At 40.3% G+C, this 288358-nt stretch overlaps 1 protein-coding gene across 3 annotated transcripts; it reads right to left on the minus strand.

The window, feature by feature from the left end:
- Positions 1–10176: 10176 nt before the first annotated feature.
- PRLR (prolactin receptor) lies at positions 10177–186650 on the minus strand. 3 transcript variants are annotated; one of them, XM_059919245.1, is made up of 10 exons: positions 186304–186650; positions 60083–60143; positions 26206–26318; positions 23334–23466; positions 21758–21927; positions 17306–17475; positions 15755–15896; positions 14392–14491; positions 13833–13902; positions 10177–11984 (listed from the first exon to the last, which is right to left on the minus strand). In XM_059919245.1, the coding sequence occupies exons 3-10, from the start codon at positions 26273–26275 to the stop codon at positions 10962–10964; spliced, it is 1878 nt and encodes a 625-aa protein (XP_059775228.1). In that variant the 5' UTR covers positions 26276–26318; positions 60083–60143; positions 186304–186650; the 3' UTR covers positions 10177–10961. The 3 variants fall into 3 exon arrangements, with proteins under 3 accessions (XP_059775228.1, XP_059775229.1, XP_059775230.1); XM_059919246.1 differs by lacking the exon at positions 186304–186650 and adding an exon at positions 142648–142732; XM_059919247.1 differs by lacking the exons at positions 23334–23466; positions 60083–60143; positions 186304–186650 and having other exon boundaries at positions 26206–26277.
- Between the last annotated feature and the right edge of the window lie 101708 nt (positions 186651–288358).

The raw sequence follows: 288358 nt of genomic DNA on the forward strand, positions 1-288358 counted from the left end.
ATTAACAACAATTTAAATCCCAGAACAAGTTTTTAGGAAAGTTGATAGGCTTATCTCAAAATTCATGTGATGAGTAAATGGCCCAGAATTGCCAGAATAATTTTGAAGAAGGTATGGAGGTGTAGGAATTAATTTACCAGATAGCAAGACTGCATAAAACTAGGGTAATAAAACAGGGGAACATTGGAGCATGGATAGATAAAGAGACCACTGGACTGGAATAGAAGCCCAGACTTAAGACTTACGCTTATGTAGGGACTCAGAAGATGACAATGATGGCATAAAAGATGAGCAAATCAGGGATGAGTTATTTAGATCCAGAATGGATTCATTAGGACAATGAGAATTAAAATGGCAACAATAAATTATTTTATGCTCATCAAATTGTCAAAAATTAAATATCTGACAATACTAGGTAATGATTAAGGAGTGAACTCCTACACTGCTGACTGGGGTAGACATTGGTACAACCGCTTTGAGAGCAATTTATCAGTATTGAGAAAATGTTAACATATGTGTCCCATATGATCCAATAATTTCACTTCTAGATGTACATTCTGGAGAAAGTCTTGCAAACACTTAAAATGTGAAACTTGCATAAGAATATTCATTGCAGAGTCATTTATAATAGTGGAAATGGAAAGTTGATCAACACAGGGATTAACAAATAAATTTTACATATGTACACAACTGCATACAGCAGATAAAAACCAATCAACTGGAGCTGTTTGGATCTCAAAAACCCAATGCTGAATGAAAAAAAAATCAAGGTGAGTAATGATATATGTTATTATCTATGTAAAATTTATAAACACGAGAATAATTATATATATTGTTTATAGCTACATATGTATGAGGTAAATGCATTTTTAAAATGTCCAGGAAGGATATACAACTGTAGGGTTGTGGTTACCACTGGAGAGGGAGATAGAGAATTTGGTTATTGAGGGATGCCAATTCCTGCATCCATCATGTTTCAGTTATTAAAAAGAAAAGGTATGCAAATGTAAAATAGATAGCTAGTGGGAAGCAGCCGCATAGCACAGGGAGGTCAGTTCGGTCCTTTGTGACCACCTAGAGGGGTGGGATAGGGAGGGTGGGAGGGAGACGCAAGAGGGAGGAGATATGGGGATATATATATGTATAGCTGATTCACTTTGTTATACAGCAGAAACTAACACACCATTGTAAAGCAATTATACTCCAATAAAGATGTTTAAAAAAAAAAAGAAAAGGTATGGAAAAAAGGTAATATTTGTGAAATTTGGGTGTTGGTAAGTGGATCTTTGTTGTATCATCCTCCCTAATTTTCAAGAGTGTATGAAATATTTTATGCAATAGACAAAATATTATAAATGGAAGAGTCAATTACAGCTGGAGTTCTAAGTGAAGACATGGGACAATTCCAGGTCGGAGGAAGCAAACAAAAGAAAATGTGTATTGTCGGTGCTGAGATTTGTGGCTTAAGCTTCATTTGGGAGAGCTGGTTGTTTATCAGATTTGGAACCTCTCATCTTTGTTGTTCTCAGAAGGCCCAAGGAACTTCTGAGTGCTTCCAAGCATGTTTGCATTTTTAAAGCTTGGGTCTGGCAAATGGCTAAAGACTGGAGGAACTTGAGGGCAGTGGAAAGAGAAGATGTAGAATTTAGCTGGGTTGGAAGCAAGATGTCAGTTTTGATTTAGAATTAGTAGGAAATGAAATCAGAGAATATGTTGAAAGAGGAGTACAAGAATGCATGCCTGGAAAAAAAATGCCTTGGATGAGTGTTCTAAGCCAAATATTTTAGCATGTGTCTGCGTTAGTATTTAGATTGCTGTTTTTTTCCTTCTTCTAAAAAAAATATGTCCCAAAAAAGTTTGTTGAAACAAAGAAAAAAAACCCCCAAACTTATTATATATAAAATACGTGTTTCACATATACAGAAAAAGACCCTCCAAAAATCATTGCTTAAGAAGTAATTTATTGATTCAATTTAAATTAACCATTGCTACCGTTGCAAAAGCAGTTGCTCTGAAAAAGTAATGAAAAATGTATCATGAGATTACATAGTTCAGTAACAATATCAATATTGATCATGTGAAGCAAAACTACTGGCAAATGTCATTGAAGCTCATTTTATAATTTCTAATAATTTATGCAGCGAATGTGTGTCACCTTAAAAATGTACCTGTGATGTTTACAAATTCTTTCAAACACATTTATAAATACAGTAATAAAAATTCCTGAGCTCCCTTAGCTTATACCAGTGTTCGCCAACCGACAATCCATGTGGTGTTTGACTAACACCCTCTAGCCTTTACTTAAAAAATATTTTGTCACATTCGTAAAAGTATCTGTGCTTCAAGTCTGTTTGTAAGTGTAAGTTTTAATGTGAACCTGATCATAATAAGAGAAAAATGCTTAACACTTGTATGGGCAGCAGGAGTTGAGGGGTGAGGTGAGTAGGCCAGGTTGTAGACGAAAGAATCCCAATTTAAGTGTCGAGACCTCCAAAGTAGAATATGTTTTATAGTATGGGTTTTGTCTCACTTGCATTCTTCAGAAGGATTCTCAGAAGTAAATCTGCAAGAATCTGCTTCCCTGGCCAGTAAGGTCCTATTGGAGGCTTTTCAATAACCCCATTTCCTGTAGTCCTGCCCTATCTCCCAGCCCCAAGATTTCAAGGTTTCTGTTAAATAGATATTATATCTCCCAGTCCCTCAAAATAGTGGGGGATTTAGAATGTGTAAAAGTTGGTTAGTAAGTTGTAGAGTTTAGTGGGGTTAAGGTTTCAGATATGGTTCTGGCAAGATGTGGCAACATATAATTTCTGTTTTCTTTTAGGAAAGCACATGCGATAATTTTGGAAAATTAGCTACACATTACTTTTCCAACTCGTCATTAATTATATGAACGCCGTGTCTGGTGACTAACACTACAATTTTTTCCAGCTTAAAAGTAAAAGTGTGTCCAGTAATTAAAGGCAGATGGCACCAAGGTAAGCATGGGGGAGTCAGTGTTTCTTTGACAGAAGCCAAGTTTTAGGGAGTGATACTCACTAAATGAGAAATTTCTCATTCCCTGGTGACACATGGCATTAGGGGATTTAGGAGGCAAAGAAGAATTTGTAAGGCAAACCCCACACCATCCCACAATTCTGTAACACAAGCATAAACAGTAGGTAAAGATTTCTAGGTCTAGATCCATTAAAAGTAAAAAGTTATCATTTTACACTTAATCCAATGAATTTGGTCAGAAAAGATGTTGTTAGTAATATGGATGAATCATACTGTTCAAAAGCATTCCATTTTTTAATGGCTTGGTTTTACCTTTATTTTATAATACTTAAATGAGCTTCTCTGATCTGATCCCCATGTGCTTGGTTCCATCTCACGTTATTTTTAGCAGCTTCTTGTGTGAGAGATGGGGTGAAGGAGGGAGATTACGTTTTGCAATCATGTGGAAGGGTGAAGAGAAAGGAGGAAAATTGTTTTGGTCCAATTTACATAAACAATTTCTGGATTATAGATCCTTAGCAGCAAAAATCCATCAAGAAAATTGTTTCAGCCATGAATGTGTTATTTTGCTATTTACATATCAAATAAAAATAAATAGAGGAAGGGGAGGCAAGGGGAATAAGCATTTACTGAGCCAGGCACTGAGCTGGGTGTTTTCAACAGCATGAATAGAAATATAATGATCACATGTTACTGGGATGATTTTGTTTGGCTGATCACATGTTACTGGGATGATTTTGTTTGGCAAGCGTTGTTTTTGGCGTGCGGTAAAAATGAAGATGCTCTAGTAATAGCGATTAGCAGAATCTCCCACACTGCTGACAAGGATTTAACTGTCCGTATTGCACTCTCAGAATGGAAGGAGACAAATGAATAAATCCATGGGAAAGAGAAAGCACAATGTGCAATAACCAAAGATTTACAGAATTAAAGATGCAAGATGAATCAGATGACTACAGTCTTCTATAATTCTTTAAGGCTAAAAAAAATAGGCATTACCATAAGTTCATGTAGAAATGAGTTTTCAAAATCAAAACAAGATTATTTCTGATATATGGCTGATTTTCCCCATACCATAATATCTTTCATGGTTAAAATCAAATAAGGAAAAGATTTATTTCTAGGGGCTTCAGGGAAGTCAAATTGTGAGAAATATCGCTATCGTGGCTTTGGGTAGCCACCTTGAGGTGACTTACAGTTAGGAAAAAATCTGCGTCTATAGTTTTGTTGGTTTTTACCTGGTGACTTACTATGTATTCTTTCTGGCTCTTATTCGTCAGCCAGTTTTTATAAAATGGAAAAATGGTTATTGAGAAAACCTAGCATAAACCTACTGACTGGTGTTAGAAGGTGTATTGTCATGTAAAAACAAAACAAAACCCCAGTAACATATTGTAAAAATCACTTCTAATTTCCTATGTAATGTTTAAGAATTTTGCTTGGCATTTTCTGGGAAGAGAGAAAAAGCAGAGGTAGTGGTAACTTTGAAAATATGGAACCTTTTGCTATTCCATAGCCTTCACTTCAATATGGCTTTACAGAAGACAGATCACCTAACAGTCCGGTTCTATAGGTTGCTTCGGTTTCCGTGTGAGACACATAAATTGTCTGAAATGACTGATCAAGCAGAAAAACAAGCCTCATGATGCAAATAACATTCAAGAAGTATAAGAGGTCACATGAAGCAAAGCTGGGGGGGTTGACTTTTAAACAGTTGTTGGATTGTACTTTAAACACTTACCCCAGAGCAGCTGTACAAGGGCAACTTATACTACTTCTAGACAAGATTAAGAAAAAAGTTAGTACATTCATGGTTTCATCAGAAAGATATGATTACATATTTTTTTCAGTTTTGTTTTCCAGACATAGAAACAATCATACTGAAATACATATAGATAGATTCTAAGTCATTAAATAATTATTTTCCTTTGTATTACATGGTGAGTTTCACAACAGGAGGATCATATATCTCAATGTGTGATACAGTTTTTGAACCACATAAAGCAATATAATATAAAATCATATAACAGCTACTTTAAAGTCAGGAATATCACATGGCAAATACACAGATATAGCACTGAAAATAGTCGAAGTGGGAGATGTGACATCTTTCATTTCTAAATGATAAGCAGTTTGAAGGAAGGACATTAGAACAAGAAGGGAGGTAGTTACTTTTAAAGCTTCCAAATCATTTTATCAGGAATTTTATAAAACAAATTGCTGTTCAGGAAAATCGTTGCCATATAGTTTTTCAATTTCAGATAACACAACAACAAGATATTTTGCCCCCTCAGGATTTGTGAAATTTGCATGGAAAAAACTCAGACTGGGTTTTGAAGTGTATCCACGTGAAGCATAATTTGACCATAACTATTAAACTATCATTTTTGATATTGCTACTTAAGTAGCTAAAGTTTTTAGAGTTAATTGTTTTTTCTTTTTAATCAGCAGCAGGTAAAAGGTTAACTAATAGACTGTGATTATCTAAGGGTCTCTCTCTTCACTGACAACAACCATGTAAACAGTACACGTTTTTCCCCTTTACACATCCCAGTGCTTCCTGACATGAAATCAGAGCATAAATCAAAGGAATCAATGTGGACAAAACAGTCGTGGGCATATGGTGTTGTGAGTTACGTACATCTCTTAGCCATAAACTCAGAACACTGAATAGATAATAGAGTGACTATGTCCAATAAAATTTGGGTTTAGCAGGCTACTCTCGGCATTTTGTGGAATCCTAAGATGCCCAAACATTTGGAAACACCCTATCTTTCTATCTCTTTCCTTTTATTGAAATAGATACCATGTAATGATCTCAGACCAAAAATCACCTTCTTGAAAGACACAAATCTAGGGAGAGAACTCCTGTTTGATTTGCAGATGACATGTATACTGATCATGAAATAAGTCCAGGCCATAACTATAAGTAGAACTTCTGGTTAGGTCATAAGCTCTCAAGCAATCATTTTGTGTTTTTAAGTTTCTGCTTAAGACCTCCACGGCCGAGTCGTCAATGTAGCTGGATTTATTAATGGCCTTTGAATGAATGAATGAATGAATTGGGCTAGAATCTCTAAGCCTGAGGACCTTTAAATGGGGTAACTTGTGACCCTCAACCTGGGTCTTGATATCTGTGTGGCTGATTTAACATTTGACTCAGTCCTTTGACTCAGGCCAAAGTCATCGTTTATGCATAATGTAGTTTCTTGCAAATCCTGTGGTTGCTACTGCACATAATGAACTCTCAGGAAAAATAAAGGCCCTGGAGTGAGAGCATAAGAAGCCTACAAGATGGACAGCTAAGAAGAAGAGAAGAAGCAAGGATGCTGAATGAAATCGATCTGACTTGGAGGAATGGATCTGTTTTTCTCTTCAGCAGTGTCACAGCCACATGGTCCACTGCTCCAGGTTAAGGCCACACCAGCAATATTTCCCTGTACTGTCCCTGGGCCTTCTATGGAAACCCTGGACTTTACTTAGATCATGAGCATCAAAGACAGTTAGAGCCGGAAGGGGTCTTAGAAACATTTTAGGCCAATCCACTCGTTTAACAGGTGAGGGAACAAGTGGCTAGAGTTTAAAGGACTTGCCTAAGATCACACAGCCTGTTTAGTGGCAGCAGGATGACCTCGACCTGAAAATTGAGTGCTCAGCCCACTACCCTAGCAACAACACAATTATGCTTGGGCTGAAAAAGAAATTGGTTCACTGAAGTACACACGAGGCTTTCATCAATGACAAATCTACGTTAGCAACCCTGCGGATGGTAATCCAGAGGCCTTTACATCTTTCTGCATGTGTGCAAATTTCCACGGTGCATGCGTTGCCCTTCTAAGGCCCTGGCATGCAAGTCCAAGCCATTCAGAAGTACATTAATATGTTTTCAAATTGAGGGTCTCAAGTAACAGGGTGGCAGGCTTATTCCAAAATCCTAGCCAGAGTCAATTTCTTGTCAGACAAAGTAAGCTACACTATTCACATCAGCTCTGTGGCAATTCAATGAAACAATAAATTAAAATCCACTCAATAGTTGCTGATTGGACCTTGGACCATTTAGTCATTCCCTTTCTGGCTTTTTCATTCATTTATCTAAAATGTAAGATTTACTTTCTAATCGATTCACTTTTCTTGCAAAAAGGAAACTTCAAAAAAATAAAAAAGTAAAGAAAGGCACTTTGTAAGATGTGTACAAATCTGTTTCTTTCATGTCTACTCTAAGGAGGTAGCGAAATTACTACAGGCAGAGTCAAGTCTTTCTGCCAGTGATGGGCAGTGGCGGGCAGCCTGGAGAAAGAGGCAGATTTGGGGACGGACCCTCCTTAGTCAAGCTGCACCCTGGGGCTCAGGTGCCTCTGGTTGTTCATCGGATTCTCCCGTTCAGTTGGGTCACTACAGGACAGTCAAACTCCTTCATCTCGTACAGATGGTAAGGGATTGACCAGCTTTGGCCCAAACCAGTGAAAGCAAGTATTTAGTACATAACCGCCTACCAGGATTGGCCTTAGGCACTTAGGAGATGGAGAGTCTGTTAAATGTCAGTGACATGGCTGATTATAACTTGTGCTCATTTGAGGTGACTTGTACACATTTGCTAAAACTGACCAGAGAAGATTTTGCAGTTTGAGTTATAAGCGTCCATAAATCATCCATTGGCTATCCCTTTCCGTGTGCTTTGTAACTTGAATATTTAAGTGTTTGTTTATAAAAATATGACCTTTATAATTAAAAGCTTAAGGCTTTTAAAACCAAACGTGCAATGGTGGTGCATAATCCATGGGAGAAAAAAAAACAAACCAGAATCAGCCACCTGATATAAGAAAAGTGTTTTTCTTTCTAAAAATCAAAGCCTCTTTCAATGTCTTTTTAAAAATATCTCATGCCTCTTCTCTCTACACACATATTTGCACATAATCTTAGACTATGATTCTATACCTACATGATGTATAAAATGCATGTGCAATATGTTAAGATCAGTTGGACTTGATGATTTGCAAGTGAAATAAAATGAGCACATCGTTGAAGAGGACTTGTATTTCTATGATAAAGGGCAACTATTTGTTAGCTTAATTATGATACAAGGCATTGGTTAATTATCTTTGCTGGACACTATTCAGTGAATCATGGAATCAAGGAGTCGGAGTTTAAAAGGACATTAGAGATTATCCGGCCTAACATTTCCTTCAGAGGAAACTGAGGCCCAGAGAAGGGAGTTGATCTGTCTAAGGTAACATAATTAGCATTAGAAGCTGGGTCTCTTGACCCCCAATCTGCATACTTTCATTCGACTAGGGAATTCCTTCACAGAAAATAGGCTAGACCATGAAAAAAACACAGTTTATTAAAGAGTGCTAACTGACCATAGAATTATAGCCTTGGCTTTAGTTAACAAGTGGTAGTAATTTACTTGGTGTTTTTTTAAGGATTTAGTTTGTCTTCAGCCATGACATTTTTTTCCATATATGCCAAATTATATATCAAAAGCAGACTATTTTTGAATTTCATACTATCAGAGTGATTGATATACATCTTGGAGGAGATTGGACTGTTTTGGGGAAAGGTTTAGTCTGTATCGGCTTTGAAGGGCAGAGTCTTTTGTCAATGCCTCTCAAGGTGGAATATATTCCCTGGCCCTCTTAGAAGTTGTGTGTACTTTTGCAGGTCATTCTCTACCATTATGTGAATCCTAAACCACTAATGTGTTTTAAAAAATGATGCCTTTTTCTTACAGTACTGTTCAGTGCAAGTCAAATAGACTCGACCTGTACTTTCCAGGAGAGGATTGCTCCCTGCACTAAAATAAGCTTTAGTGGAAATGATCATCTCGGGCAATGCTTCTCAATCACTGCGCACATGAATCATCTGGGGATCTTAGCAAAATGCAGATTCTGATTCTGTGGGTTTGAGGCCGGGGTGGGGTGGAGATTCTGCATTTCCAAGCATCGCCCAGGGGATGCTGATGTAGCTGGTCAGACCATATTTTGAGTAGCCAGGATCTAGGGGATTGAATAAACTTGGACAGCTTTCCCAAATAGCCCCCTCACTCTTAACATGTTGTTTGCATATTTGGAGAATAGAGCCTCAGATTTATTACTTTTGCATTTCTGGAAGCTCTGGCAATGTGTTCACTTTCACACATCAGGCCACTTCTGAGTCCAGTTCCTATCAACATGGACTCATTGGGCTGGAATATTTAGCTCACAGAGGGAGCTCAAATTCTCTATGTTCCAGCTAGTGAGTGGACACAGAAATGGATTTGCTGTCAGGTGAAATGGACATAGAGGCAGGCACTTCAATGAGTCATGGATGTGCTCTTTCAAATGGAGATCCAGGCTTCTGACTGCCCTTGGAGAGCCTGCCCTTGGAACTGACTTGGGGCTTCCGACCTCCATACCCTGGCCTTTGTAGTGGTTCCCGCTAATCCACAGATGCCTGGTTTCTTGGAACTTTTCTTTGGATACTTCTGACGTGAGTGCTCTCCCTGCCTCTGCCAACATTTTGCAAGTGGATCTGCTGGATCTACTCCTGAGAGACACGAACTCCTGGCTTTACTTAAAATGTCCTTCCTGCCCAAGATCGTTCAGAAAAGCAGAACAAGAACCCTCTCTCTAGGACAGTGCGTTAGATGTTACCACTCTCCTTTTTCATTGTAGCTTTATGAATATTCACCCAGAGAAGAGCAGAAGCCCTGGAGTAGCCCTAAATTACAAAGAAGTAATTTCCGGTCTGTGGAGAGCCCTAAAACTCTAGCTCTGTGATTGTTGTTTAAAGTATCCTGGAGATAAAAAAGAATCAGCTAAACTATACTACATTGTGTTGGAAACTGAATATTGTCATCCGCTTCATATTCCTCAGTGGGCTTTGGGTTGGTGTGGCATTTTATTCCACAAACAGGGACTGCATATATCACTCTGTACTGTAAATAGTCCTTATAACCACAAAGCAGAAAATACTGTACCCACTGAATAGGTAAACAGCTGTCCTGGGAAGGTAGAAAACAGTGTTTTACTTACCTAAGTGATAGAAAAATAGTCTTCAAAAATACATTGTTAAACTTACGGGTTTATATTAAAGTAAAATTTGTATGTACAGTAAGGCAGTACTTCCATTAGCGATTATCTTTTAAATTAAAGTTAGTCTTTTGGGATTTTTTTTCACTAACAGAAGACTAGGGTGTGTAATAAATTATCTATCATGCTGAAATGAAGCAGGAAAACATTTTAGAAGGATTCACCACATGAAACTCATTTGCCTCTTATGTAAGAAAATTTCACTTTCTAAAACTCTATTCTTCAGAAACTTCAGAATGAAATACAATTTAGGGGGGGAAAAATCCATGCTTAATAAGTTCAAACTATTTTAAGAAAAAATCGGAGGCATCCTTTTTATTTGCATATTGGCAATGCGTCATTAAGGTAATAGGAACGGATGTAAACAATTTGTCAGGTGTTCTAGAATGCACCTTTTTTTTAAGTGTGTTTAATTTGGTTAATCCTAATAAAATGAAAGAGGAGTGCAAAGGTTAAGCAATTGGTCTTCAAAAGTGCTTTTCATGGCATTTTTCTCATATCTACCATCTTCCTGTGGTAAACAGTTTTGACTAGTTCATATCCTTCTGTCACATACCAGACCATGAAAGCCTGTTCCAGGGGATATACCTATTGGCACTGTCCCTCAAGAATACTAAGCAATGTGCTTTTATTTCATTGAACACATAATTTTATAACTGATAGCAAAACGTAAATCTACAAATCACACGAAACTAAACGATTTGCTCTGGAATCAGCTGTTGGAGAAAGAGGCAACTGGTTGAAAATGGATCATGAAGAGGAGTGACCTGGGAGTTTGGTAGTGCCATTCCAACCCCGTTCTCGAGCCTTCTCTGGTAGAGTGCATTTCATGTACTCTGTAGTGTTACCTGAAGGAGAATCACATTTTAACCCATCCTTCCATGAATCAAGCTCTCACTGAAAGGAGTGCATAAAGCCTGTGGGATGCAGGTAATCCAACCCACCGAGCTGGAGTCTGCAGTTGCTCGGGGCCGCGGGGAAGGAGGCCAGGTCTACCTCGGCTGGAATCTGTGGCAGGGATGGCGGGGCCTCCTTGGCTGGTTCTTCAAGCGGAGCCAGGTCTTGCGCTCGCCGATCCTGCACCAACACCAGGATGTTGTTATCCATCACCCGGGACACCTTCGAGTACTCCTTGCTGGTTTCAGGGGTGCTGGTCCTCTCCGCCCAGCCGCTGTTCTCGTTTGGTTTCGGGAACAGTGCCAGCGCTCCATCTTTGCTGACTTTGTGGATCTCCACGTACTCCAGGGGTCTAGCAGAGATCGAGGGGGTCTTGTCCTGGGGCAGCAGCCGTGCCGCGTCTCGGTCAGTCTCGGAACGGAAGCTTTCTGACTCCCTCTGCTCAGCTGCCTTCCCTTCCCCGCCTGTCTCAATGGTTTGCGAGGGTTTTAAAGCATGTGTGTCTGTTTCGTCCAACAAAGCGGATGCAGCACCTGCCGTGCCCAGGCCCAGCTTGCACACATCAGCAACGCTGTGGTAAGATGATCTGGGGTAGGGCAGGCTGGGGGGCTGCAGCAAAGGCCACGTTGAAGATTGGGATCCGCTGGCATGAAAGGAGGGGATTTTGCCTTCCACGCTTGTGCTCTGAGGGTCTTGGGGCTGGGTAACATTTGTTTCGGGTTTCTCTGCCTTCTCAAGGCCCTCAGGAGTGTGGAACTTGGAGGGATTGGCCCGAGGTTCATCACACTTTTCAGACAAAAGGGAAGGGCTGTCGCAGCTGCCCCGGCCAGAGTCGCTGTCGGGATCCAAGTGTGTGGGCCTCACGCCGTGCCCCGGGTGCTCTTTGGAGTGAGCCGGCATCAGCTGCTGGCCTTCACTGTCATCCACCTCTAAGAACTCCACCAGTAAGTCCTCGCAGTCGGAAGTGGGAGGGAAGTCTTGGCAGCCCAGGGCGCTCAGAAGTTCTTCGGACTTGCCCTTCTATCGAAACACAGACACAAGGCAAGAAGGCTGTCAGGTTCGTAACATTCCAAATCGACATCGCAGCCAAGTCTGTGTTCCTGACTGTGGGACGGTGGGATGTGGTCACGGCCTAACAGAATTTCCCAAACGTCAGACATTTGTGTCCCAGGCCATCTAGAATCACCTCCTGGACTATTACTCACCTAATATTTTTCTTTAAGTCAATTCATGATTTTAACTTAGTCTTTCTCTAAGCAATAAGGATCACGAGTTGAATGGGCAAGTAGTATCTGTGCATATAATAAAACTATAACTATTAGATAAGAAAAGCTTGGGAAACATCTAAACCCATAGTGCTCACGCGTGCACTTGGTACTGGGACTCACTAGTTCTGAAATCTGGTTGCTGGCCTCCTAACTGGCTCCTTCACCCCACGTTCTAGAGTCTGGGAGTGGGAAGTCGATTCTCATCGTTTCCTTCTTCTCTCCCTTCTCCTCTTCCTTGCTTCTCCCTCCCCGTCCCTCCCTTCACCTCCCATCCCACTCCTTCATTTCCTTCGGCTCCATTTCCCCTCCCTCCACTCCTCCCCCACTTCCTGCCAGCCCGTATTCCCTCCATCTCCTTCGGTTCCTCTCCCTCCTCCTTCTCCTCTCTATCCTCCTCTCCCCCCACTTCTCCTTTGGCCTCCTCTTCTTATTTTCCACACTTCTCCAGATGCTCTGACTTAGGTCAGGGACTGCTGCCTAAATCTTGGCTCTCTTACTTATTAAAGGGTCTATGGCTTTGGATAAGCTGTTCTGTGATCCTCAGTTTCTCCATTTGTAAAATGGGAATAATAGTACCCATCTGGGAAAGTTCTTTTGAGAATTAAGGATAATGGCATTAAAAATCCAAGAACTTTTTTTTCTGACACAAAAAGCAGTTTTTAAAAGTCATTAAGTCCCTGTGGCTACAAGGTCAAATTGCGAGCTAAACAATAATTCATTTAGTTAGCTGAGATGTTCATGCTGGGTCTATAAAGGTCAGTGCCAGAGACTGGAGAGCAGAATAAGAGCCCAAATTCTGGGGCTCTAGCTCCTGCTCTGATATCTGCAATCAAAGTGAATGCCATCAAGCCAAATTCCCCAGGACTCACTCTTCACATTCTTGTGCTTTTGGCCTCACAGTGGCTGGGGTCAAGTGACAATGTGTAGGTGACTGCTTTTATATACATCAGTGTTAAGCAGAAGGTCAAATTGAAACTATATATTTCAACCTGCAGAGAAATTTAAAATGTTCTAACACTGAGAAATTTAAAATGTTCTAACACCTCTTTTCATTTGAAACACTTAAATTTAATTCCCACTTGAATCGGTCTAAGTGGGCCCTGGCAAACACCAGTTCCACTGTACTGAGCCAGTCTTAACTGAGCTCTCAAACTGAGCAAAAATTGCAATAGGATATTCTGTTACTATGGCCTTCTGTAAGGAACATTCAAGTGAGAGCTTACACCAAAGTATGACGGAGGGGCTGGTGGTAGGTTCCTTGTTCGTATTCATCAAAATATAAACCCTCTTTCTCAATTGATTATTTGTACAAAATGTTTTTGATGGGGCTTATGAAAAGACCTGATAAACCTAGCAAGCATTCCTATGTGTTTTGAGGTTTTCTTGGCTTTCTTTCATTGCCCTCTGACACTTAGTATCTGATGGTAAGTACCCTCATGCCTCCCACATCTTTCTGTAAACACACGTGTTGAAGAGGAGGGACAGCTGGTCCAGGATGGCCGAGCTGACCAGGCTGCACTGATGGGAACTGTGTGCTCGTGTGTAAAGATAATGAGTTTAGAGAAGCTGGTCACAATACATTCTTACCTCTGGCACTTACCTCCAGCAGATGAGTATCAAATCCTTTTATTTTTGGCCCAGGAACCGGAGGGAGGATGCAGGTCACCATGCTATAAAAAGATTTGTGAGATAAGATAAGTGCGCATGTTTTCACTTTGTAATTTTTGAAAGATTAGCATTATCTCCAAATAGCTGCTACATGGACTGCGGTAGGTAGAAGTTAGAGCTCCGAGGCTACGTGAAACTAACAATCAGTGGTGAAGACAATGAATAATTCTAGAGGTCAACATCAAAATGAATGCTGGCTAATTAACTCTGGCTGATTCTGAAACGACTAGGGGATTATTTGCTGTTCTTGCCAGATTTTTACTATTTCACAACTGTGAGCCTCCATTTGATGGAAAGAGCATCAACTTCAAATGTGTCTATTCTGCTTCTGCTAGTACTGATAAAAGTCTTTCATGGTGAACACACTGCAACTAATGGCTAAAATGAGGTGCTTGAATTATCTGTAGGTTTCCATCATTTTTGTATTGTCTTTTTTGGCCATTATCCCTGACAACCATGATTGGGAGAAGGGTTGATAGACAGTGAAGTACCTGTAGCCCTTCAAAGCCACTGCCCAGACCATAATCAAACAGATGACAGCAGAAAGAACGGCCACAAAGATCCACACGGTTGCATCTTTCATTGAGAAGTCTAAAAAGCAAACAGCCAGAAAGTTTTGATCACATACAGCATCATTAAAAACAAACAAACAAACAAACGAAACAAATCAATGAAACTTTTGAACATAAGTTCCACCCCTCCACACCTTTTCTGATTTGAACATCAATCCAGAGTAATATTAATGATGGATTTAATTTTTTCCAATATTATTAAATTTTAAAGTTGCATATATTTTACAGTACTCTAAAATTTTCAAAATCCTTAAAAATATTATTTGATTTGATACTTTTATAGGAAGTTCAAGGGTACATGGTCAGTTGCAGTAATAATAATTAAGAAAGCTAACACTTATTAAGTTCTTAGTAAAAACCACATGGTGTTAAGCTCTTTACATACATTGCCTGTATGTAAAGATGAGGAACTGAGACTCTAAGAGTGGTTTACCCAGAGGCATGTAGCTATAAAGTTGCAGTCTGGGATTTGAACCCAGGCCTTCTGCCTCTAGACCCTGTGCTTTTATTTCGTAAGATCCAGGGCTGGACTGGATGCACACTCTTATGGCCTATAATTCGGTGCTCTTTCCAGTATGCCAATGCGAGCCCTGATACTTTGGCCAGGCAAGTTGTCACAAGAGCTAGGCTTCGCCATGCAGTTCTGGGCAAGACTTCTAACTCCACTGACCTTTGGTTTCCTCCCTTTCAGTTCCTAACGGCAATTCTGTTCTCTCTGAATATTTGAGATGGTTGGGAGGAACAAACAAGGTAAAGACTTTGTAAACTGTAAAGTACTTGAGAAATGCAAATGATTCATTTCCTGTAGAATGCCAGCTGCCATGTTTAATAGCACTTAAAGAATTGGGTGCCTTTTATATACTGTTCCTTGACTAAGAGACCAACATGTAATTGTCTTCAAGGACTGAAAATCAATTCATGCTTTTCAGATGGGATAGCGCCTTACAAATTTTGGGAGAACTAGATGATGACCTTGAATGATAGGAATGGGGCAGATAGGGAGGGCAGAATGACTGACCATCAAGCCCTCTGAGACATTTCAAGCCCATGACTGCAGACTTATCCTAGAAACTGGTCCTCACTGACAGTGACCCAGGGAGCAATGCTATACTTCCAAATGTCTTTGTGTTGAGTGGAGAGATGATAAACTCATCTCTACTCATTCTTCTGGCTAAGACTCAAAATAGTTTCTCTGTTAGTAGTTACTACATACAAATTTACTAAACTCATTCTATTTTAAAAATATTTAGGAGTATAAGCAAAAGGGAGCAAAGACACTCACCATTAGGTATCTGGATGGAGCTCTCTGGGCTCCACTCACTCCAGAATCCATGGTCTGGCTTGCAGTGAACCTGGACAAGGTATTTCTGTCCTGGATATAAGCTGAGAATCTTAAACTGAGTCTGCTGCCCAGCGAAATGAGTCTAAGGGAGGCCAAGGAAAACAGAAGTCACTCTGACTTGTGTTATGAAGAAAGAGACTTTTTCTTTAGGCAATAAACTATTGGAGGAGTGAGGCCAAATGATCACACTTAGTAAATACCCTGTTCACACCATTCCACCCTCTCAGCCCATCCCTTCCTCCTGTTAAATACTGCTCACACAAAAATCAATAGGCTTTCTATCTCTCCATTTGGAACTCTACTTCAGAAAGACAAATGTTCTGCTCCCTACACCTTGCTTTCTAAATTCTACATTATGGAAGGTGACTAGTTAATAACATTGGAAAATTGTTCTTTTCTAAACTCTAATAAAATAATTGATTCAAGGATCATTCACTGATGTAAAGCCACTAGGTGGAAGAGAACTGGGAATTCATGAACACGGAAGCAATTGTGCACAAATTAAACATGAGTTTACAATCAAGGGATCAAGATGTGATCTCCCCGATCCAGAGGGCACTTTTAACATCATTTATGGTAGGTTGAGAAGATGATCTTTGTTTCCTGATATGATGGAATATGAAGCATATATATCACCTCTGAAGTTTTCTTGCCAGAAATTGTTCACCTAGAGTCTAATCAAGTCTTTAGACCTAATGTCTGGTTACAGGAAATATGGGGACAGAGAAACTGGCTAAATGACCTCACAAAGAACTAATCAGACAAATGCAGAAGGTGGGGCATTCTATGTAACAAGTGGCCCAGTCTCCTGAGCACGTTGAGAGTGAAGGGATATATCAGCCAGCCACAGTGAGTGATTCTGGAGTGGATTCTGGTTTGAACAAACCAGCTGTTAAAAATATTTTTTGAAGCAATTGGGGGAATTAAAATATGGACTGGCCATTAAATGATATTAAGGGATTCGAAAAGATGATATTAAGGAATTTCAATTAATTTTCTACATGCGATCCTATTATTTTGGCTATATTTAGGAATATTCCCTTTTTAAAAGAGACATATACTAAACTATTTAAGAGTAAATTATCATAATGCTTATAATTTATTGTACTATTTGTTTACAGTGAAGTATTTTAAAGTGAATAAAAATGCCATTAGCCATGGACTGGTTACACTGACATTTTTTCCTCCCACTTAGTGCCATTTAAGTACTCTCACAGATGTTAGAGCTAAGATATCCTGAGGGAGGTGGGTTGAAAACCCGGCAGAAGTGGCTGTTCAGTTGCAAGGAGCTAGTCCTGGGAGAGCTGTAAAGATGAGCCCGCATCCATCCCAGTGGAGGGGAGAAGGCCCTTCCACACATGGGTGGGTAACGTCAGCATCAGGAAGGCAACATGGTGGCCCAATAATTAGGGGGCATGACCTATTCTCAGTTGGAGTACTTCATCTTTGCCAAAGGACAGGGTTCCCTCCAAAAGCTTCCGGTTGACTCACCTCCCACTCAGCTGCTTTCTCAGGTTTTAATCGAATTTCATACTGGAGTGTGAGCCAACCAGATCTTACATCAACCAGGGTGGGTGGAAACCATTTTATCCACAGATATGGTTTGCTGTCTTCTGGCTGTTTTAATTCCAAAGTCAGGTTCACAGGAGGGTCTGGTTCAACTGTAGATATGAAAGAAACTCCACATTTAGTCAAATATGGGTATCTGAATCCAGAACTATATGACTTAGAGGTAGATCTCTCTACCTTTTTTCTCTCCATGGTTATGAGACACTTGGTATTTGATGTCAGGTTCCTTTAAGTACAGGTCTGTGAACGCCTCCTTAAGGGTGAGGTGCCTAGGCCATACTCCCCAAAGCAATCTATAGATTTAATGTGACCCCTATCAAATTACCCATGACATTTTTCACAGAAGTAGAACAAATAATCCTAAAATTTATATGGAACCATAAAAGACCCAGAATTGCCAAAGCAATCCTGAGGAAAAATAACAAAGCAGGAGGCATAACCCTCCCAGACTTCAGACAATACTACAAAGCTACAGGAATCAAAACAGTGTGGTATTGGCACAAAAACAGACATATGGATCAATGGAACAGAATAGAGAGCCCAGAAATAAACCCACACACCTATGGTCAATTAATCTTCAACAAGGGAGGCAAGAATATACAGTGGAGAAAAGACAATCTCTTCAGCAAGTGGTGTTGGGAAAGTTGGACAGCCACATATAAATCAATGAAGTTAGAACACTCCCTCATACCATGTACAAAAATAAACTCAAAATGGGTTAGAGACAAATATAAGACATGACACCATAAAACTTTTAGAAGAGAACATAGGCAAAACATTCTCTGACATAAATCGTACCAATGTTTTCTTAGGTCTGTCTACCAAGGCAATAGAAATAAAAGCAAAAATAAACAAATGGGACCTAATCAAGCTTACAAGCTTTTGCACAGCAAAGGAAACCATATACAAAATGGAAAGACAATGTACAGAATGGGAGAAAATACTTGCAAATGATGCAACCAACAAGGGCTTAATTTCCAAAATATACAAACAGCTCATACAATTCAATATCAAAAAAAAAAAAAACCAATTGAAAAATGGGCAAAAGACCTAAATAGACATTTCTCCAAAGAAGACATACAGATGGCCAACAGGCACGTGAAAAAATGCTCAACATCACAAATTATTAGAGAAATGCAAATCAAAACTACAATGAGGTATCACCTCACACCAGTCAGAATGGCCATCATTAAAAAATCTACAAATAACAAATTCTGGAGAGGGTGTGGAGAAAAGGGAGCTCTCTTACACAGTTGGTGGGAACGTAAATTGGTGCAGCCACTATGGAAAACTGAACAGAGGTTCCTCAAAAATCTAAAAATAGGGTTGCCATATGGTCCAGCAGTCCCACTCCTGGGCATATATCCAGACAAAACTATAATTCAAAAAGATACATGCACCTCTATGTTCATAGCAGCACTACTCACAATAGCCAAGACATGGAAACAACCTAAGTGTCCATCAACAGAAGAATGGATAAAGAAGATGTGAGATACACACACACACACACACGCACACACACAATGGAATACTACTCAGCCATAAAAAATAATGAAATAATGCCATTTGTAGCAACATGGATGGGCCTAGAGATTATCATACTAAGTGAAGTAAGTCAGAAAGAGAAAGACAAATACCATATGATGTCACTTGTATGTGGAATCTAAAATATGGTACAAATGAACTTATCTACGAAACAGACTCATAGACATAGAGAAAAGACTTGTGGTTGCCAAGGAGGAAGGGGGTGGCGGAGGGATGGAGTGGGAGTTTGGGATTAGGAGATGCAAACTCATATATTGAATGGGTAAACAAGGTCCTACTGTATAGCACAGGGAACTATACTCAGTGTACTGTGATAAACCACAGTTGCCTAAAAAAACAGCTTTAGAAAATTTGCCACTAATCCTAATGCTTGTATGTTACTAAGTAAATACCTAGGAAACATTGTTTTATATGGACTTACTAAATAAACATCAGTTATTTAATATAAGTTTTAATTTGAACACAAGACTGAGAAATGCTGATCAAAACATCTTTGTACAAAGGTGCAAGTAAAATGTTCAAGATGAATCCCTGAAAGCAAAGTTTCTCAACCTCAGCATTATGTGTATTTTGGACCAGATAATTCTTTGTGGTAGGGGCCTTCCTGAGCATTGTAGGACGTTAGCAGCATCTCTGGCCTCTCCCCATTAGAGGCCCTCTCTCCCTGTGTTGCAAACACCAAAAATATTTCCTGCCATTGCCAAGTACCCTATGGGAGGCAAAGAGCACCCAGTTGAGAATCACGTTTCAAGTGTCTTCAGCATAGCTAAATATTTCTCAGTGACAACAACGAAATCTACTTCTGAGAGATTATGTGCCAATATCCTGTACTGCAGGTTATCGCTGGATGAGATTCAAGCTGGTAGACTTTACTGTGGTTAAAACTGCGTTGTAAATGAACTTCTGTGGCCTGTCACCAACACTGTGTGCTGCAGGGTTATATGAGAATTCCATGAACACTTCTTTTATTATTTTGAAAAGTATGGCCCAACACATTCTTTCACCAGAGAATTTGTTTTCCAGAGTCAGCATGAATTTGATCCATTCATTAATTTCACTTTTTAAACATACTACTTTTCTTTAGTGATCCCATTTTTGTTTTTGTGAATAATCTTCATTATAGCAGTTGTACATTTCAGAACTTCTCTTGCTTTCACTGTTTTGACCTTAAATATTAAATATTTTAACACTTGAGGGCAGAATATTTGAGGGCAAGGAAATTTAAGAAAGAAACTATGAAAATGGAATTATTGGGTGTTTAGCATTTTAAAGACTTCATATCTCAAGTAAATTTATATGAATGGAATTTATTTTATTCCTACTTGTCAGTGGGGTTACTTTTTGATTTTCTTAAGCTAAGATCAAATTCTGTTTCCATCCCCATGCTCATTGCAATAATTTGCTGGGGAGAGACAGAATTCAAATGGGTTCCAGTTGATGTTGGAAGCTTTTCTAGTTTTTAAGGATCAGTCACTGATAACACACCAGTGGGATGATATACAGCCCAATACTTGAGAGTCCTAGCCTGATTTTCCTTGTTGGTTGGTGTTAGGTAAGTCAGGAAGACTTGGGTGACCTTGAACCTAATTAGCTACTCCTTAGGTTAGCTAAGGCCAAGCCATCTCTTGTCCTAAGCCATCTCTTGTCCTTAGATTCCCTTTGTCGTCCCTGCTAAACCATACAGATCACTGCAGTTATGTCTCATTGCCCTGCAGCTCAATGTTGATCACGCAAAGCAAGAAGCAGCTCTCAGGTCGATTTGGCTTCACTTTGCTAATGACTTCTCCAAACATCGTGGTTGTGATCCTGGCCTTCAGCCTTCTGTTCAAGCAGCGCTATTTACTTCCCAAATTCTTTATTTTGAAAAGAATAGCTCCAGTTGCTAAGATACATAGGTATATTGAGAATTGAATTTGGGGCAAAGCAGTTTGGAGCAATTCCTGTGGATGGAGAAGCAGATGAGACTCTTCTAAGAGGTGCTACTCCATGAAGCAGCTCTGTCTTTCAGGGAGAGAAATCTCAGAAAAGAAATCCCAGCTTGCCAAGGGAGAAGGGGACATCGGTTGCCGGGGGATGGCTGGAGAGAAGGATTGATAAGGGAAGCTAAATAGAACATTCCTGTTGGGTGCAAGGGGATGGGAAGAAGGGTCAAAGGAAGGCATAAGGATTTTACTGTCTTACCGTCATAAATAAAAATTGGCTTACTCAGCCATAGAAAAGAATGAAATAATGCCATTTACCACGATATGGATGGACCTAGTGATTATCATACTGACTGAAGTAAGTCAGACAGAGAAAGACAAGTATTATATGATATCACTTATTATGGAATCTAAAAAAAGGGTACAAATGAACTTATTTACAAAACAGAAATAGAGTCACAGAGGTAGACAACAAACTTATGGTTACCAAGGGGGAAGGAAGGGGAGGGATAGATTGGGAGATTGGGATTGACATATACACACTACTATATATAAAATAGGTAACTAATAAGGACCTACTGTATAGCACAGGAAGCTCTACTCAATACTCTGTAATGACCTATAGGGGAAAAGAATCTAAAAAAGAGTGGATATATGTATATGTATAACTGATTCACTTTGCTGTACAGCAGAAACTAACACAACATTGTAAATCAACTATACTCCAATAAAAATTAATTAAATCCAAAAAACTGGTTTAAAACACTCAGTTGGCAAGGATGGTGTGAATTTTCTCATCTTTCTTTATGGGAATCTATCCATAAGCCAAGAAGACTCAAACTGAGTTTGACTATTGGTAGATTCATATTGGAGTAACAAATTCCTCACCAATCACCCTTCCCCTTACCTATGTAAGTCACATCCACGTAACGTGGATCCGAGGAACTGCTTCCCATCTGGTTCGTGGCATTTACTGTGATGATGTATATCGTCCATATGGAGGTGTGCTTCTTGTTAAAGTAGCAGGAGTTGGGGCCACCGGTTTTGTAGTCTGGACATTCATGGGTGAATGTCTCTCTGCAACGAGTAATATATTAGGAGTCAGTAAGAAAGTGGTAAAAAGAGTCTTGTTTTTTCTTAATAGATCAATACCACTGGATTTTGGGGAACAGGCATTCCAGATGCAAGAACCAGAGCTGAAGAAGGGCTCCCCAAGTTCTTCTGCCCTGCCCATGTCAGCTGGGGGTGACCAAGGGGAGAGAGTGCTGGAGAAGGGGTGGCAGGGTCACGTCAGAGCCCCAGTGACTCTGTTTCTCACCAACCCTTCCTGTCTACAGGTTGCTGTGGGCTTTGTGATATATGCCCCCTGCCAATAAACACTTGAGTTTTCTGTGGCCAGTGCACCGCTTTCCTCAGGGAACCACCATTGGGTCATCTCAGGACACTGGGACTTTCCCCTGCACATACACACGGGGTGGTGGGGAATGCACAAGGCCGTATTTATTGCACATATGTTTTGAATTACATTTCATTAAAAAAAGATTAAAGGGAATACAAACTGCAGTATATTTCCAATTACACTAAGTCAGCCACAGAGAAAAGTGACTCTGAAAGGAGATATTTCAGGCCCACGAGGCCCCTTAGGCTAATCACATTTAGACCTGGGGACCTCCGCGCAAGACTCACCCCGGAGGTGTGCAGGCTTATTCCACTTTGCTTGCCACTTGGAGTTCCTGAGATCTGTTTGCCTGACACCCCTTTGGGTCCCAGAAGGGATGACAGCTTTGTGTACCACTAAGTGCTGTCACTGGGAAGTGAGCCAGCTGTTTCTACTAGTAAATGTTTTCTTCACTGGGGAAGGATACAGCCATCCCTGGATTTCCAGGAGGGTCTCACTGTAACTGTGACTAACTCCTTGCCCAGAGATCACCGTGTTTACTCTGCACTGCAATTTTAGCTCCCAGTATGCCTTCTGGGAGATCACGGGTCCATGGATTTCCTAAGGGAAACACCTCACCTTCCTTTTCTTGTAGGGCTTGTTATTTTCTTGCACGAGAAACAAGTTCGAAAAGCTAATGTACCACGGTTGTCAAAGATGACATGATAATACCCTTAGGTTACAAAAGTAATGGTTACAAAAAATGATAAATGGCACAAGGTTGATAGATAAGCATCTAAAATTAACTAGCACTTAGGAAACACTTATATGTGACCTTGGGCTACAACCTAAACTTACGACAGGCAATGGGAGCATTGCTGGATTGTGTTGCCGCGGTGGTGGCTGAGCTTATGCACATGAGGGAGCTCGGCAGGGACGTTCAGGGGAAGATGTGGACGCGTATGTTTGATTCCCTCCCCCGGTAGCAGGAGCCTTAACAGTGTCCATTCAGGGAAGCATGGCAATTAACCCAGAGTCAGCGTTCCTGTGGCTGGAGAGTGAGGACACCCAGGTGCGCTCTGCTAGGAGAGAAGTGAACGTTTACCCTTCCTTGCGGTAAGTCAGCGTGTAATTGGTAGGTAATCTTCCATCTGCCCCAGGCTTCCACCAGCAGGTGAATGTTTCCTTTTCGGGAGAACGACATTTAAAGATCTCAGGTTTCCCAGGAGGTGACTGTCCTAGAAAAAGCCAGAAGCCACTGGCGTCAATATTAAGGTCCGTTCAACTCTTTGACCATTCTGCTGGTGACAGAAGCAGATTGATGGGGCCCGGCCAGTGATGAGGCCTCGGCGGGAGTAGGGCTAGGGATGGAGGGCTCAGAAGTGCCGAGGTGTCAACATCCAGCAACACTCCTCTGTGGGCTGCCCTGAAGTTGGCAGGACTCAGAGAGAGAGAGCTTCGCGGTGGGGTGTGTGTGTGTGTGTGCGCGCGGGCATACTGTGAGGTGGAGATACTACACCATTTGATGTAGTTTCAACAACGGTGAGCATCGAGTGCTAGGGATACATATGGACCGAGAAGGAGGACGTGGCCCTTCTATAATCCCAGGGAGTCTATGGAGCGGATACACACCCACAGCCCCGTAAAAAGAATTCTCCCCCGGGCACGAGCATCCTGTGGTCATTTGCTGATCCAGTGCTCTCTGGACCTCTCCCCTCTGGCTCACTAACCACCGTCTTTCTGCCATTCCCACACAGCGAACCCAGCTCTCTTCTCTTGTTCTTTCACTGTATCACCGAGGCTCCCCCTTGAGCTGCTTCCTCCCCATCTTCTCTGTCCCTTCCTTTTCCCCTTCACTCTCCCTTGATTCCATTCGGCTTTGACCTCTGATTCATCCTCACAGTCTGGCTCCCCATCCTCCCTGCCTCCATTTCCTCATTTGGGTTTTTGGTCCCTTTTCCCTTATATTTCCCCCTCTCTCCCTGGGTCTTTATGTGGCGAGGTGGCAAAGTGTTCCCTTGTAATTCTTGGCTCTTGTTGGGGTAGGAGGCGTGGGAGCTCCTAGAGGTGGGCGAGTGGGTAGCTTCTCTTGCGGTTACTAGCTACCGTCATTATCTAGGAGCTGTACTTAGTCCCAGCTGGAAGCTAGCAGGGCTGAAAGAGCTGATGTGGAAAACCCAATGTCAAGTGGAGGACGCTTCGGAGTTCCCTAATCCCCAAAGTTCTAGGTGAGCTGGCTCCCTCTTCCGTTCCTGATCTGTCAGGTCCAGAGGGGGAAACAGTGGCCCTGAGTTTGCCCTGATGCTGCTGGGCTGGGGGCGCCCATCCACACCGAGCCACGTAACCCCAGGTGGTGATTAGTTCAGGAGATCAGGAGCAGAGAGAAGAGCTTCCAGGTGGTGGTCCCTCAGCCTCTGGGGCTTCTCTGTTTTCTGCCACACTTGCCCTTCACCCCTCACGCTGGCTCCCGGGTAGAACTGCTAGCAGGTCAGAAAGAGCAAGTTTGGAGGAGAACACAGGTGGGAAGACAGGGCACTAGGCAAAACCACTGGAAAGAAGAGCTGGATGGAATGGGACGATGCGGTGCACGGGCTGGGGCCAAGGTCACCAGGCTGAGTGTCAGCCGGAGCCCAGCCGCCTCCCAGCCCCCCGAAAACGGTCCACGCCAGACAGCCTGGGGTCAGCTCTGCCGATGTTTGTAACGTGGCTCGTCCTCTGGGGAACATTTCTTCACGGTAATTTCACAGGGTGAAGCGATTTTTTGTTTGTTTGTTGTTGTGGCCAGGGAGGAGTATGTGAGGTAGAAAGGAAAGTTTACTTTTCAAAAAGCACAAAACTTATGGCTCAATAATGAGCATATTTAGAAGCCAATTAAGGCCACTGTTGATTACTTGAATACTTAAAATTTCCTTATGGATTATACTGATCTCTGTGTTCCTTTTTCTCTGAAAGCTTCTCTCTCTCACATTTCACTGGTTATTAATAGTACCTCGAGGAAACTCAAGAGAGGAGGGTAAAGTTGTGAAATTATAATTAGTTAAATGTTTCTTTCACCCACTTTAGAGGAGATGGTTACAATGAATGGACTGTCTCACTATCCCTGTAAAATGCACACAAACACAGGAACAACCACAGAGGTACCACACACAGGTACACACACACACACACACACACACACACACACGCTCAAATAGAGCCCATATCAGAAGTACACCCACATACCACAGAGGAATAATATACAGAGGTGCATACTTGTAGAAGTATACACCAGTACACACACAGGTACATACACAGAAATATACACCCACAAATGTGTACACAGACAGGTATACACAGAGAAGCATTTGCAATCAGGCACATATAGGGAAGTTAAGATATACACAGGTATACAAAAGTATACACACCCAGAAATGCGCAGGGGTAGACACACTGAAATGTACACACACAGGCTCACACACTCTAGTCTAGTTGTAAATTTCATTTCCCCATAACAGAGTTGGCTCTATACCCGTTTCCCACCATGTAACAGCAATCCCCTTATAACTCTTTACAGGTTTTCAAAGATTTTTCTCACACACCTTTTCATCTGAGGTGGAAGAAACATCACTATTCTCACTTTGAAAATGTATAAATCCAGAGAGGTTAGGTAATTGGCTCAAGGTTGCACAGCTAGTAAGGGACAGAACCTGAACTGAAACTCTGGTCTGTTGTTGGTACAGCTCTTTCCCTGCACTCCCAGAATGAGGATGGAAGTCAGAGCATAGTGACAGGATTTTGCATTAATTGCATTCATTCTTTTGCCTTAATTTTTGCATTCGTTTTAATCCCCAAAATATCGTAAATAATTTAATAGCAGCAAATGACATGGACATTTTCATTTCTCGTAACTGCATTGCAAGAGGACTGTGATGGATTCTCCCCTCCTCTCATATAAACACCCCAGGGAATGAAAGAGAACAGGACAGTCTCTTACTTACCATTCAGAAGGTTGGTGTTGAGAAAGAGTAGCAAAATGAAAACCACCGTGGAGGCCGCATTTTCCTTCATGTTGGCTCCCTTCTCTTTCCACAGGAAATGTATCAGAGGTTCACTGAAAGAGAAGGCACAGGCAACTTTTTTGAAACGACAGTCTGGTAAGGCACATGCCCCACTTTACTCTGGGTGTTTGCAACTGATTCTTGCTCCTTGCTGAACATGAATAACAAAACAGGAGGAAAGGAATGTAGGAAAATGTAACAAGGATGGCTTGGCTCAGAAGCATCGCTGCGCACATGCTGGGAAAAATGCCACCACCAGAGGTCATCAGATGACAACGTTCAAGGGCAGCCCAGCCGCAGCTGGCTCTTTGCACACACCCCAAGGAAAAATTGTTCTCTTTGCACCCCACAGTCACCTAACAATAGATCACCTGTTTTACGTGACATAGATTGTATTCCCTACAAAAGAATTGTTCTGGGAGGGCTTTGATCCTCCAGCCAAAATTAAGCCAGGCTGAAAAAGTCAGTGCATTCAGTTTAACTCCAACCTGGCCTCACAGATGCCACCAAGTAAGGGGGGCTTCCCCTGAAGGTTCAGGTTGAGAAGATTCTGGAAGCCTTCTGGGCTATGGGCACGGCTGTGAACGATGCAGTGAACTCTAGTGAACCTCCACATGGTTTCTTTCTCCCCTTTGGAAAAGCCCCATAAACAAGAAATGACAAATCCCAGTAATAATTCAAGTCCCTTGGGTTTGAAGAATTAAGCAAATTTTGAACCTGCAGGGGTTGAGAGTTTTGAGAAATTTATTATTATATTATTATTTTTACCCTTGGAACAACTTTTAAAGCCTCTAAATGTCCTTCTAAGAAAAAAGGATTTTTAAAGACATTTGGAAAAGGTTCATTAGTCTTTTTGGACTCCACACAACTCTCGGAAAACAAGAGATTTGATGAAGTAAGTGTAAATTCTTGGAAACCCATGGCTTACATTTTCCCTTTAAAATTTATGGGGTTTTCTAAATCAGGGGAAGGGCACCCAGGGGCAAGGCTGCCCATCTAGGGACATTGGAAATGACTGAGTGCTGTTTGATGAGCCCTGAAAAGACCAGCCTTTGTCCATTCCTCCTGGTCAGAGGGCGGATCACCATCTGCCAGCCACACACCACCTAACAGACAACTTCTTTTTTGTTTTTTTGTTTTTTTTTTAAACATCTTTATTGAAGTATAATTGCTTTACAATGGTGTGTTTTTTTTTTTTTTTTAAGATTTTTTTGATGTGGACCATTTTTTTTAAAAATTTAATTAATTAATTTATTTATGGCTGTGTTGGGTCTTCGCTTCTGCGCGAGGGCTTTCTCCAGTTGCGGCAAGTGGGGGCCACTCTTCATCGCGGTGTGCGGGCCTCTCATTATCGCGGCCTCTCTTGTTGCGGAGCACAGGCTCCAGACACGCAGGCTCAGTAATTGTGGCTCACGGGCCTAGTTGCTCCGTGGCATGTGGGATCTTCCCGGACCAGGGCTTGAACCCGTGTCCCCTGCATTGGCAGGCAGATTCTCAACTACTGCGCCACCAGGGAAGCCCCAACAGACAACTTCTTGAAGCCTTCTCCACCTGAGATGTACTACTCCCTCTGAGATGTACTCGGAAATAGAAATCTTTGACAAATTAGAGGTTCGGTGTACACAGGCGCCATCAAGGGACTCTCTCATAACTGGGGCTCCTGGTTCAGTAACAACTCCTGTGAAGTAGCCAGTATCCTGTTCTTTGGGGACCTTCTAGTTGCTTTTTCAGGATTCTTTTTGAATATCCTCCCAGGTTACACGTTCTAAGCCACCTGCTGTATCTAACCCCTGAGGGTCATCTAATTAAATCAAGATGCTAAAAGCTCATAATGGGTTTCAAGTCATTCCTCCTATGTATGGAACACTTATCATGGGCCAGGCACTGTGCTGAGTGTCTTTTAAAAATTTTTTTTTCGGCTGCGCTGCACAGCATGTGGGATCTTAATTCCCTAACCAGGGATCGAACCCGCACCCCCTGCATTGGAAGGGCAGAGTCTTAACCACTGGACCACCAGGGAAGTCCCTGCACTGAGTGTCTTAATCATCCAAATTGCACTGAGCCCTCACAATACCCCTGTGCGTAGCATGGGCTATTACAGTCCCCCCTTTTTTAAATTTAATTTTTATTTTATATGGGAGTAGGTTCATTTACAATGTTGTTTCAGGTGTACAGCAAAGTGGTTCAGTTACACATATACATATATCCATTCTTTTTCAGATTCTTTTCCCATATAGGTTATTACAGAATATTGGACAGAGTTCCCTGTGCTATACAGTAGGTTCTTGTTGATTATCAATTTTATACATAGTAGTGTGTATATGTTTATCCCAGCCTCCTAATTAACCCCTCCCCTCCAACCTTTCCCCTTTGGTAACCATAAGTTTGTTTTCTAAGTCTGTGAGTCTGTTTCCTTTTTGTAAATAAGTTCATTTGTATCATTTTTAAAGATTCCATATGTAAGTGATATCAGCCGATGTTTCTCTTTCTCTATTACCATCCCTTTTAACAGAAGAGGAAATGAAAGTGTAGAAAGGTGTAGTAAGTTGTCAGTCACGTGCCACTGGGAGAGAGGAATCTGGCAAATCTGAGAGCGTCTGATGAATCCTCCTCATTTGTGGACAGTGTGTGATGAACGTGCAATTATTCCCCATTCTATGGGGGAGACGGTGGAGACCACGGTGACTGAGTCAAGGTGAACAGCACCCCAGCCTGGAGCGGGTGTGGTGTCAAGAGAGCCAGGACTCAGCGAGCTCAACCGCGATACTTGTGCCTGAGGATCTCAGACACTGTTGTTCTCCCTAATCCAGCTTCACTGGACCCATCTAGACCTGAAAGAGTTTTTTGTCCTGAAGATCTGATCTCAGCCTGGCTTGGGGATGGGAATTCTACTTACTGGCTGAAGAAGTTCTATAATATCCTTTTATTGAAACTTCCCTTCCCTTTTTGCATTAAAATACTTGAGATCAACTGCTATAAATCACACCTTTTGGGCGAGGTCACTTGCTAACTAGACAGCTCTTCCAAATCAGGGCTCCACATGTTTTGAAAAAGAAACACTTGGATGGGGAGCAGCGTGGAGCAGGAAGGAGCAGATACTGTCATCACTTATGCTTCCTGGAATGTTGGTCCAGGCTCAAAGAAACTCTCCTAAATAAAGTTTTCCAATAAAAGTGCTTTCAGGAAGCATTTTATAAACTAAAAAGAAATAAGCTCCTCTGGGATTTCCTAAGATATCCTGGAATCGGTTGACTAGCCACGGGTAGTTTCTGACGCCTTGAAACCCCCATGTCAGGGAATTGGACACACTCATAGTGGTCTCATTACTGTGTTTCAATAAATAATGATTCCCAACTCATCCTGCAACTGACTCTCCAGCAGGGTAAACACAGTGGGGTAAGTAAACCTTCAGAGAGAAAGATAACCCCAACTGCCCACTTTGCTATGCCGACTGTTAACCTGATCATCTATTGTGGTCTCTCCCCACACTGGGCATACCTCCCGCTGTCCACTGATCATTTTTATGGCTGGTGGACACGAGGCTGGGGATAAATTTGGTTTTTGTCTCAAACTAAAAATAGAGTTACAGTATGATCCAGCAATCTGGTGCTTGGGCATATATCCGGAAAGGACAAAAATTCTAATTCGAAAAGATACATGCACCCCAATGTTCACAGCAGCACTATTGACAATAGCCAAGACATAGAAGCAATCTAAGTGTCCATCAACAGATGAATGGATAAAGAAGATGTGGTGTATATATACAATGGAATATTACTCAGCCATAAAAAAGAGTGAAATAATGCCATTTGCAGCAATGTGGATTACCTAGAGATTATCATACTAAGTAAAATAAGTCAGACAAACACAAAAATAATATGATATAACTTACATGTGGAATCTAAAAAAATTGATACAAACTAACTTATTTACAAAATAGAAACAGGCTCACAGACATTGAAAACAAACTTATGGTTACCAAAGGGGAAAGTCGGGGGGGAGGGATAAATTAGGAGGTTGGGATTAACAGATACACACCACTGTACATAAACAACAAGATCCTACTGTATAGCACAGGGAACTATATTCAATACCTTGTAATAACCTATAATGGAAAATAATCCAAAAAAGAATATTTGAATATTTGGTTCAGATATTATATTCAGATCTGAAGTCTGAATCACTTTGCTGTACACCAGAAACTAACACAACATTGTAAACCAACTATACTTCAATAAAAAAAGTGTAAATAACTTAAAAAAATTTTTTGCTTTTTTGTCTCTCTGAGTCAACTCCCCCATTGCAGCAGGATCTTGGTCAAGATTATTCACTCTAACTGGGGCTGGAACATCCAGAGTGTCCACAGACTGCTTTTAGTGATGGTTACAGTGGTAAATGGCTCCAAATATTTGGAGTCCAACTAGGAAAATGTTAGCCCTATACTCCCACCAGAGGACAGTTATCTTGGTTTCACTCCTCAGTAGCTCCCCTAGTGTGACTGTGGTTTAAAAATGCAAAAAAAGTAAAACTGCAAAGCAGGTCTGTAGCGAGTCAGCAGCCTCCACGCATCGCCCACGACAAACTGCCTCGGCTTCCTCGCTTCTGAATGCTCAGAGACTCTCCCATCTTTATGCTCCTCCGTAATCTTATTCAAATATGCCTTCTCCCGGTGCTGTGTCCCACTCTGGCATGACCCCACAAACCCTCTTCTTCCTCATCTTGCTCTGCATTAATGCTCATCCTGTTCTGCATTAATGCTCATCCTGTTCAGATTCTCTCTGTCCAAACGCTTCCCTTCATCACTCTTTTCCATTAAGCCAAGTCTCATCTACACGGACCAAGAGTTGAGAAAGCAGGGGCAGGACAGGAGTGGAGACGCAGACGTAGAGAATGGACTTGAGGACACGGGGAGGGGGAAGGGTAAGCTGGGACGAAGCGAGAGAGTGGCATGGACATGTGTACACCACCAAATGTGAAGTGGATAGCTAGTGGGAAGCAGCCGCATAGCACAGGGAGATCAGCTCGGTGCTTTGTGACCACCTAGAGGGGTGGGATAGGGAGGGTGGGAGAGAGAAACAAGGAGGAGATATGGAGATATATGTATCCGTATAGCTGATTCACTTTGTTATACAGCAGAAACTAACACACCATTGTAAAGCAATTATACTCCAATAAAGATGTTAAAAAAAAAAAAAACAGACCTGAGCTTTCACCCTTTACCCCTTGGTAGACTCTATCTGCATATGCTGGCTCACCCAGGCCCTGAGCCAATCCCAAACGCCAGAAATCTCAGCGCTACCATTTTGTGGAACTTGCTCCCAAGACCTGGTGTCAGGTGGTCTTGAAGTGAATGCAATTCTCATCTTGTTTTGCCTCATCTGCTACTGTTGCCCCAATGCTCTACTCAGATTTTGACTCAGTTTCCCTGACTCTAGAAATGAACCTAGCATGCTGGGTAGGGATTCTGAGGACCTAGCTAGCTCTTGCAAGCCCAATTCCCATGGATAAGCAGGGCCCCATCCAAGATTTGAATTTCTTTAAAGAATGTCACACATGTGAAATCCACAAATCATAAGTATTCTGCTCAATGAATTATCGCAAAGTGAATATGTCTATGTTACCATCAGGTCAAGAAATAGAACACTAATAGCATCCCAGGAATCTCCCTGGTGCCTCCCCCCAACCTCTACCCACCCCTTCCCAAGAGGAACCACTCTTCTGACTTTTAACACTGCAGATTAGTTTTGCTTACTTTGGGACTTTATAGAAATAGAATCATACAATATGCATTTTTTGAGTGTGTGTGTCTGGCTTCTTTCATTTCACGTTGTTGTATGATTCAAGCTTGTTGTTACATGGACTCGTACAAAATTCATTTTCACTTCACCTCTTTCATCTTCATTCATATTACATTGAATGAAAGACCATAATTTATTTCCTCATTCTTCTCTTGATGGACATTTGAGGGTTCCAGTTTTCGGTAAACTTTGGATTTTGCTAAGATTGATCAAGACTCCAATGGCAGGGGAGCCCTGCACAGCTCATACCCACTTTGCGCTCCTCCCCAACTTTCAGTTCTCTACCAGAAATGGTTAGGACATCACCTGCCATACCTCCTGACTATAAACGCAAACTAAGTTCCAAACGCCTGTGTGGTCCTAAAAATGCAAACAATCTCATTTCTTGCAAACAAATTTGAAATACATTCACCCATTGTTTGAAATGTTGGGAATTGTGTTAGCTGCTTCCTTTGGGGTCTGCTGGGTTGGCGTCCTCTGCCCGCTGGGTCTCCTTACCTGCTGCTCTACCTGTTAGATGGCCTGAGGCTAAAAAAACAGGGCGAGAACCCCACAGGTACCTTTTGATTTCCAGGAATCTGGCATGTCTTTCCAATACAGAATGCTAATATTTAGTTTGGAAAGCAGAGGACATAATCTGCTAAGGGTGGGGAGAGCAGCAGGAGGGATTAGCTATTTCACACCAGGCTCAAGATTAAGGCCGTTTTACAAGCTCTGCCCAAAGTCAAGGGTCAATGACTGTAGAGAGAATAAGTGAATCACTGAAACCTTAAAGTTGAAAAAGCAGAACAAGAATCTAAGATAGGGGATGTAAATCTGCATGCAGAAGAACTGGTCCTGTGCTAATATTATCAAACTCTGGACTTGATGCCAGCTTAGCATTCTGTCTTTGACAGGGGAATCTGAAGAGGTTTTCAAGATAACATGGCAGCCACTCTTGAATGCAGGCATTGAATGTTGCGGATACAGTGCTAGGAGAACCCTGGCCTGAGGGTGGGGAGATGAAGGTCCTAGCTCTTCCTGGGTTGCATGCAAACATGTGCCCACGGCACTGAAGTGTTTATCTGTCCACAGCCCAGAAATCATAGTTACACATTTGTTTGTGAAATTTTATAGCAGGACGTTTTCTCATATGTCATCCATTATTATTTTTCTTTTCTTTTCTTTTTTTTTATCACTGCAATGATCAAGTTTACATTTTATTGCTTCTCAAACAGGTTGCCTTCTCATTCCCTGTCCTGAGATATCCTTTGATGGGAAACATCTGGCACTTTCCATAAGGGAATCACTTCTATATAAAACGACCATCCCAGTCGAACCCAGCAGTTTAGTCAGAACATCATGGCTGTGTGGATGTTACTAGAAATAGTAGAGAGACAGTTAGAAAATGTCCACCTCTGATTCCAGACAGCCCTTCCCTCCTCTCTTGTGAATCCCAGAACTTCTCGAACTTCTTGAAGTCTCTCTGTCTGTGAAAATGCATCCAAGCAGAGGAAATATGCTGTGCATGACCACAGCTGTGCGATGTAAGAGGCAGACAATTAGCAGAGATCGGGTTTGTCCAAACTGGAGCCAAATCAGGGTTGGTACTGCACCTGGGGACTTACACAGAAAGATCTCCTGGCCCCTAACCTAATCGGGGTAAACCGCTCACGGTGATGTATGCGCCTTTGCACGGGAGTCACTTTAATAAAACAGAACCCTGAATGCTTCCCCACGGCTGGAGGCATTGCTTCCAAATCCAATTACACCAACTCCTCTCACTGGCCGCAACATGCCAGCAGCGTTTTTGCTCTCAGAGAGGCTTATTTTCACTCAGCCTCCTGGGTTTGAAGGCAAGAATAGGAATTGGGTGAGTTTCAATTTTCCCCAGTCAGTGCACACTTCAGACAGATGGTGGAAATTGCCCTTTGGCCTGATTTTCAGAGGAACTAGTTCCTCATAAGACCATCAATTAACAACAATTTTAAAAAAATCCACAAATTGTACATTAGGTTTTGCAGTTTACAAAGCTGTTCCAGACTCCAGTGGTTTTCAGTCCAGGATTCACATTAGAACCATGTAGGGAACTTCTTAAAAGGACCAACTCTTATGTCTTCCCAGAGGTTCTGATTGATTCAGAATTGTGTCCACTGGCACATGGACATTTTAACAAAGCCCTCCAGATGATCTCAATGTAAAGTCAGGGCTGGGAACCACTGATGCCGCCTAACACATATAATGCCTCTGCTAGGAGGCTTCCCTCGATGGGAGAGGAAACCGAGGCTCAGAGAGGTAACTGGCTTTGCCCACTGTCACACAGCTCAGCCAGCACAGCAGAAATGGGAATCCAGTTTTTAGACTGGGAGTCCTGCCTCAAATTAACAACAACATCAAAGACAAAATGACAAAACATTTACACGGAGATCTGTAGTGTTTAAAGCACTTTCACATCATGGTCATATTTTATTCTTACAATAATCCTGTGCAGAGGCAGGAAAGCTATTATTGTTCCTACTACTATGTCACGGCTCCCATGATGAGGAAATGGAAGCCCAAGGGGGTAAGTGGTTTAAACCAACAAGCTTATCTTAAAAGCGTCCAGTGTGCTCGGAACTGTGTGGTGATAAAATCAGCAAACCCTCGTGTAGGACACACTACATGCCAGGCACTGAGATGTAAGTTCTATGAATATGTCCATTTTACAGATGAGGACACTGGAGCCCAGAGAGGCTCCATGAGTTGTCTGGGGTCACACAGCTAGTGAGCAGTGTACGGAGGGAGAGGAACTCTGCAGCTGCGCTCCATGATCTGGGTTGTTAACCACCATGCTTTCGCACTTCCCGGCCATGGCTTGGTGGACAGGTCAGAGGACCTTGGGACCACGGGTTCTGAGCCGTCTAAGGCATCCTTCTTTCTGATAAAGGGCTCTCTCAGCACACTCTCCCTTCCCAAAGTCGGCTCTGATACAGGGTGCTGCGGGGATCTAGGTATGGTCCTTCAATAGCAGTGGATGTTCCTGGGGTACTGCTTCTAGAGTCTGTTCTGGGCACCACTGCCCATCCCAGATACAACGGGTCAAAATTTTTGGAGGGCGGGACCTAGAAAGGGGCATTTTTTAAATTAAAAAATGTTATTGGAATATAATTGTGCAGCATTAGCTAAAACCTCTATCAAGTCACATAACAATTATTTCTGTGATGGGAACAATTAAGAGCTAGTCGCTTAGAAACTTTGAAGTTTACGTTGTTGTCTATAATCACTATGCTCTGCATGAGATCTCCAGGGCTTATTTATCTACTGATTGCAAGCTGGTACTGGAAGGGGCGTTTTTAACAAGCACTTAGGTGATTCTTTTGAAGCCCTAGTTATAGCATAAAGGACTAGGCAAGGCAGCTACTGGTTAGGAGGTAGGATTGGATCCTCCTCCATCCTCTGGGCCTGGAAAGGGCATTTTCCTAAAAGGACTGACCTGAGCTGAGGGTTCCTTGTGAGGAGGGCTACGAGGTCAAGGGCACTCTCCCCGGGGGTGTAGGTCTACACCAGGAAGCAACTGTTACATTTTCAAGGAATGTTGTAAGCCAGCTGGCTTCCTGTTGGTAGCTTGAAATCAGCCCTAGTGGGAGTACTTATATGGTGGGAATTGGCAAATGCTACAAATCAGAATGTTTCTTTCTTCTTTTTTTTTCTCCCGGAAGACCAGTTGTTAAACTTTGACCAGCATACCCCTCACTCCACCTCTCTGGGCTCGGCGTCGCCCCATGTAAGAGGAGGACTTGGGGGTAGTTGAAACATTCAGGCCAGCTTAATGCAGGTTTGCAGGGAGCCCTTTCTGACTGGGGGAGACCTCGTGAAGCCAGGATCCCTTCCCTCCTCCCTTTCCTCTCATCTGCCTCCCTCTCTGTGCTGACTTAACCCGGCCTTCCTCGGGGTCCTGGTCAGACTCCCCCATTGCTGCCTCTGCTTGCTGAGGCTGCAAGGTTATTATTTTGCTCCTTCCTGTTGACAACTGCATTGGAGGTTAGCGGGACCTCCAGTTGCTTAACACGTTAGCTTTCCAGATATGGTACACAACACCAAAATCAAACAAACGAAGCCCCCGTAACCGTAAGCTAAAAACTCGGCTCACCTTGACCCTCGTAAGTGCGCCTCTCACAGTAGCCTGGCGCTTCTGTGACAGAACATTTTCACTCTGTGTCTATTCACCCAGCCGGGAGCGTGCCCTGACCTGCCTGCCACAGCTTTCCACAGATAGCTGGGGCCACTTGAGCTCCACCTGCAGGCTCTGGGCAGAATGTCCATGCAGTGAGAGAAGCCCAGGGAAGGCTTGCATCGGGTCCTGTTCTGTTCCTGGTGCTGGAATCCTGCGGGGTCAACTGTTAAGACCCCACTTCTTCCGTAACAGGCCCTTCAGGCCCTGGATCTCTGCCCGGTGCCCAGATCAGTGGCTGACGCCTAGGGCCGGCCTGCACCCCCATATGCTGTTGGCCCCAGCATCCGTGGTGCGTGGCTGGACCGTCTTTCTGAATGCCTGGCAGGGTTCCCGGACACCGCCTCCTTGCAGCCCAGCTTGTCGCCTGACCCCTCCCGTCTCGCGCTGTCCCTCTCACTGCCCACGCTCCTGCTCTTCTTGGGGGGAAGGATAGGTTTCAAGGTCCTGGCTCCTCCTGGCCCTGATCCCTCTCATTCCTAGAGAGCAGTAAAGCACCCCTCTGCATTCTTCTTTTTTTCATAAATTTATTTATTTATTTATTTTATTTTTGGCCGCGTTGGGTCTTTGTTGCTGCGCGCGGGCTTTCTCTAGTTGCGGTGAGCGGGGTCTCCTCTTTGCTGCGGTGCGCGGGCTTCTCATTGCGGTGGCTTCTCTTGTTGCGGAGCAAGGGCTCTAGGCGCGCGGGCTTCAGTAGTTGTGGCACGCGGGCTCTAGAGTGCAGGCTCAGTAGTTGTGGCTCGTGGGCTTCGTGGCTCCACAGCATGTGGGATCTTCCCGGACCAGGGCTCGAACCCGTGTCCCCTGCGTTGGCAGGCGGATTCTTAACCACTGTGCCACCAGGGAAGTCCCCGGAAGTCCCCCTCTGCCTTCTTGATATCAACCAAGTTTAATCTCTGCACACTTCCAAAGGTTTCACACCTTCTCATTTACTCATTTTGCTCAGTAATTCTATTAGCTGTGTCTGTTTTCACATCTGGCTCAGCTCCCTGTCAAAATATGCTCAGCCTCGTCTAACATGCATGTGCAGGCACACAGACTAATAATAACAGCCCAAATCAGCCCCCTTCCTCCCACCCTGCAGCCCAGAGCAGGTGAACAATTGCTACCATGTGACTCCTGCACATTCCCGGAAAAATCCCTCGGCCATTTAAAGACATCATGGGTGTGTCCTCTTCCACCCTGAAGGAAATTCATTGGTGAAATTGGAAGTGACAGCAGCCACGTGACAGAGGAAGAGGATCGGGACTCAATCAGAAGATCAGCTTGAATTATGCCAGAGGAGGGCAGGCCTGGCCAGGTCTGAGTAATAAGGTAACTTTTTTTTTTTTCTGTTTCACCGGGACAATTAAATATGGTTGAGTATTCATTCATTCATTTATCAAATATTAATATATATCTCCTTCACCTTCTTCAGGCCATTGCTTAAATGTCACCTTATCAGCAAGATCTTCGTTGACCACTGTCTTCAAACCCCATCTCCAGCACTGCTCCACATTCTTCACCCCCCACCCCACTTTACTGTTCTCCACAGCTCATACCATCAACTGACCCGTGATATTTTTCCTCATTTGTTTGTTGATGGTGTGTTTCCCTCCACTAGTCTGTAAGCTCCATTAGAGCAGAGACTATGCAGGACAGTGCCTAGGGCAGTGGCCTAAATCCCAGTGATCTCAGAATGTTCAGTTTTGTCTATATTCTGGAAAACATGTCATGTCTTACTGAAACAACGTCTGCCCCTTCCAGAGGAAATTGGTTTCCTTGCTCCCCTAATATTGTAGCATAGCAGCAACTAGCTAATCCATGGTACTGGAATCCTCCCATTTCTCTTCCCTTCAGAGTATTTAAGAAGAGAGATTTTGGAGCCAAATTATCTGAGTTGGAATCTTGTTCTGTCATTTACTAAATGTGTGATCACAGGTAACTTACTTAACTTCTCTGTGCCTTAGTTTCCTCATCTGTAAAATGGGAATAATGCACGGATCAACCTCGCAGAACTATGATGAAGATTCAAAGAGTTGGTATTGGTAATGGGCTTAAAATAGTGCCCAGTCTACCACGAAGACTATATAAATGTTTGTTAAATTTCCTCCATTCTCCCATTGCTGACTGCTTCTCCCTCCTAACTCTCTCCTACCCAAGAACTTTTCCACAGTGGAAGAACTAAGAACTAACGTAGAGTGGCATCCTTTCCATGGGAAATGTTGCACTTAGAATTTCAGTGGAGGCAATGGGGGTGTGAGCAGATTGGATTATAGTCCCCAACTCTTTGCTCCCTCCCAGTCAGAGGATTCCATACCCCCATCCATTGTCATTAGACACACTCATGTGTAAACAAAGAAGAACAAAGAGTTTGCTCACTCCCCAACTCTACAAAGATGAAGTTGTCAGCCACTGCAGTGCACCCTAAGAGGAACTGAGGATGAAAAATGGGAAGAGGCACTCGGCTTTGGAAAAACAGCCCCTTGGATAGTTGGATGCACAGATCGGGGAGAATTTTAATGAACCCAGATTCTTGCATCTTCCCACACATAGAAGAGCAAAAAAATCATTAACTTGAGATATCCATTCTTGTGACCAGCAGTAATCATTTTTTTTTCCAATTTTTATTGAAATATAGTTGGTTGATTTACAATGTTGTGTTAGTTTCAGGTGTACAGAAATGTGATTCAGTTAAATCTATCTATCTATCTATCTATCTATCTATCTATCTTAGATTCTTTTCCATTATAGGTTATTACAAGATATAAGTATAGTTGCCTGTGCTATAGAGTAGGTCTTTGTTGTTGGTTATCTATTTTATATATAGTAGTGTGTGCATTTCAGCATTAATCTTTTACAAGATGTATACTGAATTGCATGTATTTCCTAGCCAAAAATCATATATAAACTCTCTCCTCCTTTACCTCTTCAGAACGGTTCCCTCCGAGCTACCGAGGGACTGTCTCCCAGATTATAGTCCTCAGTAAGGTCCCTGAATAAAACTTAAACTCACAACTCTTACACTGTGTGTTTTTCTTTAAGGCTTCACATGCACCCTGTGGGTGGAGTACACATCTCATCTCAATGAATTTGGACTTGGCCACATGAAAAACTCTAATCAATGGAATGTGAGTGGTTGTAATTGTGTTTGCTGTATCCAAACAGAGCCTTAAACACAATTGCATGGTATTGTATTTATTGGCTGAGGCCTTCCTGCTCTTGTTCTCCATATGTCCTCCGGATGTGCCACATGGTGCCTACTCCCTCCATCTGGGTTCCGGAATGAGAAAACAGGTGGAGCCCAGATAAGCTCAGCTGAGTCCAGCCAATCCCAGCAGAGCCACGGCCAACCTGCTGCTGAGCCACTGTCCTTACGTAAAGTGAGCAAAGAGGAAATGTGTTGTCAGCCACTGAGAGAGCACCATTTGTTACCACTGCAGAACTGACTAATCCAGGGCAAGAGCAGTAGGAGGAGAACATATGTTTTGCAAGACTGTTCAAACGAGATCGTTTTTTCACAGAGGGATCTCTGTGTGTGTTATATATGGCTCTGTGAATGTGCTGTTCATCCAATCACAAAACAACTTAAATAATAATCACTCTTATATTGGTAACAACCTTGTCTACTATGTAGATTTCCATTTCTAGAATTGTGGGCTTGGGAAGTGAGAAGGGAAGTTAAAAATAAAATGAAAAACAGTAAATTGTTGACCAACTGGCATTATCTCTCTGGCTCTCTGGTTATTTGTCTCAAGAGGAAATGAACAGCAGGAGTTCTAGAATCATGGCATTTTGGATATGAAAGGAGCCAAAAGACATGAAAGGATTCTGATCCAACCTCTCCCTTTTACAGGTTGGGCAACTAAGGCCTGGAGAGATGAAGTGCTTTGGCCAAGTGCCTGATGGGAGAATCTTTAGAGCACTGAGAGCGGGCTGTGTGCACATCTGAGAAAGTTACAATATCTAAGAAGAAATTTTCAAGAATGTGTCGAAAGCATTTTTCCTCTCTAATTCCTGCTTTTTTCTACATCTCGGTTAGAACTCTGGGAGACCACAGGAGTAGCAAAAGCTTCTAGGGTCCATCAGAATTTGGTTTTCCTTTTCCTTCTGGGTAGAGAGTTAAAGTTTGCTTCATTGGCTCCCCTTCAGTTAGACAGAGGCAGGTGAAGGAGTTGGGGCCTCTGAAAGTGGGCAGAAATGATGTACTTTTCGTCTAGTCCTGGTCTGTAAGATATTCACACATTCTCTCTCTCTCTCTCTGATCCATTACTGCCCAGAGGATGATGAAATGGAAGACTTCAGTTGTATGGGCTTAGTACAGCCCACAGATGGAAGGGTCCTGCATCCTCTTCTGATGCCCACTGGACTGGGACATGGGTGAGAAACAAATTTTGGTTGTTAAGCTTCTGAGACAGAGAGAGGTTGGGTGTTATAATGACTAGCCTTACCTAGATGGCTAATCCAGGGATAATCCAGAGACAATCAGTGCTGCTTAGTTTAGATGGTAACTACCATATTTAACCAAGTAGAAGAGCTGTAAATAAGAAGGAAGCCTCTGACATCTGGCCCACTGCCATGGTTCCTTCTTGAATACCATCATCAAAGTCTCCAAGTAACCTGTGCCTTGCTTCCTCTGCATTTTCAGCTCCACACACTGTCACATTCATATGTGTCCACAGGTGTTCAACAACACTTGTTGATGGCTGACTGACTACTTTTATAAAGCCATACACAATATATTATTTTGATTCACAGATCCATTGAAAGAGCACTTGACTTGAGCTCTACAATACATTCTTCCCATTAAGCAACAGGCCCTCCATATTACTGAGAGCTATGTTCTGAGACCCTATGGATTCTTCCAATAAAGCTGCTCATGTTCATCAATTCGAACTCTAGGACAGATGGGGGACAAAGCCAACTGAGATGTGGTTGCTGGATAAGTGAGCTTTGAATAGTGATGCACTTCTGTAGCCCAGAGTAAGACAACAGCACTTAGAAAAAGAGAATATAATATGCTTAACACCTTAAAAGGTAAGTGCTATTGTCAATTATAAAAGAGTCCCTCTATAGATTTCTTAATAAGTCCACCATCCTATTAGTGTATATCAACAACCAGTAGGCCTAACTCCTAATTGGTTGCTAGGTTTCCTGTGTCAATGCATTTGCACATGGAAATAGAAAGGCCCATGCAAACGTCTGCGTATTTGGCTACCGTGACACTGACCTGGCAGAAGCCAGTAAATCATTGTTGACTCACTGCTTTACAATAATAGCATCACCTCTTTGTACAACATGTAGTTGATGGTGTGTCTTCCAGACAACCCTCTCTGAGATTACCAAGGAAGAAAAAAGATTAGGAAGTCCGTCTCTAAAAGCTTAGCCAATTTCTCCTTATCTTTGTAAACATTCTTGTAATATTATCCATAATGATTTTCCATCCTTGGCCTGGCAGACATCCCATACCATGTTTCTCAACTCAGCTTCAGAGACAGAAATTAATTTTAATATTATGACAAGAACAATATAATTTGGAAGGGAAGTTTGCTGCTTTGCTGATACCTCCAGTTCTGTCAATTACCAATTTATTTACAAGTCAAAATATAAGTGGCTTGGGATGCTTTTATGGGAGTGACTCAGAAGAGGGACTGATCTGCACCTGGATGTCTGGAATGCCTTTCTGAATGTCCTTGATTGCTTAAAAAACTACAAATAGAACTGCCATACGACCCAGCAATCCCACTACTGGGCATATACCCTGAGAAAACCGTAATTCAAAAAGAGTCATGTACCACAACATTCATTGCAGCACTATTTACAATAGCCAGGACATGGAAGCAACCCAAGTGTCCATTGACAGATGAATGGATAAAGAAGATGTGGCACATATATACAATGAATATTACTCAGCCATAAAAAGAAATGAAATTGAGTTATTCATAGTGAGGTGGATGGACCTAGAGTCTGTCATACAGAGTGAAGTAAGTCAGAAAGAGAAAAACAAATACCATATGCTAACACATATATATGGAATATAAATATAAATATATATGGAATATATATATGGAATCTAAAAAAAAAAAGGTTCTGATGAGCCTAGGGGCAGGACAGGAATATAGACGCAGATGTAGAGAATAGACTTGAGGACACGGGGAGGGGGAAGGGTAAGCTGGGACGAAGTGAGAGAGTGGCACGGACATATATACACTACCAAATGTAAAATAGATAGCTAGTGGGAAGCAGCTGCATAGCACAGGGAGATCAGCTCGGTGCTTTGTGACCAGCTAGAGGGGTGGGATAGGGAGGATGGGAGGGAGACGCAAGAGGGAGGGGATATGGGGATATATGTATACGTATAGCTGATTCACTTTGCTATAAAGCAGAAACTAACACAACTTTGTAAAGCAATTATACTCCAATAAAGATGTTTAAAAAAAAAAGACCCATTATAATCCCCGCCTTTTCTTTCAGGCTCTGTGCATGTGCCAGGCACACAGAGCTAAAGTGTGGCCAGTGAGTCAGTCTGGGAAGAACAGCAGATAATGTTCCCTTTAATGCCCTGTGCAGTTCAGAAGAGAGGTTTCCTGCTTAGGAAAAGTCCTCAGGAGCACTTGCATGCTTACTGGATGAAGGATGAGTGAACCAAGGGTCGCAGCCTCCAACGGGCTCTCTTCGTTCTCACTCTTTACCCCTCTGGAGGTCACATTTAGCCCCATGTCACTTCATGGATTAACAGGAGCAAGCATTTTGTGGGTGGACAGGTACCACATATCACGGCAGACCCTTGGCCAAATTCCTTATCAGGCATCTCTGTCTTCCCCTCCAAAGTTCTCCTCCTTGTCAGTTGCCTTGTCTTGCCCCTTTATCTTCCTTTCACTCCGCTCTAAATCCCCTTGGCAGTCCCAAGCCATCCTGCTCTCCCTCAGCTTCTGTGTCTCACAGACTAAAATACCAGGCTGATATCTAGAGAAATAACCATGAGTGTTCCTCAAAGTATGCCCCATGGGGCAAGCCTTCCCATCACGTGCCTTGTTATACTCTTTGCCCCACAGAAACAGCTCCCTTTCTACGCAGGCACAGGGCTGCACGGAGAATGTGATCTCTCCATGTTGTTTCAGAAGCAATGAAGATTGACACATGGCTGCCCACTCAAAAGCCCAGCTGCCTCCTTCGCCTCAATTTTGGCTTTCCTTCCTTCAGGCAGGGACTTCCTTGGGTCTCCCCAAAGCGGGGGCTGCCCTGTCCACAGAGCACCCAGGACCTGACCCTATCATAGAACTGATAATGAAACCCGATTTATCTTTCTTCCTGAACCCGCCCAGGCTGGTAGCTCATGGATGTCAAGAACTGTGTTTATTATTTTATTATTTTTTCTTCTATGTTCCTCATCCTTAATACAAATCTCAATAAATGGTTTTGAATAAATACATGTATTGGGTGTCAGTTGCATTTAGAGGGAAGTTGGTAAGGATTTTTTTTTTTAACATCTTTATTGGAGTATAATTGCTTTACAATGGTGTGTTAGTTTCTGCTTTATAACAAAGTGAATCAGCTATACATATACATACGTTCCCATATCTCTTCCCTCTTGCGTCTCCCTCCCTCCCCCCCTCCCTATCCCCCACCTCTAGGTGGTCACAAAGCACCGAGCTGATCTCCCTGTGCTATGCGGCTGCTTCCCACTAGCTATCTATTTTACATTTGGTAGTGTATATATGTCCATGCCACTCTCTCACTCTGTCACATCTTACCCCTCCCCCTCCCCATATCCTCAAGTCCATTCTCTAGTAGGTCTGTGTCTTTATTCCCATCTTGTTGCTAAGGATTTTATTCTCTAATGGGCTCTAAATCATTGGCGTATGTGGTTGAGAGGGTAATGCCTTGTCTATATTGGGTGGTTTAAAAATTGATAATAATGGCGATGTGTGTTTTGATAGGATTTCCAATTCTCAAAGTATTTTCTTATAAAATATTTATTTTATTCTTTTCCCAACGCCGTGAGATTTCTGGATGGTATCACTGAGTTTGCAAATGCTTGTGGTTATTCAACAGTAGAGGCGGGGCTGGCACCTTGCCTTCTGAGTGTAAATTGGTGAAATCTTTCTGGTAATACATGTTAAAAGCCTTAAGAATGTAGATACACTTTGTTTTTTTTTTAGAACAGTATACATAGTTGCCTGTCATTTTTATTTTTATTTTTTCTCTTCATTTTTAACATCTTTATTGGAGTATAATTGCTTTACAATGGTGTGTTAGTTTCTGCTGTATAACAAAGTGAGTCAGTTATACATATACATATATCCCCGTATCTCCTCCCTCTTGCGTCTCCCTCCCACCCCTCTAGGTGGTCACAAAGCACCTAGCTGATCTCCCTGTGCTATGCAGCTGCTTCCCACTAGCTACCTATTTTACATTTGGTAGTGTATATATGTCCATGCCACTCTCTTCGTCCCAGCTTACCCTTCCCCCTCCCTGTGTCCATTCTCTACGTCTGCCTCTTTATTCCTGTCCTGCCCCTAGGTTCTTCAGAACCATTTGTTGTTGTTGTTTTTTTAAGATTCCATATATATGTGTTAGCATATGGTATTTGTTTTTCTCTTTCTGACTTACTTCGCTCTGTATGACAGACTCTAGGTCCATCCACTTCACTACAAATAACTCAATTTCGTTTCTTTTTATGGCTGAGTAATATTCCATTGTATATATGTGCCACATCTTCTTTATCCATTCACCTGTCGATGGACATTTAAGTTGCTTCCATGTCCTGGCTATTGTAAATAGAGCTGCAATGAATATTGTGGTTCATGACTCTTTTTGAATTATGGTTTTCTCAGGGTATATGCTCAGTAGTGGATTGCTGGGTCATACGGCAGTTCTATTTTTAGTTTTTTAAGGAACCTCCATACTGTTGTAGATACACTTTGAATTGGAAAATACACTTCTAGAAATGTATCCAAAGGAAAAGAGATGTGCAAAAACAATTTTGTACACACACAAGAAATCCCCCCTGGTCTATTTATAAAAAAAGAATATTGGGAAAAAAATCTAAATATCAAATCATAAAGGCTTATTTAACTAGATCATGGTATAGATATTCAGCAAAATATTATTTAATTTTAAAAATAATGTGATAAAACTTTTAATGATATGGAAACGTGAAAGAAAGAAGATAACTGAGTACAGGAAGTGGATGTGTTTGACCTCAATTCTAATATATGTATCTCCACATGTGCACAGAAGAAAAACTGGGAATATATATATGCACCCAGTATATTAGCAGTGGTTATCTCTGGGAGGATGATTCTAAAATTAAAAAATATTATTTTTGTAATAAAATAAAGTATTACTAAAATACCTAAATAAAATTAAAAGTTATTACTTTTATAATTGAGGGGGAAAATCCCAATAAAAATTTTAACACCATAAAAACAATCCCTTCATGGACACCTGGTGTTTTGGAATGTAAATACATGGACGAAGTCCCCACTAGGGTGGGATACAGAAATTGGTTATACATGTCATGGCACAATTTTCAGCTGTTGACAGCCAGCCTCCCCGTGTTAATTAGTGGTGGTGTCTGAGCACGTGACCCATCTCTTGGGCAATAAAGAGGGGTTTCAACAGTTCTTGATGTCCTGCTTACTTGTTTTTAAGAACTCCCTCCATTTCTCAGAATTCCATTATTATGTCCATCTTAGGGTTATTTAAAATCCCCAGGGGCAACTAGCTATTATTTGCCATTAAGCTTCTGACAAATGGATGAGAGGCAATTTCATGGAAAACCCCTTGCACTGAGCCTCAGAAAAGGGTGCGGTCATCTTATTAAAACGGAGTTTAAGAAGTTCAGCTGGGTTCTCTCTGCGAAGCTGGGTACTTGTTTTACCCCCGGCCCCTCAGCTTCTGGTCATCCTTGGGATACAAAGCAAAAGGAATTAGAAGTTTAAAGTGTGGAAAAGAGGGAAAGAAGGTGGAGAAAGTGGGAGAATCTGGAAGTCCAAAGGGTGGTAAGGAAGAGGGGCAGCTGGTGGACTCAAGGGTTAAAGCCCCACTCTCTTGTCTATGGCCAGAAATCTGAGCATCTCTGCCAAGTCCTGAAACCACTCCCAGGGCCAAAGTCTCTCTCTCCCCTTACCTTGCTCCATCTTGTACTGGCACATCCTGTCCCTACCTGATTTAATCACCTGTTCTCACTCTTGTACAATATGTTCTTTCAAACTTCCTTCTTCATTCAAAGCATCTAGGCTACTTACACAGCAAGATAATTACTTGTCTCTCTTACTGGCTTATATTTACTCTTTTTTTCTTCTTTCCCCTTTACTCAGCTTCCCTCAGGAGCCCTCTCTTAGCAGAAAAGCCACCTGTCCAATCAAAGATGTAATGGCCAGGGATCTGAGCTAGGCTGGATCTGTGGCGAGAGCAAAAAGTACTCACAGTGCAAACTCCTTGAGAGAAAAAGGAAGGAGGAATGAGAACCAGGATTCACCTCTTTAAATGCATTTTCAGAAAACTTCAGGATGACTCTAGTTTAGTGGATGGAACACCTATCCATCCATCCATCCATCCACCCACCCATCCATCCATCCATCTTTCAAACGTCCACTGAGCATCTCTGATGCAGCAGGCATGGGCAGGGCCCTGATAATTTAGTCTTGTGCTAAAGCAACCCTCCTAATACTTAGGCTGGTAGAGAAGAGAAAAGCTAGTATAACACTTTACTGTAAATGACACAAGTATTAAGAAGGAGCTCTGCAGGGGCCATGAGAGCCAACAGCAGGCAGATTTGACCTACTCAAGGAGGGTGGGGGCTTCCCTGGGGAGGCTACCTGAGGGATGATGAGTAGAAAGTCCCTCTTCTTTCTCTGTTCACAGCCCTGCGTATAGATGGGTGTAGCAGATGCTCCTGGTTGCTTCTCCAACAACCATTTCCCCTTTGTTTTTGCACACAGAGCCCAGTTTTGTCAGCTATCAGCTGTCCAGTCCCAGGGGATGGGGCGTTATCGTTCTAAGGTAACTGTGGTAATCTCACTTCCCATTTATCTGTGATTGGTTTAAGACTGGTTATTCCACCCAGCTCTGGACACTGAGACATGGCAGAAGTCTTCTCGGGTCTGCTGGGGAAGATTTTCCTCCCTGGTCAAAAGAGAGAGGGTGGAAGAGAAGGGTCCCCAGATAAAAAGAGTCTGGGTCCTTGGCTGTATTATGAGCTCCTAAAGCAAACCTGGGACTGGTTTTCTCAGGACTTCTTTGGTGAGTGTTACACGTCCATGGTTTAGTCTGCTTTTAGCCTGGCATCTGGCCTTTGGGGGATGATTTCATCAAAGTCTGGCATGGACAACTCAGTGGTCTAATTGGAGAAATGGGTATGTTTTCAACCCTAGTGGCCTCTACGGGTGGAAATGGTGGATGTGAGTGAGAAGTATCAGGATTCTGCTGTGAAGGGAAGGAACAAAGTAGCTTGTGGCTGGGGTATTGCTTTATTGGGCGCATTCAAAGTAATCATATCCTCACTATTGCTTTATCTGTTTGAATATCCTTTTGATTTTTTTCTTTTCAGTTCTCTGGACAATGGCAGATTTAGTGCTAGCAGTCATTAAAGGTGAAAGTCCAATAATTACTCTGCCTATCTGATTTTTGATGTGCATGCTCTGTCCAAGAAAATACGGAATCTGATTGGTTATTTTGCCATGTATGTAAATAGCTCCCACGTTGTGAGACATTTTCTCAAATTTGAGGAAAGTCATCAATATTTGGCACCAACCACTGAAAGTCCTATAAATGGACTAATCTGATTCAGTTTTCTGGATACTTTTCTAGCAAACAAAAGCCACCCTCATGTTCCAGGGTCTCCCACTGCAGACTCAGAGTTTTGGGAGCCAGGAAAACTGTATCTTCCTGCGTCTCGGGCACAGGAAAACAGACTTGGCAGCTCTGGTGCCCAGGCTGTCATGCGCGCCATTTCCTCTTTACCATTAATGTTTGTCTGGGAGGGGTCTTCCGGGAAAAGTCACATCCTTTTTCTCAGTCTAGTCCTTTGCTTGGCCGTTCGCAAGTGTTATTTGGTAATGAAGAGTCCACGAGATGGTCAGGGCTTGGGGCTGGACATGAACTGAGGTTGCAGTATGATCCAGGTGGAGGTCACACACTTTGGGGCTGGCACACTTAGGGATCTGGACAGGTACAAAGTAACCCTCATTCACCTGAGAGGTGACGCAAGCTGCAGACAGAATTGGGCAGTGGTTTCTAGAGCTGGTTCTGCCATTTCTCAGTCAGATTGATTTGGGCCCATCTCTTCCTCTTTCTGAGAAGAATTTCTTTTAATAGAAACTGTCGAGAGGGTCACATCTGTCTTGCTTTCCTCAGCCAACTATTGTGAGGATGAGATGAATTAATGTTATGAAAAGTCTCCACGGGACTCCAAGTGCTGAGTGTGAACCAGTGGTCAGTAAGAGGTGAATGCTCCCAGATCCTCCACGTCTCTCTGACTCTCTGAGTGGAGGTCTAATTCCAGATGGAGAAGGTTCTCCTTTCTCCCTGAATGTCTTTTGATTTAGGAACTCCCAAGTATCCTTGCTTTAGGACTCTTGGTTACTGAGGGGCTGCCATGTGCCACCATGGTGATGATTTCCCTTTGGCTGGGAGTCCAGTGACCCCTGTGTCCCTCTTGGCTCAGGATTCAGGACAGGGTCATTTGTTTCACAAGGAGCCACAGATCCCAGGGGCCATACAATGGAGGAAATGGGGCCCAAAGCCAATGCCAATCGCTCCTTTATTTGCAGGTATCAGCACCAAGAGCTTTGTGGTGGGGTGGCTTCATGTTTGCTCAGGGCTGGAGTCTGGGCAAAGCACACAAAGTTTGCCTTTTGTGCCCTTTTGCTTTCTCTTTCAAATTCTGTTCTCTCTCCTACTCCTCTCTGTCCTTCCCTACACAGAGGTCATTTCAGGCTCCCTCTGCTTCCCAGAACTCTGCGTTGGCAGTACCAGCAAAGTCAAGAGGAGTTCCACACAACAGAACTCCCTACGATGATGGAAATGGTCTATGTCTTCTCTGTCCAATACAGCAACCATAACCATATGTGACTGTCAAACATTTGAAATGTGGCCAGTGTGACCGAGGAACTGAATTTTTAATATTATTTAATTTCAATGAATTTACATTAAAATTACCACATGAAGCCAGTGGCTAGTGTGTTCGACAGTGCAGGTCTGGAGCTCAATACCTCAATCATTTCAGTCCTTCCACTCCAATCACAACTAACCTGTCCTGCAGAGGATGGATAAAGAAGATGTGGGACATATATACAATGGAATACTACTCAGCCATAGAAAGAATGAAATAATGCCATTTGCAGCAACATGGATGCAAATAGAGATTATCATACTAAGTGAAGTAAGACAGAAAGAGAAAGACAAATATCATATAATATCACTTATATGTGGAATCTAAAATATGACATAAATGAACCTGTCTACAAAACAGAAACAGACTCCTGAACACAAAGAACAGACTTCTGGTTGCCAAGGGGAAGGGGGTTGGGGAAAGGATGGAGTGTAAGGTTGGGGTTAGGGGAGACCTTCAAGATGGCAGAGGAGTAAGATATGGAGATCACCTTCCTGCCCACAAATATACTAGAAATACATCTACATGTGGAACAGCTCCTACAGAACACCTGCTGAATGCTGGCAGAAGACCTCAGACCTCCCAAAAGGCAAGAAACCCTCCACATACCTGGGTTGGGCAAAAGAAAAAAAAGAAACAGACAAAAGAGTAGGGATGCGACCTGCACCAGTGGGAGGGAGCTGTGAGGGAGGAAAGGTTTCCACACACTAGGAAGCCCCTTCGCGGGCGGAGACTGTGGGTGGCAGAGGGGGGAAGCTTCAGAGCCACGGAGGAGAGCGCAGCCACAGGGGTGCGGAGGGCAAAGCGGAGAGATTCCCGCACAGAGGAGCGGTGCCGAGAAGCACTCACCAGCCTGAGAGGCTTGTCTGCTCACCTGCTGGGGCGGGCGGGGGCTGGGAGCTGAGGCTGGGGCTTTGGAGGTCAGATCCCAGGGAGAGGACTGGGGTTGGCTGCGTGATCACAGCCTGAAGGGGTTAGTGCGCCACGGCTAGCAGGGAGGGAGTCTGGGAAAAGGTCTGGAGCTGCCGAAGAGGCAAGAGACCATTGTTTCAGGGTGCACAAGGAGAGGGGATTTAGAGCACCACCTAAACGAGCTCAAGAGATGGGCACGAGCTGCAGCTATCAGTGCGGACCCCAGAGGCGGGCATGAGACGCTAAGGCTGCTGCTGCCGCCACCAAGAAGCCTGTGTGCGAGCACAGGTCACTCTCCACACCGCCCCTCCCGGGAGCCGGTGCAGCCCGCCACGGCCAGGCTCCCGTGATCTGGGGACAACTTCCCCGGGAGAACGCACGGTGCCTCAGGCTGTTGCAATGTCATGCTGGCCTCTGCCGCCGCAGGCTCCCCCCGCATCTGTACCCTTCCCTCTCCCCGGCCTGAGTGAGCCAGAACCCCTGAATCAGCTGCTCCTTTAACCCCGTCCTGTGTGAGCGAAGAACAGACGCCCTCAGGCGACCTACACGCAGAGGCGGGTCCAAATCCAAAGCTGAACCCCAGGAGCTGTGCGAACAAAGAAGAGAAAGGGAAATCTCTCCCAGCAGCCTCTGGAGCAGCGGGTTAAATCTCCACAATCAACTTGATGTACCCTGCATCTGTGGAATACCTGAACAGACAACAAATCATCCCAAATTGAGGAGGTGGACTTTGGGAGCAACTGTAGCCTTAGGATTTGCTGTCTGCGACTGACTGGTTTCTGGTTTTATGTTTATCTTAGTTTAGTATTTAGAGATTATTATCATTGGTAGATGTGTTTATTGATTTGGTTGCTCTTTTCCTTTTTTTTATATATAGATATATATATATATTTTTTCCTTTTTTCTCTTTTTGTGAGTGTGTATGTGTATGCTTTGTGTGATTTGTCTATTTGTCTGTATAGTTTTGCTTTTACCATTTTTCCTAGGGTTCTCTCTGTCTGTTTTTTTTTTTTTTAGTATAGTTTTTAGCGCTTGTTATCATTGGTGGATGTGTTTTTAGGTTTGGTTGCTCTCTTCTTTCTTTCTTTCTTCTTTCTTTTTTTTAAAATTCCTTTTAATTTTTAATAATTTTTTTATTTTAGTAACTTTATTTCTTTTTATTTTCTTTCTTCTTTCCTTCCTTCCTTCCATCTTTCCTTCCTTCCTTCCTTCCTTCCTTTCTTTCTTCCTTCCTTCCTTTCTTTCTTTCTTTCTTTCTCCCTCCCTTTTCTTCTGAGCCATGTGGCTGACAGGGTCTTGGTGCTCCGGCCAGGTGTCAGGCTTGGGCCTCTGAGGTGGGAGAGCCAAGTTCAGGAAATTGGTCCACCAGAGACCTCCTGGCTCCATGTAATATCAAACAGCAAAAGCTCTCCCAGAGATCTCCATCTCAATGTTAAGACCCAGCTCCACTCAACAACCAGCAAGCTACAGTGCTGGACACCCTACGCCAAACAACTAGCAAGACAGGAACACAACTCCACCCATTAGCAGAGAGGTTGCCTAAAATTATAACAAGGTCACAGACACCCCAAATCACACCACCGGATGTGGTCCTGCCCACCAGAAAGACAACATCCAGCCACATCCACCAGAACACAGGCACTAGTACCCTTCACCAGGAAGCCTACACAACCCACTGAACCAACCTTAGCCACTGGGGGCAGACACCAAAAACAACGGGAACTATGAACCTGCAGCCTGTGAAAAGGAGACTCCAAACACAGTAACTTAAGCAAAATGAGAAGATAGAGAAATACACAGTGGATGAAGGAGCAAGGTAAAAACCCACCAGACCAAACAAATGAAGAGGAAATAGGCAGTCTCTCTGAAAAAGAATTCAGAGTAATGATAGTAAAGATGATCCAAAATCTTGGAAATAGAATGGAGAAAATACAAGAAACGTTTAACAAGGACCTAGAAGAACTAAAGAGCAAACAAACAATGATGAACAACACTATAAATGAAATTAAAAATTCTCTAGAAGGAATCAATAGCAGAATAACTGAGGCAGAAGAACGGATAAGTGACCTGGAAGATAAAATAGTGGAAATAACTATGGTAGAGCAGAATAAAGAAAACAGAATGAAAAGAATTGAGGACAGTCTCAGAGACCTCTGGGATAACATTAAATGCACCAACATTCGAATTATAGGGGTCCCAGAAGAAGAAGAGAAAAAGAAAGAGACTGAGAAAATATTTGAAGAGATTATAGTTGAAAATTTCCCTAATATAGGAAAGGAAATAGTCAAGTGCAGGAAGCGAAGAGAGTCCCAAACAGGATAAATCCAAGGACACACTTGCCAAGACATATATTAATCAAACTTTCAAAAATAAATACAAAGAAAAAATATTAAAAGCAGCAAGGGAAAAAAACATAACATACAAGGGAATCCCCATAAGCTTAACAGCTGATCTTTCAGCAGAAACTCTGCAAGACAGAAGGGAGTGGCAAGACATATTTAAAGTGATGAAAGGGAAAAACCTACAACCAAGATTACTGTACCCAGCAAGGATCTCATTCAGATTCGATGGAGAAATTAAAACCTTTACAGACAAGCAAAAGCTAAGAGAATTCAGCACCACCAAACCAGCTTTACAGGAAATGCTAAAGGAACTTCTCTAGGCAGGAAACACAAGAGAAGGAAAAGACCTACAGTAACAAGCCCAAAACAATTAAGAAAATGGTAATAGGAACAGACATATCGATATTTACCTTAAATGTAAATGGATTAAATGCTCAACAAAAAGACATAGACTGGCTGAATGGAGACAAACACAAGACCCATACATATGCTGTCTACAAGAGACCCACATCAGACCTAGGGACACATACAGACTGAAAGTGAGGGGATGGAAAAAGGTATTCCATGCAAATGGAAATCAAAAGAAAGCTGGACTAGCAATTCTCCTATCAAACAAAATAGATTTTAAAATATAGGCTATTACAAGAGACAAAGAAGGACACTACATAACGATCAAGGGATCAATCTAAGAAGAAGACATAACAATTGTAAATATTTATGCATCCAACATAGGAGCACCTCAATACATAAGGCAAATGCTAACAGCCATAAAAGGGGAAATCGACAGTAACACAATCATAGTAGGGGACTTTAACACCCCACTTTCACCAATGGATCATCCAAAATGAAAATAAATAAGGAAACACAAGCTTTAAATGATACATTAAACAAGATGGACTTAATTGATATTTATAGGATATTCCATCCAAAAACAACAGAATACACTTTCTTCTCAAGAGCTCATGGAACATTCTCCAGGATAGATCATATCTTGGGTCACAAATCAAGCTTCGGTAAATTTAAGAAAATTGAAATCGTATCAAGTATCTTTTCTGACCACAACGCTATGAGAGTAGATATCAATTACAGAAAAAAATCTCTAAAAAATACAAACACATGGAGGCTAAACAATACATGACTAAATAACCAAGAGATCACTGAAGAAATCAAAGAGGAAATTAAAAAAATACCTAGAAACAAATGACAGTGAAAACACGAGGACCCAAAACCTATGGGATCCAGCAAAGGCAGTTCTAAGAGGGAAGTTTATAGCAATAAAATCCTATCTCAAGAAATAAGAAACAGCTCAAATAAACAACCTATCCTTATACCTAAAGCAATTAGAGAAAGAAGAAAAAAAACCCCCAAAGTTAGCAGAAGGAAAGAAATCATAAAGATCAGACCAGAAATAAATGAAAAAGAAATGAAGGAAACAATATGAAAGATCAATAAAACTAAAAGGTGGTTCTTTGAGAAGATAAACAAAATCGATAAACCATTAGCCAGACTCATCAAGAAAATAAGGGAGAAGACTCAAATCCATAGAATTAGAAATGAAAAAGGAGAAGTAACAACTGACACTGCAGAAATACAAAGGAACATGAGAGATTACTAGAAGCAACTATATGCCAATAAAATGGACAACCTGGAAGAAATGGACAAATTCTTAGAAAAGCACAACCTTCCGAGACTGAACAGGAAGAAATAGAAAATATAAACAGACCAATCACAAGCACTGAAATTGAGACTGTGATTAAAAATCTTCCAACAAACAAAAGTGCAGGACTAGATGGCTTCACAGGTGAATTTGATCAAACATTTAGAGAAGAGCTAACACCCATCCTTCTCAAACTCTTCCACAATAGAGCAGAGGGAGGAACACTCCCAAACTCATTCTACGAGGCCACCATCACCCTGATACCAAAATCAAAGTTGTCACAAAGAAAGAAAACTATAGGCCAATATCACCGGTGAACACAGATGCAAAAATCCTCAACAAAATACTAGCAAACAGAATCCAACAGCACCTTAAAAGGATCATACACAATGATCAAGTGGGATTTATGCCAGGAATGCAAGGATTCTTCAACATATGCAAATCAATCAACGTGATAAACCATATTAACAAATTGAAGGAGAAAAACCATATGATCATATCAATAGAGGCAGAAAAAGCTTTTGACAAATTCAACACCCATTTATATAAAAACCCTCCAGAAAGTAGGTATAGAGGGAACTTACCTCAACATAATAAAGGCCATATATGACAAACCCACAGCCAGCATCATTCTCAATGGTGAAAAACTGTAACCATTTCCACTAAGATCAGGAACAAGACAAGGTTGTCCACTCTCACCATTATTATTCAACATAGTTTTGGAAGTATTAGCCACAGCAATTAGAGAAGAAAAAGAAATAAAAGGAATCCAATTCGGATAAGAGGAAGTAAAGCTGTCACTGTTTGCCGATGACATGATACTATACATAGAGAATGTTAAAGATGCTACCAGAAAACTACTAGAGCTAATCAATGAATTTGGTAAAGTAGCAGGATACAAAATTAATGCATAGAAATCTCTTGCATTCCTATACACTAATGATGAAATATCTGAAAGAGAAATTAAGGAATCACTCCCATTTACCATTACAACAAAAAGAATAAAATACCTAGGAATAAACCTAGCTAAGGAGACAAAAGACCTGTATGCAGAAAAATATAAGACACTGATGAAAGGAATTAAAGATGATACAAACAGATGGAGAGGTATACCATGTTCTTGGATTGGAAGAATCAATATTGTGAAAATGACAATACTACCCAAAGCAATCTACAGATTCAATGCAATCCCTATGAAACTACCAATGGCCTTTTTCACAGAACTAGGACAAAACATTTCACGATTTGCATAGAAACACAAAAGACCCCGAATAGCCAAAGTAATATTGAGAAAGAAAAACGGAGCTGGAGGAATCAGGCTCCCTGACTTTGGACTATACTACAAAGCTACAGTAATCAAGACAGTATGGTACTGGCACAAATACAGAAATATAGATCAATGCAACAGGATAGAAAGCCCAAAGATAAACCCACGCACATATGGTCACCTTATCTTTGATAAAGGAGGCAAGAATATACAGTGGAGAAAAGACAGCCTCTTCAATAAGTGGTGCTGGGAAAACTGGACAGCTACATGTAAAAGAGTGAAATTAGAATACTCCCTAACACCATACACGAAAATAAACTTCAAATGGATTAAAGACCTAAATGTAAGGCCAGACACCATAAAACTCTTAGAGGAAAACATAAGCAGAACACTCTATGACATAAATCACAGCAAGATCCTTTTGGACCCACCTCCTAAAGAAATGGAAATAAAAACAAAAATAAACAAATGGGACCTAATGAAACTTAAAAGCTTTTACACAGCAAAGGAAACCATAAACAAGATGAAAAGGCAACCCTCAGAACGGGAGAAAATATTTGCAAATGAAGCAACCGACAAAGGATTAATCTCCAAAATTTACAAGCAGCTCAATATCAAAAAAACAAACAACCCCAGTGCAAAAATGGGCAGAAGAACTACACAGACATTTCTCCAAAGAAGATATACAGATTGCCAACAAACACATGAAAGAATGCTCAACATCACTAATCATTAGAGAAATGCAAATCAAAACTACAATGAGATATCACCTCACATCGGTCAGAATGGCCATCATCAAAAAATCTACAAACAATAAATGCTGGAGAGGGTGTGGAGAAAAGGGAACCCTCTTGCACTGATGGAGGGAATGTAAATTGATACAGCCACTATGGGGAACAGTATGAAGGTTCCTTAAAAAACTAAAAATAGAACTACCATACGACCCAGCAATCCCACTACTGGGCATATACCCTGAGAAAACCATAATTCAAAAAGAGCCATGTACCACAATGTTCATTGCAGCTCTACTTACAATAGCCAGGACATGGATTCAACCTAAGTGTCCATTGACAGATGAATGCATATAGAAGTGGCACATATGTACAATGGAATATTAGGCATAAAAGAAACGAAACTGAGTTATTAGTAGTGAGGTGGATGGACCTAGAGACTGTCATACAGAGTGAAGTAAGTCAGAAAGAGAAAAATATATACCGTATGTGAACACATATATATGGAATCTAAAAAAAAAAAAATGGTTCTGATGAACCTAGGGGCAGGACAGGAATAAAGACGCAGACGTAGAGAATGGACTTGAGGACACAGGGAAAGGGAAGGGTAAGCTGGGACGAAGTGAGAGAGTGGCATGGACATATATACACTACCAAATGTAAAATAGATAGCTAGTGGGAAGCAGCTGTATAGCACAGGGAGATCAGCTCGGTGCTTTGTGCCCACCTAGAGGGGTGGGATAGGGAGGGTGGGAGGGAGACGCAAGAGGGAGAAGATATGGGGATATATGTATATATATAGTTGACTCACTTTGTTATAAAGCAGAAACTAACACACCATTGTAAAGCAATTATACTCCAATAAAGATGTTAAAAAAAAATAAAGGTTGGGGTTAGCAGATGTAAGCTATAATATATAGAATGGATAAACAACAAGGTGCTACTGTAAAGCACAGGAAACTATATTTAATACCCTATGACAAACCATAATGGAAATGAATATAAAAAACGAATGTGTATATATATATATACATATATATATGTATATACTTATATACATATAACTGAATCACTTTTCTATACAGCAGAAATTAACACAACATTGTAAATCAAGTATACTTTAAAAAACCCAAAAAACAGTTAACCTTCCTGTGTCCCAACCTCAAGGCCCCCTTCTTAGAGAGGTACCTACAAGTTAATCTGACAAACAAATTCCTATCCATGTTTTAAGTTCTTACCCTTCTTAGGTAAATGCGTAGATATTGAACAATGTCGTGCTTCAGTCAATGCAGAGGCCTAAATGATAGGCATTTGAAGGACTCTGGTAGGCAAGCTCGGTGGGTGAAAAGATTATAGGCTTAGAGTTTTAGAGTGACCTCAAAGCATACTCTATGGATGGGCCCATCGTCCCCAGTGCCCTGGGCTGCTTCAAAGTTCCTCCTAGTCTCTTGCAGTTTGGGGAGAGTTAAGGTCAAAGATGTGTAGATGGGAGCCTGGGAAAGAGCTGGATGTGGGACGGTTGGAATGGGCAGAGCCTAAAGGATGCCAACCTCCTGCAAAAGAACCTGGCATGCCATTCAGAGTGGCATTCTGTTCCACTCTGGGGAGGAGGTGCCAGGGAGAGGTTGTTAGGGAGGGGTCATTACCACTGGACAGGATTGGAGGGTTAACAGTTCAAAGAGACCAGAAACCAGACTGAAGGCCACAAAATGGACTGTGGCACTTCTGGTGGGGTATCAGACAGGAAGTGTGATTTTACTCTTAATTCTAATCCTCCTTTATAGGGACCATTTTGTTTCCTCTGAATTCTTTTATGAACATTGATTTCTGGATGTTCCTTTCACCCTGAAACTGAGCAGCATTTCTGTTTCTCTTGGACAACCATGGGACTGCTCTCAAGTTCTTGCCTGTGTTTTCACAGATACCTACTGGTATCAGAAGCCAACATTTTCACACCAAACACTAGGTTGGGTAAAGGGTTGAGGATAATGAGGGGCGGATGTGGTTTGTAAATAAGTATACATATAAATAAAAAAGAGTAGCCAACCCCCCCCTGGTGCTTTGCAACGCAGTTTAGATCATGCTGTGCTTTTCCAGACCTCATGAAGGGAAGGATTGCTCAAGCATTTAGTGTTACTCTGTCCTCTCTCGTTTGCCTTTCACTCAACCAAACCTCATGAGGCATTTGGCATCAAGGGGCAGAAGCCTAGGAAGAAGAAAGAAAATCTGAGAAGCTGGTGGTTTGGCTGGGTTGATTCACCGGTTGCAGTGTTACTAAATACTCCTGGGCTTTAAGCCAAAGGGTCTTGCTGTGAGGAAGCACTTTGACAACTTATGGCATCCCTTCTGCAAGTCCTCGCTAATGTTTACTCTGAACACTATAAATTTCAGTCTACTCACGTGAAAAATACAAGTCTTTGCTGGGCTGAGGTAACTTAGAGCAGGGGTTTTTCTTGTGGGGGATTTTGTCTCCCCCAACCCAGGGGATGCTTGGCAATGTCTGGAAACATGATTTTATTGTCACTACTGAGGGTAGGACTTTCTCCCCTCTGGAACCCTAGGCGACATCTGAAGACATGGTTGGTTGTCACAAGTGGGGTGGGGGGTGGAATACTGGCATTTAGTGGGTGGAGACCAGGGGTGCTGCTAAACATGCTACAATGCACAAGACAGCCTCCACGACAAAGAATTATCTGTCCTAGAATGTCAACAGTGCTAAAGGTGAGAAACTCTGGCCCCGAGGGAAAGCCCAGGCTTGGTTCTTGACACTGACGTATCAGGTGTTCCTCAAAGGACCATCACTTTTCAGTATCGGAGGACAAGTACCCTGGGGTGACCTCAGGAAATCCTAGGATAATTCTCATCTACCCATGACCTAGTCAGTTTCATATCTTCATGAGTCCTTAGCTTAACACGCTCTGAAAGAGAGAGTGCATCCTCAGGGTGACACGTGCCAAGTTGGTCTCAGAGGGTCAAGATCCCATTTTTCTGTAGTAAATACAGAGGGTAGCCTTGAGGCTTGGTTTCTCCATCTGTCAAATGGACTCATAATACTTCACGACCTATTTATCAGCTGGGCCCGGTATCCTAGGGAGATGGAGTTGGGGCATGGTATTTGAGCTGGCATGAAGGGGGAATATGTGAGTTAAGTACTTCTACCCAACTCCGACTCCAAAATGGCAATAAGATATTGTAGGTGGGGAGAGGCAAACAAAAACTTGTGAGATCCAAGTCAGTAGATTGTGCCTGGGGTTCAGTGGGTCATGGGACCAGGAAGTGATTTTCCCTGCCGAAGGTAGATAGGGCAGATGCAGAGCCCAGCATGTCTGAGTCTTTCCATGAGGACTGTCAGTGGGCTGGGAGGAAGGGGACAGGCAGCTGTGACAATCGTAGGGGCTGAAGGGGACACAGAAAACCATGGCAAGAATTTATGCAGAGCTGCTTGGGAAAATAAAAGCAAACACAATATTTCTTTTTCTGATTTTAAAAGAATAACACAGTCATTGTTGAAATTTTCTCAAGTACAGACAACTATGAAGAGAAAATTAAAATCTCCCATAAATGCACCACGAGGAGATATCAGCTCTTAATAGGTGTGGTATTTTCGTTGACAAAAACAGAGAAGGGTTTTCTGGGCAGGATAGGCTGGGGAGATCGAAAAGGTCTTTGAGAACAGCAGAATGCAGCAATGTGGATGTTGACTAGTTCGAAACTATTCTCTCTGTGAGCCAAGAGAGAAGACTCCTTTCCTGAGCCTGGATGAAGCACACAGTAGGACAGTTGGGCGATGTGACAGAGGGGCACGTGTCAAGTTCCCCTTACCTCAAGGTTCATGTGGAAAGCATCCTTAGCGTTCGCCTCCATGAATAGAAGAGTTCTTTAGCTGAAAGAGGAAATGACTCATTTTAGCTCAAAGATGATGAAACAGGAGATGCCATTTCTTACTCACTTTGCAGCAAGAGCATGACTGAAATCACTGCACTTCAGTGATGGCATAAGACAGCTCTAGTTTTTTTTTTTTTTGAATTAGTTTTCTATCAACCTTATTATGAAGTAATTTCAAACTTATAGAAAAGTTGCAAAAATACTAAAAAAATGTTATATTCCCTTTACCCAGATACCCTACTTATTAATATTTTACATTTGGTTTATCATACTCTTTCTTCTTTTTTTAAAAAAATTTTTTGGCCACACCATGCAGCACGTGGGATCTTCATTCCCGACCAGGGATCAAACCTGCACCCCCTGCAGTGGAAGCCCAGAATCTTAATCACTGGACCACCAGGGATGTCCCTATCATTCTCTTTCTTTTCTGTATACACAAATGATTATTTTTATTGAATTATTTGAGAATAAGTCATGATGTCTCTTCGCCCTCTAATATTTCAGTTGCGTTTTCCTAAGAGCAAGCGCATTCTCTTATATAACCATCATGTAATGACTAAAATCAGAAAATTAACGTTGATATAGTACTATTATCTTATCTACAGATCTTCCTAAAATGTTGCCAGTTATCCTAATTGGGATTTGACTTTGTGAAATTTGGCCCTGGAGACCTTGAATGAAATTTATTGACATATCCTGTCATAGCCATGGCTGAACTGGGAATTTGGCCGCTCCAGCTCAAAGCTCGAGTTTGATTCTATCTCATGGGTTCATATGAGCATTGGCAGAAGCCTGCTTTTCGAGATGTGAATAATTTTTGGTAGTGACAGGGCTGTTCCCTGGGCTGTTGTGTGTGGGCTTATATCAGCTGGGCTATGCCCATCTGGAATCATGGGTCCCATCTTGTTCCTTCCAATATATCTGGCTCTAGGTTTTGTCTAAGACATTTTAAACTCTGAGGACTAACTTGCCTTGGTCTCTGAGGCATGAGGTGACAATTGCTAATAGTATGGATCTGAGTTAGAACAAAAATGATTTCAGGACTTGAATACAAAATAGGCTCCTATATGTGTGCAGTTACTTTTTAAAATTTGCTTTGATATATAGACAACAATTCCTAATTTAATGCTCCGTTTTCTCTTGCACATTCCATGCAAAAACAAACAATCTAACCAGAGTAGCAGGCCAAATAATACTTTTAAATAATTTCTATGTCTTCAAAATCCAGAATCTTGGGGATTATTGTTCAAGGAATCCAGGGCTGAGTGTTCTCCATGCTGACACCCATGGAGAAGGAAGTGGAAGGCAGGCAGCTGCGGATTGCTACCAGCGGCTTCAAGCCAACACGAATCTCTCTCATACACCCCCAATTCCTCAGCGTCACCGCTACTGGCCTAATGAATGCAGAGCCCAGACATCTTTGCAATAAAAACCTATGATGTGATGAGCCCATGTAAGTGTAAAACGGCCAGCCCCAAGGCATCAGCTAATGAGGTGTCTGGTGAACCCAGAGTTCATAACGCAACTGTCTGGGGCAGCTTTCTCAGAAGCCACCAATTTTTCTCCATAGGATACAGTGATGCTGAATTTTTCATTTTAAAATTCGGAACATTCTAGAATGTATTTTAAATTCTGGGAATCATTTCAGGACTTAAAGCCCTCTCTTTGATAATGTTCTAACTCTGGTTAAAACAACCCCTGCTCTGCTCTGTTGCCTCCCAAATTAAATTCACACTTTTTACTCTTCGGCGGGAAGCGCTGAGAGGTCAGCAGAGGCTAGAGGAGGGTGCAGGAGTGGAGCACAGGAGGAGGGCCGCGTTGGGGGTGGAAAGTCTGGAATGGCGAGCAGCAGTAGTCAGGGCTCTGGAGCAAGAAGAAGTAAAGGAGATTGTGGTCCTTTCACTCCTGCAGTTCAACAAACATTGACTGAGTGCCAGGTCTTGGACTCACTTCATTCATTCATCTGTTTATTCATTCAGAATTTTAAAAAATGCCTGGCACACCATTTAGCCCTTGTCACTCTCTACCCCGACTCCCACGCCTACTCTCAACTCTCTTCTGTGCCCTGCGGGCTGGCTCCTGTGATGCTCTTGTCCTCCAGCTCTGGTTGGGTCCCACCCATGGGAGGCAGAGGATGGGAGCAGAATACATCAGGGTATCTGTTTCCCAACCCCCCTGCCTTCGTCCTGGCCTGCTTCCAGCAGTGGTTGTGTCTCCACTGCCACAGCTCCAGGTGGGCAGCCCCAGCTCTCACTGAGTCCCGGCAAAATCCCTCCCTCCCCCTTCCCCTCTAGGCAGAGAGGGTGGTGACAAATTCCCTTGTTACTTTTCTCAACTCTGCCCACAGGTATGTAAATTATAAGATTACCTTTTCTTAAACATCCCTAAGTATGTCATCTTTTTCCTTTCTGATCCTGACTGCTACAGCCCTTGAATATATGCTGAATTGTTTTCTGATTGCTTGGGACAGACTGGAAAGATGAAAGTTTTGTAGATAGTGTCTGACACTAGGCTTCACCAGTGCAGGGTGCGGAGGCGTAACTTAACAGAAGCTCCTGGGGGAGAAATCTCAGAGGTTTAGTCCCTGATAGACTCCAGTATTGTGTGTCAATCAAAGACTGACTTGACCTCGGGCCACATAATTAGAAGTATGATGTCCAGAATAAGGGAGGTGATAGTGCCACTTCATTCTGTCTCTATTTAGAGTTCTAGGCTCAGTTCTGGGCTTTCCACTTTAAGAGGAGACATGTTAGTTGTCTTTAAGTGTTTGAAGTTCTGTCATATAGAGCAGAGGTTGAACAAGTTTTTTTTTAAGGGCCAGACGTAAATATTTTTGGCTTTGTGGGCCACATGTTCTCTGTTGCAACTACTCTCTTGTGCAAAAGCAGTCACAGACGATATGTGAATGAATAGGCTTGACTGTGTTCTAATAAAACTTTATTTACAAAAATAAATGGTGAGCTGGATTTGGCCTGTAGGCTTTATTTTGTTGACTTCTGATATAAGGGGAAAAACATGGAGTTTTTCCTGGGTGTTTCCAAAAGGCAGAAGTTAGATCCACATGTAAAAATTGTAGGGAGGTAGATTTGTGCTAATTTTAAGGAGGCTCTTTCTAAAGGTAATGACTGTTCCCAAACAGGATAAGCTGATGCATGAGGCAGTAGGTTTCTTGTTATTGAAAGTATTCAAAGGAGAAGCTGAGCGTCGCAGAATAATTTTCTGCAAAGCACACAGAGTAACTCAGATGATGAGGAAGGTAACAATACCTCCTATATCTGTATACTTAGTACAGTACCACACACAGTAAGTCTTCTAGATTTTATACTCTTAGAGGGAAGAGACTGTGCCGTATCTATCTTTGCATCCTGCCCACTCCTGAAAGCCTAGGATAGTGCTTTAAACACAGTGAGCGTGACCAATACATGTTTTGTACACTTGGCTCTTTAAGTAAAATCTTGCTGACAGATGAATTAAACTAATTCGTCTTTAGTACAGTCATCACTACTAGTCACGTTAAATTAGTTCAATTACCTCTAATAAGCTTCAATATTGAGGATTTTCACTGAAAAGAACAGACATCATAGTGAACATTTATTAAGTTCTAAAAATATGCCAGCTACTGTGCTAAGAATTTTACATGCACTATTTTAATTCTCCCAAAACCTATGAGGTAGGTGCTATTATCACCCCCATTTTATTGATGAAGAAATTGAAATCCAGAGAAGTCTCAAAGATGGGAAGTGGCATAATCAAAAATCGAGCTGGGATCTCTTTGATGTCAAAGGCTGTTGTCCAACCACAACGCTATCCTGCTTCTCATTCATTTGTTCATTCATTCAGTATTCAACAAACACCAACTGGCGGCCTGCTATTTGCCAAGCACTTCAGCTGTTGAGGACAGAGCTGTGATTATAAACAGATCAAGTCCAGGCTCCGAAGGAATTTACATTGCGGGTGGGATATATCTGGGATAGATGTATCATCGACAAAGGAGAAGATATTAAATGGTAATTCATCACAAGACACAGAGATTAAAAAGAGAATCAATATTTCTGTCCACATCAGAACTTCCGGTATAATCCTAACTGATGAGTTTATCCAAGCTCTTTCTTTGTACTGGCATTGGCCCAAGTTTAGTCTTTAGTCTTTTGTCAAATTCTCAGATGGGTTCAGAGATTCAGAAGGAAGCTTCAAGCATTTTGGCAACTGATTCAGATCACTATGGCAATTTGTAGATATGTGAATGAAGCCCTCGGAGGGAAAAAAAAACCCATGAAGCACTCAGGTGTCACTCTTCCAGGGCAGGTTGAATCTGAGCATCGTCAAACTGGGAGACCAGAGGCGAACAGATGAAAAGAGGTAGAAAAAGCCAGTTCAGTTAACACAAAAATAAAGAAAAAACAAAACACCTCTTGGCAACGTTCCATTTTTCCCCTTTCCTGAAACACAGAAATACTAAGAGCCTAAATTCTAACTCCCAGCTCCCAGTATCATAAAAAAATCAATATTTATAACAAATGCTACAATGTTGAGAGGAAAACACACCAACTTGGGTCAAGCGGATGGGCCTTGTTTAGAAGGAGGAGAGCTACCAGGGCGCAGGCAGGGGAGTGGAGAGAACCAGAGGGAAATTCCAAAACCTTGAGTGAGATTGAGATAGAGCAAGAGTGCTGAGGTTCAAACAGCACAAAGCCAAATAAATTGTCAGGTCCAATAGACAAGTGCTTACTGGAGTGGGAGACAGAGCCCAAAGGTCAGGGGCTGAATAAACAGGAGCCCGGAGGAGGAAGTGAGAGAATTCAGGACTTTGTATCTTTTTGGGTGCTAACGCAAGCTTTGTATCTTTTTGGGTGCTCACCGCAAAGGATGGGCATGGATGGCCTAGTTAAAATCACAGGATAGGAACTGACAAATACTAGTGATACTTTTGCAATTCCAGAATTCCTTTTGTTAGTAGATTGCAAAGTGATTTTCAGATTGGTGAGTCCTTATCGCGTTAGCATGATCTTATTGCTAAGATCACGGCTAGAAAACAAAGAATGATAATTAGTTAACATTTATTGACTGCCAGACACAGCTTTTCAGCACTTTAATGCATTGTCTCATTTAATCTTCCCATGTACATTTTGAAAACCAAGCTCTTTACCAGAGACCTAATTAAAAAATGATTAAAAACAGAGGTACATTTGGAGGAAACCATAAAATGTCATCAGAAACAAGTACTAGTCATTTATTTATTCATTCTTTTGTTTCCTGGACTATTTCTTCAGCCGCTAGTGATCGAGCACCTAATATGTGTTGGGTACTATTAAGGGTCTGTGCAAGGGTGAGTTTACTGATTTCCCTCATTGTTTAATACACAGGCAGTAGAGGGAGCAAGAGACTGTGAGTGGCAAAATACGGGTTCCGTTTTAGCCCTGCCTCTAACTGTTCCTGTGGTCCTTGGATAGGTCAGTTTCTTCTCTGTTTAATGTCTTCTAGTGTAAAACAAGGAGCTGGGACCACATGATGCTTGAGGTCTTTTAGAATTTAGTGGTAAAGTCTTCAGTAGCTTTATAATACTTTGTATTTTATAATGAACATTCATTTATATTCTATCATTATACTCTCCCATCACCATTGGGTAAGTAATAATACTAGGAAGCTTTAGAGAAATTTGCCAGGGCTTGAAGCAAGTTTCTCTGCTCTTTCCACTAGAAACCTCTGTCTTCTGTGTATGAGTTCATGCTTAGTTTCCAGAAGAATTATATGAGAGCTGGGTGCAAATATCAGAGGAAAAGGAAGAGATATAGGAGATACAGAAGACAAGGAGAAGTTGTGAGTAGGAAGATGTGCCAACACTCAGGGGCTTCGTGTGTTGTCTCCGAAACCATTTAGGGCTGCTGTGATCACTGAGGAAGTGTATCCAAAGGCACAAGAAGAGAAATCCTCTAACTGGAGTAAATTACATGGAGGTAGATTCAAGTTCAATGACTGGGGAGTGAAGTGCCTCCCTGGACATTCCACTTGTCCATTACTGAACAGAACTACAATGAATGGGTCTTGTTATAAGGCAGAAGCCCTGGACTCAAGAGGAAGAATACCTTTCACATGATTATTATGCCCCAAAGATGAGATGGGCCCCTCTGGTAGGAGATTAGCTGCTTAAGCAGAGACCATATGAAACCCTACAGGGGTTAGCGACTTGGATCAGGCCTGGAAGACCAGTAAGGGGACTTCCAACTCTGAAATGCTATGGTTCTGGAGACTGGTGTCTTACAATTTAAGCTGTAGTCTATCATTCCTACTCCAGACTTTAGATATTCCTGCAATCATCTGTTGGGAAAATTCAAGGTCCTCTTCCAGCTACTCATATTCAGGACAAGTTCCTCAATTCATTTCTTTCCAAGAAGTTCCCTGTATGGATCCTTGCTGGCATATCCACCCTGACCTCCTGGTCTTGGTGTTTCTGACCTCCCATTCTTGACAAGTATCCAGGATTGGAACATCTTTGCAAGCCAGAGTTGAAATCAAACACCATTGTGTTGGACCAACACAATGAAACTCTAGTCTTACCAGCCCATTGATTAACAGGGTGACCCTTGCATTTGTCCAGTGTCCTTATTTTCCAAGGTGTTTTCCATCTGCCAGCTTTATCAGAAGCGTATAAGTCAATTGGTATCCTGAGGGTAATCACTTTCACAGGAGAAGGTACATGGAAGTGCTTTGTAAAAGTGAAACACTGTGAAAGGTGAGATGTTTTATTATTGTTATAACATGCCCCGGGTCACAGTACAGCAGAGCCATATCTAAAGCAGGTTCCTTCAAATCCTTTTGGGCATGAGTGTAAAGTAAATAAAGAGTACTATGGATAATTTACAAAGAACCAAAGTCCAGATCTCCTTGATTGATTGGTAGGGAAGGATAGAATTTAGAGCTGGATTTTACAAGTGTGATAGCACCAAATCAGGATCACTTAAAAGCAGGCTGGTTGTTCCAGTCCGATGAATAGCCACGGCACGAACATGAATCTGCATAAATTGGCCAATGGTCATTTTGAATGGGGCAACCATGGGTTGGATGAGGTAGCCACCAGCAGCGGACCTGAACCAAAGGGCTTTCTGCTTATTTTAGCTCAGAGACCACAGGTGTAAATCCACCTTCCCAGAGAAGCTTGTAGCATCTAACAAGCTAGGGTTACACTCCTAATTCAGAGGACAATAAAAAACAACCTCCAACGAGGAAAAGACCTTAGCCAGAATTCTCAAGAAATTGGCTTAAAAAATAATCCCCAATTGATTGCAACATTAAGAACATTCTTAAAATGTTACCTTTGTCCTGATGTCTAAACCCCCATGGAGGGTTTTACGAAAATGTTCTTTATGCATTTGAAGCCACTAATACTATAAGTGGGGAAAGAACACACTCTTTTAATTAAAAGAGCAGATTGTTATGATTGTGGTAATCTGAATCGAGAACATCTTTTTACCTAGAAATATGAGAGAATAAATATTTCCCGGAGTTAGTATCCAAAGCTTGGGATTATTTAGGATTAGTAGCCAAAATTGTTATTTTACACTGTATAATCAGGAAGGCTGCTCAGAGGAGAATGTTAGAAGGAAAATCTGTTTTAGGTTTCCTGTTACTCCAGCCAGTTGGGGACCATCTAAATGCCGTTTGTCTCCGACCCTTGAACTGTCTTCTCCCCCACTCTTGGGGCAACACAGCCAATGACCCTCTTGGAGCAGCAAATAACTGGCATGTATCAAGGCTAACACTTCTTCTTTGCAGTCTAGTTGTTTGCTTGACTATCAGATGTTGCCTTTTTTAGGTAGTTGAATTTGGCAGAATAATAAACTATGCTTCTGTTTACTCTTTTGTTCTCAAGGCTAATTTAAAAGTGCTCTTGGTGGGTGAGTGGTGATGATAATGGAAACATCTTAAACCATTAGGTTGAGAACTGAAATACCAACATGGGCACAGGAGACTAATTCCGTAGCTGATGGAAATGAGTCAATGTACCTTCTTTAGCCTGAGCACCATGTGCAGTGTTCTTTTAGTTCCCATAAACCACAGGGTCTGGCTCCCCAGAGTTGGGAGAATATAGCATCTAGCCAGAGGATTTGCTTTACTTTGAGGTTCTTTAAGCCCCATGTTTTTTCCAACAGCCTCAACTCAGCCCCTTACTACTGTTTTCTCCCCATGGGTTTTGGTCACATCATTTTCCAAAGCGGCCCAATTGCATCAATCATTCATTTTTATTAAAACAAATGTGGGTGTGTGTGTGTTATTATAGCTATATCCCACTATACAGCATATTGGCTAACATGATTCATTGCATAGAGGCACCATGGTCCAATGAATGTGTTAAGAACCTGAACCAGACCAAAACGTATATAAAAGTTACTTGTGCCATTTTTTAGCCATGTGACCTTGAGGAAGATACGTAACTTCCTTGAATCTCAATTTCTTCATCTGTAAAGTGAGAATACCTTTCGCTACCTTTTTGGATTGTTGTGAGGATTCGATGCACAGTATCGAGGAAATAGCAAGTATTGAATACATGCTAGTGATATTAATGGTTAACACTGTTAATTTGTTATGCCAGGAATTACAGGCATCCTCAAAGCATCTCTAGGAACTAAGACCCATTATTATCTTCACTTTGCTGATGAGAACAAGAGAGACAGGTTAAGTACTTGCCCAGCATCACAAAGATATGAAATGGCCATGCCAGGATTCCAGAGTCCTCAGTCTGGCCACTACTCCCCATGTAAGAAGAGTGGGCAGCAAGGGTTTTGACACCTTAAGAAAGTGGAACCTTATTTGTTCCCTCTCACTCTTCTTTTCCATGCTTCTTCATTCACACCTGAGTCAGAAGCAGGGAAAGACAGAAACTGATACAATAGGACAGTGTAACCAGTAGACCTCTGGCAGACCAGCTATGGAGCTTGGCCTCAACCTCAGCTGTGAACTTGTTGGCTGAACACAAAGGCAGTTGTTATATTTCATGTAGTCAAAAGATTTCAAACATTCTAAAGTTATTTTATTAGAAGGGAGGAGTGAACACTCTTCTATACAGATCCACTCTACTGAGATCACTGAAAAGCACAAATATAAATATCATGACATTATTATATTATTATCATTAGCTCATCCTGCAAACATCTACTCTCCACAAACTTAAATAGAAATCATTTTTGCTATCAGTAGTAAATCTTAAATCCCTTACTAATCTTATCCCTTAAATCTAAGATATTAAGATCAGGAACCGTTTTATTAACTCAAACCTACAGCAAAAAGCTGTTCAACTCAGATTGCCGAGATCGTGGCAATTTGCTCTTTTAATTAAAATACTAGTGTGACTAGTGTGTTGTCCAACAGCTGATGAATGGACAAACAAAATGTGGTATATCTACAATGGAATCTTATTCAACAACAAAAAGGAATGAAGTACTGATATATGCTACAACATGGACAAACCTCAAAAATGTTATCTCAAGTGAAAGAAGCCAGTCACAAAAGACCACATATAGGGCTTCCCTGGTGGCGCAGTGGTTAAGAATATGCCTGCCAATGCAGGGGACACGGGTTCAAGTCCTGGTCTGGGAAGATCCCACATGCAGTGGAGCAGCTAAGCCCGTGCGCCACAACTACTGAGCCTGCGCTCTAGAGCCCATGAGCCACAACTACTGAGCCCATGTGTCACAACTACTGAAGCCCGCGTTCCTAGAGCCTGTGCTCTGCAACAAGAGAAGCCATCGCAATGAGAAGCCTGCGCACCACAAGGAAGAGTAGCCCCCCGCTCGCCGCGAGTAGAGAAAGCCCGCGTGCAGCAATGAAGACCAAATGGAGCCAAAAATAAATTAAAAAAAAAAAAAGACCACATATAGTATGATTCCATTTATACGACTTGTCCAGAAAAAAGCAAATCTACAGCGACAGAAAGTAACTTAGTGGTTGCCAGGGGCTGGGGGTAGGGGAGAAAGGGGAAAGGGGAATGACCACCGCTAATGTGTACTAAGTTCCTTCTCTGGTTGTTGAAATATTTTAAAATTAGGTTATGATGAGGGTTGCACAACTCTGTAAATATACTGAAAACCACTGAGTTGTATACTTTAAAGAGGTAAACTTTATGGTATGTAAATTATATCATAATAAAAATATTTAAAAGAAACGGTGTGTTATTTCCCCTGCTTACTTGCAAAAATGATAATAGACATTCTTTCATGTTCAGCAATCCTCATTATTAGCAACACTCTTTTTGAATAAACAGTGATGAACATGAAAGCGTTTATCTCCTTCCTCCCCTCACCCTCCCAAGAGCCTTGATGATTAATCTTGTCTTTACTTTTAACCTCTCTGTCAAGTATTTGACTGCTGGAAGTCAGAGTTCTAGAGATAAATGGCTCTCTATTTAAGTACAATTTTCAGGCCAAACCTTCAAATCTGCCTTCATCTCTGGCCCCTTCCCTGTGTTCTCTTTCTTTCTCTTCCAAAACCTTGCTGCTGAGGACCCAGTGTTCCAAATCAGAACTGACCTGGAACAGGGCCTCCACACTGCAAAGGGAACAGAGCCAATTGTTAATGAATACAAAGCATTATAGACAGAAACTGGCGGGGATAAAAAGGATGGTACCTCATCCTTTTGGATGTTGGTGGTGGAAATGTAGGCAGCTTTTATTTCAATACGTGTGCCTTACAACAGGAGTTAGATGGGAACTGGGATGCCAATTAAGAGAACTGCAAAAAAATCATGATTGATTGGCATTTAGGCATCAAGAGAAAAAAGTTCTCTCCTTAGTGTTCTTGATTTGCTCCATTTACCGTACAAACAACCAAGGCAATGGCAAAATCGTATCCTTTGGATGGAAATCCCAGTCCAGTTTCTAAATATTGAGCGTTCTGTTCTCCACTCAGCTTTCCTGCCAGGAGATGCGCCACATGGATTTGTGCAGCTCTGACAAAACCCTTCCTTTACGTTCCATTCCTCTGCTCCAAGGACGTTAGGGAGGATTTACCCATAGGTCAAGGGATTAACCTTGGCAAACATGGAGTAGGGGTTCAACTGGTTTTAAGACAGGAGGAGGCCCTGAAATCTGGAAAGATTCCAGTATCTTGGCCAAATCCACTCCCTCTGTCATTCTGAGATCATTACCTCAGATAATACTAAATCTTGATCATTTTACCCACTGCTAATATTTTCCCCCTTTGAAGCATACTTCCCCTTTCTTTTCTTTCCTTCCTGTTCCCCTCACCTTCCATCCTCTGTCAGTGACAGGGTAGCTTAACTCCTTTACCTACATCAGAAGGCAGGTAATATGCCAAGCAGTGGGGTGAGAGTGAGTACAGGATTCTGCAAACACACTTTCACTGTCCCCTCTCCCCCAGAGGACCCGATCCTCATCCAGAGAGAGACAGGGGGAGAGAGAGAGAGAGAAGAGAGCTTGTGACACCAGGAAATCCACCCAGAATCCAAGAAGCCCGGTGACTTACCCTGGGAATGCCACAAGCCAGGTGAAGTTTGGACCCTTGCTTCAGAATTCAGAGGGCGAAGGCACAGAACTTGCCTTCTGATTTACTGAAAGTGCCTGGTAGGGTTTGTTCCTGGCTCTGAACACCCTCAGAGACCAGTCTGTGCAGCTCTGATGAGCATCAACCCGTTTGCTGATTACCCCTAGGCAAGCTGATTCAGGCAGATTAATATTTGCCTTGTGATATATAAGGCCCTTACTGCCTCTCCCCCGCACTGCAAAAAAGCAATAATTGGATAACTTGCTTGTGACAGTGATTGGATTTGCTTGGTTTGGCTTAATTTGGTTTACAGTTCACTTGCCACTGAATCAAAGATTCAAAGCAGCTATTGTTTCCCAGCAAAGCAGAGAGGATGAGCAAGGCAGAGTGGAAGACTTGAGAGGGGTAAGGGCCAGGGCAGCAAGGGCAAGCTACAGTGGGTGAGTCATGAATCCTGCACTGCCCTTCCCACTACAAGCTTGAGTTTACCCCGCCATCACTGCGTTGCCAACATCTGATCACTCAGGTTCTGTGAAGCGTGTCACACGGGATGCGACACGTGTTTCCAAAGGGGCTGGCACTGGCCACGGAGCTTGGGCTGTTCTCTCAATCCTTCTTGCCAAAAATCACTTTCCAGACAGAAGTGGATTTTTAGCTCTAACATTGTGTAAAGTCGGGAACCCAGTCACAACAGTAGATGCAAATGGAAACCTTCTCACAATGTCATTTGTTTCGATGGTATAATGGGTTGAATCGTGTCCCCTCAAAAGAGATGTTAAAGCCCCCCAGGACCTCAGAATGTGACCTTATTTGAAAATAGGTTCACGGGAGATGGAATTAGTTAAGATGAGGTCATACTGGTAAGAAGTAGAGACACACAAGGAGAATGACCTGTGATGACAGAGGCAGAGACAGAAGTGATTCAGCTGTAAGCTAAGGGACTCCAGGACTTGCTGACCACCATGGAAGCCGGGAAGAGGCAAGGAAGGAGTCTCTCCAGAGTCTCAGAGGGAGCATGGCCCCGGTAAAACCTTTGTTCCAGACTTCTAGCCTCCATCACTGTGAGAAAATAAATTTCTGTTATTTTAAGCCATCCAGTTTGTGACACTTTTTTTTACAGAAGCCCTGAGAAACTAATACAGAGGGTTTGTATCTCAGTGAACTGGTGTGCTTTTATAAGCACCTTTTCTGTGACCAATTCATACTTCTTTTCTGCACCAATGCAAAGTTTAATTGCACTTTTAATCAGTGAAAATAGTTGGACTGTACAGGATTTGATCAGCCTGACTAATGTAGACACAGCACAGTCCTATTCTAGGGCAGCATCTATGCTGCTTCCAGTGGGAAAGTTGCTAATGTAAGAAGCCAGCAATGGTGTTCTGAGTTCACTGCTATGAGGTCTGGTTAATTTTTATTTAAAGGAGAGCTCTAACCACTAGAAAGAGCTTTAAGAACGATTAAGGAGACTTGAATACTTGACAGACACAAAATCCCTACAGGAAATATGGTGTCAAAAGCATATTTATGCTTTTGGCAATTCCCCAGCAGGAGTGGAAGGAGATATGGGATAGAGGTGGTCATGGAACCGCATCCTCCAATCCTCATTCTGGCTTTGATGTTGTCATTAGTTATGTGTCCCCAGCAAAGGCACTAAAACCTCTCAGGGCTTCCATTTTTTTCAGGGGAAACTGCTTTCAGCTTACCGTCCTATCCATATAACATGGAAGAAAAAGGTGAATTACTTCAACCTCCATATTCCAGATTTTCAGAAAAAGCTTTGTGTGGCCTCTAAAGCATCAAGTCTCTTGGCTCTGTGTCCACAACACTCAAGACCATCCACATCTGCTTACTCCAGACTCCTGAATCCTTTTTCTAGAACATAGATTCCATACTTAGAAACGTTGTCAGCTCAAAAGAGATATGGATATATTACTTTATTATTTTTTAAAAAAGCAAATCTCAGGCATCATGTTATTTTACACTTACCTATTTCAGTGTGCTATCTAGCAATTATGACCATATTCTTACACAACCATAGTGTTATTTTCATTATCTAACTGGATTAGTAATAATTCCTTGATATCATCCGATACAGTCCTGATTATATTTTTGCAATTCAAAATAGGAAACAAAGTGGTCAATTAGTCTGTAACTTCTTGAGTTGGAAGGAACCTCAGATAATCAGCTTCTATTAATATCTACTCAAGGCAGAGGCCTCCCTGTCCTGTTCTCAAATATCACAGAGCATTAGTGCGTTAGGAAGGACTGTGGCGATCACCCAGCTCAACTTCTCACTTGACTGATGACGACATTGAGGCTCTGAAAAGTCACATAACGTGTGTGGTCACATGGCAAGTTAGAGGTCAAGGTAGGATTGTGATCCATTCCTCCGATCCCGATTTCACAGCAGACTGTCTCTGTAGCAGGAAACGCCACAGGCTTCTTCCAATAGTCAAATCTATAATTTAATCCCGAAGTTATCGTTTCAGGCTCACTAAACTGCCAATTATGTGTGCTTTAAGCTTGTTTCTTCTGTGAAAATAGCGACCAACGAGCCTGAATTTTCTTTCTGTTCATCTGTCATGCTTTTGGAGACCATCATTAAGTTGTATTTTAGGCTATTCCTACGAGACTGAGCAGCCCTGAGTCTGATCCTATCCTCACAGAGTTTGCTTTTTCTCCTGAACTAGTAAAGGACACAGTCACCAGGAGCACGAAAAAGGTCTCGCTCAAATGAGGTCACGCTCTCATTTTTGCCAAGTGGTCATGAGAATATGCCATCAAAATAGAATGCACTCAGAAACAGGCCCTAAAGTCTTCAGCTATGTTTAATTAAAAACAAACAAGAAAACTATTCACATGTCAGATGAAATAGAAACCAGGAAGCTGAGACAGAGTTGGAACCGGGTGGACTCTTGAAATATTTGCTGAGATGGTGAGGTGTGCTTGAGGGCGTCTGATGGCTACTTTCTTCTTAGATTATCACACAAAGATCTGGTGCCCTGGAGACCAGATTGCTCTCTACTGACTCTGGAGAACAAGGTGGAGAATAGGTTAGAAAATCCCCAGGGTCCAAAACTGTGTCTGAATAAATTAAAACACCAAGTTAAGGAGCTGAAGATTAAACTAACAACCCCAAGTCAGTGAAATCGACTGTTTTGACTACAGGATGCCAAAATGCTACTCTGCTATTTTGACTGATGTAAGCCATTTGCCCAGCTGGTTGCCTTCTGGCAATAAATTAGAGCACAACCTCAATTAACTGGGATTTAATTCAATTAATTGAAAAAAAAATGTGTTTTCTGTCACATTTCACTTTTTGGTAGAAAGTGGCAAGATAGCAATCCAGTATCAGGGCTTTATTAAAATATCCTCTATAAGGCAGTGGCTTCCAAAATTTGTTGCACATTGAAATCACCAGAAAACGTTAAAAAATACCGATCCTTGGCTTCCCCCGCCAACATTCTGATTTAATGATATAGGGTGCCACCTGAACTTCAGAATTCTAATGTATGACAAAGTTTGCGAACCATTGTTCTAAGGTATTTTGGGGGGTTGGTGTGATGCATCCCTGTTACCCAAACCATTATATAACATTGGATGGAGGGAGATTTGTTTTTCCCCCTTTGGATCTACTGACCCAAAGAAGAACAATCCATTTAAGGTTACATAAATACAAATACTGTATAATTTAATGTGGTTTAGAGAGTTTTGTGCTATTTTTCCTTAGAGAGTTCTGTTGGTTTTAAAATTAAAAATGAGGAAATAAATACTTCTTTACTATTCAGTCAGACAAACAAAATTCTGTCCTTGTGAAACGGGCTAAGAGAAAAAGCTAAGGGGCAGGGAGGGATCAGAGAGAGAAGCAACGAGAAGCACAAAGGACAAATCCAGTTTCTCCGTGGCCCCTTGGCTTCCTCGACAAATGCAGCTTTTCCGGCTGTCTTGTTCTATAAGCCTCTTGACCGAGATTTTATGTGGATGAGCTTCTGGTGAGAAAGGAAGAGAGTAAAGGCAGCAAGGGAGACACAAGTGCCTTGCTTTTGATGTTCATCAGTTGTATTGGCTTGTTTCTGCTTCTGCACCTGAGCGTATCCTGTCTTGATTATGTGGACCCCGTGAGCCCTGACCCTTCTTGCTTGACCCTGGATTGCCTCCCCAGCTCGATTCCAAGAGCCCTCGTCACAGGCTTTGGAGTCTGCTTGCCCTTGCTGCAACCTGCGTTCTGTTTAAGATCGACTCCATGCTCTTCCTACTTTTCCAGACAACCTGGTGGCTTCTCCAGACAGAACCCAAGCCCTGGATTTTCTCCTCATCATCTTAGTTAGACACGGCCACTGTGGTGCCCCAATCAGTGCCTATTCTGAGGGTACCTGCCATGGACAGTCGTGTATGTACTGGCTGACACGGCTTCCCTCTGGCCTTACCCGTCTCACGGTGCATCTGACCGACTATTGCATTGGGTTGTCAGAGGCCCACAGGGGCGTCTGGTTTGAAAACCTCTGTCCAGAGAAGGGAGAGAAGTGACAGTCAGATGTTTCATGCTGGGGACTTGAACTGGCCAATGGAACAGGAAAAAGAGAGCAGCAGTAAGGGTAGAAGTTGAGAAGTTATGACGTAGAGAGACGGCAGAGTGGCCGTGATTCCAGGAGGAGCTGAAACCACCAGCAAACTGTAATGGGGAAGGAACAGAACTCTGAGGTAGAGAAATAATACATGGAATTAACAAAGAAAAAGCCTTCTGAGAATCTGATGAAAGCTGTGCACAGCCCCTTTCCCAAACCTTGCCTTACACACAAATAAATAAATAAATAAGGGACAATATTTTGTAAGCCTTTGTGGGAGTTTACCGACTCTCTGAGGCCCATCCATGGGCCTGTGGAGGGTTCACAGAAGCCAGTTTGAGAGCTTTAGGGTAGAGGGTAAAGAAGTTAGTAGTTGGTTATGGGAAGAGAGGCAAGTGTATCAGGAGGAAGATCTCTAGAGCAGGGTTTCTTAACTTCGGCACTATTGACATTTGGGGCTGGGTAGCTTTTCATTGTGGGGCTGTCCTGTGCATTGTGGGATGTTTAAGAGCATCCCTGGAACCTGCCCACTAGACGCCAGCATTAACTCCGCACTCATGACAGTAACAAATGTCTCCAGATATTGCCAAATACCATTGGGAAGCAAAACTGTCCCTGGTTGAGAATTACGGCCCTAGAAGCTGACTGATTCATGGGAAACGTAGCATCAGGGTAAAGACCTATCACTGTCAGTTTCTGAGGTCCTTGGAACTGAACTTCGATCTGGTTTCCAATCCTTAAGAGACCCAGTTATTATTCGACTCCTATCTCTGTTATGAGATAGGAGTCTCATAGCATACCCCATACCTCTCCTGCTCCCACTTGAGCTGGCTAGTCCAAGTGAATCGATTATTTTCAGTGGTTTTCAAACTTCAGTGCACATCAGAATCACTTGGAAGGCTTAGTAAGACAAAGATTGCTAAAATCCACCCCCAGGGCTTCTGACTCATAGGTTTGGGGTGAGGCTGGAGATTTTACAATTCTAATAAATTCACAGATCATGCTGAGCCCAAAGTCCATACCTTACAGGAAAAAAAAGGTGTCTACTTAAAACTCTTTCTGGAGCTCTTACAGCAGAGGCAGAAGAGCAGAAGACAGAATGAAAAAAAAGTGACATCACATCCATGACTGTCGTCAGTACCCTGCAGGTACTGATGCAGGCTACCACCGGCACACATTCATTGAGGACGTGAACTTCATGTGAGACATAATTAATACTGTACTCTATTTTATAATCCTCTCAGTGACTTGGAGATAACAATAGCTAATATTTTACTCACAAAGAAAATGAGGCTTGGAGGTTAGTGATTGGTCTAAAGACCTCACAGGTTTTAAGGCACTGGGCTACAATTTGAACCTAGATCTCTTTTTATTAGTCTGAACTTTCTCTACTCTTCAAGACTTTTCTTTAAAGCAGCACAGCTTTCTCTTTCCTTTATGAAAAATCTATATGGGATCTCAAAATATAAAACTGATAGGAATAGTTGAAAGGGGAGAAGAAAGAGTAGGCGAACAGCCCCATCCATCTGGCCTCCTGTTTGTACCTTTTGGCCCACCTGGAGACACCAGCACAGAGGTCTAGGGCTCCTAGAAATCCAGCAGGAAAACCACTGCCTTACCTAATTCGGTCTTTACAATTAGTTCATATATTTCAAAACAATCTCCTTCAACAAGGATCCAGTTATCTGATTCATCCACACACTTGAATGCATACCATGAAAGGCTATTCTCTGACTCCAAAGAAGCGTACTATCAATAACAAGGCAAGACAAGAAGCGAGATGTGGGAACAATTACTATAACGCATCAGCTTCTTTAATGGAGGGACACATTCTTTTTTGGTGGGAACCTACAAATAAGAACCATTTTAAAGTATTAAAGTGTTAAAATATTAAAACGTTGAATCCCATTTTACAGACCAAAACAGCCATTTATACTTACACACACATATTTAAAGAGAGTAAAATTAGAAAAAAAAAAATGTTGAAAAGTTTAATCTGGGCTGGGCTAGAGCTAACCCTCTGGCTTGAGGCTTGGAACTATTTGAAAGAGTTCTGACAAAAATTGCAAGGGCTGTGTAGCTAAAAGATGAGAGAACTGCCTTTTAAAGGATATCACAGTAGTTCCAGTTTTGCCAGATGAAAAGAGTTCTGGAGATTGGTTGCACAACAATGTGAATGAACTTAACACTGCTAAGTTGTCCTCTTAAAAATGGTTAAGATGGTAAAATTTATGTGTATTTTACCAGCATTTTAAAAAGAGAAGATATCATGGTAACTACAACATTCTCGTTGAGTAGCTAAGGTGGCCAGGAAGTTAGTTATTTAGCGATTTGTTTGCTGTTTTGGTGGGGGATGAGTGGAAGGAGGATTGGAAATTTACAGAAAACAGGACATGCTTCAACATAGATGTATACTTTGGTTTTGTGAGTCATTTGCAAGGCATAAGTCAGTGAGATTCAAAAACTGTAGTTGAGAAAAACATCCCACGTAGAGAATCAAAAGGAAGAGTGTTTATACACTTACTCTTATTTCCTATTTTCAAAGACTTAAACCTCATTCTGGTTAGGATATAAGATGGCACAAGGCAGGAACAACTGTATGATTCAGGGAAGATTCCTGGATCATTCAGAAATTCTTAGAAGTACACTGTAATGTTGGAGATTATTTCAACTCATGTGAGAAGACATCAAGTATTTTATTTGCTACTGTTATTTTATTTACTGCCAAGAAAAGAAAACCTTCAGTTAAATCATGATATGCCAAAAATTTAAAGAGGTATCTCAATTTCAAAGCTAATAAAATGTATGTAAAAAAAGTTCATCTTAGAATTGAAAGTGTATGGTATAAAGAAGATAACCCAACATACTGTCTTAATTAAGTTAGCCTGGCAGAAACATAAAAATAGATTTCCCTAGAGGACCAAGAAAAGATGTAAGTACATACCTCAAATATTGAGGAGCCAAAGCAAGAGATGAAAGTAATGAAAAAAGGCACCCACTATATTCTAACCTTTATTACTCCATGGAATCATTTTCATTTGAGAGGTGTTTTAATGGAAATGATGATTCAAAGATAGGTCTTTCCAAAGCCAATTTGGAAATTGGATATTGCATATATATTCTTTTCTTAGTAGCCCATTAATTCTTCAAATAGTTTCAGATATATTTGTATTGCATTTCAAGAAACACACAGAATGGAGAATAAACTGGAGAAGTAGAGCAAATGAAAAAAGTGTAGTAGAAACTGAAATATCATTTAAAAATGAGTAAAGCAGAGAAAATAAAGGCACTTGAAAAAAATTTAATTGATTAAAATTAAACTATGAACATTAAAAATACATCTTTTTTTAAGAATAAAGATTGATACATGAATTTCTGAGTTAATCTCAAGTTTATAAGAAAATTAAATTAAGTAAAATGCTTCATCCCAACCTCTGAGCATTATGGTTACTCAAGATGTGAATGAAAAGAAATAATACACTATTAGGTTTATTATAGGCTTTAAGAACCAGATGCAGCTCTTTAAGGAACTGATTTTTAAAAATTCTTTACACTAACAGGATGGGGGTGGCTCCTTATGAATTCTATTCAATCTAATAAATGGAGGGAAAGGTCTTCTGAACCTCTATTATGCCTGAAACTTTTTGCTTCAGGCAATACCTCTTTTTCTTAAGTCTATAATAATCCTTTTGAACAGTTGTAAGAGATCTGAACAACCTTCAAAGCCCAAATCCCTCTGCCAGTTTTATAATCAATTGTACTGTGGCATTTAGGATATACAGTCACCATTCATAGGAGTTATTCATTCCTGAAGAAACAGAATAGGTAATAACTTGAATACTTCTTTACTTGGTTGTCTCATCCTTAGATTATAATATGAATAATTCAATTCCTTTCAACAAAAGTGAACCCTTACTCTATGTAAATGTCACTTCTTGGGGAATGGAAAGAGTATACATAAAATATAGTAAGTCCCCTACATACGAACGAGTTCTGTTCTGAGAGCACATTCTTAAGTCCAATTTGTTCATAAGTCCAACAAAGTTAGCCTAAGTACCCAACTAACACAATCGGCTATATAGTACTATACTGTAATAGGTTGATAATACTTTTCACACAAATGATACATAAAAAAACAAACACAAAAAATAAAGAAAACATTTTTAATCTTATAGTACAGTACCTTGAAAAATACAGTAGTACAGTACAAAGCTAGCATACAGGGGCTGGCAAGTGAACAACAGCTAGCATACAGGGGCTGGCATCAAGTGAACAGGCAAGAAGAGTTACTGACGAGGCGGGAGAAGAGGTGGGAGATGGTAGAGCTGAAGGATTGTCAGCAATAGGGGATGGAGGGTGGGGGGCAAGCTGCAATTTCACTCACGCCGGACGTTGATGGAACGCATCTTTGAAAGTTCGCAACTTGAAGGTTCGTATGTAGGGGACTTACTGTATAGTCTTGTCCTTGATGGACTTAGGCTTTATTACGTGGGGGGAAGAGGGATGATGACTATAACGCCAAATAAAAAACGTGAGGGCAGCTACTCAGCAGGTATGTACCGCTACACGGCTCTGGCCAGCATCTGTTCTGATTGGTCAGTGGCTATGCCAGTCCTGTTTTAAAATATTTTGAATATTACATCTGAATAAGCTTCAGAAAATGATGCAAGCTGCCTATCCAATATCCCTTCTCCCTTTCCTCCTTATCAACACAGCCCTCATTCTGTTTAGTACATCAGTGTGCCCAACCAAAGGAAAGAGCATTTCCCAGACTTCCCTGCACCCAGGGGTAGCCACGTGACACAGTTCTGACCAATGAGTTTTAAGCAAATGCCACTAGGGCAAGCTCTTTCAAAGAAAGCCGATTCAGCCAGCCCTTGACTTGCCTGTCTTGATATCCCTTCTTGCGTGGAGCCCAAACTTGAAGCTTATAGAAGGAGCAGCTGTCTTGGAACCATGGATGGCTAAGAAGAGAGTTTGAAGGAACTTGGGTCCCTGATGCCCTTGTTTGGCTACTTCATCAGCCATGGGCTGCTTACCTCTGGACTCCTTAATAAATGAGAAAAATAAAACCCCTAATTCGCTTCAGTTGCTGGTCAGTCAGGTTTGGTGTGACACACAGTATAATACAGTTCTAAAAGACACACCATCCTAAGGTTCAGAATTGGGAAATTCCACCTGAAGCCACAGAGATTAGTAAAGCATTATGAAAAGGACAGGACGTAAAAAAGTAGAATTTTAGAGGTGGAAGGAACCAGAAAAATCATTGTGTTCAGTATCGTTATGAAGGTGAAAGAGCTGGGGCCGAGTAAAGTTGAGTTCTTTGTCCAAAATCCCACAGCTGGTTACTAGCAAAGTGAGGCTGGATTGATTCTCTTGCTACCTTGAAACACAATAGCATCCATGAAACATTGCAGAAGGTGTGCTAATTTGAATGGATGAGTACTAATTTTGGAAGTGTGTAGAAATATATACTGAGAAAAGGTTAATAATTCAACAAAATGTTGGTGATAAAACCAGATGTCTTTCCTCGACTCCTTAATTTTCAATCTTCTCCCTTCCTACCCTCCAATTTTGATAAATTTTACCTTCTAAATTTTATCTTTTAGGGAGCCTTCCTTGACGATGCCCTCTACCCTCAACTCCTAGTTGGGTGCCACGGCTTTGGACTGCTCTATCATCCGCACTCTGTATATCATAACACTCACTACATTGTACATTCATTTTCTCTTTAATGGTCCCTATCTCCACCATTCCATGAGGATGGAAATCAGGGCCATCTGTGTGATAAGGTACTGTTTAGCACTTCGTTGTTACTCAATAACTATTCATAGCCCATACTCGGACTTTGAAAAAAAATGGCAATTCTCTGATGTTTAGTGTTTTCATTGGGAGTGTAAGTGTTTCAGTTCAAATGCCTTTTGGAAGCTTATACCAACCTATAGGAAATCTCTTCAGAAGTGAATAGACTGCCAACAAAGAGATACAGAGATATAGACGTCTTTCATAGAGATTAGCACATATAGTTTCAGGGATACTGCTGCTATCCTAGGTTGAACTGAACATTTGGGCTTTCTGAAATAGATTTTTCAGCTGAGTTTACACATGGTTGTACCAAGGATATCTAGGATTTTAGTGGAAGTCACCCAGAAATCCAGGGAGGGAATGCTTAAGTTACACTGGATCTTTAGGAAATGGGGAGAAAAGGAAGGGCGACAATGGCTCCAATGGTACCTCTTACAGCCAAAACAAGAGAGAAGGTTGAAGAATTATCTGATGCATTTAGTAATTAGCACATTTGATTAAAGAAACAGTCTGGATTTCCAACATGGGCATTCCTAAAATAACCAATTATTTACCCAATGCTTCTCAATGAAGCTTGAGAGGAAATCACTTGGAAACCTTCTTTACATTCTGAATGCTAAGCAAGGAATAGCTGCAAAATTTGTCTCTAAAGCAAGTTATAAATTCTTTGAAGCAAGATGTTTGCTTACTTGTGCAAATTAGGAATAGATAGGTAGTTTTTTTTAAAAAATAAATTCATTTATTTATTTTTGGCTGTATTTAGTTTTCATTGCTGTGCGTGGGCTTTCTCTAGTTGCGGCGAGCGGGGGCTACTCTTCGTTGCGGTGTGCGGGCTTCTTGTTCCGGTGGATTCTCTTGCTGCGGAGCACAGGCTCTAGGTGTGCGGGCTTCAGTGGTTGCAGCATGTGGGCCTTAGAACGCGTGACCTTTAGTAGTTGTGGCGCAGGGGCTTAGTTGCTCCGCGGCATGTGGGATCTTCCCGGACCTGGGATCGAAACCGTGTTCCCTGCATTGGCAGGTGGATTCTTAACTACTGCGCCACCAGGGAAGTCCCAGATAGGTAGTTTTAAGCCATGGGGTTTGTTATGGTGGTGGAGTTGCAGAATGTTAAATCACAAAAGCAGTTTTAGGACAGTGTTTATGACCCAGTCTGTCTGGCTTTGACTCTTGATGCCACCACTTCCTTGCTGTGTGACATCAAGTGAGTCACTTAACTTCTCTGTGTCTCAGTTGCCTCATCTATAACCTGGAGTGATAATCGAACCCACCACGTAGGGCTGTTGTGAGCATCAAGTGTAATGCAATTCACATAGAGTGCTTAAAACAGTGCCTGGGACATAATTTCACTCAATGAATGTCAACTGTCATCACTAGGTGCAGTTTAACAGGGTTTTCTGTAAACTGTTAATTTGATCTCACAGAGTTAAAGACAATAGAATAAAAAATGATCACAAATGTAACGATTATTCAAACTGGTGATTTAGATCAGGGGTTGGTAAACTTTTTCTTTTAAAGAGCCCCATAAATATTTTCAGCTTTGTGGGCCATGGGGTCTTTCCTGCAACGATAAAGCTCCGCTGTTGTGTGAGAATGGCGGTAGACCATACGTAAAAGAATAGGCTTGGCTGTGTTCTCAAAACACCTTATCTACAAAAACAGGACTAAAATGTTTTTATAGAAACAGATGGCAGGTGGAATTTGCCAACCCTTGATTTAGATAATTGTATACTGCTTTTGTTCAGAGCCATCTTTTGTAAACAATAGGTAAATATTATGTTTTCTGCCTCAAATTCTTTTCCTCCCCTATTTGCATGATTGGCTCCACCTGACACCTTATGTAAAGTACCCTTTTACACACACTCACATTCACACACATGCATGTGTGCACACACACCATTTGTTTTCTTCATAGCACATATCACAATTTCTAATATCTGGCATTTTTTTTTGGTCTATTTATTTATTTGTTTTCATTGTTTTCTTATCCAGTGTAAACTTGAGGATATAGGGTCCTTAATTCTCGGTGCTTAGAACAACAACTGACTTATCCACAGTAGCAGATCAATAAATATTTGTTAAATAAATAAATAAATATGATAATTACTGACCACAAAGAACTAAAACATTCTGACAGTTTAAATATACATAAATTAAGTGCTACTCTCAGTAAAACACCCTTATGTATTCACTTCTCTCTTAGTAAACTGATCTATGCATCTGTTTTAAATACCTCAGGTCTATAAATGGGGCTTTCTTCCCCAGATCCATGGGCCCCATCATGCTGTTTCCAGCTTATCAGTTTACCCACGGCTACTGATTGAAATATGTATTCTGGAGAGCTTTTGAGTTCTCTCATTCATTATTAATCCACTTTTATTTAAGGCATCTATTTCATGTTCTCTTTTGTCTTTAGATGATGCCACAGTTTTTGGAAAAGTTTGAAAAAAAAAAAATCATTCCCTGAATCAGGTGCTTCTATCTTTCTCATTGTTGTGTGTTTAAGATTGAGCGTAGTGTCAGGCATACAGTGGGTACTTAATATATATTCATAAATCAACAAATGAGTCTTCGTTGAGTTATTCTAGAACATTCCACAGTAAGACTATGAGCAAAGGGGTTGCACAGTCTAAAAACACTGGTCAAAACAGAGAAGAATGTACTATATGTGTTGTGTGGGCGCCAGAAAGTGAGCCCAGGAGGAATGTAAAATCCAATTTTGAGGTAACCTTGCCTTTGATATTTTTGCAGCATTTACAAAAGACAGAGAAATTTCCGGGAATAAAAAAAGAGCAATGGGAACATTGTGTTTCTCAAATTACCATATGCATATTATTTACCAGCATGATGAGGCAAGTAATGAATAAATTAGGAGAATAGCACTCAATCCCTTTGTATTCATGATACAATATCAGCCCTGTCAAATCACCCAGGAATGAATAGGATGGTTGTGGAAAGCTAGTTCTCACATTAGCCTGATCCGGCAGGTACAGAAAATTGATTTCATAAACATTATGCTGGTATCAGAGCACAGACTCTCTCTGACTGCACAGAAATACCTATCTTTTGTTTTTCCCTGACATCTATTGCTGGAGCATTCAGTTGCCCTGAGGATGACTTAATGAAAAAAGCAAATAAAGATGAGAAGAGAAATGTTACTCTTCAGGGTCTGCTCCTCTGATAGATTCATGGCAAGAAAAAGTGAACAACACCTAATTTATGTCACCTGCACACTAAATGGTTGTCTTCCTCCCTGGCTAAGGGAAGAAGTCCCCCACTTTACAAAGCTCTTAGAATCTCAGGGTTGGATGAATCTTTGGAGGTTGCCTGATCCTATCAAATGCACCCTGTAAGCAACTTTTTGTGGCACACCACATATTAGAGGGTTTTCTGAACTCTGCTTGAGCATTTCCATTGCTTTGTCTATGCATCTACTCTACTTTGTACACACTATTATTATTGCATTATTGCAACTCAGAAAAAAAGTTTGCCTTGACCATTTGACCATCTTGAAGACAGGGGTCTTACTCCACATTTGTGTCTCCAAAACTTTGCTGAGTGCCTGCTCATGGCAGGATCACAACACATGTTTGCTGACTGAATAAAACAATAAATAAAAGGTTAATATGTCAAACAAAATTCATTTCTCTGCTTAGAAACTTCTATTTTATAAAACGGTATAAAAATATAAGAAATAGCTTACATTTCTATTTCTCAACAACTAAGGCAACTGCAGTTGAGAGAGAAAAACAAAGCCCCCATCACAACATACTTGTTATTAAAATTAAAAAAATATTTTTATTGTGTAAGGACACTTAGCATGAGATCTACCCTATTAAATTTTTAAAAAGTGTACAACACATTACTGTTGACTATAGGTACAATGTTGTACAGCAGGTCTCTAGAATTTATTGATCTTGCTTAACTGAAACTTTATTCCCATTGATTAGTAGTAACTCCCCAATCTTCCTCCCCCCAGGTACTGGCAACCATCATTCCATTTTTTTATTCTATGAATTGGTCTATTTTAGATAACTCGTATAGGGGGAGCCATGCAGTATTTGTCTTTCTGTGACTGGCTTATTTCACATAGCATAATTTCTTCACGTTCTATTAATGTTGTAGCATATTGCAGGATTTCCTTCTTTTTAAAGGCTGAATAGTATTCCATCATGTGTATATACCACTCTTTTTTTCTTTAACATCTTTATTGGAATATAATTGCTTTACATTGTTGTGTTAGTTTCTGCTGTATAACAAAGTGAATCAGCTATACGTATACATATATCCGCATATCCCCTCCTTCTTGCATCTACCTCCCACCCTCCCTATCCCACCCCTCTAGGTGGTCACAAAGCACCTAGCTGATCTCCCTGTGCTATGTGGCTGCTTCCCACTAGCTATCTATTTTACATTTGAGAGTGTATATATGTCCATACTTCTCTCTCACTTCATCCCAGCTTACCCTTCCCCCTCCCCGTGTCCCTGAGAAAACCATAATTCAGAAAGAGTCATGTACCACAATGTTCACTGCAGCTCTACTTACAATAGCCAGGACATGGAAGCAACCTAAGTGTCCATTGACAGATGAATAGATAAAGAAGATGTGGCACATATATACAATGGAATATTACTCAGCCATAAAAGAAACAAAATTTAGTTATTTGTAGTGAGGTGGATGGACCTAGAGACTCTCATACAGAGTGAAGTAAGTCAGAAAGAGAAAAACAAATACCGTATGCTAACACATATATATGGAATCTAACAACAACAAAAAATGGTTCTGAAGAACCTAGGGGCAGGAAGGAGTAAAGACACAGACAAAATTGTAGTTTTGATTTGCATTTCTCTAATGATTAGTGATGTTGAGCATCCTTTCATGTGTTTGTTGGCAATCTGTATATCTTCTTTAGAGAAATGTCTATTTAGGTCTGAAAAGAGGCTGTGTTTTCTCCATTGTATATTCTTGCATCCTTTATCAAACATAAGGTGACCATATATGTGTGCGTTTATCTCTGGGCTTTCTCTCCTGTTCCATTGATCTATATTTCTGTTTTCATGCTAGTACCATGCTGTCTTGAGTACTGTAGCTTTGTAGTATAGTCTGAAGTCAGGGAGCCTGATTCCTCCATCTCCGTTTTTGTTTCTCAAGAATGCTTTGGGTATTCTGGATCTTTTGTGTTTCCATACAAATTGTGAAATGTTTTGTTCTAGTTCTGTGAAAAATGCCATTGGTAGTATGATAGGGATTGCATTGAATCTGTATAGTCAAGTTCACAATGTTGATTCTTCCAATCCAAGAACATGGTATATCTGTCCATCTGTTTGTATCATCTCTAATTCCTTTCATCAGTGTCTTACAGTTTTCTGCATACAGGTCTCTTGTCTCCTTAGCTAGGTTTATTCCTAGGTATTTTATTCTTTTTGTTGCAATGGTAAATGGGAGTGTTTCCTTAATTTCCCTTTCAGATTTTTCATCATTATTGTATAGGGATGCAAGAGATTTCTGTGCATTAATTTTGTATCCTGCTACTTTACCACATTCATTGATTCGCTCTAGTAGTTTTCTGGTAGCATCTTTAGGATTGTCTATGTATAGTATCATGTCATCTGCAAATAGTGACCGTTTTACTTCTTTTCTGATCTGGAATCCTTTTCTTTCTTTTTTTTCTCTGGTTGTTGTGGCTAAAACTTCCAAAACTATGTTGAATAATAGTGGTGAGAGTGGGCAACCTTGTCTTTTCCTGATCTTAGAGGAAATGGTTTCAGTTTTTCACCATTGAGAATGATGTTGGCTGTGGGTTTGTCATATATCGCCTTTATTATGCTGAGGTAAGTTCCCTTTATCCCTACTTTCTGGAGAGTTTTTATCATAAATGGGTGTTGAATTGTGTCAAAAGATTTTTCTGCATCTACTGAGATTATCATATGGTTTTTCTCCTTCAATTTGTTAATATGGTGTATCACATTCATTGATTTGCATATATTGAAGAATCCTGTATCCTGGGATAAACCCCACTTGATCATGGTTATGATCCTTTTAATGTGCTGTTGGATTCTGTTTGCTAGTATTATGTTGAGGATTTTTGCATCTATGTTCATCAGTGATATTGGCCTGTAGTTTTCTTTTTATGCGACATCTTTGTCTGGTTTTGGTATCAGGGTGATGATGGCCTCAGAGAATGAGTTTGGGAGTATTCCTCCCTCTGCTATATTTTGGAAGAGTTTGAGAAGGATAGGTATTAGTGCTTCTCTAAATGTTTGATAGAGTTCACCTGTGAATCCATCTGGCCCTGGGCATTTATTTGTTGGAAGATTTTTAATCACAGTTTCAATTTCAGTGCTTGTGATTGGTCTGTTTATATTTTCTATTTCTTCCTGGTTCAGTCTCAGAAAGTTGTGCTTTTTTAAGAATTTGTCCATTTCTTCCAGGTTGTCCATTTTATTGGCATATAGTTGCTTGTAGTAATCTCTCATGATCCTTTGTATTTCTGCAGTGTCAGTTGTTACTTCTCTTTTTTCATTTGTAATTCTATTGATTTGAGTCTTCTCCCTTTTTTTCTTGATGAGTCTGGCTAATGGTTTATCAATTTTGTTTATCTTCTCAAAGAACCACCTTTTAGTTTTATTGATCTTTGCTATCGTTTCCTTCATTTCTTTTTCATTTATTTCTGATCTGATCTTTATGATTTCTTTCCTTCTGCCTGCTTTGGGGTTTTTCTGTTGTTCTTTCTCTAATTGCTTTAGGTGTAAGATTAGGTTGTTTATCTGAGATGTTTCTTCTTCCTTGAGGTAGGATTGTATTGTTATAAACTTCCCTCTTAGAACTGCTTTTGCTGCATCCCATAGGTTTTGGGTCATCATGTTTTCATGGTCATTTGTTTCTAGGTATTTTCTGATTTCCTGTTTGATTTCTTCAGGCATCTCTTGGTTATTTAGTAGCATATTGTTTAGCCTCTATGTGTTTGTATTCTTTATAATTTTTTCTTGTAATTGATATCTAGTCTCATAGTGTTGTGGTCAGAAAAGATACTTTATATGATTTCAATGTTCTTAAATTTACCAAGGCTTGATTTGTGACCCAAGATATGATCTATCATGGAGCATGTTCCATGAGCACTTGAGAAGAAAGTGTATTTTGTTGTTTTTGGATGGAATGTCCTATAAATATCAGTTAAGTCCATCTTCTTTAATGTGTCATTTAAAGCTTGTGTTTCCTTATTTATGTTCATTTTGGATGATCTGTCCATTGGTGAAAGTGGGGTGTTAAAGTACCTACTATGATTGTGTTACTGTTGACTTCCCCTTTTATGGCTCTTAGCATTTGCCTTATGTATTGAGGTGCTCCTATGTTGGGTGCATAAATATTTACAGTTCTCATATCTTCTTGAATTGATTCCTTGATCATTATGTAGTGTCCTTCTTTATCTCTCGTAATTGTCTTTATTTTAAAGTCTGTTTTGTCTGATATGAGAATTGCTACTCCAGCTTTCTCTTGATTTCCATTTGCATGGAATATCTTTTTCCATCCTCTCACTTTCAATCTGTATGTGTCACTAGGTCTGAAGTGGGCCTCTTGTAGACAGCATACATACAAGTCTTGTTTTTGTATCCATTCAGCCAGTCTATGTCTTTTGGTTGGAGCATTTAATCCATTTACATTTAAGGTAATTATCTATATGTGTGTTCCTATTAGTATTTTCTTAATTGTTTTGGGTTTGTTATTATAGGTCTTTTCCTTCTCTTGTGTTTCCTGCCTAGAGAAGTTCCTTTAGCATTTGTTGTAAAGCTGGCTTGGTGGTGCTGAATTCTCTCAGCTTTTGTTTGTCTGTAAAGGTTTTAATTTCTCCATCAAATCTGAATGAGATCCTTGTTTGGTAGAGTAATCTTGGTTGTAGGTTTTTCCCTTTCATCACTTTAAAATTGTCCTGCCATTCCCTTCTGGAATGTAGAGTTTCTGCTGAAAGATCAGTTGTTAACCTTATGGGGATTCCCTTGTATGTTATTTGTTGCTTTTCCTTGATGCTTTTAATATTTTTTCTTTGTACTTAATTTTTGAAAGTTTGATTAATATGTTTCTTGGTGTGTTTCTCCTTGGATTTATCCTGTATGGGACTCTCTGCACTTCCTGGACTTGATTGACTATTTCCTTTCCCATATTAGGGAAGTTTTCAACTATAATCTTTTCAAATATTTTCTCAGTCCCCTTCTTTTCCTCTTCTTCTTCTGGGACCCCTATAATTTGAATGTTGTGTGTTTAATGTTGTCCCAGAGGTCTCTGAGACTGTCCTCAATTCTTTTCATTCTTTCTTGTTTATTCTGCTCTGCAGTAGTTTTTTCCACTATTTTATCTTCCAGGTCACTTATCCGTTCTTCTGCTTCAGTTATTCTGCTCATGATTCCTTCTAGAGAATTTTAATTTCATTTATTGTGTTGTTCATCATTGTTTGTTTGCTCTTTAGTTCTTCTAGGTCCTTGGTAAACGTTTCTTGTATTTTCTCCATTCTATTTCCAAGATTTTGGATCATCTTTAATATCTTCACTCTGAATTCTTTTTCAGGTAGAATGCCTATTTCCTCTTTATTTGTTTGATCTGGTGGGTTTTTACCTTGCTCCTTCATCTGCTGTGTATTTCTCTGTCTTCTCATTTTGCTTAACTTACTGTGTTTGTGTCTCCTTTTTGCGGGTTGCAGGTTCTTAGTTCCCGTTATCTTTGGTGTCTGCCCCCAGTGGGTCAATGTGTTTCAGTAGGTTGTGTAGGCTTCCTGGTGGAGGGGACTGGTGCCTGTGTTCTGGTGAATGAGGCTGAATCTTGCCTTTCCGGTGGGCAGGACTGAGTCTGGTGGTATGTTTTGGGGTGTCTGTGTACTTATTATGATTTGAAGCAGGTTCTCTGCTAATGGGTGGGGTTGTGTTCCTGTCTTGGTAGTTATTTGGCATGGGGTGTCCAGCACTGCATTGTGCTGGTCATTGAGTGGAGCTGGGTCTTAGCGTTGAGATGGAGATCTCTGGGAGAACTCTTGCTGATTGATATCATGTGGGACCTGGAGGTCTCTGGTGGTCCAATGTTCTGAACTCGGCTCTCCCACCTCTGAGGCTCGGGGCTGACACCTGGCCTGAGCACCAAGACCCTTTCAGCCACACGGCTGCTTCTTCCTTGTTTTGTCCCAAAGGCAGTGTTCCACAGAGAAAAACAGTAGCCTTGAAAATATTCACAGCTCTGAGGTGACTTTTTTTTCCTTTTTGCTTAGTTGGTTTCACTTGCTCACAGGGGGCCACGTGCAGAGGCCTCGCACCTGGCTCTTCTGACTGGAGTTCCTAGTGCAGAATCTATATCACTCTTTAACCATTCATCTGTTGATGGACATTTAGGTTGTTTGCACATCCTGGATACTGTGAATAGTGCTGCAACTAACATGGAAGTGCTGCTACCTCTTCAAGATTCTGATTTCCATTCTTTTGGATATATACCCAGGAGTGGAATCCTTGGATCATATGGTAGTACTATTTTTAATTTTTTGAGGAATCTTTATACTGTTTTCCATAACAGATGCAACATTTTGCATTCACACCAACAGCACGCAAGAGTCCCAATTTCTCCACATCTACGACAGTACTTGTTGTCTTTTTTGTAACAGCCACGCTGACAGGTATGAGGTGATATCTCACTGTGGTTTTGATTTACATCTTCCTGATGACTAATAACATTGAACATTCTTTTCATATCTCTTTTGGCCGTTTGTATGTCTTCTTTGGAGAAATGTCTATTCAAATCATTAGCCCATTTTAAATTGATGATTAGTTTTCTGTTGTTTGTTTTGTTTTTTGCTGTTGAATTGTGGGTGTTCCTTCCAAATTTTGGATAGTAACTCCTTTTCAGATATATGGGAATATTTTCTACCATTCCATAGGTTCCTTTTTCATTCTGTTAATGGTTTCCATGCCTGTGCAGAAGAGTTTAGTTTGAGGTAGTACCATTTGTTTACTTTATTTTTATTGTCTGTGCTTTTGGTGTCATATCCATGAAATTAGTGAAAAGACTAATGTCATGAAGCTTTCCCCATACATGTTCTTCTAGGAGTTTTACAGTTTCAGGACTTGCATTTAAGTCTTTAATCCATTCTGAGTTGATTTTTTTGTATGCTGTAAGACAAGGGTTCAATTTCATTCTTTGTATGTGGATATCCAGTTATCCCAGAACCATCTGTTGAAGAGACTATCCTTTCCCCATCGTGTACTCTTGGGACCCTTGTCAAAGACCAATTGACCACATAAATGTGGGTTTATTTCTGGGCTCTCTATTCAGTTTCATTAGTATATATGTGTGTCTTTATGTTTTGATTATATAGCTTTGTAATATATCTTGAAATCAACAAGTGTGTTGCCTCCAGCTTTTTTCTTCTTTCTCAAGGTTTATCTGGCTATTCGTGGTCTTTTATGGTTCCATATGAATTGTAGAACTCTTTTTTCTATTTCTCTGAAAAATGTCATTGGGATTTTGATAGGGATTGCATTGAATCTGTAGATTGATTTGGGTAGTGTGGACACGTTAACAATATTAAATCTTCCAACCCCTAAACATGGGATATCTTTCCATTTGTTTGTGTGTTCTTTAATTTCTTTCATCAGTGTTTTGTAGTTTTCAGTATACAAGTCTTTCACTTTCTTGCTTGTTTATCCCTCAGTAGTTTATTCTTTTTGATATTATTGTGAATGGGATTGTTTTCCCAATTTCCTTTTTAGATAGCTTGTTTTTTGTGTAGAGAAATACAACTGATTTTTTGTGTGTTGATTTTGTGTTCTGCAACTGTACTGAATTCATTTATTAGTTTTGACAGTATTTTTATGGAATCTTTAGGGTTTTCTATATGCAAGATCATGTCGTCTGCAAACAGGGACAATTTCACGTCTTCCTTTCCAACTTGAATGCATTTTATTACTTTTTCTTGCCTAGTTGCTCCGCCTAGAACCTCCAGGACTATGTTGGATAGAAACTGTGAGGAATGGGCATCCTTGCCTTTTCTCCTGATCTTAGAGGAAAAGCTTTCAGTTTTTCACCTTTGACTATAATGTTAGCTATGGGCTTTTCATATATGGATTTTGTTATGCTGAGGTACTTTCCTTCTATTCCTTGTTTGTTGAGGGTATTTATCATGAAGGGATGCTGAATTTTGTCTAATGCTTTTATTACATTTATTGAGACAATCATGTGATTTTTGTCCTTTATTCTGTTAACGTGTTGTATCACATTAAATGATTTTCATATACTGAACCATCACTGCATCCCAGTAATCAATACCATTTGGTCATGGTATATGATCCTTGTAATGTGCTGTTGGACTCACTTTGCTGTTATTTTGCTGAGGATTTTTATATCCATATTCATCAGCGATATTGATCTGTAGTGTTTTCTTGTGGTGTCTTTGGTGTCAGGGTAATGCCGGCCTCATAACAGGAGTTTGGAAATGTTTCCTTCTCTTCATTTTTTTAGAATGGTTTGAGAAGAATTGGCATTGATTCTTCTTTAAAGGTTTGGTAGGATTCACCAGTGAAGTCATTTGGTCCTGGGCTTTTCTTTGTTGGGTGGTTTTTGATTACTGATTCAATCTTTATGCTAGTTATATCTGTATTCAGACTTTCTATTTCTTCATGATATAGTCTTGGTAGGTTGTAATGGTTCTAGGAATTTATCAGTTTCTTTTAGATAATCCAGTACTTTGGTATATAACTGCTCATAGTAGTCTCTTATACTCCTTTGCATGTCTGTGGTATCAATTGTAATGCTTCCTCTCTCTTTTCTTATTTTATTTGAGACTTCTCTCTTTTTTTCTTAACCAATCTAGGTATGGGTTAGTCAATTTTGTTCATTTTTTTCCAGAGATCAACTCTTGGTTTCATTGATTTTTTTCTATTGTTTTTGTATTTTGTATTTCATTTATTTCTGCCCTAATCTTTGTTATTTCCTTCCTTCTGCTAAGTTTGAGTTTAATTTGTTCTCTTCTTTATAGATCCTTGAGGTACAAAGTTAGGTTGTTCATTTTAGATTTCTTCTTTTTTAATGTAGGAGTTTATTGTAAAAAACTTCTCTCTTATAGCACACTTGTTACTTACATGGACTTTTATTTTCCAAAAGTCAGATCATGCAATGGTAACTTTGCAATGCTAGGTTAGCTTTTAACTGCTTTTAGCCTTTCCTGGCCCACAGTGGCATAATAAGTCTGAGCTTTCTTTTGTCTCTACCTTATTTGTTTAAGGTTTACACATTTTTGATTCATCAATGAAAGAGAAAAAGCATTAGTGAGGACTGGCTTCATGGTCTTCACACTGTTTTTGAGTATAGTTACTTTATTCACAATAAACATCTCCTTGCAATGTGCACATTGTTTCAATACATTGGAGATTAAGTCCCTCCCATAAAGGTCTTTACATTCCTAAAGCCATCTCAATTTTGAAAGCAAATTTGGTTATATTCAATGCCTAGTGTGGTTAACTCATCATTAAGGGCCCTAGAGAGCACAGATACTTTAAGTTTTGTAGCTAAGGCTATTGGTGAGTTCTAAATCACTTTGGAATCTGGTTGACTCTTTTGTTGGTTGAGGAAAATGTTCATAGTGAAATAAAACAGCTAGAATGGAGAAGGAAACAGTAGTTGCCCTGGGCTGGTTACTTCATCACTCACTTTTCCCAAATTTAATTAGTACTAAGTACTACACATGTTGACTAAACATCTCACAGTAATAATTATCAGAAGAAGGAGCCTGGAGGGGGAAAAGTCATGCACAAACCATAATGCTCAGTGAGAGTTAGAAAGGCTCGATTCCATACTGAAATGTTTTCCAAAATATAGCCAAAGCAGATGGTATTTGAATGCTGTTGAGTGGAGGAAGATCTTCTCCCCAATTAATTAGGTGATACTAATTGCTTTAAACATGTCTGTTCATAATAGTCTGCATAAAATTTCCTTAAGCTATTGGTGGTGTGAACAAGTTGACAGAGAACCTCCACAAATCCTTCATCATGGTCTTCAAATCTAGGATGGTGGAATTCTTACAAAGCCATTACAAAGTGACTTGCCAAGTCACTGCCAGAGAGTCTGGTTCTATCAAGTAACCAATCAATCAAAGTGGGCATTCAATGTGACATGTTTAGTGCCAACTATTCAAAAGGGACTACACTAACTGCTGGTGGGGGGTATAATAAGTAGCATATATAGATGTAATAAATGAGATGCTTGCCTTCAAGGAGACTACAGTGTAGTGGGAAACAGACATGTAAACAAATCATTTGCAGTAGTTTTGTAAGTGTGTTTTTGAGTATAGTTACTTTCTTCATAACATACATCTCCTTGCCATGTGCACATTGTTTTATTACATTGGAGATTAAGTTCCTCTCATAAAGGCCTTTGCATTCCTAAGAAGAAACACCCTTCAACAGAGCTCTTTCTCAAACACTACTGTAGTCACTATGTGGGTGGCAACCTTATTTCCTAATTGAGGTTTGGGAGACACCTGAATGTCTTCCCCATGTTTGTGGGGATTATAGCTATAAACTCCTCCTGAGAATATGAAGTCAAGCACATATGCCCAGGGTGGAGCACCACACCTGCTGTCAGTGGTTTAGAAACGTGGAAATTTAATTCCTCTCTCTGCAGGGAAGGATGGAGTTCTCAGAATATAAAGGCATAGGGTAATGAAGGACAACCTCAGTGCTTGTCTGAGAGTAGCGCTCCTGCCAGAGCAACTGTTTGATTAACCAGGGCAATCAAGGCAGCTTTTTTGAAAAAGCAAATCCAGGTTCTGCACTTATGTAGTCCCCCTAAATCTTTCTGAAGCAAGATTTCTTTCACTCTTTTGGAAAGGAGTTGGAGAAGAAGAAAAGAAGAGGAAAGAGGAGTTATCCAACAGGCTTGGGAACAGAAAAGAACCTCCAGCCATCTCACCCCCCCATGCCTGGCACCCCCAACTCTTGTCCCTAAACTTCCAGGGACCCAGAATAGGAATGGATGCTGCGGAGAAGAGTAGGATGCTAAAGCGAATCTCAGCCCCTCCTTCCAACACTACCTCATCTGCCAAGCCATTAAAAGTCAGTCCCTTTTGTCTCACCATAGGCCACCGATTCTTCATATAGTTTTCTGTTTCAGTTTCTTACATTAACCCAGCTAGAAAAGCAAAAATTTAATGCAGTCATGGCAAGGGGACAGCCATAGCTGGGAAAATGACTGGTCAGGTCTGTGATTGGACCTGCCCCTGTGAGACCCACTTTTCTGTGCTAGTCACTGTATCGTTCAGCTTTCTCTGAGGTTTACTGCCCACTCTAGTTGCACTGTCTCCAGCTGTGCCTGAGAAGCATCGTGGCTTCATTTCTGCCCTCATTTCTGGAAGATGAAATGCCCCCTCAGGTTCACATGAGTCTGCTATCGTCTCCATTTCTGAAATTATTAAACCACAGCTTTAGAAAGCAGATTTCTTTCCTGTGTTGAAATAAAACACAGAGACAATTCAACCATTTTTTACCCAGAGTAGACGTTGACAATCAGAATGTAAGGCTTGGGAGGCAGAGTTTAATCAAGGCTGAATGGTAATGGGACTGATGATAGCTAAAAGCTGTGATTATCTGATGTGTGTACTCAGGGTTTGTGGAGAAAAATGCTTTTGTAAAAATCAGAGCCAAAATAAAAGATAAATTCCAAATCAGAAGAGGCAAACTTAAAACAACCACAATTTAGAAGAATCAGAATATAGACAAAATTCCAAGCACTACTGACTTCCTGAAAAGAGGTCTTGGACAAATATATTTTAATGCTCAAAAAAGAACACACAATGAAAGTGGTAAAAAACTCCAGAAAACCAAAGATTTGTCAAATACATATGCTACTCCTTCTGGAACAAACTGATTGTCATAGGTGGTACATGTCAATGCATTTACTATGGTAGAATTAGAAGAAAATTGCTTTTTAAAACTTTCTGAGAACAGTAAGTTAAATATATTTGTGTTTGTAATATAGATAGGGAGACACCAGAGAATTCATCACAGATTTAATTTTTTCATTCATTTTTTAAAGAAACGAACTCAGAAAGGTGTTTTGGCTAAATTCTCTAAATTGACAGCACTAACTTAAGTTGGACAATTTTACAATCTACTCTCTGAAATATTTCAAATTGTCTTTTCCTTAATAGCAGTTATTTTGATCTTAATTGTCTAGAAAATTGTTTCAATCTCTACTTCACTCTGTGGCATCAATCTTTAGGTGTGGATCTACTACCCTCTACATACTAACAATATTCCAACCATTCCATTTGGGTTGAACTTCCAGGGTATGGGCTTTTTGAGAATTAGTGATACTTTTTGTGATGCCAATAAAGGGAGCCCCTCCTGAGAAAAAATAAAATATTTTGCAGTGTGGATAGTCACTGTTTACTGCAAATTGCCATGTGAGCTGAGGAGGGGCAAAGATGGGAGAGAGTGGGCTTTGATGCTGGACAGATTTGGGGTGGAATTCCAGCTTCACTGCTGATTGGTCGTGTGAACACTAACAAGCTTTTTAGCTTTTGTTTTGTTTTGTTTTGGCCGTGCTGCACAGCTTGCGGGATCTCCCCTGACCAGAGATTGAACCCGGGCCCTCGGCAGTGAAAGCACCCAGCCCTAACCCCTGGACTGCAGGGAATTCCCTGAACAAGCTTTAATCTTTAGGAGGTTTGGGTTTTTCATTTGTAAGAGAAGAATAACAACATTTACCTGATAGGGTTGTTGTGAGCACAGGGTGCATAGTATATGCCCAATAAATATGAGCTCCGTTCCTTCTCTCAGAGAAGGGAGAGAGCCTAGAAGCCATTTAGTTCAAACCTTGATTTTAAAAGAGACAATTTTAAAAATTAACATTTTACAGGAATTTGAGTAATGCCAACAAGAGAGATCCTAGTTTCAGATTTTAAAATGCCATTATTTGCACTTAAGTATGAAAAAGAAATAAATTATAGGTAGCATGTATGTTTGGGAGTTTTTAAAAGTATGCATACATATAGAATTCTAAAGATGTAAGACATATACATCAAATATATACATACATATAGAGTTTCTTTAATTTTTGAGAACTAGTAAGCCTTCAAAAGTTTTAGAAGAATGCAAGAATGTGACTTTAAGAGTATAACTTTGGGCTGTAAAATAGTGTTTTGGACTCCAAAGCACCAAATAAATACAGTTGGTAATCTTTATATGCCATGATGTAACTAAAATTCTTAGAATTCAAAATGTCGAGCTGCTCGGTAATTTCCTTTTAGTAAAATCATCATCATCTAGCTTAGTTTACATCTGACTGACCTTAAAAGACCTGAGATTTTATTAAAAGGTAAAGTCATCATCAGAATACCTATTGTCAGTTTTGCTTGTGGTTTTGATAATATCTCTGTTTATTTCTTTTGGCTCAGTCATATATGTTATGCTAGGTCTGAGGGCTAACTGGTTGACCTAGTTTGGAAGACTTAAGGAAGCCATATAGTTTTAGCAAATTAAAACCTATGTTAATCATCCTTTAAATAACCAGTTTTCACCCAGCTTACGTGTAAAATACTGGGATAGACTAGCAGACAACTAAGTTTCTTACACAATTTCTACAAGGGTTCTTGTCATTGTGGGTGCACTTCAAAAGTTAGGGGTCTCTGGTGAAGAGTTTTAGCAATCCTGATTTTAATTTTACCAACTACACATTTATTTAAACACATCTTGAAGATATTTTTAGTGTGCACCTCCAATGATTTCCATTATTTATAAATCCTATTATTTGCTTTTAAATAAGAACTTGCCCTAAGTTCTCAATAAATTAGAAAATTTTAGTGGGAAATTCCATAGTATGATTTGCTGTACGGATCAACCATGGTTAAGAGTGATTTTCCACCTACCTCGACAGCCATCGAGGCAAAAACACAACATCCTTGCTTTAGTCTATCACAGAGCTCATTTCTTCCTCTTTATTCTTTCTTACCAGAGAGTAAGGGTTATTCTATGGTTTTCCATTAGAAACACACACTTTCTAATTGAAGCCTGAGACACAAACCGGCCCTGATCAGAGCTCCTGCTGGTTTTTGTTCCTTTTGTTATTGAAATGTAGCTTATGAGCTCTGCTTTTGGAAAATAGGAGACTTCTGGCCACACTTATCTACTGTTTACAGCCCTGATATCTAAATTTCCTTTAAAACAACAACAAATGGAATCATGCTGCCAGACTAATGATGTGTGATAACTCTAAACTGGATTTAAAGCCATTTAATTTATCATACATTTTATTGCTATGGCAGTGTCCAATTAATAGTCACCATCTGGAGAGCCTCCCATCAAGCCTCTTAGATAGCCTCAACCACCAGAGGGCAGGCAACAGAAGCAAGAAAAACTATAATCCTGCAGCCTGTGGACCAAAAACCACAGTTACAGAAAGATAGAGAAGATGAAAAGGCAGAGGGCTATGTACCAGATGAAGGAACAAGAAAAAACCCCAGAAAAACAACTAAATGAAGTGGAGATAGGCAACCTTCCAGAAAAATAGTCACCATCTGCATTTTCTAGAAATACAGCTGCATCCTCAACAGTCATCAAATTAAGGCCTGCAAAAGGGGAGATAGATGATGAATATTGAAAGAAAAAGGGTTCTGACTACACTAGTGAATGAAAATGATAAAATCGATGAAGTGGGAGGTAAGGAGAAAAAAAGTTTTATTTCATATGCCTTGGAGGGGATAGGACAGTGTAGGATCTGAAAGAGACATCCCCCTGCCCCCATAGGAGTCAATGACAAAGCAACTGAAATTTCAGTTGTTTTTCTGGAGCAAAATTATATGCTTTTGGGGGGCAGCTGAATTCCCTCTAGGAGCTAGCTACTGACGTATTGCACATAGTAGGCATCTAAAACATATTTGTTAGATGGATGAAGGAATGAATGAGGTGCTTTGACAAAAACCAGCACGGAAAAGAATTACAATGTTTCACTACTCAGGCATTATCTCCGAGGCTGTAATAAACACTACTGCTATTTGCCAACATTCCTAGCTCTCTTTTCTTTCTGGGCACACCGGAGGGCCACACTTGCTTGCTCTCCTGAATTTAGGCATGGCTGTGAGAACCATGAAATGTGAGTAGACATGAGTTCTGTCCCTTCCAGATGGTGGTCTCTAAGAGCTGGTGTGTGATTGTCCATGCTGCTCTTACCCTGCAGCAGTGGTTGTGGAATCATGAGTTCATATGGAGAGGCTAAGCCAATAGGAGGACATCTGCTCTGGAGAATTGCCTAGATCCACAGAAGACTTTGAGCAAGAAGTGAACCCTTGTTGTTGTAAGCCAACACATGGCAGCTGGGATATTCCAAAGACCATCACGCTGGCCCATAAAATCTCCCATCCAACATGCTCTTCTTCAGTGTGAATTTGCCACTCTCCCATCAAGAGCGGATGCTATTTCCTTTCCCCTTTGATTTGGGTGGTGGAAGTGATGCTGTATGACTCTCTTGGAGCATTCACTCTCCTGGAACACCTGCTCTCTGCACACTCCCTCTCAGAATCTAGCCACCCACACAGAATCCCAGCTAGTCTGAGTCATCTCAGCCAAGTACCAAACATGTAAGTGAAGAAGTTTCTAGAAAATTTCAGCCCCAAGCCATTTGAGAGTTCCCAACTGAGACCCAAGACTACATAGCAGATACAAGACATCACCACTGTGTTGCATCTAATCTCCTGACCTACAGAATTTGTGAGCGTGACAATATAATTATTATTTTACACTACTAGTTGAGGCAGTTTGTTATAAAGCCACTGGTATCTGGAACATACCAATCTGGAATTTGTTACCACACCATAATTTAGCCCATCCTAATACAAAGGTGATTTCTGGAAGGTCAAACAACATAAATAGCAAAGTAAGGTGAACAATAATGTTTTCAGTTTTGGGGTAGTAGTACCCTACATGGTACCACCATAATGGGGGAGTTATACAGGCTTAATCTGGCATCCATTCTCCTTAACTACAAATCACATTCCCAGCACCTCATTCATGTATGCAAGTTTTAACAATCTGAATTTACTGGTGCACAGTAACAATATTTATTGTTTCATCCAGGCAAGATCTATTCTACAAACAACTGTATCCTTCTGTGCCTGAAGGAAACAAATGATACATTACACATGGTAAAATGTTAGGAAGAAAACTGGGAAGCTCATTTGTGGCATGATTGGTTGACATTACAGAAATAGTTGGCATCTAAGTCAGCTATGTTACATATAAGTTTCAGATATTGCCATGCAAGTCTGGGAGATTTCTTAGTAAATGTTGCTCTTCCCCTTCAAATTATTAGTACAAAAAATTTTAACCAAACGACTAGAACAGCTTAGGAGTTCACATCACATTATATTAGGAAGTGTGGATGCAAGGAATGAAAAAGCATAGAAGAAAATTGCCAACATTACACACAACTGTAATACTGATTAATTAGCTTAATTTTAAGGTTCTACAGTTCTAGGGACAAATGGACATCACAAATCCACACTAGTGCAACTTAGTCTGAGTTAAGGTCTGTTTCACAGCTTCTTAATTAAACTTCATGGGCCGATTTTCATTATTCATAATGTGTTGGGAGATACGTGTCTCAGAGGAAATATAAAATGTACACCACTAGTAGTTTGCAGAGAAGGCAAAATAAATATTCCAACAGAGGAGCAAACCAATCCAGAGCAAGGAACCAACTATACACAGAAGACATTGATATATGTGATGACTTCATGTCATTCATGTCTGACTCATAGCAACAAGACAGGCAGAATGGAGAGAAGTATGTAAGGGTCCACATACTAGGGTCATGGACATGTTCACTAAGTATCACACAATTTAATAGAGGTGAGCTAAAGGCCATGGGGCTTGCCATTGGCAAGACCTGGAATTAAATTGCAGCTCCTCTGTAACTTGCTGTTTGACCTTGAGCCAATAACTTTTCTATGTCTCAGTTCCCCTAACTTTAGTATGGGGATAATAATTTTCATCATGCAGGGTTATTTTGAGGAGAGGAAATCATGTGTATAAAATAAAATGCCTGATATATTGTGAGCACTTAATAAAGGGTGGTTATCATTGTCATATTTTAATAAGAAATAGTAGCAGTCTCGTCAGCACAAAAGGGTTTTGTAAACCCTTGGATTACAAAATCCAGCAGTCAGTTTGCTTCTTGGTGGTTTGCTGAGAGAGCTGCCATTTGGATTTAGGCAAAGGCTTTGGATTGTCCTCTTGTTTTGCTCTTTCATTTTGTTGCTAGGGTAAACTCATTAGGGACTTTTTCTCTCAAAAAACTTTGTAAGGACCAGTCTCAAATCTGCCTGTTCAGGTCTGTGGGCCAGAGATATAGATCCCCATGTTTGAAGCCTTTTTCCACACAATAGCCATATGCAAAACTAGCCGGTAAGCCATGATTCCCTTCTGGGCTTTCATCAACGACACTAAAATGATTGTTATTATATAACAAAAAAAAGGGAGGAAGTGATTTGCAAGCCAATTATTCACACATAGCCAGTGTTGCATTCTAAGAAATTCTTTGATTTGCTCAGGGTGGGTTGCTGTTTTTACAATTGTCTTTCTTTTTCCCATTTCTTCCTCATCTCTCTGCCAGCTGTCCTCCCCGCCCCCATCCTTTTACCCCACCACACATACACACACGCACACACACACACACACACACACACACCATTATTTCTCCAATACTGTGGGAAGCCAGCGCCTTGTCCCCGAGCAGTCCCCTGGACCCATGGCTGATGGTTGCCTATTTGGTTACGTCTGCAACAGTATCCAAATCCCAGGTGCCAGCCTAGGTTGCTTTCTTTACTACAAAGTCTGTTGATCATGAGGTTCCTTGCCTCCAGAGAGAGCCTTGCTGACAGTTTCAAAATGAATCACATAGAGTTGATGATTCCTTTCACTGGGTTTGATAATTATTTTCTCATGTCCCAGAGGATCTATTGACAAATTACTGCAGTTCACCAAAACTGGATTCTAATATTTAAGATTAAATAAAATATATGTGAAGATATTTTCTATGCCAAACAGAAGGAATAGTTTCCAGGTAGAAGACTCATAGAATTACAGATCTCTTAAGCTGGAAGACCTCTTTGAAGTAAAGGAGTCCAACTTCTTGGCTTACATTTGAGGAAGCAAAGATTCTGAAAGCCAGCACTGGAAGCTCAAATAATTTAAGGTGTAGAAACTCTTGGAGGCCATGAAAATAATGTCACAACCATTTTAGTGCCTAAATACTTCATGACACATTTTCAAGTTTACAGTTATTCAGTCTCACACTGTCCTTCCTCTATTTGACTTATTTTAAAAATGTATTTATTTATCCTTGGCCATCATCACAAAGCATTCAAGGCTGTGTCTTTCCAATACGAAGAAAATATTACTCTCAGCAGGCACGCTTGTTTTTTGAACTGTTTTCTCAATGGCCAAGATGGATTTACACTCTCTTGTCTGTTTCATTTTGTAATCAATTCCACTCATTTGTGAAGCTGAGCGAGGTGTGTGGCCAGGAAACAGAGTGAAGCTAATTTGTGAAAATACAACCAATTGAGCTAACTGGTTTCACCTCTTTGTTCACATAAACCACAGCTAAAAAAACCCATCATTAACTATTTACAACAAGGAAGAACAATGAACAAGTGTAACAAGTGTATAAATTAGAATAAGGGTAAGACCAAATATTTGTTTAACTAAGCTTCTGCTTAAATAGAGGCCATTAGGATTTAATGACAACTGGGATTTGGATGCTGTTTCAGGGTTGACAAAATGGGCAACCATCATCCTCATTTTTAAGATTTGGGATCTGACGTTTAAAAGAATTAAAGAACCCGCTGGAGATCCCAGAGCTAATAAGGGCCATTCCCAGGACTTGAAGCCAGGACCAAGGGTTCATCCCCCTGTACCCTAATAATTTAAGGTGCTGACCTATTGATTAAAGGCACAAAATGAAGCTCAAACAAAAGATAATTCACAATTTTGCAAAGTTCTTTCCAGCTGTGGATATTAGTGTACTGAAAAATATACATGTACACATTTTTATACATTGCTTGCATATGAAGAGCAATACAAGTTCATCTCCCTTCTCATTTAGAAACTTTCATTTTTACTGTACTTCAGATCATCCAGGTGCTTTTTTTTGACTGCCACCAGTAAGATAGTTTATGACTATGTCCACCCCTATGTTACTGAAAAGCAAAGTAAATGAAAATACTGACTTTATCTTTCCAGTTGCTCAAACTAAGAAGTCTTGGAGTCATTCTTGACTCCTTCTTTTTTCTTTTATGCCATATCCAATCCATTGGCAAATCTTGTTGATTCTACCTTTACAGGAGATAGAAAATGCAACCTTCTCTCACTTTCTTCACGGCCACCACCTTGGTCTAAGCGATTGCAATCTGCCTGGAGGATTGCATTCACCTCCTGGCCGATCTCCCTGACTCTCTCCTTACCCTTTACAGTCTATTTCCAACATAGCAGCCAGTATGATTCTTTTAAAACAAGTTAGATCCTATCACTGCTCTATTCAAAACCAGTCAATGGCTTCCCATCTCGCAAAAAGTAAAAGTCAAAGTTACTGTAATGACCTACAAGACTTTTCAGGATCTGGTCTCCAGACAACTCTGAAATCACCTCATACTATTCACCCCTTCCCCCTGCCCCCCACTTGTGCCACTCCAGCCACTCTGGTCTCCCTGATGCTCCTGGAACATACCAAGCATGTTCCTATTTCAGGGCTTGTGCAGTTGCTATTTCTACTGTCTATAGCACTCTTTCCTCAAATATCCTCCGTGGATTGCTCTCTCAACTCCTTTGGGTCTTTGCCCCAAATTACAGTGTCAGTGATTTCTTCACCAGTTCTGTCCTTTGACTCAGGCAAGAAGGGCAACTATCTTGGCTCTCCCATTTTAGAGGGCCCTGCTCTGATTCATCCCTCCCCAGTGGGGCAGAGAGTATGCAGGGCTAAGTTGTGTTGCCTGATTAGAGCTCACTCCCCTCTTCCCACTTCTAGACAACATTCTGAGTACCCACAGTTCCTGGCCCAATGGCCCTGAGCCCACTTCCAAGACAGTGCTGCCGGTGGGCACACGCCTAGGCCTGGGTAGAGGGCCGAGCAGCAGCTGTTTATGGGGTATGTGGTTAGAACTTGGACTTACGGGCTCAAGTGTTCACATGCATGTGTTTGAGAGCCCTCATGATGCAGGACATTGCTGGAGGTAGGGAAGGAACAAGTGAACCCGTCACTTTCTAGTGCAGCACTCAGAGGGGTCTGAGAGTGCCAGATTTGAACATGGCCTTCTAAGACGTAATGAAGGTTTATCGTTAAGGAAGGAGGATGATCTATATTTGATTTCAGAGTTTATCAAATATTTAAACATTTGGCATGAAGTCCTTCATTTGTAATTTTCCTCCAGGCCCTGCAAATATCAGGGGCTTGTCTGGCTCTCCATGACCGCTCTATTCGTAATTGCTTCCCTTCCCATGGACACTCCATATCGCTCCTCCCTTCTTTTTATTTATCTCCTTAGCACTTATTACCATCTGGCATGGTATTTGTTCAGTTTATCTCCTACACAGAGCATGTAAGCTACACGGAGGGCAGGAGTTATTTTCGGTTTTGTTTATTGCTATTTCCCTAGTACCAAGAATAGCCCTTCGCACATGGTAAACACTCATTAAACATTTGCTGAATGAATGAATGGTTGTTGGCTATCTTCTAATAAGCACCTACTGTTTTACATGTGTTATGTCATTTAAATCTAACTAACCCTATGAGCCTATTACAATAAACACAATTATTATTATTATTATTTTTTAATTTATTTTATTTATGGCTGTGTTGGGTCTTCGTTTCTGTGCGAGGGCCCTCTCTAGTTGCGGCAAGCGGGGGCCACTCTTCATCGCGGTGCGCGGGCCTCTCACCATCGCGGCCTCTCCCGTTGTGGAGCACAGGCTCCAGACGCGCAGGCTCAGCAGTTGTGGCTCACGGGCCTAGTCGCTCCGTGGCATGTGGGATCTTCCCAGACCAGGGCTCAAACCCGTGTCCCCTGCATTGGCAGGCAGATTCTCAACCACTGCGCCACCAGGGAAGCCCTAAACACAATTATTATTTCCATTTTACAGTGTAGTCTTAGAGGGTTGAAATAAATTCCCTGAGGTCACACAGCTTCCAAATAGAATTTGATCACAGGTCTCTCCACTTCCAAAGCCCATGTTCTTTCCACCATATTGCCTTTGGATATGCTAAGATCCAAATAGGAGATCTAGAAGTTTTGTGATGCAAGGATTTCCAGCCCATTTGCCTGGCTGGCTGACTCTCTCTTTAAACTCAAGAGAGTACTGAATTGACAAGAGAACTTGAAAATGGTAGAAATTTTTCTTTCAGCAATTTGAATTTATTTATTTTCTTTGTTTGGCCTGGACCGGTAGTGATGATGTATATTAGTTGGGGAAATTCACATAAACATGGTGCTTGGACTGAAAATATTCAGAAAGAGAATAAATACTTTCTACTAGTCAGATGTGTTCAAGATGGATGACTTACACAATGATTCAGGGTGGAGGTGGGGCAATTATCAGTGGTCCATAAAATAGCCTGCACTTTGGAAGAAAGGCAGAAATTGGAGGAAAAACAGGACTTCGCTGCTGTTTTTCCCAGTGTTAGGTTTATTCATAACTGTTTTCGTTTGGTTAGGACTATGAATATTTCATTCTTAGAGTGCCGCGTGGACCGTGGGTTGAGATGTCATGGAAATATTACAGATGCCTAGGTGGGGCTGCTTCTCACCAAAGCTTCCTCAAGTCTTGTGACTGCCTCCTTTCTCCCAGGATGTCTCATTAAATCCCCAGTCTAGCTCCTGATTCAAAGCCAATCTCATGTTCCAGGAAACGGTCCAAGATATTTCCTGCCTGGGGTCCTGCCCCTGGATACATTAACGCCAGGCTGCCCTTTTCCTGTAAACCATCCTTGAAAGCTTTCCTTTTGAATCACAGCCCTTTGGGCTCATTTAAGAAATCATAAATCTTCTCTGGATTCAAACAAGGTCTTATTTTATTTCAGAAGATGTTGATTCCTTCTATGCCAGATTTGTTTATTATACTATTAATATATAGTATAATATGTATATAGTATAATGCCAACCTTTCATACCATTGTTTTAAACTTTGCCTCTCTGAGTTCCATGAATAGCATTCATTCATTTTCTATATATGTACCGAGAGCCTGCTGCATGCTCTGGCTGGGACAAAAACCTGAAACTAAATGTAGTCACCACATTCACAGAATTTACAAACAGACTTAACATGGAAACAAATACAACAGTTATCTAGGGACAGTGATATTTTAATTGGGCTTCTCAGTGTAAAAGAAATGATATCCAAGGTGGCTTAGACTCAGCTTTCCTCAAAATGTCAAAAAAAATTAATTCCTTTATCTTTCTGTAAATGGATATTTGTGTAGCTGGCTAAGGGCAATATCTTGGATCTGAAATATGCACTTCCTACCAGGTCTGGGGGCAGAACTCACTGGCAGTCCAAATTTGTATCAGCACAATATCTTCTTAACATTTTATGCAAGGCATGGAAGTGTCCAGGGGCCTCATGGACACTTCCAGGGGGCTGAGGTGGAGATGTCACCATATCCAATTGGAATAATCACTTCCTGGTTGATGAGATGTCTCATCCAGAAGAGGACTTGACCTCTTCCCTTAACAGAGCAGAGATTGGTGGCTCTTATGCCACATCCAGTGTAAGCCCAGAATATAGGTCAGGAAGGTGGCCACAGGATCACAGTGTGTCCCCACTGGACAGGACCCCGGGCCTTCATTCATCCAAATGCCTAATTTTATTCATGGGTGTCTAAGGTTCCAAAACCGTCAGGCTTCTACTCTGAGTACACACAGCTTCATCTCTTGAAAGCCATTGGAGAGCCTGAAGAAGGTAAGGAAGGGACAAAGAGTGAAATCCTGATGACTTTATTCCCTTTTTCCCTGCAGATTGTCATTTCTCTTCTTCAGAAGTCATGTCTTCATATTTTAATATTGCTTTGGGTGAGTTTTAGCAGCCTTTAAAGGCTACCTTGAAAACACTTTTTTGGTGTATTTTATCATCTAATACCTCCTTCCCAGCTGAGGAATCTACTGATTCATTTTCCATTAAAACATTAACTGAAAATTCATTTTCTCGCTTTCTTCTTGCCATGGTGTGAGGCTCCCCCTGTAGGCCAACTATTTGCTAGCTCCACTCTTTGGATGTGGGTTGTGCTGAAACTGATGGTACTTTCATCTGAATTAGGGCAGGCTTCTGTCAGGCAGTGATGTTAGTCCTGACCTCAAAGTCTTTGCACTGTCTAAACCTTCACAATAGCAGAGGGAAATGACCTCTCTTATCCCTGTCATATTTGACCCCCAGCAGAGTGGATCTCCAGTTGATCCACTCAATATCGCTCTGTGATATTGAGCAAATATCACAATCTACTGTAACGACTTGTATGTGCGATGTTTACGGGTTGCCCTCCTGAACTAGACCATGAGAATATTGAGAGCAAGATGGGGTCTTTTCCATTTGTGTTCCGTCAGCTCATAACCCAAAGAAAGGAAGGAAAGAAGAAGACCAGGGAATGAAGAAAGAGTAAAGAAATGTCTAGGGATAACTGATGATTCACCAGGTGTCTTCTGATTTGCTTACTGTTGATGAAAAGCACATTCTTACTAAACACAGACAAGTAATTTACTAGCATAGTGCACAGCTTTCAGTTTTGCGTCTGTCCTACATTCTTGCATTTTCAGAACTTCCTCTTGCTCATTCCACCTGATTCTAGTAAGACCAAGCAGGTAAGCATGTGGCCCACACAAGCCAGTCAGAGGATTCCTGCCTCCTGGACTCATGGATAAGTCCAAAGTTGAACATACGACTCAAGCAGGGACATCAGGATCTTTTCACAGAGACAGAAAGAGATGCTGGAAGGGATGCTCTCACCTTTGGAGATTGTGAGTTGCAAGGACCCTACGAGTCTGGAAAGGCTGCAACCCATCTTCCCTTCCACATGGAAAAAGCTCCTCAGTGCGCGAGACCAACACAGATGAGAGCAGAGAGAAGAGAAAGAAAGGGAAGAGAGATGATGTTTGCTGCGTGGATACTGGATACAACTGTCTGAAGATCAACCTATAGTTTTTTCAGACTTTGGAGCTAATGGTATTTATTTATTTTTTAATGTATTTAATTTTGTTTGGGTCAGTTTGAGTTAGGCTCTATTACTTGCAATCCAAAAGTCTTGATAACAGTAAATATTATAATAGGCAACATTGCACCAAAATAAGTGATTCTAGTGAGGTATCCTGTGGGACAATACTGTAGGAGCAATGTGAGTTAGGGGTCCTCAGAGCCTGGCACCCCGGGAAGGCATGTGGAGTGCTCAACTATAGTCCCTTCATTCTGTGGTGGCTCCAGCCAGAAGTCACTACTGTGACAACTAAAGGTTTTGGCTTCCTTCAGCCTTCTCTTGGCTTCCAGAAAACCTTAATGGCCCGCTCTTTTCCTCTGAGGGCACTCCAGTCAAGAAAGGAAAAAGAGCACAGAGCATTCTTCCCTGAGCTCAGACCTACTGCCCTCACCCACGTCAGAAAAACCACAGACCTGCATCTGCTTCTTCTCAACCCAGAAAAAACTAGCGAGTGTTCCCAGAGGGCAGTCCGCTCCACTGGTACAAATAAACAGTGTCGGCAGGAGAGAAAGCCCTTGGATTTCAAGGGGTTGTTTGGCTGTTAAGTGAGTAAACAAATGAGGCCTGTTCAGGGAATGGGCCACCAGAGCTTCTACTGATCCAAGGAATGTGGCAGATTCCTGAGGGTGTTATTTATATACAAACCCAAGTATTTCCCTTCATGGTAAACATGTAGTTAGTGATCTTAGCAAGGAGTTTGGGGCTTTTTCTGTATTTCTCACTAAAGTGATGTTAACAAGCAACATTCATATTCCCTTTTGCCCTGTGTTATTAAGTGCAACCCAAGCCACCAACACCCACCGAGGATGTAATGGCATTTGTGGCAGGGTGTGTGTCAGAAGGAATTCTTCCCCTTGGTCCTTCTTCTCTGTGAGCCCTGTGACTTTAGTCTTACCTACAATGACTTTTATTAAATGAGGCACTTTAGAGACAAAATGCAAAAGTGACCTCATTTCAGTGTCTAATGTGACAGCACGCACACAGAGGAAAAGTGAGATCTGAGGTTCTGGGGTGTGGAATGGAGCCAGAAAGGATGACTACTACCCAGGATATAGATTCTCTCCTGGGCTGGCTGTGTTACTGTACAATATAGATAGACAAGCACTGCCCTTGGGCCAAATCCAGCCCACCATGATCTAAGAATGCTTTTCACATTTTTAAATAGGTGGAAAAAACCAAAAATGGAATAATATTTTGTGATGTGTGAAAAGTATATCAAGTTCATATTTCAGTGTTCATTGATGAAGTTTTATTGAAACACAGCCACGCCTGTTTTGTTACATACTGTCCATGGCTGCTTTTATGTTACAATGACAGAATTGGGTAGTTATGGCAGAGACCATATGGCCTGGAAAACCAAAAAACTTTACTATCTGGCCCATTACAAAAATTGTTTGCTTACCCCTACTCTACAGAGATCTTTCTTCCAAGGCTACGGATTATATTGTTATCCTTTGCCAGTCATCAGAGAGGAATGTGATCCCACAGAAGAGCAACCAGTGTTCCCATCCTGACTTCATGCCCAGCTACCTGTGTAACCACAGAAGTGATTTAACTCTTGTAGGGCCTTGTTTCCTCCCTCTAATCCCTCATTACAGAGCTAATTCCAGCTCTCAAATTATTTGCTCTCGTGAAGGCCTGATGATGGTTGCAAAGGAATGGATTGGATGGCTTAAATGCCCCTTCATCACAACCACAGATTAGTGCCCGGGAAGGGACCTCTGCAGGATCATCATTCCACAGAAGAATGCAGTACTACATCCTTAAGAGGCATTCTGATCCCTAAAAATCACAACTCTATCCACATGACTTTATTTTCAAGACTGTGGCCGTAATTACAGAAGCAAAGTGAAGCAGAAAATGGAAGGAACTGGCTGAATGGTATCCAGCTTGCCAAATGCTTTGTCCTGAAAATATCTGCTTGTGGTGTAAGTCACAGAGGATACATTAAGTCTATCTAATGGGGGAGGCTCCTTGTTTCAACAGGCAAGCTTCTTTTAGTTTTCTGAAGGGGGTAGCTGATTTGGGATTATCTGGATAAGTGCCTCGGCTGTCCTTCTGACTTGGCTAATGAAGATCTCGCCAGAAATAGCACCCCTGGCAGCCCAGATCCATGGTGGAAGGTCCAACTTGCACAGAGGATAATTTTGCAAGTGACAGATTCTTTTCCTTATGAGCCTTTAAACACTGTTGACCCTAGTCCTGTTCCAATAGTCTTGTGAGAAAGGGAAAGCTTGATGTTTGCCAGATGATACTCTCTAAAGCCAATTTTCCAAGGCTTTAAAACCCTTGGGCTGCTGTGGTTATTAGCACCTAATCATCATCTTCTGTGGATGTGATGCATGGTCCCAATAAATGGCTGTCACTTACCCAGTTAGTATTCTGCATAAAGAAAAATTCTGGGCATTTAATTCTAACACTTATCCAACCTTTCATCCTTCCCAGTAACAAAAGGCTTGTTAAGGATTGCGGTGAAAAAAGTTCTGCTTACAACTTAAGGGCAGCACAAAATAAAATCTATCTCAGCATCACTGTTTATAAGCTTCAATATCATTTAACATTTCTGATAGATCACAAAAGATCTCAAATTCAAGCTTAGTCCCCAAAACAAACCACAAAGCTCAAATAGCCCACATTGATTGGCCCCAACCTTGTCTTTAACCAAAGGAGACTGTTGGCCTGTAGGGTTCACTTTTCCTATTTTCTCATCCATGTTTTGAGGAAGTGTATACAAGGATTTTTCCACTCAAAATAAGCAGGAATACAAAAGTAGCATAAAAATGAATTTCACTGGATATGAAACTCTGTGAGAATACTAAGCATGTAATTACATACTCAACCTTTTGAGGAGATTCTTGCTCAGGACTGCAGTTTCAGAAGGCAATGTTTCTCGAATCAGAGGTTCAGAGTTGACAGGGATCTCAGAGGTGAGTGGTCCAGCTGTTGTATATTCCAGATGATGAAAAGGAGGCCAGGGAGGGGAGGGACCTGCCCAAGGTGAGCAGCACACTGGTTGTAGGACTGCATTCAGGTTCTACCTCTCCATATGCCTAGTCTCTGTGTATACTGGGACGTTTCCTCTACCCCACCTCCATTTTGACAGCTTGTAATTCAAATGATTAACTATTTTTAAGACTCATTGCCATATGAGTGGGAAAAGGGTACAGTGATATATTTCAATGGACACCTTAAGTGAACACGTCTATATTATCTACCACTTGGTCTTGTTGGATCACACTTTCCTCTGCAATTGGGAGTCCCCTGGACTTATTTGCACTACCCAGACAACAAAATCCTGAGCCTTCTGGAAAGCCGGCCAGAGTGATGTGGGATTTGTTTTGCCCAAACCCTGGAACTCAACAGATCCAGATGGACACCACTTCCTGAGGAGGACCCAGCATGTGAGATAATGACGAAGTGAAACATGCATTGAGGCCACATAAAAGAAGGGCTTCTATGAACATGAACCTGAGCTGAAGGAGGGAGGGCTGTGCCTCCTTTTAGTTCTGTTCAAGGTTTCACTCTCAGAGTGGAATTTGCAAGGCAAAGGGTCAGAAACATGGTAAATGCTACCTGGGGATGTATTTGCCTACATGAAGCATAAGTATTCCTGAAATCCTACATGTAATTGAATCACAGATTTCCATTATAATAGCAGAGAAGGTTTATGTTAATTTCCTAATGCTCTTCAAATACCAAAGTTTCCTAACTTTTTAAACTTCCAGTTTCTCTGGCTCTCACATTCCTGAGAATTTCATTCATTCATTCATGCCTGCATCAAATATTTACTGATTGCTTACTATGTAGAAGTATCGTACAAGGAAAACTGTGATAGAATTAAGTTAGGAATCAATATCAGAGACGTCTGATAAACGTCTATAAATCAAATATTTACTTTTAATAAACCTATCAGTCTAAGAAGAAATTACAATGGAAATTAGATCATATTTTGAACTGAAAATAATGGAAATATTTCATTCCAAGAGAAGCAATGAAAAGGCCGAGCAATGGTTGTCCTTTCTGAAAAAAAAAATATGGCAGAATTAAGATCTTGCTTTATTTATGGTGTGACTACATCACGGATTGACACGCTGCACATTTGACAAAATGATGCTACATGTTCCAATTTGACATTTCCTTTATTCACTTGATATATAATGTTGATATAGGACTTCGATATAAACCCACAAGTTTGTCCTCTGTTCATATCTTGGTCAGACTGCCAGTGAATCAGGATCCCACAACTCAGATCCTGGAAAGCAGGGTCTTCATGATGCTCTGGATGATTGCAGAGGCAGAGCAAATTCTTTTTCTCAAGTGCTTAACTGAAAACCCTTCATTAAATGATGACTAAGAAACCAATTCTAGTGGGTGGTGATAAATCAGTAATGGATTAGAGGTCTCCTACTAAGGATGATTTCCTGCAGTAGCATTGTAGCTAATCAGTCTCATATTAGTTTGATTAGTGCTAAGTTTTGCATAGACTTTTCTTCCAGGAAGATCAACAAGGAACTGAATGACCCAAGGCATAGTGTGGATACTTGTCAAATGTAGATGGAAAGTGTATCGGAGTCTCCACCTGACCAGGTAGCTCTATTATCCATAATATATGCAGAAAGATTTTATTTTATTAGATATTCAAGGTTTTCTTTATTAGTTTATCACTAAAGCAAAAAGACATTTCATGCTTATAAGTACTTGTTGTGGTAATTGGGTCAATATAAAAATATTAATTTCTGTACACCAGCTTCTGATTCTTGAGAATGGTCCAGGAAATCTCAAGACAATGACTTTGGAACAGCAAGAGTCCTAATGATGTAAATTAATAATGAAGACATGAATTCATAGTAGTGTGAAATGGATCTGTACCAAGAGCTTAATCACCAAGGAGCCACACTGCATATCCCCCCATGACATTAACAGTACCTCTTGTTTGACCATTGCCATCTTGGAGAGCTGTGTGGTCACTGAAACAACTTTACTAAAGACCCTTATGAGGCAATACTGTGAAAGATCTCAAATCAATTACTGATTTACCACCACCCACTAGATTGGCTGCCACTTTGTTACCCTAAACTTTCTGAATTATCACACAACTCCTAGACACCACTTAGTACTCACAAATCATCAGGTGGTATGGAATGTTTTCCACTTCTACACAGTGTGCTCTTTCACGGTGGCCACTTTGCTTGCATAGTCTGCACTTAGCACTCCTAAATGCAAGCAGCCTGAGGCACTTCTCTGAATTCATCTATAGCATTAGTTTCCTGTGTGCTGCCTAATGTTTTAGTCTAAGGCTCAGTCTCTATGATAGGGAGTGTATTTCTTTCAGATGCTGCCACTTAATTTCCTATGGTGTAGTGTTACAGAATATCACTAAGGAAAACTGATTCATGGAGGTTTATAAGAATGTAAAATTTTGGCTTAGTCAAGAGGTTCTGTTGAGGACATACAGTTGTGATCCCATAATCCATTTAAGAAAACACCCAAATTGAAGTGATAGGATAGATGCTATGTGCTACAATACAAGCAGCAGTGTGTATGCTGTGGATTTTGATTGCAAAATTTGAATCTGAGGAAAATAACTGATCTGCTGGTGGGAACAGACTTCAGGCATCATTAGAAGCTCATCATATGCATTAGGTGAAGGGGCCTTCCTTAAAATGTCTTCCCTAGGGACCACCACAGTTTCTAAACCCTTGGTTCCACTCACTCTGGGAGATATCTTTTAAAGAAACTTCATTTTGAAAAAGTAAAGATTTCTTTTCCTCAGTGTAAATAATCTCACCTAAGTGTGTGTTTTGAAACACCAGGGTTTCTTAAACCAGAGCAAAGCTGTACTACATATTCAATAAGTTATGGCAATATCAAAAACAAACTGTCTGGGGAAGACCTTCAAGATGGCAGAAGAGTAACACGTGGAGGTCACCCTCCTCCCCACAAATACATCAAAAATACATCTACATGTGGAACAACTCCTACAGAACACCTACTGAATGCTGGCAGAAGACCTCAGACTTCCTAAATGGCAAGAAAATCCCCACATACCTGGGTAGGGCAAAAGAAAAAAGAAAAAACAGAGACAAAAGAGTAGGGATGGGACCTGCACCAGTGGGAGGGAGCTGTGAAGGAGGAAAGGTTTCTACACACTAGGAAGCCCCTACGCGGGCGGAGACTGTGGGTGGCAGAGGGGGGGAGCTTCGGAGCCACGCAGGAGAGCGCAGCAACAGGGGTGTGGAGGGCAAAGCGGAGAGGTTCCCGCACAGAGGCTCGGCGCCGAGCAGCACTCACCAGCCTGAGAGGCTTGTCTGCTCCCCCGCCGGGGTGGGCGGGGGCTGGGAGCTGAGGCTCAGCTTCGGTCGGATCGCAGGGAGAGGACTGGGGTTGGCTGCGTGAACACAGCCTGAAGGGGGCTAGTGCACCACAGCTAGCTGGGACGGAGTCTGGGAAAGAGTCTGGAACTGCATAAGAGGCAAGAGACCATTGTTTCAGGGTGTGCGAGGAGAGGGGATTCAGAGCGTCGCCTAAACGAGCTCAAGAGATGGGCGTGAGCTGTGGTTCTCATCACGGACCCCAGAGACGGGCATGAGACGCTAAGGCTGCTGCTGCCACCACCAAGAAGCCTGTGTGCGAGCACAGCTCACTCTCCACACCTCCCCTCCCGGGAGCCTGTGCAGCCCGCCACTGCCAGGGTCCTGTGATCCAGGGACAACTTCCCCGGGAGAATACGTGGTGTGTCTCAGGCTGTTGCAACGTCACGCCAGCCTCTGCCTCTGCAGGCTCACCCCGCATCTGTACCCCTCCCTCCCCCGGCCTGAGTGAGCCAGAGCCCCCTAATCAGCCGCTTCTTTAACCCTCTCCTGGCTGGGCGAAGAACAGACGCCCTCAGGCGACCTACATGCAGAGGCGGGGCCAAATCCAAAGCTGAACCCCAGGAGCTGTGTGAACAAAGAAGAGAAAGGGAAATCTCTCCCAGCAGCCTCAGGAGCAGGGGATTAAATCCCCACAGTCAACGTGATGTACCCTGCATCTGTGGAATACCTGAATAGACAACGAATCACCCAAAATTGAGGCAGTGGACGTTGGGAGCAACTGTAGACTTGGGGTTTGCATCTGCAACAGACTAGTTTCTGATTTTTAGGTTTATCTTAGTATAGGTTTTAGTGCTTGTTATCATTGCTAGATTTGTTTATTGGTTTTATTGCTCTCTTCTTTTTCTTATTACTTCTTAATTTTTTAAATAATATTTTTTATTTTAATAACTTTATTTTTTAAAATTTATTTATTTTTTCTTTCTCTCTTTTTTTTCTCCCTTTCCTTCTGAGCCGTGAGGCTGACAGGGTCTTGGTGCTCTGGCTGGGTGTCAGGCCTGAGCCTCTGAGGTGGGAGAGCCGAGTTCAGGACATTGGACCACCAGAGACTTCCAGGCCCCATGTAATATCAATCAACGAGTGCTCTCCCAGACATCTCCATCTCAATGTTAAGACCCAGCTCCACTCAACGACCAGCAAGCTCCAGTGCTGGACACCCTATGCCAAACAACTATCAAGACAGGAACATAACCCCACCAATTGGAAGAGAGGCTGCCTAAAATCATAATAAGTTCACAGACACCCCAAAACACACCACTGGACATGGTCCTGCCCACCAGAAAGACAAGATCCAGCCTCATCCACCAGAACACAGGCACCAATCCCCTCCACCAGGGAGCCTACACAACCCACTGAACCAACCTTAGCCACTGGGGGCAGACACCAAAAACAATGGGAACTACAAACCGGCAGTCTGTGAAAAGGAGACGCAAAACACAGTAAGTTAAGCAAAATGAGAAGACAGAAAAATACCCAGCAGATGAAGGAGCAAAGTAAAAACCCACCAGACCAAGCAAATGAAGAGGAAATAGGCAGTCTACCTGAAAAAAAATTCAGAGTAATGATACTAAAGATGATCCAAAATCTTGGAAATAGAATGGAGAAAATACAAGAAACATTTAACAAGGACCTCGAAGAACTAAAGAGCAAACAAACAATGATGAACAACACAATAAATGAAATTAAAAATTCTCTAGAAGGAATCAATAGCAGAATAACTGAGGCAGAAGAACAGAGAAGTGACCTGGAAGAGAAAATAGTGGAAATAAGTACTGCAGAGCAGAATAAAGAAAACAAAATGAAAAGAATTGAGGACAGTCTCAGAGACCTCTGGGACAACATTAAACACACCAACATTCGAATTATAGGGGTCCCAGAAGAAGAGAAAAAGAAAGGCACTGAGGGCTTCCCTGGTGGCGCAGGGGTTGAGAATCTGCCTGCTAATGCAGGGGACACGGGTTCGAGCCCTGGTCTGGGAAGATCCCACATGCCGCGGAGCAACTAAGCCCGTGAGCCACAGCTACTGAGCCTGCGCGTCTGGAGCCTGTGCCCCGCAGCAAGAGAGGCCGCGATAGTGAGAGGCCCGCGCACCGCGATGAAGAGTGGCCCCCGCTTGCCACAACTAGAGAAAGCCCTCGCACAGAAACGAAGACCAAACACAGCCATAAATAAACAAATAAATAAATAAATAAATAAAATTAATAAAAAAAAAAAAAAAAAAAAAAAAAAGAAAGGCACTGAGAAAATATTTGAAGAGATGATAGCTGAAAACATCCCTAATATTGGAAAGGGAATAGTCAATCAAGTCCAGATAGTGCAGAGTGTGCCATACAGGATAAATCCAAGGAGAAACACACCAAGACATATTAATCAAACTTTCAAATATTAAATACAAAGAAAAAATATTAAAAGCAGCAAGGAAAAGCAACAAATAACATAAAACGGAATCCCCATAAGGTTAACAGCTGATCTTTCAGCAGAAACTCTGCAAGCCAGAAGGGAGTGGCAGGACATATTTAAAGGGATGAAAGGGAAAAACCTACAACCAAGATTACTCTACCCAGCAAGCATCTCATTCAGATTAAACAGAGAAATTAAAACCTTTACAGACAAGCAAAAGCTAAGAAAATTCAGCACCACAAAGCCAGATTTACAACAAATGCTAAAGGAACTTCTCTAGGCAGGAAACACAAGAGAAGGAAAAGACCTATAATAACAAACCCAAAACAATTAAGAAAATGGTAATAGGAACATACATATCGATAATTACCTTAAATGTAAATGGATTAAATGCTCCAAACAAACATAGACTGGCTGAATGGATGCAAAAACATGACCTGTATATATGCTTTCTACAAGAGGCCCACTTCAGACCTAGCGACACATACAGACTGAAAGTGAGGGGAGGGAAAAAGATATCCCATGCAAATGGAAATCAAAAGAAAGCTGGAGTAGCAATTCTCATATCAGACAAAATAGACTTTAAAATAAAGACTATTACAAGAGACAAAGAAGGACACTACATAATGCTCAAGGGATCAATCCAAGAAGAAGACATAACAATTGTAAATATTTATGCACCCAACATAGGAGCACCTCAATACATAAGGCAAATGCTAACAGCCATAAAAGGGGAAATTGACCATAACACAATCATAGTAGGGGATTTTAACACCCCATTTTCACCAATGGACAGGTCATCCAAAATGAAAATAAATAAGGAAACACAAGCTTTAAAGGACACATTAAACAAGATGAACTTAATTGATATTTATAGGACATTCCATCCAAAAACAACAGCATACATTTTCTTTTCAAGTGCTCATGGAATATTCTCCAGGATAGATCATATCTTGGGTCACAAATCAAGCCTTGGTAAATTTAAGAAAATTGAAATCGTATCAAGTATCTTTTCTGATCACAATGCTATGAGACTAGATACCAATTACGGGAAAAAAACCTGTAAAAAATACAAATACATGGAAGATAAACAATACACTACTAAATAACCAAGAGATCACTGAAGAAATCAAAGAGGAAATCAAAAAATACCTAGAAACAAATGACAATGAAAACATGATGGCCAAAAACCTATGGGATGCAGCAAAAGCAGTTCTAAGAGGGAAGTTTATAGCGATACAATCCTACCTCAAGAAACAAGAAACATCTCAAATAAAAAACCTAACCTTACACCTAAAGCAATTAGAGAAAGAAGAACAAAAAATCCCCAAAGTTAGCAGAAGGAAAGAAATCATAAAGATCAGATCAGAAATAAATGAAGAAGAAATGAAGGAAACAATAGCTAAAATCAGTAAAACTAAAAGCTGGTTCATTGAGAAGATAAACAAAATTGATAAAACACTAGGTATAGAGGGAACTTACCTCAACATAATAAAGGCCATATATGACAAACCCACAGCCAACATCGTTCTCAATGGTGAAAACTGAAACCACTTCTTCTAAGATCAGGAAAAAGACAAGGTTGTCCACTCTCACCACTATTATTCAACATAGTTTTGGAAATTTTAGCCACAGCAATCATAGAAGAAAAAGAAATAAAAGGAATCCAAATCGGAAAAGAAGAAGTAAAGCTGTCACTGTTTGCAGATGACATGATACTATACATAGAGAATCCTAAAGGTGCTACCAGAAAACTACTAGAGCTAACCAATGAATTTGGTGAAGTAGCACGATACAAAATTAATGCATAGGAATCTCTTGCATTCCTATACACTAATGATGAAAATTTGAAAGAGAAATTAAGGAAACACTCCCATTTACCATTGCAACAAAAAGAATAAGATACCTAGGAATAAACCTAGCTAAGGAGACAAAAGACGTGTATGCAGAAAACTATAAGACATTTATGAGAGAAATTAAAGATGATACAAACAGATGGAGAGATATACCATGTTCTTAGATTGGAAGAATCAACATTGTGAAAATGACTATACTCCCCAAAGCACTCTACAGATTCAATGCAATCCCTATCAAACTATCAATGGCATTTTTCACAGAACTAGAACAAAAAATTTCACAGTTTGTATGGAAACACAAAAGACCCCAAATAGCGAAATCAATCTTGAGAAAGAAAAACGGAGCTGGAGGAATCAGGCTCCCAGACTTCAAACTATACTACAAAGCTACAGTAATCAAGACAGTATGGTAGTGGCAGAAAAACAGAAATATACATCAATGGAACAGGATAGAAAACCCAGAGATAAACCCACACACATATGGTCACTTTATCTTTGATAAAGGAGGCAAGAATATACAATGGAGAAAAGACATCCTCTTCAATAAGTGGTGCTGGGAAAACTGGACAGCTACATGTAAAAGAATGAAATTAGAACACTCCCTAACACCATACACAAGGAAAACTCCAAATGAATTAAAGACCTAAATATAAGACCAGACTCTATCAAACTCTTAGAGGAAAACATAGGCAGAATACTCTATGACATAAATCACAGCAAGATCATTTTTGACCTAGATAAATGGAAATAAAAACAAACAAATGGGACCTAATGAAACTTAAAAGCTTTTGCACAGCAAAAGAAACCATAAGCAAGACGAAAAGACAACCCTCAGAATGGGAGGAAATATTTGCAATTGAAGCAACGGACCAAGGATTAATCTCCCAAATATACAAGCAGCTCATGCAGCTCTATATCAAAAAAACAAACAGCCCAATCCAAAAATGGGCAGAAGACCTAAATAGACATTTCTCCATAGAAGATAAACAGATTGCCAACAAACACATGAAAGGATGCTCAACATCACTCACCATTTGAGAAATGCAAATCAAAACTACAATGAGGTATCACCTCACACCAGTCAGAAAAGCCATCATCAAACAATCTATGATCAATAAATGCTGGAGAGGGTGTGGAGAAAAGGGAACCCCCTTTCACTGTTGGTGGGAATGTAAATTGATACAGCCACTATGGAGAACCATATGGCGGTTCCTTAAAAAACTAACAATAGAACTACCATATGACCCAGCAATCCCACTACTGGGTATATACCCTGAGAAAACCACAATTCAAAAAGAGTCGTGTTCCACAATGTTCATTGCAGCTCTATTTACAATAGCCAGGACATGGAAGCAACCTAAGTGTCCATCGACAGATGAATGGATAAAGAAATGCGGTACATATATACAGTGGAATAATACTCAGCCATAAAAAGAAACAAAACTGAGTTATTTGTAGTGAGGTGTATGGACCTAGACACTGTCATACAGAGTGAAGTAAGTCAGAAAGAGAAAAACAAGTACCGTATGCTAACACATATATATGGAATCTAAAAAAATAAGGTTCTGAGAATCTAGGGGCAGGACAGGAATAAAGACACAGACATAGAGAATGGACTTGAGGACATGGTGAGGGGGAAGGGTAAGTTGGGACGAAGTGAGAGAGTGGCATGGACATATATACACTACCAAATGTAAAATAGATAGCTAGTGGGAAGCTGCCGCATAGCACAGGGAGATCAGCTTGGTGCTTTGTTACCACCTAGAGGGGTGGGATAGGGAGGGTGGGAGGGAGACACAAGAGGGAGGGGATATGGGGATATATGTATGCACCTAGCTGACTCACTTTGTTACACAGCAGAATCTAACACAACATTGTAAAGTAATTATACTCCAATAAACACGTTAAAAAATAAACAAAAAAAAACCAAAAAAGAAAAACCAAACTGTCTATTTCTTCTCCCCCAGCCACAGCAAGCAGGTTGTTTACCAAGAGGGGCTGAGGTGGCTGTGAGGGGGATGCTTCTAGAATAGCTAAAACGGTGCTTCCTGCTGTGGGCTATCTGGACTGCTTCGAGGGGCTCTCTTGCCTTCTGACTTCTAGGATGAATTTGGCCCACATGCAGCCTTGGCAGGAGATGGAGGGAGGGAAGGAGTGTTTGGGGCATTTCCCCCCCTGCTCTCCTACTGTGAGGTCACCTGGGGCTGACTGAAGGTCATTGCTTCCCTCCAGTTGGTCCTTTCAACACAATTGTCCCTTTGGGGGTTGGGGTAGAACTGTTCTCCCCCTGATACTCCATTCTCCTGTGGTTCCGAATGGTCTTCTCACACCATCGAGCCCTTCTCAAACTGCCCTGTCCCTGCAGGACCCCTGTGCTGTGGGGACCACTCCAGTCTCCCCACAGTTTCCGCAGCAGCAAGAGGTCTCTCCCCACACAGGGTGGACCCTGCTGACCACGACCCATAGTGGAGCCTCGTGTCTGCTTTCACTGCCGGAAGCAATTTGTCCTCCAGGGTGAGAGGATTTGATTTGTTCTGAGGAAAAAGTTAATATTTTTATTGAAGCAGAAATGGCTTCCGGTTCAGGAAAGGAGTCTATGAAAATGTAACCAATTCATTTTTGCTTTTACTTGGTGGATAAGAAGAAAGTTTCTGATACTTAGACTGTGTGGTTTAGATTTTCTTTTTCTCTTATTTATTTATTGCCTGGCTTTCTTTTTAAGTTTTAATTTTTTTAAATTGAAGTATAGTTGATTTACAATGTTGTGTTAATTTCTGCTGTACAGCAAAGTGATTCAGTTATACATACATACATATATATATTCTTTTTTTTAATATTCTTTTCCATTATGGTTTATCATAGGATATTGAATATAGTTCTCTGTGCTATAGAGTAGGACCTTGTTGTTTTATCCATTCTATATATAAAAGCTTACATCTGCTAATCCCAACTTCCCTCCCCTGACCCTCTCCCCCTTGGCAACCACCAGTCTGTTCTCTATATCCGGGATTCTGTTTCTGTTTCATAGCTAGGTTCATTTGTGACATGTTTTAGATTCCACCTATAAGTGATATCATATGGTGTTTGTCTTTCTCTTTTTGACTTACTTCACTTAGTATGATAATCTCTAGTTGCATCCATGTTGCTGCAAATGGTATTATTTTGTTCTTTTTTATGGCTAACATTCCATTGTATATATGTACCACATCTTCTTTATCCATTCATCTGTTGATGGACATTTACGTGGCTTACATGTCTTGGCTATTGTGAATAGTACTGCTATGAACACGGGGCTGCATGTATCTTTTTGAATTATAGCTTTGTTCAGATATATGCCCAGGAGTGGGATTGTTGGATCATACAGTAGTTCTATTTTTAGTTTTCTGAGGAACCTCCATACTGTTTTCCACAGTGGCTGTACCAACTTACATTCGGCTTGGCTGGTTTTTGTTTGTTGCTGCAATTGTTCTTAAGATGGTCTCCAGAAATGTGAGCCTTGGAAAAACTTGACTGGTTGGGGAAGTATGTCTTATTCACACTTTTTGCCCCTTTTGTCCTTGTTCTGTCTCCTACCCCTCTTCCCTCATCCCCACCCCACATCCCATCTGTGGTTTATTTGTCAGTCTTTTTTTTTTTTTTTTTTTTTAATTTTATAGCTACTTTATTTATTTATTTATTTATTTTTGGCTGTGTTGGGTCTTCGGTTCGTGCGAGGGCTTTCTCCAGTTACGGCAAGTGGGGGCCACTCTTCATCGCGGTGCGGGGACCGCTCTTCATCGCGTTGCACGGGCCTTTCACCATCGCGGCCCCTCCCGTTGCGGGGCACAGGCTCCAGACGCGCAGGCTCAGCAGTTGTGGCTCACGGGCCCAGCCGCTCCGCGGCATGTGGGATCCTCCCAGACCAGGGCCCGAACCCGTGTCCCCTGCATTAGCAGGCAGACTCTCAACCACTGCGCCACCAGGGAAGCCCTATTTGTCAGTCTTGATCTCCAGGGACGTTCACCTGGATGTTGGCTGATAAAATTCAATATCTTTCAGGGCTGGGTTCATCTTTATTAGGGCCTCTTACAATCTAGAAATCCTTCACTGTGATGGTGGGATGGCAGGCAGACAAAACGAAATTATTATTTTAGGCACAGGATCCTTTCATCACCTGCCTTTTCTCTTCCTTAGCTTTGATCTGGTTCCCTAGGGAGAGTCATTCCAGCGAAGGAGAAACAGCCAAAGCAGGTCTGCTGGACCCTGCACAACTCAATTCTAAGGGATTTGGCAGAATCATTTAAGAACTCAAGGGGCAAGACTGGCCTGAAGTCCACAGCTATTTATTTAAGGAAAAAAAAAATTGGGAAACAAAATGCAGAACCTTACCCTGCTCAAAGGCCCCTGGCAAGAGTGACCTTCTAGTTCAGAAGTTAAATTCTTCCCAGTTTCTCTTTTATTTCTGGCAGCTGAAACTTGTCTGCCTCTTGTTCCTTCAAAAAGACATGCCACATTCAACTGAAAGACACGTCAACTGATGTTTCAGCAAACAAATTGTGAAAGAAAAGGGAAAGAAAGAAATGATTGTCACTATGCATTCCTTTTAAGGGTAGGTTTTTGTTGTTGTTCTTCATTTCCTATGTTGACCCATGCTGTTCTGGTTTATTAATTTTCCACGATGATTTGAACCCCACGCCCCCAATCAACTTGTTCATTCCTGTTGATGGGTGTTTCCCACATTGTTTTCTTACAAACAATGCTGCTGTGAACCTCCTCTAGCTCAAAGCCAGGCCCAGATGCAGGGACCCTGCCATTTTGCCCCATCGTCTGTCACTCCCTTTCTTCCACCTCCTTTTCCAGGGAACCCTTTGCCTCTGCCCCACTTTGAAGCCACTCTGTTTGGGCTCCATCTCTTGGCTCCTGTTGTCTGACCAGGTCCTTGTTTCCATAACCTGTTTTGGGACCTACCAACTTGACTTTACCCTTGGGAACTCCTCCAAAATGAAGCCCTTGTCTCTCCCCTCCAGCTTCAGACTGGAGATTATGGGTAAGAGCCCCACCCTGAGCTCCACAAAGCCTGTGGGACTTGTCATATGTGGACTAGCTTCTTCCTGGCTCCTGCTTGACTAGACTGTAAGCCCATAGATGCAAGAAGGGGTCTGGCTTGGTCAATGATAGATGCTCAGCTCAGGTACAAGGCCTGGCACGTGTATAATCTTAAGGGTGATTTTAAAATTATTTTGTGACTTAGCAAATTAAGTTTCATGACTTTTAAGTGCCAACTGCCTTGTAGACATAATAAGACTAAAGATAGATAGATAGATACATAGATAGATACATAGATACATAGATGATAGATACATAGAAACATAGACACATAGATACATAGATAGATCTGTAATAGGCCCAGTACCTAGTGGCTTATATAGAGTATACATATGGATGCCTCAAACCAAGGGAGAACCTGGTAAGCAAGGGGAAAAAGACTTTTGTATGCTTTGCCTCCAGAATTTCTAAGAACAAGCCTTTTAAGCATTAGCATTTCAGAGGCCTTGCCATGCCAAACTCTTCTGCAGTGATGCCCACCTTACTCTGTTTTCTCCCAATGTGACGACAAGTCTTCTCAAGCAGGGCATTATTAGTTAGTAAGACTTCAAAAACTGCCCCTACTTTCTTGGTCTGATCAGAGAGTGCAAGCAACAGCTTGCTTGTTCCTCAAGCAACAGCCTTCCACACTCACTTTTTTCACTTCCTACTTAACTATTACTCTATGATCACTGCACACAAAGTAAGAGAATACTGAGAAGCAAAAGGAAGAAAAGGAATTAAATCACCCAAAATCCCACTAAACAGGGACAACTGCTGTTAACATTTGGGTGGTATATTTTTTGAGAATTTTCCCCATGTGAATATATATACATAATATATATATATATAAATTATATACTATAGCATCTAAGGTATAATATTATATATGTGCATATATATATTACAAATACACACACACACCTCCCTCATATAATCTGCCTGATTGTTTTCATAAACCTCAACTTAGTCTCCCTGTGTACCGTCTCTTATTTTCATCAAATTCTTTCCCAGTCTTCTTTGACTCATCCATCTCTTTGTTTATAACTTCTCCCAATTACAATCTTTTTTCATGGCTTTCCCCAAAACCAAGAACTAATTTCACTACATGCTCATCTGCTTCAAAAAACCATCAACGATTCCAAGTTTCATCTTTTTAAAAGTCCTTTTTAATTTTTTAAATGAAGAAATAATTCACATACCACAAAATTCACCTTTTTAAAGCACACAAGTCAGTGTTTTTTTGGTATGTTCTCAAGGTTGAGTGTCCATCACCGCAATCAATTTCAGAACATTTTTATCACAACCAAAAGAAACCCTGTAACATCAATAGTTGCTCCTCCCCATTACCCGCTCCACAAGTTCCTGGCAACCAGTAATCTACTTTTCGTCTCTATGGATTTACCTATTCTGGACATTTTATATAAATGGAATCAGCAAATATATAGTGTTTTGTGATTGGATCCTTTCACTTTGCATAATATTTTTGAGATCCATCTATGTCATAGTATGTATTGGTATTTCATTCCTTTCTATGGCTGAATACTATTCCATTGTCTGGATCATTACATTTTGTTTACCCTTTTATCCGGTGATAGACATTTGTGTTGTTTCTTCCTTTTGGATAGTGTGAATAGTGCTGCTATGAACATTCACGTACACGTATTTGTTTGTGTATCTGTTTTCAATTTTGGGGGGTACATACTTAGTATTGGAATTGCTGGGTCATGTTGTAACTTTATGCTTAACTTTTTGAGGAATTGCCGAATTGTTTTCTGAAGTGGCTGCAACATTTTGTACCTCCATCAGCATAATATGAGGGTTCTAATTTCTTCACATCCTCACCAACACTTGCTATTGTCTGTCATTTTAATCTCAGCCATTCTAATGCGTATGAAGTATTAGTATCACATTATGGTTCTGATTCATATTTCTCTAGTGAATAATGATGTTGAACGTCTTTTCATGTGCTTATTGACCATTTGGATATCTTTTTTGGAGAAATGCCTATTCAGATGCTTTGCCTATTTTAAAAATTGGGTTATTTGTCTTTGTATTGTTCCAAGTTTAACCTTCTTGAAACCAGATTTTTGCCACTGGTTGCAAACTAAACCTTCAGGAAAGATGATATTAAGGAGTATTTCTACACTGGACCTTCTCCATCTTCCCACTTGCCCTTAGAAACCAAATATACTTGGCTCTTATATGCCCTAAACACCTCATATCAAGGTGGTGTATATCTATGCCATTAGCTATAGTTCGCATGATTCATGGGGCCCAAGGATAGTTATGTGGCCTGTGAAGGAACTAGCTTGCAACCAGAATATACATTGTTAAAATCTGGCTGCCTATACAAAATGCAAAAAGTTCACTGCATGTTCCATAGGAAACAGTATTGGGAAGGTGTGGTTTAGTTATTGATGTTCATTGTTACACTGCGTGACTTTACATAAATGTAATGGAGCAGATGAATTCTAGCGAAGTGTGCTCTATGATGAAAGTTCCATTATTCCATTGAATTATATTATGAAATGAAAGTGTAGTCTGCTAGAAAAGACTTTTGTCTATGAATATATTTAAACCACATTTTAACAATGCCCTAAAGCTTCTTAGAAATACAATATTTAAAGAAACAAGCTGTATTTATGAAAACATTACACATCACTGTTAATATTAACATACTGGTTAAGTAAAAATGAAATAGAAGTGCAAATATAATCCAGCCCTGGAAATTCTGACTGGGTGAATATATATCTCACGGAAAGTTTTGAGAAAGCAATTTTTTTCTTTTTTTTTGGAGTCTCAAAAAAATTCTATTAACTGCTCATTCATTATTTCTTTACCCCATAACTACAAGGAATTATAAGTGAAAGTTTCAGTTCTAATTCTTTCCAAGCTATACTTCCTTCCATATATTGCATTTTTTTTTAACATCTTTATTGGAGTATAATTGTTTTACAATGGTGTGTTAGCTTCTGCTTTATAACAAAGGAGATAGCAATTCTTAAAGTGTGTGCATCCTGGCTAAAGTTTCCATCAGTAACGAACTGTCTCCTAGCAAGGATGTCATAAGAACTCCTGGGACCTTTCCAATGACTTTTCAACCTTCCTTAGTTTAAATTTTTTGCTGGTTTTCCCTATCCTCAGGACAAAGCTCTCAAGGCTCTTCCCACCTAATGAACTCGATTCCTCACAGCTCTGACCATGCCTAATCCCAGTCGGCCCCGTCCCACCTCACACCATCCGGGCTGGTCTCAAAATCTCTCCTCTGCCCACAGGAATGGTGTTTCTTCCCCTTGGTACCCATTCTGCCCACTCAGTATCCAGCACACGGTGAGGGAGCTGCAAATGTTTGCTGAGAAAATGAAAGGATATATTTGCCATGCTAATCCTTGCTTCCTGTTTTGGTTCATCTGTTCATCCTGCCGTTAAACTTCCATGTGTGTTAAAATTTTGCCCATCCTTCAATATTTACTTCCTTTATGTAGCTTCATCTGCGTGACAGTCTGTTACTGATTGCTAGTTACAGGCCAGATGAATAGAACAGACATGGTAATAACAGAGTTACTGGCCCTGCCCTCATGAAGCTTCCAGTCCAGCGTGGTGGTACAATTACACACAAGAGAGCAGATGAAGAACCATCTATCATTGTAAGTGCTTAGGGAGCACTGCGGGGGGGGGGGGTTACACAGTGACTTCATATGGCACTCCTCTATGCGTCTCATTTGGACATTTATTGCACATAGTTCTGTAAAGCTATTTACTTTTTAAAAGAAAGTATGTGTCTCCTACCTCCTCAATTCAAGATTGAAAGTGTTTTTGAGAGCAGTGGCATATGGTAGGTATTTAAGAATATGTTGTTGATTAGTATGTCCTCAGGCAAAAGCACTGAGCAGCATATTCAGTTAAGTCCTAAAATGTTCAATTCTTGAGGTTCCAGAAAAATGACAATTTGTCCTAATATTTGTACTGGGATATGTAGTTGAAGGTCCAACAACCAGCTAAACTCTGCTAACAATTTTTACATTGGAATGCCACTGGCCAAGAGTGATCTTATTAGGGGCTAGGATTTATCAAAGTCATGATGAATACTGGCACTAATTAGTCAGGCATTAGAGTCTACCTATTAGTTAGTCTAATACAAGGGTGAACTATACCCTCCAGCTGGTGAAGTAACAGCAAGAGAAGGATGATTTGGCACCCTTAATTTTAGTAAGGTTGTGGGGCAGAGATGCTGTGCACTTATATTAATTTTGAATTATTTAATGGCTCCATTAAATTCAGAAACATTTCTAGGAAGAAAATTTCTTAATAGGCATCTCTATGCCCATTAAGTGAGAGATGCCACTCAGACTGTATTATTCTTCTAAAAGAGAATCCTTCCCTCTCTCTTAATAAGTTTAATAATACCCATTTGCAATATTCAATTCTCATAACATCAGAACTCATTTACAGATTAAGTGCAATCCTTTGTGAAATAAGGAATAAAGTCGAAACTCAAATAATTCAACCCGGTAAATTCCTTTTTTATGATTAAGGGGAATAGATCTTAAAGCCTTCCTAAGTGGGAAAGGCTCTTAGGCGGGAGAGAGTGCCTTGGCAACTACAGGCTCTGTGTGTGCAAGACGTTGGCTCTGATGCTCTCTTCCTCTGTCCACACTCACTGAAATGTTTCTGTAGGTTCTTCTTTCTGGAGATCTCCTTCCATGGAGTCCTGACAGCTGTCTTAAGGTCACTGTAGTTAGGTAGAATTGACAAGTGATCACACGTGGTTGAGACGAGACTTTGAAGATGTCACACTACATCCCACCTGTGTTTACCATCACCCTGAATGTTTTCATGACATATTCTCTATCTGTGAGAACATAACATGCTGGTTCACAATCTTACACCAACAGGCTTCGTGGGCATTCTTTACAGGTCAGTATGCAGAATCTTCCAGACAAAAATCTTTGTGAAGAAAATTCTGCCAAATTTCACCACCATCTATATATGTGCTAGGTCAAATAAAGAGACAGAGAAAGACAAATACTGTGTGATATCACTTATATGTGGAATCTATAATATACAACAAACTAGTGAATATAACAAAAAAAGAAGGAGACTCACAGATAAAGAGAACAAATTAGTGGTTACCAGTGAGTGGGGAGAGGGAAGGAGGGAAGGGCACTAGAGGGGTATGGGATTAAGAGGTACAAACTATTAGGTATAAAATAAGCTACAAGGATAGATTGTACACCACGGGGAATATAGCCACAATTTTATAATAACTATAAATGGGGCATAACCTTTAAAAATTGTGAATCACTATATTGTACACCTGTAACATATATACTATCGTACATCAACTGTACTTCAATTAAAAAAACAAAACAAAAAAAGTAACAAACAAAAAGAACAACTAATAATTGTTGACCTAAGGAAACCTGGGCACCGATTCTGCCTGAGTCTAAGTCACTAAGTTAGCTGGCCAAATGGTGCCTCTTAAGTTAAATGTTACAATAGTAACATTTTTCTATTGTATTTAGAAATATTTTTCCCTCTTTGAATTAAGGGATGTTATGTTCTATATAGTGGATAGATTTCCACGCAGATAGATTTTAATGGCTAGTGTCATAAGTGATAAAAGAATGAAATAATAATAGAAAGAAAGAACAAAGCAATCAGGAGAAACAACTTTCACCTCACACTTGATTCTCGCTCATGTTTCATCTGCACTCAAAATTTGAGGATAGGAATAAGTTTGAAGAGTCCTACGAGATGCGCATGTGCAGATGATGATGGCGTATCACCCAATCACTGAATCGTGATTCAGGAGCACACTAATGAAGCTTAACAGTTCTTAGCATTTTGTAATAATATTGGTTTTATAGACAATCCAGGGAGAAAGGAAGCAATTTACATGGCCGTTCTTGACACCATCTAGCTTCCGGAGAGACCATCCGGAGTTGTCTGCGGTCTCCTTGTATTTACTGGGAGCGTGAAAAATAAGCTTGTCTTATCACATGCGATTGATCACTTAAAATTAGGACAGAGCTGCCTTATTTCACAAAGAAACAAAGTGATGTAACTCCCAGGACTGGAAAACATTTTGCTCAACAGCTGACCTCTGCTATTTCCCCAGAGATCTATTTCATTTGGATAAATGAGCAGGCAGAATCTCAAGAGCTGCATAATACGTCCTGAGAGGGATGTATGAAATCTTTCTCCCCTTCCTTTCATTAGCTGCCAGCCTAAAAAAGTGATGACAGCCTGAGAAATTCAAAGGACCAAAAGGGGATGAATGGCTCCTCGACCCCAACAAGCCCTCTCAGTGCAAATTATCAGGCAATTATCAAGATGAGAAACTAAACCCTCTTTTGTCTTTTTCTCCTCTTTTCCTCTGGTCATGCAGGTGCTCTTAGGATAAGAAAAAAAATTTAGGGGAGAGATGATTAAGTTGTCAGCCAGATGTTACTGCATTTTCAACATGGGGGCAGATAAGCAATCTGAATGAAGCCTTGATCTTTATTTCTCTTGGGGAAGCAAGGAGCCAAAATACAGCCACAGGAAACAGTGGAAATCCCAGGGACTTGGCTACACTTCCATTCTCTTTGGGCTCCACTACTCAAAAAAAAAAAAAAAATCACTGAACTCTATTTTTTCCGTTGCTTCATGGGACTCAGCTGTCATTCACTCCACTTACAGGATTTATCACTCCTGAACTGGCCCTAAAAATGTCCATTATTACCAAAAAAGCAGCCATATTTAACTCTTTCTTTTCATGACATCACAAATCAAAAGAAACATACACGTTTTTGTTGCAAGCTGATGCCCTGTTGTTTAAATTCTCTCATGGACCTAAGAAATGATAATGATTTCTCCTTGTCTAACAATCGTCACTAACCTTTACTGAGTGCTCACTATGTACCTGGCATAGTTGTCACATTTTAGGTGCATTCACTGACTTCAGGCTCACAACGGGAGGAGGAGGCAAGGGTTAACCTTTCCATCTTACAGCCGCACAAGTGAAGGTATAACTAAGGTCACCCGTCCAAGTTCACGGAGCTTAATGAGGGCAGAGGAAGGATTTGAATCCCTGTGGGCTCTGCTTTCACGGCCCACGCTCTCACCCACACCGTGCACTGTCTTTTGTGATCCAATCGCCTCCCAGAAAGCATTTTTAAATTACCCTGCAAACTTCTTAGCTTTCCTTTTTCTCAAGTTTTCCATGCATGAAATAGTTAATGTGGGAAATGATAGTTTGTGGAGTACAGAGACCATAAACCCACCTTTACTGCTCACCCACTTAAAAAAATCATAAAACCATTCTCTCTACAATTAGCAACAACCTGAGTAAATCTCTAGTCCAATCTCCCACCCAAAGGAAGGCATCCCTCTTCAACCTCCCCTACTGGTGTCTCCTTCTCCCCCGTCACTGAACCAACACATCAAGCACCAAGAAAGGCACAAACCTGCACAGTGTTCGTGCACTACAGACAGCTCTGCTAGAAAAACCTGGCTGTCCCATAATCTCCTTCCACTGGTCCTACTGTTCACAGTTGGAACAAAGAAGAATTCCTCTTCTTCTTCTTCTATATGAGTGCTTTAAAGAGTAGACAGCCGTCCCATTCCTCTGGGGCTTTCTCTTCTACAGGAAAGAACATCCCAATTCTTTCTCACATTTCTCTGGTTTTGTCAATCTGCTTCCTTGTCGCCCCCTACTGGATACACTGTGAGTTGCCAATGCCCCTTGTCAAAGGTCCGTCACAGAACGGGGTATAGGGCTCTTAATGTGTCCTAGCTTTAAGTCTTGGGTTCTACAATAAAGCTGGCAGGTCTACGGCATGCCTTCCACGGCCAGAAAGTGTGGCCTGATCCCAGGTCGCATGTCTCTCTCCTATGGATCCCATCACATTTGCTTCATTTAGGCCAAGGGTCTCCAGGACACAGAAAACAAGGTCCCTTAGACTCCATGCATTTTCCCTTTTATTTTATGCATGGAGAAGGGCCATACAGCTCAAATGAAATCCTGGTCCTGAGTCGGTCCATCTGTGGTCAGCTGTAGACACATATGTTGGCATGTGATTGTTTCGTTTTAGAGAGCTCAGAACTGAGTGGAGCGTTGAAATCTCAGGGTTATAGACTGATAAATCTCTAAGAAAAACAGAACAGGCATGGTATTTGAAGGATCCCGCCATCTGCTTTTGCCAAGTCACTCATTCAGGGTAATAGGAGTTTTTTCCCACCTGAAAGAAGGCAACCCAAGAAGACCTGAATTTATTCTTATAGGAAAAATTCACTCTGGAGTAGATCAGACTAGATGTCAAATGACCACCTCTGAATTGGTCTGAATTCTCAGGCATCCCATCTGAGGCAACCTCAGAAACTTGGCCTTTTCTTGTGCCTTTACCTATATAATCTTGATCTTTTAGATTCGTGGGAAGATGTAAAAGAATTCCTGATAATGGTTGGCTGATTCAAAGCTTATCCCTCAGAAGAGTATTTGCCTTTAAGTGAGGCTCCCTTAAACATTCAGATGAAAAAAAAAAAGTAGAAACTGGTAGACTAGAATGAATTAGACGTGGGCACGGGGGCCGTTGCACCACAGAAACCCCCAGCGATAGGGGTCTACCTGTAAGTTCAGCCCTGCCTGCACATGACCTCCTTCCATTCCTCACAGGGCGTGGTTCTACATGACCAAAGCAGGGATGCTCTGAGGCTGTAGGTGAGATGGGGTGGTGGAGTTCTAAGCACTTTGCATGTATTTATTCAGTTTTGCAGATAATACAAGTATCCGGAAGGCACCTGGGAGGTAAGTCACCTGACTGTAGGCTCAGTTTAGCACAGTGCTACACATATAGTAAATGCTCAGCAAACATAGGTGTTATTATGAGTTCAGAATGATGATATTTTGGTATGAGTTAGGCCAAGGTGCACTTCTGTTATTATATCAATAAAGGAAAGTTTTGTTTTGCATAAAAAAATTCAGGGGCCTGCTTGAATGTCTTTAGAGAAACAACTGTTACGTAAGTCATTATAAAGCACCCTAGGCTTTCAGGTCTCCTTGGGCAGGAAGCAAACTGGCCTACAAGTCATTACTCTTGCTCTCTAGACTTGGAACTTCCTTTCATGTCAGACACTTCATCCATATACTGAGAAAAGACAAAATGAGTTCCCACATCCCTTCCAACCAAAATTCCGGGATATGTTAATTTCATGGTGAGTATAGTCGCCAATAAATCTGAGAGCTTACCATTATTTAGAGTTATCTTGAACAATGAATAAGTTCTCTTTAGATACTCCCCAAGTCAGGCCAGACTACCCCAGTTCCTTATAAGGTAGTGTGATTTTATTCTTCCAAAACACCTGTTTGGTTGAGACGTCAAATCAAAAAGTCTACTTTCCTAGAAAAATCTTCCAAGTGAGTTCCCTGAGGTTTTAGGCTTGGGTCTATTCTAACTAAAATGACAGGCCCAATGTTTTTCTGTCTCTCTGTCCTGGGCCCTGAGGAGAAATCCGATCGGGGCAAAGTCCTCATGGAAACGTGCTTCTAGAAAATGCACAAGTCCCTGCTCACTGTGAATTTCTTTGGCTGTTAATAATTAATTCTGGAACTCCCAGTGGGGGCAGTCACACGGGTAGAAGGCAGAAATTCTGTTTAAACGTACACACTGCCGAGAACTAGAGGTGGAGCCTTATCAAGGGACAAGAACAGTTGTTTCCACTTTGACCAGGTGTCTTTGAGGCTCCAAGATTAGCCTGTTGACCCTTCTGAGAGGCTGGGTTGGGGAGTCGGGGAGTCGGGATTATATTTTGCGGCATCTGTTTCTGTTCAGAATACGGGGAGCAAGAGGAAAGTTTTCCCAAGCATATTAGTACATTATAGGTGTACTGGGTAGTGTTGCTCTGATGGGTACAAATAACCCCACCTCGGGGCTCTCCTCCAGCGTGATGTGATGCTGATCTGATGCCCAAGACTTGCTGTAATGCTGGACGGTGCTGCCGAGCATCAAGACTAAACTTCATCTAGACTCACCCTGGAGAGACCTTAGAGAACTTAGTGAGCTCAGACGGTGTCTCTTCTCCACCCAGAGGAGGCACTGACGTCTCAAATGAGGCCTCAGTTTACCCAGAGGGAGCGGCTCTCCCCTGAGACCCTGAGAGGTGCTGGCACTACTTGGGACACCTGTGTTCCAGTGCCTCTGGCCCTTTAGGTCAGGGATGACAGGGTGAGGGCGAGAGAGTCAGTATAAAAACCTCACTGAAGCAGAGAGGCAGCTGCCACTCTGCTACCCTAGGGTGGACCTGGCTAACTCATTTTGCTCCACTTCTGATGAAACAGTTTATTTCTACTGTCACATATGGAACATCTTCTTAAAATCTCATCTATCTATCGCAAACTAGGTCACACTGGGAAGATGGATATTACTTTTCTGCTGCTGTTGAGAATAAGTATTCTTGCTTGCCTGTCCCGACTCCTGTGATGGACCCATATGCTCTCAAGAATCAGGTCCCTGCTCTTGCTGAGGTTGGTGTCAGGGCACCCAAGGTGGCCTGTGGCTGGGATTTTCTGCGGGTAACTGGAGGCAGCTGGTTGCAGCAGGAAGTGCACCAAACTAGCAAAGTCCGGGCTCTTCCACTCAGTAGCTGGGGATCTTGGGCAAGCCAGTTTCCTTACTTATAAAATGGGTATAAGAATATCTACCTCAGAAGGTTGTTCTGAGGGGTAAATGTAAACACTCTGACACTATAAACAGAGGAGGGATCGCTGTCGTTAACAGAATGGGTCCCAGGTAGGAGTCAGGACACCTGAGTCCTAGGTTCCTGTCCCCTCATTAATTCAATGACTGTGAGCCATTCACTTAACTTCTCAGCCTTAGGCTCCTTATCTACCAGATGGATCAGACTGGATTCCTAAGATCCCTTTTAACCTGAAGAGTCTATGACTATCATGACTCCAAGCCCCTCAAATAATAGATGAGGGCACTGAGCCCAGAAAGGTTAAACCACTTGTCCAAGGTCACACAGCCTGGGGGCAGCAGAATCAACAGGCATCCCGCCTCCCAGTCTAGGGCTTTCCTACTGGAGTGCAGAAGCCTTCCTATTTACCTACTGAAAACAGACAGGAATTTGAGGGGCAAGAGGGAGAGAGCGACCTTGCCTTGGCCTTGGAGGTCAGGGAGTCTACCCCCTCAAATCCTCCCTGTGGACGACAACCTTTCTGGTATTTCCCTCCACTGAAACTGTATATCCCCAATCTTTTTTCTTCAGCAGCTCAGTTTGACTTTGGCCTGGGTCAGCTACCCCCTCTCCCGGGCCCATGCTGTCTCCTTAATCCCCTGCCACTGCAGTCACACGGCAGCTGCCAAGAGGGGTCAGGGGGCTTGCTAAGAAGAAGAACCTTGCGATGCCCAGAAAGCTCTACAGAGGGGCCACTGGGTCCTCCAGGCCCAGCTCTTGCTGATTTCAGCAGCTTGCCTTCTGATATTTCCTCTTATTCTTCTTTACCTGGAATTCATTTGGGGCCACCAGATTTGTTTAGCCATCCACACAAAAGATCAACACACCTTATTTATTTTTTAAAGGGCTCATTCTAATGGGAACTGAGGCGAGCAAACACTTTTATTCACGTCAGCGGCTCCCCCAGGCAGCCTGGGCTCAGCCCATTTATGACATCCCTCAGTAAGCTTCATCTCCAAGGCCCAAGGTGCTAGCCCCATCCCAGCGCCCAGGGCTGAGACATCGACAGTGGGAAGTTTCCTTTTGTGGGTTCATCAGGAAGACAGGGCCTTCTATGATTCCTTGCTAAAAGAAATGAGAGTTGCTTTTTTCCCCTCTGGGCTACTTGCATTGTGCAGTATACACAGCTTGGAGAACAGGGAAGCAAAAGCACAGACCTCATTAGATCTACACATTCTCATCTTGCACCTGTTAGCCAAGAGTATTATCCAAAATACTCACTTGGTATGGTGTAAGCCCTGACCAAAAAAAATGACTGACACAAGTCGTAAATAATTGGTAAGGCCATACTGGTGCAAACCGGCTGAATTATAACCCTGCCATCCACTAACCTGGGAGTTTTTTTATTTATACCTAGCATAATCTAGCATTATTGAGAGCTTCTAAGTGTCAGGGACTGTTTTAAAGGCATTAATTCATTTAATTTTCATTGAAAATTCTATTCAGGTGGGGTGATGGGTTAAATTGTCTCCCCCCCCAAATTCATATGTTGAAGTCCTAATCCCCCAGTACCTCAGAAAGTGACCGTATTTAGAAATAGGTTCATTACAGTGGTAATCAAGTAAAAAATGAGGTCATTAGGCAGACCCTAATCCAATATGACTGGTGTCCTTATAAAAATGGGACATTTGGATGTAGACACTCATTTGGAGAGGACATCATGTGAAGACGAAGGCAGATATCAGAGTGATGCATCCACAAGCCAAGGAAACACCAAAGATTGCCAGCAAATCACCAGAAACTAGGTGACAGGCATGGAGTAGAGTCTTCCACATAGCCCTCAAAAGGAATCAACCTTGCCAACACCTTGATCTCGGGTTACTAGGCTCCAGAACTGTGAGACAATACATTTCTGTTGTTTAAGCCTCTCAGTTAGTGGTACTTCGTTATGGCAGGCCTAGCAAACTAGTACAGGTGGGCAACAGAATTATCCCATGTTACATGTGGAAACTGAGGCACAGAGAGGTTAAATGCTTCCCTAATGCCACACAGCTCACAAATGGCAGGTAGCATGCTCCAGAATCTGTCTTCTTACCTACGTTAGAAGGAGGTATTTGCCCACTGCCAGGCTCAGGGACCCAGCTGCCTGGCATATACTCACAGCCTCTTTTGGGAGGACGTTTCCTCTTGGATTAGATGCAGGGACACAATTATCCAGACACTTGTTCTAGCCCAGGATGGCAGAATGACATGGGCTGGACTATGGCCTCACTAGGAAGGGTCATGGACCGCCAAGGAGTTCATTTACTTCTTTCTCTTTACTATAGGACTACGCCGAAATTAAGCTTCATTTCAAAAGAAGAGCATTCAACTGTTTAAGACCAAGACAGAATTATTTTTAAATACTGTAATTAAGAAGGCAGATTCTGGAACAAGCTGCCCACCACTTCTTAGCCGTGTTGCACTGGGGAAACACTTACTCTCTCTGTGCCTCAGTTTCCACATGTAACATAGGATCATTATACTGCCCACCTGTGTTGGTTTGCCGGGGCTGCCACACCAAAGTACCCCAAACTGAGTGGCTTACACAACAGAAATTTATTTATAGCCTCACAGTTCTGGAGGCTAGCTTTTATCAGCAGGAAATATTTGCATGATGCTGATTTTACATGACTGTAAAACAAAGCATTATAGTCACTGACAGCACCAAAACATTGCAATTAACGAGTGAGCTATTTTCCCGAAAACCTGTTTCGCCAGCTTGCTTTCCCCTGACAGGAAGCCTGAGGTAGACAGGTGTGGACATAGAGACTTCCGAAGAACATCGTTTCCAGATGATGTTATTGCAACAGCCTGCTACGTGTTCTCCATGCCTCTGGTCTCGTTCCTTCCAAACCGATCTCCACATTTCCGCCAGGACTTTCCTTCTGTAAATGGGACTCTGATTGCACGTCTCTCCTGTCCACAGTCCTTCTGTAATTTTCCGTAGCCTCAGCATCCTTGCTGGCCTCCAACTCCATCCTTAGCTGCCTCTGCCTTCCGGCCTCAGGTCTCACCCATCTCAGGGCTCCGTCCACTTTACACCCTAGTTTCCCCATTACCACCTGCTCTCTGGGTGCTTCTGCTCTTGCAATGGGCCCCTTCTGTCAGGAACACATCATCCGGTGCCCTACTCCTCCCAACTTTACCTTCAAGACTCGGTTCAGGCATTAAGTCCTTGCAAATTCTTCCCAGATCAACCCAGTTGGGTCCCAGACCTTCTCCTGCACACCCACTGCCCTTGGGTCTCTCAGGACCACCGACTTCTTCACACTTGTCATCGCCGTTTCTGGTCCATGTGCCAGGGTCACTCATAGGCTTCTTGGGGACAAGGACTGGCTTTCATGTATACGTCCTGTTACACAACTGGTGCTCAATCAACATTTGTTGACAGAATGAATAATTTGTTGAGAAATGAATAAATGAATGAGCCACAGTTTAATATTATAAATAATACGGGCATGGCTCTGTACTCTGTCATGAGCGTCTACCCCCTTATGTTCCCAGACATTCAGGGGCCCTTGTGAAGGAGCTCTGGCCATTCTCAGCTCTGTGCCCTCCGCTCTCCCAACTCCCAGTTTCCTGGGGAGCCTGGACCCCTTGCTGAGGCTTTACCTTTGTTATGGGTGGATATTTAAATGTGCTCCAATGTGGGTGACTGAGAAATACAGGGTGGGTGGGAAGAAAGGGCATACACTAAGATAGAAGGAGGTTAAGCCTAAAGAGTGTTCTGGAAAGCTGGGGGGAAAAACTGTGGGTGGGAGGAAGAGAGAGGGGAAGGCTTTGGGTTGTGAGAGAGTCCTAGTCCCAGGACAGAGTAGGACTGAGCCTAGCACTGCCTCTTCATTTTCTCTCCACTATTACCAAATGTCGGACTTTGCCCTGAATTTCCACAAGCAGTCCCCCTGAGGAAGGCAAACGCATGTAAGCAAGAAAGTAAAATAAAAATTCTGTGCTGGTGAGCACCCAATAGCAGATGCCCTGAGAAAACAGATTTTGGTGAGACGCGGGAACTATCTTTCTCATAGAAATGTTTGGATACAGAGAACTTAGTGGTCATTCTCTGGGGGCCAATATGTGCAAGAAATGTCCCAGGGACTGGCCAGGCTCAGCAGATGGGGCCAGATGCTGGTGTGTTAGGAGAGGCCGGCTGTCCCAACGCTGAGTGAACCTTGGCTCTCCCCTGCTTGCTGTGTTTCTGGCTACCTGGAGGTGTTGGGGCCACTTCTGCTGCCCCATGGGTGAAAGAGCACGGATGCTGATGCCTTGAGAACACACAGAATCAACACTGGGCCATCCTCCCCGTGCGTGTGTCCCCCTTCTTCGGGGATTGCCATTTAGGGGGCTTCAAGGTGGGAAGGCAGCTACTCCTTGCATCTCGACCCTCTGCCTCTGATTAACTATTCACCATCACCCTCAACTCCCCTAGTAGAGATGGGGAGCCATATGTGTGTCTCTGGATGAGCCCCCCTGTTCAAATCAGGCTTCAGGCCAAGCAGCCCACGTTCTTTCCCTCAGATAAGAAATTCTCGGGAATTCCCTGGCGGTCCAGTGGTTACGACTGCACGCTTCCACTGCAGGGGGCACGGGTTGGATCCCTGGTCGGGGAACTAAGATCCCACGTGCCGTGAGGCGTGGCCAAAGAAAATAAATAAATAAATAAAATAAACTGCTGTTTCTCAAACATTTTTTAAAAAAAGAAATTCTCAAGCGTTCTCCACCCTGGTGCTGACTCTGTAAGTCATATGGGCACAAACATGGGTAGGGTATGGACAGATCCCAAGCAAAATACCCTCATCGTCTTACCAGGCTCATTCACCCCTTTCATCACAGGAAGAGAAAGTGCTATGGGTACCAAGGAATGCCAGTATCACACCCTGGGAGAGAACCTGATTTTAAGCAGTGACCTTGCGCAAGACAAAGGTCTGGTTGGTAAACTCTTTTGCCCCGGGAACACTACCCACGTGGTGAATTCTGACTGGTGAATGGCTATTGATCCTGCGGTTTCTGAGCTGATTTTCCAGCTCCCCTGGAGGGCTGTCCCCTTTCACCCAGACTGTTAGCTGCACTCCCTTGGCTGGGCTCCCACAGCTCCCATGCATGGGCTGCTGCTTTGTGGCACAGACCTTCTCTCCTCCCAAATGTGAACATCTGGAGTGCATGGCTCGTCTTCCTCTCACAGCTGTTTCCTAGAACCTGAATCACCCATTTGGTCTTCCTGTCTCCAGAGCAGTTGTTTGGGCTAATTCTGCTGCCTTGTGATTGGGTTGAACAGTGAGTGCTCGGAGAGCTGGATTCCGGTCCTTTGGTGAGAGTGCCTTTTTACCTGGGATGTTAGGTTAGCTTGGTTTTCCTGGCTCCCTACAGCTTGCCTCTGCTTCTGTCCACAGAACATCTGCAGGGGCAGATGGTGGCAAGAGAGACGCATTCTTGGTTGAGGAGGGGAATGTCCCAGGCAAGCTTTGCCCCACCACAGAAAAGGGCTCAGCCGAGCGAGCGGGGAAGACCTGCCTGAGATGACCGGCCAGCCTCAGAAGCTTCAGATCTTCTGGTGTCTGGGCAAACTTGCTCTTTAGGAAAGGTCTTGGAAGGTTTAATGGGTTCAACAAATATTTATTGGATGCCTGCATCACACTGGGCTCTCGGGACGAGACTGACATGGTTCCTGCCCTCATGAAGTTTCTGTCTGTAAGAGCAGGAAAGGCCTGGGGGAGGGTCAGTGAGAAGCAAGGTTCTCCCACCGAGCACTAGTCTCAAGAACCTGCCTTAGGCCGGTTCAGGCCTGTGCGCTCATGTTTATTTTCCCACTTCTCCAAACCTTCCTCCTTCTTCCTTCTATCATGTCCTGTGGACCTTGCCACTTTCTCTGCATCCACCATTTCCATTGTTTCTGCTTTTTTATCTTACTGATAATTCTGCCCAAATGGATAAAAATCCTGTTGCATATCCATACAATGAGAGATTATTTAGCGCTAAAAAGAAATGAGCTATCAAGCTGTGAAAATACATGCAGGAACTTTAAAAAGCATATTGCTAAGTGAAAGAAGCCAGTGTGAAAACCCTACATCCTGTAGGATTCCAACTATATGGGGAAATTCTCTGTGGAAAAGGCAAAACTATAGAGATAGTAAAAAAAGGTCATTGGTTGCCAGGGGTTTGGGAGAAAGGAGAAAGGGATGAATGGGTGAAGCACAGGGGATTTTTAGGGCAGTGAAACTATTCTTTATGACACTGTAATTGTGGATACACGACCTTATGCATTTGTCAAAACCATGGACCTGCACAACACAAAGAATGAACCCTAATGTAAACTATGGACTTTAGTTAATACTCAAGTATCCATGCTGGTAATTGTAATAACTGTACCACACTAATGCAAGATGTTAATAATAGGGGAATCTGTGCGTAGGGGAGAGGTGGGAAATGGGAATTCACTATATTTTCTGTGCAATTTTTCTGTAAACCTAAGGTTGCTCTAAAAAAATGAAGTCTGTTAAATACAAACAAACAGGAAACAAAAACCTCAGCTCAAATCATCAAATTTCTCTTGATCCTCTGGTGCGGCCTCCACTGGGTCTTCACAGTTCACTGCCTGGCCTCCCTCTGCCTCCCAGTGAGATCCGACTCTCCATCAGCGCAATGCATCCGTGTCTTCGCCGTCTTTTGCTCTCCCTTCCCACACCCTCGGGACTGATATGTCATGTGACCAAGCCGCTGTGTCCTCATGCTGCCCTTTTGATCTTCGCTCCCATGCCAGGCCCACACTCTCTCCCTGGAACACCCGGGGTCTAGAGGGGGGCCTTCATGTTGGTTTTTAGGTTCACATGCCAGCTCCGTGCTCATCTCTTCTTAAAACAAGGACCTCTCCCTAAGATCTTTGTGCAGCCACTGATACCCTCATCATACTCCATGCCTTCCGGCCATTTCCAATCCCAGAAGAGAAAAACCGAAAGGAAAGACTCAAACCTGACAAAGAGAGCTGAAAGTCTCTCACCTGTGGCCTTCCTGCCGTCTGTCACCCCGCTCCCGCTCCCGGCTGGAGCCTGCCGCATCTTTGTTATGTGTCTTAGAGGCCTGAGATGACATTGTCCTCTACATTTCCTCTCCTGACAAGGAGAGCACTGGGATTCTAACCAGTCATCTTTTTACAACCTGGGAAAAGGCACAACCCACTGTTAATAATTTATTTGCATATTAAAGTACGGAGGGTTGTTAATCATTGTTCAGTTATGGGGATAGGGCAGGCAAGACAATCTCTTGCTAAAAACATGAGGGCACACTTTGTCTCTGCAGGTTTCAAGGGTCAGAGCTTGGGGTCAGGGGAAGGCTTGCTCATGTGTGTCTATTGGGTTTGGCCGGGGGTGAGGGAGAGGACCTTAGTCTTTAACCGGTTCTAAGTGAAAAGTCAATGTTGATTTGGAAGGAAAATACTAATACTCAAGTTTCCAGAAAAGGCAGTCCATTAACTCCCGTGAAAGAAAGGCATTGAAAAAGACCAAGAGAATGGCTTGCTCTGAAACCACATTCAATGGTCCCATACTGAGCCCACGCTTCACGGAAGGCCACGCTGAGGAGTTTGAGCTCAATCCTGCAGGCAGCAAGGAGCCTATATGCTTCCTGGGAGGTGACAAATGTGTGGCAGGATAAAAGGACAGGAAGTGAAGAGAGGAAATTCAATGGAGAAAAAACAAAGGGAATGAAGGAATAGTCCTACTTTCTTAAAGGTTCTCATTCACACGCTGTCTGCCTGCTCAGAAACTGGACACACAGAGACAAAGGGGACTCATATACGAGAAGCACATTTGGGGATGTCTAAGGCCAACTGAGACCCTTGAAGGAATCCTCCAAAGACTGGTTTCCCTGGGGAGGAGCACCTCCTCACACCCTCGTTCCTCATACCTTATCTCTTCCTCCCACCAGGAGAAGCCAGCAAGGGGAGCGGTCCCCCCGCAGTGCGGGCCAGCTGAGGCCAAGGGACACCTGCTCTGAGCATAGAAGCCTCACTGGCCGTGAGGGTCTTGCTCTAGACTCTTAACTCCCCAGGCTTTGCAAAGAGAGAGAGTAGTGCCACGCACTTTGTAGCTCTAGAACCTGGTACATAGTAGTTACTCAATAAATGCTTAGGGAAGAAATGGCTGTATGACATTTAAGCCACCGCTTCAGGATAATCTCCTTCAAACTGCCTAGGCCAACTGTTCTCTTTTTGGATGTCGCAGCACTGGGGATTGTAATGCTCCCATGAGGCTGGGCATGGAAGGGGTGATATGAAAGGCCTAGATTTCTCTTCCATCGCCTCCACCAGCATAAGAGGATGCTCAGGGCACAGTAAACTGTCACACTGCTGGGAGAACAGCTCCAAGTTTTCTGAAGGAGACACGGCAGGGTTGTGTGATATTTTTAGTAATTCCCTGGATCCCTGAGAGAAAAACAGCAAAGAAAAGTAACCAGATTTTGCTCATCAGAGTAGAAATCTCCAATGTGTTCTGAATGTCCATGCCTCTGGCCACCAAAGGAAGCCATCACAATGGCATTTGAAAGAAGAGAAGTCCTCTGTTCCTCTGAGGAAGTTGCCAATGACTGCCTTACTTGGAAGTTCTTACAAAATCATACTCTGAAATGTGAAACTGATTTGGGCTTGGCCTATTGTGCCTGAAGGTGGAGTCTTGAGTGGGAGAGAGGAATACTCTCTGCCAGGGGCTTAGAAGGAAAGTCAATATAGGGCAGGGGGAAGGCTGGGACCCCAGAGAGCAAAGCAGAACAGAGCCGTAGCTGGTGAGGCTCAACTCCTTGACAAGGCGGTCTCTGCTGAGACGACCCTCCGTCTCCCAGCCTTGCCACGAGCACTGCTCTGCGGGAGGGAGACGTGGACCTCCTGCCTGAGACCCTGGGCAGCGGCCCACAGACCCTGGCAGGACCCTCCAGCGTGTGTGCAAACAGACTAACTGGAGGCCTGTTAAGACCTCCCCCAGGGAATGGGTCTCAGGGGCCGGGTGTGTAAGTTCCTGGGAACCACTTTCCTCTGACCTCAACATTTTTTTTTTTTTTTATTCAAGATCGATTAATTTGTCAAGAACTTCAGCCATGATGGGAAATAAAATGTCACAAGTGGGAAAGGAAGAGAGTAAGGCCGGTTCTACCCATGAGCTTTGCTACAGAGTAGCAAATCGTTGGAGGGATTCACAGGCTCATGAGGAGTGTTTGAAGCTACAATCATTTTTTGGTTTTCTTTTTGCTTGCTTTGAACTTAATCAGCCACAGGGCCAACTCCTCCCCTTCTGGCTGCTTCCCCAGGTCAAACTAACTGCCGGGCTTCCCCTTGGGAGGGTTCCCTTGTGGCTCAGATCTGGGAGCGACCGACTCAGGTGAATGATTAGGGTGAATGATTAAGACTCTGCCCAATGCCACCCTTGCTGAATTTGCATAGGTGCCGCCCCTCAGCAGCTCCCCTGCTTCTGTCTGTCACTCGTGACTACAGCTGCTCGGCCCCTCATCACGCCCTTCAGTCTTTGAGGCTGGAGAGACGAACCTACAGGGCGTAAGTCTGGGAGGAGGCTCACAGTAAATCCGCCAACTCACCTGGCACCATCCCTGAGAGCGCTCCGGGGCCTGTGGCGGAGACCCGCCTGCTTTGGGAAGCTTCCGTCGCCAGTGAGCGCGGCTCAGAGCACGCGGTCAATCTGCGGACAGGAGCAAAGCTCCCCGAAGGCAAGGTTCATTCAGGGTTCCCACCCCACTTGGGTTTGCCATCTCGCATCTGCATCTGGCCCTGAGGATTCTCCTCGGGCAGGCAAGGGCATGCGGACAGAGGCTGGTGAGCTAAAGGAGCGCCGCCCGTCCTGGCGAGAGGGAAAACCAGCCTCTGATACCCGCCCTGACGATGGCGGAGCAGTGCAGGGGTGCTGCATTGGAGATGCTGATGGGACCATCGCTCTAGCCAGCCCTTCAATCCCTTTCCAACATCCTCACCCTCCCTTCGGATCCCCCAGTGACAGGGCGCCCTTCTAGGTAGCCCAGCTCTACCTCGGGAATTTGCCAAGGATGGTGAAAAATTTTACACTCCTGCTGTGGACATCTCAGGGACCCTCTGAGAGCAGGAAGGTTGAGAAAACCTTGTCCCAGAGAAGGACTCCCTTGTCTTGCTCAAAGGGTGCTGGCCCCAGGCCCTATCGGAGTGCGGCTTAGCGAAGTTGTCTTACACCTGCCAAAGTAAGCAAACAGAGCACTATTATACCGTGCCCTTGACTCTCGGGAGTATTCCTCCAGGTCCTAGGAGGCTGCAAAGCTGGTAACCTTCAATAGGCTTCCTTGGCATTGCACAAAAGGGGTGTTTCTGTGGGATGCTTACAGAAATCTCTTTTTATTTCATCAAACGAACACTGGCATTTTCAACTTCTTCTCTTTGCCTCTCTCCTTTCTCAAAGATAAGAGCCTGAATTCCTGACTCTGATTTCCTTGCCCCTGCTCTTTAGTCACCTGGCCTTTTAATCTTATTTAATTTTATTCTTTGTTATTTGTGGTTAAGCGGGAGACACTGGTTCTCTAAACAGGAAAATATTTTGCCTACTGAAGAAAATATTCTTTTGGTTTCTTGCTTCGTATCACTAAGCTCCACCACGCGGTCTTTTTCCTCTCTTTCCTCCCTGCCCCTTCTTTGCCACTGAAAATTATGTAATGCCTACCTGGTTTGGGTTATAAAATTGGTCACTTGGACTGTGTCTACAGCAGCTCTGACTGTGGTGTCCTCAGTGAACTGCAGACACTCTACAGGTAACTTGTTAGTCCGATGATCTGCTTGTGCTGAGAAGCCGGAAACCTTCCCTGCAGCCAGCTGATCTGTCCCCCTTGAAGTCTTCGCTCCTAAATCACAGTCACCATCACAATAACAGCAGCAAAGTTCAAACGAACTGAATATGTGTCGTTTGCCCGTGCCCTGGGTTGTCCCCTCCAGGCTGGGTTCTGGGTTTTCCATAGAGCTGGCCGCAGGGAAAGCAGCGTCCCTTGGCAGGAAGCTCCAGCACTGGAATAGAGGTTCTTTTTCTCAGAAGCAGGAAAAGTAAGAGAAAATGCACAGAAAAGTAGTCCTAAGCCCACCCCCCAAATTCACCAAAAGTTTCAGAAGACTCATACAGTTCCCAAGTCAACCGGGCTTTTTCTTCAGTGTAAAGAAATTTCTGGGCTTCCCTGGTGGTGCAGTGGTTGAGAGTCTGCCTGCCAATGCAGGGGACACGGGTTCGAGCCAAGTTCTGGGAAGATCCCACATGCCGCGGAGCAACTGGGCCCGTGAGCCACAATTACGGAGCCTGCGCGTCTGGAGCCTGTGCTCCGCAACAAGAGAGGTCGCGATGGTGAGAGGCCCGCGCACCGCGATGAAGAGTGGCCTCCGCTTGCTGCAACTAGAGAAAGCCCTCGCACAGAAACGAAGACTCAACACAGTCATAAATAAATAAATAAATAAATAAATAAATAAATAAATAAAAGAACGTGAATTTCTAAAAAAAAAAAAAGAAATTTCTACAGGAGAAAAAGATCAGCCAAGAGACAGAATTAGATGCAGACCCTCTATCTTTTCTCCCCCTAAGCCCGGCTGTGCACTTTGTGGACATTTTCAACTTAAGATATCCCAGATATGAAAGTGGTTATGATTGTGAGATAGACAACATACCCGGTTGAAAAATGTCATTTTTTCTGAAAGGAAGAGCTGTGATCTATTTCGTTGTACCAAATGGCTAGGAAGAATAATAATTCCCACTAATCTTCTGTGATTAGGGTTATAATAGAAAGGTTTCCAAGGTGTCATTTTTATAGCTATAAATTTACCCTAAAGGGGATGGAATTTCAGAAAACAAAAAAAAGTTTTCTAAAAACTTTTTTCAAAAATTGAAAATAGAAAAAAATCCAACTCATTTAAAATATGTTCTCCCCCTTTACATTTTACCTTTATAGTTCTCTAAATAAAATCTGGTTATTTACATGAGCAATGCATGTAACCTATCTTAATATTCTAAAATGAGGTGATTGTAAACCTGTAAATGAGACCGAAAATTAAGATTTTGTGTATTTCAATTCCCACTACATTTTGCAGCTGCGTTACTCCCCAAAATTCCAAATTTGTACTCCAAGGCATCAAAATTTCCCAGAATATATCTATCATCATAACTAAATAGAAACCCAGGACTGAATGAATATAAGAAAAGCAAAGGCTTTGATAAACTGTCCAGAAAAAAAAAAAAAAAAAAAAAAAGCAGGGGTAGGAGTTGGTCATAGCCCAAAGGGTGGGTGTGAGTTTTAGAAAATGCAGCTCTCTTTCCGGGCAGCATGGTCCTCCAAGCCCTGAGCAAGAAAGGAATGGTAGGGCTGGATGAGGAAAGGGTGGCACTTTGAAGATGGCTGGTTGTTTAGGTGACATGGAATGGATGACATAGGAAGAAGACCAGTGTGAAACTGACTAGCTCTGAGGTCCTGGGCAATTCCTGCAGTCTTCTCCTCTATAAAACGGGAATAAGAATACTTCACGTGGCTATGGTGAGGTTTAGAAATAATATACTTAGTGCACGTGTCCCACCGGAGGCACTTGGTAAATGGCAGCTCTCATGAGAGTCAATGACCCTGAACACAAGAACAAATCAATTCTGTCTCGGCCACAAGCTACCAGAGCCTTCCCTCTGTTTACTCTAGGGCAGAAGAGGTTGCTAGTCATTCTCAGAATATAAAAACCCTCAGGGCAGTGATTTTATCCACCTGGTTTGTTGACGGACAATTGCTTTGCCCAGCAGCCAAAGAGAGGGTGCTCAAAAATATACTCTTTGTAAATGGCAGCTAAATTTCACTCAGTGAGTTTCTATACTATAAGGAAAGGGAGATACTCTCATGGACATATTCTGTAAGAACAAAGGTTTTTTTTTTTTTTTTTTTTTTTAAACCAAACTGATCTGGCAGCTGTGGAGAGAATATGGGACTGAGGGAAGAGCCCAGATTTTCTGGGCATTGCTATGAGCTGTCAGGATATTAGGGCTGTCGTCCCAATTCTAACATGAAGAATGATGCCTTGCCTTCGTACCATTCTCTTCAGTTTAGAGAGCCCCTAGGTATGTCTGGCCTGATGGATCCTCCTATGTGAGATATCAGGCCAAATAATACTGATAGGGATAGATTAGGATAATTAAATAGTCAGTTTTTAGAAATCCCAGTAGGGGACTAAGGACAGAAAGGGAATTTCAACAGAGTTTGAGAGACTGTTGTAAGCTAATGACTACTCAAAAGAAGAATCCAGTAACCTAGCAACAATCTACACTACCTTGAAGGAATACCAGGCATATCCAAGAGCCAGACACACTCAAGCCACAAACCCTGATAATTAAAACACAAGACAATAGATATGGGGCCTGAGTCTTGTTACGTGAAATCAGAGAGTTAATAGTCCTTGAAGAGTAGCATTTCTGCATGTGGCCAAGACAGAAATATGGGTGAAAGGGGAAAGAAATTAGGTGAAAGGGGACATTATATCAAAACCTGAGATAAATTACCGTATTTTAGTATATGTTACCACACTTTTGCTAATATACGCATGATTTAAATAGCACCATGACAGTCCCGGTTAAACCATATAGGGCCACAGGAGAGACTAATGATGTAAGCCTTGACATCTGCTGAAGAATGAGTAAGAAGGTGGTCTTCTCTCCTCCTCAATTTTTCTTTGATTATAAAAATGTAGTCCTCTTCATTCTCAGGGCTGCTATTCTCCCTTGCCAGCCCGCTTGTATCTCTCACAAATGTTCTGTGTTAATAAGCTCATTCTTTGCCTGCGGCTTTGCCTCACGCTGAATTCTTTCTGTGATGAGACAAAAGAACCCGAGCTTCAGTAACAGGTGAGTGGTTTTAATCAAAAGACAGCGGGTTCGAGCCCCCTCCTAGTCAGGGATCATGGGTTCAAGTCCCAATCTGAGTTTTGGCTGGGTTCGAGTCTCATCCGAGAAGGAGCGCGGTTTCAGCAGCAGCCCCATTTTATAATAAGAAGCCGAGAGTCCAAAGGGTTAACAGATTTTCCCAGGATCATACTGATGAATAGAAGCAGAGTTAGAACTCAAACTCAGATCTTTTATCCTTCATAAGACCCTGCCTCTTCTCCCAGATTTTAGCTATATGGTACTAGCAAATTCCATGGCTCAATACCCAGGTCTGGAGATAGATTCAGTCTCTACCAATCTGTACCTTTAAACAAGTCATTTATGCTCTCTGAAACCCAGTTTCTTCTTTAAATGGGGATAATAATGATAGCCCTCAAAAATTACGAAGAGTAGAAGCAATAATGCATATGAAGTAATTAGTACAGTATCTAGCACATAGCAAATGCTAAAAAATCAGTTATTAATTTTACTATTATCCTTGTTCCAGACTTTGATTCCCATCCTGGAACTAGGAAGGCAGCCATGGAGTAGAAGACAGAGCACAGGACATGGCATCTGTCGGCACACCAGAGTCTGAGCCCTGGCCTGGCAGCTTCTCAGCCATGTGGTCATGGACATGCCATGTCACTGTGGTGACTTAGTCTCTTCATCTCTGAAAAATGAGGCTATTCATATATACCTACTGGAGGACTTCCCTGTTGGTGCAGTGGTTAAGAATCCGCCTGCCAATGCGGGGGTCACAAGTTCGATCCCTGGTTTGGGAAGATCCCACATGCCACACAGCAACTAAGCCTGTGTGCCACAACTACTGAGCCTGTGCTCCAGAGCCTGAGAGCTGCAACTACTGAAGCCCGCGTGCCTAGAGCCCGTGCTCTGCAACAAGAGAAGCCACTGCAATGAGAAGCTTGCGCACCACAACGAAGAGTAACCCCCGCTTGCTACAACTAGAGAAAGCCTGCATGCAGCAATGAAGACCCAATGCAGCCAAAAATAAATTAATTAAATAAATAAATTGAAAAATATATATATACCTCCTGGAGTCGCTGTGAGAATGGAATGAAAAATACAATCCCTTGAAATACTCTGCAAAGGAAAGGTAGTGTGCAGGAGTGAACAGAAATCCAACTACTGCAAACTTTCTCTACTTCTTCTCTATGTTTTAATAATGAAGTATGTTGCCAAAGAACCTTCTATCTCACAAGAGTAGCTGAAAACTTGGATCCATCTTTTGTGACTCAAGGAAGCTGCATAAAACAAAGATATGAGTTCAATCACTCACTCTGCTGGTGCCATCTTGAGGAACTATAAGGAGAGTGGCATAAGCATAGTAAGCATTGCTTTGGAGCAAGGGAGTAAGATGAAAGAGAGGAAGTGATAATTACCTGGACCAAAAAAGGGTGGAATCTTCAGCAGAGTTGGCACAGGCTAATTATGGGGGGTCATCTCAGCAGTGAAAGAGAAGGGCAGCTAGCACTAATGTGTGCTTGCCTAAGTTAATAGCTGGAGAATGACTAATGAGTACTACAGATGAATCTTTATGGCAAGAGATAAGACCCATGCTGCCTGGAACACAGACAGGCACTAGGGAGTGAGCTCACTTGATTTAGTGTCTACCAAGATGCCTGGGAGCTCTGGCAGTTCTAAGAGGACACTCAGTTCTTAGGGAAACCATTGACTTGGGAGAACATGGCCCATTCTCTTGCAAAACCATGACCCCCGACATATGTAGTTAATCTTTGAGTGAGATTTCTTGTACAAGGAAAGCCAAAGCAGAAAGAAGTTGACTCTTCATTTGAACTCATCTCCAAGTAGAAGACTTCACATCTTTTTTTTCAGGCTCTCCAGCAGGACGTAGCCGAACCATTATCACTACCTCTCAACATTGCAAAAAGAAAACAAACCAACTCTATTTTCCATCTAGCAGTTACCTCTGCTTTATACAGCCTCCCTAAGGCAACAAGTGCTGGATCCAGTTTGGCAAGTGCTTCTGAGAAATATATCATCCGACCCAGGCGAGAGCTGATATATGGAGGGAAGTCCACCTTTCACGTTTATCTTGTTACTTCTGTCACGTAGCATCACATTGTCTGAAATGTGTCTTGCTATTGGGACACTTTGACTTGTAGCTGCTTCATCAAATGTAAATCGTGTGTCTCCTTCGGACTATGAACAACAAATTCTACGGTAACAAAACAAAAGATAAAATCTCCCCATAGAAAGTAATCCAAATGCCTCATGGCCCCTCCCCTTAAGGAGTTTTTATTATAATTAAAACCAAACAGTGTCCACATGTAAACTAAAGGACTATCCAGAGGGCCATTACCAATAAGCATTGGAGACAGAAGGACATGGAAAGATGCTGGGTCCTGGGTTTTCGTCTATAATATAATCATAGAAATACTTCTTCATGTATTAAAGGTATGTGCCATATACACACACAGACATATAAATCTATATATCTATATCTATATCTAACTCAAAGTACATGGAAATTTTGGAGGTATAAAGATGGACATGAAGATGACAACTACTTCCAAAAAGTGGACTGAATATCTTTTTCCATATGGGATGGGTGAGCATGATAAAACAGAATACTAAGGTCTTGGTGCAGGCCAGTACTTGTAAATTATTTCATACTTTAGAGCTAGAGAAACCTTCTGAGACCATTCTCGTCCAGCCTCAGACATCATGCTCTTGCTCTGCCTTAGCACAAACCTCCAATAGTTATTCAGTCTCGGCTCAAACACTTCAGGGGAAAGGGAGGTGAGTACTTCACTTAGCAGCTGCAGTTATCACAATCCTAGTTAATTTGAAAGCTTTTCTTTAGATTGCTAGATAGGTCCTGCTGTAACAATTCCCATTGTTCTGGTTCTAGCCTTTAAAGCCTCCCTCCTCCCGCACAATAAATCTTTGATGTTGAACTTCCAGCAAATCCTGATTCTTAGTAAGGTATTGAAAAGCTGGGGATACTCAAAACACAGTAGCTGATTTGTAAAAATCACAAAATTTGAGTGATGTTATAAGAGTATACTTAACATCTGGGCTTCTAAGAAAAATGATATCCTACTCTTCTGGTAAGGGCAAAGTAAGAAGACAGCCCTAAGGCCTGTTTGGATGTTATTAATATCAACGCATAAAGAGAAACACTTGCAGGACCTGTCTGTCCGGTTCTGACTTCAGCTTACACTCCAATGTCTTTTTTATTCACTCTATGAATATTTAAACAAAACCAAACAACCAGTATTTATTAGGCACATAATATTCTCTCTTAGATTTTTAGTTTTTACCTTTCAGTGTCTTGCATAGTAAGTGCAATTGCAGTATTTGTAACATCTCAGAGGGCTCATCAAATCTGTTAAGATTCCTTTGAGATCTTTCTAGTACTTCTCCGTGCTTAACAAGAAACCAGTTCCTGATATCTGGTTTCATATAGCCATGAAAGGGTAAGAAAAAGATATCTGGAGACATGACTAGGGATTATCCTTCATTCCTTGACCCTGAGGCCTGTATTATCATAAGCATTAATCCAGCGGTCTCCAACCTTTTTGGCACCAGGGACCAGTTCTGTGGAAGACAATTTTTCCACGGACGGGATGGGGGTGGGGGGGATGGTTCAGGCGGTAATGAGAGTGATGGGGAGCGATGGGGAGCGGCAGATGAAGCTTCGCTCGCTCACCTGCCGCTCACCTCCTGCTCTGCAGCCCAGTTCCTAACAGGCCATGGGCCGGTACCAGGGGTTGGGGACCCCTGCATTAATCCTTTCAGTTTCAAAATTGGCCAGTTATCAAAACTGTCCTGGAAGGCAGCCTTTACTTGTAAAAACTAGCATCAGTAGAACACAGACAAATGCATAAAGTTTGCTAGATCAAAGGAAGATAAAGTGTTGTTAAAACTACAGACTCTGCAGTCAGATTGCCTGGGTTCACCTAACTAGTTATGTGACATTGGACACATTACTTAACTTCTTTATGCTTTAGTTTCCTCATCTGTAAAATGGAGATAATAATAAGAGAACTCACCTATTGCTTCTAACAGGTAATTTATATATTTCCATTGGGTGATCTTTAGTCAAATCCAGGGTGGTGGTCCCTAGCTTTTGGAGGGATGAGTGTAATCTAGCAGAGAAAACTAAGCCTCTGAATCAAGAGACCTGACTTCAAGTCTTCTACTAACTGTGACTCCCCCAAATCACAGATCAAACCACTTAGCACAGTACTCAAAGCTCTTTACCATCTGACCCCAACCTACTATTTTAGCCACACTTGCTGTCACTTCCTATTTCTTCTCTTTATGTTCTGCCCATCAGACTACTTGCAGTTGCCCAAAATATTAGGGACATGTGAATCACTGTAAGTTTGTGTGTGCCATTTCCTCGATAGAATCTCCTCCTTACTCTCTTCCTGCTTCTTCAATAAGTGCCCTCACTTCTACCCGTGACTGTATTACAGCTCTGTCCTCCACTAGACTGTGTGCTTCTGGAAGGTAGAGAGTGGTCACCTTTTCATCTTGGTGCCTAGCATAGCATCCAACATGGTGGGCAGGCAAGAGTTGCTTGCAAATGATTGAAAGAATAAATGAATATGTTTTACGAAAGTCTCTTAAGAACGGTGATCATAATAGGGCTCTTTTCTCCGTTAGAAAAATACATGAGGGCATCACTTTGAATATAAACTAACAATACAAGATATACTAACAATGAAACCTTGACTAAAGACATGAATGCAGTATAGCCTTAGGCCACTCCTACACTCCTTTGAAAGCCCGAAAAAAACATTCAAGTGGCAATTATTTTATGTGTCCCTGGAAATGTCAGTGGAAGTTTCTCTGTTAATGAAGCATCTGTCTTCTGACAATATGGGGGATGGTGCATAATGACCCCATTCGTGGCTTTGCTCTTAAACACATTATGAATCCAGGATGACTTCTCATTGTCGGCTGTGTCCTGGATAGATCCCGCCCCAAAGGGCAGTGGGGACAGGAGAGGATCTGAGTCAACCACATCTTTCATCTGGCCCTGGAAGGAGCACCAGTTACGAGGCCACCTTGTTGACATGTTGCCTCATATGCTCCCTGGTTTGAGAACAATCCTTTTAGAAAGACTGAGCTGTCCTTTTCAACAGGCAATAGAAAACTCAAAGTAGATTCTTGTGCTATAGAGGTTGGGCTTTTGGCAAAGTATGGTTTAAAAAATTCTTTAGGTACCATCAAATATCTGGTTATGCCAGAGGTGACAGTGGTGACAGAAGATGCCTTGCTCAGCAGGACATTTTCCTGAGGATGTAACTAGCAAGACCCACTAAGTAGAAGAAAAGAGGTGAGAGACCAACATTTCTTGAGCTCCTACCATGGCAAAGTGTCATTAGGTTGTGTCTGAAATCATCACAAGAAGGCAGATAGCATCCTATGGTGCCAAAACTTTGGATCATTCTGCCCATTTGTGGTGTGAAGTACTGTCCACCACTCATGGTGCAGAGGGAAGCAGATACCTACTAAATGATGGTCCAGTGGCTGGAGGTGTTAATGTAGATCTGATGGGGGCTTTGTGCTAGTCTAACACAGCTTTGCTAATAACTTGTCAAACATCTGTGTCAAGACAGCAATAATTTATATGGAGTATTAGTGGGACTAACTTCTTGAATATGGTTTCCTAATAACAAAGATCCTCTCTTCATCTAGTGGGCAAACATGGGAAATTTGAGACTTTACCAAGAGCTCAGAATTGCTGTACTAAATATTTTGGGCAGGTAGTTAATCTTTCTCTCCTTGAACCTTTCTCTTTGTTTGGTATCCTTGGTGTTGTAAGCCAATATTGAGAAAGTTGAGATTGATTTTTCTGAGGGTCATTAAGAGAACAATACAGCTCTTATTTTTATTGGTTGTGATAAGAAAAATCATCAAGATGAGGACATGCGTGTTTCTTAGAAACACTGTTTTTTGGGACAATGTTTTCATGGTACTTTAGGGAATATATATTTCAAAGGCTAATTGTGTGAAACTTTTCTCTCAAAAGAAGATTGGAAATTAAGATTGTTGTCTTACTTCTGGATTAGAAAAGTATCCTGGGCTGAGAGTATATAATACATACTCATAAGCAATGATGAAATGCTTAGTTACATTTTGAATCTTATGACTAGGGTAGATCTATTTCCTGAGGGAGCAGGTTTTGGGATTTTTCATTGTACACAGCAGAGGGTACCTACAAAATGCCCATAGAGCTGTGCTGAGATTTAGTCTTAAGTTTCTGAGCCTTTTGGTGTCATTCTTCAGAGACTCTCACCTCCTCAATCTTATCATCCCCAAGGAACAATGCAATATAATTCCAGAGTCAAAAGCTTTCCTGGTAGACATAAAGGGCATAATTCTAAGAGATTAAAAGATACATTTGCATGAGAGTCAAAAGATTTTTAAACAATATAGGAGACTCTTCCCAATTCCAAAGACTGGACTCACCATTTCCATACATGACAGTGGTAGAGGTCAAAGGAAGAACTTGAATTACTCAGTGTAGGAGACTGTGTCTTACACATCTCTATATGGCTAATTTCTAGAATGTGCCTGATACATCACAGGACCTCAGTGAAGATTAGTTGACTTGAATTCAAGTGTCACTCAGAGATGATAATGCCACATCTTTCCAGACATACACCTAATCACCTTTTTAAGAAAGTAACAAAAATATGATTAACCACCTTCCCCTCACCCCTTTCCCCAGGACATTTGGTCATCTGTAAAAGGGTTTTCTTGGTGAGACAGCACTTGAAAATGCTAAAGACTTCTACAGGGTTCATTATGTATTTGCCGTTATTTATGTGTATAAAACAGAGAAACATTTTAGTTGTTCATACAAACTTGGATTTGATTAAACTGAAGGTATAGTCAAGATTTGTGGGGGAAATATATAGAATGATAAAATCTTAAAACTGGAAAGAATTTAAAAAGACACTTACTAGATTTCTGGAGAGATGTCCCTATTTTTGATTACTTGTAAAGACATGGGGTGGAGGAGGGGAGAGAAGGAAAACTAAAAAATACCCAAAACCAAGACCTACAGTCAGTCTATAGTCAGAAACTTGAAATGTTAAGATGAACATAACCCATGGCACTGAATTGAGAATCATCATTATTAAGCAACATGTGATTTGCTGCTAGAAACAAAACCAAACTGTTGGCTTCAAAGAAGGTAGGGAGTGTGTTCGTTCCTTTCCTGAAAACTGTACAGCTATCCCTCTGCTAAATGGAACCATCTTCAACCCAGCCGGGTGCCCTTTCCATATCTGTATAAAAATCTCAATCCCCAGAAATCAATGAAGTTGGATGTTACAAGACTGAGTAGTGGCACAATGAATCCTGGAACACACATTCAATAAGAAAAGGCTACAGGGGAGAAAGGAAGAGTCCATGGAAGAAGGGCCTTCTAAAGATGATGAATTTTTGTGTTCTCTATTTTGAGTGCAGGAGAATAGACAGTGGGGGAAGAGAAGGTCCTAACTGAATACACAGAGCTCTATCAGCGGCATTCTTGTCAGGAGCTGATCTTGAACTAGGACAGGTCATTCTGCCCTCCAGCTGTGGACCAGAAAACTTACAGCCCAGTACATATTGAGCAGGCCAGGAACACACTGCACATGCTATGTGTTCACAAATATTGGGTCTAAGGAGATTGATTTTCATTCCTGGATGAATAAACATGAAAAATAAATAGCATAGCTAGTGGAAAAAGTGCATAACAAGGGAACTGAAACATCATCTCAAAGACAATTTTACAAAACTGCTTCTCACCCTCAATGGATGTAGAAAAAGGACACTGTGGAAAAGGACAGGTAGCTATTCCGAGATAAAGGGATGAAAGAAGAAAAGGTGCTGGGTGAGATAAAGAGGGATTGTAGGGAAGCAAAAAAGGAATAGCATTAATAATAGTATTAATATGTCCACTGACGGCAATAAGAGGTAAAACTGACACTATAAGAAACAGAATCAGACACTCCCTAAAATATAGAAGCTGTACACATTGTACTCCCTAAAAGGAATAAACGTGGTAAGAGATGGTAGATACATAAAATGGGGAACAGAATCAAATCAGTGTTAATTTGTACTCATGAAAAAGACAAGAGTTATCACCATGAGATACCACTGCATACCCAATAGGACAACTAAAATGAGAGTAACAACACCGTATGGTAGTGGGGCTATAGGACAGCTGAAACTCACATGGCTGGTAGGGGTGTTTTACACAACCACTTTGGAAAACTGTTGGTAGCTTCTTACCAGTTAAACCTATTCCCACCCTTTGCCCTCAAAATTCCACCCCAGGTAATTAGTTATACAAAAGAAGTGAAAAATATGTCCACGACAACCCTTACAAGAATATTAATAGCTCCAAACTGGAAATAGCCCAGGTATCCACAAATAGCAACATCAATAAACAAACTGCAGTGTATTCATATAATAGAATTCTACTCAGCAATGAGTGAAATGAATTACTGATATAAGCAATAACACGGACAAATCTCAAAAAACATTAGAAAAAAGTGAAAGAAGTCTCATACATAATATTGTAAGATTCCATTTATATGATATGCAGAACAGGCAAAACTAATCTAAGGTGATGGAAATCGGATCAGTGGTTACTTCTGGTCATTCGATTGCCTCGGAAAGAACATGAGGGAATTTTCTGGAATGATGGAAATGTTCTGTATCTTGATAGAGATGTGGGTTACTCAGATATTTGCACTTGGCAAAACTGCTAAAATTATACACTTTAGAATCTTTGTATTTTATCAGATGTAAATTACATCTCTAAAAAAGCATTCAACTTTTTAAAAATATATTTTAAAAAAGAAAATATTCTTTTCCATCATAGGTTATTACAAAATATTGAATACATTTCCCTGTGCTCTGCAGTAAGTCATTGTTATTTATCTATTTTACATTTACTAGTGTGTATCTCTTAATCCCAAACTCCTAATTTATTCCTATACCTCGTTCCCCTTTGGTAACCATAAATTTGTTTTCTATGTCTGAGTCTGTTTTGTAAATAAGTTCATTTGTATCTTTTTTAAGACACAACATTGTAATTCAACTATACCTCAATTAAAAAAGAAGAAAAAGAGAATAAAGAAAATATAACCAAAGAAATATTCAAAATTATAAAAAAATTTTAAAACACCTTCCCAGTGCTAATGCAAGATCTGACTCTGGAAATTGAATTGATTTGGCAAGTACTATGCAAAATCAGTAAAAATAGCTCACATCTAGATACATTATGATAAAATATTTGAATTAGAATGTAAAACCTATAAAATCCAGGAAGAAAAACTGATGACTAAGAGAGAAAAATATGGATAAGCTCAGATTTTTCTACCACATGACTAAATATGAAAGGCAAGAAAGATGGTGAGATAAGAATTTTATACCCAGACAAATCATTATGTTGAAATCTGACAGAAATTTGTTCATGCTAACCAAGGGATTAAAAAACATATATATGACCTACTTGCCCTACTTACAATAATTCTTGAAGACATCTTTTAGCTGCCTGAGAGATGAATTAAAATAAGAAGTCAAAAGTAAGTAACTTGTGTTGTAAAATGACAATAGCTATGGACACAGAAATCAGGTAACCATAGAACTGTCCAGGAATATACTGTAAATGATTACCTGCTGAGCAGGTGAACTAATCCATGAACGAGAAGTCATGTAATATAAAATACTGACAGTAACTTGAAGAAAATGTTAAATTATTCTTATAAATACTGAGAAAAGTGTTGGAAGGAAGTAAAAATGGATTAAACTTCTCATCTGTGAGGGGGTAATTCAATCACACCATTTCATTCTGAACTTGATTAGAAAAGTGGATGTTCCTGTTTTTGACTTTGGTAAGCATAAAGTATAGGTAGAAACGTTTTGAAAAATCTTAAGTGCAATCATTTGTAGAAATAAGAAAAAGAGAATGACAGTCCTCTAAATTATTGGAAAAAAATAACAGCAAAACCAAACCATAGTCCACATGGCAAAAAGATAGAGATAAGGATGCACAAAATATCGAAAAAAGTAAGATCAAATTAATATAATTTTGACTGTCATAACTGATGTAAATTTCCAAATGAGAGAAGAATACTTCTGAGGTCAAATGAATTTTAGAAATGCTCAAACTCAGTAGAATGTTTCTTTACTGCAGATCTCAGACTCTTAACACATTAATATAAATTATGAACCCCTGAGGGACAGGATTTCATTTGGAGCATTTCCCAAGTTTATTTTATTAGTTCTAACAGAATATACTTTGAACTATGTTAAACAAAGAGGCATTCTTCTTAAAATTGGTATTAAGAGGAGATGCTCACTGTTATCATTATTATTTACTAGAAATTATAATTAATATTGTAAGACATCAAATAGAAATTAGATGCAACTATTAGAAGGAGAAAAATTATCACTATTTACAGACACCATGATTATAAACTCTTACAATCAACTAAAAACTCATAATTAATTACAATGAGTTAAATAGAAAATATACACACATTAGTATAGTATTTTCCTATATTTCAGTAATATCAGAGAGAAGATATGGAAAAAAGATCCATTCATAATGAAAAACTAAAATTATAAAATGCATAAGAATAACCCTAACCCTCCTAAATGTGAGGACCTATATGAAAAAATTTGTAAGGTTTTGACAAGAAATATAAAAGATAATTCAAATAAGTTCAATGCTTCCTGATGGGCTGACTCAATACTAAAATGAATGCCATTTCTTCCACAACTGACCTATGGGTTTATCACATTCCCAATCAAATTACCAATGGGGAATTTTATGTGTGTGTGTGTGCGCGCGAGTGTGTGTGTGTATGTAAACACACACATACACACATATACATGTACACAGATATGTATTTACCCACACATATGTTATATATATGCATATACTCTTCAAACTTTTCAAAATCATTTTTGAATTTATCTAAGAGAACACACTGGCAAGAGTAGATTTTGAAAGTAAAAAGTGATCAGAGGGTACATGCCCTACTGGTTTAAATGTTTCGTAAAACTCAAAACCAGTAGATACAGTGATGCTGTATCTTGGGCCAGTGATGCTGACCCAAGAATGGACATAACAATAAACCTAAATAAATCATTTTGCTTTAGACAGTATGATGTGCATAAGAACGTAATATATACAGCTGAAGCACTGCTTGTCAAATGAAAAGGCATGAGTTATACAGCACATTCCCTGCCCATCATCATTACTTCTCTCCTGGACCATGGCAGCAGCCTCCCCAGGGGTCCTCTGCTTATACTGTTGATCGCTGCTCCCCTCACCCCATGGCGCATACACACACACACACACACACACACACACACACACACACACACGTGCTCTAGGCATAGAGCGCATTTAGCATTTAGGTGACTGAACCTTCACACATACTGTTTCCTCTGCCCCAGTTCACATTGTCATTGTCTCTTCATTCTCAGCTAGGAAGCTGCTTTCTTCCAGAAGCCTTCCCTTACCCCCAAAATCCAGATTAAGTGTCTCAAACACTCTGTACTTCCTCCTGCATAGTTTACAATAAGCTATATTATTTATAAAATGGCCTGGGTTTTGTTTGTCTGTCTCCCTCATTAGGCCGTAAGCTCTGAGGAGGCAAAGTCATCTCTGTCTTGTTTTCTGTTTTATCCCTAGTATCTTGCTTAGTGCCTAAACACATAACACTCTATAAGTACTTGTTGAATGAACAGCTAAAAAGTAATCACAAAGGAAACATGTGATAGACTTCGAGCCACAAAAATTTACAAATTTGTTTGTCAAAAATATTTTCAACAGAATTAAAAGACAATCACCAAATCAGGGAAAATAGAACAAATATTATAGAAAACAGATTGACATCCTCCAAATATTGAGAGTTCATTTTTAAAAATTAAGAAATTTTAAGAAAAATGAAGAAAAGATTGAATCAAATGCAAATCTTGATAAATCAATATGAAAGCATAAGTAATAAAATAAGAAATATGGAGGGTGGTAAATGTATGAAAAGTTAGTTATACCTGCTAATCAAAGAAATGAAAATTAATATTATTTTAGACTTATCAAATTGGAAAAAATAGTACATTCATATGAGGGAATGTTATGGAAGCTTAAAAGCCATGTTTTCAGAAACAATTTGTTGACATAAGACTATCATATAATATTAAGTTTCAAAAGGAGGTTTAAAAAAAGATATACATACATATTCCTAAATTTTTAAGGAATGAAAAAGGAAAAATTTTAGTCATACATAAACAGTGATTTTTGGGGGGGAGTGGTTGAATTATGGGTGCTAACAATTTACTTTATTCCATACTATAATACCGGAGAAAAGTTATAAAATTTTTAAGCCTATATAAAAACCCCTTTTCTAACCTTTCACCAACTTCAGGAACCCACTCTATAATATGTGAACAGCAAGCTTTTATATTCTTATGCAAAATTACTTTCTTCCATCTTCCTAAGGTACCAAATAAAATCAAACTTTCTTAGAATCCGTTGATCGAAAACAGATTCTTCTCCTGGGGCAAAATGAGTGTCGAGAGGTAGGCCAATAAAAAACAAACTCTCAAAGACCAATAGGGTACTTAAGACCCATGGTTCAGAATTGACCAGACCTGAGAGGTAAACCAGTTATTGGTTTATTGCTGGAAATAATTCTCGGAGATGGAAATCCCAAGTAGACACTAAGAAAAATCACATCATGCCTGAGATCCCAAAGTATTAACACTCATGGAGGGTGTCAGTCAAGCTGAGTGGTACAACAGTCATTTGCACCTGTTCCTGCAGGAAGACATCTTAACTGTGTTATGGTACACAGGCTTGGGCCACCTAACAGTCTATAATTTAAAAATCATACTAGGCAAGCCAGCACTGTGGCTCATCTTTCTTAACAACTGCTTTAACCTCTGAGTAAGTCCACAGGCATTTTCTCTTGCCTCCCACAATATTCTCCACAGAGCAGTCTGGGTGGTTCTTTCTATTTATCTCTTATTTTTTAAAATTTATTTTAAAATTTTAAAATTATTTTTAGTTGAAGTATAGTTGATTAATGTTTCAGATGTACAGCAAAGTAATTCAGTAATACATACATACATATATATTCTTTTTCAGATTCTCTTCCACTATAGGTTATTACAAAATATTGACTATAGTTCCCTGTGCTATATAGTAGGTCCTTGTTGTTTATCTATTTTATATATAGTAGTGTGTACCTGTTAACCCCAAATTCCTAATTTATCTCTCCCCACCTCACTTCTTTTAAACAATACGTATCAGATCATGCTATCCCTTTTCTTCAAACACCCCAAAGGCTTCCTATTTCTCCTTGAGATTCTGTGTGGTCTGGCCTCTCTCTCATTCTCGTTTTTTTTTTTCCTCCTATTTTGTTTCAACTTGGTTCAGTCACATGGGGTTTCGGGGTTTCTTCTATTCCCCCACGTTTGGCATGCTCTCACCTACGCTTTTGCAGGTGCAGTTCCTTTGGCTGAGAAAAAGGAACTCAGCAAAAGACCAATTCTGATTTTAGGTCCATCATCACTTTCTCAGGGTTGCGCTCTTAGAGAATAAAAGGGCTCCCCTTTCCTGTCCTTACCATACTCACAAATGCACATGCATTTGATTGACATCTGCTTCCTCACTATATTATAAGCTCCACACAGGCGGAGACGATTCTGCTCATTATTATTTCTCTAGCACCTAGCACAGTTTCTAAGGGGCTTGATAAATATTTGTTTAGTAAATTTTGCAGGATCACTCCCAATGCTGATTATGATAAATTTTAACTCGAACTTTTGCACAGGACTGTCAATGATGACACAGACCCTCTCTAATTGATCTCACTAAATTTAGGTTAACTTTTACCACTGGGTCAGGAGGGCAGAGGAGAGAATTCAATGCCAAGGTAGAACTTTCCAGATTAGTAGTGTAGTCCAGTCTGGGCAGCAGAGCTCATTTCATGGTGCTAAATTAGGTCCCAGATTTTCTCATCCCACATTAGAAGTGTGGTTTGTGTAAACTCTGCATTGTTGGTATCCAACAGAGACAAATTCTCACCAGAGCTCTTCACTGTAAATTACAACAGGATCATTCCTAGGTAAAGTAGGATGTTGGTTTTGTTCTTACTCTTTTTGACACTCCAGAAAGCTTAATTGTGGTCACAACGAAGATTTAAGGAATTATGGAATGCGTTAGTAGCCAGTTCAAAGTGTTTTGCAAGAGGCAATGTTTGCCTTTCATGTAGTCCCATTTGCTCGTCCCCAAATCCTCTGGGCTTTCTCAATTTCTTCCCTACTTTCACACTTTTTGACTTTGTTTATTGCTTGCTGCAGTCAAAAGGTAAGGCTGGGCGTCATTAGGAAGAGACGATGTGACCAACCTGGAACACTGCGTTCCAGTCTAGTCACTAAACTTCAACGACTCACAAAGCCCGAAGAGACTCAGTGATGGAGGCATAAAATGATTGAGGAACCGAGGGAGGGAGAGGGATTTATCTAAGAGTATATCATGAAGATCAGAACTATTCAGTCTACAAATATAAAAGCTACCACAAGACATGGTTAATAGCAAGGAAGGGATAGGATAAACAGACATTCCCAATACTGTAATTATGTAAAATCCCTTTGCATCAGAAAGAGTTTAGGAATGGGGAGAAGATTTGCTATATTATCCAATAGATAGTTAACTTAAGATACTCGTTACCTCAGGGTGTGTTTATCGTTTTTTTTTCTTCTAACATCTTTATTTGAGTATAATTGCTTTACAAAGGTGTGTTAGTTTCTGCTTTATAACAAAGTGAATCAGCTATACATATACATATATCCCCATATCTCCTCCCTCTTGGCGAAGGTGTGTTTATTGTTAGCAACAAATATTGATAAGGTAAACAAAGATTTTTAAAAATTCACATATACATGACAACAAATTCATGATGTAATAGTAATAATGTCTAAATATTAATAGGTCAAATAAACTTTTAGATAAATTCCTATGTGGTATGACAGCAGATTCAGAAGGTATTATATAACATGGACTAAAATATGAATAGGTTAAACAGAATTTAGGATAAATTTAATCTATGTGAAGACACAAGATGGATACTGTGGCATTAAGAGACTATAGAACAGGGGTCAGCAAAATATAGCCCATGGGCTAAATCTGACCCATTGACTATTTTTGATAATAAAGATGTGTTGGAACATAGCCACACATTCATTCATGCACTGGCTATGGCTGTTTTTGTGTGACAAGTACAGAGTTGAGTTGTGACAGAGACTGTATGTCTCGCAAATTCTACAATATTGACACTCTAGCTCTTACAGAAAAAAGTTCGCTAATTCCAGTCTAGGACATATTAGGAACATGCTAATAGTATTCATGTTTGAGGCCCACATTAAGCAGGATGAAAAAGTTCTTTAGATAGCACTCCTTGGTAGGTGCAGAATTTGGCTAGGGCAGAAATTACTGACAATTATATGAAGAGTCTGAAAAAACACATATTTAACAGTCATCTAATCATCACACCTTTGGAGGTTGGGTAACCAAGTTAAAGATGCTTCCTGAATTTGAGGAATATGGTGAGAAAACAGGTTTTTTGATGCTTTTCAATTCTGGTCTCCTCATCTACAAAAAATCAGGGAATTGTTGGGAAACAAAGCTCAGAAGTATGAAGTAATGTCGTAAGGTTAGCTAGAACTAATGTTAGGGCTTCTGATTTTTGGACAAAAATGCTGTGCTTTCCCATACACCAAATACATTAGCAGTGTTCTACCCACAAAAAAACCCCAAATTCATAGTCTTCAGAAGAGTGACTTCTTTTTTTCCCAGTGAAGTTCCCTGTTATGAAATCAATTTGTATACATGCATTAGGACATGACTTTGGTAATCCCAGTAGTTCTACTGCCACTGAAATGCTTATATGAGAACAACTTAGGAAAAGGAGTCCATTGTTCAGGCTCCTTTGTTGCCACTTTGCATAATGAAACACATTCTGGGACGGATTTTCTCTCATGGATCCCTCTTCTGATGGTAGTGCTCAGAATATAGATACCACTGTTAAAGGTGGAGTTCACAGTTGAATCTAGTTCATACATGATAGATAAACTGGTATCAATGAGAAGGCAAGGAGTTGCTATTTTGGGATTGGCACTATTAAGATACTTTCTATTTTCTAAAACATCGAATCCCCTTAGATAATTCAAATTTTCTGTCAAAACAGAGGAAAAGAAAGCCACAGCAGTTAATGATCAAGATCTAAATTTTGAGGTATCATGGTTAAGCTCTTCAAGCACAGGGCTCTGACTTAGTCATCCAGTCTTAAGTATGAGAATCATTAAGTATTTCATTTTTCAACCTGTCATCAATAATAATCAGTGTCATTCTCCCACTCCCATTGAATGTTTGCCATTTGTTGGGCAAAATCATCCACAAAAAAGGAAGTCTCTATAGCAGCCATCTACCTACACAGAAGAAAGATTCTCAGAGAAGCTTAATGCTTTGCCACTGAATAATAACCTAGCTGCTTTGATAATCAGAGCTAAAGTCCTATCTGAAATTCATTGTCTGCTTCCAAAGGAATATCAGTAAGAAGGTTCCAGTCAGCTATACCCACCCCAGTCCCTCTCATCAGGAAACTTGCACAAGCCTCTTAGATAGCCTCATCCACCAGAGGGCAGAGAGCAAAAGCAAGAAGAACTACAATCCTGCAACCTGTGGAACAAAAACCACATTCACAGAAAGATAGACAAGATGAAAAGGCAGAGGGCTATGTACCAGATGAAGAAACAAAATAAAACCCCAGAAAAACAACTAAATGAAGTGGAGGTAGGAAACCTTCCAGAAAAAGAATTCAGAATAATGATAGTGAAGATGATCCAGGACCTCGGAAAAAGAATGGAGGCAAAGATCGAGAAGAAGCAAGAAATGTTTAACAAAGACCTAGAAGAATTAAAGAACAAACAAACAGAGATGAACAATACAATAACTGAAATGAAAACTACACTAGAAGGAATCAATAGCAGAATAACTGAGGCAGAAGAACGGATAAGTGACCTGGAAGACAGAATGGTGGAATTCACTGATGTGGAACAGAATAAAGAAAAAAGAATGAAAAGAAATGAAGACAGCCTAGGAGACCTCTGAGACAACATTAAACACGACAACATTCACATTATAGGGGTCCCAGAAGGAGAAGAGAGAGAGAAAGGACCAGAGAAAATATTTGAAGAGATTATAGCCAAAAACTTCCCTAACATGGGAAAGGAAATAGCCACCCAAGTCCAGGAAGCAGAGCGAGTCCCATACAGGATAAATGCAAGGAGAAACACGCAGAGACACATAGTAATCAAATTGACAAAAATGAAAGACAAAAATTATTGAAAGCAGCAAGGGAAAAACAACAAATAACATACAAGGTAACTCCCATAAGGTTAACAGCTGATTTCTCAGCAGAAACTCTACAAGCCAGAAGGGAGTGGCATGATATACTTAAAGTGATGAAAGGGAAGAACCTACAACCAAGATTACTCTACCCGGCAAGGATCTCATTCAGATTCGATGGAGAAATCAAAAGCTTTACAGACAAACAAAAGCTAAGAGAATTCAGCACCACCAAACCAGCTCTACAACAAATGCTAAAAGAACTTCTCTAAGTGGGAAACACAAAAGAAGAAAAGGACCTACAAAAACCATCCCAAAACAATTAAGAAAATGGTGATAGGAACATACATATTGATAATTACCTTAAACGTGAATGGATTAAATGTTCCAACCAAAAGACACAGGCTTGCTGAATGGATACAAAAACAAGACCCATATATATGCTGTCTCCAAGAGACCCACTTCAGACCTAGGGACACATACAGACTGAAAGTGAGGGGATGGAAAAAGATATTCCATGCAAATGGAAATCAAAAGAAAGCTGGAGTAGCAATACTCATATCAGATAAAATAGACTTTAAAATAAACAATTTTACAAGAGACAAGGAAGGACACTACATAATGATCAAGGGACCAATCCAAGAAGAAGATATAACAATTATAAATATATATGCACCCAACATAGGAGCACCTCAATACATAAGGCAACTGCTAACAGCTATAAAACAGGAAATCGAGAGTAACACAATAATAGTGGGGGACTTTAACACCTCACTTACACCAATGGACATATGATCCAAAATGAAAATAAATGCAGAAACAGAAGCTTTAAATGACACAATAGACCAGATAGATTTAATTGATATTTGTAGGACATTCCAACCAAAAACAGCAGATTACACATTCTTCTCAAGTGCGCACAGAACATTCTCCAGGATAGATCACATCTTGGGTCACAAATCAAGCCTCAGTAAATTTAAGAAAATTGAAATCATACCAAGCATCTTTTCTGACCACAGCGCTATGAGATTAGAAATGAACTATGGGGGCAAAAAACGTAAAACACACAAACACATGGAGGCTAAACAATAATTTACTAAATAATCAAGAGATCACTGAAGAAATCAAAGAGGAAATCAAAATATACCTAAAGACAAATGACAATGAAAACATGATGATCCAATACCTATGGGATGCAGCAAAAGCAGTTCTAAGGGGGAAGTTTATGGCTATACAAGCCTACCTCAAGAAACATCTCAAATAAACAATTTAACCTTACACCTAAAGGAACTAGAGAAAGAAGAACAAACAAAACCCAAAGTTAGCAGGAGGAAAGAAATCATAAAGATCAGAGCAGAAATAAATGAAATAGAAACAAAGAAAACAATAGCAAAGATCAATAAGATCAAAAGCTGGTTCTTTGAGAAGATAAACAAAATTGATAAACCATTAGCCAGACTCATCAAGAAAAAGAGGGAGAGGACTCAAATCAATAAAATTAGAAATGAAAAAGGAGAAGTTGCAACAGACACCGCAGAAATACAAAGCATCCTGAGACTACTACAAGCAACTCTATGCCAATAAAATGGACAACCTGGAAGAAATGGACAAATTCTTAGAAAGGTATAACCTTCCAAGACTGAACCAGGAAGAAATAGAAAGTATGAACAGACTAATCACAAGTAATGAAATTGAAACTGTGATTAAAAATCTTCCAACAAACAAATGCCCAGGACCAGATGGCTTCGCAGGTGAATTCTATCAAACATTTAGAGAAGAGCTAACAGCCATCCTTCTCAAACTCTTCCAAAAAATTGCAGAGGAAGGAAAACTCCCAAACTCATTCTATGAGGTCACCATCACCCTGATACTAAAACCAGGCAAAGATACTACAAAAAAACAAAATTACAGACAAATATCACTGATGAATATAGATGCAAAAATTCTCAACAAAATACTAGCAAACAGAATCCAACAACACATTAAAAGGATCATACACCATGATCAAGTGGGATTTATCCCAGGGATGCAAGGATTCTTCAATATACGCAAATCCATCAATGTGATACACCATATTAGCAAACTGAAGAATAAAAACCATATGATCATCTCAATAGATGCAGAAAAAGCTTTTGACAAAATTCAACACACATTTATGATAAAAACTCTCCAGAAAGTGGGCATAGAGGGAATCTACCTCAACATAATAAAGGCCATATATGAGAAACCCACAGCAATCATCATTCTCAATGGTGAAAAACTGAAACCATTTCCTCTAAGATCAGGAACAAGACAAGGATGTCCACTCTCACCATTATTATTCAACATAGTTTTGGAAGTCCTAGCCACGGCAATCAGAGAAAAAAAAGAAATAAAAGGAATACAAATCGGAAAAGAAGAAGTAAAACTGCCACTGTTTGCAGATGACGTGATACTATACATCGAGAATCCTAAAGATGCTACCAGAAAACTACTAGAGCTAATCAATGAATTTGGTAAAGCTGCAGGATACAAAATTAATGCACAGAAATCTCTTGCATTCCTATACACTAATGATGAAAAATCTGGAAGAGAAATTAAGGAAACACTCCCATTTACCACTGCAACAAAAAGAATAAAATACCTAGGAATAAACCTACCTAGAGTGACAAAAGACCTGTATGCAGAAAATGATAAGACACTGATGAAAGAAATTAAAAATGATACCAACAGATGGAGAGATATATCATGTTCTTGGATTGGAAGAATCAATATTGTGAAAATTATTCTACTACCCAAAGCAATCTACAGCTTCAATGCAATCCCTTTCAAATCACCAATTGCATTTTTTATGGAACTAGAACAAAAAATCTTAAAATTTGTATGGAGACACAAAAGACCCCAAATAGCCAAAGCAGTCTTGAGGGAAAGAAACGGAGCTGGAGGAATCAGACTCCCTGACTTCAGACTATACTACAAAGCTACAGTAATCAAGACAAGATGGTACTGGCACAAAAACAGAAACTTAGATCAATGGAACAAGATAGAAAGCCCAGAGATAAACCCACACACCTATGGTCAACTAATCTATGACAAAGGGGGCAAGGATATACAATGGAGAAAAGACAGTGTCTTCAATAAGTGGTGCTGGGAAAACTGGACAGCTACATGTAAAAGAATGAAATTAGAACACTCCCTAACACCAGACACAAAAATAAACTCAAAATGGATTCGAGACCTAAATGTAAGACCAGACACAATAAAACTCTTAGAGGAAAACATAGGAAGAATACTCCTTGACATAAATCACAGCAAGATCTTTTTTGATCCACCTCTTAGAGTAATGGAAATAAAAACAAAAATAAACCAATGGGACCTAATGAAACTGCAAAGCTTTTGCACAGCAAAGGAAACCATAAACAAGACAAAAAGACAACCCTCAGAATGGGAGAAAATATTTGCAAACGAATCAACGGACAAAGGATTAATCTCCAGAATGTATAAACAGCTCATGCAGCTCAATATTAAAGAAACAAACAACCTAATCCAAAAATGGGCAGAAGACATAAATAGATATTTCTCCAAAGAAGACATACAGATGACCAAGAAGCACATGAAAAGCTGCTCAACATCACTAATTTTTAGAGAAATGCAAATCAAAACTACAATGAGGTATCACCTCACACCAGTTAGAATGGGCATCATCAGAAAATCTGCAAACAACAAATGCTGGAGAGGGTGTGGAGAAAAGGGAACCCTCTTGCACTGTTGTTGGTAATGTAAATTGATACAGCCACTATGGAGAACAGTATGGAGGTTCCTAAAAAAACTGAAAATAGAACTACCATATGACCTAGCAATCCCACTACTGGGCATGTACCCAGAGAAAACCATAATTCAAAAAGACACATGCACCCCAATGTTCATTGCAGCACTATTTACAATAGCCAGGTCATGGAAGCAACTTAAATGTCCATCGACAGATGAATGGATAAAGAAGATGTGGTACATACATACAATGGAATATTACTCAGCCATAAAAAGGAACGAAATTGGGTCATTTGTAGAGACATGGATGAATCTAGAGACTGTCATACAGAGTGAAGTAAGTCAGAAAGAGAAAAACAAATATCGTATATTAACGTATGTATGTGGAACCTAGAAAAATGGTACAGATGAACCGGTTTGCAGGGCAGAAAGTGAGACACAGATGTAGAGAACAAATGTATGGACACCAAGGGGGGAAAGCCGTGGGGGGTGGTGGTGTGATGAATTGGGCAATTGGGATTGACATGTATACACTGATGTGTATAAAATTGATGACTAATAAGAACCTGCTGTATAAAAAATAAGTAAAATAAAATTCAAAAATTCAAAAAAGAAAAAGGAAATCACATTAGAAAAAGAAAAAAAGAGAAAAAAAAGAAGGTCCCAATCACTGGCCACTTTGTAAAGTAGGCCTGCATGAATTACCATCGTGGGGAGAAATTGTTTTACACTTGAACATGTATTCCTCAAGTTCTTACACACACAGTCTCCTGATTACTTTGGTGAGAAGCCATAAGCCTTGCTTATGCTCCCGTTGAAGATTTCACTAAGCCACAAGCAACTTCTGTTTTAAAATGAATCCACAACCTTTAAATTATTACATTTTGATCATGCCTTAGATTTCAAAGTATTCCCCGCATACATTACTGATGTTCACCTTAACAACCTAACATAGGACATCTGGAGCCCATGTTACTGCAGTTCCTAAACCTATTTCAGTCTCTTACAGATTTTCACTACTGGATTCTTACGACACACTGTTCACAAATGAAATTATATCATTAATTACAATTATGTTTAAGAAATCAGAAATAAACGGAAAGAACCCAAATTAAATAGGGAATAATAATAAGCATCTAAACCTGACAGTTCCTTCTGGTGCACACACTGCAATCCAAGTCTGAAGCCCCCTCCACGTGGCCAAAAGAAGCCAAGCATTTTGCTTTCATTAATTGTTTGGCCTTCCAAGTGGGTCAGTCACAAACCCCATATCATTTCATTGCTCACAAATGCAAACAGGCCGGCTTTATTAGGTTGGTTTTCAATCCTCGGTGCCTAGGGTCCAGTTCTTGCGGAGCCCAGTCTCTGGCTATTCAGGGCTTTGTCCAGTCTGAGGCCAGTCTAACAGGCTCTCTAGCATCAGTGGGGAGCAGCGCTTTCCCCAGCAATGTGAGTTCTTGCGGTACATTAACTGCCTTCCCTATTATGCTTGCCAGTGGTGCTGATATATTCCTGAGCGTTTCCATTTTCCTTGGCTTTACTAGAGGAAGGACAGGTACTTCTGCCTTCTCCTCATTTCTCAGAATTACACACTGCCCAACCGGCTCTGATTTGCCTGTGGCATCAAAGGTAAGGCAAATGGAGAAGGTATATTCAGCTGATCGCCAAGCTTCATCTCTCTTGAGAAGTTTTCCTGAATACTTAATCAGGTCTGGGTCCCAAAGGCTCATAACCCAGCTCCCCGGTTAAGTATTTGGGAAGAACAATGGCCTTGAAAGTGTGCCGTTTGTGGTTGGGTGTACAAAGCACCAAATCAACAAACTATCTGTTATCATTCCAGAGCCTTCCCTCCACGTGTGATGCACTGTTCAAACCATCCACATATGCGGGGTCATGGGAGAAAGGAACGAGCTTGTTCTGAGGACAAACTATAGACTACAGGTCATCCATTATCTTGGTCCATCCTCAAAGTAATCCTGGAATAGGGCATTATCTTCATTAGCTTATTTTTACAAATAAGGAGACTAACACTCAAAAGAAGTTAAGCAAACTTTCCATGATTCACATACCTGCTCTGAGGCACAGCCTCAAAGCAGATTCAGCAGAAAGAAGGAATATGCTGCTTTTGTATCCAGAGAAGGTAACTTCTTTCATAAGGGTTGCCAACCGGAAGTGCCATGTTGGTCTGCTGGTGCAAGAAGGAAGGGAAACGGTTGAACTGAGTGGTCCATATAAGGATTTCTGAGGACCTCACAAGCTTACTAATGCATGCTAAGCTCACACTCAACACTTACTCCATGCCCTTGGAATTTTGCCTCGTTGAGTGTACATTTGTTGTCTCCCATTAAGCCATGAATTCTTTGATGAAAGTGATACTCCCATGAATTGGGGGCTTCCTTGGTGCCAAGTGTTTTTACATACTTTATCTTGTCTTATTTTCCCAGCAACCCTGGAATGTAAGTTTTAGTGTCCTCATTGTACAGATGAGAAAGTAAGGCACAGAGAGGCAACTAAATTCCTCCACAGCCTTGCCCCTGAAAAGGTAGAGCTGAGATTTGTGCTGAGTCTACCTGATTCTAGTGAATGTTCTCATTGGCAAGACACACATGAGACTCTTACTCAGAGGGCAAGTTCCAGGTTCTTACAAGATCCTAATTCACTGATGTTTAGAAATAAGAGTAAGGGCTTGCTTTTGGCACCGAGGGCTTACTTTTAACTCAGCTGGATAACAACAAGGTTTCCCATACTTGTAATATTACACGTCAGCCGCAAAGGAAACTACTGCCACATGTGATTGGAGGTCTTCACCTGCCTCAAATATGTTTCTCCCACCTAGCTGCTAGTGGTTCCCACCAGTACAGACATTAGGTTGAACCATTGCTATTAAACAGCAAATGCTGGGAGTGTTCAGTTCTTGAACTATGGGGGCCTGAACGGCTGACCAAATTCTTTAACACATTCTTAGGAACATTCCGTTCAGAGGAGGAAGGTGTTTGACGGAGGAAAGCAGACAATAGAGTGTGAGTGGGGACACAAAAATTGGGGGGCTTACATGGGGGCATCTTAGTGTGGTAGGTGGAGCCAAAAGGGGATTCTTTCTGGAACAAAGTAAGATGATAGTGCAGGAGAGATGAAATAAGGAAGTGAACTTATTTCTTAGGCCTTCCATGCTCTCCTGTGTGATCCGCTAGAGGAGACATGCATATAATGGTCATTAGTGAGTGATGACCACGGACAAGCTGTGCCCTAGGTCAACACAAAAGACGGCACTGAGGCTTAGGGAATGCCGGGAGGAGCTTATACCGCCAGCCTTCTGAAAGTGGGTATGTGTGGCAGCTTTGGGGGCTAAGGGAACCCCAACATCCCTAAGTCCCTGCAGAAGTCTGAGCCCAAGAAGGCTGAGACCCCAGGACTCCTATCCTGATACTTAACGACCCCATCTGGGTTATTTGTAAACTCACCACAGAAGACACATGTCCACCAATACCCAGGGTGGGCATCTCATGTAATTGCGCCTTCTCCTCTGTACTTGGCAGGTGAACCCTCCTCTGAAAATACTGCTGTGCATCCTCTAATAATACACTTGAGCTGAGATAGGAAGCTCCAGGTTCAAGAAGAGATCAGTGCTGGTAGGGCTGGGAGGTCAGTAATAGAATGTAGGTTCTGGCTTCCCAGAGCACAGCATCTCATGTGAAATAACTAAAAAAGGACACCTAGCCTATATATATATACATAGTGTATTTTTGCAAAGGTATAGGATATTTTTATAATAATATGAGTGATTGCCTTTGGGGGTACTGGGTAGCCATGGGACAGGAGCGGGAAGGCCTATTTTTCATTGAATACTCTTTGTTACCTTGAATTTCATACCCTGTACAAAAATAAATAAAAATTTAAAAGTCACAGATATGAACAATGTTATGGTTTCAGCGATGTCCTTTGAAAAGTAAAATCAGAAAAGTTTACTAAAAGAAAAAGAAAACCTTCTGGTCAAACTCCAAATGAAGCAATGGCGTCACCCCTATGATCACATAGCTTCCATGACATTTTTCTGATCTTTGAATGACTTGGTTTTAAGACGTATCTACATTTGGTACACATTTACTCTCACTTTCTGCTGAGTATTTAATCAAAACCATCCAATAAAGGAGGAATTTACCTTACAGATTTGAAGATAAAATTTAAAAAGAATTATGCTGTTTGCAGGATTCTGGGCTATTTGGAGGATATTCAAAGGCCTGAAATGGCTTTCAAGCTTTCTGTAATTAATTGATGTTCCCCTGAAATCTTCTTAACTTCAGTAAGATGATTGCCTAATGCAAATGCAACTATATTTCTTTGTCTCCTTTGTAGTTTTGAATTTGGAAGTTAATATAACCATAGGAAATATCTGTCATGTATATCATTTTAAAATAACACTTTTATTGAAAGTCATACAGTTGAATGAGCAGATTGATGATTTGATTAGGTAAATTCAACAATTCCCATGATTGCACATCAATCTCAATAGAAATTTACCCTATGGCAACTGGAGCAAAAAAAAAAAATTGCCTTCTATTTAATTAAAATACATAACAAGCTAAAACTTACAGAAGATGAATCACCACAATTACTGCCTTTATACTCATTGCTGGAGAATTCATTAATGGAGTTAAAGAAACTTTAATGAACTTCTTTGTATAAACCTCCATTCCTTAAATTCATTGTCATTACCACCATTAGGAAGAGGGGAAGGTCTGTTACTTTCATGCTGATTACTGATTACTGTAAAACCAAGTCACTTGAGAGAAGACTTTTCTGGAGCCGATATTCAGTAGAAGGTACAGAAGACAGCATGACCTCCTGTGTTCACCAGACTTACTGAACTTCTAATAATACAACCCTAGGGAGACTCTTCAATATTTTTAAAGCAAAACTGTGATAACAACTGAATTAGTGACTCCTTTTTGGTTAGTTTCTGAAGGCCAGCCTCAGATGACCTGGAGAGCTACTAGAATTTGCTGCATGGCTTATTGAGTAACTTTGGTATTTTCCATCCTTTGAGAGGGGACAGGTAGGTGGGTACAACTACAGGAACTATGCATAGTGGGCAGAAGAGGGGGTGTGGAGAAAAGGGAGCATTTCCTCGAGTGTCCTCTGGTGTCAGCGCCTTTGTCCAGCCAGCTCCCTAGGTGGGGATTTATCCTTCCACCTTGGCAGATGGCAGGCGGTTCAGATGCGAGGCCCTCCTGGAGGGGGCTGGATCATCCAGCCTCTGAATTATGCCATTTCCCCAGCAGTCCCACTCCTGGAAGCCCTGCTCAGTTGAAGTGCCCCCTAGTGGTACCTTTAGGTTTTTGCAAGAGAAAGAAGTTTAATTGCGAAGTCGCAGCTTCAGTGATGTAGGAAAGACTGAAAAGGAGATCCATGGAAAGTGGCACAGCCAAGCTCTGCAACCAGACTCTTTTCAAAACCTGGCTTTGCTACTTACCAGCTGTGTGATCTTGGGTGAATGACTTAAACTCTTTTTTTGCCTCAGTTTCTTCTTTTATAAAATGATAATAATAAGGACACTAACTAAAGGATGGGTAGGAGGAATAAAGGTGTTAAAACATGTGAAATTCTTAAAACAATGCCTTGATATATATAGTAAGTGCTCATTAAATGCTTGCTATTATGATGTTAGAGTTTATATGGAGAAACTGACCAACTGCAAAAGGCCATGTGTAAATGTCCAACAGCATGAAGGGCTCAGTTAATACAGCCCAAAAGTCAAAATACTCGGAAAAGAGATAAACTAGCAATGTGAATGTGACATTTCCAGCACTTATGAAAAGCACAGTAATCAGAAACATCAAAACCCATCAGAACAGTCTTAACGAGACAGGATGAAATTTTTATGGTTAGGAGGTAAAAAAACAACAAACAGAAATTTCTCCTTGGACAGGAATTTGGTTTTTTCCCTGCTTAAATAGGTTACGGTCAAAATCCCCTATGTTTTCAAATAACACTAGATGTTTTTCCATTTTGGTTCAAAACCAGTGGCCCAAGTCGAGACAGGGCAGGGGCAATGATCTCAGACAGGACTAGGTCTGGTATCATTTTCACTGGCCTTATCCATCTGAAAGCCATGCTGGCCCTACCTCCACATCCTGAATCCAACACTTCTTCTCCCCACTGCTACCCCTTAACTGCCCCAGCATCACCTCTTGCCGGACTCCTGACCAGCCTCCCAAGCTCTCCCTCTGTTCCCAGTCTACAATGCACTCTACACACAGGAGCCCGAGAGACCTCTAACATGCAGTGTAAGACACATTACTCCCCTACTTAAAAGCTCCCAGTGATTTCCTTAAAGCACTTAATCCTAATTCCATGCATGACCTCGGGCCCTCAGGACTGTTTTCCTGTCTGACTCCATCCCTTCCTCCCTAAGTGTCCAGCCACACTGGTCCCCTTTCTGTTTCCTGAACACGCCAAACCTTTTCCAACCTCAGGGCTTTTGCTCTTGCTGTTCCCTCTGCCTGGTTCTTTCTTCCTGATCTTTGTGTGGCTTTCTCTTCAACGCTGATGCGCTAGCTCAAACGCCACCTCTTCAGAGAGGGCAACTCCTGCAAACCTATTGAAGGCAGCCCTCATTGGTCTGATCCCTTTACCTCACTTCGTTTTTCTTCATAGCACTAAGTGATTTTAGTTTATTTATTCGTTTCTTAGTATGGATATCTGTTTCCTCTCACTGCAAAGTAAACTTCAGATGAGAAAGAACATCATGACTTTATCCTGTAATGGTCCCTGGCACAGAGCAGACCCTCTATAAATATTAGTTGAGCGAATGACAATTGCCGATGCCCATGATGCTTGGCTAACAGCAGACCTTTGCCTATCCTCCTCTCTGCAATCTCCTTAACAACTTCTCATCTCCTAATCCTGCAATCTCAGCCCTCCAGAAAAGTGGAGTGGTCCATCCTTCCCCCTCCCCCCAAATCTAGCACAAGAACTTGGTTACTTTTTGGTATTAATACAACCTTCTGAGAAGGGTTGGCACCTTAGACTTAACCGGACCCTGAATAATTATTCTCAGACTCATTCTAGAATCACCTTCCATAACCTAAGTTCTTCTCTATTTGGTATGACTTGTAATTGGCTCTTTCCAAACCCAGATTCATGACTCCTTTAGCCCAGTCTGATGCTGGTGGCCTCTGCAACACAAATGATTTCCTGAGACCGAGAGAGTTTTACACAACCTAGTTAGTTCTTGGCCAATTCACCTAATAAAGTCTACCCAATAACAGAGAATACTGCTGTAATTATATTTTTAATGAGGGTGTGAACTGGAATGGAGTCATTTGGCTTTAAAATGACTGTGACAGGAAAGCAAGCGTTAGCTGACTAAATACCAACATAGCAACTGGGAAATCTAACACATGGATGGCAGGGAAGCTTAACCTTTATCTTCCAATCTCACAATTATCAAGCTTCTGGCAACTTGATTTCCAAACTGCACATACAGAAATTTTAGTCATGAGGCCATGCAGGGCCACTCTGAATATGGAGTTAGTTTACATAGGTAGAAACCTCAATTTTATGCTAGAAATCCTGCTTCCAAAGAGTAGACTGATGAAGTTGCTACCCAACGAAAATACCATTTGGATGGTTCTCTGGGCTCCATAACACCTATTAAAACAAGGCAGAAGAAGAAATAGAAATAAGTCATGAAGATTTGGACCTTAACTGAGAAGTAAGGTCAGCTTTTAGCGAAGATCACCTGGAGAACTGTAAATAAATACGATACCCAGTCTCCATACTCAGAATCTTGATTTAATGGGTTTAGGGATGGGGCCTGCAGCCTTATTTTTTAAAGCTCCTAAGGTGATTCTCATGTGCAGTCAGTGTCAAGGACCACTGTTTTAGAGGCTTGCTTTTTGCTATAGCTAAAGAGATTGGAAATTGTTTTTAAATCAGTAACGGATTTCAAGACAGAGAAAAAGAAAAGAAAATAACCATTTTGGAATGGCACAAAACTGACCTATCCTCATGTCCTAAAGAGGATGCAATGCTAAGACTCTAGCTTTGTTCCATTACCCTTCATAAAGACCTCCCAGCCTCACCATTGGCAATAAACCCAGAAGTTAAGACATACATGGAATTCTTTAAAAATGCAGCTTGTAAAAATTGCTGGGCTGTCTTCTCTTTTTTTAGGTGTGTAACAAAAACCATTATCCTTTCAGTGAACAGAAGCTTCAGAGAAGAGAAATCAGAACAGCCTGAAAGCTCTGGGACTAGAGAGACTTCACTTCCCGCAGGTAAGAGCGGATAACATTGACCACGCTTTCACTTGAATTCCAAGATGATAGGGATGGGGCTCCTGGGGCCACTGCAGCTACCTCCGGGCTGCTGACACTCATAATCACAGTGTTGCCAGCTGGGGCAGACTAGTCGTCCTTTGCCTACTGATCTGTAACATTCATTCATGAAGAAATAACATGGCTAAGTACAGAGTTTTCTAACAGCAGCAGGAGACGGGGCACACACGCCTTAAGAGCCAAATAAGATACGGGGAATTCAGTGGCTGAGAATCCTAATTTCATTCTGTTGCCAGCAAGCCTCAAGGCCCAAGGCAAGTAATTAAACTCCATTTCCCAATTTGTAAAGTTGGAAAGGTGAGGCAAGGCTACAGACGGTTAAAAAATAGCTACTGTGGGCGCTAGTGCATGGCCTCATGACTAAAATTTCTGTATGTGCAGTTTGGAAATCAAGTTGCCAGAAGCTTGATAATTGTGAGATTGGAAGATAAAGGTTAAGCTTTGGGCATGCTAATGGGCATGATAATGAAGCCCTTTGCAATGATTACACAAAGCCTGGTGGATACGAAGAGCTATGAGAGACCAGTCGCCCCACACTTAGCCAGGGTTGACTAAAGGGCACCCCTAAAGCACACAGAGTACAGGAGTGGGTAGCTGGCTACACCATTCAGCCACAACATCCAAGTCGACAGAATCACTACAAACAATTGTCCGTGAATTAAAAAGACTGCATTCGTGTATATGAATCTCCTACAAAATAAAGACCATACATCTTAATTGTCCATTTCATTCCCTTGAAAATATTACCCTTTTAATTTTATTGTCCATGATGACAAGACAAAGACTTTGTGTTTTTGCTCAGTAACTTTCAACTCTGGCTTCACGTTAGAATATTCTGGGGAATTACAAACAACAAACAACAATAACACTGGCACCCAGGCCCCATTCTTAAATGAAAATTCTGGAATGGGCTGGGGACGTCAGTAGCTTTTAAAAGCTTCCCTGGTGATGCCAACTGTTCTTTTTCACATCACCAAACACTCCAGGCACATTTCCATCGCCAGGTCAGGTGTGCTCGTCTCCTTACTTGGAGTGCCTTCCTCCCTCCATCCCCTACCCCCAACGTCCATTGGTCTATAGCCCAGCCTTACATCCTTCAATGTCCATCTCTTACCTTGTCTTTCTCAATGTACTTTAGGGGGCACAATGCCCTCTGGAATCTCCAAACTCTAACTGTCCGTTGCTAAGCGTCCAGGTAACACTTAGAAAATGTCATCTTACATTGCTCCTGGTATTTCATGTTTATGCTCATGTTCCCAGCGAGATAACATGCTCCTGCAGAGCAAGGACCTTGTTTTAAGATTTTTAAATTTTCCCCATGGAGCCTGGCACAGACTGCTTGGCTTAGAAGATGCCAAAAAGTACATACTACTGTTGAGGTAGATACACTAAAATTAGCTCCTGTCAGCTTCTTACTGCTATTTTCCCCCAAGATTTAGATTTCGAGTAGAAATAAACAAATGCCATTTGTATATCTCAAAGAGCATCTTGTACAGGCATACCTCATTTTATTGGTCTTCGCTTTATTGCACTTTGCAGATATTTTGGGTTTCTTTTTTCTTCTTTTACAAACTGCGCTGTCAGATGGTGGTTAGCATGTTTTACTGATAAAGTATTTTTTAATTAAAATATGTACAGTGCTTTTTAGGCATAATGCTACTGCACACTTAATAGACTACAGTATAGTGTAAACATAACTTTTATATGGACTAGGAAAGCAAAAACTTTATGACTCATTTTACTGCAATATTTGCTTTATTGCAGTGGTCTGGAACCAGCCCAGCAATATCTCCTAGGTCTGCCTGTATACCCTGTTCAAGCTGCAGAAAGGAAATTCTTCCCTGTAGGCAAATGTCTACAGTCCATGGCCAACCATTTTATAGTACATTTCTCCATTAGCATCTTATGTGGCATTATCTCATCAACTCTGACCTTTCTACAAGATTGTTGGGGGAATGAGGGTGAGGGTAACATACAAACCAGTAGACAAAAGTCGAATCCAGGCCTCTGACATCCCAGGCCAGAGGCTTCCCCTAACAACCCCAGAATCTGTATGTTCTTCCCTTTGGAATACATCAAACCAATCATATCTTCACTGCATTGACATATTCAAGGCCACTTTAGCTAGTGGACAAGAGGAGAAGTCAAAATGGCCTTCTGTGATGTCCTTGGAACAGCCCTTCAGGAAACTTGGACTGCATCTTGTTCAAGCTGTTTTAAGCGAAAGCACAGAGAGGAGGAAACATTTATCACCACAATGAGATAATTTATTTAATGATCTTTGCACACAGACATGAAACCCTGGCTGTCTGCCAGGCTGATTTTACAAAGTCTCGGAATGACAAAAACATTGTCCTAGGAAATGATTTTATGCTAAAAGTATATCCAGGTTCAAAATGACCCTTTGGTCATAGGATGCTTGAAAGCTTGAAGTTTGCCTGGGTGAGGGAATGGGTCCTGGTGATGAAAGTAACCACTGAGTCTATTTCATCAAATCCCATAGTGGCATGATGTAGTGGGTTTTGAATGATCACCCACTCAGCAGAATAATGAGGGTGAGGGAGGACACAGAGGGACCTCTTTTTCTCTTGTCTACTGTTTCACTGAGTAACTGAATTAGGGGACAGACCTGAGAAGGAGTCTGAGCCAAGAATAAAGGAAAAGTTGTGTTAAGAAGTAGGAGGAAAAATTTCCTATCCTATCTCTGTCAACTGATTATCTATAGCAGTGCTGTTTGATGGAAATATAATGCAAGTCACATATGTGATTTAAAATTTTCTACTAACCACATTAAAACAAATTGAAAGGAAACAGGGAAAATTAATTTTAATAATATATTTCAACTAAGCCCCTACAGCTAAAATACTACCATTCTAACATACAGTCAATATAAAAACTAATGAGATAGACATGTATTTTTTGGTACTAGGTCTTTGAAATCTGGGGCGAGTTTTACAGCACATCTCAACATGCACGAGTCAGTCACATTTCAAGTGCTCAGTCGCCACATGGGGCTAATGCTACCGTACTACGCAGTGCAGGTTTAGACATGCTGACTGGAAATTGGGACGTCAGATAGAAATCACTGCCAGCATTTAGCTACCTAATAGACTTTTGATATTTTCTTTCTGCTAGCTCTTTCACTATCCCCTAGAAGAGATGATCTCAAAGGCCACATGCTGTGTTAGCAAAAAGTTTGGGGCTGTGCCGCAAAACAGACTGTGGGATTCAAATACCAGCTTTATAATCTTGGACTAGCTGCTTACCCTCTATACGTCTCGGTTTCTTCAACTATTAAATCAAGACAGAATAGCTAACTCACCAGAATGCTGAGAAGATTAAATAAACTAGGCAGAAAGTACACAGAACAGCCTAGAATAGCATAATAGGCAGTCAAACAATGATTTCTCCTTTATAAAACTCGACTTGATTTCTAAGGGGCTATCTCATTGTATCTGAGGCTCTACACAGGTTTCATTTATTCACTTCCAGAACTCTCCTTCAAGGTTTCTTCTGCTAAGGCAGCCTTTCCCCAGATTTTCATGGGGCTGGCTTCCTCTTACTCTGCAGGTTTAAGTTTAAGGGTGACCTTCTTATGGAAACCTTCTCTGGCTGCCCTATTTAAAGTTGCCCCCAAGCCCTGTTACTCTCTGAGCCCCCAGCCTCTCTTTACTTTCTTTATAGCACTTATCAATATCTGAAATTATCTGATTTATATATTTGTTCACCTGCCTCTTATACGTCTCTCTAGCATAGCCGCTTCACAAGAGCTAGGGCCTTGTCTGTCTTATTCAGAGTTCAGCAAGTATTTGTGGAATAAATGAATGAATGAAAGAATGCTCAACACAGGGAGGCAAATGTAAACAGTGTCTTGATTCTAAAGGTAATGGAGAATGAAAATTCCAGAGCTCTTTCTGACCTAAACGAGAGCCAGCCTCACCTGCTGGGGGTGAGTATTGTCTTTTCTTGAGTCTAACAGCTGGGCTGGGGAAGGGGCAGGAAAATTATTCTCTGCAGGTGATTTCATTGCTACCTGTTGATATGTATCACATGCAAAGTGTATGTTCACGCCTTAAGTCACCCAAAGGATTTGGTTATTCCTGCCCTTTGAAAGAAGAACTAGGTTGGGACTGATGAAACTTTCTGACTGCAGGGAGTCTGGCAGCCCTGGGTAGTGGAACAAGAGTGGGTGTCAAAGTCAGACACACCTGGGCTTGGATCCCGATTCTGCCTTTTACCAGCTATGCAGACTGGGCAAGTCATGTAAATTTCTCTAATCCTCAGTTTCCGTATCTGTAAAGCTTTAAGTGATAATCCATACCCTGCGATGTTACTGTGAGAATTAAGTGAAGGAATGTAGGAAAGTGCTTAGTACATCTTGACGACTCAGTGAATAGTAGGTATCAATATTGTCATCTTTGCATTCAAGAATGCTTTGCCAGAATATACTGATCGATCTTAGGAATGGCTACTTAGAGGGAATCCAATTTCCGTTTAAGATTCTGATAGTTCTCTCCCCCATTTCTATGTCATTCAATTCTTGCAACTGAGGGGCCAGAACCACGGAGAGAGACAGAGGGTATTAGCTGAGTTGAGGGTATTAAATCTGTGCCGAGCTGAGAAAGATGGAAATGGAGACATTTCTCTTTACAGAGACAGTTTGTGGCGTATCTAGAGATGGATGCAGCCATCAGACGTCTCCAGTTTCCATACCAAGATGCTTGTAGCCACAGGCACAGATCTAGCTGTTTTGTATTCAAGATTACGGGCCAAAAGAGAACTCACAGAAAGGGTCAAGAATCCACTACAGTCTGGACACATTTCACTTGCTGGCAGTACAGAACGCCCTGCTTGACAAAGGAGAAGCAGTAAGCCCAACATTGTATTCTGAACCCACCATTCATCTTTTAGAATAACTAGACCAGGACTGATTTTACTCATTCTTATGCTGACATAAGCCCTATAGGAGACAGAGTAAACTGCTCTGAAAAAGCAGGAGACTATTTACCACTGACTTATAACCTCACATTAATATCAATAATAGCAGTCTCTCATTGACTATAGACTAGGCATTTCCATTTTTTATTTTTCATTTTCCTAACAACTGTGCAAGAAAGCAGTATTGTTCCCCATTTCACCAATAGGAAAAGTGAGACTCAGAGAAGTTCAGTGACTTGCCTGAACTGTGAGAGCCAAGATTTGAAGCCCGGTTTGTTGGGCTCCAAAGCTCCCTGTGTCCTCTGCTACACCTTGCTGGCATTGCCAATGGAAGACCCAGGTCCCACGAGGCATGAGTCCCTAGTACCTTAAAGGAAAAGTGCAGAGGTCCCAAAGAAGACCATTACTATTCCTACTATGCATCGGGGAGCAAATAGCACTTCGTTTCAAAACCAAGCCTTGGTCTCACTGTCTGACATCCAGCTAGGGGACCAGAAGAGCTCTTTTTTGAGACAGTGACCCTCTGCAGGTGTTCTCCAGTGCTGTTTGCAGGAGTGAAAACTCCAGGGCTGAGGATTATCACCTTAGGAAAGTCATTACAAGAGTTTGTAAGGAGGGTTCCCCACAAGGCAGAGACTGGTGAAGCCCTTGGGAAACAGCATCCCGGGAGCTCACTCACGAAAGGAAGGCTCTCTCCTTCAGCAGCATGGCTGACTCCAGACCCCCAGGGAAGCCTGCCAGATTGCTCCCACAGCCAGCCCAGCTGCCTGCACAGGTTTGGCTGGATGGTTGATGCAGGCCCTTGAAAGGAAGGCAAGGGATGTTCACTTGGGGTTCAGGCAGGGTCTTCAGGGGATGTCCAAAAACCCCCAGGGATTGCTTTCAAAACTTTACGTACATTCCATAAGAATATTCCCCCTCCCCACCCCCTGCTCCTTTGGGAGAGGACTCATATCTAATTCTCAAAAGGACTTATGATCCCCAATTCTTAAGAACCACTAAAATTTAAAATTTCATCAGCTTCTTTCTTACACTATTCTGCGGCACTTTTACCCCACTAATTTCACATATACTCATATATAAGTAGTGATCTAAATATATATATATATATATATATATATATAGTAGATGTGTATGTATACACACATATGCACACATTTAGGGCAATATATATATTGCATTAAATGTTGCACACACATGTGCACACATACAATGTTAGTGGTGTATATATACATACATATATATATATATATTGCCCTAAATGTTGCAAGGAAAACTGAGGCCCGGAGACCATAAGTGTCTTGCCCAAGTTTGCACAGCCAGAGGCAGGGGTGGGATTAGCAACGCTCCCCTGACCAAGAAGCATGAAACTCGGGTGGGAAATCTTTGCCAACCAAGTTGATGAATGAAAACAAACGAATCCCTCCAGATTAATAATAATGCTTTGCAACCATTTTCAAGTCCAGTCATCGAAAATCCTAAATTGCTTGTTATTAGGGCAACGTGGCTGCTTGCCCAGGACCCAGGTAGAGGTCACCAAAAGGATTTTCTCCCACTCAAAGAGCTGCAACTCCAGCCCTCGCTGCGGCAGCGCTCTGGTTCCCCAGTTACCTGAGCTCGCCTGACTTCCCCTCCTCTCCTCTGCTCTGCTCTCCTCTCTCGTCCTCTTCCCTCCAGCGGCTCCCGCAGCTGCCTCTCCAGCCGGAATTCCTTTGCTGAGGTCGGCCGCCTCCCTTCGGCTGGGCTCCGGATGGCAGCCAGGAGGCTGCTTACCTGCCACTACTCCCACTGCCTTTTTTTGGTGGGGAGGGAGCCACGCCTTTCGGGTCAGCACGGGTACCGCTCAACTTTGCACGCCGGATACCCGGGACGTGGCGCGTGCTGGTGCTACTGGGAGAATCCTCAAGCCCGCCGTCCGCGCATCCCCTGTCTGAGCCCCTTCCCCCTCCCCGCTATTTTTTTCTTCTCAATTTGATGTAAGTAATGTACCTTGTGAGAATCCCACAGTCACGCCGAAACTCATTCTTAAGGGTGCATCTGAAGATGCCTTTTATAAAGACTGATGCGTGCAGTTGTAAAAGCGGCAGGGGTGGGGGGCGGATAGAGTATTTTTAGTTCCTCTGAGACGGGATCTCCCTGCTGTCAGAGCCCCGGCTCTCCGCCAGGCTGCCGCCGGGCGGTTCCGCCGGGTTTCTGGCGTTTTCCGGAGCAGCCCGCGCTCGCCTCCCCGCACGCGGCCTCGAACCCGCGGCCCCGGCGCCGCCCGCGCCGCCCCCGTCACCCCTGGGCTCTCGGTTCAGCCCGCGATGGGTACTCACTTTTGCCGGGGAGCAAAGTCTGCCATCTCAGTCCGTGAGCACTTCCTGTAAAAGGACGTGGAGATCCATCGTGTGTAAAGCTGTTTCAGGAACAGCCGGTAAAATCCAGAAAGAGGGAGAGGAGCGAGTTAGACCCAAATGGAAGGGGGCGGGCGGGCGGGAAGCCCAGCCCAACCGGGGGGTGTCCCGGGATCTCAGCCTTGGCTCCCCCAGCCCGGCGGCTCTGGGAGAAGAAGCCCAACAAGTGCACTTGTTCACTCTTTCTTCATTAGAGGAGGAGTCAGGGTTGCAACATTTCTGTTCCTTGCTGGAGGCGAAACAGTGATTTTCTTCAGCCTGCAAAACGTCCAGAGCCAGCCAGCTTTGCCAGGTGAGGAAGGGAGCTGGGGAAGCCGAAATGCAGCAAAGACGTGGAGAAGAAAGAACGGATTCTCCCCAGATGGGTTTTGCACGAGCAAGACCACACGTCTTCCACTGAGACTGCAACAGGAAAATAGACGGACAAAACAATAATAAAAATGTCTTCATGAATGGCATGACCTCGAAGATGGTATTTCTCCTGGCAGCCAAGATGTGGAGTGGCTCCTTGTCAAATTTCTTTCCTTATTTCTGAACAACACTGAACAGCAGCTTGACAACATTGGAGGGGGGCTCCAGAGATTTGAATCTCACCTTCCCTGAGAAGAAGAAGGGGTCAGAGTGAAAGGGGCAAAAGAAAACAGTCAGTGACCCGAGAAGGGGAGAGAGCAGGTTTTGCTTTCTTTTTTGATAGCCCAAAGCCCAAACTTCCGGGGCGCGCCGTGTTTATTCTCTGCCACATGAGTATAACAGAAACACTGGTGGTGCTGAAATAATCCACGCTTTCGTTGTTTTCCACAAATATAAAATTTATCTTTTCTAATATCTTTTCCGATGTGGGTCTGACTTTTTTTTTTTTTTTTAGTAATGGCAAAACCATGAAGAACCACCACCTTTCTCTGGCAAAAGAAAAAAAAGTACTGAAACAAAAGTAGTAGCTGCCTGAATCAAATAATTATCCCTCAATTAGTAAGTTGCTAGTGTCCGTTTGATGCTATTAAGTAATATTGCATCTGATTGTTTCATAACCCAGAGGGGCACCATGGAGATATTTTAAACAAAGACTATAAAGTTTCAACAAAAAAGTTATTGGAATGCTGGGCTTTTCCCTTTTGAGTTATTGCCACTCTGGAATAACGGGCAAATGACATTCGGTAGCAGCCACTTGCCAAGTCTCTGGAAGCCACTGACTATTCCAGGACACTTTGGTGATCCTTTTGGACCGGAAGCCCAGAGGCACCTGCACAGGCATGACCACCTGATGCTTCCTGTTCAGTAACATGACCTTGGACAATTCAATTATAGACCCCATCTGGTTCTCTCAGCGGAAGGGAGATGCCTCTTTCTTGCATACTTACCTTCGCTCATGGGTGGCCACAAAGGTATGCAACCCCTATTTACTTTCAAAACCACTGGGTGACATGAGATCATCAATGGCAGAATATTTCCACATGACCTTTGCAAAGCAAGGGATCGTCAGTTTTTTGGAGTTGTTCTACTCAGACAATTTTAATAGTTGGTGAAAAAACCTCGCGCTAGTAACTCTCGACTGTCAGCTCTTGGAAGGTGGGACCCTCGCTCTTCCTCCCTGTGGTTCGCAGTTAGCTGCAGGCAGCTCAGCTCATTGGTGCTCATCCGTGCTCCTGGCTTCCGGATTGACAGATTGGTTGTTGAGTGACTAATCTACATCTCACTGGGAGAGAAGGGCGAGGCTCGCTTTCCGCTCTATGGTGCAGCACACAGGTACCATCCACGAACCACCAGCGTTAGCTGTCAGTGAATTAATCACCTTGCCCTGGCTTTACTGAGATCATGAAGGAAGTCCGCGGTTAACCTCAACTTCTTTCCTAACTGACCCCTGCCTCCCTCTCTAAACACAAACATGCCCCGCCCCTTTACGTGTGTTCCCTTCTTGCATGTCTCTGTCTTGTCACTGTCTCAGCTGGTGTGTTCCTCCTTTTTCCCAAGCTACTTCTCCACGTGAGTCCTAGACCCAAGCCCTGCCCGCTGCCTCCAAGACCTTAATCCATGGCTGATGCAGAGGAAAGAGCACAGCCGTTGGCATGGGTTTGGGACTCTAGTATTTACATGGCTTCCCTAAGCCTCACTTGCCTCATTGAAAATCAGATGCGGTGATATATGCCTCAAAACTAACAATGGTAATTATTAATCACCAGTAAAAGGAGTCATAATGGTGATAACATATGTAAAATGCCTGACAAATAGCAGAAAATCTAGAAACATTAAGTTCTTTTTCTCCCCCTTCCTTTTCTCCCTGTCTTCCTCTCATAGTTAATGTTTTCTGCCCCATTGGCTTCTTCTGCAGCCAACAACATCCTCGAATCTTCCTTGACCCTGCTGACTCTTTCGGGGGCTTTATGATTTAACTCACTCCATTCTTCATCTGTCAGACTTAGTGGAAGAATGATCTACGCTCAGCTCCCCTGACTCACTAAGCTCTCGGTGCCTTCCCTCAGTGGTTCTTAACCTTGGCTGCACAGCTGGTCATCTGAGGAGGGTTTCAAACATACCATATACAGGTGGCCCTTGCAGAACTTGTAATTCAGGAGGTTTAGGGTAGGGCTCTGATTTCTCTGTTTCTACCAAGATGCACAGGCAGGGTAGACAAAGGCTGCCCTAATTCCCCCTGCACCACGGCTTCCACCACTACTACTCATCAGCTGCTCTCTTTCCTTGGGCTGCACCATCCCAGGCCTCTCGGCACCCCTTCTCTCCCTCCTCTTGAAATTCTCATTCCTTGGCTCTCAGGCCCTGTCCTCCCTTGGTTCTCCTCTGTCTGTCTGTATCACTCTTCTATTGCCTTTTGCCACGGCTCCTCTTCTTTCTCCTCCTTCCTGAATGGGAAGTTTTGTCTTTGGTCTTTTATCATGTGCTGTCCTTCTTTCATCTGATCCCACCCCCAGAGGTGATCACCATTAACTTCTTGGTGTGTATCTATCCTTTATCCTACATGTATATAGTCATGTCTCTATTTGCTCATGCTTCTGTTTTTTAAACTAAAAATGGAATAATTTCTATGACTTGTGTCATATAATTATATATTCCAGGTTACTAGTTACAGACTTAACCCATTCTTTTTTAAAATTTATTTTTATTTATTTATTTGTAAACATCTTTATTGGAGTATCATTGCTTTACAATGGTGTGTTAGTTTCTGCTGTATAACAAAGTGAATCAGCTATACATATACATATATCCCCGTATCTCCTCCCTCTTGCGTGTCCCTCCCACCCTCCCTATCCCACCCCTCTAGGTGGACACAAAGCACCGAGCTGATCTCCCTATGCTATGCAGCTGCTTCCCACTAGCTATCTATTTTACATTTTAACCCATTCTTTTTAATGGCTGCCTATTTTGTAATTTATTCTGCCATTCCTCCATTGTTAGATCTTTGGTAACTTTAATTTTTTATTGTAAAAAGTACTGTCATGATTATCTTTGCCTGTACCTTAGGATAGATACTTAGAAATGGCATTGTTAGGTCAAAGGGAACGAAAACTAAAATTTTGCTATATCACTGCCAGATTGCTCTCCAAAAATGCTGTAGAAGAAAGTCCTAGAAATGAGAGTACTGAGTCATAGAGGAGGAAGGTTTAAAATTTTCATACCTTTAAATTCTTCCCAAAATATTTATCAATACACACGTCTACCAATATACACTCCTAACAAGGATGTTTTCTCACATACTTGACAGCACTGAATTTTATCAGTATAGTTTTCGTTAGTTCAATAGGCAAACTATCCTTAGTATTGTTCTAATTCACAATCCCCGGACTTCCAGTGAGGGTGAATTCATATGCTTATTATCCTTTGAGTTGTTTTCTCTTATGCTGTGGCTTTTCATTCCTACTCTTATTTTTCTTCTGGTAAGTTTGTTTTTCTAAAAAAATTAATCTTTCTGTACTATTGTATATATTAACACTTTGTTAAATATATTGTAAACATTTCTCGGTATCTGTCATGTTTCCCTTGATTTTATTTATGGGCTGTTTTACTGCACAAAAGTTTTAAATTTTTCACCCAGTCAAATCTGTCAATTATATTCTATTAAGTCTCTGAGTTTTCTCTGTTGCTTCTAACACTGTTAAAAGTTTTTTTAAAAAGATCTTTATCCCTGTACTGCTGAACTGAATGAATAAGCATTTTCAGAACTCTAATGAAAAACTGATGAACTCATAAAAGTGCTAACAAAAGATCAAGATGAAAAAAAAAAATTAATTACATGGGACTGAGTGAACTGATGAGGATGAGTATAATTTTTGTGACTTTCTGTCTGAATTTAAAAAAAAAAAAAAAAAATTCCACAAGGACTCAGAGGCAAAGAATATACAAATCAATTTTCACTACAAAGTAAAGGAGCTGTTACAGTGGAGGATTACTGGACTGAATGTCAATACTATGACATAGTATGAGTGTGTTTCTTGTTTGGTAATTGCAATCATTGTTGCTTTTGTTGTGGTCATCCATGTACAATGCTTGGTGTCAGTCGATTTATCTCTTGTAAAAATAAAATACAGTGTGTGTGTGTGTGAAAAAAAAAAAAAATAAAAAAAATAAAAAGATCTTTATCCTAGGAATGGTTTTAAAATATTATATGAAGTAGCAAATTAAATTGTCTTCTGAATGTCTAGTCAATTATCCTATTACCTTTTATTGAAAAATTCACGATTTCCCCACTTATTTCTAGTGTCAAATATTATATATTACATTTTCATGTATATTTATATCTATTCTGGACTATACTCTGTTTTGTTTGGCATGGTGATTTACATGCCAATAATGCACAATTTTGATAACCATATTGTAAAAATAGTATAGTATAACACCCATTACATTAGTGCAAGTAATTGATCAGTCTTTCCTTTTAAAATTTGCTTGATAAATGTGATATATTTATTTTCCCATAAAATTTTAGAATCAATTTGTCCAAATAAAAAAAAATTTGGTTTTACATTATCTTTATATATTTATTTGGGAAAATTAGCTATCATTAAGGCATTAACTTTTCCTCTCCAGGAAATATGTTTACTTTAAAGAAATCTTTAAAATGTATCCTTCGATTTTAAAATTTAATCTTATAACGTCACTTTATAATCTTATTGCACAAAATTTACTTAATCATACCGTATGATGAACATTTAGGTTATTACCCAATTTTTACTCTTAAAAAAATGCTGCACTGAACATATTTGTGGAAAGAGATTTTGTTTTGGGAGGATTTATTTCCTTAGTCTAAAATCCCAGTGAGACATACTTAGGTCAAACGACATGCACATTTTTATGGCCCTTGAGATATAAAAACTTATCTATTTCTGACGGCTTCAACTCTTAATATTCCCTCCATCACACTCTACATCCAATTAGGCACAAAGTCCTGTAAGTGTGTTTTTTCCCTTTCCACTGTTAAGGCCACTGTTAAATTCATGCTTCTTCCCTTTCAATAACCCCTGGCTGGCTTCACTTTCAACAGTCTTGCCTACATCAAACTCAGATGCTTCCAGGTAAATCTGATTATATCAACTCCCTGAATTAAAATACTTTAATGGTGCCTACATCCCACCAAAAAAAGTTAAAACATCTTTGCTCCTGCTGATTCCATTGGGTTTTAGAGTACTAGCTCAAGACATATTTACAGTATGTCTGCATCCCTTCTTCCCTTCTTGGAATGTTATTTCCCCCACTCCTTGCCTACTTGAACTCTATCTATTCTTGATCTTCATATTCAATGTCACTTTCTTCTAAAACCTTTCCCTGATCACTCCAACTCTGAAGGCACTCTGCTTGCTTCTGCCACATGGGTTTGTAATACACCCCTCTCTTCTACCTCCAAGTATCATCGTGAGACTGATACGAGTTTACATGCGTGAGTGCATTTGTAAATTATAAACCATGTGTAAATATAAGGCACTACTATTATTAGACAGTGTTTCCTTCCTTCCAAAGAAACCCACACCACTGAATAAGCAGCTAGGCTAAGTACAGCCAGCCTTTATAAACATGAGAATGGGAATAATTTTCTCCTTGTGGACTTGCAGTAGGAAGATGCTAAGATTGCTGGCCTGTTGAGTAGTAAGGACTCGTGTCTCCTAAACCCAAAGAGGGAAAATCAAGCATGCTGAATAAAGTGCATTGATTGTTAGTCCCTGAAGTAGCTACATGGGGTTCTTCAGGCTATTGTGGTATGAGTCTTGCTACTCAAAGTGTGGTCCTTAGAACAGCTGCATTGGCATTACCTGAGAGCTGATTAGAAATGTAGGATCTCAGATGCCACGTCCACCTTCTGAATCTGACATTGCATTTTAACCAGATCTGCTGCTCCAGTGCTAGATTTCATAAAGCCCAAGTGATGGCAAATTGAGTGTTCCTTCTGAAGTGCCCAATTTGCCGGGGGCGGGGGGAAGTTGACTTTGACTTATGTGCTTTCTCCATCTTTATCTCTATCTGTGTGGGTGTTGGGGGGAAGATTTAAGGACAGGCTGATGTTACAACGTTCCAGATTATAAAGTTGAAGAGTCATACAATTAGGAATGTACTACATTTTCAATTAGGTTTCTAATAGGTAGTGAATATTCTTTTATTTTCTTTTGTTTTACATTGTAGTAAGAACACTTAACATGAGATCTACCCTTTACATTTTTAAGTGCACAATACAGTGCTAATTATAGACACAGAGTTGTACAGCAGATCTCTAGGACTTATTCATCTTGCATAATTGAAACTTTATACCCATCAAACAATGACTCCCCAATTTCTCTTCCCTCGGCAACTACCATTCTACTCTTTGCTTCTAAGAGTATGACTATTTTAGATGCCTAACATAGGTGGGATCATGCAGTATTTGTCTTTCTGTGACTGACTTGTCATTTAGCATAATGTCCTCCAGGTTCATCCATTTTGTTGCATATGGCAGTATTTCCTTTTTAAGGCTGAATAATATTCCATTGAATGCATATACCACATTTTCTTTATCATTCATCTATCCATGTATACTTAGATTGTTTTCATATCTTGGCTATTGTGACTAATGCTGCAATGAACATGGGAATGCAGATATCACTTTGAGATCCTCATATCAATTTTTTTGGATATATATCCAGAACAGGAATTGACAGATCATATATTAGTTCTATGTTTAATTTTTTGAGGGACTTCCATACTATTTTCCATAGCAGCTGCACCATTTTACATTCCTAGCAACAGCATTCAAAAGTTGCAATTCCTTCACGTATTTGCCAACACTTTTCTTTTTTTTTGGATAATTGCCACCCCAACAGGTGTGAGGTATTACCTTATTGTAGTTTTGATTCACATTTCCCTGATAATTAATGATGTTGAGTACCTTTTCTTGTACCTGTTGGCCATTTGTATGTCTTTAGAGAAATACAATTTAAGTCCTCCGGCCATTTTTTAATCAGATTATTTGTTGTTGTTGTTTGCTTTTGAGTTATAAGAGTTCCTTATATATTTTGGATATTAACCCCTTATCAGATATATAGTTTGCAAATATTTTCTCTCATTCCATAGATTTGCTTTTCATTTGTTGATTGTCCCTTTACTGTGGAGAAGTTTTTTAGTTTGAGGTGGTTCCACTTGTTTATTTTTGTTGCTGTTGCCTGTGCCTTTGGTGTCATATCCAAAAAGTCATTTCAAGACCAACATTAAGAAGTTTTTCCCTCTGTGTCTTCTGGAAATTTTACAGTTTCAGGTCTCACACTTAAGTCTTTAATTCATTTTGATTTGATCTTTGCGTATCTGTAAGATAAGGGTCCAATTTCATTCTTTTGCATGTGGATATCCAGTTCTCCCATCACCATTTGCTGAGAGGCTCTCCTTTCCCCATTGTGTATTCTTGGCACCCTTGTCAAAGGTCAGTTGACCATAAATGTATGAATTTATTTCTGGGCTCTCAGTTCTGTTCTGTTGGTCTATGTGTCTGTTTTTATGCCAATACCATACAGTTTTTTTTTTTTATTATTGTAGCATTGTAATATAGTTTAAAATCCAAAAATATCTCTCCAGCTCTGTTCTTCTTGCTCAAAATTGATTGGCTATTCAAGGTCTTTTGTGGTTCCACATGATTTGTGGAACTGTTTTTGTAATCTGTAAAAAATGCCATTGGGCTTATGATAGAGATAGCATTAAATCTATATAGTGCTTTGAGTAGTATGGACATTTTAATAGTAGTGAGTTTTCCTATCCACAAACATGGGATATCTTTCGATTTATTTGTATCTGCTTTAACTTCTTTCAGCATTGTTTTATAGTTTCCAGTGGGCGAGTCTTTCATCTCCTTAGTTAAGTTAATTTCTGAATATTTTATCCTTTTGATGCTACTGTAAATAGGATTGTTATCTTAATTTCCTTTTTGTATAGTTCATTGTTAGCATATATAAATGCAACTATTTTTGTATTTTTATCCTGCAACTTTACTGAATTTGTTTATTAGTTCTAACAGTTTTTTGTGGAGTGTTTAGAATTTTCTATATACAAGATTATGTCATCTGCAAACATAGTTTTACTTCTTTCTCTCTGATTTAGATGCCTTTTATTTCTTTTTCTTGCCTAATTGCTCTGGTTAGGACTTCCAGTACTATGTTGAATAGAAGTGGTGAGAGTGGGCATCCTTGCCTTCAGTTTTCATTCATTTCATTTTTTTTTCATTCTTTCATCTGTTAACAAACACCAGGCTCAGTTTGAGGTGCTGGATTACAGCAGGAAAAAATTAATTAGACTCAGTCTGAGATCTCTTCCATGGTGTTATAATCTGGGGTTTGGAGGAGGGGAGATTAAAAACAAAGAAATGAATCATATGTCATGTGGTGATATATGCTAAGAACTAAAACAAAGCAAAGAGGGGGTTTGGATTAAGTCAGAGAGTCAAAATTGGCCTCTTTGATAATATAACTTGAGCAGAATCTTGAATAAGGACTATGAAGCACCTTTCTGGCTCCTCCTGGGAAGGAAGAGGGAGGCCATTGGAGTGTTAAGCAGTGTGACAGGAGCGGATTTTTATTTCAAATGGATCACCCTGCCTGCTGCCATGGAATGCTATTGATAATTGTCATCCCTGTCTCCTTTGTTCCTTTCTGAGATTTTTGCCTCATGAGCTGTCCTGAAAGTTCACTTTCTTGATGAAATCTTTCAGATTCAGCTTTGTAAGCTGAAGCCATCCCTTTCTCCGTATGCCACCTCTCAACTCCCAGGGGAAGAAGGAAAATACTACACAAAGAAGCTTTCACCACTGAGTTTTCACCATCTGAACAGCCTCAGGTGACAAGAACCTGTGGCTGGAGGCTATTGCTTCCTTCCTGGTTCAGAGTGAAGACTTCCTTGAGCTTTGTCTTCTCTGATGCCTAAAGTGTGGGAACTAGGGCTAGTCTTAGAGTCTTTTCTAGAGCAAGGCTGCCTTTCTGTCTTTGCCAGAGTACATTTTCCTGACAAAATTTAGAAATAGGAAAGGTTACTTTCTACTTTTTCGACATAAATAAAAGCTCTATTGATAGCCAGTTGTCCTGGGGATTTGGATTTGGGAATTTTATACTCTAGGTGCCCTTCCCCAAGATCCCCCTACCTTCTATGGGCATTCTGTCCACACTTGGGATAATGTGACATGGTGGAAAAGAGCACTAGATTGGGAGCCAGAAGGTCTGAGTCTTAGTCTGAACTCACACTAACTGACCATGGGTTTGTTAGGGGAGACATGGCAGAGCAGAGTGTAATGACTTATGATCTCCAGAGTCAGACTTGCTAGTTTGCGTCTCTGGCTCTAATACATACGGGTTATGTATCTTGGGCAGATTACTTAATTTTTATGTTTTCTGTTGTCCTCATCTATAAAATGGGAATCATAATTGGACCTATCTCACAGGACTGCTTGAATATTAAAAGAGATAATTGAAGTAAAAGCACTTAGAACAGCATTGGGCATGCAGTAAACTTTATGGTTAGTATGATTGTTGATAAGACAATCATCGAAGTTATGTCCAAATGCTAAAGGTTGCATCATATGTGGAATGTCCTATAGACCTGATGATGTTTGGCTGAGGAGAAAGAAGGCAAATAGGCTAATTTTCTTCAGTCATATAAAGGATTGTCACCTGAAAGAGGTATTTCTTTGGGGTCTCTTAGAAACTGCTCTGGACTTTAATTCAAAATAATGGAGAATTTTGATATAATCAATAATTTCCTATCTTTTCCTGCTTATGCACTGGTCATCTTAATCAGTGTGGGCAGCTATAACAGAATACCATAGACTTGGTGGCTTAAACAACAAACCTGTATTTCTCCTGGTTTTGGAGGCTGGAAGTCCGAGATCAAGGTGCCAGCATGGTGGAGTTCTAGTGAGAGCTCTCCCCCTGGTTCATAGATGGCTATCCTCTTGCTGTAGCTCCACATGGCAGAGAGAGCTCTGGTTCCCTGTATCTCTTTATAAGGGCACTAATCCCACCATGGGGGCTTAACTCTCATGACCTCATTTAAACTTAATTACCTCCCAAAGGCTCCACCTCCAAATACCATCACACTGGGGGTTAGGACTTCAACATACAAATCTGGGGGGGATACAAACAGTCCATTGCATGTCTAATTCCTCTTGCTCTGGGCCTTTATACTTGCAATTCCCTTTGCCTGGAACGTTTCCCCTCTCCCATAGCCACATCTTTCTCTCCTACCTCCTTCAAGCTTTTCCTCAAGTCCCATTTGTTTCCTATCAGGAGGCCTTCCTCTATATCCTCATTTAAAATGGCCTCTCATGGCCCTCCCTATCCTCTTTTCCTATTTGTTTTTTACCATAGCATTTATCCTTCTTTCATAGTTTGACTTACCCCAGAATTCTTGTGCCAAGCATTCAAGTATATGTGGTTTTTGGGGGGAGATGTTTCGTTGTTACCCCACCCAAGTGGAGAAGAAGCTGGACTATTTTTATAAAAACTTCCACCAGTCGTTGGTTGTGGGCTTCTTGGGGGTGGAGTGTTAATTTTCTGCTTCTACTCAAAGTGGGCAAATAAGCCTTCTGTGACTTTGGAAAGTGTTTCAAAGCAAAGAGATGCAGATGTTGGCCCTTGGAATAGGAGGGACCACACCTAAGTGGCTATGTGATATGATATCCAGGGACATGAATGGGGCACCAAGAATATCTGCTGTACCATCTGACATACCATATGATTTATGAGATATATCATATATATCACATATCATACACACACACACACACACACACACACACACACACACACATACACACACCCCTTCCAGAATGTAAGCTCTATGAGGATAAGTATTTTTGTCTGTTCAATTCTCTGCTGAATTAAAAACAGTACCTGGCGTCCTGGCACATGTTGGTGTGTATAACTATTTGCTGAAGAATGAATGACCTAGATCAGAGATTTTAAGCTGTGCATTGTGACCAATTTAGCAGGTCATGAAATTAATATGAGTCATGACCAGCAATAAAGAGAGAGAGAAAATAAATAGTAAAAGTAAATATTGTTTTATAAAAGATTTCACTTTGATTATTTGATACACATAATTAGTAAATTAAAATATATAAATTAAATGTATACTGGGTCTTGAAAGAAAATGTTCTTTTCACTTTGGGTTGTGATATTTGACAATCCCTGATTGATTTTCTCATTTTAGAGACTAGGAGATTAGAGCCCAGAGAATTAAAGACTTTCTTGAGGTCACAAAACGGAGCCCAGGCAAAGCAGTACCGTGACCTCATAGCACCTCTGTGAGTCTAGCAACTAGTAGATGTTGGTAATTTAGTTTATGGGACAAAGGCCTCCAGCCAGGTCTCCCTCTGAGCCAAAGGAAAGCAGATCCTTTGTAAACATCTGACAAGCCAAGTTGCAAAATGTGAGGATCTGGGGTTCTCTGGGAGACTGAGAGACTGGCTGGGCTACCAAATGGGTTTGGGAATGGCACCCACCCGCCAGAGTACGTGCCCTCTGTGCAGCAGGATTAGCTGCTTTGCCATCTGCATCTCAGGGCGAAACAGTCTCCCTAGCCGTGCCTGGCCTGCTAGCTTCCCTCCACACAGTCATTAAAAAAAATGTTGACGCTAGGAAGTCCTGTTAAAAAGAGATTTTCTTAAGCATTGTCTTGATTATCATTTAATTCCTTCTTTTTCTTCAGCTTGGAAGCAAGAACATTCTCTGAGCCTGCCTCTCCTCTTGCTTGTCCTTTCCTCTCTTCTCTTGTACTTCCTACATGGAAAGGAATAAATGTAGGGCATCTTCAGAGTTTCATGGCCATGGTTCTAAGAGAACAATGCTTCCAGTGATTGTCATCTAGAAGGTGTTAGGCAGATTTCCTCCATAACCTGAAGTTCTTTGCCAGAGCCAGAGAGAGAGCTGCTGGCATTGGGGAGAGAGGGCTGGGCAGGTGCACCAGAGCTTTGCTCTCTGCTGCCTTCCTTTAACCTCACTTCACAAAGAAATATTTGGGAGTTTGTTGAAATACATTCCCAGCCAGGACCATAGGCACAGTGAACCTCCATTTAATTGCATCTCAGGGTAGGGTGTGGCTTTGGGCAGGGCCTGGCTTAAGAAAAAATAAAAAAGAACCACCAGTTTGCAGGGACCAGAAGGGTCAGGATGGGACCATTTGGGGAGTGAAAATGTACTCCAGACCTTATAAACACATTAATCTGCAATGTTCATGAGTCAGGAAAGGAGAGAGAGAGAGATGGAGATAAAGAAGAGGGGAAGGGAGATGGGGACAGAGAAATACAGGGAGAGTGACAGGGAGAGAGAGAAGGGGGGCAGGGGAGGGGAGGGTAGGAGAAGGAAGGGGAGGAGAGGAGAAAGGAGGAGAGGGAGAACAAATGTATGTATTTGTCTTGCTTAACTGCTGGCCTGCTGCCCTTTCTCCTTCTCAGCTGGCTTTTTTCAGCCTGGGAGCACAGATCCACTTTGCCACATACATGAGCTCTCAGTCCCAGCTTATTTACACTATAGCCATCCATCCAGACGGAGTCATGTCTCCCCCGTCCCAAGGCTTGTCTTTGGGGCGGTGGGAGCAGAGTCAGGAAGGGGAGTGGAAATGGTTTCAGAGGGCCTGAAATCTTGTCCCTCACACTGAATAAATCATCAGCCTCACCAGCCACTTAGCTAGAAAGTGAGAGAAGAGGGAAAAGCTAGGAAACTATCCTGTTACCTGCTGTTCTTTCTTTTTCTTCTTAATTTTAAAGGGAAGGTAGATCTCTGTCCAACATATGGTGCATGGAACAAGATGCTTCCTTGTGGGCCGAGAAAAGCCACTGGCTTTTCAGCCACTGGCGGGGCTGAGTCACAGCTGGGACACTTGGCAGGCTGGAGCCTCACCAGTTCCTGCCAAAGAAACCATGGCCAGCAGCTTCTCCTGCCCTTCTCAGTCCCTCTCCCACACCTGTGGGGTTCCTTTGTTGGCTGAAATCATGAAACCAACTCTTGCTCCCTATGGGAGGAGCAGGGTGAGTAGAGGCTGATTTGTATCTCAGGATTCAGCCCTGGAGAAAGAGATCAGCTGCGTAAACATCAGGGTGACTTCACCATTGTCCCCTTCACCCTGTCTCCTGCCGCCTGTTGACTAATAATGCAAGGGCAGGTCAGGCAATTCACAGAAATCCTATGTGCCAGGGCTCCTTGTGTGGGCAGGCTCTGGCTGCCAAGGCAAACACATCACGCTCCGCTCGGGCTGAAAGGCAAACAGCATCACTCACTGTTTCTATGATAACGCAGACCTTAGCACCGTTCACGGAGATGCACGGCACCCTCCTAAACTGCACTTGGGATAAAGTGATTTGTTTTTCTATAGTTGGACCACCTGCCTTCTCTCAGGCAGCATTTCAACCAGTATAAGTTGGTCGATGCTATCAGGACAAGTGGAGATTGCTCCTTTGCTTGAGTCAATTGGCTTATTCTCTTCCTGAGTTAAAAAGCCCACAGGACCTGGATCATCATGAGATCCTGCACTCTTACTGAGAAGTGGGACTGCTCTGAAAATTGTACTGATGTTTACTCTTCTCATGAACACCTCTCTTAAGAAGAGACTACAGCCATTTTTATCAACCACACAAATCTTCCAGGAAATAATACGTTTCATAATGTTGAATCTCTAATACTGCCATTGCAATTTTAGCCAATCACATAGTTCAGGTTTCAAAGTCTGATACAGTGTCACTTCATTCATACGTAAAACAGAGGATAGAAATAGCAGCCTTAGCCTTGAAATTGAATGCAGCTCATAGACTGTCATTCCCCCAAATCATGAGACTTTACCATAATATCCATATATGCAGCATTTCTTGAAAAGCACTGTCTGTCCCCATGGGCCACACATCCCCACCTGTCACTAGTTCACTGTCACTGAGCGTGGGGTCCCTTTTCCGTGGAGCCTACCATCCCCGGTTCACCCAGTCTCCTCCCTCCCTGTTACTGACCCTGAAGCCGCATGTAAGTTGCTATATATTATTTCACTTGCATTTATTTTTTAGGCTAGAAATATATTTTTTTCAGTGCCAGGTAGTTATTAAAAGTGAGCAAACAAAAGTTAAACTGATAGAGGCTCATGTTTCTAGGGGAACACGTGGAAAGATTACAGTTGTTAAATGGAAGAGAAGTCTTTTATACCTAGACTCGCTTCACTCATTCCTGCTGTCTCCTGACTGCCGTGTGCATTTGTGATTGCGACCCCTGGTCTAGCCCATTTCCAACACCCTCTCCACACATTTTGAAAAGTCAGCTCATTTGCTGTAGCTTGTCTTTGGTCTTACCTCCATCCTCTACCTCATTCCTTTTAGAACACCTCCAAGAAACGAATGTTGAATGATTTGAGAAAATAGGAGACCAATGGATCAAAGGTAAGATTAGAATTCCCCACAGTCATCAACAAAGGACAAAAGTAAGATCTGGAGATAATAGGAGATGTGGGTTTTTTCTTTATTGCTGACTGGTTGGAGAAACAAAGTGACTATGTTTTGATAAATCACTGTTAGGGCTCATAAAAGACATACTTTTACTTTTCATCACACATAGGTAAAATCTGCATTAATTTTCTTCAAGGTGTGCATAGAAGATTCTGCAAAGGTACCCAACATGATAACTATAATTACCCTTCATTTCTACAAAAGCTTCTCATTAGAGATTTTAGGAAAGTGGTTTGAGGCAGAAGACAGTTTCCAAAACAAAGCCGCAATATATCAAATTCTTCCTGTTAGTAAAAAGCCAATGGAAGACGAGAGACCAGAACACAGATACAGTGATCCTGAAAAAGGAGAATGTTCGTTAAATGTCTCCTCAGTATCCATCAAAGCTCCAGAAGAATGTTAGAAATCCCAGAAGAACTGCATCCCACCCCTTGCAGTGGATCCCAGGGACTTATGATTCCACCTTACCACTCACCCCAGTAAATAACACTTGAGTGAAGCTCGGCAAAATTAGGCAAATCCTTTCTATATCAGAAAGGTGTGACTCATCCAGAATGAGGCATGGAAAAAAATGCAGTTTTTAAGAGAGGTAAGCTGTGAGAAAATGAACTGTGGAGGCAGGGGATCAGGAAAGGAGGGAGTTTAGAACCTCGAGGAAGGAATTAATCTGTTTGGGGTTTAAAATGAGAGTTATTTTGCAAGAATTTATATACAAGTTGGCGTGTGAGGGAAATGGGGGCCAGGGAAAGATTGAGAGGTAAATAGCTAAAAGGAGAGTGCTTCCTAGATTGTAGAGAAAGAAAGAAATCTTCACACACACATACACACACAATTATTTGACGTTTGCCATCTTTTCTTTATCTCTCATTCTGTGTGTGTAAGTATATAAATGCTTGTGTATGTATATAAGCATATGCATATCTCTCCTCCACTTTCTTTGTGTATATATATACACATACACACTGATTGAGAGATAAAGCATATGTATACACATATCTATACACATGTATATATATCACTGTTCTACCTCTCACCGTATGTGTATGAATATACGTATATATATTCCCCACCCCACCGCCGCAGAACATTTGCTAGGAAGTTGCAGGTAGCGCAAGACTACATCCCTAAATACTTTAGCAAACAGCATCTCAGAACACAGACATTCTCTTATATAACCGTAATGGTATAAGGACAAGCAAGAAGTATAGCATTGAGGCAACAATAACAATATTATCTGATACACTGTCCATGCCCGAATTTCTAAAATTGTCTCCAAATGTCCTGTATAGCTGTACATGTATATTTTCCCCAGACCAGTATTCATTGATGTTTTGCATTTGATGGTCCTGTCTCTTTAATTTTTATTCTAGGACCATCACCCCGCCTTCCATGACATTGATATTTTTGATGAATTCATGCCAGTAATCTTGTGTCTTCCTGTATTTTTAAACTTAAATCTGTGTGTGTTTTGCTTGCATTAATAGACAGATCTCATTGTTTAAATACACAGGCTCAGAAGCCAGGTGGCCTTGGTTGGAATCACAGGCCCGTTACTGAGCTTTGGGATCTTAGGCAAGTTACTTAACCTCTCTGTACCTCAGTCACATTTAGACAATGGGTATAAATGGGTATAATAGTTACAAGAATATTTGGCTACTATTGTTTTTATTGTTATTATTAGAGAATACACTCCAATTCAATCTTATAGCAGATGGGAGAGTTTTGTATGATTCCTGATATGCTTTAGTTGCAAATGACTTGAGAGTAATTTATTCTTAATTTAGAATAATGATAATGGTATAATAATAATAATTGTAATAACATATACTGACTTCTGAAGATAAAATTATGTGGTCTCTAATTACTGTATCTAAAAGTCCAGATTTAAGATAATGTCAACATTGTATACCTAATTATGACACTAGCTAATAGTATACCTAAGGTAAACTGTGTGGGCTAGGAAGTAAAAATATTTTGACTTGCCAGCCAGTTTGGCCAGTCACGAGCTATTTGACTGAGCAAATTACTTACCTCTCTGAGCTATCATTTCCTCACCTGGTAAATGAGAATAATAAGGACTATCTCAGAGACATGTTTGTAAAACTCCATCTTCCTTCCCTGGCACCCAGCAAGCCCTTCAAAAAGCTTGCTCTCAGAGTCTTAGTGTGAAGTCTTCCCTAGAACAGACAAAAATTCACTCATTAACTTGCTTTCAATAGATGTTACCAACACTTAATAAAATTACTAAAAATTATTGAACATCAGTGATTTTATGATAACCCTAGCCTTAATGTTACCTTAATTTGACTTACTATTAGCTAGACCATTCTATCTTTGTTGTACATAGGGTATAGGCTCTTTTTTAGATGATACATAGATCTGTACCCGAGAGGGTAAAAGTATTTAAAGAGCACATTAACTTGCAGAAGTTGTTTTGTTTTATTTTATCACCGTTAATTAAAATTTGGTAAGAATTTTGAGGAGAGGCAACACAACATTGTGAAAAGAACACGTGCTGTGGAGAGAGATAAGTTGGCACTGTCCCTCATTCATATGTGGTTTGGGGAAACAACCTAACGTTTTCGCACCCACCCTAACTTACTCTTTTGTGAGGGCGCATACAACAGAGTGACTGAAACATAGTGACTACTCACTAAAGCCTTCCTCCATCCCTCTCTGCTTTTTTCTTTCTTTTCACCTTCCCTTTTTCTCCTTCCTCTCATCATGTCTTCTTGGGTACATGAACCAAGGTATGTAAGATAAGAGTAGGTCCAGGGAAATATTTTAGAGACTTTTAAGAAAGATCCCATCCACTGTCCCTAATGGCTTGGGAAATATCGCATCTGTGTCCTGCACGTATCTCTGACTTCGGGGCAAAGGCTTCCTGTGCACCTATGCAAAGGAAGCATCTACCTTTCTATATGGCAATATCAGGGTCTCCAGAAAACTCTCTCTGCCTCACAGGTTAGCTGGAGACTGATAGTGTTTATTAGAAAAGATCACCTTTCGTTCCTCAGTGTGACAAAGACATGCAGTGCCAACTCCTTTGGTAATGGGAAAACAACAGCTTAAATATTGCAGTTTTCAACAGACGACAGGTATAGGATGCCCGACTGAGTGAAAGACTGCACGGGAAATGAACTAAGGATGCTGGCCCTCTTCAAATATCACCCAAAACAACAACACAGGCAAAAGCCACTCCACTGCTGTCAGGATTTTGTTGAAGGCCACCTTTTCAGATATTCTTGAGAAAACAAGTGTGTGTTTTTGCAATTTTGGATATGTGGAGAGGTTAGAGTGGCAGTTTTCAAGTGTTTAAGTCTTAGGACCTTCTCATTCTCTTAAAATCATTGAGAACTCCAAACGGCATTTATTTATGTATGAAGTTGTTTACTATACTAGAAATTAAAACCGAAAAAATACAAAACTGTTTATGTATCAATCTATCTAAAATAACAAAAATATATCACACGTTAACATACGTAATATGTTTTTATTAAAAACTTTTCTTTTCCAAAACAAAGCCATTGTGTGAGAAGTGGTATTCTTTTACTTTTTTGTAAGTTTCTTTTAAAGTAGGCTTAATAGAAAACAGTTGTATTTTCATATCTGCCTCTGCATTCAATCTGCTGTGATCTGTGATTTTGATTGAAGTCTGTGAATTAAAGCTAGCCTCATATGAATATATAGTTGAAAGGGTATTTTAATATTTTTAATAGTTTAATAGCCTATTCAGATAATTATGGACATTCTTCTTTGATATTACACTGAAACCCCATAGGTAGTTGTTCCTTCAAATTTAGCTGCAATGTGGAATCTGAAACCAATGTGAATCAGTGACTGAACTTTTGAGAGTCTGTTGCATTAAAATCCACTGTTGTACATTGTATTTCTAGTAAGTGTTCGTGCCTGGCTCTGTAATATCATGCATTGGTCATTTCAAAAAAATTGGTTCACTTGAGTGATCAAGGTCTTCCAAATGGTGACACACTTCATGATACATATCCAGAAATTACATTTGTTAATACCATAAAGTCTTCAAGTATTGGGGTGTTGTCAGCCTCACAGTGATGATTTTTCTAAATTTCTAATTTTCTCTGGAAAGCTCAAATTTTATCATTGGCAACAAAGGCTGTCAGTTGTTTTCCTTGATGTGACAGACATACTTCGTTCATTTCTGAGATGTCTGTCAAATACCTGCGTCTGAATAGCCACAGTTTGTCATTCATTCTTTCTTACAAGTAAAACTGGTGCTCTGGGGGAAAAAAAAACCAAAAAAACAGAAGAAGAAAAGAAAAAAAAAGTAGCTGGGCTAGCTTCCAGGTCAATTACCTGAGTCCTTTTCTCACATAACCCTTACACTTGGGTATGAGGAAAGGTGTTTCTGTGAACCTCCCATTTCACCACAATGTATAAAAGATTTGTACTCAAGGTTTGTGATTTTATAAAATTAGTAAATTTTACTGCTTCATTAAAGACGTTCCTAGGTGAAACTGTCTGTTTTGATTTTTCCCCGTGAATGTGTGTCTGTAAAAAAAATACAATGATGGTTAACACAGTGTGGGCCCTGTCTTGATTTATACTAATGTGTCAGCAATTTTACTCACTATGGCTTACATCAAAGTAAATGTCAACACAGTAAAAAAAGCAAATAACTATTATTATTATTAACCTAATATTGTTATGAAAGTAGTTTTGACCTTGTAGTCCCAGCTCGGAAATTGTGTTAGGTTTCCCCAGAGGTCCGTGAACTGTACTTTGTTTGAGAATCACTGTGTTGAAGGCGATGGGTCAATTGAGTTTTGATTTTGCTGGTATGCTTTCTGCTAGGCTTCAGGGAGAAAACGAAGTTGTCTGAAACCTAGTCTTGGGGAGCTAAAAATCTAGCAGATAAGATAGACATATATACCACTAGGTAAAAACCATGCCAAACTTCAGGTACTATGGATGCTGACAAAAGAGTAATTCTTTTGATCTGGAGAGGTTGGGGAAGCGTTTGCAAATAGATCATGTGTGCTGGGCCTTGCAAACCATGGAAGATTTCCACGTTCCAAGCACAGGAATTAGCCCATACATGCAAGCATCTGAACCCTTAGGGAATGGCAAGGGGCCTGGGTTGGCTGGATGATAAGGTGCCTCAGAGTAGGTGGTCCTATGAAACCGGAAAGGGAAGTGGGAGGGGGGCTGGTTGGAGGGGACCCTGAAGGCTTTGGGGACACATAGCTTTTTCATGTTGCTTTGAGCAAACACATTAATTTAGTCTAGAGCAGTGGTCCACAAAGTGTGGTCCCAGATCAGCCGCTTCAGCATCACCTGGGAACTTGTTAGAAATGCAGACTCTCAGGCCCCACAAAGACATACTGAACCAGAAACTCTGAGGGTAGAGCCTAGTCATCGATGTCTTAATAAGTTCTTATTAAGATTCTGATGCCTGCTAAAGTCTGAGAGCCACAGGCCTAGAGCCTAGAGTGTGGTTCTTTCGAGAGAAGTGCCACCTGCATCAGAATCTCCTTGGGGTAGGGGGTACGACACCTGCATGTCCCTGGGCCTTACCTCAGAGCTACAGAACCAGAACCTCTGAAACGGAGTCCAGGAACCTGGATGTCTGCAAGTCTCGGTGAAGCACAAGCATCACTGACCTAGCAAAGAAAAGGCTGAAGGAAAACTGCCTAATTTTTACCAGAGAATATATTTTGATAGAAGGAATTTTAGGGGAAGGAATACAAACACACATTTCACCTTATTTCCATTGCAAGTCACCGTCTATGTGCATTTTTACAGGTCATAAGAGAAGCATGAGTTCTCTGCAGTATCACCAAGGAGATGCACCATTTTTTTCCCCCAAAGCTTCTTCATACATTACTGATCTTTCAACTTTTGGTGTGGAGTTGGAAGGTGGGAGAGAAGTAGGTGACTAACTGCATAAACAATTGCAATGCATAAACAATTGCAAAGCACAATAAGATCTTCTGCCAGAATGAAGGCACACATTATAATTATCTAAGGAAAATTTTATCTTCTGGTAGTTACTAAGAGTACCTAGATATCGAGTTTTGTTTTTCTCCCAGCTAAACATATGTTAAGGGACACCCACAACTTAATTCCCTTAAGTAGTTAGTCTAATCAGATGTGTTATTTTCTCAATCTCTACAGTAAACTTGAGTTAAATATCATGTAGCTGGATGTTAAATGGACAGTAATTTGCCAGGCACTTTAAAATTATAGGGTATCTCACATAGATCTGTGGGAGATGAGGGAAAATACACTGAGGGATTGAGTTTATGTGTGTGAGTCTAGGAAGTGAACACAGCCTAGGATATTGAACGAGCAAGCGCCCTTAGAAATATCCTGTGTAACTGCACATGAATGGGACGGGATGGGGAAGTGGGCAGAACCAGAAAAAGGGTGAAATTGAAGGAGAGGCTATTTGAATCTTGCAGTTCGGTTTTTGTTTTCTTCTTCCGAAAGGAAAATTAAAAGCCATTTAATATGCTTTTATATATAAACCTTATAAGTGAATAAGAAAAGACCATAAAAAAAGAATGTATATATACATATATATATAACTGAACCCCTTTGCTGTACAGCAGAAATTAACCCAACATTGTAAACCAACTATACTTCAACTGAAAAAAAAAAAAGAAGAGACTAGTTATTCTGCAGTGCTTGGCTAGTGTCTTTACTTTGAAAGTGGCTGGACTTTTATTTCCTGTGTTTTATAAAATGCTTTGGGACAAAAGTTACCATGAAATGAGAAAAAAAAAGGCAGTGCATACTACACACTCAACGTGTGAGTCTTTCTCCCTGCTCTATTTGCCAGAGATCATTTAAATAAAAAGGTTTCTGTGATTAGATAAACTTAAAATAATCCATTCTTCACTTGGAGGAAAATATCCCATAACCAGAAAGTCTTTTATAATTTCCAGCAAATTGATTTTAATTTAAGAGGAAAGGAGTTGTGGGCTTATAGGTAGAGGAAGAGGATTCTCAGACCTCAAGGCACTTTGATCAGAAGTCTATGTTTCTTATAGATACTCTCTGGTCCCATTTGTGTTGGGACGTTAGTTTCCGAGGTGCTTGACAGAAAATGAAACTTCCCCACCCAGTGCTTTAACTGATTCACAGGTGTGGCAAGCACCTGCAGAGCACCCAGAGCTGGCCCCAGGGCAGGGGCGATGCTACCTAAAGGCACAAGAACAGGTCAAAGTGCAGAGCTGGGTCAGAAAACATAGTTCTTGATTTTAATCTACAAGAAAAGTCTGCCTGTGGACATTTAGAGACACACACGCTTTTAAGAAATCATTTGGGAAGAACTTGCCTATGCATTAATTGAGGAAAAAAAAGTTCCAGACCGCTGGGTCTCCAGGGTCTTCTCTGCTGTAGAACTGTCCATCTCGGTAACATTAGCCATGTTTCCCAAGTGGGTAGAAATGCTACTTCTGCTGATAGGCAATTGCAGTCTAGCTGATGTTCACTGTCTATTTGGAAGGAAGAGATCAAGTAAACATATACCTGATGTAGCTTTCTTGCCCAAACCTGCAGTGATTGAATATCACCTTAATATTTCATATCATTATGAATGCCATCTATCAAATTAAGGTAAAATTTATTGTGTAACTTCTATATGCAAAGCACTGTGTGTGCGCCACCCAGTGGAAGGGTCCCCTGCAAAAGATCTCTGGCTCTTATCCCTTGAGAATCTCCAATTTAGAGAAGGAGGATAAACAAGAATGTAAACAAAGCAAAAAAATCTGCCTAATACAAAGCAGATTCTAATAGGTGCAGTAAGGGAGGTGGAGAAACAGTATCTCACAAAACATATAAACACATGTAGGAACTATGCAAGCACACTCATGCACACACACGTTGAGTGGGTTGTATATTTCTAAAGCAAGTCTTGTTAATTCATGTTATATATTATCTTCAGTACTTCTATCACCATTTAACGGAAGGAGAGGGAGGCACATTCTTCTGTGAATATCTGCTTATTAAGGTTAGATTAAAGTGTATTCAGGAGATTTATTTCTTGTTCAACGACATTAGAGAAATACCATTTAAAACCCTGAACAAATTTTATCGTACAAGCTTATGACCATTTAGAAATATTGTTCCCCAAACCCAGATGTGAACTCTTTTGTCTACACAGAGGAGATAAATACATAATACAAATGGAATTAAGGAATGTGAAACGTTCGATGAAATATGAAGTACTGGTGGAATCTAACGAGGTCAGCCTTGAGGTGGGAACGAGGTGAAGAGGGGAGATATTTGGGGAAGTTTTTCAGATCCTATGGAGTGCGCCAGGAAAGGAGAGACCCTCTAAGATGGAGACATTCTCGATAACAACGGCCTCACCAACTACTCACGGAAGGCCTCCCATTACAGTATATATGTTGGGAATACAAACGCAACAAGATACAAAGGGCACCTTCCTTCCCGGATCTCTCAATATATTAGGGAAACAGATCAAAATGTGACAAAGGACAGATAAATGATATAGATGAGAAAACCCCAGGAGTCCAAAATAGGAGAGCTTCATAAGAGCCGGGAGGGGTGGGAGATGCAGTGACTGGGATAATGTATCTAGGAGGAGGTGGGATTTGAGTTGAGCTTTCAGGGCCAGGTGGGAATGAGAAAGGCAGAGAGGAGGCCCGTATTCCAGGCAGAGAAATACTCCAAGTTCTTCTCTTCATACACCCACAGCAGTGCCATGTTTTGCATCACACTTTAGGGGAGGTTATCACTCCCTTACTGTCCCACGGAACTTACAGGAGTCCACAGACCTGAGGTGAAGACACCTGCTCTGAAGCTTATGAAACTGCAGTATTGTGTAGTAGTTGTGCCACACAGGATTCCTTTTTTTTGCGACTAGAGCAGGAAGCAGCACATGGTACTTGCTAGACAGGAGAAAAACTCTTCTGCTCCCCAAATTCCTCAGTTATAAAAAAATAATTATTCAGAAACATAAAAAAAAAAAAAACCCTGTGTATGTGCCCCATTTCCTTTCACCACTTTTTACTTCTGAATGTTTACTTTGTGTATTTAAAAGCAACGATTGTGGTTCCACTTAAAACAGGGATGGTTGCGCGCTACCATTTCTTGCTACCAGATGTCTGTATGTGTTTTTCTTCCTACTCCTCAACAAGTGTAACTACAGGCATTAATAATTAAATTGCAGTATTCTTGAAATAAGATATGGTTACAAATGCTTTATGTTTTATAAAATTATAGTGTTTCAATCACCTCTACCTAATACTTATTGAGTATTAATAAAAGAATGAAATGGGTGTGTGCTGAGATTAAGAGATTCATTTCCATGTAGAACTAGTATTCTTACAGGTTTAGTGTTGGTGTCTGTTTTTCAAGATTAAGTATCTATATTCTACTTCTATACTCTTTGCCTCCTAATAAAAGGACTATGCCTTTTTTTGCTTAATAGTTTTTCTTGTTCAGTGATATTCTAGAACATATGTCTCTCTTAGCTACCAAGAACTAGAATTCACTGAGGTAAAGAAGGTGTCATATCTTCATTATTTGTCCAAGGTTATATCGGTCTCAGTAAGTGTGTGCAATGTGAGTTGATTTAGGACATACCATACAGTATCATGCAGTGTTACAATTAGCAGACTCAGTGTTCACCAATATGACAGCATCTCCGCAGTGGAACCCCGCATCTCCACTGAAGGAGAATCCACATTTGAGAATCAGGAATGTCACTCGTTAGCAATCTAAAGGAAATCTGTGTCTCAGACCCATCGCCTTCATGACGATTCACCATCTGGAAAATGGCAACTCCTAGAAACACATTAAGATGAGTGGCAAATGATGCAGTGCAGTAAGAACCAAACCCTTCTCCCACACTCTCACATCTTTGAATTATATGAGGAACAGACAATCCCACACTCATCAAGTAATTTTTTTCAGAACTAGTAGAGAAAGCCTGGAGTGTACACAAGACTAGCTATTTAATTTGCCAACCTAGTGAAAAGTGAAAATGCAGGGCCTGTTGCTCAAAAATTATTAAAAATTTCAAGAGGGCAGAAGCTGAGCATTAAACCAAGAAGCCCAGGGACCTTCTAAGTGCAGAGTCTTGTGTGACTGCCTTGCCTTTATCTGTAAAACAGGGTAATTGTTAACTAACCAATCTCTAAGCAATCTTCTAAATTCAACATTTCATCATTCTCATTATAGCTTCTTATATGGTCTCCGTCTCGACAGCTGCAAGATTAAGAGATGATTTCCCTTAAAGCCATTTCTCCCAACCACTCCCTACTGATATTTCTTTCATGGCTACCACTGTTCTTATACTTTCTCCGAGACATCTTGGTTTATTTCTTGTCCTCAACTCCTCTGATCAACAAGTCACTAAGTCTTGCCCCTTATAATGTATTATGTTTACTTATTCCTTACCGTTCTTATGGCCAAAGACCACATTCAAGGTTCTAGGTTGTTACAACACTCTTTTTATAACCTAACCTTACCATCTTCATGAGTTACTTAATGTTGTGTAACAAATCATCCCCAAATTTATTATCTTCACAGTTTCTGAGTCTTAGAAATTCAGAAATAGGTTAACTGAAGGGTCTGGCTCAGGATCTCTCTCATAAAGTTGCAGTCAATATATCCCCAGGAATGCAGTCATCGAAGGCCTGACAAGGTGGAGCACGTGCTTTCAGGATGGCTCATTCATGTGGCCGGCACGTGGATGCTGGTTTTTAGTGAGAGCTCTCATTATCCTCCCTACTTGGGCCTCTCCATAGAGCAGCTTGAATGTCCACATGACATAGGGGCTAATTTCTCCAAAGTGAAAGATTCAAGTTTCAGGCTGAAACTACACTTTGGATCACCTAACCTCAGAAGTCACACACTATTCTTGTTGACATATTCTACTTGTGAGAAGTGAATCATTTAATTCGGCCCACATTCAAGGGAAGGGAGATTAGGCTCCACATTCTGGAGGAAGGAGTGATGAAAATTTTACAAATATATTTGAAAACCATTACATCATCCTTTTCTCTACCTGCTGTAAGCCACCTTATATGTTCCTTCCAAATCCACCTTCCTCAACCAAGGCTTTAGTTGATTCTGTTCCCTGATCAGAAAATATAAGTGACTTTAAAGTATAAAAGAACAACTAAGAACATCCCTTATTGTTCTACTCAACACATCTGTCATCCGTCATATTTCTGGACCTTGTCGTCCTTTCCAGCAAGGCCTGCCACTCACCAACACCAAACACACCTGGATCAATCTGGGGTGGACATCATGTCTTTGTCCTCACTGTTCCTTCCAGTTCTAATGTCCTCTGCTCCAGCATTTTCTAGTTTCAAAATAAAACCCATTCAGCCATCCTTTCAAATTTTCTGTGGAAAGTCTTCCAGAATTCAAAAACACACAGTGTTTTTCCCTTAACTTCTGTTTTTCTTTAGCCATTTACTGGTGGTTTATTGGACACCTAAAATAAAATGTGCTGAGAGGTGGGGATATAAAGGTGAAACTGTTTTAAAGTATTAGGAGTATTCCTATCTAATGCTCATGTATTCTCCTTCTAAATTTCCTTTCGGAAGAGCCCCTAGGAGTCTTCTTCATTGGGCCTAGCCTAGTGCTAGGCTATATGCTGGGTATTCATTAAATATTCAGTGATTGAAGAAACAAATAAAGATTATAATATCAATAGGTAATTATCAGAGGTAATTCTCTCTGTCAAGAAGTGACATTTTGCTTTTTTCCCTTAAAAAAGAGGGTTATTTTGAAGCCTTTGAGATAATTAAAACTACTTTGTCTTAAACCGGAATTATAATACTCGAATGTTAATCTGATTACAACAGCACAAAGATAATAGCTTCAAATTGATGATTGGTTTTCTGCTACCTTCTTCAGCCCACCCTCTAATCGTGTGTCTGGTTATAATACTGTCATCCCGACTTGATCTATTTTTGATATTTAAACTAGTTCTTTAAGAATTCTGAATTGTCATACAATACAGTCAATAGGATAAGGAAAAAGGACCCTTCTGAAAGCTTTGTGGGACCCTACCACACCCTCTACCTGGGCACTCCTGCTTTAAAATGCCCCAAACGCCTCTTGTTTTGATTTTCTGTAGATACTTAGTGAGATACTTCTGTAGATACTAAGGAGCAAATCTTTATAGTGAAACATTTTAGTTTCCAGAGTTCTGCCTTCATAAATATTCCCTAAAAGCTTAGGAACTAGTCATGAGTCTGACTCCAGGAAAACCTTTGGCCACATGGGTCTGAATCATTCCTCCCAAGAGACAAAACAAGGTGCTAAACAAAAATTGCCTGATGCAGAAGGAATGTGATCTGTGATGTCATGCCTCGCAAAACACAAGGGATCTTCTGTTGGGCTGGCTTGGCTTTTGTTTTTTAAAATCCATACCTGAGATGAGCATCAATAAATAGGGGAACTTGACATTATTTGACCTAAGGGAAGAAATAAAGCTAGAATCAGGACTGGATTCTCCAGGCTACTGTAGAAGGAATCCTATTCTATGCTCTAGATGAGCAGGCTGGGTTAACTATTTGTGAGTCTTCATTACGAAAAGAGAGAAATTGGGAGATCAGAATCATGGATACCTCTGAAATTAAGGCTTCTCCACCAGAGTCAAAGACAATGACTGTGTCGTCTCATTTCCTCAGTGGGAGTGTTATGTGGCTAGCTGATCCATACTAAACTTTACCTTGTTAAGAAATCAACCATCTAACTAAGAAATGACTTAATATTCTCTTCTTGTTCTGCCTCCACAAAGGCAATGTGGAGTTGAGTTGTTTGGTTTTCAAATGCATCCTTTCAAGTTTAAGCTGCCTTAGAGTTGGGTACAGAGTAAACTTCTTGATTGTGTATGAGCTGAATATTGGAAAAAATTGGGTTTTAAAGATCTTAAAAATAATAAACTGTAATGGAAAAAAATAGAAAAAAGAATATAGATATATACAGACATATATATGTGTAAACAAATCACTTTGCTGTACGTCTGAAACTAACACAATATTGTAAATCAACTCTACATAAAAGAAAAAAGGAAAAAAATCAAAAAAAGAAACGACCTAGGACAGATTCTCATTAAATGGGGAAGGTTACAAGAGGGTTCTTTCTGGAGGCTGCAGGAAGAGGTGAAAACTTCTTTCAGAATATGGCTTGATGAAGAGCATACGAGAAGTGACCAGCCTTGCTCCATTTGTAAGACTATATCATAATCCCCGCGGATGTTCTCTTTCTCCAAAGATGGATTGCCACATTCTGGTTATGTTCTGAGTTGTCTAAGGGTCCTAATGATCAGATAACCAACTTTAGGTCACGCTACAGAAATATAATGAGCACCCTTTCAGGGGTTATATAACCAATCTTGTAACACGGGGACAGCAGGACACCCTGGGCTGCCCTTCCATTAACAGCTGGAGAAGCAGGAGCTTGACTTCTTGGGAGGAGCATTGATCAAGGTACCTCTGCAGGGCTGGGAAGCTCTGACTTCTAATCTTGGGCTCCAGGCATGGTTTCCTCCTCCCCACACAGTGATTTGGCCAGAGAGACAATATTCCCTACAGACACAAGGTGAAGTTCTCAAAACTTTTTCAAACTTTTTCGAACTAATGGATGAGGGGAAAGTCATCCGGGGACCACAGTTAAAATATGTATATTTTTAGTTGGCAGTAGCACAGATAGGAGTCTATAGGAAAAATTTGAGGTGTGGTGTAGCTATAACTTCATTCCTCTCCCTCCCAGTGATCTGGGTCACAATCACATTCTTGAGAATCCTCACTAAGCAATGCATCAAGATTTATGTCATTGCATGATCCCAGAGACCTGGGGTGACATGAGGTAATGCAATGAACTGGGGTTCTCTGACTCCACTGACTCTTATAATCATTAAATACTCATTAACCCTAATAATCTTAAAGGGAGTAGTAAACGAATATCACAAAAGAAGCCCATTGGGACCTGCACAACTTGGCGGGGTGAGGGGTCTGGTCCCACTCTAGCAACGGCTAACTATTTGACATTGGGTCTAATTTCATCTGTGGCTCATTTTCCTCCTTCATGAAATTAGGGAATTAAACTAGGTGGTCTCAAAAGTCCCTTGTCTATAATCTTGTGAATTTATAAATTCATACAGATTTTTTTTTTACTTATATAGCCCTTGTTTTACATGATTATTAAAATAATTTTTTTCAATAAAGAAACTTCCCAATATTAAATTTTAATTCACTTAATTTTACCATAAAGCATTCTGACCATTACTTTTCAGAAAGGCTATAATGAAAATAAAATGAATCCTATCCCCGTGGAATAAACAAGGATTAAATAAAGGAATACACATAAAGTGTTGCACGCAGTCTCAGCACTTAGTAAGTTCTCAATAAGTGGAAACAATTCTTATTGTTGGTATCATATAATCATTTATTCATTCATTCATAAATATTAGTGCATATACCAACTCATGGCTATAGACAAATGCTGAACAAGACAGACAAGTTTATTGTCTTCACTCTTATTATTTACTGAGCCATAGTGATTCCCAAGCTGACCCAGGCCATTTGAGAACTTGATGAGCAAATGCTCAGGACAGGAATTGTCCTCTTCCCTTTGGTCCTACCCTGTTAAGGACTAGGGATGGGGTGGATCTGGGGGACGACATCAAGGGCAAGAACACTCTCTTGCTCTGATTTGCCAACTAGTCACATGGGTAGTTTCCCATGTTTCTTACTCCATGAAGTCCACTCCAGGCTTATGTCTTTTGTCTTTGGTCTTCTTCCTGTTACAGAGTACGGTGGCACTGTGCTTGCCTAAGGTAATGTGATACCCTCCCATCAAATCATTTACTTGTGTTTTTTATTCCCTTTAAAAGCTAAGTAATAACCACGAAGTGCAGCAAATATTGCTGGGAAGTCTTATGGATTCATCCTGGTTAATCATTCTGTACTTCCTGGATGCAAGTTATACACAAAGTGATCCCTCCATCCCCCCCCCACCCACCCCACTCCCCATTTAGAAAAACTTTAATTTGGTCATGTAAAGAGCTGAAAATTTCAGAGGGAGGAATCGTTAATGCTCTTAGTGATGAAGTTGCCTAGGTAAACCTGGATCTACTGTTTTTGTTCAGTTTTCTGTTTAGGTCTTTGAAAGTTCAAAGCAGCAAATTTATCCTTTCTTTCCTGGTGAGATACTCACCAGGATATTAATTTTTTTCTTATATTGACTAACACATAATAAAACATAATTTTTCAACTTTCCTCCCCTCAACATAGGCACACATTTGACCACATATGATGGAATTCAGTTCCTAGGAGCAGCCTAATCCAATTAGAAGACTTTGTGGCTGCATACATGGGCTCCAAATCATACCGAATGCAGATGTTTTTCTATTCTTTCCAGTCATAAAGCTGGGAGGAATGGGAAGCTGGCAAGTGGGAGGAAGAATTTTTTCCCTTCTTTGCTGCAAATAATGCCAGTGCGAGGTAAGAAAGCATCTGTTGATGACATTAAATGATTTAATTAACAGAAAGGAACAAAGAAAAGTTTTCCTTTTATTGTACAGAGACACCCACAGAGATTTTACATACCTTTTCTTAAAAAGAACAGACATAATGAGGTGAGTTATGACCATCTTAGAAAGAGTATAAAAGTCAAACTGTTATTATTAGCATGTTCTGGCTCCCATGAAAATATCCTCACTTACTCTGTCAAAGCTACATGACACACCACACACCTTACTGCAGTTGAGTCAAGCCATCTTCATGACTTAGGCTCTGCCCTTCTCCCAAACCGGAATATTAATTAACTTTGCTGCTTGCTGGGCTTACCTACTCCCTCCTATAGATGAGTCATTCATTTCAAGAAGGAGCAAAGAGGAGTTATTATGCTCTTGGGGGAATGACAGAAAAAAAAGAGTTTGAAAGACACAGAGGCAAAGGTCCTTGAACCTGGGCAAATGTTGCTTCTTTGCATGCCCATTTCACTACTATTTTGCCACTGATCATTCATTTATTGAACTTATAGTTTGCCATAAGCTGTAGGGGATGCAGAAAATGAATCAAGGATGGTAGATAAAATATGTAAATAATATAATGTAGTATAACATATTCTTTCAATCAAGCATTTATTTACAAACTTCTGCTGAATTCCTACTATAAGTTATTTTCTGGGCTAAGTGTTGGCAATACAAAGATTAAAGACATAGTCCTAACTTTCAATTGTTAAAAAATTAAAAATAATACCGATAAAGTGCCTTGGATTCTTAGAAAGGAAAAGGAGTATAAATCATCAGGGGAAAAAATTTTAAAGGCAGATTGCATGCTGATAAGAGAAATAAAACAGTAAGGATGTTAGGGCAAAAATTATGTCCAACCCATACTGGACATAAAATAAAATAAATAAAATATTTATTGAAAATAAAAGCAAGAACTATCTTTTTCATGGAAAATAATTTTGCTTATATTTTTGCCTCAGCAGAAGATAGACTTATTTTAAAAATTCACCAGTTGTAGAGTAACCATGGATAATAGTTACACAAAGTGTCCTACACTAAGTAAACAAAGGGACATAATACGTAGAAATGAGAAGGCAACAAAAGTACTTATAAATCTTAACAAATCTCTGTGAAGTGAGACAAAATATTAAAATAAATTTTCATCATGGTTACAAACAGGGACTTTTAGTGGTGGGATAAAAAAAAACTGGATTGCCTATAATTAAGCCAAAATACACATCCCTCTTTTTTAAACAAATAATTGTTAACAATTAAATGATTAAACCTACTGTAAAGGGTTTGGATATAAAGAAAACCAAGTAATACACTCAAAGAATCCCTATGGGAAGAGGTTCTTAAAACTCTCCCCCAGGTGCCCCATCCCACTCTGCCCTGCATGGAAGAGCCAGTTCCATTGGACCCTACCGTGACCTGACCTACTTAATACTAGAAAAAAGTCTAATTCTAACACTGTGTATATTGAGAAGGGGAAAATCCAATTGAAAGAGATAATTACTTTCTGGTACAAAGGTAGGTTTGTTTCTGACCATCCAAAGATGGACAACAGTCTCACATGCCTAGTGTTGCCCAGCGGCTTGCATGCTGTTCCTCTGTAAATCCCTTTTCCTATCCAAATAGGAAACTGTGAGATTCATCAAACCTCATGGCTCTTGGCCTCTCACTGTCTGGACAATAAGATTTGTTGGCTTCAGCAATGGGAAAAGCTAATTAAGCCTTTATCCAACTCTCAGGCCAGAATGAAATTACTCTTTTTGGTTATAGCATTGTTACATGTTTTATTACCTCTTTGCACTAGAGAAATAATATTACAATAATTTTGTTCTAAATCCAGGATCTCTGTCTAGTATATATATGTAGGATATATCTATATATGTATATATATAGATATATGCATGTATATATAACAGTTATATAAGTTATATATACATTATATACATAATTTAGAAGCATGCTCATTAGCTCTGTTGTTCCTGGTGTCCTTCCTTTTTTTTTCTTGATGAGGGAGAAGTTGTTCAAGTGACCACAGGAATTAGAAAGGAGCAGGACTGAAGAAAGATGATGGACAAATTGATACCTGGCCCCTGAAGTTGCACTCTGACTTTGAAAAATGAATGTAACAATATTCCATCCAAATTGGTTTGCATCTCCTAGGCTTAATGTGGCTGGAACTTAAAAGCCCACAGAAGATGGTATTCCTACCATATACCCAGGATATTTTGGTCATTAAGACATCTATGGACTTATATTTGGAAAGTTCTTAAGTAACCCTTAAATGTACATTGGTATGGTCATTGGAACTGATTTAAAATGGGAGGCAAGAAAGACCACACTTTTTGTCAAAATCTAATCTTAAAAAAATTCAAGCTTAAATATGAACTTGTCTCTGTTGTGATAATTTTTTCATTAAAGTGATGCGTCTAAGAGTGTTCCAGAAAACCCTTAAAGGAGCTGACCAATTTAGTAGTTATTCTGATATATTGCACTTAAAGAAGATGCTATTTCTGAAATCTGGATTAAAAAAAAAACATAAATAGAGAAGATTACATATTTTACAAGAGGTTCCACTACATTATCTTATTAAAGATCAGTCTCCTCTTATGTATTAAAAAGATTATTAAGACTTTAAAATAAATCTCTAGTTTAAAACTTGATTCAGAAACCAACTAATTAGAACTTCAATTACATTGTTTATTTTTTTCTCTATAGTCTACTTTTATAACAAAGAGTCAGATCACAAGAAAAAACCCCCCACTGATTTCAGGGCTTTATTTATTTACAGAGTTATTCACATTTACATATTTATTTATATATTTACAAAGCAGATGGTGTTTGGCAATCTTCCTCCTTCTTCGACTTTCCTTTTTCCCTTCTCTTCTGAGCTCATAAGTATTTACTGAACACCAACTGTGTCCCAATCTTTGCCACATGCCAACAAAACAATGGTGAGCAAGGTAGGCCAGGTTCCAAGCCTGACGGAGGTTACAGTCAGCTGGGAGCATAAACAAGCAAACAGGGATTTCCAGTACTCTCCTGTGACAGGGAAAGCCCTGAGTGCTTGGGGACCACAAAGGAGAGATGCCTTACTCCAATTTGGAGATTAAGGCAGTGACATCGAAGCTGAGATCTGAAGGATCAGTAGCAATTGCCAGTCAAGGAAGGCAGAGGAGTCTTCTACTTGGAGGGCACAGCATGTGTGAAGTCTCAAGTGTAAGGGAAAGAACACAATGTTTGAGGAGTTGTAAGAATAGATAGAAATTAGAGGCCAGTCTGGAGAGGTGGCAGAGGAAGGGCAAGAATGGAGACAGAAGACTAACTGATTAAAAGGATATTAACAGTTATCTAAGCTAGGGATGATTTGACTTTGAACTGCAGCAGTGGCAGTGGGGATGGAGCACAGTAGTTGATTTCCAAAGCTATTTGAAAGGTAAGATCAATAGGTGGCTTTGAATAGTGAGTGAGTGTGTGTTTGTGTGTGTGAGTGCGTGTGTGTGTGTGTGGCGGGGTTGTGCAAGAAGAAGAGGGAGAAGTAAAGCGTGGCCATAGAATTTCTGGTTTTGGCAATTATGATGAGATGATGATGCCTGAGATATAGAACACAGGAGGAGGAGAAGGTGTAGGACAGATTGTGAATTTAATTTGGTGAGAAATTAGAGTCAAAATGACTAGCAGAGAGTTGGCCATATGGCTCTGAAAATGAGTAGAGCTATCACAGTTGGCGATGCAGAACTGGCAGTGTAAGAATGATTATCAAAGCTATGAGAGTGAGAGTGAGGCCACCCGAGAAACAAACTAGAGAATAAGACTAGAATTTGGCTGGATATCTGTCCATTCCGGTCATCAATAGGCAACAATCTTGTGTACAATGATCTGTCAGTGTTCTCTCCTTGGGGCCTCTTCTCATCTGTAGAGATTTCAGATTATGACTCCTTCCAGGACCTCCTATAATGTATTGTAGGAAGAGCTGTTTGGAGGAATCATTCAGATGCCCAGATGGCACAAGCTCCTGGCTCCTTTAAGGATTGGCTCAAGTCACACAGAAGGCATGTTGGCCCAGTGCTTCACTGAGTTAGTTCCTTGGTGCCACAGAGGTGTAGACAGTTGTGGAAGGAGTCAAACTATTTGGATTCAAGTTGCTTTAAAGCTGCCACTTTCCCTATGCATGGTCATGTCAGTTACATTCAGGTATCAGCTTTTAAACTAGAGAGAGAAGGTAAGATTATATCTGCCTCCAATCCATGTAGAGCTGTCTATCCCTTTTCTATTTCTCTCTCATAGTCTGGGGACCTTTAGTACAGAGTGACAGATGTTTCATCTTAAAGTAGACATCAAATTGCTCTGGAAAAAAGCCAATGGCAAATGTGTATGTGTATGATGGTGGGTCTCTGTGTTTAAGAAGATGCAAGAAGGGAACAGCACTTGCTAAGTATAAAACCAAGCAAGTTATACAGAGCAGTAAATCAAATTACCCACCTTTATTTCTTGAAAAACCTATGTGCTTTTTGAGAACACTTAAAACTATTGAAAATGGTTCATTAGAAATACAGTTGATAATATCAATCAGAAGAAAGTATAGCCATCTACAGTCCATAAACTTTCCAGACAAATCCCAGGTGAAGTCTATAATGATTCCCTTGAGACTTGTGTCCAAACCAGAGTTTAAAAATTCATTTTGGGGAAAATGGCTTGAAAATAATGTGAACACTATAGCAAAGCTGTATAATTCAGGTTGGTAAAATAAGTATTCAGAAAGATACAAAGTTAAATAAATTGAAAGTACAAGTGTGTAATGAAATGCTCTGCGGATAACTAAAAGCAAAGAGGAAAAAAACCCAGAAAAATGGTTATGCCAGAAAATGGCAAGAAAACTGGGATTCTGCTTGCATGATAGTGAAATCAACACTTAAATTACATTGCCCGTTGAATTCCTGTCTAAGGAAGAAAGAAGCATACACATACAATGAAACGCTGTGAGGATTAATGAGTGTGTGTTCAAAGCCTTGCAAAGAATCCAGATGAAAGACATTGTACACAAACAAAGCATTTGTATTGTTTAATCTAACCATGGCTAAAAGCCCAGCAATACCATAAAAAAACATCTTTCTACGTGAAGGAACTTGAACTTCAAAGAAAGGGAGACAAGTGCTTAGCATAACTGACACATCCTAAATTTTCCTCTTCCAGATTTTCTTGATGGCTATAATTTTTTCTTTTAGAATTCCCTGAATTTCAAACCATTAAAGAATGGTTTTTTTAAATTAAACTGGTCTGTTCTAAAGTCACAGGACACGGTTCAACTTGTTCCTTCACTTCTATGTGATGCAGCAGCACACGCGTTGGGAATCGTGGGGGGAATGCAGTGCGTTGCCCAGACCATCCTCAGGCATATCAAAAGCACTCAGATTTTTATTTTTATTTTATTTATTTTTAAAATTTTTAAAATTTTATTTTTATTTGATTTACAATGTTGTGTTAGTTTCAGGTGTACAACAAAGTGAATCTGTTACATATATATATATGTCCACTCTTTTTTAGATTCTTTTCCCTTATAGGCCATTACAGAGTATTAAGTAGAGTTCCCTGTGCTCTACAGTAGGTCCTTATTAGTTATCTATTTTATATATAGTAGTGTGTATATGTCAATCCCAATCTCCCAATTTATCCCTCCTCCCCCTTACCCCTGGTAACCATAAGTTTGTTTTCTACATCTGTGACTCTATTTCTGTTTTGTAGATAAGTTCATCTGTAGCCTTTTTAAAGATTCCACATATAAGCGATATCATATATTTGTCTTTCTCTGTCTGACTTACTTCACCCAGTATGACAATCTCTAGGTCCACCCATGTTGCTGCAAATGACATTATTTCATTCTTTTTTATAGCTGAATGATATTCTATTGTATATATGTACCTCATCTTCTTTAAACATTCCTCTGTTGATGGACATTTAGGTTGCTTCCATGTCCTGGCTATTGTAAATAGCAAGGCACTCAGGTTTTTATGTGGGGATAATTAACAGTGGAATACAAAACAGAAGAGTTCAAGGCACCTTAGTGTAGACATAGAGCATTAGTGTTGTAATGACCAAAAGTTCCATCGTTTTAATTTGTAATTTGCCCAGTGGTAGAGTTGTAATATGGAATCAAGGATGGAACTGTTACCCACCTGCTATCTGGGCACAGAGTGATTTATCAGTAATAACCTTGATTATTGCTGGAACATGTTTATAATGTTCTCCAAGGGCAGGTATGTGTGCTGGCTGATGTTCTCAATTCAGGTTCCAAATAGGAAGGGGCTCCTTCTAAAAGGAGTTTATACAGATGAGTGGAGAAACTGAAGATAATATACCACCAAAGAGAACATGCCACCAGAGAGGGTGCAGGTAAAAAACATTTAGGCTAGAGAGAGGCAGAGAGCTGCAGTATCACATGAGCATTGCCATTAACTAGTAAAGACAACAGCCAGTTTTTTCCAGAATGAAATATAGGAAAACAGAATCTTCCACAGAAATTATTGATGAACTCTCTGAAGGCACAGAACTGAATTATGGGTGACTTTAAGGTCTCTGAATCAAGAAGAGGATGTTCCCACAAGATGATCTGGAGCCCTAGAGGAAGACTGAGAATGGCCAAAGGACAGGTTCTTGTCTTTGATACAGAGGATAAGAGGCATTACTAGATTCTTGGGGGAAAGAAGAAAAAATTAATATAAAACTCCCTTTAAGCTTTATAAATCATCATTTTTAAGTGTAGATCTTGATAGTGTGGTCCAGGCATTCTCACAAATCTGTTAAGATACTGTTTAAATGTAAGGACACATGAACTTGTGGTCCCTCCCCAGTTACTTAAAGACTGTGGTGGCCAGTGGAGAGAAGACCAGGTAAGAAACACCCTTATGAAATTCTGTGTTAGTGAGGTATGCTTACGACTGAGAGAGCTAATGTTTCAGAAGGGTTCTGCTTTGCTCCTCTGTTCTCACCTGTAAAATAAATATGGAAAATAGTCTTCACTTTATATAAGTATCATGAAGACCAAAAGAGAAAAGGTACATTAAGCTTAGCAAACGGAGAGTGCTCAATAAAAGGTTTGTTATGATTACTCACTGTCACTCCTCACACACACGAGTGTTTGTGTGCGCCCCTATTTATAGACACACAAACTATAACTTAGTTTTTAAAAAACAGGAGTCTTGGAAAAAAAAATAGAGGTCAGAAAGAAAGTAGTGTTTAATTTGTTTTGAAAGAAGAGAATATTTTTATTCTCCCTACATACAACATATTGCATTACTGTATTTCAACAATCTGTAAGATAAATACAGGCAGACCTCAGAAATGTTGTGGGTTTGTTCCAGACCACTGCAATAAAGTGAATATCACAATAAAGTGAGTCATATGAATTTTTTCATTTCCCAGGGCATATAAAAGTTATGTTTACACTATACTGTAGTCTATTAAGTGTGTGTCTAAAAAAACAATTTACAGACTTTAATTAAATATACTTTTCTGCTAAAAATGCTATCTATCATCTGAGCCTTTAGTGAGTTGCAATCTTTTTGTTGGTGGAGGGTCTTGCCTCGATGTTGATGGCTGCTGACTGATCAGGCTGGTGGCTGCTGGAGGCTGGGGTGACCGTGGCAATGTCTTAACATAAGACAACAATGAAGTTGCCACATCCATTGACTTTTCTTTTCACAACAATTTCTCTGTTGTGAAAATGCTGTTTGATAGCATTTTACCCACAGTAAAACTTCCTTCAAAATTGGATTGAATCCTCCCAAACCATGCCACTGCCTTATCAACTAAGTTTACATAACATTCTAAATCCTTTGTTGTCATTTCAACAATCTTTACAGCATCTTCACCAGGAATAGATTCTATCACAAGAAACCACTTTCTTTGTTCATCCTTGAGAAGTAACTCCTCATTCATTTTATCATGAGATTGCAGTAATTCAGTCACACCTTCAGCTCCACTTCTAATTCTAGTTCTCTTAGAACTGTAGTTACTTCCTCCACTGAAGTCTCAGACCCCTCAAAATCATCCATGAGGGTTGGAATCAACTTCTTCCAACCTGTTAATGTTGATGTTTTTACTTCTTCCCATAAATTGTGAATGTTCTTAATGGCATCTAGAATGGTGAATCCTTTCCGGAACTTTTTCAATTAACTTTGCCCAGATCCACTAGAGGAATCACTATCTATGGCAGCTATAGCCTAACAAAATATACTTCTTAAATAATAAAACTTGAAAGTCAAAGTTACTCCCTGATCCATGGGCTGAAGAATGGATGTTGTATTAGCAGACATAAAAACAACAGGAATCTCATTGTGCATCTTTATCAGAGCTCTTGAGTGACCAGGTGCATTGTCAATGAGCAGTAATATTTCGAAAGGAATTTTTTTTCTGAGCAGTAGGTCTCAAAAGTGGGCTTAAAATATTCAGGAAATCATATTATAAAGAGGTGTGCTGTCATCAAACTTTGTTGCTCCATTTCTAGAGCGTAGGTAGAGTAGATTTAACATAATTCCCTAACATTAACATAACCCTTTAACATAAGGCCCTAGGGTTTTTGGTATGGTCAATGAGCATAGGCTTCAACTTCAAGTCACCAGTTGCATTAGCCCCTAACAAGAGAGTCAGCCTGTCCTTTGAAGTTTTGAAGCCAGGTATTGACTTCTTCTCTCCAGCTATGAAAGTCCTAGATGGCATCTTCTTCAAATATAAGGCTGGTTCATCTACATTGAAAATATTTTGTTTAGGGTAGCGATTTTCATTAATTAGTTTAGCTGGATCTTCTGGATAACTTTCTGCAGCTTCTCCAAGAGCACTTGCTGCTTCACGTTACACTTAATGTTATGGAGACAGCTTCTTTTTTTCAACCTCATGAATCAACCTCTGCTAACTTCAGACTTTTCTTCTGCAGCCTCCTCACTTCTCTCAGCCTTCATAGAGTTGAAGAGAGTTAGGGCCTTTCTCTGGATTAGGCTCTGATTTAAGGGAATGTTGTGGTTGTTTTGATCACCTTGCCAGGTCACTAAATATTTCTCCACATCAGCAGTAAGACTGTTTCACTTTCTTAGCATTCGTGTGTTTACTGGAGTAGCACTTTTCCTTTTCCTTTGCATTCACAACTTGGCTAATGGTTTGGCGTAAGAGACCTAGCTTTCAGCCGGTCTTGGCTTCTGACATGCCTTCCTCACTAAGCTTAATCACTTCTAGCTTTTGATTTAAAGGAAGAGATGTGCAACTCTTCCTTTCACTTGAATATTTAGAGGCCATTGTAGAGTTATTAATTGGCCTAATTTCAATATTGCTTTGTCTCAGGGAACAGGCCTGAGGAGAGCTGGAGAGACAGGGAATGGCCAATAGGTAGAGCAGTCAGAACACACACGACATTTATTGATTAAGTTCATGGTGGTATACGGGAGTAGTTCGTCTTGCCCCAAAATAATTACAATAGTAACATCAAAGATCATTGATCACAGATCACCATAACAAATAACATTATAATGAAAAAGTTTGAAATATTGTGAGAATTACCAAAATGTGACACAGACACACCAAGTGAGCAAATGCTGTTGGAAAAATGGCACCCACAGGATTGCTCAATGTAGGATTACCACAAACCTTCAATCTGTAAAAAACACAGTATCTGCAGAACACCATACCGTGAAATGCAATAAAACAAGGTACGCTTGTATAAAGATAACAAATTGGGTAATTTTTTTCCATTTTGAAGAAAAAGTTTCTGCCTGTGAATGATCTCTGATTAATTTGTGAAAAAAGCATTTTTATTCCATTAATATATATTTTTCATTTATAGTGATTCTATCTCTTGCCAAACCATATAAAATTAGTAAACATTCCTGTGAGACAAATCAACTCTAAGATTCACATCCTGGTGATGTTAGCAGTAATAAAACATTTTCCAGAGCATGTTACTCACATCAGACATAACTCTTGAAAGCCTATGCCCATTTGTAGCGAGAAAACTTGGTAACAATACGAATTAGAATTAGAATGGAGATGTTTTGTATTCATCAGGCTGTCTCCTGGCTTTCTATCTATGTAGATGCCTGCTGAAAATCTTTACTTTTCCCTGTAATAATTAAGTATGATTCAGTCTTACTTCACCAGTTTTCACTGAGACCACATCTATATTATCAAATCTTTCATCTTCTTCTCTGACTCCCTGCTAAATATAAAGTCAGGTTACAACAGAGACTTAGAAACAATTACAGTCCACATTCTCCCTGCTAAAGTGGCTGGGGAAAGTGATTAGGGGTAGGGGGTGGCTGCTTTGTCCTAACAAATTGCCTGCCTTATTTATTCCCTTTAATAGCAAGAATTGGTCAGTGGTTGCTCAGGGCATACTAAGTTAATGGTGTTAGGACTATTCTTGATAGCACAATATTTCTACCCAGCATATTCCACCTGTCTTATTCAAATACCCGCTGGCAATGCAGAGTTTGAAAAGGTTGCTGGCAACTGTTCTCAGGTATGAATCAAAAGAAGAGTCCCAGATAGCTATTAAAGGACAATGATTGGAAGTAGGTCTTGGTAAAACGCCGAAGCAGTTTCATGTGTATATAAATGAATAGTCAATAAATAACCCAAGCATTCAACTTGTATTGAAGACAACAGAAGATGTCTGAGTTTGAGTTCACAGTTTTTGCCTGATTTTTCATCTAGGTAAGGAAATTGGCCAGCTGACATAATTTAAAGGTGCAGCAGGTGGTGAAAAGAAGTTTCTCAGAACTCTACAAAATCAGCATCACCAGGAGTGATAATTTATTCAGCCTACAGTTGAACTGTTTGTTGTTTCTCCCTATGAAATTATGTGTTTCACATAATTTTTTTTCTGCATTTCTTTCAAGAGTTCTACAGATTTTATAATGTTTAATTAAAAGAGCACTACATTCCCATGATGTACACACTCATAGGTGCCTGGGCATAAAGAGAGTTCTAATCATTCTAGCGGAAGAAAAATTATTTGATTCTGCAGAGTCTTGCCTAAACCAAACTAAATGGAGGCAAACACAATAATGGGATGTGTTTGGCTTTCAAGGAAAGACCACTCTCAGCTTCTGTTATTAAAGATGTTCTAGAAAAACATTGTCATAATGTAACAAAATAATGATAATAATGAACATTTATTAATTTCTCACTAAGATTCAGAATAAATGCTAAACACCTCAATGCACTGAATCATTCAAACCTTTCAACACATCCACTATGAGGGTACGTTTATTGTCCTCATTTTATTTGTTTATTTATTTTTACTTTTGGCTGCTTTGGGTCTTCGTTGCTGCACGCAGGCTTTCTTTAGTTGCAGTGAGTGGGGGCTACTCTTCGTTGTGGTGAGCGGGTTTCTCATTGTGGTGGCTTCTCTTGCCGTGGAGCATGGGCTCTAGGTGTGCGGGCTTCAGTAGTTGTGGCATGCAGGCTCAGTAGTTGTGGCTCGTGGGCTTAGTTGCTCCACGGCATGAGGGATCTTCCTGGACCAGTGATCGAACCCATGTCCCCTGCATTGGCAGATGGCTTCTTAACCACTGAGCCACCAGGGAAGTCCTGTCCTCATTTTATGTATGAGGAAACAGGCTGGCGAGAAGCAGAGAAGGAAAACAATGTTAAGTCGGCCTAGTCTAGAGCCTGTACACTCAACCACTAGTTACTGCCTGTACACCCCAGAGAAAGCTCTGGAGGGCTGTGGAGATGGCACAGGTAACCATTCCTATATCCTGGGCTGAGTTCTGCTTAAGAGCCATGACAATTGTTAGCAACAATTCAATTCCAATATTTTCTCAGCACCCAACTGAATCATCATCCCCTTGATGTTATGGTTGAGGGAACAATGATTTATTACTTCTCAGATTTATAAGTGATAGATATGCACACAGAGGGAAAATAATGAAGAAAAAACTGAGAGTTTTTTCGTGATGACTGAGAGTCATGACAGCTGGATTTTAGACTCAATTTTTCTAGTAATTAACCGTGTGCATTTGGGCAAAAAGTCACCCTATTGTTTTTCACCTCAGCTTATGTTACATTTGTCTGCAGGACAGGAGAAGACTATCAGTGATTCCCTTTTTCTTGGTAGTAGAGATTACATTAACTTTCTACTTCTAAAAACTCTCTGTAGGAATTTGCGGACTTGAGAATTTAGCCAGCTTAACCTGTGGAGTTTGTTCAATTCTGGCCACAGTAGACTTAAAATTCTCCAGGATGGGGTCTATGCCTGCTTAATTATATTTTTGGAGACATAGACAAGGCAGTCTTTTTTGTAATGTTATTGGATAATGACGAAAATAATTCGTTGGGGTAGAGGGCAATAGAGTATATATGAAACAATAGTTTTAGACATTGGACAACAGGTGCATGATAGTAATTCCTGAGAAAAGGGAAACCAATGAGGTGAATCCTGTAATCCCTCCAGCTTACCCCCTAGAGAGAATTTCCAGGCCACAGCACAAGGTTCAAAGAGAGCCCAGCCATCTCCCCAAGTTGAGGAGAAAGAGTGTGAATTCAGGGACACCAAGATGGCTAAAATTTGCAGGCAAAGTACCAGAGAGGAGAACTTTAAGGAGAGGAGCTAGTGGGAGAAGAAGGGAGAGAGAGAACAAACTACTCTGGAGATGAGGCTTCCACTCAAGTCTTTGGTTGAGTATTGATCAATGCATGCATGTAAGGAAACAACTAAGAACTGAAAGAAGCAGAAACAGAAAAGAAACAGGGAGAGAATAATTGGAATAACTGCGCATACAGGTCTGGGAATAGTTTGTGTTCTCAGTAGCCAAAGTGAAAAGGCCTCCTAATGTGCAAGGCATCAAGTCATGTCCTGGAAAAGGTATTGCTTCAGTAATGGAATCAAATTAACCCTAGGCTAAAAGTGTTTTGGCCCATCTAGCAAAGCTTAAAAGTAAGCCTTGAAAGGATAAAACTGTTTCCAGGTAAGTAAACTAAGTGTAAGAGCAAAGTATCAAAATATTTTAAATAAATACAACAAAATCCAGCACCCAAAAGTTTAAAATTCACAACGTCTGGTATCTGATATCAAATCAAAGATTACCTAGCACACAAAGAAGCAGGAGAATATGACCCATAATCAGGAGAAAAGTTGATCAGTATAAATACACCCAGAAATGACACAGATGATATAATTAGTAAGCAAGGACAGACATTGGTCTTAGCAATTTTTTTTTTAGATATGTCTCCTCAGGCAAGGGAAACAAAAGCAAAATAAACAAATGGGACCACATCAAACTAAAAAGCTTTTGCATAGTGAAAGAAACAATCAACAGAACAAAAAGGCTGCCTACTGAATGGGAGAAGATATTTGCAAATGAAATCTGATAAGGAGTTAATATCCAAACTATATGAAGAACTCATACAACTCAACATCAAAAAACCAAACAATCCAATTAAAAAATGGGCAGAGAACCTGAATAAACACTTTTCCAAAGAAGACATACAGATGGCCAACAAACATGTGAAAAGAACACATCCCTGATTTACATCAGGGAAATGTAAATCAAAACCACAATGAGATATCATCTCACACCTGTCAGAATGGCTATTATAAAAAAGACAGCGGATAAGAAGTGTTGATGAGGATGTGGAGGAAAGGAAACACTTGTGCACTGCTGATGGGAATGTAAATTAATGCAGACACTGTGAAAAGTAGTTATGGAGGTTCCTCAAAAAGTTAAAAGTAGAGCTACTATTTGATCCAGCAATTCCACCTCTGGGTATTTATCTGAAGAAAACAAAAACACTAATTCAAAAAGATACATGTACCCTTATGTTCATTGCAGCATTATTTACAATAGCCAAGGTATGGAAGCAACCTAAGTGTCCAACCATAGATGAATGGATAAAGAAAGTGTAATAGAATATATATACAATGGAATACTACTCAGCCATAAAAAAATAATAAATTCTTGCCATTTGCTACAACATGGATGACCTAGAGGATATTATGCTAAGTGGAATAAGTCAGACAGAGAAAGACAAATACTCTATGTTATCATTTATATATGGAATCTAAAAAACAAAACAAACAAACATAAAAAACAGAAACAGAGTCATTAATACAGAGAATGAACAGGTGGTTGCCAGAGGGAAGTGGGTGGAGGGATGAGTGAAATAGGTGAGGGAGGTTAAGAGGTACAAACTTTCAGCTACAAAATAAGTGAGTCATGAGGATGGAATATAAAGCATGAGGAATATAGTCAATAATAATGTAATATCTTTGCATGGTGACAGATGGTAACGACTAGTCATAGTGGTCATTTTAGAAAGTACAGAAATATCAAATCACTATGCTGTGCACCAGGAACTAACATAGTGTTGTATATCAATTATACTTCAAAAACAAACAAATAAACAAACTCATAGAAAATGAGATCAGATTTGTGGTTACCAGAGGTGGGGAGTGGTGGGAAGTGGTACTGGATGAAGGTGGTCAAAAGATACAAACTTACAGTTATAAGATAAATAAATACTAGGGATGTGATGTACAACATGACTAATAAAATTAACACTGCTGTATGTTATACATGAAAATTGTTAAGAGAGTAAATTCTGAGTTCTCATCATAAGGAAAAGGTATTTTTCTTTTACTTTTATTTTGCATCTCTATAAAAAGATAGATGTTCACTAAACTAATTGTAGTAATCATTTTATGATGTATGTAAGTTAAATCATTAAGCTGTACACCTTAAACGTGTATAGTGCTGCATGTCAATTATATCTCAATAAAACTGGAAGAAGAAACTCCAGCTATTATAGACATAATTCATATATTCAAGAAGGTAAAATAAGATATGAATATTATGAAGGAAACAAAAGAATGATATAGAAAACACCTGCAATGAACATGCAGAGACAAAATATACAACATAATTACACTGGATAAAAATTACACTGGATGGGATTAGACACTGCAAAAGAAAAGAGTAGTGCATCAGTGAGCTGGGCAATTAATTTAAAGCTGTCTAACATATTTTTAAATAGAGTCCCAGAAGGAGAGAAACGTGTGTGTGTGTGTGTGTGTGTGTGTGTGTGTTATGAGGACATAATGGCTAAAAATATTTCCTAATTTCATGAATTCTGTAAACTCAAATTCAATCTCTACTTACCCCAAGCAAAAGAAACATCAAGCAAACTACACCAAAGAACATGATAATCAAATTGCTGAAAATCAGTGTCAAAGAGGAAGTCGTTAAAGCAGTGGGGGAAAAAAGAGTTTTCACATTTAGAGAAATAAATAAAATATTGACAGAAGACTTCTTATAAGAATAATGCAATTAAGAAGACAATGGCATATCTTTTAAGTATTAAAATTTTTTCAGTCTAGAATTTTGTCCTTAGAGAATATATATTTCAAAAATGAAGGCAGAAAGAAAGATATCTTTCAGACACAAAAACGCTGAAAGAGTTCATTAAAAACAGACTTGCACTGCAAGATATGTTAAAAAAATTCTTTAGGCAGAAGGAAAAAGATACTGAATAGAAATTTGCATCTATCTAAAGAAATGAAGTATAATATGTAGATAATATAGAAGATATTTCTTTTTCTAATTTCTAAAATATCTGAAAAAGATAACTGACAATTTCAAGTAAAACTAATAATAACGCATAGTGGGTTTTTACATATGTAGAAGTAAAATATTTGATAAAGATAACATAAAAGCTGGGAGAGGTAAGTAGAAGTATACTACTGTAAGATTCTTGTACTGAATGTTAAATGGTGCAATATTTGAGTACAGATTATAAGTTAAAGATATATACCATAAATCCTAAAGCAACCACTAAAATCACATACAATAAAGAAGATAAAATGGAATAATAATAAATATTCAATTAATTTAAAAGAATTCAGGAAAAGAGGAAAAATAAAGCAAATAACAGATAGAACATATAGAAAAAAAATAGCAAGATGTTTGGCTTAAACCCAACCATATCAATAATCATATTAAATGCAAATTTTGGACAAAGTTTAGCAAATCAAACGCAACAAAAAATAAAAAGGATAACAAATTAAAACCAAATGGAGTTTATCCTTGGAATATGCAGTTGACTTAGCATTTGAAAATCAATCAGTATAATTTGCCATATCAAGAGACTAAAGAAGAAAAAACATTTGATCATATCAACAGATGCAGTAAAAACACTTAATATAATCCAACATCCATTCAGGATAAATACTCTCAGCAAACTAGGAAAAGAAAGGAACTTCTTCAACTTGATAAAGAGCACTTATGAGGAGACTGACTGCAAAGGGGCCTGAGGGATATTTTCAGGGTGATAGAAATGTTCTTTATCTTGATTGTTTTGGTTGATGCATGTCTGCTTATGGTTTTCAAACTCATCAAATTTTATGCTTAACATCTATAAATAAAGAAAATACCCGTCATCATAAGTAACATTCTGATGTAAATAAAATGTGATCTGAGGGCACAAGATATGTAAAGACTGACTCCAGGAAAGTCAGGGATGCTTTTAGGAATCAGAAATATTTGACTTGGTCTTGAAGTTAGAGTAGGTGAAAGAGAAGGTGCAGGTAGTAAGCATACTCTTCAGCTCCTCCCTGCGGGGAGATTATCTTTCTCTTTCCTGTTGATTCAGTGTGTCACTGGCTTTGGCCAAGTCCTAGTGGAAGCTTTATTACATAGTGATTTGCTCTGATCTTTTTTCTCCTTGTCCTTTCAACAATACTCCAGATAGTGCCTGCTCTATCCACACATCACATGACTGAGAAATAAACCTGTGTTTATTTCAAGCTACTGAGATTTTTGGATCATTCTTTTGTGTTTTAACTTAGTATATCCTAACTGATACAGAATGTAAGAGTGATCTAGGAATAATTCCAATAAAGCCGTAGAGGTTTGGAGGATTAAGGAGTATTAAGAAAGTCAACGTGATCAGACTGTAGAAGCATGGAGGAGAGTGACATGGAAACAAACTGCGAATGACAGTGAATGCCAAGTTAAGGCATCTCAATAATTTTTCTTCTTGACAATGAGAAGCCATTCAAAATTTTAATCAGAGGAGTAAAATTAAAAAGAAAATTTAACTAGTGGTAGTGCTGAGAATGGACGTAAGGGGAAGAGAATTGTTGAGTATTTTTCCATAAAGTAAGTTGAAAGAGAAAATTGTTGTGTGTTGGTGTGTTATCATTTACAGGTTCACAAGAATTTACATGGACATATGCATTTTATACTCTATAGATTTTCTATTTATGCATATTTGATAACACATAAAAGTTTTCCATTTTTACATCCTTTGTGTGTGTGTGATGGTGATAAAGTTGCATTTTAAAGGCCATATCTCTCATCTCTCAGAACTGTGGTAAGATTGATTACCTCTCTCTGATATTATCAATTACTTAAAAAAAAACCAAATAAATCACTCCAAAGTATTATTAATGTCTGAAGTATCTTGCTGCCAATTATAGAAGTCAAAAAGTCAAAAAGATCATGTAAGATATATATCTCTCTATACATATGTGAATGTATACATACATATTACATATATATCTAGATAGATAGATAGATATACTGTGTCCATTTACAGTCCCTTCTGAGTGACTCAGCTCCAGATAATTCCTCAGAAAATACTAGACTCAAAACCTGGGGATCCTGCCTTTCTGGCTACAGCTGGTAAGGTCAAATGTGGGCACCTGGACCAAAAGCAGCAAGTCTACCATGTCTATAGTTTTGAATTTTATATAAACAAATAGGCATATAAAGGCATTATTGTTTATTATGAAAGAATTTTAAATTAACAGAAGAGCTCCTGCTACCAAGGTTAAGAATTAAGACATTAATATTTTTTGACATTAATATTTTTTGAGACCCAAGTGTGCCACCCTGCAATCACATCTCCTTTCCTATCTGCCTTACCAGAGGTAACCACTATTCTAAGTTTGGTGTAAATTATTCCTTTTAATTAAAAATAATTTAAACAATTTTAGCACCTATATGTATGTATATTTACACATATATACATACCTATTTATATATATACTTATACATGTATATATGGACATATACTGTCTATATGTTCGGCTTGTCTATTTTTAAAAGCTCTGGAAATGCATCCACACTTTGCCTATTCTCTGATGACTTGCTTGTTTCCTTCTTTTACATAGTATGATGTTTTGAGATTCAGCCATGTTTATACTGAATGGCTCATTTGTTTTCATTGCTATTCCAGTATATGAATAGATCATGATTTATTTATACATTTTATTCTTAATGAACATTTATGTGTTTGTTTTCTTTAAAAAGATTCTTGTGCCTAGTATATATATACAAGTATTTCCCTAGGTTATTTATTTAGGAGTGGAACAGCTGGGTCATAGAGTGGGTACATGTACAACTCTGTAGGGTGCTATTGTTTTCCAAAATTGTTGTAATAATTTTTGCTCTCAAAAGTATGAATGAGAATTCACATTATTCCAAATATTCACCTACACTTGGCATTGTCCAACTTTTAAATTTTTGCTAGTCAGGTATGAAATAGTATTTCATTGTGGTTTTGATTTTTATTTCTGTGATAAAAAATATGGATAACATTGTAAAGCAACTATACTTCAATAAAACACCAAAACTTAAAATTAAAATTTAAAAAAATTTTTTTTAAATGTGGATAAGCACTTTTATTTTTCACATGAGCCATTTGTGCTTCTTCTTGTGTGTAATAATACCATTTGCCATTTTTGGGGTGGAGGAGGGCTGGGTTGTTTGTCTTTTTCTTGATTCATTGGTGTTTTGAACATTAGTTTTATTTTGGTTGTATAGCTGTCAAATAACTTCCTCTAGTATTTGTCTTTTTTTACCTTTTTTTTTTGGGTGCCTTTTGACAATTTGAAGTTCTAAATTTTAATATAGTCAAATTTATAGTATTATTCTTTATGGTTTGGGCTCTTTGTGTCTTTTTTTAAATTAATTTTGTAAGTGAAATAGGGAGCATTTTCTTTTAAATTTTATTTATTTATTTTATTTATGGCTGTGTTGGGTCTTCGTTTCTGTGCGAGGGCTTTCTCTAGTTGTGGCAAGCAGGGGCGACTCTTCATCGCGGTGCATGGGCCTCTCACTATCGCCGCCTCTCTTGTTGCGGAGCACAAACTCCAGACGCGCAGGCTCAGTAATTGTGGCTCACGGGCCTAGTTGCTCCGCGGCATGTGGGATCTTCCCAGACCAGGGCTCGAACCCATGTCCCCTGCATTGGCAGGCAGATTCTCAACCACTGCGCCACCAGGGAAGCCCCTCTTTGTGTCTTAATAAGAACATTTTCCTACCCTGAAGTAAAAAAAAATATATATCTTCCTATTTTTAATTATAATAGTTTGTAGTTTTTTCTTTCACATTAAATCTTAAATTCACTTCAATTCACTTTTAATCTTCTAGTGTTTACAGTTTTTTGTTTCCTGCTTATATTTTCAAACTATTCTTTTGTTTCTTTAAGGATAATGTTATGTTTTGTGTTTGATATTTCCAATGTTGGAAGTTTTTGAGGACTGTTTAATCTGGATTTCAATCATTGTGTCTTCTTTGTGTTTTATGAATTTTGAATGTGGGCTGCTCATGTTCTTTGAGTTTTAATCTGTGGTACTTTGAGTGCCGGTGTAAACTGAGTTTCTTCTGAGGTTATTTGTGTTTGCTTCTGTCAATCATCCTTGGCAGTTGCCTTCCATCAGTGGTGGCAAGGCTAAATTAGGTGAAATTACAAATATGCTCCAAATCTCAGTTGCTTAACATAACAAAGGTTGATTTCTTGTTCAGGCAAAGTCTGTTGTAAATTCAGGGAACTCTCCAGGGCATGTGATTTCTATCCAGGCCAACTGAGTTTCCAACATCTTGTAGATGCTATATCTGGGACACATGTCCTCCTGGTCAATATTGTTGGGGAAAGAGAGACCTAGAGTACATCTCACGAGCTTTGCTATTCTTCTGCCCAGAAGTAACTTCTGTCTTTTCTACCTATAGCCAGTTGGTCAGAATTAGTCACATGACCCAGTTGCAAGGGAACTGAGAAATGGGAGAAACCCTTGGTATACTGGCTGAGCACCACTGTCTCTGCCACAACTAAACACAGCAACACCTGGTTCAAACCCTCTGCTTGAAATTTTTGGATCAAAAATGGTAAAGTCAAAATAAAATTTGTGTGAAAGCCAACTAGGAAAATTCTTATGGGAGATTTTTCCTTCATCTGGTATCCAGATTAAGAAGAGCATGTTCTCGTGCTGTCCTATTCTGCATTTATTTCTTGTTTAATCTAACAGAGTGTTACCCTTCGAGGTTCCAGGTTTATGTGGAGCTTTCCTATTAGGTTCCTTGGAGAGCTTCTATCACCTGTACATTGTACCAGGGGCAGACAACCATCTCCAAGTGGAAGCTTCAAATCTTTATCATTTGGCAGAAACCATCAGGGCAAAGCAGGTTTTGCCTTATTCACTTACCCACCAGGAGTTTTTTTTTTTTTTTTTTTTTTTTTTAAAAATTTTTATTTATTTATTTATTTATTTATGGCTGTGTTGGGTTTTCGTTTCTGTGCGAGGGCTTTCTCCAGTTGTGGCAAGCGGGGGCCACTCTTCATCGCAGTGCGCGGGCCTCTCACTATCGCGGCCTCTCATTGCGGGGCACAGGCTCCAGACGCGCAGGCTCAGCAATTATGGCTCACGGGCCCAGCCGCTCCGCGGCATGTGCGATCCTCCCAGACCAGGGCTCGAACCCGTGTCCCCTGCATTGGCAGGCGGACTCTCAACCACTGCGCCACCAGGGAAGCCACCCACCAGGAGTTTTGTTTACACTTTGTTTTGTGAGATCAGCAGATTCCTTACTTTTGTGACAGCTCAGCAATACATTTAAAATGATGCTTTTAATTTTCCTCAGCTTTTTAGTTGTTTCCCTCAAGAGAGTCATGCAGGGTATCTAATGTGCCATATTACTGGAAACAGGAGTGTACTATAGAATTTTTAATTATTTAGTATATTCTTAGCCATATATTACTTAATTCATACCTGTAATGGCCCATTAGTTAAAATCAAGAAGGATTAGGTGTAATCAAGTTAAAATAAAACTTAGAGGAATATAAAAGACCATATATCTGCAACTTTACTTTGAGATGCCTTTTAATAGCTCTATAAATTGTATTCATTTGGTCAATTAGTATATAGCTATAAAGTCATCTCTACTACTTCAAAAATCTACATTGAAGAGAGAAAATATGATAAGTAAATGTGATTTGGCTTTTCGTTCAATGGTAGCAAATGTTATTCATACCTTTAATGAATCATTTACAGAAAAGTGGTTGAAATTTTTAAGCCTCTTATCTAGTCGTTTGAAATAAAACAGATGTATAAAAATAGTCCAGTTGAATTTATTGTAAAACAAAATGAAATAATTCAAGGTTAAGGTAGAAATTTTTCCATTTCAGTGCAATGACACATCTCAAATCTACGTCTTTATACTCAATACTAAAACCAAATATAATACAATATCCTATAAAATAAATTTGTCAATAATTCATGCATTTCTCTTAAGTGGTTTAAATCACATTAAGCCATATGTATCTCTAATTATCTGTGAGAAAAGTCATGTTTAATGTCCTTGTATATCATAAAGATCAATTTGCCAGTCTTTAACTTTTAAAATCTAGAATATTTTTATTTAATCACATTTAATTTTATTGCAAACAGACGTATGATTAAAACAATTCTTGATGTGGTTTGCAGGATTATGAATAACAGTGAAAAGAGTTTGGGAATAAAAACTGGATGGAAAAACTGCTGTACTTGAGAATCCCCAACTGCGCCAACAAGAAGAGATCTTTTCTCTGACAGAGTTGGAAATTGAGCCACAGGGAAGGTGAATGCAACTGGCGAGGAGCAGCAGGGGAGCAGAGAGTGGGTTGCTGAGTTACCCCAAATGTGGGAAGTGAAACTGTCTTCACACCCACAGGGACAAGGAGATAAGGCAATTGCTAGAACAGCATTGACTGCACTGTATCTTGATCTACTCTTGCTCACCTAGGCTTTATTTCCATACAGGGAGAGATGGGGACTAGTCAAGCGTCTGGCATGATTGTCCTCCTTATTTCTAAACTTTACAATAGACCCCCATGACTTTATTTTTTTTTTAGCTTTATTGAGATATAATTGGCATACAACATTGTGTAAGTTCAGAGTGTGGGATGTGATGTGTAGATACACTTACATACTACAAAATGATTGCCCCCATTGCATTAGCTAACACCTTATCATGTCACATAATTACCATTTCTTTTTTGTGGTGAGACCATTTAAGATCTACTCTCTGAGCAACTCTCAAGTATATGACACAGTATTGGTAACTATAATCACAAGGTGGTGCATTAGATCTCGAGAGCTTATTCATCTTCTAACTGGAAGTCTGTACTCTTTGACCAACATCTCCCTAATTCCTATGTCCCCGAGCCCCTGGCAACCACCATTCTACTAAGTAGACAGAGTTTCTACTAAGTCCGGCATTTTTAGATTCCACATGTAAGTGAGATCACACAGCACTAGTCTTTCTTTGCCTGACTTATTTAATTTAGCATAATGCCCTCAAGGTCCATCCATGTTAGACCCCCATTACTTTAATTTAAACCGAATGTGTCTGACTTTAAAAAATAAATCTTAGAAAAGCTTAGCAGAGGTTAAAAGAATAAGATCTTTGCAGAAAGTTTAAAAGGAGCTCAGAGAAAAGAAAAACCAGGAGACAACAGGCTTGCTTGCCCCATGCATTACTCGATATATTGTTTAGCCAAAGGTAGGACTTCAGGACGATGGCACCTGGCATGGAAATGAGTGAACATGGAGGGCAGAGTTCTCTTCTTAAGCCAAAAGGATGTTTTGATGAGACCCCCAAAGGAAGAGAAAGGTCTGTTAAGTTTTCCACCCCAAGAGCATAGCACAGCAGCAATTGTTTCCAATTATGTTAAAAACACAGATTTACTAAAACTTACCAACTCCATCACGTACATAGAGTCTGGTAAAGGTGCCCACCTGAACTTCTTTCACCTGTTTACAAATTTTCTACAAAATGTTTAGTTGTTTGCCAATCTGAAGATGAGCCATGGCTCATTCGGAGATCCCAATACATTTTTTTTTTTTTAAGAATTCTAATCGGTTTTTTTTTTTAAAGAGCTCCTGACTTATTTATTTATTTATTTATTTTATTTTATTTTTTTGGCTGTGTTGGGTCTTCGTTTCTATGCGAGGGCTTTCTCTAGTTGTGGCAAGTGGGGGCGACTCTTCATCGCGGAGCATGGGCCTCTCACTATCGCGGCCTCTCTTGTTGAGGAGCACAGGCTCCAGACGCGCAGGCTCAGTAGTTGTGGCTCACGGGCCTAGTTGCTCCGCGGCATGTGGGATCTTCCCAGACCAGGGCTCGAAACCTTGTCCCCTGCATTGGCAGGCAGATTCTCAACCACTGCGCCACCTGGGAAGCCCCCAATACATTTTTTAAAGCCCTAGTTTATGCTTTCAGGATAGTCAGGAAAAAAGAAGAGGAAGAGATTTTCCCTTTTTAATAAAGAGTTATTGTTTAAATGATTTCCTATATTCCTTACCCTGTCACATTGAAACAGGAGGGAAAGGGGCAGGGCGTAACCTTTAAAAGAATGATATATCCATTGAGACTATGACATAACTGGTTAGAACTGATTAGGCCCAAGATGGTGGAAGAATCGACTTCCAGTGGACCTTAAGCCTCATTACACGCTCATTGTAATACATTAGCACGCTAAGTGACACACCCTCAGGCACCATGACCATAAAAGGCCAAGAAGTGGGCAGTGGCCCATTTCCTGGAAATCTCCGCCCCTTCTCCAAAATAGTTGGAATAATCCTACTCATTAGCCTATGAAATTACCCAGCCCATAAAAACTAACCACCCCATATTTCGGGGCCTCTCGCCTCCTGAGATGGCCCACACTCCGTGGAGTGTGTTTCTCCCAAGGCCGTTCTCGCCTCCTGAGACAGACTGCATTCTGTCTATGGCATGTGTATCTCTAAGTAAATCCACTTCTCACATACAGCTTTGTCTCTCACTGAATTCTTTCTGCAATGAGACGTAAAGAACCTGAGCTTCATTAAGTCCTGAGACCAGGTGTGTGATCTCAATTAAAAGACAGTGGGTTCAAGTCCCAATCTCAGTTGCCCAGTTTCAACATCAGATGGAAGGACACATTTTTCTTTGTGCTAACAGGAGGTATAGCTTTAGAACACACTGCAATGAATATTTAATTTGCTCAATGAGAAAAGCCAGTGTAAAAAAAGTATCTCCTATTATTTTTCCAGTGTCTCTAAATAGATTTAAAATTTTTTAATGGCTAGAACTGCTTCTTAACAATTGCAGGAGATCAAGAATTTGGTCAGCAAAGATGTCCCCACGAGGACGGTACACAAAACCCCATTGCCAGGATTGGGTGTTTATGTTAACCAGAAATATTTGGGCTTATCGAACAAGAATAAGAAGAAAATGTCTGCAGCCAAATTGGCTGTATGCTACTTTTGTGATGGATGAGACTCAGGAATCAGGTGTCTGTAGTCTGAACCTTCTCTTGAAATGGAGTACCCCTAAAACTGAGCTCCTCAGCTGAGTTTACAATTAACCTCTCTATCCAAAACTTTGTTTCCTTTCTTGTCCTGCCCTTATTTCCCTCAGGACTGAGCAGTATTAAAGAAAAGGGGGAATTGAAAGCAAGCAGGACCCTGCAGGGCCCTCCTGGGTACCAAAGCCCCTCCATTTCCCTTGTTTCTTGTTTGTAGAAAAAGGCTTTAGTCTCCTAGGCCTTCCCTGAGTTCCAAACAGCAGACAGAGGCAGTTACTAATGAGGGAAGGGAGGGAATGCAGAAACAAAGGAAAAGCAGTTAAACAGGAAAAGTAATGACCCTGGTTCAGCCATAAAACAGAGCCTTCATTCCTCTTCAAGGGGTACACATAACAATCCAATGGCTCTCTTTGAGTTGTTCTTCAGGAACTAGGGCCTCTCCCCACCCCATGTCCCTTGCCTGTCTCTTGTTTGTAGAAGAAGCTTGGCATCTCTGACTCCATACTGTATCTGTCTCTTCTGCTGCTTTAAACTCTGAGTCATAAGCCTCTGCTTAGCCTTGCATGTACCCATGTTTATCCCTAAAGAGATTCTGCTTACAGGTTATGATTTATGCAAACAACCCCTTACTGAAACTTGCCTCCCACTGGCATAAGAAAATATGAACAAAAATAGTGATTGTTTTGTCAAGATTTATAGGACCATCATGACCAGACTCACACCAACCAAAGTCAACTGACCAAGAACAAAGAGTTTTCAAAACCCTCCTCGGACCCTTGCTGGTGCCCAGATATCTGCAGTGGTCCATTGATTCCCGATCTTAACCCCATCCTGCTTCCCCTTTCCCTAGCATAAAAGAAGCTTGAATTCTACCCCGAATTAAGATGGTCGTTTAGGGCATTATTCCACCATCTTCTAGGTTTGCTGGCTTTTCAAATAAAGTCACTTTTCCTTGCCCCAACACTTTGTCCCTTGACTTATTGTCCTGTCCTGTGGCAAGTGGTACAAGATTAAACTCAGTGACACTCTCACGTGGGGAAACAAGTTTCTTCCAGGTGTTCAAAACCCAGAGTTTAGACCAGCACTGTTCAATAGAACTATAACATGAACTACATAATTTTACATTTACATAATTTTACATTTTCTAGAATCCCCATATGAAATAAAGGAAAAAGAAAGAGGAGAAATTAATTTTAATAATATATTGAATTTAACCTACTATATCTAAACATCATTTCAACATGTAATTAATATAAAAATATTAATGAGATATTTTACACTCTAAGTCTTCAAACCCATTGTGTACTTTACATTTACAGCATATCTCAGTTCTGACTAGCCCCATTTCAAGTGTTCAGTAGACACATGTGGCTGATGGCTACCATATTAAATAGTGCAATCTAAACCCTGAGCTCAAGATTTCTCTCCCACAGATTCCAGACGTATCTTGATGGCCCAGGTTTCCCTCCACCAGTGAGACTTCCAATTCACTGCAAGGATACAACTTGCCCCTCTGATATAAGCGGTGAGTTTCCTGCCCAGATGGAAGACTAGAGAACCATGAGATGTAGCTGAACCAGTAGGCCTGGACCACTTCAGTATGAAAGTGTCAGAAACCTATAGCCAGGTGGCACAGTGAATGTTCACACATTTCACTTTCGAGCTATGGTCTTTGCAGCTTTAGGAATTAGTCTGCCCAGCTTCCTGACTCTACCTGCCTGGGCCACTGTTCTAGACTTCCCCTATGTCTGACACCATGTTTGTACCCTCCTTGGGGCTCTCTACTTTGTGTGACTCTGTCAGATTTGGCCTGCCTTATCTTGATTGCCGACTCTTTTCTTTTTTTTGGTGGGGGGCCTGTAACCCTGCTGTCTTGTATTACAACCTCGACTCTTGCTAACTCTTGGCTTTGGGGGTCAGATTCCTAGCACCCTGAGGCAGTCTCTGACCTATTCCCTCCATCGGTGTTGACCATTCAACTTTTCTGTCTAGGCTGGTACAACACAAGAGATAAATATAGGTAATCATATTTATTAGATTTAGCAGCCTGAAAGCTTTTAAGCTAAAATATCTATTGCACCTTGCACAGATCCTGTGCACCTTGTGGCTGTAAATACAACTTATTTTCCTAATGGAAGGAATGCCTGTTTTCCCCAAGGAAGTTACCGCCAGAAAAAAGTATCCTCCCTGGGGACTGGGGCCAGAAGCAGGTCCTGAGGGCCCTCTTCACCAGAGTGAGCTCTCCCGGTGGGTCTGCTCTCAGCCTGCCTGAGTGGCTCTCCTCCCTCCCCTCCTGCAGCAGTCATGGTTGCCATGGCACTGCTTGGCCCTCTCCACTTCCGGTTAGACTGATTCCAAGGCAGTGCCAGAGATGACAACTTCTGGGGCCACCTTGCCAAGGCTGAGACCCTTAAAAGCAGCTCTTCTCTTTTTCTAGATGTAATGAGTTGGAATGATGCCCAAAGTCCTCTTTCCTTGGTGGTTAGTTGTGTTTTTTTTTTCTTCCCTAAATTGCATTTAGTGTACTTGGAGCCTTTGATATGTTACTCTGCCCTTCTGCTGATCTTCTTGGCTCACACCAGTTTGGCTCTCTGATAATGGAAGGAGCCAAAAATAGCAGTTGTGAAGCATGGGCTTTTTGCTGTTTACTTGTACACTACGGCAGATTGGAGATTGAATGGAGCCCAGCATAAAGTGACTGTCTTCTTTATATTACTTACCCACATACTCAGAAAGCAAAAACTACTGTCACATCGTCCCTCTGTCCCTGGGGTGTGATGCAGCTGAGGAACTCAGGAAGGCTCAACACATATTTTACTGTGAAAATACATTTTGGATATCAGTCTCCCCCAAGTATATCTGAAAGCTTTCTGCATTTTATCCATTAACTTGCAGAAAATCTTTAATATCTACCCTCCTGTGCCTGTTATTCACCATTTAGTGAGATGAAGTCAGTTATTAGCTTAGCTCAATTCCATTTAGATATACCTAATGAGTACATGAGTTCATTTGGAGTATTTTTTTGGTTTAGGCTGTGTATTATCCTAGTCTGAATACTATGACTTTGCCTAGCACAATTCCATAAAAACAGAGACTTACAGGTTCAAGACATTAGTCCTGAACTCAATTCTCTTGTGTATGTGGCTTGTCAGGTTAGGTCAAAGGCAGCATATCCTCCAGACTGGCAAATTCAAATATCCCCAGAGAGAGTGGTAGAATGTTTAGATAATCTGCTCACATTTCCAAGGGACATAAGTCATCAGGTTTGGCCCATTTTAAAGAACAGGGGAATGTCAAAGCAAAAATATATCAGTGAAGTTAATAATAAATTCTGATGACTCAGTAGGATGACATTGTTTATTATCAGATGAACAATTATTCAGTCCCCACATTTCTCTCAATTAAATCATTAGATCATCAGAAGTCAAACTGGAAATCTTTCATCAATAATAAAAGTATTTTATGTTGCTAGCAATGTTTGGAACCTCCCCTCTGTATAACAATCTTATTACTTAATAAAGCATAAATCAACGTAGAGGTTTTGTTAAACCCGAGGAACTATAAGTCCAAACTGATTTTTCATTACGTTTGTATTTTTTAGGGGGTTCCCAGGTTTACAGTTTTCTACTTTTTCACATTTCATGTTTTACTCAGGTGAGGATGCTGTCTAAAGATAGAGCTGCCGGGTAGGAGAACAGGGCTCTCCACTACTGGTACAGAGTGTGGCCCTCAGCATCTGGCCTTCCCAAGTCTCAGGGGCAGAAAGCATGGTGGGAGGTAGATGAATTCATGAACCCCAGTACTGCCCTTTACTAGCTGTGTGGCCTTGGGGAAATCACTTCATCTCTCTGAGTCTCAGTTTGCTTTTGCATTGACTGTTTCTAAGTTAAGCCCAGAAAACAACAGCAAATAAGGCAGGAGAGTAAATGTCAAAAACACAAGTCAACGTGGCAAAAGAGTCACATTCATGAACTTCAAGTTAGGCAGGAGGGAACAGGTAGAAAAAAATAATCTGGGCAGGATAAAAGTTACATCTGATAAGACAACGTGCCAGAACTGGGGAAACTAAAAAGGGGTTGGAAGCCAGACTGAGGATCTCAGAGAAAAATTAAATCAAGCCAAAGAATAAGGGACACAAAGGACAGGGTGTAGGGATGGGTCCGGGTATTACACAGAAGACACCAGCAGCCTGGTGTCAACCAGGCTATTGTAAGACTTGGCCCCTGTATTTGCTTGAAGGGATCTTGGCGAGCCTGTGGCTCTGATCCTAAGATCAGATAAGAAAAGAGCAGAGAAGGTGGGACTGACCTTCTGATGAAGCAGTTCCTGACAGCTATGGAAGAAAGGATACCTTTCCGATGCTGTTTCCTCAGAAACAAACTCACTTTTAAAGTAGAAGCGGAAGTGGATATTCCTTATAAAAAATAAATAATAAAATAATAATAAACTAATATGTTTTGAAAATATATCCCTCCAGTTAAATATTCTGTAACATCAAGGATTTGTCACTTTAAATAAAGTTATGTTTCGATAAAGTTGTGTGACTATCTATGACTTTCATCAGAATTTTTTTCATCAGTATATTATAATTTGGGGACAGCTTTGTCTCCCCTTTGGATTGTTCTTGGTAGGCAGATGAGATAATGTTTTAAGTTACTCAGAACCATAGAGCATAGAACAAGTAAATTAGATTTGGTAAACATTTTATATGTACTTTTACTATTAACCACTATTTAAAGGAGTGAATATGAATTCCCCTGAAAGCAAGAAATACTTTTTGAATTAAAAGCAAAAGTGAACAAATGGGACCAAGTCAAATGTAAATGCTCTTGCACAACAAAGGAAACCATAAACAAAACAAAAAGACAACCTTCAGAATGGGATAAAATATATGCAAATGATGTGGCCGACAAGGGCTTAATTTTCAAAATATACAAACAGCTCATACAACTCAATATCAAAAAAAACAAACAACTCAGTCAAAAAATGGGCAGAAGACCAAAATAGACATTTCTACAAAGAAGACATACGGATGGCCAACTGACACATGAAAAGATGCTCAACATCACTAATTACTAGAGAAATGTAAATCAAAACTACAATGAGGTATCACCTCACACTGGTCAGAATGGCCGTCATCAAAAAATCTACAGTAAATGTTAGAGAGTGTGCGGAGAAAAGGGAACCTCCTACACTGTTGGTGGGAACGTAAATTGGTGCAGCCACTATGGAAGACAGCATGGAGGTTCCTTAAAAAGCTAAAAATAGAGTTACCATATGAGCCAGCAATCCCACTCCTGGGCATATATCCAGAAAAGATGAAAACTCTAATTTGAAAATGTTCATAGCAGCACTATTTACAATAGCTAAGACTTGGAAGCAACCTAAGTGTCCATCTACAGGTGAATGGATAAAGAAGATGTGGTACATATATACAATGGAATAATACTTGACCATAAAAAAGAATGAAATGGTGACGTTTTGTAGCAACATGGATGGACCTAGAGATTATCATACTGAGTGAAGTAAGACAGACAATGACAAATATCATATGATACCACCTATATGTGGAATCTAAAAAAAAATGATACAAATGAACTTATTTACAAAACAGAAACTGACTCACAGACTTAGAAAACAAACTTATGGTTACCAAAGGGGAAAGAGTGGGGGAGGGATAAATTAGGAGTATGAGATTAACAGATACACAACACAATATATAAAGTAGATAAACAATAAAGATTTACTGTATAGCATAGGGAACTATATCGATATCTTGTAATAACCTATAATGGAAGAGAATCAGAAAAAAATATATATGTATATCTGAATCACTTTGCTGTAAACCTGAAACTAACACAGTATTGTAAATCAACTATTCTTCAATAAAAAATACTTTTGTAAAGGAAATGGCACCCCACAAAAATCTGATTTATAAATTTGTACACATATATCTATCTGGTGAAGGATTATTGTCAATGTGTGCTCACTCAGAACATTTAGTCCTATGGGCAACATTAAAAATATTAAACTGTGCAAAAGATCAGAGTATTGAAATATGAAGGCATATGTGTCTGATCTTTACAATAAATGTCTTACCTTTGGGAACATTCAAAAATTGTGTTTTTGTTGTATGTCAACTATACTTCAATTAAAAAAAAGGGAAATAAAGGAAATGATTTTTAAAAATGTGTGTGTTCTTTGCTTATGGCTTTTAAGCTTGTTCTCTTGAAGGTGAAAAAAAATGCCCTAGGCTTTTCTAGTGATCGAGAAAGGGAAACTTTTTTGGACCAAATATCAGAATGCTTTTTTTCATTTTGGAGGGCTCACAAATGTCTGAGCATCTTGTTCATAACTAGTAAAGTGAGGGAAGCTAGGTCATAATTCTAGGGAAAAGGTGGTTTGGATAAGAACCAGTTTAGGCAACCTTGAAAAATGAGTGATTCAGCACTAGCCCAGATCTCTGTAACTCTCAAGGCCTCCACAGAGCCTATGAGAAGGTGTCCTAAATCACACATAGACAAACATCATTCAAAAGGCATGAGACAGCCATATAGCTGAGAACCAATCAAATAGATTTGCCCAGTTTGCATAGACGTTGGGACACTTTTTCCCACAGCTTATGGACTCAAAACCAGATACTGCTAGGTGAAATCTTATTCCACTTGCCCTCCTACAACATTTTCAGCTTTGAAATGCCTCTAGTTCAAAAGGCCAAATGAGCTAACTCAAGAACCTCCTTTGCTGTCCAGTGTGGCAGGCAAATTTAAATTAATTAAAATGCTGTAAAATCAGAAATCCAGTTCTTCAGTCACACTAGCTACATTTATTTTTTTTTAATTATTTTTTTAATTGAAATATGGTTGACTTACAATATTGTGTTGGTTTCAGGTGTACAGCAAAATGATTTGGTTATATGTATATATCTATATACTTTTATAAAATTCTTTTGCATATAGTTTATTGATATTGAACGTAATTCTCGTTGCTATACAGTAAATCCTTGCTGTTTATCTATCTTATATATGGTAGTGTGCACCTGCAAATCCCAGACTCCCAATTTATCCTCCCTCCCACTTCCCTTTTGTTAACTGTAAGTTTGTTTTCTATGTCTGAGTCTGTTTCTGTTTTGTAAATAAGTTCATTTGTACTAGTTTTTAAATTCCACATGTAAGGATTATCATATGATATTTGTCTTTCTCTGTCTGATTTACTTCACTTAGTATGATAATCTCTAGGTCCATCCATGTTGCTGCAAATGGTGTTCTTACATTATTTTTAAGGCTGAGTAATATTCCATTGTATATATATACCACATCTTCTTTATCCATTCATCAGTCGATGGACACTTAGGTTGTTTCCATGTCTTGACAACTGTAAATAGTATGGACACTAACTACATTTCAAATGCTCGAAAGTCACACATGGTAGTGGCTTCTGTAGTGGACAGTGCAGATATAGAACATTTCTATTATTAAAGATGATTCTATTGGACAGTGCTAGTTTTATAAGTCTACTTCTATGGCCACATGACATCTGAGCACATTTTAGAGCTGGAGTCTCATCATCAATATGTGTGGAACTTTGGTGGGATCTTCATATAAATAGATGCATTTTTGAAGACTGAGTCCGTTGGGCTCATTGGGTGGGGGTTAGTGAGACTATAAGGGCAGTTAACTCTCTGAGGAGCAGGTTCTCAAAAACTTGAATAAGATGACCTATGCTCATGAAGTAGACACAAAATGAATAAATAAGTTCTAGGGAAAAAGTAGTAAAATGTATCTGGACTATAATTAAGATTGAAAAAAACAATCTAAATTTTAAATAATTGAAGCTCTGTAGGATAAACCAATTGATGGCCACTTTTCTGAATTAGAGCCTTCAGAGACTGTTAAAGGGCATACACAGTGCTTTTTCTTCTTTTTTTTGTCACATATATGCTGGCACTGAATACGGAGGTCATTAATCCATACTGGACATGAGTCTCTTCATCTTAGATGCTGATAGGTCAGTTCAGATTTTTGGCCTTCCTGCCTTTCTCCGTCACTGACTATTTCATTTGGCAAGAAGAAAATGATGAATAAAGAAGTGTTACGGAGCACAAATTGTCTAATTCATTATGGTTACTGGAATTTTTAATGAACAAAAACAGAAGCATGGGAATAAGTTGTATTTTTTCTTATTTTCTTATTAGCGATACAGCCCTCTATTTTCATTAGAGAATTATTTCACAGTCACAAGGAAGTTTAGCAATGATCATTTATGTGTAACCAATTTTCTTTTCAGTAAACAACCTAGAATCACAGAAAGATTCCACTCGGTGACTCCTCAATTTATTAGCCTCTGGTTAAGAGCTGCTTTGACTGTAGAGGTGGTAAATTTGACTTGGCTGAGTAGAGGATTTCAAGCTAAAACACGACTCAGAGGATTAAAAATTAGATGCCCAGGGCCATGCTTCTCGTTTTAGGATATATTAAGTCTTTGGGAACTTAGTGTTGCCAGCATGTCAGGAAAATATTGCAAGACTCAGGAGCAGATTTTCAATCATAGAACTTCTTCTGAAAGTCAGTTTATTTAGCTGCAATGACGATTTACCAGGGAGACATGGCAGTGAGTGAGTCATGCTCAGTGTTTGTCTCTTAGATAAGGAGAAAACTGGCACTGAAAGATACTTCAGACACTTTGTTTTTTATAATAATCCTGTGCTAATAATCTGTGGGGGAGAAAGTACAGAGGTTTTCCTACATTGACATATATACACTAACTAATATGTATAAAATAGACAACTAATGAGAACCTGCTCTATAACACAGGGAACCCCACTTCGCTAACACCACATTGTAAAACACTATACCCCAATTAAAAAATAATAAAGCATTAAGAGGAATTTCCTGAGGCGATTTCATTTTAGCAGATGATACATTCAAAGAGACTTCCACTGTAATTTATTTGTATCTCAGTCCCAGTTTAGCATCTTGATAAGATTTATCTTAACAAAATCAATGAGTTAGTCATATAATTGTGTGTCTGTGTGTGACTCAGTCCTCATAGAAAAGCCCTGTGGGACAATCTCTATAACTAACAAACTAAAGTCTTTCCCAATACATATCCTTGGAATAAGATCTTCTATTTTATTTGAGTTGGTTAAAGAAATTTTGAAGTTGTACTTCTAGAAGATATAAGAAGTTACTTTGGAGTATATAGGTTTAGGGAAATAAATGATAGAGCATCAACCTTAAATCATTTAAGACCACAAAAAAGAGTCTTCTAGTTTATCCATTGCTGCATAACAAGTTTCCCCAAAACCTCCTGGCTGAAAACAGTTCATACTTATCATCTTATAGTTTCTATGAGTCAGGCATTAGGGAGAACCTCATTTGGTTGGTTCTGGTTCAAGGTCTCTTATGAGATTGTGATTGAGATATTGGCCAAGACAGCAGTCATCCAAGGCTTGACTGGACAAAAAGATCTGTTTCCAAGCTTATTCCTGTAGCTGTTAGTAGGACTCCTCAATTCCTCAATGGCTGTTGGCCTCAGTTGCTCTTCATAAATGGGCCTCTCCATAAGGAAGTTTGAGTGTCTTCACAAAATGGTAGCTACCTTCTCCCAGAGCAAGCAATCCCACAGAAGAATGTGAGGCTGCAGTCACAAGGTGTTTTATAACCTATCCTCAGAAGTAACATACCGTCATTCTTGCCACGTCACACAGACCAACTCTGGTAAAACATGGATGGGAAATACACAAAGTCGTGAATACCAGGATATGAGGATCATGGGGGCCATGTTGAAGGCTGGCTACTAGAGAGGGAGTGATCTAGAGAAGCCAACTTTATTTTAATAGTTGTGGGGTGGTCCAAAATATTTGACTATAGACTGTGACTTAAGAAATTGAGTCAAATTTTCATTTTGTTTTTGTATTCCCAATGAACATACTCATGGATTGAAAATTCCCCTGTACCTAAACCAACAGATGTGTAAATGTTATCATTCTGTTCCCCTACTTCATGGGAATTATGTTGTAAGAAATAGTCATCCCAGTAATTGTTAATGTTATATAGAAGGGAGCTATAATACAATTTTCCTTTTTAAATCTATGTGTAAAGCAAGTTCAGGTATCTCTCACAACTTGGCATGTGCTGGCTATCAGCAATACCCTAATTAGGAGCTTGGGTATTTGCTTCACTTTAAATGACTATTTCTTTACAGGTCCCTCGAGGATTGAGCACTTGAATACTTCAGTAGCCTCAAGGGTTGAGAAGATTGACTCATTACATAGCCCTTAGGTTTCTTTCTGTAAATTCACACAATATGGGGACGGCAGTGAATGGTACAAAACCAGAGGATGTGGTCTTGCTTTAAGTGAAGAGTTACGTGAATTGGTTTATAAGTATTTGGCACTGGTCTCATAATTTCCAATGCTGGAAAATTAGGTGGATATAAATTCCAAACAATGAATTATTTAAAAAAACAAAACAAGGGGGGCTGGAGTCAAGACGGCATACTAGGAAGATGCGGAATTCGTGTCTCTGCACAACTAGGGCACCTACCAGACACCGGTGGGGGACCACGGACACCTAAGAGTATGGGAGGAACCCCCAGTGACCAGGTAGAACGTGGGGTGTGGGGGGAGAGAAGGGGGAGGAGAAGTGGAGGCAGGACGGTACTGGCGCCCCTGAGGGGTGGCTGGGGGAGGGGAAGGGATCCCACGCCTGAAGGGGGAAATTGGGGAACCATTAGGAGGGCAGAGGATCAAAAGGGAGCATGGTGAGGTTTCCCCTGCCCACTTGGGCCCCCAGGAACCTGCTGAGATCCTGGGCCTGATCCTCTGCCCACTGAGGCCCCCTCCAGGCACGGGTCCTGAGGGAGTGGGAGGGAGAGAAGGGGGAGCAAAAGTAAAGGCCAGGCCTCTGGGATCGGCACCCCTGAGGGGCAGCTGGGGGAGGGGAGGAGTTCCTACACCCAGCGGGACCCACCCACGGATGGGGTCCAGCGGCGATGAGGGAGACCCTGGGGGAGATGGTGGGGGAGGGGTGTGAAGGAACAGAAGGGAATGGGACCAGTGCTTTCCCTGTTCACTTAGGCACTGGGAAGACTGTTGGGCTCCCAGGTCTAGTCCTCTGCCCTCGGACCTGCCCTCCTGCCACGCAGAGCCCAAGCCCCGCCTGTACACCCCCACCTAGGGTCCTACGCCTACACTCAGAGACCCCCTCCAATGAGCTGGGCCTAAACCCCACCCACACACCCTCACTCAGGGCCCTACCTCCAAACTCTGGAACTCCACAATCCAGAGGTCTTCCTTTCCACATGCTGCCTCTCCCCTCCCGTGCAGGTCCTAAGCAGATGCCCCTCCCCACACTCAAAAACCACCCCCCAACACCCGCACCTCAACACATAAGGAATGCTAACAGCCATAAAAGGGGAAATCGACAGTAACACAGTCATAGTAGGGAATTTTAACAACCCACTTTCACCAATGGACAGATCATCCAAAATGAAAATAAATAAGGAAACACAAGCTTTAAATGATACATTAAACAAGATGGACTTAATTGATATTTATAGGACATTCCATCCAAAAACAACAGAATACACTTTCTTCTCAAGTGCTCATGGAACATTCTCCAGGATAGATCATATCTTGGGTCACAAATCAAGCCTCGGTAAATTTAAGAAAATTGAAATTGTATCAAGTATCTTTTCTGACCACAATGCTATGAGACTAGATATCAGTTACAGGGAAAATACTGTAAAAAAATAAAAACACAAGGAAGCTAAAAAATACGCTACTAAATAACCAAGAGATCACTGAAGAAACCAAAGAGGAAATCAAAAACTACCTAAAACAAATGACAATGAAAACACGATGATCCAAAACCTATGGGATGCAGCAAAAGCAGTTCTAAGAGGGAACTTTATAGCAATACAATCCTACCTCAAGAAACAAGAAACAGCTCAAATAAACAACCTAACCTTACACCTAAAGCAATTAGAGAAAGAAGAACAAAAACCCCAAATATAGTAGAAGGAAAGAAATCTTAAAGATCAGGTCAGAAATAAATGAAAAAGAAATGAAGGAAACAATAGCAAAGATCAATAAAACTAAAAGCTGGTTCTTTGAGAAGATAAACAAAATTGATAAAACCATTAACCAGACTCATGAAGAAAAAAAGAGAGAAGACTCAAATTAACAGAATTAGAAATGAAAAAGGAGAAGTAACAACTGACACTGCAGAAATACAAAGCATCCTGAGAGATTACTACAAGCAACTATATGCCAATAAACTGGACAACCTGGGAGAAATGGACAAATTCATAGAAAAGCACAACCTTCCAAGACTGAACCAGGAAGAAATAGAAAATATAAATAGACCAATCACAGCACTGAAATTGAGACTGTGATTTAAAATCCTCCAACAAACAAAAGCCAAGGACCAGAGGGCTTCACAGGCGAATTCTATCAAACATTTAGAGAAGAGCTAATACCTATCCTTCTCAAACTCTTCCAAAATATAGCAGAGGGAGGAACACTTCCAAACTCATCCTACAAGGCCACCATCACTCTGATACCAAAACCAGACAAAGATGTCACAAGGAAAGAAAACTACAGGCCAATATCACTGATGAACATAGATGCAAAAATCCTCAACAAAATACTAGCAAACAGAATCTAACAGCACATTAAAAGGATCATACACCATGATCAAGTGGGGTTTATGCCAGGAATGAAAGGATTCTTTAATATATGCAAATCAATCAATGTGATAAACCATATTAACAAGTTGAAAGATAAAAACCATATGGTCATCTCAATAAATGCAGAAAAAGCTTTCAACACAATTCAACACCCACTAATGATAAAAACCCTCCAGAAAGTAGACATAGAGGGAACCTACCTCAACATGATAAAGGCCATGTATGACAAACCCACAGCAAACATCATTCTCAATGGTGCAAAACTGAAACCATTTCCACTAAGATCAGGAACAAGACAAGGTTGCCCACTCTCACCACTATTATTCAACATAGCTTTGGAAGTTTTAGCCACAGCAATCAGAGAAGAAAAAGAAATAAAAGGAATACAAATTGGAAAAGAAGAAGTAAAACTGTCAGTGTTTGCAGATGACCTGATACTATACATAGAGAATCCTAAAGATGCTACCACAAAACTACTAGAGCTCATCAATGAACTTGGTAAAGTAGCAGGATACAAAATTAATGCACAGAAATCTCTTGCATTCCTATACACTAATGTCGAAAAATCTGAAAGAGAAATTAAGGAAACACTCCCATTTACCACTGCAACAAAAAGAATAAAATACGTAGGAATAAACCTAGCTAAGGGGACTAAAGACCTGTATGCAGAAAACTATAAGACACTGATGAAAGGAATTAAAGATGATACAAACAGATGGAGAGATATACCATGTTATTGGATTGGAAGAATCAACATTGTGAAAATGACTATACTACCCAAAGCAATCTACAGATTCAATGCAATCCCTATCAAACTACCAATGGCATTTTTCACAGAACTAGAACAAAAAATTTCACAATTTGTATGGAAACACAAAAAATCCCTAATAGCCAAAGCAAGCTTGAGAAAGAAAAATGGAGCTGGAGGAATCAAGCTCCCGGACTTCAGACTATATTACAAAGCCACCGTAATGAAGACAGCATGGTACTGGCACAAAAACAGGAATATAGATCAATGGAACAGGATAGAAAGAACAGAGATAAACCTACACACATATGGTCACCTTATCTTTGATAAAGGAGGCAAGAGTATACAGTGGAGAAAAGACAGCCTCTTCAATAAGTGGTGCTGGGAAACTGGACAACTACATGTAAAAGAATGAAATTAGAACACTCCCTAACACCATACACAAAAATAAACTCAAAATGGATTAAAGACCTAAATGTAAGGCCAGACACTATAAAACTCTTAGAGGAAAACATAGGCAGAACATTCTTTGACATAAATCACAGAAAGATCCTTTTTGACCCACCTCCTGGAGAAATGGAAATAAAAACAGAAATAAACAAATGGGACCTAATGAAACTTAAAAACTTTTGCACAGCAAAGGAAACCATAAACAAGACTAAAGGACAGCCCTCAGAATGGGAGAAAATATTTGCAAATGAAGCAACTGGCAAAGGATTAATCTCCCAAATATACAAGCAGCTCATGCAGCTCAATATGAAAAAAAACAAACAACCCAATCCAAAAGTGGGCAGAGGACTTAAATGGACATTTCTCCAAAGAAGATATACAGATTGCCAACAAACAGATGAAAAGATGCTTAACATCACTAATCATTAGAGGAACGCAAATCAAAACTACAATGAGGTATCACCTCACACCGGTCAGAATGGCCATCATCAAAAAATCTACAAACAATAAATGCTGGAGATGGTGTGGAGAAAAGGGAACCCTTTTGCACTGTTGGTGGGAATGTAAATTGATACAGCCACTATGGAGAACAGTGTGGAGGTTCCTTAAAAAATTAAACATAGAACTACCATATGACCGAGCAATCCCACTACTGGGCATATACCCTGAGAAAACCATAATTCAGAAAGAGTCATGAACCACAATGTTCATTGCATCTCTATTTACAATAGCCAGGATATGGAAACAACCTAAGTGCCCATTGATAGATGAATGGATAAAGAAGATGTGGCACATATATATACAATGGAATATTACTCAGCCATAAAAAGAAACGAAATTGAGTTATTTGTAGTGAGGTGAATGGACCTAGAGTCTGTCAAACAGAGTGAAGTAAGTCAGATAGAGAAAAACAAATACCATATGCTAACACATATATATGGAATCTAAAAAAAAAAAAAGGTCATTAAGAACCTAGGGGCAAGATGGGAATAAAGATGCGAGACCTACTAGAGAATGGACTTGAGGACATGGGGAGGGGGAAGAGTAAGCTGGGACAAAGTGAGAAAGTGGCATGGACATATATACACTACCAAATGTAAAATAGATAGCTAGTGGGAAGCAGTCCCATAGCACAGGGAGATCAGCTCAGTGCTTTGTGACCAGCTAGAAGGGTGGGATAGGGAGGGTGGGAGGGGGGGAGACACAAGAGGGAAGAGATATGGGGATATATGTATATGTATAACTGATTCACTTTGTTATAAAGCGGAAACTAACACACCATTGTGAAGCAATTATACTCCAATAAAAATGTTAATAAATAAATAAGTAAATAAATAAATTACCAAAAAAAACTAAACAAACAAATAAAAACAAACAAACAAAAAACCCCAAAAAGAGTCATGTACTGGAAAGCGACAGGGGGCTGGGGGTGGTGGTGTGATGAAGTGGGCGATTGGGATTGACATGTATACACTGATGTGTATAAAATTGATGACTAATAAGAACCTGCTGTATAAAAAAAAAATAAGCATGATCTAAAAAAAAACCAAAACAGTCATTAGGGATTATTCTGGATGATGAAAATGTTCTAAAAGTGGGTTGTGATGGTCACTGCACTTAAAATTGGTGAATGCTATATTGTATAAATATACCTCAATAAAACTGCCTAAAAAAACAACACTAAGGAGGTTAAATTTGTTTGCTGCTTTACTTTGCAGAGTAAATAAGCAATGTGCACTGTAAATCTCTAAAAGAGGGATCGATTACAGACCATTTCCCAAACTTATTTGACTCATGGAACACTATACATATATAAATATATCAAATGTAACATATTTGTATATGTAGTATGTTATATATATATGAATTATATGTACTATAAATAACATATACCATATAATAATAAATATATATATTTAATATTAAAAAAAGAGTCATGTACCACAATGTTCATTGCAGCTCTATTTACAATAGCCAGGACATGGAAACAACCTAAATGTCCATCGACAGATGAATGGATAAAGAAGATGTGGCACATATATACAATGGAGTATTACTCAGCCATAAAAAGAAATGAAATTGAGTTATTTGTAGTGAGGTGGATGGACCTAGAGTCTGTCATACAGAGTGAAATAAGTCAGAAAGGGAAAAACAAATACCGTATGCTAACACATATATATGGAATCTAAAAAAAAAAAAAAAAAGTACTGATGAACCTAGAGGCAGGACAGGAATAAAGACGCAGATGTAGAAAATGGACTTGAGGACACGGGGAGGGGGAAGGGTAAGCTGGGACAAAGTGAGGGAGTGGCATGGACATATATAGATAGCTAGTGAGAAGCAGCCGCATAGCACAGCGAGATCAGCTGGGTGCTTTGCGAGGGGTGGGATAAGAGGGGTGCGAGGGAGACCCAAGAGGGAGGGGATATGGGGATATATGTATGCATATAGCTGATTCACTTGTTATACAGCAGAAACTAACACAGCTTTGTAAAGCAATTATATTCCAATAAAGATGTTAAAAATAAATAAATACACAGAAATACAAACGTAGGCAACAAAGTCTAACCCAGGGCAGTTTACTTTGTATTGTCACTCAACAGTAGCTCATGGGAACACACTTCCTGATCTTCAGCCTTATCCCACACTGTCTTGGAAGCATCCAGTGAGATGCCTGGAGTCCACATCTACTCTTCTTCAGGGACTCTTTCTGTCTCAACTAGATTTTCAACGCAGAGTGTAGATGTGATCTACAGGTGATTACAAACTAACAAACTAGATCTGAGTCCTACTGTAGCCCTCAGAGCACCCTTCTTTTCCCTATGTTTAAGTCAGCATTGCTGAGAATTTGCATGGGCCCCTCTACTTTCTTTAGCTTTCATGTACTTCTGAGGAAAATACCCTGTGCATGGCAGTGGCAGCTGCTGAATGAAGGACTTTCATTGGAAACATATTCAATATCCCAAATCTAATTCCTCTGTCCATTTGGGTCCAAAGAGATGCTTCTATCTTCAGCTGATGAAGTGAGAAATGGCGGCAAAAGAAGTTGGAAGAGCTGGGCTACTTCGGTTCTGTGGAACCACCAGAAGGACAGAGACTAAACCACTGAATTTCTTTTTAGAGAAGGGCAGGTTACCCACCACTTTGCCCCAAGAAGAGTGATTTTTACTTTCTTATTTACTACAGAATTAGCTTCAAGTTGAAACCTTTATAACCACGGCTCACAACAATGAATACCTTAGAAAACTTAGCAAGGGCAAGAGAAGCATCAGCAGAGCCTAATAGGAGGAACTGAGAATTCCCCTGACGTTCTCTCTAGACCATTCTTGGAAAGCCCCAGGCCGGTGCTGGTCATATTGCTTTATATTCTAAATCTTAAGCACTAAACCACGAAGGGGGCAATTTTGAATTTTTCAGGAGCACTAATGTACCAGAAATAACTGGGGTCAGTAAATTGGTAGATTGGAAAACCCCACCAAATACCTAAAAATAAGAGGAAGGCCTGTAGAATTGAAGAACGGATCTAGAAGTAATTGGGAAATTTGGGTTATATCGCTATTATGTGGTTTGGATATTTTCTATAAATCCTTCAGCTGCTGTGTTGAGCAAAAATTTTGCTTTTATTCTTTTTCTACTTACTCCCAACTGTAGGAAAAAACCTGACAGCTAATATTCCTCAAAGCTGCATTGAGAGAACAGCTTTCTCATCAAAGACCCTTAGCAAGATGTTATTTTAGATGAGCACCTTAGCTCTTTCTGAAGGCAACACACACTTGTGGAAGAGATTTCCCATACTTTGTAAGCCTGGCTTATTATAGCTTTCTGCAATGACAAGCTGGTTTTGTGGAATGACTTTTTAAATTGTTTTTCCAAGTAATTTCCAATATTTAATTAGACCTTAGCTAACCGACTTTAAGTTAATTTAAGACAAATGGCTCTGCTGTGGCTAATTGTTAGAATAAGCTGATCTGGGAGCATCTGACTACAGTGGGAGTCTGTCCTGTGTAGTTATGCTGAGGATGGCTGAGAAGACGCTGAGGGGCCTGTCTGTCCCTGCTTGGAAATCACCTGTTTGGGGTGAGTAATCTCAGCTCACTGCCTGAGTTGAGCCCTCAGAGTCCAAGCTAACCTGGTATGGATTGAAAATTTAGAATCTCATTATCAAATGAATCAATAATAACAACTTGTATTTGTTAAAAGTAGGCTTACATCCATTATGTCCAATGCCTTCCCAAACCTACCACATTAGAGCTGGAATGGACCTCAGAGGATGGCTGTGTCAATGCCAACAGTTTGATAGAAACAAAAAAAGGACCAGAAAGGAGGAATGACTTGCCCAAGGCCATGCAGAATTTAGAACTGGGGTCTTCTACTTCTTTCCCTCTTCTGCCCTCTTCCTACTCAATAAATTGTATTCAATTTGCCAGTTAACTCTAACTCTTTCAGGACAGGAGGTCAGAAAGGACTTGGGCTGGGAGGTGGGAATGAACATTCCTGACTGGCTGACATGTCCAGCGTCCTGACCCCTGACTGCACTGGCTGTTCGTGGCCTGTCTCCTGCTCTTTCCACCTCCAAGGCTCAGTGCCCGAGACAGCAGGTCCTGCAGACTGGTGACGGGGCCACTGTCCATGGGCGTCCTGAGGGCAGAGGGCAGGGACCGGCATGTCGAGGGGACAGGGAAAGACCTTGTAACACAATTCAGTGAAATAAACGGACACCTGTGCCTGTGCCTGAAAGTTGTGCTTCTAACTACTCAGTCTTCTTGAGGTTCCCCTCACCATTTCCGAAGGATGAACTTTTTGATTTTCTTATTTTCAGTCATTTCCTGTCACTGCCTTCCTGTCATCTTCCCTCTGCCCCCCGCTTCCCTCTGTTTATTTCCTCATGTTCATTTACCTTTTCTTCTTGGTTGTGTCTCTCTTGAAGTTCTCACTTCCTTCTTTGTGTTTCAACGTCTTCTCCATTTGCAGCTTAAACCGACCAGTTTTCTGATTTTCATAGGTTGGTATGATGATTGAGTTGAAATATACAAACATCCCAGCACAATATCTGATGTATAATAAGCACTCCCTAAAGGATAGCTTTTTTTTGCCTTGTTATCATTCCATTTGTTTTCTTATCTTGCTCTTGTTCTGCCAACAGTTCTATTTTTATACTATGCTCTTTTAACAAACTCTTACTATCTCCTATCACTCAGCTCTCCATTCAACTTTGAATGCTCCCTCCGTGTTTACCTTCTCTTATAGATCTGACATAATTGGGGACATAATTGAGGACAAGCTGCTCTACCAAGAGGTTATTCACCTTCTTGATGAAAAAGTGAAAGCATATGCCTTTAAGATGTTATTTAAAAAATTCACATTATATACCCCCTCCAAAGCTGTATTTTATGACAGTTGTATTGTTGGAGCTTTGTACTTTATTCAACACTGTTACATATTGTAAACATAAATTTTAGCCCTCTTTGAAATTTTCAGAGTTTATAGAATACTTATTTACAGAGACCTTAAAAGTATAAATCTTGAAAAAAATTGTAAATCTTTGAAAAAAACCAAAAAAGAGCAAAAGTTGATATGAAGGTAATAATCAAAATAAGTAATGACATATTTAGTTTAAAATTGTATATATAAAGTAATAATAGAGAGTCACTTCAGATATTTGTCGTAGTGGGAAGATAGGCTGTCTAACAACAGCCTATCTGTTAGATGTTAGACAGACAGGCTGTTTTACATCCTAACAACTGATGAGGTAACAAACATTAAAAAAAAAATCTTCATGAAGATTAAGTTTGTCTTTGATATACAGATAAGGTTGACATTAAAAGAAGAAATTTATGATTTGGGGTATACGTGAGCTAATGCACATGTTGAATACATTTAGTTAAATAATATGTCATAGTTCACAGTAATTTTATTTTCACTAGTCCTAGTTTGCCCTCCTATATGTTGTTGGAAATGGGATAAATGTTCTACATAGACAGAGGCTGTTTAAAGACAGGACTTTGTGTGAAGTGACTGCCACAAAGATAGTTTCAATTGAAGCCCAGAACAGAAATGACGTGGTTTAGAATTTCACAACAATTATTTTCAAAAGCAATGCAATTTCATTTTCCAAACTGCAAAACAAAACAAAATGGTGCTACTCTTGCTGAAACACTTTTGCCACCTGTCTTTAACTCTTGATTGCTAGCAATATTTTAGATTCCTAATTCGTATCCAGAAAAAAAATATATAGGCCACCAAATCATTCATCTGATATAAAAGCATTATAACTAATGAGAATGGGAAGTTTGTTAAATGTGCCTGGATGGAAGTTTAAAAAAAATCATGAAAAACAAAACTCAAGAGAGGCTGGAAAAAAATGAAGGAGTATATTATTCCATGTGCCTTGATAAGCTTGGCCCTGGACCAGTCTTCTAGAGGGGAAATTTTACTATGGTTGAAGTTTAGGTGCTTTTCCAGCAACAAGATTCAAAGGCTGCATCTATTAAGTACTCTGTGGTCATCATGATACCATTTGGTGATTTCTACTGTCCTGATTGATTTACAGAAGATAAAAACCCTGCTTGCTATATAACAGAGAAGAACATAGTAGCCAAACGCTTTGATTCAACTGTGGGCCAATTGGAACATTAAAAGAATTTCTATGCCAGAAGCTTAACTTTGTTAGTTTCTTGTGAGATCTATTTCAATTTTGAAAGAAATTCGGTTTAAAAATTGTAATATATTTTATTTTAAATCAATCATTAATCTAGCCCTTTCTGCCTCACTAGACAAAACTCTGGGTTACTTTATTAGCCTAAATATCCTAATCTTTTCTTCAGGAAGGTTATAATTGGTCATAATAGGTAAAGGTCTATGTGTGTGGACTCGGACCAGACTTCCTGGTGGAATTTGGGTTCCACCTTCCTTCTGACTAGGGTAGGTTAGTTAACCTCTTCGTGTCTCACTTTTCTCATCTATCAACCACCTAAGCCCGGGTGAATATTGGGAAAGATAATATTTGCAAAGCGATGACATGGTGCCTGGCATTCAGTAAGTGCTCCATACATGTCACTTAAGAGGGTGATGATGTGGGGCCTTTAACAACCTCTCAGCAGCACCCTGGGCCTCACTTAGGAAAGCACTCATCACGCAGTGTTGCCATTGATCACTTAACTGTTTCCCTTCACAGCCCGTAGGCTCTAGGAGGGTGGGGACATATATGTCTTATTTCTTGGTCGATCACCAATTGATCCCAGCACCTACCATGTTGCCTGGCATTAGTAGGTTCTAATCAATAGTTTTCCATGAAGGAATAATTGATACATGGTACTTTAAGATGACTTACTCATTGTGGGACTCTGGGAAAGTTGCCCCATCTCTTTGAGGCCTAAGTCCCTCAGCTATAAAATGGGGATGAGAGATTGGAGATAACCAGTGTGAAAGTGTTTTTCAAAGTTTTGTTTTATTTTATTTTAATTTTACAAAGGTAGGAAATAGTTAATAAGGGGAAGTACAGCAAAGTGAAAATAGATAGTAGTGATTCACTTTCAGAAAGGTAGTTTGATCTAGTAGTAAACAATCTTTGTTTGGTCCTAAAGCTTAGTCCTGTTATGGCCCAATACAGAGTCATCTGTCAAAAGACTTGCACACCTAAAAAAAAAATACCTCTCTAAATCTTAAAAATCTCTAGATACTCCCAAATTGAGGGATAGCCAGATTCAGACTACTCTGAAAGACAACTCAAGGTCCTCTATCGCATCCACTGATCAATAACGAGAACCTGTAGCTTATGCACAGGCTGCTTGGTATTCTCAGATGATGGGCATTTGTCAGGCGTATCAGTGGATGTGTTTGCATGGTGGGTCCACTCAGCAGATGTCATCACATCTTTCTTGTCATTTTTTATCTGGGAAGCTCTATTCCCATGGCGGGATAGCCAGAATGGTACAGGCCTGTTTTTTCCCATTCCCAAATCCTTTTAGCAAGACAGACAGGCTGACTTCCCATCTCTTCAGCTGTACTCCTCACTAGTGATGTGACCCTTGGGGAAATAGTCACTGCTTATTACAAAGTCACTGACTCTTATAAAAGACTAATATCTTGAAACAATGTTCTAAATTAAACACAAGATTAAAGAGGAAAATATTACTTACAAATAAGAGTTCCAGTTAAAGCAAGAGCTGTTTGCTCTTCTAGACAACAAAAATATTTTAACACTGTTCTCCTTGGCAATTTCACAGAATTTATTCTTTGCACAGTCTGCAAGTCAAGTTATAGACCATGCACATTGTTAATAGTATACAGTGGTCTTGCAGGAAGCAGAAGATAGTTGTAAAATAAAATGTTTCATAAAAACAAAAAAAAAATCTATTGATTTGACAGTAACCCACTTAAATGTCCAATTAAAGTAGTGACACTACATTGATGCACTGATATAGTATACTTACATATTAACAAGAGCATATTTGAGAAAAAAAGAATGGTAAATATCTTGAAATGCAACATAAATTATAGCAATCTACTGTAATGAAAATTCATTGCAATTTTGAATTTCATACTGAAAATTCATTCTCACTTTATGATACTTTTCATAAACTCTGACAAGAGCACTTTTTTCAAACATGTGAAGAAAAATCTTTCACCTACTGGTAAAAAATCCCTTGGAGACAAAATTTAAAATACAAACCACAACCTCCTTACTGGATAAAACATATGATTTTCCCCTTTAGGTACGTGGATTTAAAACAGCTGCCAAGCCTACTTAATTATGGGCCCTTAGAGTCAAAATAGAAATGACAGATTTTCATTTTGATGGCAACCACGTTGAGTGTTTATTTAGCAATTGTGGGTAATTCTTCGGGTTCTTATTTGAAAATTTTCTCCAGAATTGGTTACATATTGTTCATGAACTGCTGTGGTCTCAGTACTCAGCATTTCAGGGTCTCTTTCTCCTCCTCCTTTTTTTTTTTTTTTTTTTGACGAGGCTTTTCTCCAAATTTAAAAAGTGATTTCTCACCTACAGGTACACAAACATGAATTCCATCTCCAGAGAAAGAGATGTATTAAAGTGTTGACGGAAAAACATTTTTATATTTCAGGGCAGAGGTATGAAAGCAAAATGTCCTGGTCATCAACTCAGGGGGTCACTTTTATAGCCAACATTTTTCATTCCAATTCTTTAGTTCTTTACTGAAGTACTGAAGCCAGGCCAATGGTTCTTCAAGGACGCCCTTAATTTACGAAAGGTAAGGGGATGAGGCGCCCATGGTCTATCTGCTGATCTGAATTGGTTTCCCGAGTAAGGAATAAGGCAGAACTTCAAGCTCCTAAACTTGAAGTTGTACAAAGAATTTTCTACTATTACTTTCTAATATACTCGCATATTTGGGAAGTATCTTGTCTTCATTTATCTTGTTTTAGCATCACAGCAATAATAGAAGGTAAGTAGGAATGACATTCTTATTTCTGTTTGAACTGATAAACAAACTGAGTCTTAGAGATGTTACGTGCCTTGGTCAAGTCAAACACCTATACAGTACGCTGGGTGCTGGAATTCAAGGCTCAGAACTCCTACTGCAGGGTTCTTTGCAGTATAGCCATTGCTTCTGGTATCTTGATGGAGTGGAGGGGTGGAACCTAGAAGCTACCAGAAGAAGAAAGACTCACAAGAGCGTGTTTTAGGGTTGCCAGATAAAACACAGGACACCCAGTTAGAGATGAGTTTCATATAAAGAACCAATACATTTTTTAACATAAGTATGTCTCATAAAATATTTGGGACATACTTCTACTAAAAAATTATGCATCATTGATCTGAAATTCATGTTTAACTGGCATCTTTTTCTTTTCTTCTAAATCTGGCAGTCCTATCCTGTTTCCACCTCTGATTGGGTAACCCGGGTTAAAAAGATGCCAGTGTCAACAACTTGCAGTATAACCTAGTGTTTTGGGTTGAACTGTGTCCCGCAAAGAGGACATGTTGAAGTTCTAAGCCCTGGGACCTCGAATGTGAACTTATATGGAAATAGGGTCTTTATAGAGGTCATCAAGTTAAAATGAGGTCATTAGGGTGGATCATAGTCAGTATGACTGGTGTCCTTATAAACAAAGGACATCTGTTTTTTTTAATTACATTTTAATTTTATATTGGAGCACAGTTAATTACAATGTTGTATTAGTTTCAAGTGTACAGCAAAGTGATTCAGTTATACATATACATGTATCTATTCTTTTTCAGATTCTTTTCCCATATAGGTTATTGCAGAGTATTGAGTAGAGTTCCCTGTGCTATACAGTAGGTTCTTGTTGATTATCTATTTTATATGTAGTAGTGTGTATATGTTAATTCCAATCTCCTAATTTATCCCTCCCCCCCCCCCACCTAAAAAGGGGACATTTGAACACAAACACGCACAGAGGGAAGACCATGTAAAGACACACAGGAAGAAGACGGCCATGTGACTGGAGTGATGCATCTATAAGCCAAGGAAAACCAAGGATTGCCAGCAAATAACAGAAGCTAGAAGAGGCAAGGGAGGATTCTCCCCTGGAGCCTTTAGAGGGAGCATGGCCCTGCCAACATCTTGATTTCAGACCTCTGGCCTCCAGAATCGTGAGACAATGAATGTCTGTTGTAAGTCACCCAGTTTTTGGTACTTTAAGATGACAACCCTAGGAAACTAATAAACCTAGTATAAGGTGGCATACAATTTATATCTCTTACTGTCACATTCTTACCAGCCAGAGATTCTGAGGTGCTTCTTGCATATACTTACTGTCTATCTTTTCATTTGCGGGCCTATGTAGCTGGTGTAAAGAGCTATGTCTCGTGGTAAACACTGCAGCCATGTTGAATCACTGTGATTTTATAGTTATTGCTCCACCGGAGGTCTTACCGGGGCTTCTGGTTCTCCTCACTTTCTATACCCAAACATGAATAATTCACATCTGAGAACATACCACAATGTGTAAACAACAGATTAACCAGAGAGGATTACTAATGAATTAATTTGGTCACAAATCCAATCAAAATCTCCTGCCAAGTTCCAATAATTTTCAAAATATTTAATATCTTGGAATGGTATAATCAGAGCCACAAAAAGATGTGAAATGTGGCAGCAGAAACCAGCACGGACTCTTTAGGAGAGGACAGGTCTCCTAAAGACACGTTCTGTGTAGTAGCTTTGCTTCTGCTCTGTTGAGAGGCCAGTCAGCCCGAGTTCAAAAGAGCTGAGCAAACTGCATCGTGCGGTGCCCCAGCAGCCAAGTAATGACTTGGATTGCTTTGTTCATTAAAAGCTTGTTTCCCTCTCCAGTGAAGCTTAATGGAGAGGGTGCTTTTTCTGAAGTTAGCACATGGCAAGAAACACAACAAGCATATTCACCTTCTGATCACCCTGTCATCTCATTACCTTGGAATCACAGAATGACAAGTATATGGAACACAACATATTACTAAACTTAAACAAACACGTTGGTGACTAGGTACGTCACAAACCCAGAAGACTGCCAAATGCCATAGAGTTATTCATTCTCTGATTAACGCTAAAGCTACAAGAGATTTGCCCAGAGGGGCAAGCCTCCTTTTAAGGTAGTAAGACTATCAACTGTTTGATGCACATCCATGAATGTACAGCCTGTGCCCTTGAGTTTGCTTTTGCTGTTCCCTCTACTTGTTCTGCTGTTCTGCAACTCTTCTTCATTATTCTGGTGTCAGCTGAATGTCACTTCCTTGGGGGCCTTTCTGGACACACCTCCTCTCTTTTTCCATAACTCTCTCTTTGTTGCCCTGTTTTATCTCCTCAGTGCAGTTATTATTCCGAAAATTCTCATCTGTATGTTTGCTATATGTTTATTGTCATCTCTCTCCACTAGAATAGAAGGTTCCCTGAAGGCATCTAGGTGGCTCTCCATGCATATTTGTTTAAAGAATGAATGAGTGAATGAATGAATGAATACTAGCTCCGTGACTATGGTCAATATTCAGTTGTCTTATCTGTAGAATTGGGACAATATTGGTTATCATAGGCATGTTATAAGAATTAAGTGAGGTAATGATGCTAAAGACAAGAACTTGTATCCTTTATCTATCTTAATTCTTATAAGCATTTCTTGAGCTAAGTCCTAAAATGTCACCCCTATTTTACAAAAGAAGAATGAAGTTTCAGAGAGGCTAATTAACTTGCTGAAGACTACAGAGCTAGCAAATGTTAGATCTAATATTTGAACCAAGAGTTTTAGATTCTAAAACTGTTTTTCCAAACTGCTGACAAGCTTTACAGATACACTCAACATGAAAAATCTCAAGGACATCCAAGCCTGGATTTTCTTTCTCTATCCTGGTTGCTGTCTAGACTAAATTTTGTCTTAGTATACACCTTCTGAAGACTGGAAAAAATAAGAGCAATCCAAGAAACTGGGATCAGCACATTTATGAGGGAAAGAGGAAAGAGAAAATAACAAACTTTATTTTATTAAGCAAATGTCTATCAGATAATATGTTTAAAAACATTTTGACAATTTGCAAAATCTGCCAAATTCACGTGTTAAGGAGGGGATGTAGGTAAAAGAGAGAATGGTACTATGCAATTTTAGAAGATGTGATGTGACGACTGAAAGTCCATCCTAGTAAAAGCCTACAAATGGAGCAGAATCAGTGACGTGAGGCCACCAGAACTAGTATTTGTGAGACAGAGAGAAAGGAAGTAAAAAGTAATTTCTTCTTCCCACTTCTCTCTAATGATTGAAAACACATTCAACAATGAAAGCTGGGGTGGGATCAAGATGGCTAAGTAGGAAGACCCTGAGCTCCCCTCCCATCCATGAGCACATCAAAACCACAACTACGTAGAGGGGAACTCTGTCTAAGGATGACCTGAGGACTAGCAGAGCAGCTCTTCTATGATGAAGGTTATACAGAAAGAACCACCTGGAGTCTGATAGGAGAGGAGGAGGCGTGATCTGTTCAGGATCCACAGCCAAGGTGGATCCCCAGAAGATGAGGGGAATGTCATAGGATCAAGGATCCTCCCTAAGGAACGAGGGGTTTGAGCCCCATACTGGATATCCCAACCCTGGGGTCCAGCACTGGGAAGACCCTTTGGCTGCTTTGAAAACCACTGGGGCTTACAGGGGGCTGTAGGAAACTGAGACTCTGCCCTTTAAGACCTTGTGGACAGCCTTGCTTGTTCTCAGTTCCAGAGCAGAAGCAGCAGGTTGAAAACTGCCTGGTGTTCTGGCCATCCTGCCAGGACCTCCCCAGTGCATCTCCCAGCCCACACAAGGCTCCTGATCCAGCCCCTCCTGCTCTGGCACTGCTCCCAGCCAAGGTGGAGAGCACCATCATGCTGGAGATAAGTGGACCTAGCTTAGATTTGCAGATTTCGCCCCTTGGGCCTCGGATCCACCCCTCACCAAGGCAGAGGCTACCATCGCATCAGGGAGAAGTGGAGCTAGCTCAGATTTTTGGCTCCAGCTGCTGGGGCCCCAGCTCTGGCCCCAACCAAAGCAGAGACCGCCATTGTCCTGAGGAGAGCAGAAGTAGCTCAGATTTGTAGTTCCAGCACCTTGGGCTTTGGCTCTACCCCCAACCAAGGCAGAGACCACCATTGTGCTGAGGAGAAGCCCAGCTCACTCAAGGCTCTTACTCCAGCCCCTTGGGCCTCAGCCCCTCCCCCTTCAGGGTGGCAACTGCCATCAAGCCTGGGGGAAGCCCTGGATCACAGCTGGCTCTGGCTATATCCCCTCCATCTCCAGCCTTATGCCCCACCAAGGTGACGGCTGCCAGTGCACTCTGGGGGAATGCATAGCCTGTCCTCACTTCAGATTCAGCTCTCCCACCAAAACCACTGGGCAGAGGCAGACTGCAAGGGAACACACCCACATAGGGACACACCTTCAACACCAGGATAGGTAACTGTTTTGCCTAATTGCCTAGAGACAAACAGAAAAGGTCAAGCAAGGTGAGAAGACAGAGGAGTGTGTTCCAAATGAAAGAACAAGATAAAACGCCAGAAAAAAAAAAAAAAAAACCCTCCTGAAACGGAGATAAATGATTTATGTAACGAAGAGTTCAAGGCAATAGGAATAAAAATGCTTACTGAACTCAAGAAAAGAACAGACAAAGTAAAACTTCAACAAAGAATTAGAAAATATATAAAGGAACAAATCAGAGCTGAAGAATACAATAACTGAAATGAAAAAATACACTAGAAGTAATTAACAGCAAATTAAGTGATACAGAAGAACGCATAACTATCAGAAAGAGAAATCAAGAAAACAATCTCATTTACAATTGAATCAAAAAGAATAAAATCCCTAGGAATAGATTTAACCAAGGAGGTGAAAGACTGGTTCTGTGAAAATTATGATATTCATGAAGATGATACAAACAAATGGAAAGATATATCATGTTCATGGATTGGAAGGGTTTATTTTGTTAAAATGTCTATACTACCCAAAGCAATCTACATATTTAATATATACCTTATCAAAATACCCATGACATTTTTCACAGAACTAGAACAAATAATCCTAAAATTTGTGTGGAATCACAAAAGACCCTAAGTAGCTAAAGCAATCTTGAGAAAGAAGAATAAAGCTGGACGTATCACATTCCCTGACTTTAGACTATACCACAAAGCTACAGTAATCAAAACAGTATGGTACTGGCACAAAAACAGACACATAGATCCCTGGAAGAGAATGGGAATTCCAGAAATAAACCCACACACCTATGGTCAACTAATCTATGCCAAAGTAGACAAGAATATACAAGGGGAAAAGACAGGCTCTTCAAAAGTTCTGTCAGGAAAACTAGACAGCTACATGTAAAAAAGTCAAACTAGAATATTTTCTCTTACCAAATACAAAAATAAAATCAAAATAGATTAAAGACTTAAATGTAAGAACTGAAACTATAAACTCCTAGAAGAAAGACTAAGTAGTATGCTCTTTGACATTGGTCTTAGCAATTTTTTTTTTTTTTGGATATGTCTACACAGGCAAGGGAAATGAAAGCAAAAATAAACAAATGGGACCTAATCGAACTTACAAGATTTTTGAATAGTGAAGGAAACAACAAAACAAAAAGGCAACCTAGGGACTGGGAGAAAATATTTGCAAAAGATTTATCTGATAGAGATTAATATTCAACATGTATAAAGAACCCATACAACTCAATATTTAAAAAATCCAATTAAAAATCAGGCAGAGGACCTAATAGGCATTTTCCCAAAGAAGACATACAGATGGCTAACAGGCACATGAAAAAATGTTAACATCACTAATCACCAGGGAAATACAAATCAAAAGCACAATGAGATATCACCTCACACCTGTCAGAAAGTCTGTTATCAATAAGACAAGAAATAACAAATGTTGATGAGGACATGAAGAAAAGGGAACACTTGTGCACTGCTCATGGGAATGTAAACTGGTGTAGCCACTGTGGAAAACAGTATAGAGGTTCCTCAAAAAATTAAAAATGATCCAGCAATTCCACTCCTGGGTATTTATCTGAAGAAAATGAAAACACCAATTTGAAAAAGTATACACACCCAAATGTTCATGGCAACATTGTTTACAAGAGCCAAGATATGGAAGCAACTTAAGTGCCCATAAATAGATGAATGGCTAAAGAAACTGTGGTAAAATATATAGAATGGAATATTACTCAGCCATAAAAAAGAATGAAATCTTGTCATTTGCAGCAACATGGATGGACCTAGAGGGCATTATGCTTAGTGAAGTAAGTCAGACAGAGAAAGACAAATACTGTATGTTTTCACTTTATATGGGGAAATCTAAAAATAAAACAAACTAACAAGTACAACAAAACAGAAACAGACTCACAGATATAGAGAACAAACTAGTGGTCACCAGTGGGGAGGAGGAGGGGTAAAACAGGTGAAGGTGATTAAGAGATACAAATTACTAGGTAAAAAATAAAGTTACAAGAATGTAATGTACAACACAGGGAATAAAAAGAATATTTTATAATAACTTTGTACAGAGTATAGTCTATAAAAATATCAAATTACTACATTGCACACTTGAAACACATATATTATTGTAAATCAACTGTATTTCAATAAAAGAAAAAAAAATGTTGTTCAATGCTCTGAATTGGAAAGTTGGATTGTGATGATGATGAGATAGTTCAGTGTCTCTTTCACACACACACACACACACACACACACACACACACACACACATCCTTTTCTCATGTTCTTAAAATTTGTCACAGGAATGGAGAAAAGGAGATAAGAGAAAGAGAAGCAGCAGGAGATTGAGGAAAAGCACATTGATAAATGAGGTGACAAGGCCAAGATAGAGATCCTTGATTCTTAAAAATTTAGTCCCCTTCTTAGTTAGTTAATATTTTCATTTCCGGAGCATTTCAGTCTCCTTGAAAAAATTAACATAGCACGTGGCTTAGTGAGGAATAAACAGGGAAGACCTAGAAAGCACTTTGAAAGTCATTAACTGCTGTATAAATAGTAAACATACAATAATGTTAATAACTTTAAGGATCCTATCTGTCCTGCAGTGCCCTAAAATAACAGTGTTATGAAACCAGGAGGGCTAATAAATTAGCAAAGTGAAAATTAAAAAAAAAAAAGAGAAATATGTATGATTTGTTAAACATTTGGCCATATTCTAAAGTTAAGGGAAAACACTGTCTTCGATCTCCATCCGAAACCAAACATTTGGTGAAGATTCTTTTCCTGGGCCAAGCACCTCTATCAGTCTTTTAAAGGGCTAATTTAGAGAGCTAATAGACGTTCTCCAACATCAGTTAGCACTTTCATTACATTAATTTTAAAATTTAAATATAAAGGAATAGAGAATAAGGATTTAATTTCCTCTAAGATAAGCTATCTTAAAAAATAAGAAGGAACAAGTTAGTCAAGACAATTAAATGAAGGGTTCCCTTATTTTAAAAATTGTTAGCTCTTCGTGAATTTTAGAGGAGAAAAAATAAACTCCATAGGCCTGTGATACTAATATTTTGTGAACTGTACTGAAAAAGCACATTGGGCTCCATTCATTCATTCTTTCACAGTCTATCTTTGTACTCCCATCATGTTGCCAAAAGGGTTAGAGGGATATCAAGCCCATACAATGAACGGTGTCTTCAGTGTTTAAGAGGAAAAGTGAACTCTTTCTCATGATTCATACTAGTCTCCTTGCTGTTCCTTAAACTCCAGGCATGCTCCCACCTAAGGGTCTTTGCACTTGTAAACGTGCATCTTCTTCCTGGATATCCACACCACTCTCCCTCTCTTCTTTAGGTCTTTGTGAGTCATTCCTTGACCAAGCCATTTAACCATTTCCATGTTTCCTCAATTCGGACCATACTTTCACCAACTTCCCACCACCCTCATCTCTCTTTTTTCAGTAGGACTTTGTATCACTTAGCATATCAAATGTTCCACTTCTTTTTAAAAGTTTTCTTTTTCAGTTCCGGGAGGGGCAAGGTATTTTGTCTGGTTGTTCACTGCGGGGATCCTTTGGATATAACATTCTTTGAAGGTTTATCATTTTATGTATTATAAAGCCTAAATTAATACCTACTTCATAGAGTTCTGTGATAATTAAGATAATTTAAGTAAAGAACTTATCACAGTGGCTAGCACTTATTATGGCTATTATTTTGTTATAGACAAACTTGTATGTTGTATGTCTGGAGGAATCATGGAAAGTCTTGAAATGGCAAAAATAAAAAAAAAGAAAGATGACTGGATTTCTCATCTAATGTACCCTCTCAGGTTACCTGTGACATTGTCTCTGAGGTATTTTACAGCTTTGTAAATTGTAGAAAACTGTAGTAATACAAATTATTCTTGTCCATAGAAATGCAAATGATTTTTGCCCAGAGGTGCAATTGATTAATACGGCACTGATACTGACCAGCTGTGCGTCTGTTAAGGAATTCACCTCAGCATTTCTAATTGCCTGTATATGTGTCTGCTCTTTGGATTCTCCTTTGAATAGGTTGTGACTGATAAACCTTATTAATTAACAGTTTAAACAAAATCTTTGACATTTTATATTTTATGAGGATTATGACATTATCTTTTCAAAATCCTTTAACAAATATATAGTTCCCGTTACAAACTATGGATTCAGTCATGAGCAACAAGTCATTTTATTATTTTTATCAATGTTCTAAGTGTGTGTATTTTTTTTTGGGGGGGGAGACATTTTATTTATTTATTTATTTACCATTTTTACCCATTTTATTTTTGTTGTGGTAAAATACACATAACAATATTTACCATCTTAACCATTTTTAAGTGGCATTCATATTATTGTGCAACCATCACCACCACCCATCTCCAGAACTCTTTTGATTTTGAAAAAATGAAACTAAACACATTAAACAATAACTCCACACTCTCCTCTCTCCCCCCATCCCCTGGAAACCATCATTCTACTTCCTGTCTCTATGATTTTGATTTCTCTAAGCCAGGTATGTGTATTTCTTTTAATAAATACTCAAGGGTATTAATTTGTGTTATGTTAATTTGTGCTCAGTACTCAACTTAAAAATAAATAAATAGAAAGCAAATGGTCAGAGAGGAAGTTGAATAAACAGGTCTGTAGTAGGGGAATGCCAAAGGAAGGAGGAGTGGCAGAAACCAAGATGGAAGACAGGGTGCCAGACTGAGGAGTTTGTGTTTGGTTCTGAAGACTGTGGACTCCATTTGAACCATAAGGACACCACTGCAGTGCTCTTACTAATCTAAGGATATCACAGCTCTCTCCAGTATTCTTGTTACATTCTTCTTTCTGAGCAAACCAGGCCCCATAGATTTGGTAACTTCTTGATAATTTAAAGTCTGTTGCAAGTTGCCCAGCTGGTGATAGCAAAGCTCACAAGTACTTTGCCCTTCTTGATTTCATGCCAATGACTGATATCCCATTATTAATCAGGATAGATTTGGCATGGGGAAAAAAGAGATACTTGGATTGTGTGGTCCAGACAGCCTTGAAGGAATTAAGATTCAGATGCCCAGAGTGGGCAATAATAGACTGGACTATTCCAGAACTATTTCCTTAGCTGCCCTGGTTGTCAACTATTTTTTTGTAAAGAGGGACTAAAAACTGATGTAATATTTTTTGAAAATTCATAATTTTATGTATTTTAGGGTCTTGATTAACATGTACTTCTTATTACGTGATAATTTAACAAGATAATTTAAGTAAAGAGCTTATCATAGTGGCTAGTCCTTCTTGTGGATACTATTCTATTAGCCACATTCCCTTCCCATTCCTCCTTACAGAAATTTGTCCTTCTGAGTCTTTTCTTTGTCTGAGGGCATCACGTGTTACACAAGTGAGGTACAAGTCCATGATTTATGTTGAAAGGGGAAGATTTTGAAATACTTGCCATCAATTAGTTTTATGAGTTTCCACCAGTGTCAGTGTACTCCATGAAATCCCTCCAGCCCCTTGTGTAGGGAAGTCCCTAGGTGGATTCAGTAGTCCGTCCTGATCTTTAGGGCATGGAGCCAAACACATGGCTTGCTTAAAATAAATGTATTTTTGTCTCAATGATCTTCTTGGATCAAGGCTTTGAAATGTCTGCACTGCTCTTAAAACCATAGTTGTGAAATGCATGACTGTATTTCACTGGTTAAAATCATTGATTTGGTTAAAATCATTGATTTGGTTAAAATCATTGATTTGAATGAGGTCTGAACTGAAAGGCAGATGGCAAACTTCACATAGCATAAAGCCCCAGGGGTCTTGGTAACGCAGTGGTAACGCCGGGATGTGTTAGGCTTGGGGCATTTACCTGTTAAATAACTCTCAACTTCCAGTTTTTTGTTTTTTTTTTAAAACATCTTTATTGAAGTATAATTGCCTTACAATAGTGTGTTAGCTTCTGCTTTATAACAAAGTGAATCAGTTATACATATACAATATGTTCCCATTTCTCTTCCCTCTTGCATCTCCCTCCCTCCCACCCTCCCCATCCCACCCCTCTAGGTGGTCACAAAGCACAGAGCTGATCTCCCTGTGCTATGCGGCTGCTTCCCGCTAGTTATCTATTTTACATTTGGTAGTGTATATATGTCCATGACACTCTCTTACCCTGTCACATCTCACCCCAGCCCCTCCCCATATCCTCAAGTCCATTCTCTAGTAGGTCTGTGTCTTTATTCCCGTCTTGCCACTAGGTTCTTCATGGCCTTTTTTTTTTTTTTTTTCCCTTAGATTCCGTATATATGTGTTAGCATACTGTATTTGTTTTTCTCTTTCTGACTTACTTCACTCTGTATGACAGACTCTAACTCCATCCACCTCATTACAAATACCTCCATTTCATTTCTTTTTATGGCTGAGTAATATTCCATTGTATATATATGTGCCACATCTTCTTTATCCATTCATCTGTCGATGGACATTTAGGTTGCTTCCATGTCCTGGCTATTGTAAATAGAGCTGCAATGAACATTTTGGTACATGACTCTTTTTGACCTATGGTTTTCTCAGGGTATATGCCCAGTAGCAGGATTGCTGGGTCGTATGGTAGTTCTATTTGTAGTCTTTTAAGGAACCTCCATACTGTTCTCCATAGTGGCTGTATCAATTTACATTCCCACCAACAGTGCAAGAGTGTTCCCTTTCCTCCACACCCTCTCCAGCATTTATTGTTTGTAGATTTTTTGATGATGGCCATTCTGACCGGTGTGAGATGATATCTCATTGTAGTTTTGATTTGCATTTCTCTAATGATTAATGATGTTGAGCATTCTTTCATGTGTCTGTTGGCCATCTGTATATCTTCTTTGGAGAAATGTCTATTTAGGTCTTCTGCCCATTTTTGGATTGGGTTGTTCGTTTTTTTGTTATTGAGCTGCATGAGCTGCTTGTAAATCTTGGAGATTAATCCTTTGTCAGTTGCTTCATTTGCAAATATTTTCTCCCATTCTGATGGTTGTCTTTTGGTCTTGTTTATGGTTTCCTTTGCTGTGCAAAAGCTTTTAAGTTTCATTAGGTCCCATTTGTTTATTTGTGTTCTTATTTCCATTTCTCTGGGAGCTGGGTCAAAAAGAATCTTGCTGTGATGTATGTCATAGAGTGTTCTGCCTATGTTTTCCTCTAAGAGTTTGATAGTGTCTGCCCTTACACTTAGGTCTTTAATCCATTTTGAGTTTATTTTTGTGCATGGTGTCAGGGAGTGTTCTAATTTCATACTTTTACATGTACCTGTCCAATTTTCCCAGCACCACTATCACTGATGAACATAGATGCAAAAATCCTCAACAAAATACGAGCAAACAGAATCCAACAGCACATTAAAAGGATCATACACCATGATCAAGTGGGGTTTATCCCAGGAATGCAAGGATTCTTCAACATACGCAAATCAATCAATGTGATACACCATATTAACAAATTGAAGGAGAAAAACCATATGATCATCTAAATAGATGCAGAGAAAACTTTCGAGAAAATTCAACACCCATTTATGATAAAAGCCCTGCAGAAAGTAGGCATAGAGGGAACTTTCCTCAACATAATAAAGGCCATATATGACAAACCCACAGCCAACATTGTCCTCAATGGTCAACTTCCAGTTTTAACAAACCAAGACTCAGTCACCACAGCTGTCAAGCATTTTGCATACTTTGAGAGAGAACCCTAGACACATTCCTGAGATGAACAAATGCCTCTTCAGAAGCTGGCAACCTAAACAAGATGCTGTGTAGGAACACGAAAAGATAGCAAGATGATCCGTTGACAAGTAAAGACAAGGAAGGCACAAAGTCCATGGCATCTTACTGAAGTAATGCGGTTAAAAAATCTTCCAGCAGGAAAAGAAGAATGTGGGCCATGTCTATTCAAGTTTCCTCCTGCACGCAGAGCCAGATGCCTTGGTCATAGTGCCATTGCTTATATATATATATATACTTCTATCTCCAAACTTGAACCTGTATCTAATTCCATCATGTGAGCAACTTGAAAGGTAGCTCCATAGATTCTACTGTAAATTGACCCAGTAGTAACAGTCATAAACATTTTCTTAACACTATCATCTTTTCTATAAACTGCTCAATAATCCCATGAGATAAGCACTTATTATTTCCAATTTTTGCCTGAGGTTACTGATGTTTTCAGAGCTTAAGTAATTTGTCCAAGGTCATCTAAACACTTAGGAAGTAACAGAACTGGGATTCAGATCCAGGAAACCCAATTCCAGACCCCAAAGCTTGATCACTATTCTCTAATTCCACTGGTCTTAGGGGAAAATGTAACCACCAGATGTTATAAAACCAAGTCAAATATTAAAAAATAATACTCACTGGGATAAGTCACATAGAGCAGGTAAAAGAAAAAGAACCCATGATGCGTCCTCTAAAATCTTTTTCCTCAATTCATTTAAAGGCTGTATTTTAATGGAAAGTGCAAAGCAAAAAAGAATCCAGACTGCATGTGCCAATAAAAATCACCCTAGTAAGTGCTCAGAATTCTCACCAGCGGTGTCTAAAGATAGTAGTTTGATATTAGTAGTTAACTTAGTGAAGATATACCGAGAATAAGCCATTGCCCCAAGCACTGTACAAGTGTTAACACATTATTCATAAAATCTCTCTGAATTGAGCACTATTATCCCTATTTTACAGATGAGGACCTTGAGACACACAGCTCATACAGGCCGTTAGAGGCATAGCTTGGACAGGAGCCCCGCTGTCTGGCTCTAGAGTTTATGTGCCAGACCACTATGCTATGTCCCTTTTAAGAATCTCGAGTGTTGTCTATTTTCCCCTGAAAGCGCTATTAGCAACAATTTTTCACAGCGTAATCATGAGCTCAGTATTTACGTCTGTGTACATAGTTGGATGTGGAGAAGTTTCACATACCATATGTTATTGATATAATAACATCCCTATAAGGAAGCAGACCTGTTGCTACAGTGTCTGTTTTATGGATAAGGAAAACACAAAGCCAGAAAGAGTAAGTCATTTGCCTAAGGTCAGACCGCTGAAAGAAGGCAAGAATGAGAATTAGAAACCAAGTTGTCTTGCTCCTGGTTCACATTTGTCATATTACTTGAATGAGGCTGACAGAAAGATAGCAGTCATTTAGAGTTCACGTATGTCTAGTTTTGAGAACAATCACATCTTATTTCAGGGGAACTGCCTCATTGCCAAAAGCTGGAGCAAGAAATCCGTACACAGGTCTGATTGCAGACACTCATTACCAAACATAAATAAATGCCTTGGGTCTAAGTTAAGAGCATAGCCTATGAGTGACTTACAGATATATGAAGAAAGAGTGGGTCCATTTGCTGGGCTGGTTTCTAGTTCTTTTCTAACTAGGGAAATGTTTCCCAAATTTGAGTCATTCATCTGCCCACCATTGTGAATTTTTCCTTATCAATATATCACCTAGGGTATTTTACATAATCTACATTTTTAGTAGGCTCATGAATTTCATTTCGCCCAAGCCATACAATCTGAAATTACAGGTTTGATAATGTGAGTTATATTTTTTCAGGCATGCATTGAAATAAATGCAAAATTATTAAAAATATTCATTTGTAAACCCCTAGCATCATCTTGTATAAAAACAAATATTTACTGAGCACTTACTAGGTGCCAGGTATGCTTTAAAATACTTTATATATATATCAACCACTTAAGTCTCGTAATTATAAATAGGTATTTGTATTATCCACATTTTACAAATGAGGAAACTGGGGCACAAAAAATTTTGGTAATCTGCGTAAGAACACAGAACTGGTCAATGGCAGAGCTAGAGTTATGAATCCAGGTTGTCTGGCTTCAGAATCTGGGCTTTTAACAACTGGTGGCCTCCATGTTGGATAAACTTGAATTGTGTGGAAACAAACAAACAAACCCAAACTTCTACAATTGTGTAGCATCCTTGGACAACATCATGACTCTAAAATCCCAGGTTCCTACTTGAGGACTGAGAGAAGTAGAGTTTCTATGATGAAGTGTGTAAGGAAAAAGATATTTTATGACTGTACAGGTCCAAATTGACTGATGCTTACAATTTATTGTGGGAATGGATGGAGAATTGCTGGTTTAAGTCTGTTACCCAAGAATATACCACGAACTTGAAGCCAAGGAATAAGGAGAAGTTTGAGTTGGACCAGGTAAAGGAGAGGAACTCAAGGTTTCTTGGGTCCTGTCACACTCTTAATGTTTATTTGCCCAGATGTTAAGAAACAGAACTCCCTTTCTTCTTGATAAAGGTCATTGAGCTGGAGGGAAAGCTTGAATTGTGCAACACTTAATATGGAAATGTGGTAGGAATTCATTACGACAACCAGGAGCAGACTGGGAGAATCAGAGGTGGTAAAATGCTACATAAACATAAAATTGAACTTTAGCTAAAGGGCAGGAGAATCTAGGGTTTTGCCAATCCTTTTGCCTTGTGATGGGGTAAGGTGGGGGGCCTGGCTGCTGGATTTTCAGAGTGGTATTAGGCATTTTAGAGCTAAAGTGTAAACTCCTGCTATGTTTCCCTCCCAGCTTCCATGTTATCATAAAGCTAAGCATGATCCTCATTTGAATTCTAGACATAGAAACTGCAACAGATACACAAGTAGGGGATTCCCAAAATGTCACCTCTGAAACTAGCATTCTGTTTCTGTCTAGCTAATATCATCACAGTTATCCCTATATTCTCCATTTATGTGTATACACATTATCTATATGTGTGTACATGAACATCATGTAATTTTCAAGGACTGAAACAGCATTTTTTAATTTAGTTTAATTATTGCAATAAACTTCTATCAATGATATTGTCGTGTCTATTTTGTGAATGGGCAAATAGGCTGAGAGGTTTGGCAACTTGCTCTCAGCTAGCAAACGGTAGAGTTATGATTTGAATCTAGGTTTATGAAACCGATGAAAGACAACCACAAAATCTTTTTAACTCCTTCCATTGAGAGATGGAGTCTAATTTCCCTTCCTTGAATTTGGGCTACTCTTAGTGACTTTCCTGATGAATAGAATGCAGTGGAAGTTGTATTCTGGAATTTCTGAGGTTTGGTCATAAAAAAATGCAGCTTCTGCTTTGGTCTGTGAGAAACCTTGCCCTCAGGAAATTTCTTCTCAAGACATTCCTTCTTGGAAACCAGCCACCGTGATTTGAGGAAGCCCAAGGGGCCCCATGGAGAGGCTCACATGGAGATTAATTGCAGCTGCAGCTGACAGTCTAGGTTGAACTCCCAGCCAACAGCCAGCATCAAAATGCCAGTGGTGCCATTGATTCACCCTCCATGATTTCTAGCCTAGTTGAGCCTTCAGATGATTGCAGCACTAGCTGATATCTGATTACAATCGCATGAGAGACTCTGTGTTCATTTCTTAGGGCTGCTATAACAGAGTGCCACAAACTGAGTGGCTTAAAACAACAGAAATGTGTTCTTTTACAGTTCTTGAGGCTCAGGGTATGAAATGAAGGTGTCAGAGGAACCGTGCCTCCTTGGAAGGCTCTAGGGAAGAATCCCTCCCTGCCTCTTTTAGCTTCCAGTGTGTTCCTTGGCTTGAGGAAGCATAACTCCAAACTCTGCCTACCTTTATCTTCACATTATCTTCCTCTGACCCTGTGTGTCTCTCTAGGTCCTCTCCTCTCCTTATAAAGACACCAGTCATTGGACTTGGGGCCTACTCTAAATCCAGGATGATTTCATTTTGAGATCCTCAATTAATTATACCTGCAAATATACAATTTCTAACAAGGTTACGTACTAACGTTCTAGGTGGATATGACTGCAGGGGGACACAGTCTCTTAATTTCCATTTCCATTATTTAGATCCTCATCTTCTCATACATGAACACTTCAGATAGATTCCTTTAGTCCAGTTTCATCTTCTGTCAATCAAATCTACCTCTTGCATTTTAAAATCTTGATTTCATCATGTCATTCCTTACAAGCTTCAGTGGCTCCCTATTTCCCAGCCCATTAAGTTTTAGTTCTCTGTATGGCTTTCAGGTATCTCCCTTGTATTTACATGTACAACTTCTCTGTGGTTATTTATTACAGTTGTTCCATGGTATCTGCAGGAGATTGGTTCCAGGACCCGCTGTGGATAACAAAATCTGTGGAAGCTCAAGTCCCTTACATAAAATGGCACAGTATAGATGCAGAACCTGTGGGTACGGGGTGGACTGTACTTCTCCTCCCCTTGGAATCCTATATATTTGTAAATTCAGGCAAAGTCTTTCTCTACAAACACATTACACTTCTCCCTTATGTTGTATCTTAGATCATTTTGTTTCCAAAAAAACCTCAACCCTTTCTATATCTATTTACCTCTCCTTCAAAGACAAACTCAAGTCCTGCCTAACTTCCAGATCCTTCCAGCTCTTCAGTCTCCCTTTTCCACACAATGCAGTCCTCTACTGCAATCCAAATTAGAGTCCTATATTGCTTCAGGTGTGATCACTTTGTTTATGCAAGTGAACTTAAGTTTCTTGAATGTAAACATCCCATCCTCAAGAAAGCCTTTTCCAATTATACCTTCCACCTCCAGTTTAGGTTAGGCCTCCAAATAATGTGCTCCCATCACACCCTGTGCTTTTCCATCATAGCAACTTGCACTTGTTTGCTTATTTCCCTCCTGGGCCATGAACTCTTTTTATGGTATCAGTCTAATCCATCCACATTGTGCACCACTGTGACCCAAGGACAACTATTGTATCTCTTAGTGCCTGGCACACAGCAGTTGCTTCAAAAACACCTTTTGGTATGATGACAGACGGTGACTACAAACACATTACACTTCCTTTTCTACAAACATGGATTTGAAAATGATCACTTATCATGGTGATCATTTTGAAGTGTATAGAAATATTGAATCACTATGCTGTGTACCAGGAACTAACACAGTGTAGTAGATCAATTATATTTCAAAAAAAAACAAACTCACAGAAAAAAAGAAGAGAATTGTGGTGACCACAGGCGGAGGGTGGAGGGAGGAGGAATTGGATGAAGGCAGTCAAAAGGTACAAACTTCCAGTTATAAGACAAATAAGTACTAGGGATGTAATGGACAACGTGATAAATGTAGTTAATACTGTGGTACGTTATATATGAAAGCTGTTCAGAGAGTAAATCCCAAGAGTTCTCATCACAAGGAAAACACTTTTCTATTTCTTTAATTTTGTGTCTGTATGAGATTATGGATGCTTACTAAACTTATTGTGATCATCATTTCATGATGTATGTATGTCAAATCATTACACTGTACACTTTAAACTTGTTCAATGCTGTCTGTCAATTATATCTCAATAAAACTGGAAGAAAAAAAAAAACACCATTCGACTTACTGTGAATCTGAAGGCAAGGGCCACAGTTTTGTTTTGTTTTGTTATTCCTCCAAAACAGTTGTTAATGTATAACTTTTAAAAATTTTAGAACCTTATCTTTAAACATGGAAAAATTAATAATGATAGTTGGGTTTATTTTTTATGGAATTGTTTGCAGGGGGGGGTGGTCCAAGCTCACTTTGAGATCCAAATTATAAGCATTAATTAAAAAAAAATATCTCCTTAGTAAACCAGGGAAACAAGCCAACAAGCCCTGAGAAATCAACTCACCCGAGGTGGGGCCTGAGCCTTCCCAAGGCTGGAAGCTTGAAGGCAGATATTGACTGTTCTTCTCCTCTGTGATTTCCAGAAAAGAACAGTCTCTTCAGATCCTTACTGAACACAGACAGAGCCTTAGGGAAAGGGTGAGGAAGGGCATGAACCCTGCAGTAAGGACTTATGACACATCAAGCATCCATAACCCACCCTATGGATCCTTCTGTGCCTGGAGCCTTGCACCTGTTTGTGGCTGGAATCCTTCAGGAACCCCCAGTCCTGAGTTTAAGTTTTCTTCCAGGTCCTCATCCTGATAATGCAGCCTGGGCACTAGATGAGCTGACTTCCCAATTCTGGAGCTCCCTCTTGCAAAATCTGAGTTTTCGTGTCTTTTTTTTTTAAAATGACTTGTAGCTCTTCATTGCTTCTGAAGTCTTTTAGTTAACTCGGGTCTCTAGAATCTCACTCTAGGGTCCTTGTTTTAGAACTGTCTGACTTAAACTGTGTGTGTGTAGAGGAGGGTTAGGGAAAGGATCCAGCTTCTTGGGGTCCTTCTAATGCCCATCTCTCCTTTCACTCTCCGTATCTTCCTAAATTTCTGACCAGGAATTCTTAACACAAAGGTCATGGATAGTCCTGCAGATCCTTGATTATCTGTGTATGCAATTGTCTAAATTTTTGTGGATAGACTGTCTATCCCTTCCATTGGATTTTCAAAGGAACCAATGCCCCCCAAAGATTAGGAACTACTGTGCTATAGGTTTATATGCCATGGTTGGGTCCCATCCCCCAATAACCATCTTTTTCTCATCCTTTCTTCATGATCAAAGGATTCAACCTTAGCAGCAAAACCTATGCTTTGGTACCTGATGTGAAATAAAGTCATTCATTCATTGGCTCAACAGATAGAGTGCCTACTATATGCTAGGAATTATTCTTGGCATTGAAGATAAAACATAAAGTAAAACGGATACGAGACACTTTATTTGCTGAATTCTTACTCTGTGTAAAGTACTTTGTTAAGTGATTATCTTCTTTAAACCTCATAACAGACCTATAAAGTAGGCACAATTATCCTACTAATTTTATAGATGAGAAAACCAAGGCAGTAACTAATCCAGGTTCTCATAGTTCAAAAGTCATGGCTCTAAGGGCTGAAGGCATCTCTTTAAGTAACCTCTTCAAATTATTTGAGGGGTACAATGGGAGTTTGAAGTCAATCAAGCCCCCAAGCCCCAGTACATGAGAATAATCAATAACATCATTCAACAAAATATATTTTTGTACTGGCTCATGACAGGCATGTGAGATACAACCCTGAATAGTGTCTAGTCCTTCCCTCAAAGTTGAGGGGGTTAGTGAACTTGGCTTTCTATCTGACGATGGAGAACTGATGTAGTATGGCAGTATGCACAGATTCTTCCTGGTCAAAAGTTGAGGTGTCGGGGTAGGCAGAAAAAGGTGAAATCTGGGGTTTGGGGATAGAAAGCCTTATTTGTGAGCCTTTGTGACCTGTATGGGAAAGGCAGACCTGTCACCTTTGGCCAATTTCTCCCTCAATCCTCATGCTGATGGACTCCTGATCACCTATCAATGTTCTTTCATTTTTCCACCCCCTCATGTAGGTTTCATCTTTACTTACAGGAGAATAACAGGTCCTACTAGCATTAAGTCAGCAGCAGTATTTTCAGCCAAGCTTCATTGAAGACTCTACACAAGGCCAAACCGTGTTAGTCATAACATCTGAGCAAAACCGCAAACTCCCTTTTCATTCACTTTAATCAAATGTATTTACATATGTTTACAAGTGTCTCTGGTTACCCAGAAACAATCTTTTCTGCGGCTTAGTCATGAAGTTACTTGGCTGAATGTCCATGTGTTCAAATATGCTTTAGTTCTTACTTATAACTACCTACAATTGGGTTTCTTCTTTTTGTTCTTCCTCTCCCCCTTCTCCTTTTTATCAGACATCTCCCATTTATATGTTTCTTCCCAATAAAGTTAGATATGCTATTTACCTGTTGAGTAAATGTTTGTTAGTGTTTGTTGGGCAGTATATGGGCACTACCAATACCTTTAAAATTGTAGATTTCTTTATATAGACTGAAAAATTTTTCATCATTTTTAGTCATGGATATATTTTCAGTCACGGATATATTTCAGTTCAAATAATGAACATTAGCTTAGTATTTGTTGGAGATTTTTGTAGTGGGCACTGGTTTGGGGTTTTTTTCTCTCACTGGGAAAACTGAGAGCTACATTCCTACCCAAATCTTCCTTGACTTACAATGGGGTTATGTCCCAATAAACCCATCATAAGTTGAAAATATTTTAAGTCAAAGGTGCAACTTTCTGAACATCATAGCTTAGCCCATCCTACCTTAAATGTGCTCAGAACAATTATGTTAGCCTACAGTTGGGCAAAATCACCTAACACAAAGCTTATTTTATGATAAAATGTTGAATATCTCATAGAATTTATTAAATACTGTACTGAAAGTGAAAAACAGAATGGTAGCATGGGTACAGAATGGTTGTAAATGTATCGGTTGTTTACCCTCATGATCACGTGGCTGACTGGGAGCTGTGGGTTGCTGCCCCTGCCCAGCATCATTAGAGAGTATCGTACTGCATCTTGTTAGCCTGGAAAAAGATAAGGTTCAAAATTTGAAGTACAATTTCTACTAAATGTGTATCGATTTTGCACCATTGTAAAGTCGAAAAATTGTTAAGTCAAACCATCATAAGCCAGGGACTATTTGTGTACTGTTTTGAAATATATTTCCGAGAGGGGCTGAAGTCTTGACTATTTGCCCAGTGTTGACCCTCTCTTAAAATTGATGCATCTTTCAGTATTGATCTCATGAGACAGAACCAGTGATAGAGATCCAATTCCAGACTGCTGTAAGAAGTTTTCAATTATTTATGGATTATGACCACATCATTAATCCACATTGGAAATTATATGTGCCCACAGAGCTAATATACCCCGGAAGCTTTTTTCATGAACACATACCAGTAAAGTATTAATCCACAAACCAATACTCATGTACAGTTTCCTTGTATTCTAGAAAAATTAACTTCTTGACCATGTCTAGTATTTCTTTCTTCACTCAAAGTCAACTATGCATTCACTTGAACACATCAGATTAGAACAGGTCTATTCTGATGCAGACGGGGTACATTATGCACATCACACATGCAGGTGTCCACAGACACACATACACACACACACACTCACACACTAACCAGGAGAATAAGGCATTCCTGACTAATCTGTAGACATTTATTGATTCCCTATCACATGGCCAGCCCTATCCAAGGCATGTGGGCTTGTATGATGACCTTTGCTTTAAAAGAGTTGCTTGGATTCTAAATTTTATTTATATCAATGACCAAATGAAGGGCACTTTCCTGTCTCCACCTCCCCCTTGTCTATCACCTCTAATATGATCTGACTCCCCTTATGCCTCAGCTTGAGGAAGGAGAGACCCTGCCATTGGGCAGACAAAGAAGGCTTTGGAAGTCATAGACTTGGGTCCATCAGTGGCACCATAAGTGGCAGCCAACTCATCTTGGATGAACATCCCAGGAGTCGTTATAGCTCACTGTTCAGAATAGGCTCTTGAATCAGATACCTGGTTTTGAACACCTGTTCTACTTCTTATTGGTTGGGTGATCTTAGGCATGTTACTTACCTAATCTCATACTTTGTTTCTTCCTTTGTGAAATAAGGACAATGATAGCTCTTATTTTTTACTTACAGGAGAATAACAGGTCCTTGTAAGGAGTAACAATAACAGTTGCTGTAAGAATTAAAAGATATATGACCTGTAGAATGTTTAGTTTGGCATAGTATCTAACACAAGGTAAGTGCTCATTAAATAAAACATATTGTTATACCAGTTATTAAGTATTGAGATAAGAGTCTTCCTTCTATGCACCGATTGCTTTTAAGAAAACAACAGAAATTCAGCTATCTCACTGTTCTGTCCAGCCTCGGCTCCACCCTGAGGCCCTTGAATTGCCAAGAATCACCAAGTATTCATCTTGGATTTCACATTGCAGGGGTTCCCTTGGAAAGGTTTCCTTTACCCATGAAGTTTGTGGTGCTTTACCTTTTATTTCCATTCCTTTTTTAAAAAATGGTTAATATCCCACATATAAAAACAGCTTACACAATTCAACATCAAAGAAAAAAACAAAACACCAAACAATCCGATTAAAAAAATGGGTAGGAGAACTGAACAGACATTTTTCCAAAGAGGAAATTCAGATGGCCAACAGGCACATGAAAAAATGCTCAGCATCGCTAATCATCAGGGAAATACAAATCAAAACCACAATGACGTATCATCTCACACCTGTCAGAATGGCTATCATCAAAAAGAATACAAATAACAAATGTTGGCAAGCATGTGGAGAAAAGGGAACACTCATACACTGTTGGGGGGGAATGTAAATTGGTGCAGCCACTGTGGAAACCAGTATGGAGGTTTCTCAAAAAACTAAAAATAGAACTACCATATGATCCAGCAATTCCTCTCCTCGGTATATATCCCAAAATAACAAAACCACGAAAACATGTATCAAAATGATACATGCGCCCAATGTTCATAGCAGCATTATTTACAATCGCCAAAATATGGAAGCAACCTAAGTGTCCATTAATAGATGAATAGATAAAGAAGATGTGCTATATATATATACAATACTACTCAGCCATAATAAAGAATGAAATTTTGCCATTTGCAGCAACATGGATGGACTTGGAGGGCATTATGCTAAGTGAAATAGAGAAAGACAGAGAAAGACAAATACTGTATGATATCACTTATATGTGAAATCTAAAAAATACAAGAAACTAGTGAATAAAACAAAAAAGAAGGAGCTCACAGATACAGAGAACAACTTAGTGATTACCAGTGGGAAGAGGGAAGGGGCAATATAGGGGTAGGGGAAAAAAGACATTATTATGGGATTATATGAAGTCATGTCTGTGAAACTTTTGAAAATTGTAAAGTACTATAGAATTTAAGGAATCTTTCATCTGATAAAAAAGAAAGAGCAAAAAAAGAAAAGAGATTATAATAACTTTAATAACCTATAATGGAATATAATCTGCAAAAATACTGAGTCACTATGCTACACACCTGAAACTAGCCCAATATTGTAAATTAACTATACTTCAATTTTAAAAACAAGTAATTGAATATTGCATGGCAATATTAAATAAGTAAATGAATAAATAAGTGAATGCAATTTAAAAATCATTCAAATGCACACTTTATATCTCAATAAAGTTGTTACCCAAAAATAAGATAAATAAATACAGATTATAATATTGAGTTTATGGTTAGGTAATTCCCTTAAGAACACTCAACTAAAAACTGATAGCTTACCTACCTTACTTGATTTGAACCCTGATTTGAATATTATGAAGAATTCTCTCTGAAAGTACAAACATAATGCACCCATAACATTCTTAAAAGAAATAAGCACC

This window comes from Balaenoptera ricei, chromosome 3 (assembly GCF_028023285.1).
Source record: "Balaenoptera ricei isolate mBalRic1 chromosome 3, mBalRic1.hap2, whole genome shotgun sequence".
In the NCBI taxonomy this organism is placed as follows: Eukaryota; Metazoa; Chordata; class Mammalia; order Artiodactyla; family Balaenopteridae; genus Balaenoptera; species Balaenoptera ricei.

What these genes read in the sequence shown, in the direction of transcription:
- PRLR (XM_059919245.1), bottom strand. Translation starts at nt 26,275, where the DNA reads ATGAAGGAAAATGCGGCCTCCACGGTGGTTTTCATTTTGCTACTCTTT. An exon ending in CAACACCAACCTTCTGAATG is followed by an intron (nt 23,467 to 26,205) that starts GTAAGTAAGAGA and finishes GGCTTTTTCTAG; the next exon opens with GACAGTCACCTCCTGGGAAA. An exon ending in TTGATACTCATCTGCTGGAG is followed by an intron (nt 11,985 to 13,832) that starts GTAAGTGCCAGA and finishes GTGTTTCGATAG; the next exon opens with AAGGGCAAGTCCGAAGAACT.